This window comes from Zalophus californianus, chromosome 6, assembly GCF_009762305.2.
Source record: "Zalophus californianus isolate mZalCal1 chromosome 6, mZalCal1.pri.v2, whole genome shotgun sequence".
NCBI classification, from domain to species: Eukaryota; Metazoa; Chordata; class Mammalia; order Carnivora; family Otariidae; genus Zalophus; species Zalophus californianus.
This window is the reverse complement of record NC_045600.1, coordinates 98,990,943-99,242,067: the sequence shown is the minus strand read 5'-3', so window position 1 is coordinate 99,242,067 and position 251,125 is coordinate 98,990,943. Positions and strand designations below refer to the sequence as shown.

General features: G+C 45.9%; 1 protein-coding gene, 2 long non-coding RNA genes and 1 other non-coding gene across 4 annotated transcripts; 1 reads left to right on the top strand and 3 right to left on the bottom strand.

The window, feature by feature from the left end:
• Window positions 1–19,623: 19,623 nt before the first annotated feature.
• On the bottom strand, window positions 19,624–171,852 carry LIPC (lipase C, hepatic type). Its single transcript, XM_027570957.2, is given in 12 exon segments — window positions 19,624–20,609; window positions 25,796–25,902; window positions 25,904–25,924; window positions 25,926–26,016; window positions 27,518–27,635; window positions 38,372–38,617; window positions 41,157–41,390; window positions 44,216–44,333; window positions 44,896–45,078; window positions 48,996–49,183; window positions 151,867–151,993; window positions 171,786–171,852. Coding segments are annotated over 11 exon segments (1,503 nt in total). The 5' UTR covers window positions 151,952–151,993; window positions 171,786–171,852; the 3' UTR covers window positions 19,624–20,497.
• LOC113909608 lies at window positions 119,909–126,720 on the top strand. Its single transcript, XR_003515772.1, has 4 exons — window positions 119,909–119,988; window positions 120,103–120,205; window positions 120,542–120,653; window positions 126,422–126,720. It is a non-coding gene; the product is annotated as an uncharacterized LOC113909608 (long non-coding RNA).
• Window positions 171,853–173,647: 1,795 nt separating the features above from the next.
• On the bottom strand, window positions 173,648–173,752 carry LOC113910615. The gene has a single exon (XR_003516127.2). It is a non-coding gene; the product is annotated as a U6 spliceosomal RNA (small nuclear RNA).
• A 51,247-nt stretch (window positions 173,753–224,999) lies between these two features.
• On the bottom strand, window positions 225,000–226,543 carry LOC113908624. Its single transcript, XR_003515554.2, has 3 exons — window positions 226,302–226,543; window positions 225,442–226,000; window positions 225,000–225,316 (listed from the first exon to the last, which is right to left on the bottom strand). It is a non-coding gene; the product is annotated as an uncharacterized LOC113908624 (long non-coding RNA).
• Window positions 226,544–251,125: the final 24,582 nt, after the last annotated feature.

Genomic DNA, 251,125 nt, shown 5'->3' with positions numbered 1-251,125 from the left:
GTTCCCACTGGCCAAAGCTGAGATAATTTTAGCATCAATAAGGATAACATCTGCAAGAAATTGAAGCTCATGTTATGTTTAAGAGTGTACAAAATCATAGTTACCTTTGGAATATGCTCTTAAATATACCCAGCTAAGAAGTTAAAGAGGAAGGGTAGGATATCACCGTTTTACCTCACAATGATTAATGGATCTAGGCAATGATCACCAGTAACTGCTAACCCCACAGAGAGAGCAAACATTTTGTGCCTCTTAACGGAAATACATATACCACTTATGAAGCAGATTCGACCAAAAGTCGAATCTGATGCTGATTGAGCTCCATAACTGTTCACCTCTTTACTAGAAATACAGAAAAGAAAGGAACATGTTAATTGATACCACAAGAAATTCAATCAGCAAAATCCAGACTCTGGAAGACTATAGGACCAATAACCCTATTTGTTCAATAACTGAATTGCAAGGAAAAAAAAGATGGATTAAAAGAGACTGAAGACATATATCTACCAATATAATTTATGGGCTTTTTTGGATCTTGATTTGAATAAACGTAAAAAAAAATGAGACCATTGGGGAAATCTGGAAATAACTGGATATTTTTGACGACTTTGAGGAGTTTTACGGTTATTTTTAGGTGTGATAATGGTGTTGTGGTTACATTTTTACAAGGAGCCCTACTAGAGATGCAAATTGAAATACTTAAAAATGAAATAATACAGCATTTAGGATCTGCTTAAAAATAATTGAGGAGTTGGAGCTGGGTAGTGTGTGGGAATACAGATGACCATGAGTTGATAATTACTGAAACTGGGTGATGGGTACTTGGGAATTCATTATACAGGTACTATTTTCTCTACCTGTGTTTATGTTAGAAATTTCCCATAAATGTTTTTTTAAGTATGAATCAAATTCATACAGAAACTCATTTTTATTTCAACAACCATTCATGATAATAGCCTATATTTACAATGAGTTTTTATAATGATTTTTTTTTACTGGAATTAAACTTGAATCAGTCAAGCTAACATAATTAATTATATTCTGCTCCAGTTACAATGAATGATTAACTGATTTCAACTGCTAGGGTAAATGCTTGAAGCTGTCGGTCATTCAGCAGTCATAGCAAGCAGGCCATTCCATCCCTCTTTGTGCACTAGTTTTTGTTTGTCTTATTTATTCACATTTAACCTGTGTGTCCTATAGTAGAAGAAATAGAATAAATAACTAGAAATAGAATAAATCATTTCTTGTTGAAATGATAAGGATCTCCAGAGGTGGAAATGTTAAAAAGATATCCTGGAGTTGTTTGTTCTCAGTATAAAGAAATTAGAATAATTTGATAGAGTGCAGTTTGTCTTATATAAAAAGTGATTGCATTGCATGAGTTTTTGAAATAATTTTGGAAAAGCAAATACTGAACGAATTAGCCATTCTTCATTCCAAATGTATATTTCACTTTTTTCCCTCTGCCTTTTGGGCATGGGAGTTTTAGGCTTTGTATCTCTAACAAAAAAGTCCAGTTTTTATAAATCGAGGTGTCAATATGTTGTGATTAATTTTCACTATTTAGTTTTGTGATTCTAGTTAGTTCTTATTTTCCATAAGTTCCTATTAGTAGCATCTCTGAATAAGTGAATTGACCTTTCAACCATCCCCCCCCCCCCCCCCCCCCCCCCCCCCCCCCCCCCCCCCCCCCCCCCCCCCCCCCCCCCCCCCCCCCCCCCCCCCCCCCCCCCCCCACCCCCCACCCCCCCCCCCCCCCCCCCCCCCCCCCCCCCCCCCCCCCCCCCCCCCCCCCCCCCCCCCCCCCCCCCCCCCCCCCCGCGGTTCCTTGAAGTCTTATCTCAGAGGATGTTTGGAATTCTTTGGCTCAAGGTATGCATAGACTGGTTGGCATGCGCTGGTAACCTCATTTATTCCTCAGATGGATCATTAAGCACTGGGTTGTGCCAGCACATCTGCTAGATTAATAGGTATATATTGGTGAACGTAGCAATGTCCCTGCCCTCATGAAGCTTACGGTCTGGTAGGTTAGACAGATGTTAATCAAATAATCATGTGGGTACTTGTACAATCTCAAGCCTGATAAATGCTACGGAGCAGACACTTCTGTTGATGGGAGAGCTGATCATGCAGGGATGGGACTGAGGGAGGAGGTGGGACCTGGTCAGGAAGGTCAGGGAAGACTTCCCCGAGAGTGATGCTTGAGCCCAAATCTGAAGGATGAAGAAAAGGGGTAAGTGGCTCAAATAGAGTTTTTAATAATATTGAAAGGTTCTATACTGGGTGCTGATAGCTAATTTTTCTTTGGGGAAAGGTATTATTTTTTGCTCTTGATTTTGTTATATGTAAACCTAGCCATTCAGATTCCCTTGTGTAGTTTTTAAGGGCGGTTTTTCATTTTGGCTTAGCACTGTATTCATTTACTGAAGAGTTGGCTTTTCCTTTGGCAGATGTGTCCTACTTGGTGGTTCTTGAGGATGTTGGCTGGCCTAACAGTTTGGAAGTTGTGAAAGGCTCTTGGCTTTTCAGACCTTTTCCTCTGAGCCATGGCTACCCATCAACTCAGGATCAGGACATCTAACCTCGTAGTGTGCTTAGTGAGGTGACCCTCTGATGTGCGCTCTGGCATTCTGTACATGCTTCTGTCCTAGCTCGTGCCACACGGCCATGCTAACCCTGCTTCATCTAAGCCAAGCTCTGGAAAGGATCATCGATACTCAGTGGCTACCTCAATTCCCATTCACTTACCAATCTCCTGCATTCTGTCCTCACGGCCCCCCCGGGACAGCAATCTGTGCTCTCAGGGAGCTCATAGTCTAGTAGGAAGAAAGAGCCCAGCAATTAGAATGCTGAGGGATTTGTGCTGTAAAACCTATAGATACAGGGTGGCTAGAGGCTCAGAGGAGATGCACATGTGAGCAGACATGACTCCCCAGAGGAGATAGGCTTGAGCTGAGTTTAGGAGTTTTAGTAAAAGTTTGCTCAAACTTGTCCAAACTTCTCGTCGCAAGCTTTGAGCAATGATGTAATTGCAGGGTGGTTCCTTGACTGCTTCCTGCTCTGTCATACTTTCATGCCCGCGGGTTTGTTTTTCCCTCTGCCTGGATTGCCCCTTCCCTCTTGGTTCCTCTACTTTATTAGTCTCTATGTCCTTGAACTTGGTCGTAGAAAGTGTTCCATAAACATTTATATTTTAATAAAGGGTGTGTGCTTTGTAAATAGGCAATGAAGCTAATTTCACAAGATAAGCACAAATGTTAGTCTCATTACAACATGTTACGGACACCCATACTTCTAACTTTTAACATCTCTGATTCTAAATCCCCTGGCTGCACGACCTCCTCCCTTTGCCCCCAGGGAGAAATTTTCTTTCAAAATCTAGTATGCACTTGTATTTATAGAGAATAAAATCTACCCACCACGTTCTGTGCAAATGGGAAAAATACAGCTTAGCTTTCGAGTGTGTAAGCAACAAATTGTAACTCCTGGCAGAAGAAGAGCTAGATTCATAAAAGCTCGAATTAGAAATTAAATGGGGAGGCCCTAGCTTCTTCATGTGTGAACAGTGTTTTCTTAAGCTCAATCATCTATGGCATTTTTTATTTGACTATTTCATAACGAAAAGCGAAAGTTAAGCATTTTGTAGGTGGTATTTTCCTGCCACAAACATGCTGATCAACATGTTTCTATAAAGTTTTCCCACAAAATTCTAGTTATGTGGGATTTTAGACAAATATTCAGAAAAAAAAAGTTGAGAGGGGGTATGGATCCCAGGGTCAAATGGAAATGCTGAGTTAAAATCAAACACGTTTTTGTTTATTTTTATTTTCATTTATTGGTTTATTTTAAATGCAGTACCTTTCAGAGCCTCCACTATGATCTCTAAAAGAGTCTTAGAGCATGCAGTGCTTCCAACCAGTTAACTCTTCTCTTTCTCCCCTTGAAGAGTCTGGGCTCCGCAGAAGCATTTTGGGGATCGCTGCTTAGATGGCGGGTACCTTTGTAGGGTCCCCATCCAGGGACAGATTCTGCTTACATAAGGAGTTCTCATTGGGCTGGAGTTTCACGAATGCTACAACACACAATGCCAAGGGCCGTGGGGGGGGGCGACAGATCGCAGAGACTCAGAGGACAGGTGACCTGGCCCCTCCTTCGCCTCTTAGAAACCTCTCAGCTTTCTGTGGCATTCATTAAAACAGCTGCCTGGGACAGTGATCTTCAGCTTTGTTGATCTGATACCCCACACTTAAAGATCTTGAGTACATACTCCTGATAAGGACACATAAATGTATTGTTGCACTATTATGTATGTTTGAAATATGCAAAACTTTTAAGGACAAGGTTAAATGTTAATGGAAGTTAGTCCACATTCCAATGAGTCGTTTTGCACAGACCTGGGTATATGAACAACCCACTTTGTAAATCTCTGGCTTTAGAGACAGAATCTACATATCTTTCAAATTATCTGTCACCCTCCCTGCATTCCTGGGTTAAGTATGCTTTCCAGTGGAACACTGTAGCTGTTGAAGAATGCAGGCCGCCTCTCCATATTTATTCCTAACGATGTCCAAGAGAGACTGAGTGGAAAAAACAAATATTAATAAATATATCTGATTTCTTGTATGTAAACATTTTTAAGTTTGTAAAAATATGTAATTTATGTATAAAAAATGTCTAAATTGATACATTAAAAATGGTTATTTCTGAACACTGGAATTAAAGGTTTTGGGAAAGGCTTGGGAAGAGGATTGTATCTTTCCATATTTGAATTTTTTATGAACTTGGATTCTTTTTATAATAAATAATTTTTAAAGTCACTAACTCCATTGTGATGTCAAATATGTTGCAAGACACTGGGTTTTATTTTATTTTTTTTAAAGATTTTTTAAACTTATTCATTTGAGACAGAGAGATATAGGAGCATGAGCAGGGGGAGTTGCAGAGGGAGAGAAGCAGGCTCTCTCCGCTGAGCAGGGAGCCGGATGTGGGACTCGATCCCGGGACCCTGGGATCATGACCTGAGCCGAAGGCAGAGGCTTAACCATCTGAGCCACCCAGGTGCCTCTGGGTTTTATTTTTTTTAAGTTTTATTTATATAAGTAATCTCTACACCCACCATGGGGCTCGAAGTCATGACCCTGAGATCGAGAGTTGCTGGCTGTTCTGACTGAGCCAGCCAAGCACCCCCAGTAGGTTGTTAATGTTGATTGTTGGAGTTGAGTTGTGGGAACATTGGGCTTCATTATACTATTTTTACTTTTATGTATATTTAAATATTTCCATAATAAAAAATTAAAAAGAAATGCATTGCAAAAAAAAAGTCTATGGATATAAACCACATAGTTAACAGGATTATCTTGGGGATGGGAGAGAGAGTTGGGGAGTAGAGCTCCAGGTACATTTCCCCAGATACGTTCTATAAGCATGTATTGCTTTTATAATAGGAAAACACATAATTAAACATAACCACACACACACTGCAGAGCCCCCAATGGGAAGAGTTTTGTGTGTAGACAGGAGTTCAAGATACTTGTTTGACTTCCGAGACTCTTGGTAGTTTCTAAGGGAAAAGACAAAATGAATGTGCAAGCCAGGAGTGTTTAATATATAGGGCTCAGCTGTTCCATGTTCAGATCTTGAGGCTTGTTTTATAATACAATTTCTAATTCTTGAGCTTGTTACATGATAAAACAAAGGGGAAACTCCAAAGCATAGCCAAACACCCCTGCACAGTCCCAGCAGCATCAGGGAGAGCTCAGCTGGTGGTCTGCCGTGAATGAATTGCACTGTTAGCTGGTTACCAGGCTCCAGGATATGAAAGACAGTATCTTTAAGGAGAGTGCCTAATTATAGCTCTCACATGGGGCTCAAGGGAATTAATATGTAAAGGATGTTCTGTGTTGCTTACTGCAATGGTAGGCTGCATTCATAGACATATAGAATCTATAAGGACGGAAATGATGGTTCATTAACTGTGTGACCTTGTAAAAGTTAGTTAAGCTCTAGGTACCTCATCTGTGAAATGAGGATAATAATACTAGCCACCTCAGGGTATTTGGTGAGGATTAAATGAGCGTGTTTGTAAGGCACCTTGCATATGGTGAGTACTCAAATGCCAACTATTCTTGTTTTCACGTGAAAAACTGCTTATTGAACCGAGAACATTTAGCTTGCAAGCAGGTGTTCCCTTATTTTAAGTATCTTCTCAAACAGCCATGTGGTTAGGGCTGATTGGTCTTTGGTTAATCCCATTACTCTTGACAAGAGTAAGAATGGACATATAACCCAATCTGGCCAGTGAGATATGAGGGGATTTCTACTTTTCTTTCTCTGGATGTTGTCTTTTCTAAGTACGCTGCCTGGAATGGTAGTAGCCAACTTGCTATCAGCCTGAGGATGAGGCCAACCTCAAGGATGGTAGAGGAGAGAAAAGAGAAAAAAATGACTTCATCTTAATGACATTACTGAGCTGCTGAATCAGCCATCCCTGAAGCCCACCCTACCTTGGGACTTAACTTTTTGTAAGACTAAAAAAAAAAAATTTTTTTTTTTTTAATTTAAGCTTGTTTCTGTTAGCTTCCTAAAGCATCATAATCAATAGAAGCTGCACCAAAGGAGATGTGAGGTGAGAGTGGTGGCATTTATTCAGTCATATTTATTGAGTCCCTTTGGAATGCAAAAATAAACAAGAAGTTTCAAGCACGAGGAATGGGGGTTCTGGAAAGATAGCAGCTTGAACACATCCTGCCTCTTTTCTACTTGCAGTGTAACCCATCTGCCTCTCCTGAGAAGAGCAGCTGCCGGGGCCTCCAGGAGGCAGACAAGGCCCCAAATGTGGGTGAGGCTCTAGGCTCTGGCAGAGCCACAAGGACGGGAGCAGGGGAAGGTCCTTGTGAATGTACCTGGTCTCCCTGGTTCCTGAAGAGCTGAACAGATGGACTGAGTTGCCTCCAACCCTAAGTTGGAGAGGTGAGAGGGGGAGGAAAGGGCTTCCTCCTAATGCCTCACCAGATGACTGGCTGCCCATCTGCTGCTAAGCTTGGGCCAGGGGAGGCTGAGCTACTGTTCCTTCTACTGCTTTGGGAGTGCTGCCATTTAAGATATCCCAGGACACGGGACAGAGCCCCAGTGAGCAAACAAAGGAAAAGATTCCTAATGTGACCCAGCAGCCTAATGGAGAAGAATTACAAGCAGAATCCTTGGTACAGAAATAGCTGCTTTGAAGCAGAAGAATAAGAAAAGTTAAGGAGATTTAAGTGCCACACGCACGCACACACACACACACACACACACACACACACACACTGATTTTCTGAGACCAAAAATGATTTTGATGTAAAAATTTCAAGAGATGAATTGAAGGAGAAAGAGGTCACTGTTGATGTCTGAGTTAGTCTCCTGGAAGATAAGAGAAAGATAGACCTAAAGGCACAGAGCAAAAATACACAGATATAAATCAAAAGATGGATAGAAATCCAGAAGGAGGGTGGGGGATGTGATAGAAGAGGGAATCGATAATACAAGAAAAGTTTCTTAGCTGAAGAGAGACTTGCATCTCACAGAGTTCCAGGAAGGACTGATGATGAAAAGACTCCTAGGCGTATTGTATCTTTGAGCTACAAGAAAGAGAAAAATCTTATACGTTTCTACAGAGAACAAGTTATCCCTAAAAGGGAAAGAATCATCCTAGCAGTGGACTGCTTATCTACCACACTGGAAGCTACAAGGTGGAAAACTGCTGGCCAACCAAGAGGATTGTGTGGAAATCCACCAAGACAAACCTCTGTACCTTCAGTTCACTCAGTCCTGCAGATTAACCCGAGAATACGTTACCGCTTGCTTTTACCTAGCACATATATTCAGACTCAGTGTCTCCAGAAGACTGAGGAAGGGCAAAGAGAATATAAAATGGTAAAAGGGATCATCACCCAAATCCGGGTGTATCATCAGCACCTGGGTACACAAAGCACAGAGAAGCTCGTTCCTCAGACTCTTGAGTGTGGCTGGGCTCTCCACTCTGTAAGTGTATTCTTTTTCTGGATTGATCACATCACCATCTGCCTTGACAACTCTTCTAAAAACAGTCTGGAACTAAAAATAAGAAGCGAGTCTCAGTGAATCTGGGCACCGGGGGTGGGTGAAGAGGAGGGAAGTGTTCCAAAGGTCTCATCTGGGGAGTGGCTGTGGAACTGGTGGAGGAAGTGAAAGTATTCCGAAGTTTGGAGTGCAAGTAGTGGGGGAATGGAGTATTTTGGTGGAGAAATATATGTCTGGTTTCCATATTGTGGTAAAGAAGTACGTATCTGATTATGAGCAAAAGGAAAGAGAGAGTAGCTGGAAAGAGAATGGAAATTCACAAGAGAAGTCGTGTTAACAAGATGAAAAGGGGAAAATTAGATCAATTTGATCAACCTGCAAAAATAAATATAAGTAAAAGGGGGAAATAATAAGTAAAATAAGCCACCAAATAAATGAGATACCAGGAGCCATCTAATCATTACGCTAAATGTGAATGGACTGGATTTTCCTATTAAAAGTCAGAGACACAGATTGAGCTAGAAATATAAATATGTCTGCTATACACTATCTAGAAGGACAATACCTTGAAACAAAATTTTAAAGAAATAAAATATAAAGAGCAGTTGAAAGTGAAGGGATGGACAAGGATGCCACGCAAGCATAATTAAAAAGAAAATAGGAATGGCAAAATTAATAGCAGACAAGGAAGAATGTAAGACTAAAGGCACTCTAAGAGGGATATTACATAACCATATAAAGCACATATGCAGAATTAACATCAGTAATCCTATGTATACTAAACAATGTAGATGCAAAGACAACTTGATAAAAACTTTGTAGATTTCAAAACATGTTTTCCAGAATCGGAATATACAAAAAATAAGGATATAGAAGGACTGCATAATACAATCAACATACTCAATTTAATAGATATACAGGTAACCTTATGTCCCTTGAGTGAAAAAAAGCCGGAATTTTTATATATTCATAGAACATTATAAAAATCGATTATGTGCTGATCACAAAGAAAACCTTACCAAATTTAGACATGAGAGATTTTTGTTGCCACACTTAATAAAGTTAGAAATAAAAAATTTAGATGTCCAGAATAGCTTATTTATAAATGAAGGAATACTTCCTGGCCAACTTTTGGAGCTTAGAGGAAAATAGAGCTAAAACCGCAAACTGGAAAGCATTTGGAAAGGGGGAATGCTTTATATCAAAATCTGTACTCAGAGGAAAACTTATAAACTTACATACCATTACTATTTTTTAAAAGATTTTATTTATTTATTTATTTGAGAGAGAGAACAAGAGTGCGTGCATGTGCTTGCTCGCAAGAGTGGGGTAAGGAGCAGAGGGAGAGGGAGAGAATCTCAGCAGACTCCAAGCTGAGGGTGGAACTCAGTGGGGGTGGCGGGGCTCCATCCCACCACCCTAAGATCATGACCTGAGCCAAAACCAAGAGCTGGAGGCTTAACCGACTGAGTCACCCAGACGCCCCCAGACTCAGAGGAGATCTTACAGACATAACTTATGTAGTCCTTTAGATGTTTGTTTTTTTCTAGAAACCCCCGTTTTTTTTTAAAGATGTACATTAGGTCTCTTACCTAACTTTATATTCCTAAATTAATGGGCCTATTTTGTGGGCCTACCCTCATCACTGTATGTCATTGTTAAAAAAATAAGACTCATTGTACCTCTTATTCCATTAGAATTTCAGGATATAAGGTAGAAAACAAACAAGTGGGCTGTTCAGAGCGCATCAGCCATGCAATGAATGAACCCGCCAATCACCTAGGAATTGCAAGAACTTAGAATTATTTCAATTGTACTTCCTAAAAAGATAGTATTTAAATATATTCTTAAGAAGAGTATCTCTAGATCTTGGGAGAAATATTATCATTCTCCAGCATAGTTTCTCTTTATAGTTAACTAATTTAACTTTATAGTCTATTGGTTTCCCCTTTTTTTTTTTGCCTTTGGTGGATTATATCTAAATTTAATGTTGGACAGAGCACTACATAGCGTTCCTATGATTTAATCTTATTTTCCATGAAAAATATGTGCATTTGCTCAGTTACCTCAGGCAGGATTATTTGAATTTCAGTTTAGTTTGGGATTTTTTTTCCTGTGCTTTAATGTTGCGTCTTCATTTGCTCATGACTGTGATCATATATAACTTTGTATTTCTCTTGCTTGAAGGCATTTCACAAAAACAATTTTAATAAATGTTATATGCAATAAACAAGTAAAAGCTGAAAACCTAAGAATATTACATGCATAAGCACAAGGACCAGATGGTTTCATAGCTGAGTTTTTCTCTAATTAAAAAAAATAAAGAGATCATCACAATCTTATCTAAACTATTCAAGGCCATATATTAAAGCTGTAGAATATCTAAGCATGAAAATGATAGCACCAAAAAAAAAAAAAGTAGATCAGTTTCACTTATGAAAACAAAGGGAAAATTTCTTTTCTTTAACAAGATTTTTATTTATTTTAGAGAGAGAGTGATTGGGGGCTGGCGGGGAGGGGCAGAGGGAGAGGGAGAGAGAATCTTAAGCAGACTCCATGCTGGGCACAAAGCCTGACACAGGGCTTGATCCCTGGACCCTGAGATCATGACCTGAGCCAAAACCAAGAGTTGGATGCCTAACAGACTGTACCACCCAGGCGCCCCAACAAAGGCAAAATTCTAAATAAAATTTTAGCAAGTCAAGTTCAGCAATGTTCTAAATGTTATAAAAAATGTTATAAAATGTAAAAAATGTTATAAAAAATGCATTGTTAACCAAGGAGGGTTTAATCCAAGAATACAAGTGTGAGCCAGTATCAGGAAATTTATGAGCATAATTTATTTTATGAATAAACTAAAGAAAATCTTTATATTACTAAGGCATTTCCTAAATTTCAACGGCCAATTCTAATAAAAATAGAAGAAAGTCACCTAAATACAATAAAGTTTACTTGCCAAAACAAAAAAAAAGGTGTATTATAAAGGCAGAACATTAAAACATTAATGTTAATCAATATCAATATTAATATCAATAATGAAACAGGTGTCTGCTACTAGCATTCTTAGTTAAGTTGTCTTGGAACTTCTGGCAAACCCAGTAAGGTGAGAAAAACAATAAAACAATCACTCACTATATATATCTATCTATCTGGTCTTTTTGGTGATGAAGGGATTGTACGTCGTTGCTTACTGAAATAACGTTCCCACACACCAATCTGAGTGGCCGGGCAGGGCTGCTTCTGCAAGGGAGAGCAGCGGCCGCTGAATCCCGCACACAGCTTTTATTTTGCTTTTTTTTTTTTTTTTAATCAGAAAAGCAAGGGCAGATGCCTCCAAGCGTGGGAAAGAAGTACAAAGTGATGGTGAATATCTTTTTTTAAGATTTTATTTATTTGACAGAGAGAGAGAGAGAGCGAGAGCAGGAACACAAGCAGGGGTAGTTATTTGACAGAGAGAGAGGGAGAGCGAGAGCAGGGAACACAAGCAGGGGAAGTGGGAGAGGGAGAAGCAGGCTTTCCCGCGGAGCGGGAGCCCGATGCGGGTCTCGATCCCAGGACCCTGGGATCATGACTGAGCCGAAGGCAGACGCTTAAGGCTGAGCCACCCAGGCGCCCCTACAATGTACTTTCTAAGACTAACCCAGGAGATCATGCGATCCTGCTCCTACTGGGGCCATTGCGTTCAATAGCCCGAGAACAGGAATGCGGCTGACATTTCAGCTCCTTCCACAGTCACCCCTTAGGGCTTACAATATACTTTCTAAGAAGAACTCCACAACTGTATACCATGAGATTCTGGTACAAAAAAAACCAAATAGAGTTAGTAAGATAGTTTTATAATGTGGACAAATATAGAATATATAAACGAAACCCAAAAGCCATTCTATATAGTAATAACCACCATTAAATAGAAATGGTATGAATAATTCTAGTCTCAATAATGACAAAAAATTAAAATTCTTAGGAATAAATAAAAACTGTAAAAGTTTACTGAAGGACATGAAACAAGATTTGAAGGGTGCCTGGGTGGCAAAGTCAGCTGAACGTCCGACTCTTGTTTTTGGCTTAGGTTGTGATCTCAGGGGTGTGGGACCAAGCCCCGTGTCAGGCTCTGAGCTAAGCAAGGAGTCTGCTTGGGATTCTCTCTCCCCCTTCCTCTGCCTCTGCCCACCTCCCCCTGCCCAGGCTCTCTCTCGCTGTCTCTCAAATAAATAAATAAATCTAAAAAAAAAAAGACTTGAACAAATGGAAAACATACCATATTCCTGAATGAGAAGACCTTGTATAACAAAATGCTCAATTTTTCTTCTGCTAATTTCTGTATTTCATAGGATTCTCAATTAGAACATTAACAGTGGTTTGAATAAAATTACCATGAAATCCATGTTATAAAAGAAATGTTAGACTTTTTTTTCAAAGATTTTATTTATTTATTTGACAGTGGGAGACGCACAACAAGAGAGGGAACACAAGCAGGGGGAGAGGGAGAGGGAGAAGCAGGCTTCCCGCCGAGCAGGGAGCCCGATGTGGGGCTCAATCCCAGGACCCCAGGATCATGACCTGAACCGAAGGCAGACGCTTAACGACTAAGCCACCCAGGCACCCCAAAATGTTAGACTTTTTTGACCTAAACAAAAAAAAAATCCAACTATGTATAGCAAAGAATAAATAGAGGAATAGGTTTGGAAAAATGTTTGCAAAGAAGCAGAAAGATAAAGGGTTAACATACTTCATAAAACATGTAGTTTTTATAAACTGATAAGAAGAAGACAAGCATTCTAACAGCAAATGAGATTTGAACATTTTAATTCACAGAAAAGCAAATCCAATAACCATCTGGAAAGATTCTCAAACTCAGTAGTAGGTAGGGAAATGTAGAATAAAGTCACAATGAGGTCATCCCTTATACTCATCAGACTGGCAAAAACTAAAATAAGCAATAAATATCTCTGCCTGGAAGGAGGTGGGGGAGAAAATTCATACACTGCTGGTGGAGCTGCAAATTATTGCATTGTTTTGGGAAAGCAACAGGGCCACATCTATTAAATTAAAAAAAATAATTTGATCTAGCAATTCCACTGCTAGAAACATTTCCCTTAAATAGGTTAGATGTAGGATATGATTTTAAATGCAGCATTTTTCAGGAGGGCGAAGAGTTGTAAGCAAAGTGAAGACATTTTGGTATAAGACTATTTGAATACATTAAGACAGCCCTACAATGTAGAATATTATGTAGTCGTCAAAATAATGAATAGCTGTATCAAATGACCTAGAAAGATTTTAGGAGGCACTGTTGAGTCAGAAAATCAATCTGTTGAAAAGAATATATAATATCGCATTTTTGTAAAACAGGGACATCTCCCTTCCACATGAGAATGTGTATATATGCTTGGGTATATGGCTGTAGGCAAATTTCAGTTACACCTCTAGTTGTCAACATGGGTCAAGGGACAAGGCACTGGCCCAGTCAAGAAGAGTAGGAAAATATTGTACTAATTTCTCTAGCATGTATAATTCTACTTATATGGGAATGAGGAAAAGATCTGTAGCTCCTGCCTTACAGGAATACGAATGATATATCATTACCTAAAAAATAAAAGCACGTTGCCGAGTGATCTATATACTCTGATTCTATTTCGGTGAAAACAACAGTCAAAACCCCGGGGGTGTATAAATGCTTGTGGATGTTTGGAGGAATATCGTGGGAGGCTTCCTATTCCCTGCCCTAGCTCACTGATGTAGGGCATGAGGGGGATGCAGGGAGGTGATTGTAACAGCTCTGTGTTGTTTCACCTGTTGCTTTCATGCTTCTGTAAAACATTTTAAAAATGAGAAATTTAGGGTGCCTGGGTGGCTCAGTTGGTTAAGCGACTGCCTTCAGCTCAGGTCATGATCGTGGAGTCCTGGGATCGAGTCCCACATCAGGCTCCTGGCTCAGCGGGGAGCCTGCTTCTCCCTCTGACCTTCTCCCCTCTCATGCTGTTTCTCTCTCTCTCTCTCTCTCTCAAATAAATAAATAAAATCTTTAAAAAAATGAGAAATTTAAAACCACCACATAAATGAAACCCAAGAACACATGAAAACTTCTGCCTGAAGTGCTCCAGTGTCATACAGACTGTCCTCAGCTATTTGAGGCATTAATTTGATCTCTGGCTTCCAGGAAAGAACCCGAGGAGGGGAAGTTACAGGCAGCCAGATTTCCTCTCTGCAAGTGTAGGGACCTCCCTCCACTTGTAGGTGCTCAGCCACAGGTATGATGTTCCCCCCCCACAGGAAGGTTTTGGATGAGGTCAGTGTTGTCCCAAATATTCTGATGAGAAGAATTACCCAGGAAACTTGTAAAAATAAACATCTCTGGGATCTCTCCTCACCCCACTGAATTAGAATCCCCACAGGATGTGGTCTAGGAAGCTGTATTTTCCTTAGTGTCCAGGTGATGCAGATCATCAGAGCAGGGTGGGAAACACTGGCCTGCGTTCACGCTACTCCCAGGGTGGTCTGGGGACCAGCAGTGGTGATACCTGCAATGACATCACTTGGGAGCTTGCCGGAAATGCAAGCTCTCGGGCTCCGTGGCAGACTGAGTCCAAAATGGCGCTGGACAAGGTCCCCAGGCACAGCACAGTTTGAGAACTACTGCTACAGATGATCTGTAGGGTCACTCCCAACTCTAACTTATTTGGCATGAAGAGAGTTCTCAGTGTCTAGAAAATCCTTTTTGTGATAGACCTATATGAAAAGTGAAAATGTAGTCAAGGAACACAAGGGCTTTCAATGAACTGACTGAGGCAGAGGCTGAGCCAGGCTGGGGGGAGGCTAGCGGGCGGGAAGAGATGGCATTGTCCTTGAGGTGGGAAGGGAAGCCACCTCCTACCCCAATCTGGTTGTGTTTTTGAACCGGATGAGAAAGCGGTGAACTCTGTTGTGAACAGATACAGTAGTTGGGGTTTACAGTGTATTCAGAAAGACTAGACCTACCTCTAAAAGGATGACCGACCCGTACTTGTTGGTTCAACACGTATTTGCAAGATGGCAATTCTGTGCCACAGTGGGCTGGGCTTTATTCTAAAAGCAGCCAACAGCTAGAGTCTCTCCCTGATTTCACAGAGCCTCACAACATCCAGTGGGGGAGACAGACATTGGATAACCGGTCCCATAAATCGCCAGGACTAGGGTGAGGTGGCCAGAGGCACTCACCCTGGGTGCCCAGTAGAAGAGGGGCTCCAGAAACTCACTTATCAAAATAAGTAATGTTTTAGGGCACTATTTTTAAAAGGTCAAAATTAATGAAAAAAACCTATGATGAATAAAATAACACAATTTTATATAAAGACGGGATCAGTGTTACTGATTTCTCCTTTTGTTCATGGCTCCACAGGGCCTGGCCACAGATAATTTTTCCAGAAGAATGAAAAGATGTTAAGAGTTATGAAGAACAGTATGAGCTGATAGAAGCTTTCGGAGGTGGGATCATCCTCCTTAAATTATCCCCGAGGCAGTCACACCCGAACTGAGGGGGAAGCCAGTGAAGGAGCCGGGAGAAGTGGAGGGGGTGTGAGCAACGGGACGACGGGACAAGGCCCAGAGGTAGGAGAGAGCTTTACACTTTTGAAGGAACTGAAAGGTGGCCTGTGTGTCGAGACCCACTGTTCTCAAACTTTGGTTCTCAAGCTCAGTGCATGTTAGAACATCTGAAAAGCTTTTAAGTCTCAGTGCCTAGGCCTTGCCCAGACCAAGTAAATAAACATCTCTAGGGTGGACACATGGGTGGCTTTTAAGTTTTCCAAGGCAGTTCCAGCGTGCAGGCCGGGTTGACACCTGGTGGATGGCGACGGAGGGATCCATGGCCAGAGGAGGCTGACTGGAGGGAAGGGCTGGGCTTGGCCAGAGGCCTTGGAGGTTAGGGGAATAATATGGGACTTTTTCCTTTGAACAGCTTTACACAGGACAATGATAGGATCTGACCCCCACCCCTTTTTTTTAAAAGCTCTCCCTGGGTACTGTGATGAGAAGAGTGGATGCAGCGGGAAGAGGTGGGAAGTTGTTGCAAACGTCCAGCGAGGAGAACGGCGGCGGGGGCTGGACTGATGGCAGCCTCAGTGCAGAGATGAGGGCGTGCTGAAGAATCTGGTGACTCTTCAGTCGTGGGGGCCCAGAGGAGAGGCAACATTATGGATGACCCCCCCCCCAACCCGCCGCCTTGCCCCAGTGTTGGGCATCAGCGGTTGAGGGGTGGTGAGGACGTTCATGAGCCACAGAGCAGGGGGCATGGAGACCCGTGGGTTTGGGAAGGCAGGAGGGAGGTTCAGTGTGGAACCTTCTGGGCTTATGAGACATGGGGCACTGCTGCATGGGCATTTGCATCACAGGGAAGAGCCCCACACCGAAGCTGCGGTACACGGTCGATGAGAAAGCCTGCACAGTGGCTGAGGTTGCCTAGGGAGAGAGAAGTGAGGGAGCAGAGGAGGCCCAGTCCCCCAGAGAGCTGACCTGAAAGAGTGGAGCCGAGGACAAGGAGACCGAGGAGCCAGAGAGGAGGGAGCAGGAATGACTGACTACCAAGGGAGCACTCAGAGACTAGAAAGATCCCCGAGGGCTGGACGGAGCTAGGAGATAACTGTGAGAATAACGGGCCTGGATAGAGAAATAAGATGCACTTAGGCAGGGAGGAGGGAATTGAGGGGAGCGGGTTAGAGGGAGGAGGTATAAGAAAAGGCAGAGATGCAAAAAGGATGGGGTGTCTGGGGGCCATTGATCATGTACTGGGGATTGGAGGTGAAGTATGTAGTATCCTAACCTATAAGGTTAGCGGGTAGATGGCGACTCTTGGGATTGCCTTCTTGTTTCTTGCTCTTGCTTGTCTCTGTCTCCCATCCATCTGACTTTCCTCCAATCCAGCTCTGGGGGGAGGGGGGCATTGCCCTGGGCAGCTTGGCTTCTTGCTTTGCACCCCTCCCCCCGCCCGGGATATGCAACTTTGGTCAAAGCTTTCACAATATTTGCAACAGCATGATCAAGGTGAACACTGAGGACAGTCAGCTTTGCTGTGGAGGAGAGTGCATTCATTTGGAGTGAATGGAGCGATTGTTTCCTTCTCCCTGACTTCAGGCACCTCAAAGAGCCCAGCTGCAGTGTAATCGGCGCTCCTCTGTCTCTTTCCCTGTGCTCTCTTAGAAGTAAAAGCACAAACAGGCTTTTGCCTGAAAGGCAGGATGCCAGTGTTATCTTTCCTGAGTGGGCTCATAAATACAGATTCTTTGGAGAGAGGTGCATATAATCAGTGCACGAGCCAGCATTTTGCATGTGCAATGAACAGATGTGGCTGCATTATTCAGTTTCCCTATTTGACTTCCCTACCAAGATGTACTTCAGAAAATGGGATGTCGATGAACACATCTTCCCAAGTGCAAATAACCCATGCCAAGAGGAGTTTCAAATGTTCTGGTTAACCATTTGTCATGTTGGTTTGCTTATTGAGTTCTCTGCCAAAATGTTATGACGTACTGTGTCACTTCAAGTTTTCCTCCTAGAGATGAAATAATTTTTTTTTAAAGATTTTATTTGTTTATTTATTTGACAGAGAGAGGTGGAGAGAGTACGAGTAGGGGGAGCAGCAGAGGGAGAGGGAGAAGCAGGCTCCCCTCTGAGCAGGAGGCTCATCAGGAGCCTGATGCGGGGCTCGATCCCAGGACCTTGGGATCATGATCTGAGCTGAAGGCAGACACTTAACACGGAGCCACCCAGGTGCCCCGAGATGAAATAATTTCTAATTATATTTTGTGTGAAATGACATTAATACTGAAACGCATCACACTATAGTAGAAAAATGGTGGTTTTAACTCTGCCCTTTATCTTCGTGGGTTTTTTTTTTTTTTTTTTTTTGGTTTGTTTACAAAATGTGACATTCATACCCCAAGTGAGTGAATAGCATACATATGTACAGTTTAAAAATGGTTATAGAAATGAACACCCATGCCTCCATCCCCGAGTGAGAAGTACAGCCCCTCTGGCACCTGGAACTCCGGTGGGTCCGTCCTCCTTCCCAGAGCTACTGCAGCGTCCCTGTTGTGCCAGTGGCTTTATTGCTTTTAACTTAGAGTTTTATCCCTCATGTATTCATCTCCAACAATCTAGTTTAGTTTGGCTTGTATTAGACTGTATACATTTTTGGTGTCTTTGTGCACACATACGAACCCATGAGCCGCTGCCTTACATTTTGTACCCCGAGTGCCTCCCTGGATATCATCACCCTAGAGTCGGCCGGGTTCCTGTAAGTGTGTGTAGCTTTGGTTCATCTTTGTGGTAGTCCATTTGTAAGAATATGCTTCAGTTCTTTTATGCGTTATACTGGTGGACATTTGGGCCATTTCTGGTTGTCATGACTTTCAAGGCTGATACGAGTTTTCTTTTCTGTGTTTCCTGGTATACATGTGCATAGACTCTGTAGGGTGTATAACAAAGAGTGTTTTTATGTTGTTTTTTTTTTTTAAAGTGTTATTTTAAATTCCTTCCGGTTCAGTTAATGATAAAATAATGCCAAATCCATGCAAATGTGATATTATTGTAAAATCTTACTCTTTTAGACATAGAGGGACATATTGCTCATTTTACTATCTATTATTTCTGGACACATACATAACACACTTTACCTAAACGTGTGGTCAGGTCCTGGGGCGCCTGGGTGGCTCAGCCAGTTAAGCGTCTGACTCTTGATTTTGGCTCAGGTCATGATCTCAGGGTTGTGAGATCAAGCCCCACTCTGAGCTCCCCACTCAGTGGGGACTCTGCTTTGAAATTCTCTCCCTCTCCCTCTGGCCCTTTCCCTGCTCATGTGCTCTCTCTCTGAAACAAAAGAAATAAATCTTTTTTTAAAAAAAAAGTGTGGTCAGTTACTTCTGCCAGCAGGATCAGCATTCGGGGACAGGAGGCAATATTGACCAAGCTGTTCTTTTTCCCTATCACCCCCCACCATCCTTTAGTTTTATGGGTCTTTCCAAGGGAAATAAAAGTGAATTGTGTAAGATAATCCTTTTTTTTTATTTTATTTTTAATTTTTATTTATTTATTTTTAAAGATTTTATTTATTCATCTGACAGAGACAGGGACAGCGAGAGCAGGAACACAAGCAGGGGGAGTGGGAGAGGGAGAAGCAGGCTTCCCGCGGAGCAGGGAGCCCGATGTGGGGCTCGATCCCAGGAGCCCGGGATCATGACCTGAGCCGAAGGCAGACGCTTAACGACTGAGCCACCCAGGCGCCCCGATAATCCTTTTTTTTTAAGAGTTTATTTATTTGAGAGAGAGAGAAAGATCATAAGCAGGGGGGAGGGGAGAGGGAGAAGCAGGCTCCCCACTGAGGCAGGGAGCCCAATGTGGGGGCTCAATCCCAGGACCCTGGGACCATGACCTGAGCTGAAGGCAGAGGCTTAATCGACTGAGCCACCCAGGCACCCTCATGTAAGACAATCTTAAATTGATTTCATCAGAGCAGGCATCTCTTTGGGATTTGTCCTTTATCAGCTCTGGTTTGCCCTGCTCTGCTGAAGAGCAGGTGCATTATGAGCTAGGCAGGGCTGAAGCCACGCGCAAGTCAAGTCCCGTAGCAAAACGCACAGTGTGCTCTCCCTCTCTGAGTTACTTGAAACACACACACAAGTCATGACCATGTCTAGTATTTCCTTCATATGTTTTGTGACAGAATTTGCTGGTTAAAACATCGTTACTTCGTTTATTGGACAGTTTGAAATCTGGTATCTAAGTCTTTGAGGTAAGTTTTTCCATTAGCTTTTAATGCGAGCATTAGTAAAAGAGAAAAATTGTATTTAGTGCAATAGTAATTTAATTGTTAAAATGACCAACTGTCCAGCTTTCCAGGTTGCCATTAAGTAGTTTTAGGAGAATTCTACTTTTATTGGTTTGATTCAGTGAAATAATTGTATAATCTTCATGATGGCAGCTATGGCTTAATTAGAATTTTTCTCCTTTTAGTGAGCTGAATTGTCTAAAAGTATGTGTATGTGGGGACATACGACTAGTGATTAATGGGAACTTCATTTTATTGAAGCATGAGTTCTGTCATAAAGAAGTACCTTTCCAGCATGGTTCAGAAAACGGATCAGAATAAACTAGGAAGGAAATATGGGGAATTTGACTTAACTGTAAAAGACCTTGTAAATTAGGACAATGGATCTAAAATGGCTCTTATTTATATATTGCATATATTACCATTTAATCAGAGGTACAATTGGGAAATTTTTAGTTACACAAATATTTGAATACAGTTACATAATACAGTTTCTAAAAGCTCAGTTTAGAATAGTGAAACATACTCCCCCTTTAAACCTAAACTTTGTTTAAACTTTATGCAAGATTGTTTATATAACTTGGGTTTCCAAATAAAGTAACCATTCCAGATGAGGAATAAGATCATTTATTCTTCACACTGGGACTTCGTAGAAGCTCATCTGATCTTTCTCTTCAATTTTTTAGAGTGTACGTCACATCTCACAAAGGTTTTCTCCTGGGTTGGGTGGGGCTGTGGGCCATCCATGTCTTCTGAGCAGAATGTCATTCTGAAGAGAAAACAGAGCAAACACAGCGTTAACTTTTAGATGGAGCTTATTGAAGTGTTTCATCCTTTGTAAATAAAAACTCAATTTATGTAATGCATGCTATTTTTTAAAAAAAAATTGGATTCTTATGTGCACAAAGATTTTCATAACTTCAGAGAAAAATAAAACCCAAGTCAGCGAAAGCATCAGTGTAAGGCTGGTTCCTGGAGCTCTGCACTGGGGTGATTTCAGCTCAGTAAGAACAGAAAGTCCTCAGGGCAGTTCTTTTTTCTCCCCAACCAACCTCATCAAAGATTTGAGGGTAACTATTGTTCCTTTCACTGCATTGCCCAGACTCCAGGGCAAACATTTGCAGTTCCTTCAACTGTTCCTCACAAGGCAGGCTTCTCTCCTCAGCCTGCCTTCTTTGGACTCGCTCCAGTTTGTCAGAGCTGCTCTTAAAGGTCCCTGGGCATGAGGCCATGGTCACCAGCCTCTGCTGGGCTCAGCTCTGTAAGCTCAGCCCCTTCCTCTTATTGGTGCAGACACTGTCCGGCTAGAGAGGACATCACTCTGTGTTTGGGTCGCTCTTGGAGACCAAGCCTTAGACTGCTTTGACCGTTTGTGAGCTTGGCCTAAGACGCTGTTTTGTGTTGCTAACTTGCATTTACTAGGAAAAAAACTATCAGTAGTCACAAAGAATTCTAGTTTATGGCTTCTTCTTTTCTTCTTCTTTTTCTTTTTTGTATTGCATCTAGGTCAAGTCTTCATTAAATCAGACTTTTTAAAATTTAAAATGGTGTATAAGCCAGATGGAGAAAGACAAATACTGCAGGATATCACTTATACGTGGAATCTGCCCCTCCCCACCAAAAGTGGAATTCATAGAAACAGGGTAGAAAAGTGGTTCCCAGGGACTGGGGAAGGGGAAGATAGGGAGAGGTTGGTAAAAGGATACGACTTTTTAGCTATAAGATGAATAAGGTCTGAGGATCTAATGTAAAACAGGGTGACTATAGTTGATAATACTGTATTATATTATATGTGAGGTGCTGGGTGTGTTAGTTAACAGGGTGGTGGGGGGATCCAGTCTCACGTTTATGTATATCAAATCACAATGATGTACACTTTAAATATCTTAATTTTAATTGTCAATTATATCTCAATAAAGCTAAAATTTAAAAAAGTGTTACAAATAATTTGTGAATGTAATTTTGAAAAGTTCAAATGGTAAAGAACTAAACGAAGTCAAATATTAAAGATCCTCTTTGCCATCACCCTTCACCAGGGTCATTCCCCTCTGCTTTCCTGGTTTGGTTTATGTCTCTCCAGATCTCTTTCTTCTTCTTCTTTTCTTTTCTTTTTTTCTTTTTTAAGATTTATTTATTTATTTGAGGGGTTGGAGGGGCAGAGGGGAGAAAGGAGTGAGAGAGTCTTAAGCAGACGCCCCACTGAGCACAGAGCCCCCACGCGGGGCTCGATCTCACAACCTGAGATCATGACCTGAGCTGAAATCAAGAGTCGGATGTTCAACCAACTGAGCCACCCAGACGCCCCATCTCCAGACCTACTTCTATGCATTTACACATATATCAATGTTCATATGCAAACATAAAGAATTTTTAATAGAAGTGGGGTTATACTGTATGTATTTTCTGACCTTTTTCATTACCATCAAATAATGGACTTGGAGACCTGTTCATCTCACTACATATGAATCTGTCTCATTCTTTTTCACCTCCTGTACTATATTCCATTGTGTGGATGTACCACAGTGTATTAGAGCCATTTTCCTACTGATGGACATTGAGGTTTTCCCAATGGTTTACTATTTACAGATAGGACCGCAACAAACGTTTTTGCACATGTGTATCTCTTGTGGATATTTTGAGTATTTATCCAGGATGGACACCTAGAGTTAAAATTCTGGGTATTATGTATATTTAAAATTTTGATAATGTAGGCTCCATGACACCGAGGGCTTTGTCTATTCTGTTCCCTGCCTGGTGCCTACAACAGTGCCTGGTGTAAGGTAGGTGCTCACTAAATGTTAGTTGTTGAATGAAATTCTCCTGCAGAAGCTCCATAATTTGCACTCCCACAAACAGTGTATGAGGATGCCTCTGCTTCTCCACACCTTTACCAACTCTGGATGTTGTCTGTTTTTTTAATTCCTGCCAAGCTAATGGGTGACCAGCGAATAATCTCATTGATTTTTGTCTTGCATTTAAAAGATTACTGTGGAAATTGAACATTTTCTCATTATGTGTAGCTGATCGTTTTTGATGTCCCGCTGTAGAACCAATGTTTTCTGCCCTGTCTCTTCCACCACCACAGTAGGTCCTCTCATCTCTGACTTTGTGCCTCTGAATGAAAAAAATCATCTCTCATTGAATTCCTCCCGTGAGACACAGAGTGAGTTACTTGACCATTTTTGTGCCCTGTAGTCAGCAGAGAGTTTAAGACTGTGAGGTTGCATATTTGCATCCTGGCCCTGGGATTACGGTTTTGTAGAGGGACTCAGAAATTGGTAGTTTGTTATTGGTCTCATGAGATACATATTATAAATTCCATTTATTGCTAAAGAACCGAGTCTCTGCGAGGTGCAGTTAGTGTCTGAGGCTCCACAGGTGGTGAGCCGCAAGTGGAATTTGAGCTTAGGGCCGGCAGACGCAGGCCATCGGATTCTGGCTGCCATATTGCTTTGCTCGCTGCCTCTCTCCCTGGGGAATGCTCCTGGCCTCCCCACAGCCTGTTGTGGTGCAGCACCACTGAACTGCTGTCTCCCTTCTAGGCTTTCTAGACCATGCAATGCTAGACCTTCCCTTATGCAAAGTGTGGTCTGTGAGCCAGCAGCAGCTGCACCCGGGAGCTTGTTAGAGACACAGGATGTCAGACCCCACCCCACCTACATTTTAATTGCATTTTAGCACAATTCCCGGATGCTTCCTGGGCACATGAAGGTTTGAGAAGCACCGGGAGGGAGTATGTTATTAGTAAAATTAATGCATCTTGTTTTTCCTAATTATTAGGTCCTGGAATTTCTTTCTGCCAAGAGCCACACTCAGATTTTTTTTTTTTTTTTTTTTTTTTTTGGTATCCCCCAGTGGTACCTCGTGCTGGGAAGACACATAGGAGCCACTGAATACTTGCAACTTAAAAAGCTATAGGTCTCACCACCCCTCCTCCTTTTTCAGCATGTACCTCCTACAGCTCGGAGGAAGGGTCTGATGTGCAGATATAGGAATACCCAGCACTTCACCACTGCTGGTTTAGACTAAGGAAAGTCAGATCCATGGGGCCCAGATGAATGGAGGAAGGAAGTGTTGGGAGCAGTGCATGGACAGCAAAGAGGCAAGGAAGGCATCAGACAAGCCCTGAGTTAGATCTGGACTCGGGCCAATTATCAGCTGTGCCCCCAGGCTGTGGTTCTATGAGCCCCAGCTTCCTCATCTGCACAGCCAACACTACCACACTTCCGAGCATCACTGGAAGGTTCCATGAGACCAACCCTCTAGACTTGGTTCTGTGCCTTCGGCACAGTGGGAGCTCTGGAAGCACCATTCCCTTCCCTCTGCTCTTTACTCCTTCAAAACCATGTGGGTAAGCACCAGTGAGAGGCTGTGTGTGTTTTTATACAACCTTTCCAGTCAAGTCACAGAGAATTGTCATGGTGAACAGCCCCTAGGCCTGAGGAATGACCCTCGAGCTGAGGGAGTGTGGGGGAGGGGTGGCTGTCAGAAGCTGAACTCTCCTATTTTTTTTTTTTTAAAGATTTTATTTATTTGACAGAAAGAGAGAGAGACAGCCAGAGAAGGAACACAGCATGGGGGAGTGGGAGAGGGAGAAGCAGGCCTTCCCACGGAGCAGGGAGCCCGATGCGGGGCTTGATCCCAGGGACCGTGGGACATGACCTGAGCCAAAGGCAGACGCTTAACGACTGAGCCACCCAGGCGTCCCAGAAGCCTGAGCTCTTCTAAAGGGCTAGAAAGTCATGCAAGAATAGCCAAGGTTCTAAGAGGACAGAAGCAGTTGAATTTTCTCAAATTGATCATGTGGAGAAATCTGTTGGCAGGCTGCAGAGTATGCTCCTAGTAATTGCCGGGATTTTGTATCCCGGGGAGATAAAACCTCAGAGCGCTGTTGTATAAGGGAGTCGGGGGCATAAATCTGCCGCGGGCCCACTCCTGGCCGTGAAGCCCGTGGGGTGAGGGAGGAACATAGTTCAGAGGTGAGAGGCCTGCTGTTCTCCATCTCTACTGAGGACAAGCCGGAGACAGAAATGGGCTCCCCAACAAAGGGCGGTGGGAGAGGAGAGACAAGTTTCCTGAACACGACGGGGAGGCGGAGGAGGAAGGGTCTGGGGAAGGACAGAATTCTCCTCTCATGGAGAAGTGCAGAACTCTAGAAAAGCAGAGTTGCCATGGCAAAATATGTTGGGCATCCCTTTGCTGACAGGACTGAAGGGGCAGCTGGACCACCCTTTCTTTCTTTTGTGTCTGACTCTGACCCCAATCCTTATTGTCCCCGGGGACACTGGGGCCAAGGGAGACGTTAAATCACACAGAGCAGGGGTGTCCTAAGCCTGCTCCATTGGTTCCCATCAGAATTTCTTAGGGCTTTTATTAGCAACTGTGTGCCCTGTGTCCCTTCACGAACCACTGCGCATCAGACGCTCCGCAGGTGGCTTTGGGAATCCTGCATATTTAGTAAGCTCCCTAGTGGCTCTTTGGCACTCTGAGATTTGAGAGGCACCCTCACAGAATGGGATGTCGAGACTGTGATCTGTTGAAAGCATTTCTCTGGGTGAGCAGTAAGAAGGAAATGGCACATCTTGGTCCTTGCCACTCAAAGTGCGGTCCTTGGACTGCAGCACCCATAAACATCTCCTGGTTATTCACCTGCACACTGAAGTTTGAAGGGCACTGGGCCAGTGAGGCGAATCTCAAACTCCGAGGCAAGTAGCTCTGAACCACGGGCAGCCGCAAGAGTCTAGACCGGGAGTCAGAAGACCTGGGTGCAAATCCCAGTCCTTCCATCTATGGCTGTGTGAATTTGGGATGGTCATTTCACCTTTCCGAGCATCTATATGCCATCATTAGGACACGATAGTGTCCACTTTATGATATAAATGCAAGTGTTAATTGTGGAGGTCTGGCACATAGAGATGCCTGATAGATGTCAAGGGAGGTTGAGTCAATACTCACCGTTGCTGGGTTTCTCCCGCTTTGACTCTGATGGTCTTGACAACAAGGCCTGAGTAGAGGGGCCCTCTGCTCCATGGGATGATGGTTTGGACTGTGTTCCAGACATTTGGTCCATACGGCGCCATTTTCACCACTTGAACTTGATCATGATCAGCTCACCAATATCCAAATCCAACGTGATAAGAAAGGAATAAGTTTTATTACTAGTAATTTCTTCATCCCTTGAAGATACAAAGGAAATCAGACCTAGTTTATTTGTAACAGCAAAGTCATGTTGGGCACATTCAGTCTGTGTTGGGTTTGCCTGAGTGACTCGGGAAGGTCTTTTCTGCTGCATTTTCTAAACTGGTGTGGGACAGACCTTTAGTAGAAAAGGCAGTGGGTGGGCCAGACCATTAATACTGGCAAAGCCATGTATCTTCTGGGTCAGCATATTTAAGAGGCTCTGAGAGTTCTGCCATAATGAATCTGATAACTCTGTTGAGCTCAGGCTTCCTAGCTTCTAAGTTAACAAATCAGGAAAACTGCCCCTGAGAAGACAGTGGGCCTTTGGCAATGATCTCTGGGCAGCTCAGCTCCCTGGAGGTTTGATTAACACAGTAGAGCCACCCACTCATGCTTTTTTTCCTCCCCATATAAATAGAAACAACAAAGTTTAATAGTAGTAGAAAACCACATGTTAAAGGGATGTACCAATTTGGAGCAAGATTTAAATGCAGATCCTTAGGTATCATTAGCAGATTTACTCACTGGTCTCCAAGACATTAACATGTCCCAACACTGACTGAGCAGCTAGATGCCCTTTCCACCTTGGAACTATTCCCCAAGAGAGATCTGGGACAGTGCAAAGGTACCACTGGATTTAGGGAGAGACAGGTGGATGGAGGGTTCCTTTGCACGGCTTGTCATAGCTCCTCCTGCAGAATGTTGTAAAGAACTGCTTAGGAATCCATCTGCCCCGCTAGGCTGTGAGCATCCTAGGGCTAGGGTCCTCTCTACCCCTGAGGCAGAGCACTGACTAATACTTGCTGAATGTCAGAATCAGTGTAATGACCAGAGATCCAAAGCTGGGGGAGATCTTCTGGAAGCTGAGGACTATCCCTGGAGTGGGCAGAGGCCTACTGGCACTTCCAAGGAAGAGGCCATACTGAGGGTCGAGATGTGGTCAGTGAGGCTGGGGAGCCTCCGAGGGAGGCATGAGGTTACTGTTCACTTTGTGAGCAGGTGTGTAACAGGGCAAAGGACAGATGGGCAGGGCTGGCAGTGTAGGCTGACTGAGGTGGGAAATTGGTGCCAAGTTGAAAGCAGTTTTGTTTCTGGGTTATGGCTTTGAGAACTCACTGGAAAGGAGCTCAGGGCTGTCCTGCGGACAGCTGCTCCAGCCCTCCCTGCTCCTCCTGCCTGGCTCTTCTTCCTGCAGTGTGGACGACGGACTTTGCCACCTCTGGCTTCCCTCTCTGCTCAGCTCACCTCACAATGAACCCATTGTAAACACAGGTCATTTTACCATAAAGCAATCTGTGGGACCCGGCTGAGGCTGAGGGATGACAAGGCTCTGGGCTTGGGGTGGACACCCCGTCTGACAGGCATTTGGGGCAGTTGTATGGGCTGAGAAGAGTAAGCTGTGTCTGGCCTGGCCCTTGAAAATTACGGGGACCTTCTAGACCCTGTGAGAAAAAGTAGCATGCCATCACCATAGACGGGGCTGCAACTTGTACTCACAGAGTGATGGTAATTATCTGGTTTTCCTCTTTTGTTCCGAGGAGTGTCATAGTAAAAGTTGGTTCTACTGGTTTCTCAAGTTGGTTGATGAACTGGATCTTGAACTGGTAATGATACACTGAAGAGAGAAGGTGGGGGAGAGGGAGAGAGAAAGAGAATTTAAATAGGATTTTTTTAAATTAAAAATCTCATATTTTAAAATTTAAAAATGCAGAGGGAGAAGTCTGGATAGATAGATACCAACTCTTTTTTTTTCCTGGGTGGAGAGATTATGAAGGCTTTACATTTTTTTCTTTTTCCTTTTCTGTCTTTACGAAATGTTTACAGAGGACATACGGTGTATTTGTAGTATAATAATAAATATTATCTAGTAGAAGAAGGCAGAACAGGAATATGGTATACCTAGCATTCTCACCCATTTCTGGGTGCGATCTTGTTGGACTATTCCATGTATTTGGCAAAAGTCCCGTTTCATAAACTGAAGGATATTACCGTTTTGAGGCACCTGACAAAGGCAAGAGAACACATTGCCCTTTTCAACGTTTGCCTCTGTTTGATGAAGTCCGTTTGGGGATGGACAGAGCTCTAGTTAAGAAGCATATGCCCTAGTGACCACATCTCTATATTCTGGGCGGTTCCTAGGCACTAGCTCTGTGGGGTTCATCAAGCACATTTTTTGATGGAAATACGACAACTCTAGTTCTAGCACTTGGGCATAAAATGTTTCCATTTTATCAAATGTTCAGAATGTCCTACTGGGTTGTGTAGGAGAGGGTAACTTATTTTACTCTTCCTTACCTAAATATTCATTTATTTATTTATTTTAAAGATTTTATTTATTTATTTGAGAGAGAGAGAATGAGAGACAGAGAGCACGAGAGGGAAGAGGGTCCGAGGGAGAAGCAGACTCCCCGCCGAGCAGGGAGCCCGATGTGGGACTCGATCCCGGGACTCCAGGATCATGACCTGAGCTGAAGGCAGTTGCTCAACCACCTGAGCCACCGAGGCGCCCTTACCTAAATATTTAGTTAATAAAAGCAAATTGCTTACTATCCCACAGGTATTGTTAAACACTTTACAGTACCTCATCTCATTCACTCATCGTAAGAACCTTATGAGGTATCGTTGTCATCATCCCCATTTTATAAATAAGAAAACCGGGGCCCAAGAAGGGAGGGACTTGTTCAAAGTCACATAGTAGAGCCTGTCTTTTAGCCTGGACCTATTGCTAAGGCTCCTAAGATGGCCTTGACTTACCCTGTGTTGTCATACCAGCCGCCTATGGGGCTGTTCTTGAAATTATCCCACTTAATTCCAAAATGAATGGACTGCTTGGACTTCTGTCTCTTGCTGTCTCCACATTCTCTACGTGCCTGTACTGTTTTAGCTCCAAGATGGCCAACAGGTTTCATATAGCATGCCAATTCCGCTTGATTGATCAGGTTTCCCAGAGCCCTATGTGGAGACGGGTACTGAGGTTACACCCAGGCTCTTGGGAAGACTGGTGTCTGCCTTGGGCAGAGGAGAGGGATTTATGGGGTGCTTGCTGTGTATTTGCTTTTCCTGTTCTAGGTAATGATTAATCCACTAATCCTGATACAGTGACTTCCACGATGTAGGTGTCTAGCAAACTTGGTGGGATGAATGAACCGACAGTTGGCTTGGGAGTAACATGATGTGTATTACAATTTAGCAAGATGGAAGCCACCTCTGAGAATCCAAGACCCGAGTTTCAAGCTGTGTTGCAGGCAAATTCCCACCAGAAAGCATAGATCATGGCACTAGCCACTTGTTCATCCATCCCATATACCCCACACGTGGAAATTTGTCATCTTCATGAGTCAGTCTCCTACCTACCAAATGCCGCATGGCCACGGGAGGTTGGTAGCTACACACAAACCCAGCAACAGCTGCTTCGGATGGCGTGCTGCCAACACCCCAGCTGCAGTGTCCCAGGCTGCCTGTTTTCCTGGGATTCTGTGTTGTTTGCACAACCCTCCCCTTTGGCATAAACCACCTTCTCATTTGGGTTTTGTGGTGGACTTGCTTATGAGCCCAGGGTTATCTCTTGGGCTTACTTTGAAGCACCAAAGTTTCTTTTTGTATATTTATGTTCACGACAAGAGCCAAACATGAACAGTGGACTTTTATAGGCCATGAGTTTTCTGCTTTAGGTAGGAGCTAGCTTGGGCATCATCTGGCACCGAACACTGTGCCCTATCCGTAACAGGTGCTCAGATCCTTATTCATGGAAAAAGTAGTTTGAGACTCTCAGGACTGTGAGGCTGCAGGCGAGAAATAAGAGAAGGGCTGTGGGCCCAGGTTCCAGAAAGGGTCCCTCAACCCTGGCTGGCAGTGATGGAGACAGGCACTCTGGCCTAACATCCCAGAGGCCTCTGAGAAGCCATATACTATTTGGGGTCTATCAAGAGAACCCTGTCATGGGCAGACTGTGTTATAAGTTGAACAGAGGCAAAAGGAAAGGTCCTTCCAAAGACACAGGCCATAGGTGTGTGGGGTGGGTGTCGGGTATGGACAGGACAGGGCAGGAGGACTGGGCTTGGGGTAACCTCCTAACGAGGAGGCAGCATCTTGCAGAGCACTCAAGGAACACCCTTAGTCACCAATTTTAATCCAGTTTAATACACATAAATTGGAAGTCTACTGGTGCTCAACCCGGTGCTAAAAGCTATGGGGGATAGAGGAGTTGAAGAGGGTAATTGGCGGGATGCAAGAAAGCAACACTGGCTAATATTTATTTTATTTGCCTGTGCCAGGCACTTTGCGTCTATTATCCCACTTAATCCTCACAACAGGTGATACTATCATCACCTCCTTTTAGAGAGGAGGGAACTGAAGCACAGAGAAGTTAAGTGACTTTCCCAGTGTCACACAGCTCCTAAGTAGCAGAGCTGGGATGTAAGCCCAGGCCACCTGGCTCCAGAACTTGAATTTTTATGTGTTTGTACCTGGGACCATAGCTTTATATACCCTAAGGAAAAAGTTGAAGTATGGAGAGAGATTTAAGTTCAAGAGTGTCATAACAGAACTGTTTAACTAAAAATAAGTCGGCAACACCTGAGATATTCAATGGAAGAATGACTACAGACTGACTAATCAGGTAGTTCTCATAGAACTACCATTTACTTTTTATCGTGTCCCAGACACTTAGCCAATTGCATCATGTAATTATCTCATTTCTCTTTACAACAACTGTGTAAGATGCCCACTTTATCCTCCCTCCACATCATTTTACAAATGCAGGAGCTGATGCTCGGGGAAAGTTAAGTAACTTGTCCACTGTCATGCAGCTAAGAACGGGGGAAGCTGCAATTAGACTTGAGTCTGCTGATTCCGAGTTCATATTCCCAACCATGTGATTTACTCTTATGAAGTCATTAAAAGATATTTTTGGAGCAATTTCAATCCTTATGAAAGAAGTGAGGGCGGGGGAAAGCCCGAACAACAACCAGGACGCAAAATTTCATGTCCAACATGAGACCAACTTTATAAAACAGGATGCACAAGAGGAAGAGGCATAAAAATGTGACCATGCTTATCTTCAGAGAGGAGAGAGGGGTCGTTTTTGTTTCTTTACGCTTTCCTGCAAGTTCTGGGTTTTCTACAATATGCCTGTATTCTAATTAGACTCTTATTGGAAAAAGAAAATGCTTTTTAAAAGTATTAGAACAGAAGACAAGAGGACCAGAAGCTGCGGTCCCGAACTCGGGGGAGCTTGTGCTTGGGAAGCAGAGTCACTTCTGTCTTCTTATCTCGTGGGCATCAACGTCCATGTCTTCTCTCCCCGAGGGCAGTCTCAGTGTCATATCAATGCTCCTATCGGCACAAGTCCCAGCATGCACCGGGCACCTAAGGGGTCTTCAGGGGCTCTTTTGTGTGAAGATAAGGCAGGACACGTGCTGCATTAAAGACCCTAACTGTGAATGGGAATCTCCATTTGTGGAGAGCCTACTATGTATGCATCAGGCTATATACTAAGAGTTTTGCCTATGTCATTTTTGGTCCTCACAACAAGACTAAATAAGGGGAAGGCCCTGTTGGTTTCCTTCCTACTCCCCACCCTCTGGAAGGAGTCCTGCCCACTCCTTTGAGCTGACCTCGGCCAGCGGAGTCCTGTTTTCTCCTGAGACCTAGGGTGTCAATTACTCTGGTGGATGTCAGACAAGGAAGCAGAGATTTGGACGCGTGTCCAAGGTCACAGAGAGTTACAAGTGGAGCCAAATTTGAACCCAGGTGTCTGGTGTCTGTCTGATTCTAAAATCCCCTTCCCGCTGTCTCCTGGGGTTCTGGTTCTGCAAGCTGCATCTGCCCTTTGAAAGAAATGGCAAACACTCGGCCCCTGAGGAAAGGCTGCCATCAAAACCTTCCTGGAACGAAGCCACCAAGACAAAGTGCCTCCCGGGTCTCACCCACTGACATCCATCCTGGGCTATTGCTGCTGCAGATTCTTCCTGCCTGTCCCCTGAATGCCTAGCCCCCGAGTGGGGATAAATGTGTCATGTCCCTGCGCTGGAGGGGTTTTTTTCTTCCTTTGTTCTTAAATCATGAGTAGGAGATGGATTCCCACGTCCGAGATGCCATGGTTGCACCATTCTGGGGGAAGGTGTAAAATCCAAGGGTCAGCTTGCCAGGACCCCTTTGGTTTCCCATCCTTTGAATGAGAATGACCTGGCCTCCTGCAGTGTCTCCCTGGCAGGAAGTCGGAACCCCAAAGGTGCAGGAGTGTTGAGAAGCCCGAGTCTGCCAGCCTCCCAAGCGCTCCTGAAAGATGTGTGGGCTGTGGGGGGTAGGGCACAGGAGTTGGGGGATGAGGGTACCCTTGTGTCTGCAAAAGCCCGGATATAGAACTAAGCAGATTGATGGCACAGGCAGTCCCAAATTACCTGCACTAGGAAAGTCACTTTTTTGGGGAGAAATCTTGAAATGACATAATTTTTATAAATATAAAAGAGCCTTTCATACTGAGAACTAATTAGATGTTCTTATTTTGGATTTTTGTGTTTTTCTTTAAAAGAAAAAGAGACAATTTGCCTATCATTCCCTCTCCCTACCCCCCCCCCCCCCCCGGACAATGATGCTGTTACAAAGATTAAGGAAAAATTTTGCTCACTTTCCTTCATGACATGTTTAGTAAGGATTTTAAAAAATGATTTAGGAAAAATGCTTTTGATCCTGTGACTGCAGAGGGGCCAGCCCAGTGCATTCCTCGGTTCAGGCAGGAGAAATTATTTTAGGTCTTAAAGATAAAGAGCATGAAACAGTCCATTAACCCTGAATGAGATCAGGCAAACGCCACCTAGAGCAGAGATGTGAGGCCTCTGGAGATTCTCCTCAAATAGAGAGTCCTCCTGTGGTTCAATACCCTCAAAACCCCGGATTCTGATCTCATGTGAACCCCACTGGTACCACTTAAGTTTCTTTTTATAAGCCAGCCACAGTAGACATTGGCTTGTGGAATTTATGAAAAGAGAATGTTTTGTTTCTTCTTCTTTTTCTTCTTCTTCACCTCCTCTTTTTTCTTCTTCTTTTTGTTTCATGGAAAAAAACGATTCCAGATCATTAGATATTGGCGCTGGGAGATATTATGACTCTCTTTGCAAACATCAAAGAGGCCTTTTTCTTTCAGTGTATCGATTTTCTTTCATGAAGATGGGGGGAATGAGATCTCTTGTGTTGTCTTGCAGCACCAAGGGCTTGTTCCTAGACATGAGATGCCTCTAACTTGAGAGGGAGGCTGCAGATCCTGGCACTGAGAGGCCTGGGGATGGCACCATGCAGGGGTTACCCCATGAGGGGGCCAGCACTCAGGGCAGGCTGGAGGAAGGTAGGGTAGCTGCAGGTGGTTTTGGAAGCAGGTGCATTGTGCAGCTCTGGGCTCATGTTGATGGCCACATTTGGGCTTCACAGCACCCTGTGACACCCCTATAGTGCTTCAGAACGAGCCTCTCCCAAATGTGCCACTTTAGCATGTGGGGTATTTTAAGTGGAAGACAATCAAGGCCCAAAACACTCAGGAAGAGCTTTTTGCCTCCTGCTTATCTGCCTCTAAGAATTTATTTGGGGGGCCTAGTCCAGGAAGAGAGCACCCACCACAGAGAGCCACAGTCTGGGTGATGAGGGGTGGTAAGCGGGGGTGGGTGGGTGGGGGTGGTTCCAGGCCTGTTTGTTGATTCCACTCTGTGTCTCATTGTCTCTGCATGGTGTGACAAACACTCGTTTCCCAAACATTTGCTCTTCCCATCTTCCTGTGAATTAACTTCCTTCTCTTTGAAGCCCCACAGCCCCACCCCCTTCTCTTTAGCTCGGGATGGCAGATAGGCATCAACTGCCTGACTTCTTTGAACCTCTCCTGGCTCTGTGAGGCTCTAGTACACATGAAACTAACATTTTCTCCTGTTAATCTGTTTTATCTCAACTTAATTAATAGGCCAGCCAAAGAATAAAAAGGGTAGAGGAAAAATTTTCCTCCCCTACACCCTGATGTCATGGGATTGGATGTTTGCCCCTTCTGTGGGCAGTTGCCTCTTCTGCTAGGGGTGGGATTGGGGGAGTGTGTGTGTGTGTGTGTGTGTGTGTGTTTGTGTGTGTGGTAAGGAGTGCTGTACTGACTGGCATCCTGCTGCCTGCTGCCCACTGTTTGTGCCCATAGGTGCTTCATGTGGGAAGGCAGTAAGAGCCCTCAGCTGAGGGCCTGGAGTCTTTTCTCTGCCACCTACCACTGAGTGGTTGTGAGCACTCATAGCCTCTCTGAAGCTCAATTTCCTCATGTGTAAAATGGGCATCAAGAGCACTCTAACAGGGTGTGAGGATGTGATGCGATGGGATGGCATATTTAAAAGTGCCCAGCTTCTAGAAGGTGTTAACCCAGTGATACCTATTCCCTTCCTATGTGCTGAACTGACCAGGCACGGTTCTGAGCTGCACCCACAGGGGCCAGTTTTAGTGGTTCACCCCCATGCTCATCCACACACAATCACTCTGTGGCTGAAGAAACTGAGACCTGCATGGGTTTTGTCACTAGGTCAAGGTCACATATAGGAGGTTGGCAGCAAAGCCAAATTCTGGACATGCCCTATTCCCAATCTCAAGCCTGCACTGTCTCTATGACACCCAGCACTTTTTCTGGACCTCTCCCTGGAAATTAGCAAAAACCTTCCAAAAGAAGTAGCAGAGAAAAGCCAAAAAGACAAACAGATTACCCCAAGTCAGAGTTTAGTTGGTTGTCTCACCAACCAGAAGGAAAGAGTACTCAAGCAAGTTGAGCTAGATGGGATGAGGCCCAGAATGCAGAGGGGAGGGGAGAGGGAGAGAGGCGGGGAGGACCCGGCATTGGTGCTACACTCGGGAGACTGTGTGGCGTGGAAGAGCAAGGGCCATGAATCAGAGCAACCTGGGGTCAAATGCTACATTTGCTACTAACAGACTGTGTGACTTGGGGAAGTCGTAAACTCTATGAGTCTCAATTTATTTATTGGAAAGTCCACCATCATCAGTCCCTACCCCCACCCATCTCAGTCTCTGTCCCTCTGTCTGGGTTGTTGTGAAGATTATATGATAAAGGAGCTAGTTTGTACAACATACCCAGTGTGGAGCCTGGACAGAAGAGGCCCCCTTAAGTGCCACTTCCCTCCACTCCCAGTGGCCTTGTCCCACCGCCAGAGGATGAATTAGATAAGGCATTTGCTAAGCAGGACTCCCTCAGGATGGATATGCTCTCTCTCTTCTCTTTTACAAAACAGGCTCCCAGGCTGGCGAGGGCTCTTACTGGGAGAGTGAAAATAGAAGTGAGTAATAACTGCCTTGTGGGACTCTCCTCATGGGCACCGGGTTCTGGTCATAGAAAACAGACCCTTTGATGGTTGAAATATCTTAGGAGCCAGAGGAATAAAAGGCTAAGTTAGTCACCCCTTGTGAAGCTACAATCTGGAGGCCGTGTTTATTTTGCCCAGCCAGATCCTGCACTAAAATATATCATACAATTAGATGTTCTTGAAAAATATGAATTATGGGTTCTCTGTAACCAGGGCCGGGCAAGTCTCTTCTTTTAAGAATCTGCAAGTATTTACCAAATGCCAGAGAAATAGACTTGGAGGGCCCCAGTCAGAGATGATCATGACCACGATGGGTGGGGAAACGTGTAGTTATGGGACCTAGATTAAAGGCCTTGTGCCAGTACCGTCAACAGAACTTTCTGTGATGATGGAAGCAATCCATTTCTGGCTCTCCAATATGGCAGCCACGTATCTGAGCACTTGAAAGGTGGCTAGAGTGATCCGGGAATCAAATGTTTGATTGCGTTTAATTCTAACTAATTTAACTAGCCACAGCTACCCTACCAGCTGACGCAGCATTATCCAGATTAGTAGCTCTCCAGAACAGGCAGAGTCTCACTTGGGGATAATTTCCGCCCATACCCAGGGCAGCTTGGCGTGACTCCAGTGATGCTACTTCCCACCAGTGAACAGATTAGGATTTTCCTCACTGGAAGGACTGAAACAGAACGGGGGAGAATTTGGAAGACCCAGAGAGGGGGAGGGTACAGTGTAGGCCACAGCTCAGCAAGGAGCTTCCGTTAGGGGCTGAGATGGGTTCTGACAGTTTCAGGCTTTCACCGGCTTCGGGGGTTCCACGGTTGTCAGAAGAGTCTGGAGCAAGATGAATCGTTGGCAATAAAGACACCCGAGTGTTGTCTCCAAGGGACCCCCTGCCTGTCTTCCTGGGATGGCACTGAGCATGTACATATGGGAGGGGGCTGGTCTCCAGTGCACCCCATGAGTTAGGGACTCTGACTACTCTGGCTCAATTTATGTTTGAAGAATAAACGTACGGATGAACACATTGGTTTTGGTAGCCGCTTGGGTGGGGTGGTGCTGCCTGAATGCAGTGCTCTGGTCCTCCTTCATAGGAAAAGGACCCCTGTGAGTTCACACCAGCAGCATGTGCTGGTCCTTGGCTAAAGGGAGGAACTCAGCCTGGTTGTGCCTATTGGTCTTCCTTTCCCCTCTTTCTTCTCTACATGCTTGCCTGCCCACCCCCATTTCCAAGCCCCCAGTAGATGTCCTCCAGCTGGACCAACCTCCTCACTTCAGGACACCCTCAAGCTGTGGAAGGTGAAAAGTAGTTTCCTTTCTTCCCAGCTGATCTCAAGGAGAAAGCAAAACCTTCCCCTTCTTCTCTCCTCCCTCCCTCACCTCCACAAACAGACAAGGGGCAGGTTCCTGAGGAAAAAATAAAAAAATAAAAATCCCTCAACTAGTTGTTTGGAGGTCCGGGTCTAAACGCTGACTCTGCCAAGAATTCACTCTGTATCCCTGGGCCGATGATTTTCCCCAGCTGGGCCTGGGTGTCTGCGGCTGTGAAATGGCAGGGTAGAACAGCCTCTAGAAATGCTAACATCCCATGATTTACGGTAGATCCAGTGAAATGTGCTTATTGGAGGGGCTTAATCACTCCAGGCAGCTTTGCCATTTAAAAGAGAAGCCGGTTAACACAAATGAGTGTCTAATTGGCAGCCTGCCATGGGGGAGCTCCCCAAGGCAGGAGCCCTTCCAAATCCCCTCGCCTGATTTCGGATTGTACCTTCTCCTCCACCCCGAAGGGGCAGTCAGCAGAGGGGACCGGCTGGCCCCTCAGGCAGGAAGTATCCGCTTTCACTGTGATGCCCTCAGAAGCTATCAGCTGCCGGCAGTGGATTTCTGTCATTCCTGGGCTTCACGGAAGGGAAATCTGGCTGGAGAGCACAAGTTCAGATAAACAGGAATCCTATGCTTAAAAAATAAGTTGCCTGGGAACTTGAACTTGCGAGTGTGATGAGAAAAGGAACACAGACCGGGAGTCGGATGCACCTGGTTGTTGGCCTCCTTCCAGGCTGTGTGGCCGTGGGCAGGTCACTCCCTGCAAGCTGCGCTTCCCTCCTCTTGAAAATGAGATCCTTACCCACCCTGCCGAACTTGCTTGGCTGTTGTGGGTTCCACAAAGAAGTGATGGCTGCATCTGATGTTTTGTATAGAAGGCTGTGCAAATGCAAAGTGGTGGTGATGACATGTTCACCTTCTGCCTCCACAAATATTCTGGGCGGTGATAATCAAACAACGCAGCGCCCAGTCCTCCGGGCACTGTGAGCGTGTGCAGTGAGACAGTAAGACGCTAAATCACTCAGGAGCTGTCGAAAGGATGAGACAGAAATGGTAATGGTGGTAGATGTCAGCTTGTTCACTCCTGGAGGACTTGGGCTCGGGTGGAGCCTTTCTCTGCTGGCTTCAGCCTCGAAGAGGCGCAGCTCCGACCTCTGCTTCAATCCAGGGAGGGACCGGGGCTCGGTTTTTGCCCTGGGGTTAAAGGTCTGATGAGGAAAGTTGGAAGCCAAACTTCATCTTTGGAGGGTCTCAACAAGACAGTGATACCCTGTAAGATCAGCGGATCCCAACTTTAGAGGAAATGAGGAGCCACAAACGTAGCGCAGAGCCTCCTTCTTTCATGGAAGCTGTGAGCAGAGCTGGAAAGCACTGGGTTCCAGTTGGGGTTTGAATACGCCTCCAGGTCCCTGCACAATGAGACCTGGGTGGTCGCCGGAACTGCTCAGGGCCTTCAGGATCTAACATCCTAGGGGACCGTGAAAGTGGAGGAGGAGAGGCTCAACCAACGATCGTTCCAGAAAGCATCAAGGTTTCTCCTCCTGGCGCTTGGTGGCCAGGTGGACACACTCTTGGGAACAGAGAGAGAGAGAGAGACAGGCTGTGTGGACATCGCCGTCTGGACTCTGTGGTTTGAGGAACACTGAAAGCAGAGCGAGGTTTCAGCCAAGCGGCTGCCCCGGGGGCCGCTCGCACTCACCTTTGAAGGGGGACTGGGCGCGAGTGGCCAGGAAGAGCCGCTTGTTCTTCTGGCCCTGCCGCTGCTGGCGGACGTGGTAGCCCAGTGAGCTGCAGCGGCCCCTCTGGCAGCTCAGGCACAGGCCCTGGCTGAAGCTGTCCATGTCGCCGCACTGGTAGGCCATGCTCTGCTGGCTGGGGTGCAGCAAGGAGTCGATGAAGAGATGCACCGAGCGCTCGTGGGAGCATTTTATGGTCTGCGTGATGGCTGGAACACAGGGCGAGAAGGACGTTAACACCCCCTCGGTTTTCCAAAGTACCCTCTCCTCAAAGGATCGTCCTCTTTCCAGCGCAGATCCGCAGCACGCTGGGAAGGAGGGGTGGGGTTGCTGAGGCTGGCCCACTGGCGACACTGGGACGGAATCCGTGACTGAGAACTCCAGGAGCAGGCCCCTCTCAGGCACGAGGTGGAGAGGCATCACCCCAGCACCCTGGGGCTCCTGAGGGCGCCCTGGTGTTTTAACTGGAAGCCTAAGTCCCTAAGAAAAATACTGAATTATTTAAGAACACAGGGTAGTGTGATTTATTTAAAAAATATTTGTGTCTTGGGGCACCCGGGTGGCTAGTCGTTAGGCGTCTGCCTTCGGCTCAGGTCATGATCCCAGGGTCCTGGGATCGAGCCCCGCATCGGGCCCCCTGCTCGGCGGGAAGCCTGCTTCTCCCTCTCCCACTCCCCCCTGCTTGTGTTCCCTCTCACTCTGTCTCACTCTCTTTGTCAAATACATAAATAAAATCTTTAAAAAATATATGTATGTCTTAAACGGCTACAAATGTGCAAGTGCTCATGTCTTGGGTTGAGGCAGCTGGAGCAGGCTTGTGTGGGATGCCTCTTTTCTTAACCACGCTAGGCAAATGAGAGCCAAGGTACTCTTGGGGCTCGGTTAATGGCCTGGTGAAAGCTGAGTCCTCTCCCACAATGTCTGCCCTCTGTCCTAAAGCAGCCATTGCCCCCACTGGGTAACTGGTCTGTAAAACCAGCAAGGGGATTGGCTTCTAGAAGGATACAGCCAAGTGACTAGGTCTACATGGGCCAAAACAGCAAGGTTAGGAAGTTTATTTACCATGAATTTTTGACCTTTTAAAAAAACTCTCCATTCATTCATTCATTAATTTAAAAATTAATCAATTAATTTAATCTTTAATAAATGATTCTCAAGGATGTTGAAGAACCACCACAAGGTATGTAAAGTACTTAATGTCACAGCACAGGTAACTTTGCCAAAAGCTATTTCTCCCAGTGTCTGAAGGCTAAATGCCAAGATTGGACACCTGGCTCTTGGTCTAGTGCTGCATTTGTTGAGCACTTACTATGAGGCAGGTACTATGCTGAGTGCTTTCACTCATCCAGTTCCTGAATCTCATCACAGCCCCTTCAGGCAGCTGTTCCAGACGAGAAAACTGAGCTTCAGAGGCGTTCCAGCTCACCTAGCCAGGAGGGGTTGGGGCGGCAAAGCAGTTACCAAATTACCTTCTGTTCAGATGCTTTGATAGAACCACCCCAGAATGGGATCACTTTTAAACTTAAAGGTGAAGAAAACCGAGAAAAACCACACCAAAATTGGACGAGCAAAATAAGTGTACCTGGTCCCACCACTTTGAAGGTTCGCACAAAAGAGCAAATCGTACCAACAGAGATGTATTTATCAGGCAACTAGTTACTCAATACCAGGCCTGTGTTGAGCTTTGGGAGGGAGTGGATCTGGGAGGATGGCTGGTTGGTCAGCCGGGAATGGAGCAGGCCCCCGTGGATGACCGGTGGGGCAGCGATGTGAGGGGCATGTGAGGAGTGACGAGGGGAAGTTCCCAGAAGGTTCTCTCAGGTGTGGGCGGGTGGAAGGCTGGGAGTCCAGCCAAAATGAGATAATGTTGAGTGTGAAGGTCGTTCTGATACTGGAGAGGTGAAGGTAGTGATGTAATCACAGGAGACTGGGTTCTCAGCTCAGTTTTGGATGATGGAGGTGAGAAGGGAGGTACGTGGGGCGGGGGAGGAGAGGGGCTCCGACTGGCTTAGCGTGAGTTGGTATGTTTTCATCAGGATGATGTTTTATAATAATGAGAGATTTGGAACATCTATGGAATGTATGCTTTTTGCTGACAGGCTTGTTCTTTAACCCTGCGCGTGTTGTCAACGTGCATGTCAATATTTTAGTCTAGGATTTGAGAGAGAAGTGGGATCACAACCCAGATAATGCCACAATCCAGTTTCTGCCCTGAGATAAAGGAAGCGACAAAGACATGTTTAGAACTGAATTTTGAATCGGAAGAATCCCACTAAGGTCCTGCAGGATCAGCTGATTACAGCTCCCAGGAGTGGAAGAGTTACTCCCGCTCTAGTCAGACCAGAGACCGAGATGCTAAAGATCAAGGATCTATTTAAGTGCATCCTCATGTGGTCCAGAATAGAGGAAGCCCCCTGGGTGAGGAAACTTCTGGAGAAGGAGGAATGACCACAGGCATCAGGATTCCACTTTCAGAATTGCTAGTATGCCTGGAGAGACTTTGTTGGGTACCCTGGGAGGGGCAAAGAAGTGGGGAATCCTGGTGTCTCCCCCAGCTCATTGTCAGTTAAGAGAAGGGCCTGCTGGAGGGACCCTAGCCCTTACCCACTCTCCCTCTGAGTGGGCTTGGTGACCATATACCCTGGGTTCCCAAACCCTTCCCAGAGTCCTGGATCTGGGGGCTGTGTGCAAGTATGGGGGGTACGAGCCAGTGCAGGCTAGTGCTTTTCCCCACGCCTTCCTTCTCACCGTTTAAGCCGTGCTTGGTAATATGTTTGTAGAGCTCTAGGAAGTGGCAGCCAGGCTGGAAGTAGCCCCCGTTGGGGTAGAAGTCATAGTGTGCTATGGACTGTTTGATGCCCACGCTCAGGCCCATGTGCTCCCGGGTGAAGGTGTGAATGGCATCCACGAAATTGGCATCATCTGGTGAAAGACGGTCCCTGGGCGAAGATCCTTCGAACAAAGGGCCGGCGGCATCCAGCCCTAACAGGAGAGCAAGGGTAAGCGTTCAGTGGGCACAAGGGGAAGAAAGGAGAATGCTCCTTTAAGCTTTCTGATGTTATTACACATTCATGAGCTAGCAGGAAGAAGAAGATCCTAGGGGATAATCTTCCTCTAGAAAATCTTGCTATAACCTTTTCGCAGTAAAACCGCAGTAATTTATGGTGCCGAAAATTAGACACAGGCTGCGCATTATCTATGGGGAAGAGGTCTGCAGGAACTACCCAGTGGTAGAAATAAGGTAATGAGGGAATGCTTGATTTATTTAAGCAAATCAATTTTAAGTACCTCTCAAGCTCCTTTCAAGAGCATCTGTTTGCATACAAAAAACCACTGTGCTTATAATTGTAAGTAGTTCTAACCTACCCATCAGAGAAAAACTTTATTTCTCTGTATGTTGTCAATAATTTCCCTAAACAAGCTGACTTTTCTCTCACACCAATGTCATTTCATTAGAATGTCCAGAACAGCCTTGGGGCATGACTGTTCCCGGGTGAAAGTGTTGTGAGCAAATAGGACTGCTCAAAGCTCAGCTCTGGTCAAGTGACAGATGTGTGTGCGTGAGACGAGTGGCAGCTCCTGGCTGACTGTCGTTGGGGAGTATTTATGCGCTCAAGGTTTTTCCTCTGTCTTTCTCCCTTACCTTCTCTGGAAGACCCTTTGATGTCCCACATCAGCCCTGGCTTCTATCCTTGTTGTGGGTGAAGGAACTGACAGGGGGCAGTGAGAGCGCCTGTCTCCAGCTCTCATCCATAGTCACAAATGAAAGATGTCTTGGTGTGATTTATAGTCTGTTCTTCGTGGGGCTGAGTGTGAGACGACAGGAGTAATTAGCTGTCCCGCTGCCTCTGTCATGAGTGGGTCTGGCTAATAATGCCTGATGTGGCCCATGACACCCGCCAGGGTGGAGAGGGTGCTGGGCCTGGTGCCGCCTCTCTGTGATTCTTACTCAGCCTTCTAGGCCTGGTTCCTTGGTGATGGGCCTCATTGGCCTTCTGTGAAGGTCTGCTCATCCCCCAGCCTAATGAGGGTTAAATCACAGAGCTGGAGGCACAAATACTAGCCTGCCGACCAGGTCTCCCCAGTTACCGGCAAGCTCAAAAAAGTAAGGATGAGGAAGGGAATTCTCATAACGACCAATTTATTTCGTTTAAATGTCTGCCATTATTTCTATCTTTTTTTTACATTAAAACCGACCTCTTCTTTGGTGAAGTAATGGTAATAGTAGATATTAGCTGTCAAAAATGTTCTTACTTGATAAAGTGGGGTCCTGGGGCACCTGGGTGGCTCAGGTGGTTGAGCATCCCACTCTTGGTTTTGGCTCAGGTCATGATCTCGTGGGTTGTGGGATCGAGTCTTGCGTCGGGCTCCCCACTCAGCGGGGAGCCTGTTTCTCCCTCTCCCTCTTCCCCCTCTCGTGCTCTCTTTCTGTCTCAAAGAGATGGATAAAGTCTTAAAAAAAAAAAAGATATTTCAGGCAAGGGGAAAAGGACATGCAAAGTTCCAGAAGCACAGGAAGCCATGGTGTGTTCGTAAAGTAGAGAAAGATGTAGTGTCATGGAAGCCTGGGACTACAGGAGGAGAGCAGAGGGAGGAGAGGTCACGGAATTCTGGAACACTAAACTGAGAAGGGCCTTGTCTGACTTCCTTCCTTCCTTCCTTCCTTCCTTCCTTCCTTCCTTCCTTCCTTCCTTCCTTCCTTCCTTCCTTCCTTCCTTCCTTTCTTCCTTTCTTCCTTTCTTTCTTTCTTTCTTTCTTTCTTTCTTTCTTTCTTTCTTTCTTTCTTTCTTTCTTTCTTTCTTTCTTTCTTTCTTTCTTTCTTTCTTTCTTTCTTTCTTTCCTTCTTTCCTTCTTTCCTTCTTTCCTTTTTCTTTCTTTCTTTCTTTCTTCTTTCTTTCTTTCTTTCTTTTTCTTTCTTTCTTTCTTTCTTTTCTTTCTCTTTCTTTTTTTCTTTTCTTTCTTTCTTTTTAAATATATTTATTTTTAGAGAGAGAGAGAGAGAGAGAGAGAGCATGTGCACAAGCACCAGGGGGAAGGGGCAGAGGGAGAGGGAGAGAAAGTCTTAAGCAGACTCCAAAATCAGCATGGAGCCTGATGTGGGGCCTGATCTCATGACCCTGAGATCACAACCTGAGCCAAAACCAAGAGTTGGATGCTTAACCAACTGTGCCACCCAGGTGCCCCTGGGCTTTCTGAGTTTTATCCTGTGGATATCTGTGGGCCTTGGGGACTTGGCTGGTGAACAATCCGATCAGATGTGTTCTTCCAAACAGAACTGTGGGATAGCATTGGGGGATGAGGTTGGTGTCAAGGAGGCCTGGGAGGAAAGGCCTTCTTGCACATCCTCAGCTCTCCCTGGGTATCTGGAACCATTTCCAAGTCAGTGTGGAGCCCCCTCCCTCAATCCAAATGGGTCCAACCGTAAGGCCCATGTGTTTCACAAATGTGGAAACTGAGGCACAGACGTGGCTGATGTTATCACATATTTCAGGCTGTGATCCTTTAACTTGCTCATATTGGGCTTTTTAAGCTATAGGTTGAAAAATAAATTCTTTCCTGGTAAAAAGTGTATAGAAAGTCTACTTTTCAGGTCCTATCTGGCATGACTATGAGAGGCACCCACTGGAGGAAAGGCAATAGGGGTTGGGGCTGTGATTTACTCTGAATTCTCGAGGGACAGCTGTCTAGGACAGTGGTCATGCTTAAAACAGTGCAAAGGAGGCTGGGGGCATGGTAGTTCTGGGCCTGTTGTAGAAGAGGGTCCTGTTTCGCACCCCCGTGAGGTCATTGGTTATCAGCATGGTTACCTGTAATTCTCCCAATCTTGTGCTTTCCGCCCATGTAACTGCCAGCAAATCCTGAGACATGGGCACCCAGGCTGTACCCAATTAGATGAACATTGCTTCGAGAAAACTGAGCAGATTCCTGGAAGACACAGGCAAGATGCTTACGGCAGACAGCTGCCGGACAGAAACCTCGTGTGGGTCCAGCTCGTTCTGGGCTCCCCCCTTGTTCTTTGTCTCAGGTGGTAAATGAGGTGCTTAATTCAGCCTCCTGACCCAAACTGGTTTCTCACCTCTCTGGTGCCCACCTTTCAGGCTCAGCTACCTAGGACCGCCCCTTGGGGATGCTGCCCCCTGTCTGCCGGCCTTTACTAGGACACGCACGCCCTGCACAGTGATGCTGTTCATTTCTGTGGGGTTTGATGGTATACAAGTGTGTTTAGATCCCTTAGCACATCCAAGGGAGTGAGCGTAAAAGAGATAGTGGTTGGGAGAGGGGGAGGGAAGATAGTTCTGCCAAATAGGGGTCCAAGCAAGGCATCTGAGGGACCCCCAATGTCTCCTCTCCACCCTGTGCCCTCCCATTCCTACGAGCTTAGCAGAGTGGTTCTCCTGTCTGCGCTGCTTAGGAGACCAGCTTAATGCCCTCAGTCTCGGGAGAAGGGCGAGGAGGGGAGGGGAGGGGAGGGCGGGGCAGGCCTTACCTCCAGCCACCGGATTAGAGCCGCCACCTCCTGGCCCACAAGGCGGGTGTTGCGGACGGCGATGGTGTAGTGGTGGTAGGCCAGGGTGAGCCAGTCGGCCAGCCCCACGTTCACAGGCTGGGCCAGCCCAGACTTCAGGGCAGCAACCATCTGCCAGATCCAGTTTTCCAGGAAGCCGTCCACCTGCGGGTGGGCCCACAAAGTCGCCAGCTTAACCAGGAGGGGATGCGGAGGTGGGGCGCTGAACTAGTCTCTTCTTTCCCCCATTCACCTTTTTTGTTTTTTCCTTTCCCAACTCTTGGCTAATTAAGGCTGTATCCTTCTTTCCAAAAGAAAGCGCTTAATGTGGGGTTTCTCGACCTTGGCACTATGGATATTTTGGGCCAGATACTTTCTGTTGTGGGGGCTAGCCTGTGCATTGTAGGGTATCTAGCAGCATCTCTGGTCTCTACCAAGCTGATGCCAGCAGCACGCTCCCCCGCAAGTTGTGAAAACCAAAAATGTCCCTGGGCTTGGCCAAATAAATGTCCCCTGCGGGCTACCCCTGGCCTCCAACTGAGAACCATTCTCTTTCTCTCTCTCTCTTTATTTTTTTAAAGGATTTTATTTATTTATTTGACACACAGAAAGACAGCAAGAGAGGGAACACACACAGGGGGAGTGGGAGAGGGAGAAGCAGGCTCCCTGCCCAGCAAGGAGCCTGAGAAAACTATTCTCTTAACATGCCCCTATTTTAAGAGTTTCCAAGCCTTAAAATAATGGAAAGTCTATGTAATCAGGAGCTGAAAGCTGACCTATCCTCTGAGGGTCAGCTCTAATATCTCCCGGCTCCCCTGTTCAATCACAGCTCTGAATCCCAGCTCCTTTGCTCTCTTCCTGCCCACTGCGTCTGCTTGCTTTTGAGGGAATAAAACACCATGAGTTGGAACATAGCAGGAGCTCAATAGATGTTTATGGAGAATCTTTCTGTGTATGTGCTTTGTTTGAGAACCAACTTGCAGGGCACTCCTGATGGGCTCATGGAACGAAGACATTGGTGTCTGCAAGGATAAATAAGAGTTCACTTACGAGAATAAGGGTGGGCTGGTGACTGGGGCAGGGTGTCTAGGGTGGTCCAGGCAGAAGGAAGAGCATGAGCAGAGGCGCATGATCATGAGAGGGCCCCGGGGTATGTTTAGGGGGAGAAGAGTCCGGTGTGCCTGAAGACCAGCCGGCAGGAGGCAGGCTGGAGAACAATGCTGATGACGGGGCAGGTCATTCGGGGTCAAGTGCAACCACTTATGAATGTGCACCCAGTGCCTTCCATGTGGATAGAGCACCTTGGATTCAAATCCCAACTCTCCCAGTTAGTTAGCGATCTGGTTAACTTTTCTGTGCATGATGTTCCCCATCTGGGAAATGGGGCGAACAGTAGTGGCCTTTCTCTAGAACTGCTGTGAAGAGGAGATCAGTCCATTGCTGTGAAGCCCTTAGAACAGCACCTGGAATGCAGCAAGCACTCGGTAAATGTTAGTCACGCACAGTTACCTTCCCATTTACTGACACACTGTTCCTATCACTAGTGATAGTAGTTCTAGTCCTCTCTGCATTTTAAGAAGGAGGAGTTCATTCTGGGACAGGACCCCAGTAATGGTCTTATGGTCACGTTGCATTTGTGAACAAGATATTTGCTTAGTCATGAATTCAGTTAACAAATATTTCTTGAGCACCTACTGTGTAATATTAGGGTACTGGTTGGCAGAAGAGGGAGAAGAACACTCTAGGCAGAAGGTGCAGGCTGAGCCAAGGCCAAGAGGAGAGAAAGCACAGGGGAAGGGAAGGAGCTACAAGGGGTTGGGGGCTGCTGGAGTTTAAGTGGGGGGCAGGGAGGGGTAAGGGGGAGGCAGGGAGAGTCAGAGGAGGCAGGGAGGGCGAGGGCAAGGCAGGGCAAGGTGAAGGGGGCAGGGGGAATGCAGGGAGGTGGGGGGGGGAGGAGGGCAGGGTCTGAGGGGGAGAGCACGGGAAGGAATCACCAGCTCTGCCGTGTGCAGCCTTTCTGACTTGGTGGCCCCAGCTTCGAACTCCGCCCATCCCCCGATCTGTCCTCTGGATGCATTCCCTCCTTCCCTCCTTCTCTCTTTTTTCTTGTAAGGAAATTCCGTTTGGCTAAAGGAGCTGAAGAAATGGGATACGCTCCTCTACCGCCGCTGGCCTCCTTCTCAACCCCCCCCCCGCCCCACAGGGCTCCCACAGGAAAGCTTTCCGTGGCCGATCTTTCGTTTCCTTTAAAACAGGTTTCACCTTCTTAGTGTTCTGCCCTCTGTCTCCTCTTCTGTTTTTCTTACAGAAACATGGATTGAGCTCCTACCCCAGCAGGAGAGAGCCACAGTGAGGGTTGTGGGGTGAAGCCTGCTAGGAATGGGGGCCCGGTCAGACCCCTCTCACAAAGGGGGTCTTCGAGAGTGTGAGCTTGGCGCGTGGGGATTCTGCGTGTGAACCTTTGTCCACTCTTGGCTGTGTGACTTTGGTAGCAGCCCGACCTTCCTGAGCGCAGTTTCTTCTTCTAAGAGACGCTAACCCACCTCGGAGGGACGTGTGGGGATTAAACGGGTTGATGTGTAATGTAAAGGGCCTAACTTGTAGGAGGGCCTCAACCTATGTTAGGTCCTTTCTTTAGGGGCAGGAAAGCCCACCACCACCTTCACTGCCGACCCTGGGGTGTGTGGAACCTCCTCTCCCCTAGGTGGGAGCCCTTTAAGTCCTAGGGGGAAGCTCCTAGCAGGCTCTAGGTGCCTCTGCTTCCCCCCCCCATCAGTGGCAAGCACCCCACCTTGTGGAAACGCTCCCGTGGCATTGTGGGGCTCCCCACCACCACATGAGACTTGGCACGGCGTCTGTATTGTTCATGGGAAGGCTATGAGCCTACACAAAGCAGGCTCTCAGTGAATAAATGTTGAAAGAGTGGTGGATGGGTAGACGGGCTCATTTTGCTTTCTACGGTAGGATAGGTGAGGGTTTCAAGAGTATTTTTCAAAGATGGCGGGGAAAGGTTTCCAAGTCACGAAATAGATCCCCAAATCTCTGGAGGTTTCAAGTTGTGAACCAAGCTTCAAATCGTGGGTTGGTTGGGAACCAGGGAGGCAGAATTTCCTCTTGGAGACAAGTCCTTGCTTAGTTTGATTTCAACCATTGCCCACAATATTCTTTCTCCCCTTTGTCCAGGATTTTTAGCATCCCTAAAAGGCTACACTTTCTCTAAGAGGCTACATATCTCAGTCACCTTTCTACCTAGGTATGGCCAATGGATATAACTGGAAGCATTTTACAGATGCTTCTGGGTAGCTAACCTAAAAAAACCCCACTCTTTTATACCAAAGGCCATTGAACGGTACACTTTAAATGGATGAATTGTATGGTATGTGCATTATAGCTCAATAAAGCTGTTGAAAAAAACCCATGCTCTTTGACTTCTTTGTGTACACCCTTTACTAATTGTGTTACCTGGAATAAAGGTGTGATGGCTGGTGCTCTGGCTACCATCTTGGACTATAAGGACAAAGGCTACACTTTAAGAATGGCAGAGTCGTAAGCTGGAAATGAGCTGGGTCCCTGAGGACTTCATTGACAGAGTCATTTACCCAGTTTTGGATCACATATCTCTAGACTATTGTGTGAAATGGAAACAAACTTCTGTTTTGTTTGAACTACTGCCAATTGGGTTTCTGTTATTTGCAGCTGCATTTAAACCTTATAGTTACAACATTTCATTGGGACACTATGTCTTTTAGCTTCCTATCTCCTCTTGTGAAATAGGCAGATTCACCTGCATGGACCGCAATCACTTCTGGGGCCCTCATGTGCTGTGAGACCTCCTTGAACCACATTTTATTATCTGAAACATGGAGATAATTATACTTTCCTTACCCTGCTTATTCATGGGGTTGACATAATCAATGAGATCCTGTGGGGAAGTACTTGGAAAATTAAAATGTGCTTTATAAATATTATGCATGAAAGTGTTATCACTGGCTCCCTATCTTTTTTATTAAAATTGGACACGCAAGGGAGAAAAGCAAAAAATGTAAATGCAGAGAGAAAAAAGGCACGTCAGCATTTCCTACCGACCACCCGTGGATTATCATCACCAGGGGCAGAGAGGAGTTGAAGCCACACCGATGTAATGTGTCTGGGTGATTCAGCCGAATCTGACAGCCCTTATCCATTTCTTCTTCAAAAAGCAGGAATCTGGTCTCTGTCTCCTGCAATGCTTCCTTTGTTTCAACAGCTCTCGATCTTCTTCCAACTGGCTCTGGAATGTAAGATTGGAGACAGTGCTTACCCTGGCATCTGTCCCACCTCTGCCAGCTCTGGGACAGCCCAAAAGTTCCTAAGAGCACCAGCCAGCAGGGTTACTGGGAGGTACTGGAGGTAGGCATGAACTGCAGCTTTGGGGAACCCAAGAGGGCATGTCCAGCAGAACAGCCATTTCTCCTCTGGGAGATGATGAAGGCTGACCTACAAGAACCCAACACTGAGGTAGAGGGGGCCAGATCCTCCATCCTGCCATCCTGACTATGGGCTCAGCCAGTCAGATATTGAAGTACCTCGTGGACAATAGGGATATGGAAGAGGCAGTTGCATAAGATGAGTATTTCACCCCAAGTCACACTGCCAATAAGCGGTGGCGTCAGGATTTGAACCCAGCTCCCTCTGATTCCAATTGCCTACATCCCTATGCTGCAGAGACAGTGAATAGAGCACGTTAGTTAGACGACATTATGCATTTGCCCGTGTAGTTCCGCCTGTTCTCACTCGCAGACACGTTATGCCATGTAGCCTTGCCTGGACCAGGTAGGGTTCGGGCAGAAAGGATCTCAAAGGAGTGGCTGATTCTGCTTGATGCAGGGAGTGACACTGAGAGGAGGACTTCTCAGAGAAAATGATGCTGATCCTGCCTGGAAGGATAGACAGGGGCTTGTGTGTGGGGCTGTGTGGGTGGTGGGAGGGAACAGGGCTTTCTGAGCTGGGGGAACAGAAGAGTTAGGGCTCAGAAGGTGGCACTTTGTGGGCATGAGGAGGAAAGAGACGAGCCTGGGCAGCCAGAGTGTCAGGGGCCCCAGGATGCTGGGGAGTCTGGACTTCATGCCCGAGATGTTAAGTTTGCTGCTAAGGCATTTTTCAGCAGGAAAGGATAAATGAGTATCCATTCAGAATCTTTCAAAGACCCTGGAAGAATGGGGTAGGAGAGAGAAAGATCGTTTTTAAGATTTTACCTTCAGTTGTTTTCTCAAAATGCCTTTTAGTCTTTCTTTTGGGGCAGGCTGCTCCTGGTCCTGAGTCATTTTGGAGTGGTGATGAGCAATCACGCAGCCCTGCCAGGTCGGCCATGCTCCTGGCCAAAGACAGACACCTCTGCTCAGGGGCTGTGGGAAGCCTGGGGAGGTGCTCGGTTCTCAGGGTTGGGGCACCAAGGTGGGTGACCTCTTTTGTGCCAAGATTAGGGATCAGGCCAAGAGCTGGGGGAGGATGACTTCATCGTCCCTTCTAGCCCAGGGTGGGCTCTCCGGGGGTTGAGGGACATGCCAGCATTTTTGGGCAGTGACCTCAATTGAGCCTAATTATGAAGGATCCCGAGCATTCATTCTGAGCATAAAGTCAGTCAGACTTCTCAAACAATAAGTCTTGGGCTTTTGGTTTCAGGGGACAGCAGGATGGAGAGATGATGAACCTACAAAGTGCAAGGGGAGGTATTAATGAAACCGATTTTCCTACCCAAAGGTTATTAATTTGAAAGGTTATTAATTTCCAGCAAAGGGCAATGATTTTTCACTAGGATGACAGAGTGAAACGCCTCATATTTTATTAAAAAGAGTTGCGAGTGAGAATCTGAATAACTGCTCTGCGATTATTAAGAAAATGTCTGCTGCCTAGTGTGGCTTTCCCAGGCTTAGAGGCTGCCCAGGATTCTCCTCATCCCTGCCAGGGGGCTCTCAGCTCACGTTCCCCGTTTCGCTGGCCGCACCAGCTTCCTGGTCTTCTAAGTAGAAGCTGGGCTGTCACCTTGCACTCCTACACCAAACTTCCAATCAGTCTGAAGCTTCAGGTTCCCAAATATCCCTAGCATCCAGTGTCCCCGCTCAGGTGCATACTGTGTCTTGCTTGGTTGATTGCAACAACCCCCTAACACATCTCTCTCTCTCTCTCTCTCTCTCTCTCTCTCTCTGGTCTTGACATCCTCCCCCATGCTGCAGTTCAAAGATGCTTCCTAGAACAGGAATGACTATCAGATCCTTTAGTGACTTTGAGCTTCGTGGTGTCGCAGCCAAGGTCACCACCCCAGTGATAATCCCTCATTCTCCAGCTCAGCCCTCCTGCTCCCCACGGCCAATGGTTCCCCCTACCTTGGCCCTCTCGCTCCCGCCTCTGTCGCTGTGGCTTCCTGGTGCACCCTGGACCATCCATTAAAAAGGAACTCAGACATTACACCCTGGAGGAAAGCTTCTCATCTAGCCAGAGATCATTACTTCCTCTTGCCGCCAGCGCTGTATTGGGTCCTTGCTTCTAATGCGCTTGTCATGGGGCCTGATAATTTATTTGTTTAGGTGTGTGCTGTTTTCTCCATCAGGCTGTGAGCTCATGGAGGGCAGTGCTGGTAGGGGCTCAATGAATGCTTAGTGAATGATGTATTCTGTGGCATCCTGGTCTCACATCAAAGGGGAAGATTTGATTTGTCAACTATTCATGCACTGGCGTGAACGAAACGTAACTAACTTTCTTTTATTTAGTGACGGAATAGCTACATCTTCCTTCCTTGCAGGATAGCTGGCTCCAGTGCTTGAGAAGACTATATATGAAAACCAAATGGGGATAGAAATAGTACCTATCTCATGAAGTTGTTACAAAGATTAAATAAGATATTTGTAAAGAGCTCAGAACAATGCCTGACACATATTAGCACCCATATAAGGCTGTGTTAAAGTAAGTACGAGTTGGAGCGGCATCTTGCATTTTTGATCTGTGAAATCCTTTTTTTCTGTGAAAATTTATCCCAGTTGCCCTCACAGGACCAATTCTGTCATATGTGTATTTACTCTGGATTTAGCTGGGAGAATAAGCTCTCATGCCGGTGCCTAGGGCCAGGTCTGTTCAGGAGAGTCCTGTGGAAAAGCGGTTGTCAGATAGAAAGGCCCACAAACAACTGAATGGGAACCGGGCTCTCCCTGTTCTTCCTGGGGCTTGGCTTTCCTTTAGCATGTAGAGGAGCGAGGAAGTTATGTATACATATGAATATATATTCACTCATCTATTTCCTCCACAAAAACTTATGAAGCATATATTATTATATTATGCCTTGGGCTCTGGCTAGGTAATATTTGGAGGCACATAGGGCATGACCTCTGTTTTTCAGGAGTCCCCAGTCTGGTGGGAGAGGCAAGTATGAGAACCAGTCCTCGAGTGTGGTTGCTTTCAGGGCTGCCGTGGAGGGACACCCTGAATAGGGCCTAGAGAAGACCCCAAGGGAAGATGGGGCATCAGTTGAGTCTAGAAGGATAAAGATTCTTGAGGAGCTCACGTCTAGGACAAACTGTTGAAGAAAGTGAGGCTCTAGTACCCAAAAAGAATCAGATTTAGTGGAGGACATGAGCCTCAAAGGGGCTTCTATGGGGAAGAGGGCCTAGAATTCTCTTGTGCAACTCCAGGAGATAGAGACAGAATCAATGGGTGGGTGTGACACGGAAGAAAATCTTAGACTTAAAGAAGTTCACAAAGATTCATAGTGGAAGAAATTAGGACAAAGAGAAAATAAAGTAAAACAACAAAGATCGAAATGCTAACAGATTAGTGCTCTAGAATGCGCACGATGTGATCATCTAATGTTGATGAAGATGGGGGCCACAGCTTTTAGTCTGAGCTTCTTATTGGCCAAACCAGAGAGGGAAACAGGACCAGTTATAGGATTCATGGTGTCCAGTTGCTCACACTTTCCCGGTGCTGAAGCCTGAGATGGTTTCCTTATATGTTATTGTAAAAAGAGGCCACCGGGCAAGGCAGTGGCCACTGTCTTGAACGCCATTCCTACAAAATATGCGGTAGCAAGTTTTATGTGGTTGACTCTGAGTTCTCTGTCATCCTCATTGGAAGTGGCAGCCACAGTGCCAAACAGCATGTAAGGCATAGGGGATCTCTGGGAGGCTCTTCACTATAATCCAGCAGTAGTCTCTGTGACTGACTGAGGGAGGCAGGGGTCACTTCAGGTCACATTTTGGGTGGCAGGAAGGAATAGAGCTCCAGAGCCCAAGTGTCTGAGCCTCCATGGGGACAGAGTCCGATTGCCCTTTACAGAACACAGAGAATGCGGCTGCATCCTCAGCCAAGCCAAGGCATCAGCGACACATGGCTATCGCCCATGCCCACATGTATGCCAAAATCTTTCCCAGACTTTCGCCCCCGCATGTAGCCAGCTCTTGACTGAGCACCCCTTACCAGGGGATCCTTTCGGTACTGCAAACCCAGTGAGGCCAAACCGAATTTATTTTCTTTCTTCCCAACCCATTCCTCTTCCTTTCTCTCTACATTTCTTATTGTCATGCAAAACACCATTATTTATCCATGCTGTTGCTCAAGCTAGAAAGTTTAGAGCTGTCTGGGATATTCTCTCTGTCCCCTTGGTGACCCTCATGGGTCACCAAACACCGAGGACTCAGCCTCATGATTATCTTTTCTCTCCTCTGCCACTGGCCTAGCTAGAACCTCATGCAATTTTTTTTTTATATGTGAAATTGAAATTGAAATAGTGAAACTGTTTTACATTTTATTTGTAGAATTAATACACACTCATTGTATATGTATACGTATATAGAATTTGAAAAATGCTAAAAATGAATAAAGAATCTTACTACTGGGACAGAAACACAAGTAATATTTGGAGTATTTCCTTCTAATCTTTTATTATGGAGTTCCGTAGATATTTATTGGGAGCATCTAAAATTGAAATCGTATTATGCGAATGGTTTCATATCCCTCTTCGCCTGTCATGATAATTTTCTTACAGCATTACAAATTCTTCAAAAGCATGCTTTTGAAAAGTGGCTTCGTTTGTTTACTTATTCCATTATTGTTGGACTTTAGGTTGTTTCGGGTTTCTTTTCTATTACAAACAATGCCCTGATGACCATTTTTATACATAAATCTTTGTCTGGAAAATCTATGAGTATTTTCTTAGTATAGATTTTCGAAAGTAGAATCATTAGCTCCTTAGGCGTGATCTTGTGCGTATCTCTTTATGTATGCATATATATCCAAATTGATTTTCTGCACTTTTTAAGCTAATATTTATTGAGTATTTTCTCTGTGCCAGGCACTTTTCTAACAGTATGCCTTGTACTGACTCACTGAAACCTCACAGCAACTCTGTGAGCAAGTTGTGAGAAAACCCAATGATTCAGTTATGAGCGGCGGGGGCGGGGTGGGGAGTTGGGGGGTTGTCGGCGGGGGGGGGGGGGGGATGTTTTCCAATTGTACTCCATAGGAGTAGCTCCTTCTCCAGGTGTGTCTTCTACAGTAGTTACTTTCTCAAGTCTTTAGAAGAGACAAAGACACACCAGTGATAAGAATCTGGGGATGAGGCTGTGGTTTTGAGAGGGAGACTATTAAAGGTAAAACGTCGGTTCCTTGGAGTGTCACTGCCTGTAACCTGAAAGCGGCTTGACGAGCGAAGGAGGCTTGAAGTTGCCCTCTGCATGACAGCAAGTTCCTGGGGCAGCGAAACTTCCTCACAATCAGTCGGAAGCAGAAGTGAGGTGCAGCCTGTGCATTTCTAATATTTAGGTTCCTTGTGGCGAGTGATTTCTCCATTCCTAAGTCAGCCCCCGGGTTTGACGTTTCCTAATGTTTCATACAAGAACAAATTATTTCATTTTCTTTTGGGTGAGGACATCATTAGGTGGTTACTGCAGGCAGCTGAGCTGGCACAGGAGGGAACCAAGGATCCTGCCGTAGAAGACCTCGGTGGGAGTGCGTCATTCTGTCTTCTGCCCATGATGCCCGGGCTGGGTGCCTCTGCTCGGTTCCACGTTTGTTGAGCACCTCTCGTGGCTGCTGCTGAGGACACAAGTGCGTGATACAGGAGCCACAGGTATTAATATGCCCCTCACAGAGTTATTTGTGAAATATCTTCATATCCATTACTTACATCGCTAAGCTGTTGTGTCATTTGTTAACTTTGTTAACATGCACTGCTGAAAATATACCCAGACCTGGGACTACTGAGAGGGGTCCTCTGGAAGACCATAATTTCATGATTACTCTGAACATTCCCCCTCCGCAGCCATGTCCTCTGTTCAGGATGGAAGGAACCTATGAAATAAATGTAACCATAGCTCTTCCCCAGCGGTTGTGACCAGGCCTGTGATCTGTACGTGCACAGCACTGACTTCAGAATTTCTAGGATGATGGCAGGATGGAAAAACTTGAATAAGAATTTAGTTGTTGCTGGGCCTTTAGAGATTCGGCTCTTAGCCATTGCTGATCTTTGGTGATAAGCAGATTCTACCCCAGGCTGTGATGAGGAATGCTGCTCTGACTCCCGCCATCTTGAATTTTGCCCATTACCATTTTGTTGTGAAATAAGACTATGAGGTAAGGGATGGAAGGAAAGCCATTTTCCCAAGTCTAATTTATTCTGTTTTCTTTGTCTACTTTGGCCTGATTTAACTAGCTGTCTTGTAGCCTGAGACTACAATCAATTTCTCCTTGGAGATTCAAGGAAGTAACTAGAGGCTATGTTTTCTAGTTGGAGAGTTTTTTTCTTCCAAGCCTGTCTTTCTTTCTTTCTTTCTTTCTTTCTTTCTTTCTTTCTTTCTTTCTTTCTTTCTTTCTTTCTTTCTTTCTTTCTTTCTTTCTTTCTTTCTTTCTTTCTTTCTTTCCTTCCTTCCTTCCTTCCTTCCTTCCTTCCTTCCTTCCTTCCTTCCTTCCTTCCTTCCTTCCTTCCTTCCTTCCTTCCTTCCTTCCTTCCTTCCTTCCTTCCTTCCTTCCTTCCTTCCTTCCTTCCTTCCTTCCTTCCTTCCTTTCTTCTTTTCTCCCGCCCTCCCAATGTGGGGCTTGAACTCATGACCCTGAGATCAAGACCTGAGCTGAGATCAAGAGTCAGACATTTAACCAACTGAACCACCCAGGCACCCCAAGCTTTCTTCTTAGGTTGTACTCCCCTGTAACTCTGGTTAGAATCAAAGTGAATTTTTTTTTTGTCTTTCAAAAAATCTGATTATGAAAGAGTGTGCCATTAATAAAAGTTTTCCATTTGTACTGGACTCCTCTGCGGATAATGGTGCTTACTTCCTTAAAGTGGTTACAAGGTCATGGGCACATCTTGCCCTGAACAGGTTCAAGATAGGGTGACCAACTGTCCTGTCAAACCAGGATGAGTTGGCCACTCTAGTTCAAGGGCAATGGGGTGAATAAGTGGAGAGAGAAAAGATGATAAAAATTGCCATCGCTGTTGATGATTATTCTGAGAGTTTTTATCCAACATCCAGTGTGTGACATACCTTCCTGCCTGGTCTTTCCCGCTGTGGTCCCCTGGCCTGACATGCTCTGCTGTTGTGTTTTATTTGCCTGGCTAACATCATTCTTTCTCCAAATCTAAATTCAATCTTCATTTCCTCAGGGAAAATTTCTCCGACTTTCCTCACTTGGTCACATCTCCCTATTATTTGTTCTCTTAGGTGATTTCACAGTTGTAATTTTCTATTTGAATAGTCATTACATACATATCTAGCTCCCCTATTTGGTGGTAAGCTCCATGAAAGCAGAACCTAGGTCTGATTTTGCTCACATTAAAACTTTAGTCAGTACAGCAAGGGGCTGTGGAGTGTGGTGGTCAGGCACCCAGACTAAGAGCCATGTGGGGGGGGGGGTTCGAGGTCCATTTCTACCACTTACTACTCATGTGACCTTGGGCAAATTACTTAACCTCTATGTGTCTGAATTTTCTATCATATCATCTGTAAGATGGAGATAATAGTAGTACTTACATTAGAGAATTATCATGAAGATTTGATGAGTTAGTATTGATAAATTCTGTAATAGTGCCAGGCATGTAAGTGTGTGCTATATAAACACTTGCTATTATGATAGTTTGCCATAAAATATTTGTTGGAGGGATGAAAATTATCTTGAAATGGATCACCAACCTAAATTTAGAAGCAAAGCCCATAAAAATTCTAGAAGAAAAAAGGAGAAAAATCTTTATGACATTGAGGAGAGCAAAGATTTTTTTTTTTTTTTAGGACACCAAGAGCACAAATCATGAAAGAAAAATTAGAAAAATTAAATATATCTGATCTTTGAAAGATCCCACTGAGTAAATGAAAAGCCAAGCCAGACTGAGAGAAAATATTCAAAATACATATATCTGACAAAGGACTTTTATCCAGAATATATAAAGAACACTTATACCTGAGGTATAAAAGGACAAACGACGCAATTATAAAATGAGCCAGAGATTTAAACAGCTACATCTTATAAAAAGATATACAAATAGCACATAAACACATGAAAAGATGCTCAACATCACTATTCAGGAGAGAAATGCAAATTTAAACCTCAACGAGATACCACCTCTCCCCCTCTAAAATGTCTAAAATAAAAAAGGCTGCCAGCACCAAGTGCAGGTGAGGATGTGGAAGAGCTAGAACTTTCCATGCATGGCTGGCTGAATTGCAAAACACTGCAGCCACTTTGCAGAATTGTTTGGCAATTTCTTACAGAGGTAAATGTACCATAACGCTCAGCAAGTCCAAGTCTCGGAACTTACCCAAGAGAAATTCAAACATATGTCCACACAAAGATGCAAGGGTTTACAGCAGCTTTATTCACAATAGCCCCAAACTATTAACAACCCAAATACCCATCAACTGGTAAATGAGTAAATATATACAAGGAATAGACTATCATGGAATACCACTCAGCAGTAAGTGGTATCAAGAACAAATTTCCGATACATGCAAGTATGCAGCATGGATGCATCTAACAGGCATTACACTAAGTGAAAGAGGCCCAACTTAAAAGGTTGCATACGGTGTGATTCCATTTATATGACATTCTGGAGAAGGCCTAACTAGTGATAGTGAGCAGCCAGCCCAGTGCTTTCCGGGGGCCAGGGGATGGGAAAACAAAAGGGCAACTTGTGAAGGGATTGAAATGTTCCGTATCTTGATGATGGTAATGGTCCCTTAGATGTACATTAAAAAAAAAAAAAAAATGGTTGCAAAAATAAACTACAACCAGGCAGGACTGTGGCTTCTCCATACCGGTCAGGGTTCAGGCCAGGGCACTGTAGGTTGAATGGCAGGCCTTCTGTGTCGTTACATGCAGGGTGGGGCTGGCCTGAGAGCAGGACATTTCTGAGTCCTATGGAGGTTGGCATCAATTGGCAGGGAGGGCTCCTGCCCTGACTTTGAACCAAATGATAAGATCAGTCCGGGACAGGCCCAGCCCTCCAAGACCTCAGGGAGACTTGGCATACCTGGAAGGCCCTTCCAAGGTCCTCTGGGCCAGGGATGAGCAGCGGTGCCTGGGGAGGCCATCCTTGGGAAAGCAAATATCTGGCCGGAGGGTTGGGGATAAAAGAGACCCGGAGACAATGCGGTGTCCTAGAATCCAGCCTGGTTACTGCCTGCTTTTCATTCTCTATGCATCCCCACCAACAACCTGCATTTATTGAGGAGTAATTCACTTTCCTGCTCTTATTAAGTAAGGATCTAGATAACACCACCAATCTGCTCTTCTAATCCTCTGGAGAGAATCATTGTCACCACACCAAGCAGATAGAATTCCAGCGAAAAGCAAAGAAACTCGACATTTAGTTGTGTTGTGTGATACAATCTTCCCTTACAACTTGTTTGAATATAGCTCAGTGATGCCCTTTGCCCACCCCCAACCATTATTCCCTAGGGACCAGGGACCTCTTATTGGTAACAATAATCTAGTCCAGCTGCCTTATTTTACAGGTGAAACTGGGACCCAGAGAGGCCAACTGACAAGCCCCAAACTGGGCATCTGGCTAACGGCAGAATCAGAAGAAGTCAGCTCCCCCAAACATTCAAGCCAGCGTCTTCCTACTCTGCTGAGGAAGAGGAGTCCCAACCCATATCCCTGCCAGGTTTGGGGGACTCTGTTCCTGTCGCTGGTGTAAAGCTCAGAGGGCTCACATTCTGCGTCTCACAAAGGCTGATCCCTCCAAGTAAGGCCCCTGGATGTCAAGGAGGGAGTGTGGGTGAGTCATGGAAAAGAGTTGCTGGGGCATCCCCATGGGAAATGGCCCCAAACAACTAAGGTGACCAGAGTAAGAAAACTACAAGTCCCATGACCCCCTCAAACACCTGTCACAGCTGTTGTCTGCCAGCCTCATCTTCAGACTAGATGTCTTTTTTTTTTTTTACATAATCTCTATGCCCAGTGTGGGGCTTGAACTCACAACCCTGAGATGAAGAGTCACATGCTCCACCAACTGAGCCCGCCAGGTGCCGCTGGACTAGATGTCGTTCCCTTCTGTCACAGAGGTAACACTAGAATTCTTACACAGCCAAGGGGCTGTGATGTTGGCATCTGACCAGAGTCAGGCCCTGGGGCAGTTGCCCAGGATCTGGACAGTCACAGGTCCTTCCACAGCTCTTGAAATGGTGGACCTTCGTTTAAAATCAGGTTGCCAAGTGCTATTTTAATAGATTAGGCGAATCATGTTCTTGTTGCAAAGTTTTATTTGGATGCATGACGATTGCCTAGCCCACGACTCTGGTCTTCGTTTCCCCTTATCTCTCTGTCTTTGACATGACCTACATACTCGCCAAGTGACAGGAGCAGGAGGGGTGGGAGCAGAGGAATTTAACTCCAAATCATGGGGCTTAGGGCATTGTCGGGTGGTGTCCCAGTCAAGAGCTCTAGGAGTACTTGAGTCTTACCCCAGCCCAGAGCCACCCGCCTCATGGAGACAAGCACACTGGGAGTGACGGTGGGCGGGGATCCCGTATCTCTTCAGTGGAGACTCAGGCGGTCTCCTCGTCTAGTTCTGCCTCTGTACATTACCGATGGCCATACAGGTGGTCCACTTCTGCTAAGCCTTCTAATACTTGATCTTACTTAGTGCCTGCTGAGGTCCCTCTTCTTCTCAGCTCCATAGAAAGGGAGACTCACGATGGCTTTTCCGAACAGACCTTGGGCCAGGAGTTTGGTTGGAAAAAGAGAACACCAATCCTTCTGGTCTACTTTGGCTTCCCGGTGGCACAGCGTCGGTGCTGGTGTTGAGGTGGGGGTACTCTGTTTACTCTTGTTTATTCGTTCATTCTTCTATCACTTCCCGAGCGCTAACTCTGTGCCAGGTGTTTTCCTACAAAGGAAAGTTGCTCTCAGCTCAGTCGTTTTGGGAGCAAGTATCCGGCGTTCTTCCCTATTCTTTATAAAAGGTATTTGTTGCTCAAAAGCAGAGTAAGAGCAGAAAACAAAATTCAAAAAAATACACTCACATTCTCATCATCCTAGTGGATTGACTTTTTATTTTCCCATGTTTCTATTCTGTATCCAGAAGCAAATATATTTTTCATGTAACTGCGCAGATACAATTGCTTTTGGCTTTTTTCATTTCATGTTATATAATAAACATCTCTCCGTATTCCTGTGGTGTCCATACTCCTCCTTTGTAAAGGCTGAGTAATATTCCATGGAGGGGATGTTTCATGATTTATGTATCCATTCCCCTATCTGGGACAAGCAGTATGTTTCCAGTTTTGTACCTTTATAAGCAGAGCCGTGATGAACTTCACGCAGTGAGCTTTGCCTTTCAGAGAATTATTTCCACTAGGATGAATGACCTGGCGTGGCATCACTTGTTTAAATGGTGAGATCATTTTTGCTGACAGGGGAGTTGAAGCAACTTTACAAGTAAGTCCCCCACGGGGTCTCAGCCACAATTATTATCAACCCAGAGAACCCCGTAAGACCCTGAATGTTCTCATTAGAGGTGATGATTGGGGACTGGGGAGTGGGTGGATAAAGGGTCGTTTATGTGGCTATCATTAACTTTTTGCTAGTAACCCAGAACACCTTATTTTATCCAGTTCTCATGACACGCCTATGACCGGGTGCTATTCCAAAAGGAAACGTGGGTCTCGGAGCGGTTAAGTGTCTTGACTAAGGTCACACAGGGGGTTAGCTGAGCTGGGCCTCGTGCCGAGGGTGGCTCCCTGGTGCTCCTGGGAGTTCAGCACCTGCTCAGACCCACAAGCCCCCTTTGCGAGGCCTTCGGTACCCCACAGGACAGTTGCTGATCACGAGGTTGTTGAAATCAGCCTTAGAGTTGAGCTCTGTGGTCATGAGTGTGACGGTGTTGAACCGCATTTACGTGGCAACTTTGAAGAGGGCCCAGAGCCTAAAGTGGAGACATTTCACATAAGGCAAGCAACTGAACACGTCCTCTTTTGGGTCCACTGCATCTGCTTTTCTAGACAACGTGGCGTTAGACGCTCAGAATTGTGTCCCTCGTGGGGCGTCTGGGTGGCTCAGTCGTTATGTGTCTGCCTTCGGCTCAGGTCATGATCCCAGGGTCCTGGGATCGAGCCCCGCATTGGGCTCCCTGCTCGGCGGGAAGCCTGCTTCTCCCTCTCCCACTCCCCCTGCTTGAGTTCCCTCTCTCTCTGTGTCTCTCAGTCAAATAAATAAATAAAATCTTAAAAAAAATGAAAAAAAGAATTGTGTCCCTCGGATTTGGCTCTTGGTGTCACCGTGTGTTGGCAGATCTCTACGAGGTCCTAGTTTCCTGTTCACTCATCCTCGTTGACCTTGAGCAAGTCATTTAACTTTCTGGGCCTCAGTTTCCTCCTCTGGAAAGTGAGGAGTTTGGAGCAGCCAGCTCTGAGGTCTCCATGGTGGTATAGTGAGACGTCCTTGGCTCCTTTAGTCAGCTGGACCAGGATTCTAGACCTGGCTTTTCTCCCTTTCCACCTCTGGAAAACTGAGGGGTTGGGAGAAGATCCCAGGGTCCCTCTGGGTCTAGGATGTATGAGTCCTAAGACTGTCCCATCTTTGAGTTGCAATGAGTAAAAGATGCCAGAGAGAAGTATTTGTGAAGCCAGGTTTCAAAAAGAAAAGTGAGAGTCAGAGCAGCGTAACCTGGGGGTTCCTGGCTCTATGTCCCCCAGAAATGCTCCCCTCTCCTGTGCTTGTGGCTGAAGCTGATGCTTTGCAAAAGTAAATACTTGCAGCACAAGGAAAGTACTAAGCATTAACTTGGCCAAACAACCCCAAGATTACTCTATAAGGCAAAAGTAAACCCTGGGTGGGGAATGTGAGCTAAAACACGTGCAGGGACTTGGGGGCCACCTGATGACGAAATGAGCTGGACCCCACCCCTGAGCCTCCTTGGGGCTTCCCTGGGTTGTGGCCCAAGGCTGAGAGGGCCAGTCATTGGGTATGATCTTAGAGACTGACAAACCACCATTCATTCATTTTGCCCCACATCGAGTGAGCACTTACTATGTGGCAGGGATGGTGTTTAACTGTGCGGATAGAACAGTGAATAAGACAGTCCATGCTGTCAAGAAGCCCATGGTCTTTTGGTGGAAGTGTGTAGGTAGACGATGGTTATACAGCTTGGTCAGCGTTTTGATGGTAGAATAGAGGAGGTACATATTCAGGTGTACGGTGGCTGGTGTGAAGGCAGCCAGAGGAATCCCATGGGTAAGGAGTGTCACCCATTCCCCAGCTCATCTTGGGGATTCCCATCAAGGCCTGGTCCTGCGGGGAGAGAAGGACTATGGAATGTGGAAGGAGGACGGGCCCATGTGTGGCCAAGGTAGTCACTTCTATACTTATAGAACTTGAGGTCATGCTGTAACCTGCACCCCAGGCCCTTCAGATTTTCTGAGACTGCATTTCCACTGAGACTCCTCAGGCGCTGGGGTCTATAACACAACTGTTCCCATCATCTGTGGGTTCATTTCCTGATGAAGAAATGTGGAGTGGTTCAGTGGCTGGCCCAAGGCTAACAGCAGGCTAAAAAAATCAAACCAGGCCCAGAATCCCATTTCTCTACCTCTTCCTCCGTATGTCTAGGTTCTGAGATGGCAAGACATTTTGGCCATGTGCTTTTGCCCTTGTTTCACTTTTCCTACGATATTCTTCGGCACCCCTGTCCTCCCTTCACTGACTGTGTCCAGGGGCACCGCTGACTGCAGCATGTCAGACCCCATCAGGCCATGGACATGTACTCCAACAATTTCTGGCGCACCATGGGAAACAATGGTGGAGCAGAGTAGTGTGGAGGGAGGGGCACTGGCTTTGGAGGCAGTCGGCCCTGTATTTGATTCTCTATCAGTTATTAGTTGTGTGATCTTGATAAGTCCATTTCACCTGTGGGAGCTTCCCTTTCTTCTCTTAAATTGCCACCCTGAATATCCGTGTCATAGGGCTGTTGGGAGAACAAGTTGAGACTCGCTGAAATGTTTACGTAGACATTCACTACACAGCTTCTCTTTCCTTTCAAAGCTTACCTCAGATCTCTTCCATCTCATGACTTGACCCAACAGAGTTCCTTCCAGATACTTGCTGGTTTATACTCACAAAGATTTTTGCCAGCCTATTTAGCACCTTTCTGTGAGTTTTGTTTACTTCTTTTAGGCAGCATGTCACATGTCTTGGCAAGGATGCTGTGCCTTTGTGCCAAAAGGAGGCCCCTCTTCGGAGTGAGATAAACGTGTAAAGAGCCTCCCACATGCTTGGAATGTGGCAAGTTCTCAATGAACAGAGGTGGTTATCGTGGTATCCCTGGTATTGGCGGTAACAGAAGTAGTAATCGGTGTTTGCTATTACATCTTTCTCTTTGAAGGGTCCTTCCACACCCTGTCGGTAACACATCATGTACAGACAAAATATCAGATAAGATAACTCTTCATATCTAAGTGATATGGAATCACTTTCATTTCAAAAGGTCAAAAGGACCAGAAGATCAGTGTTAGGAATCTGCAGGGTACAGCCCCTAGGAAGATACAGGTCTCACACTTGGCTTTTCTCCAACACATCTGCCTCAAATAGGTGCATGGACACACCCTACTGAGACTCTCCCAGGAGGAGAGTGCCTCTGTTTTGTTTGGGGAGTGAGCTGTGCTTGGTTCTTTCTCTGGCTGGAAGCCTATAGGTATAGGTGGGCCTCCTTGTGGGAGAGAGAACACAATACAAAAATGAGCAAGGGGAGAGCCCCAGAGACAGAGCTCAGCTTGTCAATGAGGGCCAAGAAAACCATGAGAGAAAAAATAATGAACTATGAGGGAAGGCTCTCCATACTAGATAATAAAACTTACCATAAAAATTCAATAATGCCAACTGTGTGTATTGGTGCATGGACAGATAGACCAAAGAAGCAGAGTAGAGATCCAGAAAACCTGAATACATATAGGAATTCAACATGTGTTAGCAGTGGCCTCTCAAATCAGTGAGGTAAAGAAGGGCTTTTAAATAAATAGTTTTGGGAGAGCTGGCAAAAGATAGAAAGATATAAAAGTCGGAACCATACTTCACACCATACACCAGAAAAACTCCAGGTGGATCAAATTTTTAAATGAAACAATGGAAACCATAAAATGACTAGGAGAAAATTTGGGCAAATTCCTTTATAACCTTGTGAGCAAGGATCTTCTGTGATTCAAAATTCAGAATCTATAAAAAATTATTAAATTAGACTATGTTAAAACAAACACCTTGTGTATGGCCCACTCAGTAAATAAGATAAAATAAAAATATCATTAGCAAAGTCAAAATATGAATAACAAAGAGAGAAAATAATTGCAGCTTGTAACACCAAGAGCTTATCTCCCTGATATATAAAGAGTGCCTAGAAATCAAGAAGAAAAAGACTAGAAACCCGTAGAAAATGGACTGAGACCAGAAAGGGACATGTCACAGAAAAGGAATATAACCTATTCTCAACCTAAGAAGAAGAAAAGTAGAAATTAAAATTATACTGAGACACAGGTCTTTCCTGTTGGGTTGGTAAACATTAAAGACCTTGATCACACGCCTCAATGGTGAGGCTAGCAGGAATGCAAAACAGTGTAAGGACAGAAGGGGATTTGGTAACAACCGTGAAAGTTACGAATGCACTTGTTCTTTACCCAGCATTCCCTTCCTGGAAATTTACCCTGTGGATGTATCTGCACACATACAAAATGAAATTAATACAAGGTCTCTGTAGTACGGTCTGTAATTGTAAATGTAAAACATCCCATGTGTCCATCTGGAGACCAGAAGACCAAACTGGGGCATGGGCCTCAATGAAATACCATGCAGCTGTACTGAAGAAACACTGTACTGATTGAGAAGATACCTAGAATGGATTGCGACCTGACAAAAATCTAGTAAAGAATGACATCTAGAGTGTGTTATCTTTTGTTGAGAAGTGGGAGATAAATAAATTCACATTTGCTTTTATCTGCATAAAGACACATTGGAAAGATCCAGGAGAAATTAATAAAGAAGTGGTTACCCATAGTGGGAGACAGGGCGGCAAAATGGATAAAGACATGAGGAGAGAGGCAAGACTTTGCAAATCTATCCATCTTATACTCTTTTCATCTGAGCCATGTGAATGTCTTACTTCTTCAAAAATCATCTTGAACAACACAAAGAGCCCAGCCTCTTGTTTCCTATTTGTACCTGCACATTTGTCCTGATGCTATGCATCTGCTGCTGGACCCCTCCTGGGCCCCAGAAGGCTCTGGAAGCTGACCTCTCAGGGCCTGATGGAGGCCCAAAGATTCCGCTAGCCTCATCTATCTTCCTTGGCCTACCTCTTGGCCTGGCTAGGCATGTGCCTCTCATGCCTCTAGCCATGCCTTCTCTCACCTTGACCCCCGGGACACTTGACTTCAGCTGTTGAATAGATAGTTCAAGGGGTCAGAATCCTTCCCAAGTGACCTAAAAGAGTAAAGGTGACTCTACGGAGAACTTCCCAAATAGCCAGCTTCCTCTCTGGGAAAATGGAGTCAGGCAGATGGCAAAGTGCTGGGAGCCATGGGGAGCGAAGGTATGAGGAATTCTGCAGAAGGAAGCTGGCTTGGAGCTTGGAAGCCAGGCCGCGAAGGCTGTGTCAGGGCCCAGCGGCCCCCACTCACCGGCTCGGCTTCAGAAGGGGCAGGGGGAGGGAGAGGAGAGCACATGCTTCTCCATCAGGAAGCTTCTGCCGGGGGCCTCTCCCAGACTGGCACTTCCTCGGCAGCCCGTCCATCTGGGCTGGTGCTCATGGAGCGCTGGGAGCGAGGATATTTTAGATGTGTCAGAAGTGATGAATGTTGGAAAGTGCCATCGGCATCTCCGGGAACTCACAGTTCATACTGGCAGCTGAGATGTGCCAGGCCCTTTGGAAGAAACTGAACTCCAGAGGAAATTGGCGAGTCTTTAAACCAGGCAACTCGTGCTCGCCGTCCCAGATGGAGGTGGCCGTGAGGTGTTCTCTCCTCGTGGTCAAAGTACCGCGAGGCCAGTGAAGGTGTGGCCGGAGGTGGCAGTTCCTGAGGTCTTGGCAGAGGGAAGTGGCGTTCATCCAGGAGCAAGGGCATATCAGACACGAGTGGGCACTCGGGGGCCCGGGGCTGGAGGCAGCGCTGGGGCTGTGAGGCCATCCGGTTAAGTGCTGCCAGCCAGGCCAGAGTGAGGACCACAGCCAGAGCCGGTCGGAGGCTGGAAGCGAGCCCAGGCCTTAGCCCAGAGTGAGGCCGGAACAAGGCTCCAGTGGGTCTGGATTTGAAAACACCTCAAGGAATGTGTTACTAGAATTCGGCATCTACCCTGAAGAGAATGCATTCTAGGAGGAGGCTGCCTCCCTATTCTGTTTCCAGTGTGGCCTTGTTCGGCGCGTGGTGTCCCGCGTTCCCTGCTTCTGCAGGGGTCGGGGCGCACCCCAGGTCCTTGGGAGCTGGGGGCAGGGGAGGCTGAGGGGTGGCTGCTCTGGAGGAAGGAGGGTGGAGTCGCCCCATGGTGGGGGCTGGGGTAGGGCAAGCAGGCCACCGCAGGCTAGGGAGGAAAAGCGTGAGGGGTCCGGATGGGAGCACTGGGGTTCCAGCAGAGGAGGAGGAGGTGGCAGGGCCGGACCCAGCCCGGCCAGGATTCAGCAGAAGGACAGACGGGGGCAGGGGGTAGGGCATCCTGGTGTTCTCACAACAACTCTCTTTCTGACCAAGTCCTTTGCTGTTTCCCCCAACCGCTCCCGCCACCAGGAGAGAAAGAGAAGGAGAGTGAGGTCACAGTCATCTTTGTCTTAGTCATCATCAAGGCTTGGACTTCTATCTAACCCACTTGACTTGTTGGGGGCTGCCCTGGTCTTTCCGCCCTTCTCTGTCCGCATGCTCCCAGTTCTGCCATACACTCTGACCCTTGGCTGCAGCCGGAGCCAGTGGGAGGTCCCTGCCCGCCCGCCCTCTTGCCTCCGTGACTTTGCTCTTCCGGTTGCCTCCACCAGGTCTTGCTCCCCTTCCTACACCTCAGCCTTCAGCTTGAAGGAACAATAATGCGTCCTTCAGGAACCTTCTGACAACTGGTCAGGAGAAGGGCCCCCTCTGTGTGCTTCCTGGGCCCCTGTGCAGATCCCGAGGCAGGGATTCTTGGTCTCTTTGCTGGCTTCCCAACTAGGCCCTCTGGTGTGTCTTATGCACCCACGTGGTCCCAGACCCTAGCATGAAGCTGGCAAAGAGGTGGGTTATTTGCCGGATTGAATTAACAGGATCATTTCATTTTCCTGCTCTTCCTAAGAAGAGATTTGTCACAGTGAGCCCACATTGAGAGGAAGGGAAGGGTAGAGGCAGGGACCCTGCACTGTGTCACTTTTAATACCCATAGTCCCCTTCGGTGTTATGAGCTGATGGACTACTAACACAGCGATCCCTGCCTCTGTCTACTCTCTAGGAATGAGCTGGAAAAAAGGCACTAATGCATAAGAAGAAAGTTCCAGACATTCTTTGGAATCATGGGTGGTCCTTTGTTTGTCCTCACCTCTGAGTCCTCCAGACCCTGAGCCCATCTCCTTCCTTTTCCTCCTTTCTGTAATTCTTCAGTCTCTTTCAAGCCTTATACTCAGTTCTTAAAAACTGCTTTTGTGCAGGCTTTTCTGATCTGAAACTGTTTGTTGAGACATTAATAGGGCTGATGGGGGAAAAATAATTTTGTGGTCAAATAAATTTGAGAAATTATATTAAGTAATATTAATCAGGATTCCTGTTGGTCAGACAGAGACGTTAAGCCACTACTTACTGTGCATTTAATCTCTAGCCAGGGCAAATGAAATGCAGTGGTTCCCAAACACAATTACTTTGGAGCAGGCAGCCCCTTCCCCCCACATTCTTTTGTGTGGCCTTGCATTTCTGGGACTGATATCCCATGGGACACACTTGAGGAAATCCTGTTGGAGGACAGTTTTCCATCATGCATGCATCCTGGTAGAGCTGCATTCACACTGTGTGTGTGTGTGTGTGTGTGTATGTGTCTTGAAGGCTAAGCTGGCGCTAGCTGTTCTAATGAAGGCAAGACCTTACGTGTGGGATGAAGACCTGGGTACTTAGAGACAGGCAAGATGTCGTAGGTGGTGACGCAGGAATGTGAGGACCGTGTGAAAGCTGCTGTGATCATTGTGGTCATATCCTTGTCAGCCAGAGATGACCACGCTCTTGACTTTTTTGTGTATTTCCTTATAGTCTTTTCCCATGCAGATCTGTGGCATGCAGAATTTTATTTGTGGGTTTTTTTGAAGTGCGGAGGGTCCGTTGATTAAAATTTGTGGGGTGAATAGAAATGGGGCCACTTTAGAACAGTATTTTAGCTGGCTGGGAAATGATCTTTTTTTTAAAAAAAAAAAGTTGAATTGTTCTCAAATTGTGCTCCTGGGATCCCAAGCCCAAGGGATCTGGGGGTTGTTGCAGGGGAGGGGATGCAGAAGTCAAGAGGGAAGGTTCCTGACTGCCCACCTCCGTTTTAATCCAAACAACAATGCCTTCAGGTTTCAGCATTTTCTGCTTGGGATTCTGTTTGTAGGAGGGTTTCCATGGATGACATAGGTTTAAAACCCACAAATCTAGACCAGTCACTTAACGGATTAAAAGGAAACAAAAACTGTGGTGCAGAAAACACATTTTAATCAACCCCACATCTGGAAACTGGGATCTAGAACTCGGGTTTGCCAATATACCACCAAATGCTCTTTCTACATGCTCTTGCATTTGCTTATTTCTTCCTGACGCAGTTTCCAAAGGGAAGAATAAGAGGCAGCAAGGAGCACGTAGCAGCAAAGATACCGTGCTAACTCCACCAAGAAACAGTTGGGAGAAAGGTTCAGAGCAACCCCATCTGCTCCTCGTTTCATCTGTTTCACTGCGGTCCTTCTTAGGCTGGGCCTTGCAATGTAAAGAAATGGATGCTCAGAGCAAGGGCTGCTTCTGCCAAGAATAACTCATAAGCAGACACAGTACAATACTCCAGTCTCCAGTGAAATGAACTGTTTAATCAAAACTGCTGTGTTCTGTAAATATTCAGTCTATTGATGAAGAGCTCTGCAAATAGGGGCAGCTCCGGAGCAAGCCTCCTGAGAGAATTCGGGAGGAACTAAAGAAGACAGAGAATAATGGCAGACGTGCCTGTCTTGATCACTGGCGGGGGGCGGGGGCCTACCTATAGAGGAGGGGGCTAGGTCGAGTTATCATGTATGTACCATATGCAACACTCTGCATCTGGTGCAGCGGTGGGGTGGGGCAAAGGGGACAACAGAGGTGTTCAGAAGCACCTCTCTCAATCCTTTGCATTGCTTGGCTGGTTGCAACCTGGTCCTTTTGAGTACAGTGATGTTGATACTCACTGTGTGCTTCCTGAGCCCCACTCAATTCCTTAACCTCTCACAAGACACTCTGAGGAAGCCAGAGTCATCCTCAAACACAGGCAGTTTGGTTCCAGAGTTGACATTTTTTTTTTTAAGGCGATGAAGCTTATTTATTTTATGAAGTATAACTTATGCACAGTAAGGTGCACAAATCCTGACTGTATAGCTTTGCGAATTTCTACATATGTTTATAACCAGTGTAGGCACCACCCAGAACAAGTCAGAGAACATTTCCATTCCCAGAGGGATCCCCCAAACCTGTCTCCAGGGAATACCACCAAGACGTAATAGTAATCCTGATTTCCCCTCACCGGACAATAATATTGCCTATTCTTGAGCATCGGGGAAGTGGATTCATAAAGCACATACTCTTTTGTGTGTGGCCCCTCTCCCTCAATAGTATGTGAAGTTCATTCTTGTTGTTGCATGTACAGAGCCTGCAACTTAGCTACCGTGCCATATTGCCTTTTGTCAAGTTAACGAACTCCATGTTGCCTTCTGGAAATGTCTCCTTGGAAAGTGGTTTGGGTTATGCCGGGTTGGCTGAGCCTGAAGGGGTGAACACAAAAGATTAAGTTCAGGGCAGGGCCAAGAAGAGAAACTTTTAAATAAACTCCCAGGTGCTGAGCAACTGCAGTCCCTCACTGCTGAGTTCCACGGTCCTAGGCTCACTGGCATAAGCACAAGCTTCAATTCCCCTTTATATTTCTCTTTTTACAGAACGAACTTCAGCACTGACACTTCCTCAAACACGGTGGCAGCTTTCTTGGACATTTAGGCCAGTGGTTTTTTTTTTTTTTTTCTTTCTTTCTTTTTTTTTTTTAAGATGTATTTATTTATTTATTTGACAGAGAGAGAGACCGTTAGAGAGGGAACACAAGCAGGGGGAGTGGGAGAGGGAGAAGCAGGCTTCCCGCTGAGCGGGGAGCCTGATGTGGGGCTCGATCCCAGGACCCTGGGATCATGACCCGAGCCGAAGGCAGACACGTAATGACTGAGCCACCCAGGTGCCCCCAGGCCAGTGGTTTTCAATGGGGGGGGGGCATCTTGTCTCCCCTCTCCTGCTGGGGCCATTTGACAATATGGTAGCCAATTAGAGATATCTTTGCTTGTCAAGACTGGGGCAGAGTTTGCTACTGACATCTAGTAGGTGGAGGCCAGGGATACTGCAAAATATCCCACAGTGCTCAGGATGGAAATACCCCTAGTCCCCTTCCAAATGATACGGCTCAAAATGTAAATGGAGCTGCTGTTGAGCAGCCTTGGTCTACGGTCAACACTGAATCTGGAGGTCGTTCCCTTTTCTGATACAAGAAGAGAAGAAACAGAGCATAATGGAAAAAGCTCTTAACTTAGAGATAGAAAACCCCTAGAAGTTCAAGGCCCTCCTCTGCCAACCAACTAGCCATTTGACCTTGTTCAAATCACTTAACCTCTGTGAGGCTCACTTCCCTCATCTTTTGCTGGGAACTGTGCCGCCCGCCTCTCCTACTTACAGACTTGTCAGGATCAAGTGAGAGTGTCAATGAAATTGCTTTGAAATGCTTACATGTTATTATTTTATTTGACTGTGACAGCAAAGCAAGCGTATATGGATGTTTTTGTGTCTAATGTCAGTGCAAGAACATTTCCAGCGGGATTTCTGTTTCCCTGTGTTCAGTTTCCCGGGCCATAGCCTCATTCTCACACTTGTGTGGGGAAGGAGCTCATCTACAAAGGATGTTTCCTGGAACTGTGGGCAGGGCTTCAAATGTCCCTGCAAATTCTCTGAGGTTGTGGTTCTCCACACAGGAACTTGCAGTCTTGAAATTCCCTTTTCAATTCTTGTGAGATCCCCCCACCCTCTCAAAGGAATTCACTTCAGAAAAGCAAGGTATTTTTCATGCTGAATCTTGGGTTTGATGTTGTCACACGAGAGGCTGAGGGCTATAGGCCATCGTAGGTGAGGATATGGAACGTTATGACAATGTTTGATGGCATATTGTTCGGCTTAGTGTGTCACGCCATGGAAAGTTGACGGGAGTACAACACTCTGTGAGAAAGAGGTACAGGTCCCATGCTGTGCAAAGCTGGTGCAAAAAGACCTTAGACATTTCTTAGAACATTGAAGAATTTTGCTTTGTGAGTCAATAAGAGAACAAAGTGAGGCAGTAAATAGTTCTATTCAAATACAATGTTGAAGGGAGACTCGGTGTGGTAACGAATAGTGTGGAACGTGAATAGCTGGGCATCGTATTGTAATTATTAATAATATAAGCCATGTTGTTTGGAATCTTAATGCTGAGTAAGGGACAGGCAGGGTTAGGTATGGAGAGATAAGTAGGGGGCTACGGGATCAGGCTCACAGAAATCCCCTAAATGCTAAGGTTTAAGGAAACCAGAGATAAGGGAACAAACCAGACCACCCTACCCCAGGTGTGTGTGTGTGTGGTGGGGAGATGCCTTTTTTTATGACAGTCACCTGTGACCAACACAGAATAACCAGACCCTAAAAAGAAGTAAGCCATTAAAGATGTTATTACCAGTCCTTACTCAAACCAAGACATCACAAGAATGATAACACCACAAGCTCCCTGGTCAGTTCTAAATAAAAGACTGCCCGTGGTTGCCCATGTTGGTGACCCTCGTTGGGACCCCTCTCACTCTTGAGAGCTTTTTAGGTATCTTCATTTAATAAAACTCTATCACTTTACTCACTCCCCTTTGTCTGCGAGATTCATCCTTCAACTCTGTGAGACAAGAACCTCGCTCGCCTGCTTCAATACAGGGTTGTGATGGGTTGAATCTTTTTAAGCGAGCCACCTCAAATTCTAGTATTCAAACGTGTATAGCAAAGGACTTCTGCTTCCAGCCAAGATGGGAGAAGAGTATTCAGATTTATCTTCTCACATTAAACAACTGGACAAAATATAAGATACAATAGTCATCAAACATTTGGCAATAAGCAGCATAGGACAGTGAACTTTTCCTATGCTGGGGAAGCAGAAAAGCAGAGCTCTACCATTGCCCCAGTTTGCCACCTGGGGAGCATTTCCAGCGGATGGGCCCCTCCTGGGGGTGGGGGAGACAGAGCTGGGAGTCTCACTCCAGGCAGCCTGAGCTTACGTAGAAGAGTGCTGGGGAGGAGAGAGCCCTGGTGGTCTGCAAAGGGTCCCCTTGAGTTTTCAGCTGATAGAGATGAGCACAGACATGGGAAGTTGGGGAAAGAATGACCAGAAAGGAGTAGGGGAACAATCCCCAGGTACTCGTGGGGCTGGGAAGAGTTTGTGTTTTCACCAGCAGAGTGAAAAAACCTTGTAAACATAGGACATCGGCTAGAAGACTCAAATAGTTATCACTCAGGAGCACGGCAAGTTAGCCCTAGACTAGAGGTTGCTCTGGTTCTACCTTACAAAAGTTTTAAAGCAAGCCTCAAAAGGATCAAATGATTCTCAAATACTTTAAGTGCATCCCAGAACAAAGCCAAAGAATATTCAAGAGAATGCAAGGCTATCCAGCACCAATGAGGTAAAATTCATGCTGTCTTGCATGTAATAGGAAATTACCAGGCATGCAAAGAAGCAGGAAAATACAACCTATAATGAGGAGAAAAATCAATGAACTGAAACCAACCTGGATATGAAAGAGAGGATAAAATCAGTAGGCAAGAACATTAAAACAGTTGTTATAACTGTATTCGTATGTTCGAGAAGGGAGAAGGAAATGTAAGCATGGTGGGAGGAAATACGGGAGATATAAAAAAAAAAAAATCGAAATTGAACTTCCAGGTTGACAAAATGATGTCTGAGACGAACAATACATTGGGTGAGATTAATGACAGATCAGGCATTGCAGAAGAAAAGATTGGTGGACTGAAGGCATAGCAATAGAAACTACCCAAAACAAAAACACAGAGAGAACAAAGACCAAAAATAAAAGAACAGTGCTTTAGGGAATTGTGGGGTAATTTTAGGTGGCCTCATATTTGTGTAATTGGAGATTCCAAAGGGGAAGAAAGAGAGGGGGACAGAAAAAAATGTCTGAATGAATAATGGCAGAAAAATGTGTAAATTTGATGAAAACTATAAACGCATACCTGCAAGAAGCCTGATGAACCCCAAGCACAGGAAATATGATAAAAAGACACCAAAGCACAGCATCATCAGATTGCTTAAAACCAGTGGTAAAGAGGAAATCTTAAAAGCCGTCAGACTGAAAAGCCACATTGTATACTAAGGAACGCAAAAGAATTTAACAGACATCTCCGTGGAAGCCAGAAGACAGCGGAGCAACATCTTTAAAGATCAAATAGAGGTGTGCCGCCATCTTCGTTGCCTTGGGGCAAATGTAAATTGGTAAATGATGGGACAGAATCTCATCCCCAAGGCTTGGTGTAAGTAGGAAAGTGAAAGCACTGAGGCAAAACTAGGGAGCCATTAAAAGGATCAGTGGTCACCAGGAGCTGGGTGGGGGGCATGGAGGGAAAGATGAATAGGTGGTACACAGAGGAATTTTAGGGGAGTGAAACTTCTCTGCAGGATACTATCATGGTGGATACCTGTCCTTATATATTTGTCAAAACCCAGAGAATGTACAATGCCAAGAGTGAACTCTGATGTAAACGATGGACTTTGGGTGATAATGATGTGTCAGATAGGTTCATCGATTGTAAGAAATATACCAGTCTGGTGGGGGTTGTTGCTGGTGGAAGAGGTTGTGCATATGTAGGGGCGGGGGCATATGAGAACTCTCTCATTCCTCTCAATTCTGCTGTAACCTAAAAGTGCTCTAAAAATAATGTTTGTCGGGGTGCCCCAGTAGCTCAGTCAGTTAGGCATCTGACTCTTGATTTCAGCTCAGGTTGTGATCTCAGGGTTTGTGAGATCAAGCCCCGCATCTGGCTCTGTGATGGGTGTGGAGTCTGCTTAAGATTCTCTCTCCCTCTCCTTCTGTGCCCCCTCTCTCTTTAAAAAAATAACTAAAATAAAAAAGTTTATTAATGAAAAAAAAGTACTTTGATGGTCAGATGAAGATTACAGCCCTGTGCCCACACTTTTGAGAGCATGTGGAAAAGAGAAAGAGTACTGGAAGTTTCACAATGATGCTAAGCTAGTCCTACAAAAAGAGGCCCAAGTTCCAGAACACATTGAATACATGATTTTCCCTAGAAAATGTGTTCCCTTTGCTCTATATCCCCAGCTCAGTGAATGGCACCCCCAAGCTATGAACTTCAGGCACCCTTGATTCTTAACATCTCTTGAATCCCACATCTAGCTGGTTCCTAAATCCCACTGATTTTGTCTCCTAAATGCCTCTCAGTTTGCTTCTCTTCCTCCAGTTCTAATCCAGGCCCTCCAAACTTCTCACCAGCTTGTTATTTGACATTGGAACTGTCATGTCATCCATCTGGGTCTGGGTATGCCCTTCTATAAAATAAGAGGATTGCCTAATGGCCTCCGAGGTCCTTTTCACTGTTAAAGTCTGGGCTTCAGTGATGTTTTAGGACATGTATATAGAGAGACCTCTTTTATTTCACACTAATGAAGCTAGATTCTGATGTGGTTATATCTAGAGAGGAGCAAGGTATAAATTATAAATGTGCCCTGCACAAAGTATTTGCTGAATAAATAAATGAGAGTTTAAAGCGAAATGACACCAAAAACTAGCAAAACCCCAACCCACCCCAAATAATTATACTCTGCAGAACAGGCTTTCGTTTGGGGTAGGCTAGATGATGACTCTCCCCCAAAGATGGCCATGCCCTAATCCCCAGCGCCTGTGAATTTTATTTTATATGGCAAAAAGGATTTTGCATATGCGATTAAGTTAAGGATCTGGAGATGGGGAGATTATCCTGGATTATCTGGATGGGCTCGCCCGGGTCCTTATAAGAGAAAAGCTGTAGACTTTGAAGATGTCGGGAGGGGCCATGAACCAAGGAACACAGGTAGCCTCTAGAAACTGAAGGAGGAACTGGATTTTCTCTTCTGAGCCTCCCGAAGAAACACAGCACTGTCAATACCGCGATTTTAGGACTTTTGACTTCTAGAACTGTAAGGTAATAACCTGTCTTATTTTAAGCCACTAAATCAGTAGTGATTTGTTACAGAAGCAGTAAGAAAGTAATACACAGGCCTAGTTTCCCTACTAACTTCTTATATTTCCTGGAAAGACACCAAATTTTTCTGGGCCTCTGTTTTACTTTCAGCCCAATAAGGTTAAAACTATCTCTCCTCCATGAGGCAAACGAGAAATGAAATAGTACATAATACTAGTTGAAATAATAGAAATACTACTCATAATGCCAAAACTACCAGCACTCATATTACTTCTAATGTACAAATGCCTCTCCGACATTATTTCATTCAAACTCCTCAGCAATCTCTTGAAGTAAAGATCATTCTCCACCTTTAATGGATGGAAAACTGAGGCTTGGAAAGATCAAGAAAACTTGCTCAGGCTCACACCACTAAAAGGGGGAGGACCTGGAATTTGGTCTCAGGTCTGTCTGATGGCGAACAGGAGCTCTTGCTCATTTTGTTATCCTGGCAATTATAAATTTTATGCAAATGGGGGCCAGGGTGATGAGGATGACGATTACTGTACCACTCTATTGTTCTTCTCTCCTCATTCCTCCTGCCTGTAACAACATCTGATTGTTCCACTCATCACATTGCAGCTTGTCACCAGCTTGTCACAGAAGTGATTGAGATGCTAGTAATTCAGCATTACGACTTTCCGGCTGGGCGAGGTTGGCTAAGGCTGGGGAAATGTGTGTTTCTCTGAGAGCAAATGGTTCTGAGGTTTGGAAATGGGGACGCCCCTCCCACCGTGCCCCAGAAAGATGCAGTTGCGTATGGGGAGGACAGCGCTCAGCCAGTCGGGTGAGGAGACAGGGCACAGATGCCGGATGCCCTGGGGTCTCTCCAGACTGTGGAGTGGCACAAGAGTGAACCATGGGGGCTTCCTGGAGGGGGCTGTGTCGTTTGAGCACCTCACATTTTTCTTTTTATGAAACATGCTAACCGCAGCCAGTTTTCCAATCCTCTTTCCTCATTCATTTACCTGCTTCCTCTTCCTTTTTCTTTTCCTCACCTTTGATTTTTAATGCTTCCCCCCATTGTTCTGAGATCTGTTTGTTTTTTTTTAAGGGGTTGGCTTGGCTAATAGGAATCAGGGCCACAGGGGCCGACTCGGCAGGAGCTGTGTGCTTTGCTTTGAAGGTTGTTCAGAATATTTGGATTAATCACATTCATTCTAATATTTTCCCTTGTTTCTGATCATCAAAGAGCTCAGAAAGGTTTGAGCTGGTGCAGAATTTCTCCTAGTTTGTCCTTGGGAGCAAGAGTCTAGAACGGGGTCGATCTAAAAATGTTTTCTGAGTGAAGCCCTGTTAATGGGGCAGGCTGCAAATTCACATCAAGGGAGTGTCATCTTTCAAAACAGCTTCTTGTCAGAATGGGATGTGGAATTTTAGAGAAATCTGAATCAGCTAAGTTTCCATTAAATGAACTCCTTGATTCCAGGCTGTGCCAAGTGGAATCTGGGGGCTGCGCGCTGTGAGAAATTGACATCTTCAGTGGCAGGATGCCTTGGAAAGGTCAGGCGTCCTTTGGGATGAAACAGTCATCAGTTTGGAGGAGGTTTCTGTGCTGTTTTTTTTTTTTTCCTTTTCTATGCTCCCCTGCGTCTCCTTTTCTATGTACTTTTTTTTTTTTTTTTTTTTTTACTTTTGTTTTGTTTTGGTTGGTGTTTTTTGTTTAGCTTAGTTGGATGGAGGTCAAAGATGAACTTTTGCAGTGGGGTCTGGAGGATGCCTGTGGAATGAGCCTCATTGTGATGGGCTCTCCTTTATGACTGGCTCACTTCCTCACCTTGACTGCAAGCTCTTTGAGGACAAAGTCATAGGACTCATGTTCCTGTAGCATCTGCCATCATCACCGGAGAGCCCTAGGGTAAGTACAAGGAGTTTATTGCCTACATTTCCTTGAGTCCGTGCCTCGCTTTTAATGAGGATTTGGTTACTTTCCTTTCACCACGCTCCTTCCCCAGGCACTACAAAAGAATAGGGGAGAAAAACTGAGGATACCTTTGAGGTGGATCAGCGGCTGGGAAGTCTTAGCTGGAAACATGCCAGAATGACATACGAATGTGGACGATCATTGAATTCATATTTTGCACCATTTCATGTAGCGCAGAAGGAAGACAGGAGGATGGGGGAGTCAGGAGTCTTGGGTTCTAGTTTTGATTCTACAGGCATCAGCTGAGTGACCTTGGGGGGGTCTCTTAACCAATTCATGCCCCCTCCCCATCTGTAAAATATACATCATAATTATGCCTTCCAGGTGTGGTAGTTGAGGTGCTGAGATGAGATATTGTACCAGTGCTCTGTATGCTTAAGTATACCCGGAGGGAAGTGCTATTGTCCGCCATATGGACGCCATCTGACACCTTCCTTGCCATGTGTCATTCTCACTGAGTTTCAGGACAACAGTCTGTGGGCCTTTGGGCCACTGAGTTTGGATCGGCCCGGTGCAGGTCATTGGAAACTGGACTACATGGCATAAAGGAGAACATCCCTTTGTCTTAGTATAGTGATTTCTGCAGACTTGGAGGTTTCTAGTAGGGAGCCATGGTCCCAGGCCCTGGTCCCCCAGTGGCCTTGTGACCTTTGCTGACTCATGCAACCTCCTCAGAGCCTCAGCTTCCTCATCTATGAGCTGAGTGACAGCTCCGAAGTGGACGGAATGCACCTTGCACTATGGAGGGGGTGTCTAGATGTCTTGCTGAGGCAGGGGCAAGTTGGAAAAACAGAAAAACAATGGAAGAAGCTACTATTTATTGAGTGCCAGCTATGTGCCAGGGGTTTTATTGATATCCTCTCATGGAGTCTTTGATTTATTCATTCATCTATTCATATAAATAATTTAGAGAGAACAAAAAGAATATACATATATTAAGAAGTTACATGCTAGGCTAGATACTAGGAATAAAACAGGAAATAAAATAGACAAGGTTAAGGCTCATGACCTTATAACAGCGTTTTATATGAAATAAGAATTTTGTAAACTCTTGAGCACAGTGCCTGGCACATGGAGGGTTCCATTTTCTGTTAGTCTACATGCCCATAGATTAAAGAAGCACGTGTAAGTTTTTCTGCGGTTGGGACAGTGAGGAGACCCAGGGCAACCTGTGGGGTGCCATCTTTCTCCATGGGAAGGATGCTGGGAAAGAGACAGTCTTCCCTATGAAAGCTGTTCTCTCTGCTACGGAAGAGCCAGTGCAAGCCGCAGATGAGCGTGGGCTGGGGCTGCGGAAGGTCCACAACCATGGTTCAGAGGGCGGTTCTTGCTCCGCTGTCTCTCAGCTTGGGTTGGTCCTCACATGCTGTGGGCACATCTCTGTGCCGCTCGGCTGGCTGGAGAATTAAAGGTGCCTACAAGGTCTCTGGTTAGGAAGCTGCAAGAGGCTGTTGAGCCAAAGAGAATGTGCCTGTCCTCCGTATGGCACGTCTGTGCTGTCTTTCCAACGCAGGGCCAGGTTGGAAGACAGAGATATAATAAAGTGCCCATTCAGGTGAGGGACGCTGAGAGCCAGGCACTTTGCAAAGTAATTTCATTCAATCCCCTAGCAGCCTTGCATGGGAGGCTTTAACACCTCACTTTAGCAGATGGAGGAACGCAGGCTCAGAGGCTTGCTCAGTGCCCCCAGCCAGTCAGTGGGAAAACATGGATTTGAAATCAGGCCTGTCTGGTCCCAGGAGAATCCTAACTGTGAGCCTTCATGGTGTGGTACCCTGTGGTTGGAGTAGGTGCTATTCCTTGGAGGACAGCTGCATCAATCTGTTTAGGGGTGAGCACTGAGTTGGTGAATTAGCCAGGACCTTTCTAGCTCCTTATTTCTCTTCTGATGCCCTTTTAGCCATTTCACTACTTCTTCTCTCCTGCCACAGAGGCGGAGTCCCCTTAGTAAAACGTGGTATAAGAATAGTACACGGAGTGGATGGCCCAGCTGAGAGGGCAAGCTCTGCATGAATGATGCCAAGATAAGGCATAGGACAATGTCAGAGAAAAACACACTCAAACTAAAGAGGGCAGAAACGTGAGATCTGCCTTAGAATTGGGTATTCATTCCCCTCCCCTCATGATTATTTACTACTGAATTTCTTTGTGGGTGGTGATGCCATTACCAGAATAATTAGACTACAGTAGACACTATGTATTTATCAGGATGAAGTATCATAAATATTTCTATAATCTCCAAATTATTTTTATTATAATGCTTGCTATATGTCAGGTTAACTATGTGTAGAACTTGCTTGTGGCCTCATGATGTTGTTACGAACTTCTAAGCAGACCAGAACCTTAAAACCAGTGATAAAATCCTCCCAGAACACAGAACACTTTCCCACCTCAGGGCCTTTGTGCTAGTCATACCCTTTGCCTAGAATTCTGTGCTGGCTCTTTGCAGGGCTGGCTTCTCCTTAACTTCACCTTCTCAGGGAGGCCTTTCTTGACCTCTCTGTATAAATTTGGTTGTTCTGTTATTCCCTATTAGCATTTTGTTGATTGTTTCATAACATTTTTCAAGATCTGGAATGATTTTGTTTTGCTTACTTGTTTATTACAGTATTTCATTGAGCCTAACAGGCCATGGTTAGTATGATACACCATTGCTTTATACACCACTAAAAAGGAAAAAAAGAAGGCTACAAATTAAGCTATGACATGATGTCCTAATGATAGCCCTGTGTCATGCATGGATTGGTCACAGTAGCATCTCATTGCTTTGAGATTTCTTTCATCTATTTTGGGGGTTTGGCAGTTTCCTTCTGCTAGTTGCTTTGGTTAGAGTGTAACGGACAAGCCTTTTGCACAAGCTTCAGTAAAGCACCGTTCCGTTCCCTATACTGTGATTATCTTCCCATAAACCACTTGTTTGTTACTTTGTAAAAAATTATGGGATAGCTGTCGTTTCTCCAATAATAAACGTCAAATGTATGCCTTCACACTGTCTCCATGCCTTTTTGCATGCAAATCATAGGTTAGTCTTTTCAAAAACATTTTAACTGGCAATGAAGCTTGACCCATGTAGCCCCAACGATGCACAAAACTCAGTTGAAGTGATGATAATATGAGCACTTCTTTTTTTTTTTTTTTTTTTTTTTTTTTTTTTTAAAGATTTTATTTATTTATTTGAGAGAGAGAGAATGAGAGACAGAGAGCACGAGAGGGAAGAGGGTCAGAGGGAGAAGCAGGCTCCCATGGAGCAGGGAGCCCGATGCGGGACTCGATCCCGGGACTCCAGGATCATGACCTGAGCCGAAGGCAGTTGCTCAACCAACTGAGCCACCCAGGCGCCCAATATGAGCACTTCTGATCAATCTCACAGCCATGGCCTAGCCCCAGCGTTTGTAAGATGTCTTTTAATTTCAAACCCATTTTAAATATGAAGAAATGCATGCTTTAGAATTGACAAAATAAAGTATCTGTTTCCTCTACCAGGGAGCTGAGTTCTTGTCCCTTGTGTCTGCCACTGTGTGCCCAGCACCTAGCACAATGTTGGCATACAGAAAGTACCCAATAAATGTGTCACATGAATGGAGGAATTAATATAATCCTGTACTTGGACATTTTTGTTAACTAGGGAATCGATTGAAGTCTTATGGAAATAAAATAGTACATAAATAGCTTCTGCTGTTTTTAAAAACTCCTTTGTTCTGAATTCATGTAATTGGTCATACCAGTTACAAGGACTAAATTTTGACTGGCAAAGATATGGCTGATTCCCACTGATAGAATTCTCATCATCATGGTAGGAAGTACTTGCATTTAATGCTTTTCAGCTTTCCAACACAGATATGCTCTCAGGTAGTGATAGGAGTGATTCCTGATCACCAGGCAGGGCAAGCTGGGGCATATAGGCATCAGGGCTGCATCCCTGTGAATGATATGGCAAAGCACTCAGAGTCCACGGAGGGCCCAGGCTTGCTGAAGAGCTGGGAAGCTGTAGAATGGCTGTTAGGCTTTAGAAAGGCATGAAAGCACTAGGGCTATGCCTACTAGACGAGAAAAGAATTTTGAGGGACAATATATATATTTACTGAACACCTCCTAGGCTAGCAGGTGCTCATGTAATTCTCACACAGGCCCGTGGATTGGTTGGCATCACTTCTTTTTGCAGCTGGGGAAACTGACACTCAGACGGAGTCACCTTCCTGTAGCTAGTGGATAGCTCATCTAGGATTCCAGTCTGAGTCTTCCTGATTCTACGGACATGGCTTTGTCAACCACTCCACTGACTCAGAAAACCCGGGATTTGAGGAATGTCCGACGGGAGTTGTGGACATTCAGGAAGACTTGGGCCGGCACTGGAATTAGAATGATGAATGCGGCTCATCATTTGGCAGGAAGGCAAGGTGTTGTGTCCGATGGATTCTATCCTCTCTGAACCGTTGGCTATAGACTGATGTATTTCCAGACAGCACTGAGGAGAACTAATGGATTTGAATAAATAGCAAAGAGAGGATTCTGATAACGTGCCCCCCCACCCCCATTCCCCACATATCCTCTTTATTGTACTTCATTTGGCTTGGTTTTGTTTGTTCGTCCTTTTGGCAGTTACCAGAAAGGTTACTGCACGTGGTCTGCTTTGATTTAGGACTAGACACAAATGCTCTGGGGGCTTGTGAAGGGAGGAGGCCCGGCGACCACTTGTGCCCCAGAGAGAGCAGGGCTGAGATGCCAGGAAGGAAGAAAGGAAGATGCATAGGCTGGTGAGAAAAAGTAGCAAGAGGGAAGGGTTCAAACCCCACAGTCCTTTCACCAGTGTAGAGCATGCTGATTGGGTCTTCACACTGGACAGGGTGCAAGAAATAATGGGGAGAAAAAGGCATCGAAGAAGCAGCGACTAATGACAACCTGTACAGAAACAACTTCAGCCTTAAAGATGCTCCCTTAGCCCCCGGCACTGCATTTGGGGAAGATTACAGCTTCATTTCGGAGCAAAAGCGATGCCTGCAAACATTCCCATATTAATGCATTTGTTCAGTTCAACACTAATAAAGGGAGTGGGGAGGCGCCTGCAGGAAAGCAGGGAGCTAGGAAAGGCGTTTTCTGTTTTACCAAAGTGTGAGTGTTAAGACTCTCCCTGCCCCCACAGGGACCACTGGGCACTAGTTAACCCCTGAGACCTGTGCCCCGGTCACTTGTTGGGAAAGCAATTGGCAAGACTCACCACTGCTCTGGGGATGATGGGCTTCATTGACGCAAGGGTGGCAGTGCCTGGTAGAGTCTAGGTTTTAAAGTTACCAGTAACTGCCCTTTCTGCATTCCAGAATTCCAGAAGCCGAAACTTGTCCCAGGGACCACTGCTTTCTCCTTATTTTAGGAGGGGCCGCTTTGGTGAACCCCCTTGGTTATCCAAGTAAAACAACTAGCTATACTTTTCTGGAAGGAGGGGGAAGGCATGATTCAAAGAACTAATTCAACCCAGGTATGTCACATGACCTGCAGGCAGATGACAGATCCCACTCCAAGAATAGGGGTGATCCCATTTGTATGTTTAATAGTGAGCTAGGTCAAGTTAAGTTAGTTTGGCTTACATAAGTTTCTTTCTTTCTTTCTTTCTTTTTTTTTTTTTTTTAAGAGACAGACATGTTTTTCTCTTTTGGTTAAAAAGACACTTGAGAAGGTGAGAGAAAAAAAGGAGGAATTCCAAATAGCTTTGCCATTATGAAAACCAATTGTGCTTCTGAGTGGATCAGTACAGGTAAATGTCATGGTGTTTGCCTGGTTGGCCCGACACACCAGTGGTGTCTGCCTTCAGCAGGGGTGGGGGTGGGGGAAGCCAGCAGGGCTGGGGAGTCGAGAAACAGCCACTTTGGAGCCGAGCACAGTTTGAGCCTGTGTCTCCAGGAAGAACACCCCTGCTTTAGCAGAGGGGCCTCCCGGGAGTTGGTGTCATCCGGAGAGAAAGAGTATTGCCGCCCGCATGGGTTTCTCAGAAGCTAGGGGTCCGGATTTGGAATCATGGGCAGCTGACTGGGAATGAAGGGCGAGGGGAAGGTGCCTGGGTCCCCTTTGCTGTGCCTTCTCTTCAGCCCCTACCCTGCTCAGGAACCCTCCCCCCACCAGTGGCCGTCCTGGAACAGCTGGTTGAGTGTCTCTTGTGGCAGAGCTGAGCCAGTGTGCCACCCCCACACAGGCCGGCTGTGGCTTCTATTTCTGGGTTCTGGCATAGCCGCGGTTTTAAAGATCAACAAAGGCAGCAAAACAACGCCCTTGTCCCCAGCGACGCCATGGGCGGTGTGGTCATCTCTTTGCTAGATGGTGTCTCCTGTCCTGGGCTAAGGAGAGTCCGGTTGTAAGGCACGGGCCGTGGGGGAAGGAGTCTCACACAGGAGTTTGTGTGAGACCAGAGCAGAGCAGACAGGTGCCGTGGAGGGGTCCAAGTGCAGCCGAGGCAGGGTGCGTTCCATGAGGACAGAGACGGATTGCAGCTGAGGTGACTGCCATCCCCTCTGAGGAATTCCCTCCAGATTGGCTGCATAAGGAGACTCCAAGCAGTTGGATTCCTCTCTCAGAGGCCCACGGTGGCAGCGGTGGTGGTGGTGGTGGGGCTGCCCAAAGGAGAAAACAGCCACCTCTTGTGAATGGGGGGCTCGAGGGGCTGCATGGCGCTGGCTCCCCCAGAGCTGACCGGTGGCCTGCAGCCCCAAGAATGCAATCTGAAGTCCCGGGAATGGAAGCGGATGCTCAGTGATGGGGGTGATGGTTTTGGCCTTGGACTGTTGGTTTGGGTGGGGACTGGCTGGAGAGCTGGACATTTGGCAACTTGAGCTTGTTCCAAGAAGACTGACATAAGGGTGAGGGGACTGGCAACCATGTCACCTGAGGACCAGTTGAAGGGATATTTAGCCAAAGAAGAGAAAGGCTGGTATGAGGCTGGGTGGAGTATGAAGGAAACGCAACTTGGTACAATAAAGGGAGGAACATTCTAACAGCAGTGGACTGGGTCATGCGAACAGTCTACCGTTCTACTCATGGAATGCTTGTCCCAACTCAGAGAAATCCCTGCCCACCAGGCTGCCAGTCCTGCAACAATGACTGAGCACTCACTGTGCACCGAGCCCTGTTCTAAATGCTTTTTTTGGCACATTACATCATTTAGTCCTCTCAACAATGCTATGAAGTAGACCAGTCTTTTATTATCCCACCTTGAAAGATGAAGAAGCTGAGGCTCAGGGATTGGACCACCTGCCTGAGGCCACCTGGCTGGTCAGAGGCAGGGATACACAGAGCAGAGGCTCCGGTCAGGTCAGCACGGGGGTCTGTGTCTGCCCCTCACCCCCCAGCCCCACCCTGGCCTAGCACCCGAATCGTCTTCTAGTGGCTTCCCTGCCTGTTGGGTCCTTTCTGGTGCAAGGACAGGTCTTCTCTTCCAGCGTGTCACATCAGGCTTCAGGTGCTGCAGAAAGCTGGGGACCCTCTGATGCCCAGTGTCTGAGCAAGTCTCATTCTCTTTGCCTGAGTGGTTACTCCAGCTTCTGTGGGGCTCAGGTTTTGTGAGTGAAACTCATGTGACTGAAAATATCTGACCATGTGAGCTCTATTCTTCTGTGCCTGTGTCCCCGGTACCCCCTAAGAACCAGGAGATCCTTTTCTTTGCCACCAGAAGCATGACAGGCCTTATCATTTTTATTTATTTATTTGTTTTGTGGGGTGGGGGAGGGGCAGAAGAAAGAATCTTCAAGCAGACTCCCCGTTGAGCTCAGAGCTCAACCCAGGGCTGCATCCCCGGTACCCCGAGATCATGACCTGAGCTGAAATCGGGAGTCAGACGCTTCCGTGACTGAGCCACCCAGGTGCCCCGCATGTCAGGCCTTATAAAACAGGGGACAGCTTGGCCGCTGTCCTGGTGGTGTGCTAATGGGGCCGCAGTGCTTCGAGGTCGGGTACTCCCGGCGTGCCGCTTTCTGGTGACGAGGACACTGGTGTTTGATGGCACCATGTTATTTCGGTCTCATTTCTGACCATGGCAGAAATTTCCTTTCTTTTGATACATTTGAAATTGCCAGGAGAAGGAGAAAAAGAGGAAGACAACCCAAATTCTTTCGTAACCACCAAAAAACTAGAAAATGAGTTGTCGAGAGCAGCTGAGGGGAGACCGAGCCGGGGCCTCAAGGCTGAGGGACACAGCGGTGCGGTACCCAGACCCCGTTCTGCTCTGCCTCGCCTGGCCGCCCCCAAAAGCCCCCTTTGACCTTGGGAGGGGGGGTGGGGGCTTGCCCTCCAGAGACAGACCTGAAGATAAGGGGAATGTCTTTGTACCTTTGGCTTGAAGAATTGCCTGCCTGAGACCCTGACACCATCTCTTTTCTGAGAGGTCCAAGGCTGGTCACAGGCATAAAAAAGAAAAACTTAGATGGGGCAGATGTGATCACTTCATCCCTGCGGTTCCTGATGGTGGCATATTTATTTTCCTCTGCCCTGAGAGGTTATTGCCCTAGATGGGGCTGGAATAACTTCCCTTTAAAGGAGACACTTAAGCCGGGGAGCCTGGGGTTTCTGTGAAGCCTGGATGGAGCTCATTTTACTCTGACTAGGATGCCACGGGGCCGTTCTCTGGCCTTGCCTGTCAGAGGACGATTTCCAACTGGGGTACGGAGTTCTGCGGGAAACGGGGTTTTCTGAGAAATCTTTTCTTTTTTTCCACTTGAAAATTACGTCCTGGCAGATCTTGAAACAGATCACAGGCTTGGTAGTGGGACTCTCTGGTTTTCTTACGAAAATGCCCACCCGAGGAAACAGGACTAGGGAGCGTGTGTGTGTGTGTGTGTGTGTGTGTGTGTGTGTGTGTGTGTGTGTAAAGTCTACCCTGGTTTCTGAGTACTGTGGGTCCTGATAGGCAATCTCTCCATGGTTTCTGCTACTGCTCTCAGAATCTTGTTCTGTGCTTGGTTCCTGGCATGTGCGGAGCCTCACAAAGACCGGTGTCGGCAGCGGCTCTAGTGCTGTGTACCCTTGGTGGGCAGTGAGGAGCTGAGCCCTGTCCTCAACCCTGCTCTGCAACGAGCGGGTGGATTGGAAGCCTGACCTCCTGGTGACGAGATCCCCAGGGGTGGTGCCGTTTGGATGGCAGGTAAGGATGATGGGCGCCGGGAGCACAGGCAGGGCCCTGCCCCTGCAGGCAGAGCCCTCTTGGGGTCCTGCCAAAGATGCCTTGGTGTCCCTGGGGTCTCGGTTATCCTAGGCCCTGTGCTGCCCCTAAAGTCATATCACAAACAACCTTTCCCTGCTCCTTCTTTTAGACCGTAACCTGAGCCTCTGCCCTCTTCCCTCCAGCTTCCGAATCAACAGCAGGCCAATCTGGTGACAGATTCTGATCAGAGTGTGAGGAACACGCTGAATCCGGTGACAGATTCTGATCCAGGTTTAAGGAACACACCGAGTTCTCTTATCCCAGAAGGAGAATAAAATCCTGGTTCTACCACCTAATCGGTTGTGTGACTCTGGGCAAATTAGTTAACTTCTCTGAGCCTCAGTTCCTTCATTTTTGTCACGGGATTAGCAACGTCATCCTCATTCAATTGTGAGGATTAAAAGAGATGATCTCTCTGTAATAATAGCTAATTAATTGTCTCTACCTCATAGAGTTGTTATAGAGATAAAAGTTGATGTTCATAAAGTATCTGTATAAACTATTCATGTTTGTACTATGTTCAGTGCTGCCTGGCACATGCGATGGGGGTGTTTGTTCTAAAAAAGAGAAAGGCCAAGTAAAGTGTTTCATTATCTCCTGGGCTCATTGAATCTTTGCTGAATGATTAGGAAAGATCTACAGGCTGAGAGCTTCTCAGGGTGGCGGTAACCATGTCTTATTCATCCAATATGCTGTCTGGCACATAGGAACACCCCAAGACTTGCTTACTGAATACATATAAGTGGGTGGATGAATATGCCCTACTCGTGTTATACTTCTCTTCAGCTATTGAAAGTCTAGTTTTAGAAAATTTCCTTCTGATTTTGGAACATCATACCCTAATGACCACACATGAGTGACCTGGAGCTGAGTGCTTTGTCATTTATAACCCCAAAGAAAGAGTGGGGCAAGCTAAATGATAATGCTCTTGCAAAAGAGGGAGAGACTTACATGGAGGTGAGCACAACATTTACAAACCCAAGTGTAGGAGCTGAGTAATAATGCTCCACACACGCTTCTTTCTTTTAATGGAATTTATACTTGGCACCTGCTATGTGCCAGGTAGTGCTCAGGATACAAAGGTGAGTAAGTCACTGCCTGCCGTCCCAGCGTGTACAGTCAGGCGGGGAGGTGGGTCCTGTGCATAAAGAGCGACGTGGGGTGCAGCAATGTGCGGGAGACGTGCAGACAGTGCTGCGGGACTTCAGGGGAGGGAAAGGGCCCAGGGGTGGGACATCAGAGCAACAGCAGAGAAAAAGAGTGAGAAAGACGTCGTGGTAAGTCAGCTCCTTCTTGCCACATTCCAAGAGCTGTCACGAAGGCCCACGAGAGGCTCCCACTCGCAGGCCTTGCCCTTCAGTTACTTAGCCAGTCCTTAGGTCCAGCCTCGAGCACCTTCAGCGACTGCCTCTCTCAGCCCAGCCCAGCTCCAGGATTTCATTAAATTCTAGCCTACCCAGGCATGGGGCTGAGCTGGGGTTTTACTCCCGCCCTCTAACACCAAGATATATAACAGATACCTGGTTAATCTTGTCATCCTCGGATTTCCCTACCCAAGTTCAGGCTGCAGAAAATTCCAGAAGGGTGGAGAGCCAGAGACCCCAAGATTGCACTGATGTCTGTTCTCAGAATCACAGTATTAGATCCTGATGAACTGACTTTCGCTAAGAAAGAAATCTGGGGGTTGCTTATTCTAAAAAATCTCAGCAGTGGTAATTTCCTTGTGAGGAAATTGGCTTCTGCAGAGAGTTTAAAAAATGGCATTGTAAAAGCTGGTAAATATATTTGTGGGAATTTATTGTACCTTTCCTTCTTGGGATTAGACCCAATCAGATATCACATCCCAGTTCAGCCTGCACTGATGGAAGTCCCTATAAAAGCTAGAGCTAATTAAGTTCCCTTCCTCTTTCCTCCCCATCCTGTCACCAACTATGATTTCTTTGTTCATTGACGTAGACGTTAAAAATAAGTTGAAAATGTTTCTAAATCCCTTGTCATTCTGGGGGAAGATCTGTCATCACCAAAGAACTACTAGAGTGTAGAATTGAAAAAAGAAACAAAAAACTTAAAGCATAAAAAATAGTAAGCATGCCCTTCAGGTAGTTAGTTACCCTGGAACAAGATGGAGGCATTTGAGTATGCGCATGCTGAGCTGCCTCGAATCTTTTCCAGAAAGAGTGCAGGTATAAACGGGGAAGGTGCTGCAGTGCTCTGGGGGAGATAGGAAAGGCCCCGAGGAGGTGTGTGCCTCCAGAGATGCAGAGAGGAAGGGCTACATGAGGTATCTTGAGGTGGAATCAACACTGGTGCAGGCCTGAGGCCTAGCCGAGAAGTGGAAGGCCCCTGAGGAGACACAGGGGAGCAGGTCTCAGGAAGTCAGAGACCTGGGGCCGGAAAGAGGCCTGCCCAGGTTAATTCTGGGGTTTGGTGGCTCCCTGGTTCGGGGCCTGGAAGACTGGGCGAATCGTAGCAGAGATAAAAAGTGTAACCCAGGTCCCTGCGTGGGAGTCTCTGCTTTTGAACCAACACACTAATGTAGACTCGACCCCTCTTGGCTGTACCCCCAAATAATCTACTGGTTCCTTGAGCATTATTTAGTGACAAGGAACTTAGTGTAGAATTCATAAGCGTGAGGAAGAAAGACTTTAAAAAGCTGCCACTCAGCAAACTGCCCAAAGCAGGACTGGGTGTGTGTGTTTTCGGCGTTTCTCTCTCTCCTGGGCTGCCAACAGCAGTCTCTGTCCTTCCTGAGCCAGCCTGGCCTCTCTTGTGTGGGGTCATCCTCTTCTGCCCTGGAAGGAGCATTCTCACCCTCCCGTTGCCCAGCAAAGCAAGGCGGTCACCAGGCCCGCCCTCAGGGCAAGATGCGTTAATGTGCCGCTCTTGCCACCACACTCTTTGGGGGCTCACTCGCCCCTCTCCTTGCAACAGCCTCCTAAAGTATCTCCCCCAACCACATATAGCACTCCCTCTGAGGGTAGTTTTGGTCAATATTACTTTCTCTATTTCGGTATAGAAGCGAAGATGGGTTTGGGTGGAAGGAGCCCTCAGCTGCCACTTGGCGGAGCCAGCATTTGAACCTGGGTTTTAGACTCCCTGTCCAGTGCTCCTTTCACAGTTTCAGCCATGGGGTGGAGAGGAAGGGTCCTGGCTCAGGCTGCCGGGGACTCCACACCAAGCAAAAAGCTGGGCCAGATCAAATTTTTTTCATTATTACTCCCTAAGGAGTCTTTTTAGACATTTATTTCCTAGTTGCCCATCCATGAAATTTTACCACAGCCAGATCTGTTTCTGCACTGCGCTGTATGTCTGCTTTGTAATAAAAAGAATAAGATTTCTGGGTCCCCCCTCCCTAAGAACTGTTTTTCACCCCCTTTGAGCAGCATCGCCCTTGTTGAGAATGCATGGACTCTCAGCGGTCCTCTGACCAGCGGCAGCACCTGGGCACTAGTTAGAAATGCAAATTCTTGGTTCTGCCCTGGACTTCACTGAACCAGACACTCTGGGGGTGGACCCAGCCGGCGGTGCTTTAATAAGCCGTCCACGGGGTTCTGCGGCACGCTGGAGTTTGAGAACCGCTGGACAGGCTGATAGAGGACACCCATTGGTTTTTTTCGGTCCAGCAATAGAGGAAGAATGATTAGAGCCTGCCTGAAGGAAACGCAAATATTCACTGTCTTGTGAAACACTGATTCCTAATTAATTGTGATCGTGGTCAGGATCCATTTTTTCCCAATCCTCCGATCTTTTTTAAGCACCTATTTTGTAGAAGGTATGCAGGGCACTGCGGGCAGGGGAGAGCAGATCCTGGGGGGCTTGAGTTGTAGATACAACTTAGGGGTCCTGTTTAGGAAGAGGAATACAAAATCACGAATACCCGGTTGAGTAGAGGGCTTATTACTCTCTCTATTTCGGGAGGGGCTTGGGCATGTAAGGGGTCTTCACACCTAAGCTCCACGGGCTCCGCGCAAGTGGACCCGGTGGCGGGCCCAGCTGGGGGGTGGCGGTGCTGCGGGTCACACAGTTGGCAGCTGGGCAGGCTCCCCTGCTGCCAGCCAGCGAGGTGAAGGGGGTGGAGTGTGCCAGGCACCCGCCAGGGAGGCGCATATGCAGTCGGGGCTTGGAGTGCGGAGAGCGTTGCCTTGGCGTGGGGTCTGGAAAAAACCCTGTGGGAGGCGTCGTTTGGTTTCTGGAAGAGGCACACCAACGGAGATGGGGAGGGCACCCATGCAGAGGGCACTGGGGAGAATTATGGAAGGAGGGAGGGAGAGGAATGCATAAAGCATGTTTCTATCTGATGGCTCCAAGGCATTTTCTAGGGGCTCTGCATGCCCTCATGAAAACACAGAGAAACAGCTCTCCTTTGGTTGGCAGTGGAGCCTTATTTGCGCCAAGGGGCAGGAGCGGCATCACCCGAGGTCTCTGAGCTCAGAGAGCCCTTCTCCTTGCCCATAGCCACAGGCTGACTTCTCCCTCTCCCTCATCCATTCCTGAGAATGAGTGCCTGACAGATGGTCCCGCCGCGGTGGGCAGGGTGAGGAGGGGTGCATCACTTGCCAGCTCTGACAGGGGCTCCATTTGTCATTCGGTCGGGGGCAGAGGCATGAACTGTACTTGGCTCTTCGGATTTACAGCCCACGGGCCAGCCCTCCTCCACAGCCTGGCTCCCTGGGAACGAGAGCTGTCTAGCGTGTCTTCCTCAGTGGCAGCTGTAACTACAGCAATTTTCCCAGCGGACACCTCGAAGGAACCAGGTATTTGTAAAAAGGGAAGTGCATTTGTACTTCACCAGCTCCATCACACCCATCGATCAGGACTTACTTTAATAGGGGGAAAATTTCTGTAGCAGGGCTTGGCTCTCTCTTTAATTCACTTGGTTAGAATTGGCCTAAAATTATGCTGAGGCGTAATGAAGAAGTATTCAGAGTTAGTCTTCTCTCTGGAAAAACATGCTAGAAATCAGTCGTCTTCTGTTTCATGAACAGAGGTCTTGATGTATAGTGTGGGGCTTTCTTTGTCCGCCAGAAAAGCCTGATATCTTTTTCTGTCATTCTCTCTCTTCTTCCTTCCTCCCTTTCTCCCCCTCTCCCTTACTCCCTCCCCTGGTCTTCCCTCCTTCTCATTCACAGAGCTTTTACTCCTTGCCAAGTACTTTGTTGGGCACTGGAACCAAGGATGAATAAGACAGGTGTCCAACTGTAGGTGACTACACATAAGCAAACAGGAGTAAAGCACCTCCAAGGGAATTGGTCAGTCCCATAGAATGGGTTTCTCAATCACAGAACTGCTCGCATTGGGGGCTGGGTGACTATTTGCTAGGGGGTATGTTGTGCACTGAAGGATGTTGAACAGCACCCCAGGCCTCTACTCTCTAGGTGACAGTAGCACCTTCTTCCCGCATTGTGACCACCAAAAATGTCCCTAGATGATGTGATGGGTCCCAGGGGGCAGTGAGGCTGCAAAACCGCTCCAGTTGAGGACCAGTGAGAACGACTGAACTCCCAACAGGATGGAGCGCCTTTCCTGGCTCTGCTGCAAGGAGTGAGCTATATGATCAGAAGTAATTCGCTTACTCTCTTTGGGCTTCCCTTATTTGCAAAATGAGAGTAGGCAGAGGGGCACCTGGGTGGCTCAGTCAGTTCTGCCTTCAGCTCAGGTCATGATCCCGGAGTCCCAGGTTCAAGCCCCACATGGGGCTCCCTGCTCAGCAGGGAGTCTGCTTCTCCCTCTGGCCCTCCCCCCTCCCGTCCTTCCTCTCTTTCACTCTGTCTCTCTCTCTCTCAAATAAATAAATAAAATCTTTAAAAAAAGAGAGAGAGTTGGGAAAACAGTCCTTCCAAATCCGATGAGTCTATGGAAGTTTGGCTCTATCTATTATAACATATTATATCACTTGCTCTGGAAAGGTTGGGATAAAGTTTACCATATACTTACACTGTAAGTATAAGCCTAATCCTTCCACTAATACTAATGCTAATGAACAAATACGGATGCTGACTGTGTACAAAAAGAAATTGATCAAGAAGTTTACATGCTTTGTGGAAAAATATGTCAGTCTCAAGTGAGTCTGCCCTGGGCCCAGCCTGCCTGTGTTTGAATCCTGGTTCTGCCTCACACAGGCCGGGAGGCTTTGAATAAGTTGTTTACCCTCTGAGCCTCAGTTTCCTCGTCTGTTAAAATGGAGATGAGGTTATTTACGACGTCAGCACTGCTGTGAAGATTTAAAGAGATAGAACAGTACCTGGCCCATTGTGCTCAGTAAGGGTTAGCTGGGATAGTTGTGAGCTTGGGGCTGATTTACCAGCACCAAGTCATCATGGTTCCCCCCTCAGGGCAGAATGCACACAAGTGAGTCCTACCAGTGTTCAGAAGGAACACTCTCCCACAGGGAGAGAATTATGAGGAGTACCTCTGACGTTTGCGTATACTTTGTTTTTGGTGGGGTGCTGTAGGGCAGGTGAGGGGGGCATTGGAGAAGGCTCAGAAGTGCTCAGTGAATAACTGGTGGAATCATGGAAGCCTTTGATACAGATCTAAGTCATTCAGAGTGGGGAAGTGACCTGCCCAAGGCCACACCAAAGACAAAGATCAGAGCCAGAATTAGTGTCCCAGATTCTTGGCTCCTGTCCGGTGCTCTTGTTGTCTGACCAGCACGGTTGGGGTTCTAGAAAGAGGCATTTCTTAGTGAGGAAGTTTTCAGTGCCAAGGTTGCTAAGGAAATGGGGTGAAGGGAGGGCCTATAAGTGAAGAGTACAGATTATTTCCAAGCAAGAACCAGTAAGAACTTCAGGCTCTCTGTTTGCATTCAGGTGAAAGGTTAATTATAAATCAGCTCTAACAGATGGTTAAAGAGGTTCCACCCAAGCCGTATTTTGCAACACTTCATTCCCTGAGGTTGGGTAGGTTGGGTATTGGCAATTTGAAATATGCACAGGCACTGATTTATACAGGTGGGTTGGGCCTGAGAGCGCAACAGAGTAGCAGTCCCCAGAATTGTGTGCCACCGCAACTGCTAAAACAATCAAAATAGTGTTGCCTTGTATTTGCGGAACTCTGCTCCATGGTTTCATGGACATCGTTGAGCCCTGACAACTCCATTACCCTTATTTTATCTAAGTGCAAACTGAGGCTGGGTGAGGTTAACTCTGGATCCCTCCCACTGTGGACCACACCATGCTCTGTCGCCTCCTGGGTTAGCCAGCCTAAGTGAAGGCAGAGTGGAGTGGCATTTGCTGAGCAGAGCACCTTTGCTAGGCCCTGAGATTTGGTCTTCAGAACTCTGCCACCTGCATGACCAGCCTGAGGTTTGAGTGCCCACATTTACAGAGCCAAGTGGCATAGGACTGAGGTCAGACTCCCCCAGTGGGACTTTGGGCTCCTTAGGACTGTTTGGTTTGGGGCAAGTAACTTATTACTGGATTGTCCTCTGGATTGTCCTCATCTATAAAATATAAAGAGCGATAGTTCCCACCTCACACCTTTTTGGGAGGTTTAGAATAAGATAATGCTTAGGATGGACCCGCTATACACTAAGAATAAGGGTTAGTTACTCAAGCTACATTCTATGCTTCTATTCTAGCTACATAGTAATATTAATTCCAGCAAAATTAGATAATTACAGGAATATTACTCGATGACAGAGATACACTATAAAGCCTCCATGGCCATAGGCAGAGAACACGGTTTAGGTTCCTCCCCCTTGTCCTCCCCCTACAGGCCCCCCCTGTAGGGGCCCTTCACAACCAGCAGCGCAGACAGAGCTGAGGAGCTAGCTGGGCCCCCGGCCATGTGATAAGAGCCATTGTGCTTCTGGGTGGAAGGGCTGGGGAGCCTCTCTCTGCAGCCAGAATCCGGGTGGTACCTCTGTACTTGGCAGGCACCGTCCCTTTCTGAGGCCGGGAAGGCTGAACAATGGGCGCTCTGTGGCTTGCTGGGACCGTGTCGCGGTATCTAAATGGGTCAGTAATGCCGCTAAGTTGAGTGGGCCCCCGGCTCCGGGGCATTTGTGACAGGGCAGGCAGAGAGGCTGCTCACTCTCCACGTCTGTTGGCACCCCAGAAAGGGTCCACCTGCAATCATGTGCCAGGCAGTGCTCCCAGCACCACGGAGCTCCCCCGGGGATCCCCAGCCCTCTTGCACGACAGCCTGTGGTTAGTACCAGGAGGAGGGGGAGGGGCAGTGCTGGGACCCCCTGGTCAAGCAATGGCAAGTGCCCACCAGAGCCTGAATCCGATGCTTGTCCCTAGAGTGGTGCCCCTCACTGAACAACAGGGTGGGACCGTGGAGTTGTTGCTGCCTGATCCCTGGCTACAACCCTGTAACTGGTATTTAGCAGAGACAATCCTTGGGAATCCATCAGGACTTTGCTCTCAGGTGTAGGGGCGTCGCGGGGAGAGGGACAGATTAAACTAACCTCACACCTCTTATGTTCCAGGTGGTGTGCCAGGCACTTCACATTCATGTTGTCTCTTAAACCTCACAACAGAGGTAATAGCGTAACTATTCCCACTTTACAGGCCAAGAAACGGAGGAGTAAAGTGACTTGCCCGAATGACACAGCTAGTAAGCAGTAGAGTTAGGATGAGATCCCGTGCCTGGCTCAGACCCACACCCTTGACCATCTCCGGCATTGCCTTGCTATACTAAGCCTCTGTTATTTCTCCCTTGAGTTTGGGGAGTTGGGAGTCCTCTCATTTCTTGAAATGCCAGCTTCTGAGCTGCCGGCTTCAGGGCTTTCCTGGGCTCTTGGGGCAGGGTTGTGTAGACAGGATGTGTGCCCTCCTGATGCTAAGGTTGTCAGGAGCTAAGGACTGGGTCTCCTATCCTTCGGACAGGGCTCCTTTGACCTGTTCTTAAAGGGTGCTTTTGTTTCTTCACTTGCAGATTTTAGGGGATAAATCTGAGAATGACTTCGAGGCTGTAGTCTACAAATCCAACACCCCCCCCACCCCCCGTGAACTCCGTTCCACCCAGCCGATTCAACGGGAGCCCTCTTTTCTTCACAGGTGAGATGCAGGCAGGCTTCCACCTGGGTGTAATTAGACTCCTCTACGCTCCCTGGCTCTGGGCTCTCCCGGCTCTCCAGAGACCTGAAGGTTTTGCAAGTGCTTCTCCCCTCCCTAATACTTGGTTGGCTGTCATTCATCAGAGCCGCAAGCCACCAGGGAACACCTCTCCTTGCTCGGCCTCTGCTCCCCGGTTGCTTTGGAGACAATTCAGGGCTCCACCCACTCCTGGACCTGGGTTCCGAGAGCCAGTGATGATGATGGGAGAAACTCTGTCTCCAGACTTCACTATGGTGTTTTAATTTATATTCATCGGGAGAGTGGCAGATTAGAGGTTGTGAAACTATCAGAGAAAAACAGCTTCTAAAAATACCAGTGTTGCTAGCGCGATGGGCCCGGTTTGGAAAGAGGGCATCTTGCATTTCCCCGCCCCCAGGTGAGAAGACAACAGGGTAATTATCCAGTGAGCGGCGCTGGCTGGCGGAGGGGCAGGGGTGCTGAAGACTCGTGGTGCCTATCCGCCCGCTCCACGACAAAGGGGCGTGCTAGAGCCCTGTAAATAATAGTTCCAGATTAGCTGGAAGGGGGGATGCTGTTTCAGAAAGTGAACAGCTTCAGCAGTCTCTATTTCTTTCCTGGCAGAAACTCCAGTTGTCTTTGTGGGGCTGGCCCGGCAGTGAGGTCACCAGGCTAGAAGTTGTGAGGGGCCTCATTGTCACTGGTGCCTGCGCCCATCTCCTCCAGACCCCTCTCCCCCGCAGCGGTCATGTGTGTCCCCCCGGGGCCTGCCACCCTCCTAACCCCACCCATACTTCAGTCCTGACCCCATCACTCATCTGGGCTTCTGGCAAGTTTCCCTAAACGCTCTCTGGCCCAGTTTCCCAGTTTTTAAACTGTATTGAATAATAATCCCTATCTCGCATTCATTGGGGGTTAAAAAAAAATAAGAATGAAGTATTACAAAGGGCCTGGAGCATGATAAGGTCCCAATGCATCTAGTTTTTCTTTATAATATAAGCAGGTAGGTCACAGGAAGCACAGCTATTTAAGAGGGTGCTTGAATGAAGCACAGATAGTTGAATTTCAGGCCATGGGGAAGATATTTTTGGACTGGTGAAACTTTCTGGACCCATTCAAATTCTATGGAGATGTCTATCTCTTTGGCTTATTTGTAGGGTCAGCTCTGCATTATCACGAAGTGGAAGAAGGCCAAGAGAGATCACAGGTATTGCTTTTACAGTTTGTAATGCTTTTTCAGATACACACTCAGCATTTTCAAGTAGCTATCAATGCTGCAATTTGCAGATGGTGAAACCAGAGGTCAAGATTAAGTCCCTTTTTCAAGTTGGAGGTCTGGACTCCCAAATCCTGGTTTCTCCCCACGCCCCCCCCCCCCCCGCCCCAGTAAGATGTACTAAGGAAATTCATCCCTAGGTTGTCAGAAGATGCCGGGGTATGGCCCATATTAGAGGGGGTCCCAAGTATTGACAAAAGGAAGTATGAGGGGGAAGAGGTTTGCTCATCTGTAGAATTATTTTACTATAAGACTGGACAATGAGAGGTCAAAAAATCCCAGGATTTCTTCTGTCTTGGAAACTTCTCCCTCTCCCCAGACCTGATCCCTTTGGGCTAAAGGCCCCAAGCCTGGGCTTTACTCTTCTGACATATTTCAGAGGATGAGGCAGGTCAGAGAGGCAGCTCCCGAAGCTTCCAGGAAGAAATGGGAAGGAAATGGAGCTTGGGATTGTTTTCCTTCCAAGATGCCTACCTCTGAAAACAAGGCATCCCTACAGGTTATTAAGACAGAATGGATACAACAGTCACTACTCCCAGCACCCAGCACTGTGCCCAATAGGGACTTAATAAATAGCTGTTGGATGAGTGGCATAGATAAGGAAACTGAGGCATTTGGTGGCTCCTTGTAATCAGTGGCCAACCGGAGCGTGGGCCCTGGTCTCAGAGAACCACCCAATTCCTGGCTGAAGTTGGGCTTAGGGATTGAGTAAGCCCACTTCCTTACTTTACTGATGAGGAAACTGAGGCCCAGAATTGTGGAGCAACCTGCCACAGGCCACATAGCTTCTCAGGGGCAGAGCTTGGTTTTCCTGACCTCTGGCCTCTCGGCCACACGCTCACAGTGTCGCCGACAGCAGGGTTTTCTGATGTATCCGTCACAAGCTTACCTCAAACCCCACAAATACTTCAGCTGAATTTCCTTAAAATAACTGTTGTGATCAACTGAGTGTGCTTATAGGTACGGGGGTGGGGTGGGGGGTGTAGGGGAAAGAAAATCCTGTTAAACCTGCTAATTGCTGAGAAAACTGCTTCTGAATGATGGTATGTGCTCTGGAAATGTGTACTGATCAGTCAGCCTGTTTGGGCTGCATTGTTTCTGGAGCAAGAACCATCAGGTAGGGAATAACATGACTGATAACGGAGAAACAAAAATGCAGTCAATTTTAAGTGACAAATCCTCCTGAAGCTATTTATTAAGGGACTATCTGGAAATGCCCAGATTGAGACTCTATAGTTTTCTCATTTTTAGAAGTTCTAAGTGCCCAATAAAAGCAATGCTGTTCCCACCGCTAAGGAACAATTGCTAGTGTTTATTAAGTACGTACTATGTCCCAGGCACTCTGTTAAGTGTTGTGCATGCATCATCTTTACTCCTCATGACAAACCTAGCAAGTAGAGGAATACCTGTAGCCCCGTTGACACGAGAGCAAACTGAGTTTCTGCAAGGTTAAATCATTTACCTACTTAAGATCTACATTACTAAGCAGCCCAGCTGGGACTTGGACCTAGGGGTATTTGACTGGAAGATCCCGAGTCTCATTCACGAGAGTTCTAAAGTCAGCCTGTTATGTGTAGTCAGAACAGCCCTTGAAACTCTCGTTATCACTCATACAGGATGGAGTTCAGCCAATACAGGCATACCTCATGCAGGAGATACTGTGGGTTGGTTCCAGACCACCCCAATAAAGCGAATATCACCATAAAGTGAGTCAAATGCATTTTTTTGTTGCCCAGTGCCAATAAGAGTTATGTTTATATTATAATGTGGTCTGTTAAGCGCGATAGAATTAGGTCTAAAAAGTACATACTTTCATTAAAAATACTTTGTTGCTAAAAAATGCTATCATCTGAGCCTTCAGCAAGTCATAATCGCTGACCATAGGTCACCATAACAAATATGATAATAATGAAAAATTTGAAATATTGCTAGAATTACCAAAATGTGATGCAGAGGCCCAAAGTGAGCAAATGCTGTTGGAAAGATGGTGCCGACAGATTCGTTCGATGCAGGGTTGCCACAAACCTTTAGTTCGTAACAAAACACACTATCTGCAGAGCGCAATAAAGCAAAGCGTAATAAAACAGGGTATGCCTGTGTTTGTCCCAGTGGATCATCAGATGAAGGCCAGGTTGAATGAAAAATAAGTGTCTTTGTATGCTAGAATCATACTCAGGGCAACAAGATGCTCATGCAATGTGGGGCACAGAGGAGGAAAGTGCGCCCCACCTTCCACCTCACACCCACGGCGGGCTTGTGCTCACCCAGCGGCCTGGTGAGTGGAACCATCCCTGTGCTTATGATTATTACTGTTCTTCCTCTCCTGTGCTAGCTCACTGGTTGCTTGCCAAGCACCTGTCCTTGAATTCTTTCAAGTTCAATGCATCTAGGAAGGAATTCCACCACGTTATTCCCCAAGCTTCCAGCTGGTAAATGACACAAACAAACACCAAGCAGAACAAGTTCTTTGGCTCTCACGGGCCAGTGTTCAGTCTTTTGCAGGCCACACATTTTGCTCATGTCCTTTTTATTTTTTTTAAGATTTTATTTATTTATTTGACAGAGAGAGACACAGCGAGAGAGAGAACGCAAGCAGGGGGTGTGGGAGAGGGAGACGCAGGCTTCCCGCGGAGCAGGGAGCCCGACGCGGGGCTCGATCCCAGGACCCTGGGATCATGACCTGAGCTGAAGGCAGACGCTTAACGACTGAGCCACCCAGGTGCCTCATGCTCGTGTCCTTCTTAGTGAGGTGCCCTCTGACTGCTGGGCGGTGGGAGCAATCCTGTACCCCGTGCACTCGGGGTCCATGCTCACATCATCCACTCATCCCACCAGCACTGACTGCATGCAATGCCCAGACCTCCAGGGTACGGGGTCTCAGGGAAGCATAGCTCCTGGAGAGGGGGGTACACAGGAGAGAACCAACGAGTACAAGACAGCTGGACACTTGGGCTTGCAGCAAGCGGAGGCAGGGCAGGCATCTCACTAGGGCAACCAGCTGTCCTGGTTTACATGGGACTGCCTGATTTAGTGCCAGAAGTCCCACAAACCAGGAGATTCCTCAGTCCAGGCAAACTGGGATGGCGGGTCACCCTCACCCAGCCGAAGGAGACGAGGAAGGGACACTCCAGGTGAGACCGATCCAATGTTTAGCACCTCTCTGGGCACATTAAAGAGAGAGAGGGAGAGAGGGGAGGGGGAGGCGGGCCGAGGGACAGACATGCGAAGGGACAGTGGCACAAGAGAGCAGCATGGATAGAGTGGAGGGTCTGTGTCGAAGAGTGGTCCGGCAGGAAGCTGGGGGTTGTCTTTTCCCTGGAACCTACTTCTAGGAAACACAAAGACACCCTGGCTGCCTGATGCTCGGGAGGTGCTTCCTGGGACAAATTCTGGAGACATAAAGAGAAGCCTGCTGTATGGGGCACACCCGCTTTGGGTCCGGCAGTCCTCAGCCACACTTCTTGCCGAGCCCCTCACCCCGCTGCCGGCCCCCCACACCATGGGCTGCGGAGCTTCTCACTGCTCCTTGTCACATCTCTATTCCGCATGGGGAGTAACCTCAATGCCTCTGAAGAGAAGGGGCCCAGGCCACGCTCACTCTTCAAGCCTCAGTGTCACTGGGAAGGAGGCATTGGGCCACCTGGAAGGCTGGCCGACTCTGGACCTTCCCTGATCCTCAGTAATCTGTCAGCAGGGATGGCAAGAGCTCCCTCGTGGGGAGGTTGTGAGGCCCAAACACGAGCATGTCTGCCCGAGGGCCCAGTCTGGTGCCCAGCACGCAATGTGTGCACGGAGGAGCAACGTCCAAGCCGAATCTCTGAGGAGGAGCTCTCGGGTGGAGGAGGGCAAGGACACTCAGAGGACCGAAGGCACGGAGCCCTGAAGGAGCCTGTGAGCGGGGCAGTGGCGAATGGTGCGGGGGGCTCACCCTGCTAGCCAGCCCCACCTCCAGTGCTCCCGGACACCACGGATGCCCAGAATCTTTAGAGCCATCACTGACACCTGCCTCCCCTCACCCTCATGAGCAGTCACCATCTTCTGTTAATGCTACCTCCTAAGTCTCTCTTGAATCCCCTTTTATCGGTCCCCACCCTTCCAAGGGACCGTCAGCTCTTTTCCAGCTGTTGCCTCCCCACGGGTCTCTTCTTCCACTCTGGCTCCTTCCAGTCTATTCCATGCACCGGCAGCCGGCGTCATCACTGTGGAGAACACAGAGCTGACGCTGCCATCCCCCTACTAACACCCTTCGCTAGATACCTGTTGTTCTTGGGGGAAGCCAGCCACAAGACCATCCTGGGTGCTGACTCTTATGGTCTAGGACCACACTTTTCAGCTGCCCCTTGAGCTACGTTCCTCCTGTCTCCACCCTCCTGCCACGGTGGCTTTGCTCAGTTCCTAGAACACGGCTCACTTTTTTTTCACCCAGAACCTTGACTTGCAACCCACGGCCTTCCTATTAGCCCAGTTAACTCCTAGTCACCATTTAGGTTTTCATGTAAATGCCACTTCCTCACTGTGTCCTGTAGCATTCTCAGCGTGTTCCATCTGCGGCAGGTTTTATTTAAGCACCTTTGAATTTGGGGGAGAAGGCATTTTGAGAGGCAGCGTACCTAATGGTAGGAGCATGAACTTGGGAGCCAGGGTGCCTGGGCTCAGAGCCTGGCGCTGACACTGGCTGTGGGGCCTGGGCAAGCTATTTACCCGCAGGGTGCCTCAGTTTCCCCATCAGTGCAAAGGGATAATGATAGTCTCCATCTCGTGAGTTGTTGTGAGGATTAAATAAGTTAATATTGGTAATGCCCTGCAGAGCACCATGTCCAGTCCATAGTAAGTGCTCTACCAGCATTTGTTACATAGATAAAAGAACTGCCTCCGAGCATTTTGCTCACACCCCAGGCATGGTATCTAGGACACACCTTTAGTCAGATGTGCTCATCCCTGCTTCCTCTCAATCATAAAGTCCTTTTGAAGGCAGGGAATATGGCTTAGGCATCTCTCTGCATGCTGGTGCCCAGGAAAGTGCCCAGCGCACAGGGAATTATTGACAAATAGAGTTGGAAAGGAATAATGTGATGAAGAAGGGTTGAGATGTCAAGGATAGAAGAGAATACTAACGGCAGACCTGCATGCTCAACTCTACTCATACCCATTAGAACAACAGGCCAACAGACAGGATCAGAGGGGATAATTCTCCCAGGTTTTGGTGGCCTGCCCTCTTTGGTAGACTCAACACCACTGGTGGATTCCCCCCAAGTTTCCATAGAAATTTTCTCAAATAGCTCAGGCCTCAAGAAGAGAGTTCACGTTGGACATAAATTTAAAAACAGATAATAAAAACTTGAGGAGTGATCTGGGATGGCTGGGAAAGTCACTTTAAAAATCCCCCTTTAAGTATGGAGGGAATTAAGATATTTGATTAATAGATAAATCTCCCGGAGAAGAAATTAGAAAATACTCAGTTTTCTTGCTTCAATCGCACTTTCACAGAGCTATTAAATTACCTATACTAAGAAAAAAAAGAGTATTCATTAAAAAAACTGATTTAGGACAACTTGCTAAGAGATATTTTTACTCAATGAGCATGGTATCATTGGAGGCCGCTGGGCCCTTTAACTCCCCAAATTTACTTAAAAAATAGATGGAGAGCCATCTTTCTACTTTTTATCTGTGGTTTATTTTGGGGAATGGCGTCTGTATGCTGAATGGTGATGTGGCAATGAGAGAGACTCGGTGAAGGGACACAGGAGACCCCTTTCTATCCTGACAACAAGCTCCCCTCCTACCCCACCCACAACTCTAGGGGTGTGCATACGCACGTTCCTGGGAAGCTTCTGCCAGGTACAAAATCTCCTTCTCTCTTCAGGATCGTGGGTGTGATTCTAAATCACAGCTCAGGGTGTCAATTGTTATTTGCCAAATGTCAGAACAGAGCCTCCTGGAGTTGGACTGTGTCTTAGAAAAGCTCCCCTCAATGGCCACTTCACTGGTCTGTAAAACTTTTGTAACCAGTGGTCACATCTTATTCTTGAGTAACCTGGCATTTGATAGAGGGAGGATTGTATCTGATACTCTGCATAGTTCATATGATTTGCATGTCATTTCAGGAATGATAAAAGTGAATTAAAGATAATGTAAAATATTGATTCCCTTCTTGAAGAATTTAATTATTTGGTTGGTTAGCTTTGAAGAATATAGGAAATACTTGTTCTATACCCACATCATTTTGTTCTATGCCCACATCACTAGGGAGACCATGGTTTAGGCTGGAAATCACACTACTGCTCAGAGACACACCCAGCTACCCTCTCACTGAGTAAAGAGCTCCCCTAACGCATCCCTGATGGGCGGTTGTAAAGCTGGCCAGGTCTGAGAAATCATGCAAGTGATCTGTGCAAGGCTCTGGATGAGAGTTAATTGCTCCAGGAGACCCAGTTTGTGGTAGAGTCAGGTCTCAAACATAGATTTCCTAACTTCTAATCCTGAGCCCTTGCAAAAGTCCCCAAACCCAGGGCCAGGGACTGGTATTGATCTTTTGGATAATACCACACCACAAAGTTTTTCGGCTTACTATGGATGTTTGCCACGAATGTTGCCTCGGAAACATGGGATGTCCCCATCAGAGGGTTGGACGGGACATTCCAGGGGTCTTGTGGTCTCCTGTTGTCCCCAGGAACACTGCTCAGGGCGGATGGGCCCAGGCGAGGAGGGGAGCAGTGCCCAGAACTCAAGTGGCCACAATGGCCCCACATGCCTGCTTAGTGACCTTCCTTCTTTTCATGAACTGTTTCTACCTACACAATCTAAGAGGTATATATGTATTACTTGCCATTTTACAGAGGAAGCAATGAGGCCCAGAGAAATTAGGTAATTTACTGAAGACTCAGGTCTGCCTGACTTCCAAGACTGAGGAGGCTCTTCTCACGACTCCATGCGAGTAGACAACCCTGTCCACAAGTTGATTGACTATCTGGAGGCGAGAAGGCTGGAGAGCAGGAGAGGGAGGATGAGGCGGATGGAAGCTTTTCTCCAGTTCACTTTATTAAGATTATTTTTAAAGATTATTTTTAAAGCATGGGCTACCTTTAAAAGGAAGGGTCCCTACTAGATGCCTCCGGGGTGGAAACCGGGAGGCTGGGGGCCGGGCTGGGAGGGAGACTTTTTAGCATACACTATGTTGCACCTTTTATAATTTTGTACATGCACATGAGTTACTTTATAAAAATAAATAAAATTTAAATGTAAAAAAGAAGAGAAAGATACTGTAGGCACTTGCTAATAAATTTAGTCTGAGACAAACGGGAATACAGAACACCATGACAAGTGTCTTCCTACTTCTGACCCCCAGGCCCTCCTGCCATCCTCCTTCCCCCAGTCAGCCACTGGTATTGTTCTAGAGACACTTATAAGCACACATGTGCATGTGTCCTCTTTTACATAAGCTGGATTAGGCCATACAGACTGGGTGGTGTTTTGTTTTTTCACTTAAATCTTGGAGGCCATGTACTGAGATTTGTTTATCCAGGTCCCTGTTAATAGACATTTACATTGTTTCCAGTCTTTTGCTAATCCAAAGTGAATTTCCTTTCTTTCTTTTTTTTTTTTTTTTAAGATTTTATTTATTTATTTGAGAGAGAGAGAGAGAGTGAGTGCAGGGGGAAGGGTAGAGGGGGAAAGAGAATCTCAGGCAGGCTCCATGCTGAATGCCGAGCCCAACACGGGGCTCGATCCCACGACTCTGAGATCATGACCTGAGCTGAAATCAAGAGTCGGTTGCTTAAACAACTGAGCCACTCATTTAGGGACCCTTTCCCCCGAGTGAATATTCTTAATATGTCTTTCTATACCATGTGCAGGTCAATCTGTAAGATACACATTGAGAAGTGCAATTGCTGGTTCAAAAGATATTTGTGTGTCTTTAATTTTTAAAAGTTGTTGGTGTGGTTTAACTTTGAGACGTACTGCCAGGCTGTCCCCCCGAAGAGGTCATACAATTGCCCTTCCGCCACAAGGCATGAGGGTGTTGGTTCCTTACAAGCGGGAAGCATTTTTGCAAAGTGGAGCAAACTTTTCTTCTATAGAAGACAGGTCTGTAGAGACCCAGTGCTTTCAATTGAGAGCTGTAAGGATTGGTGCTGTGGCCTCTCCAGGGCAGGGGCAGGACCCTAGATATCATGAGCATTTGTCCCTCTCCCTGGGGACTGGGCTTTCCCCCTCCACGAGCCAATCTATGGATATTTATGGAGCATCTATTGTATGTCATGCACTTTACCAAGAGCTGTAGGGATCATCAAGGAATCAAAGACTCTGGACCTGCTCTCAAGAAGCTTGTAATCTAACTGGGCAGCTAACAAATCCCTTATGAGAAGAGAAGCAATGATACAAGGCCAGGAGCCAATGTTCGAAGTGGGGCTTATGGACAACAAATGTCTTAGGAGTTTGGGCGAGTCATATCACTTCTAGCTGGTATGCTCTTGGGAACACTGCTCAGAGAAAGCAGCATTTGATGCTAGCCTTGAAGAATGAGGAAGATTTTTCTGGGCCAAGAGGAAGAAGGTGGGTGTTAGAGGTGAGGGATGGATTTTTAATTTCTAAGCAGTAATTAGTTTGTGCTGACCACTTGCCAGATACAGTGCAAGACACACAGTCATTCATTTGCTCAAGCAACACATACTGCATGCCTTCTGTAGGCCGTGCAATGTCCTAGGAGTCTAGAGAACTTAGATTCTCGGCACTTTCATATTTGTATGACTCATTTTACAGACAAGCAAACTGAGGCTCTGGCGCTGTTAAATAACTAGCCCCAAGTCACCGTGCTAGTGCGTGGCCAAGCTGGAGGTTTGATGTCAGTGTTCTGATCCTCACTGTGGTGCTTTCCCTTGCTAACTGTGGCAGAGCCAAAGTACAGAAGGAGAAATACACAAGATGTGTTTGCTAGACAAAATATAGGTCACTCTATGAAAGACAAATTGGGCACCAGACCTGAGGTCTATTCAAGCTGTCCAAACTGCATACCCTTGTAACAAAACAATTCTGTAAGAAAAGATGACATTTCTGTGGCCTGAAATTTCACGCCTATGCAAGTGGTATTTATTTTTCCCTGCAAATTACAATCTGCATTGACATTATTAAGGAAATCACATGGACCCAGCAGAAAATGAAGAATCCAACTGATTATTTTTATTGCTATAGAAGTCCTTTGTAGGCAGGCTGGGAAGAGACCCAATTTCATTTGCTTGTAATATTGCAAATGCCGCTAATTGCCTGTCTTTGGTAAAGGATAGAGACAAAGGAGCTATCAAAGGTATTTATTAGAATTTCTGTTTGGACAAATTAGCTTTGCATTTCAGTGGCCTTCATCTTGGTGCAGAACACCAAAACTCCATGTGTTACTAAATGATAGTCCTGACATCACCTTTCCTACTGTTTCTACAGTTGTTTCTAGCAATGTCTGTAAAGTACTATTGAATTGACTATTTTCAGACAGATTTTTTTTTCCTGCAGAAGTTGAACTATCAGTCTATTGCCATTCAATTCAATTTAGTAGTTATGACAGTTGGAATAACTACATTGCATCTTAATATGTGTATCTCATGCATAAATTACATTGTTTGCCCAGCAGTAATGAGCAGAGAAGCTGCCAGGAGACTGAAAATCAGTGCTCAGTAGAGAACTGGGTCTTGTAGGTTGGAAAATGTCCATTGAACATTTGAGAGTCCATTGGTCTTCAACTCTGGGGCCATCAGAATGTGGGCCACGTGGTTGGTACTTAATGGATCTTTATTGACAGGACAACCCATTAATGCTTATAAAAATTGGCCTACCTCTCTAGTCTGATGTACATTTTCTCATTCATTCTTTCATTCATTCATTCCTGAGAGCTCAGTATTCTTGGAGGTATGAAGAATTATTCAATATGTCCATTGAATTACACCTCTGTAAAGTGACAAAACAAGTTCACAGAACTTCTAGTAGAGCAAGGTGGGAGGTGGTCTGTGGCATGAAACAACACCCCTGGGAGAGATGGTGTGTCATAGGCTTAGAACCAGACTCTGAGTTCCAATTCTTGGCTCTTATGCTTACCAACTGTATGACCTTGGGCAATTTGCATTACCTCCCTAAGTTCTAGATTTCTCATCTTTGAGATGGGGAGAAATCACAGTAATACCTACATGGTACGGTTCCGAGAGGAGTCAGTGAAAGAGAGCTTGTAAAGTGCGTGGCACTCAGCTCAAGAAATGCAAGCTATAATAATAATAATTACTATTCTTGGAGTTGAGTCATTACTTCTGGCTTGAGGCAAGGCGGGTGGGGGTGGCTTTGGTGTGGGTTAAGCTTGGGTATGCCGAACTGTGAGGGGGAGGTGGGCCTTTTGGGGTCAGGAGCTGAAAGCTAGAGCCTGGGAAGGTGGGTGTGGGGTGGTTAGAGGTCCCTCTGATGGGAACCGAGGGAGAAGAGAGAGGGCTGGAGAGGTGGGTGGACCAGACCATGGAGGAACTTGTAGACCTGCAGACTGGCTTGTGGTTAAAATTTTCTCCAAGAATCAGGCCGGTCCTCAGAGGTCAAGGAGAAGTGACCTGGTAAAAATCAGTTGCTTGAGGCCAGGCTCCCCTGGAGATTAAGTATTTTATTCTAAAAATGAAATTCAGTTACTGCTCAGTCAGGCAATTTCTCAAATTAAAGCAAGCAGAAAACACGGGCATTTTCTAACTTCTACATTATCCAGCTCTGAAACTCTGTGGGTGCTCCAGCAGGGGCAGGCGGGGCAAATGGACACATGTCTTCTACAGGCTGAAAGGGAAAAGCATTATCAACGATTTTGGAACCCTTTTCTTTTCCTCTGTGTGGGTTTCGTGCCCTTTACAATGACAAGGTGAATATTGTCCTCCCCCCACCCCCGAATTACTAAACTTCAAAAGCGCTTTGGCCCACATAATGTCTCCTGACCTTCGGCCGGTTCCAGTCTGTCCCCAGGAGCCGAGTCTGTGGTGGGTGAGCTGTCGGGGGGGGGGGGGGGTGGTTTCTGGAAAGCAGGGGCCTTGCCCCTGAACCATGGTCATCTCACCCCTGCTTCCTTCTTTCACTTCTTTTTTCAGCTCATGGAGCCTCAGAAGCACCTTTCCTCTCTGGCCAAAGAGATACCTTGGCAGAGAATATCAAGGCACATTCTGTTTAAAAAGGTAGGAGATGGGGGCGCCTGGGTGGCTCAGTCAGTCATTAAGCGTCTGCCTTTGGCTCAGGTCATGGTCCCAGGGTCCTGGGATCGAGCCCCACATCGGGCTCCCTGCTCAGCAGGAAGCCTGCTTCTCCCTCTCCCACTCAACCTGCTTGTGTTCCCTCTCTCGCTATCTCTCTCTCTGTCAAATAAATAAATAAAATCTTTAAAAAAAAAAAAGAGTAAATGGTTCACAAGTGCACACCATTATAGATTTGTCACTCTCCACTGTAACCCTTGTTTGCTGTTTGCTCTCCTTTGCTTAATGGTTCAGCTTTTGGAACATAGTTCACTCTCCCAAGGAAAAAATGGAAAATCAAACCACCTAAATCAGTGAACTCCCCAGGAAAAACAATGTACTTGAAAATTCTGGGAGTGTTTGGGGTCATACTGGGAGGTAATATGGCTTTAGTCCTTTTCAAGTGAACCCCCTGGCTTAGTGTAAATTTCCCTTCTCGCTGTCTCTCTGTCAAAAAATAAATAACATCTTAAAAAAAAAAAAAAGGTAGGAGATGGCAATACCCTTTTCCTGCCTGGAAGAAGTTCTACAGACCACTGGCTGGCTTCATCCTCCAAAGCCTGTGGACTACAGTTGAAGGGAAAATTTTTTTTTTTTGAAGATTTTATTTATTTATTTGAGAGAGAAAATGAGAGAGAGAGAGAGAGTGCACAAGAGGGGGGAGCAGGAGAGGGAGAAGCAGACTCCCCACTGAGCAGGGAGCCAGATGCGGGACTCGATCTCGGGACTCCAGGATCATGACCTGAGTCGACGGCAGTCGCCCAACCAACTGAGCCACCCAGGCGCCCAAAAGGGAAAATATTTTTAAAAAGGAAACGTGAAGAAGCTTGCAAGGGAAGACCCTACTCAGAGCTCAGCACACACTGACCGACGGGCACCGTCCTGACACGCTGCTGTCATTTGAATGGTGTGGATTGAGCCGGAACAAACTGGATTGCTGTTGGGGTGCAGAAGAACCCAGGCATAGTGCAATCCAGCAGAAATGGGGACAGAGAGGCTATGGAGCTCAAGGCCATTTCTCTGAGCTCACTGCTACCAGGCAGCAAGCGGAGAACATTTTACAGCCCCCATGGCCGCTCCCACCATCCATTTGATGTGACCACAGCCTTCTAGGAAGGAGCCCTCAGCCTTGCTTCATAGGTGAGGAAGTTGAGGCTCCAAGATGCTAACTGACTTGACCAAGATGTCACAGAGCTGCTAGCACCTGGCGGGATCAGGGCTTTGGATTCAAAGCCTGTGCCCTCTCTGTGACATCATGCCACTGTCATTTGGTATACGGCCAGCAGAGTGGGGCCCAGCCTGGCTGACAGACTGACCCCCATGTCTAGCTCTGTGTGAATTGCTCTGTTTGGGGCTCAGTTTTCCCAGCTGTACGAAGGAGGGGACTGACTCCAACTTACACTATGATACCACCCAGTGCCTCGTGTTTCCCCTGGCTGTCTCATTAGGTTCTGCTCTGAAAGAACCTGGTCTGCTTTCTTCCCAGATGAGTTCTGGGCACACCTGGCACTCTGCTGTACGAGAGACGTGGAGAACCTGGGTGCTGGAAGCCCAAGTTCATTACTTCTGTGCTGGTCCCTTAGCCCAGCTGGACTCAGTGTCTTCATCTGTAAAATGGGGACATATGGGAATACCTTCCTCCCAGGGTTGTTGGAAGAAGCAAGACAATGCATGGACTGTGCTTGGCATGCTGACTGGCATAAATGTCCCCTAAATGATCTGTCACTTTTATTTATGTTTTAAAATATTTTATTTATTTATTTGAGAAAGAGAGAGAGAACATACAAGCAGTGGGAGAAGGAGAAGCACGATGCTGGGCTTGATCCCAGGACCCTGGGACCATGACCCGAGCCGAAGGCAGACACCTAACTGACTGAGCCACCCAGGCGCCCTGATCCCTCACTTTTATTGCTGACATTTGTTCAGTCCTCACCGTGTGTCAGGCACTGTGTTAACCAGTTCACATAAAATAACTCACTCAATCCTTTTAAATGACATAATGCAGGCAAAAAGCTTCACATGGGAAGTGCTCAGAGTGGTTCCTAGTGTTAAGATGGTGTCTTGCCCACAAGTGTGGGCCCTATTCTGGGCTGCTGCTTTCCTGGGGACCAAATGCCATGACTTAGCTCTCGTGGCCCTTTGACATCTCTCTCTGCTGTAAATCCACGCCTTGCTCAAGGCCTGGCCCGGAAGACAGTGCCTAACGTTTCAGTGGGTTACTGGTGGACACAGGTGTGTGAGCCAGCTGTTGCAATGTAGTCAGGAGGACCCCTGCAGGGTGAGTATGAGGTGTGGTCGTGGGAGACGGGAGGGGCACAGTCACCTCTGACTGGAGGGCAGGAAGGTCAGGAAAGGTGTAGGGGACAGAAGATACTTGAGTTGGGTCTTGAAGGAAGAACAGAAGTTTGTGGGCAGAGGAAGGGAAGGAGGGCAGAGTCAGGAAGTCATAGGTCACGGGAGATGGTCAGCAAGCAGGCCGGGGGCGCGGGGAGGGTGCAGATGGCAGAGGGCTTTGGGAGCCAGGCTAAGTTGTGTTTCTCTAGAGGCCATGAGGAGCCACTGATGAATCTTAGACAGGGAAGAAATATGATTAAGTCTACCTCTTTGTAAGCTCACTAGGATTGCAGGTAAAGGAGGGATGGGAGGGGGTGGCCTGTGAGGGACCTAGAGCAGGAGCACAGGGAGGAGGGGGGGAGGGCATGAAGAAGATGGCAGCAAAGGGGTGTAGGGGAGGGGATTGTGTGAGAGACATGGAGTGAGACATTTAGTGGCCTCCATGTCCACTGAATCACTGGATTTAGACACTGGGTGGATGTGGGGTAAGGGAGAGCGAGATGGCCACACTGACTTCCAGTTCTCTGACTAGGGAGGTCCAACAAGGGAGGGCTGAGAAGGGCCAGGGGACGTGGCGTTGGAGGAGTTGTTCCTCCGCAAGGGCAGTTGGGTGGATAGAGATGGGTGCCCCTCTGCTGTGGCTGTTGGACCGAGGTCCTGAGTACATTTGTGGGGGTGGCCGGGAGATTCACCAGCCAGCTCTGGCTGTCCCAGTGTGGGAGTGACTTTGTGCCCTAGGTCACTTCGGGCAGTTGAGGGGCCTGAGGATGTTTAGCCTGGGTGGAGGGGACCGAGAGAGGTCGAGGAAGCTGTCCCCCTTCCTGTCTTCACGGAGGAGATCTAACTCTTTGTGCTCCCAGATGCCGAATTCTGACACGTGAGTGAGAGGCGGAAGGAGTTGGATCTGGGCTCGATGTAAGGGACACTTTGTTTCTTCCTCTACAAGACGGTGACAAAACACCTGCGTCAGGGGTGGAGGAGGGTAGAACAAGAAATGCATATGAAACGCTCTTTCCTGCTCCCAGCGCAGAGGATGCGCTCCCTAACAGTCAGGATGCCCCTGAAGGAACTGTCCCCTCCTTCTCGGCCAAAAGTCCCCATGCTCCCCTGCGCCTGTCCCTGGAACTCTCCCCAGGGAGGGACAGTTGCTTCATGATGGATGTAGAAGGACCTGGGATCAAGTGGCTGAGGTGCTACTTTCCCATCCCAAGACTGCACTATTCCTCGGTGAGTAGATGGAACTGGAACCGGTGTGGCTGCAGTGTGTTTTAGCTGACAACGAGTCATGAATCAATGATGGTGAATTTCCTTTTAACAAGATCTGTTATGATGCAAGACAAGATAAAGAATGTGAAACAGGTGGAGTCCACCGGGGAAATCGGAGTGACTGGCCCCCACTTGTGTAGGTTGAGGATGGTCAGGATCCTTGATCTTATCAGAGGCAGTTTGGCAGACTGGGAAAGAGGGAGAGATTTGGGGTCAGGGAACTCAGGAGAAATCTCCGTCTCCGTCCTCTGCCAGCTCCATGATCTTGGACAGGTCACCTAACCTCTAAGGCTCATGCTCCTCCTTCTTAGCAGGAGATGACGTATGCAAAAACCCTCTCTGTGCCTGGCGTATAGGAAGTGTACAGGAAATTTTAGCCAAATCTATAGCTGAACCAGCTGATACGAGAAAAATATTAACTGGAACGGTTTCCTCTCCTCCTACCTCCCGGCTGCATCTTGGGATGCTGTCCCCAAGCATTTCCCCTGGAGTTCTGTCTGTGGGTTGTCATTTTGTCTGTGTGCCTTTCATCCTCCCAAAGTCTCGTTAATCGCACAGGAAGTGGGTGGGTAATGGGCTTCTCTGTTGTTCCACTGGCCTCCCTGTGAGCCTCACTGTTTTGCTTTCCTCACCACGGGGGCTTCTCACACCCTCTAATGACTGTTTCCTTTCAGAAATGGCATATTTTTAGACGAAAGCATTTCCTGTGGCTCATCTCCCGACTCTGGCAGATCTCTGATTTCTCATCAGTTTTCCCCGCCTCTCTCTGGTCTCATAAAACCCACCCCAGCAGCACGTGCACCGCAAATGCAGGAACCACTTGCTCCCAGTAGCCTTCTTGGCTCTGAGCTGATAACCTGCGCTCAAGGGCTGGGGCCGGGGCCCAGGGGCCAGGGGCCGGGGCGGGGCGGGCCTTGGTTGAAATGTTGGGTCCCAGTAGTGGGGATTCAGCTCCCCTCGGCCAACCCTGGAGGGTGGGGGTCGTGATGGTGGTTTCAAAGTGCCCCAAACCACTCACCCTTCTTAGTCAAACCCAGATTGAAATGACCCCCTTGACCTTCTATTAACAACACAGACATACCCGGGGTTTGAATTATGGCTTCTCCATTGACTGGTTTGGTGAGTGACTTAAATGCTCTAAGCCTCGGTTTCTTTATTTGGAAATGGGGATAATATTAGTAAGCCTCACAGGGCCATTGTAAAGATTATATTAAGTACAGTATATAAGCAAAATACTTAGCATCCATACCTGGCACTTAGTTTCTCTTATTTTTAATTTAAATAAGTATCATAACTTAATTAAAATTGCATTTTAAATTGATAACATTTATAGTACTATAATTTATTATTTAATTATAATGATTTGTGCATGTGCTTTACTCCCCTCACTGACTGTAAGCCCCTTGAGGGAAGGGTCTAGATCCTCTTCATCACTGAATACAAAGGGCAGAGTGAGTACCCAGTGAATGTCTGAGGGGCTGAGGAGTGTGACCCAACATTTTTTGGACCCAAAGGGCTTCATTACATCTGTCAAGTATGGAAAGCTTGTGCAGGGGTTCTGTGTGGGGCCTGGAGGAAGGTAATGAGAGAGAGTACATGACCAGCTCTTGACCCCTGGGCACTCCAGTGGGGAGACAAGTAAGATCCAGAAGGAGAGGAGCCCAAAGAGCATTAGGGGAGGGAGAGGGCCTGTGCCTGTTCTGGCTGGGGGAGTATTGTCCACAAGGACAGCTATCACTGGGTGAGGGGGAAAGATGGGTGGAGGACCTTCAGGCACCTGCCCTCTGTAAGCCTCTCTACACAATGAGGATTGGATAGCCATATATTTCTGTTTGCTTTAGTTAATTTACTCAGTTGATTCTCATTTTTGGAGCCCTGACTCTAGGTGGTTCTTTTAGCCAAACCTCCACTTACACCTAGACCACTATGACCTGTGTGTGTCACTCAGATTGTCTCCCCCCCGCCCCCACTCCATGAGCATGACAGACATGGCTAATGGATCACAGCGTTCTTCACACTGAGGCTGGTGTCATGGCGGTCATCCCGGATGGAATGGAATTGCTCCTTAGGCTTAAAGGCACTTACCATATTTGGTCTAGACTCTTAGATTACTGGGTATGGCCTGATGCCTCCATACATTTCGAAAGCTTATAGTTTCCCCCACAAAATGCTACTGTGCTTCAATTCCTTCTACCTTTCTTTATGGAAGCCTGTTTCTTACTCATTACTGGGAAGATTGGAAAAGTCTTAGGTGTTAGGAGGATGAAAGGCAGACAGACAAAAGGCCAAGTCTCTACCTTTATCTACTCATATCTGGCAGGTGTTTGGAAAGAGCTTAAGTTTTGACTTTGGATAATGGGTTAAAATGTGATTCTTTCTGTATTTTTGTCTTTAAAAATTTTGTATTAAGCAAGTATTACTTTCTTAATAGAAAAAAAATGCACTTTGGGATGCCTGGGTGGCTCAGTTGGTTAAGCATCTGCCTTCGGCTCAGGTCATGATCCCAGGGTCCTGGGATGGAGTCCCGCATCGCTTCTCCCTCTGACTGCTTCTCCCTCTCCCTGCCGCTCCCCCTGCTTGTGCTCTTTCTCTCTCTTTCTGACAAATAAATAAAGGAAATAAATAAAATTAAAAAAAAAGAAAAATGCATTTTATAATAATGCATTTTATTTTTTTAAAGATTTATTTTTATTTATTTGAGAGAGTGTGCATGCGTGCACACACCAGTGGGGGGAGGGGCAGAGGGAGAGAATCCTCAAGCAGATTCCCCACTGACCAGGGAGCCCGATGAGGGGCTTGATCCCAGGACACATGAGATCATGACCTGAGCCAAAACCAAGAGTCAGATGCTCAACCGACTGAGCCACCCAGGTGCCCCTATAATAATGTGTTTTATTTTAAAGTTTATAAAACTTACTCAGAACTTATCACTATATATCCTTTTGTACCTTTTGAGCAATGGACCATGTGAATATACTACCTCATAAAAAATAAAGTCAATACATTAAATGCTGGTCTTTGTGTTTGTACATGTGAATACCCTCTTTTATGAACAAATTTCCCATTTACAGAGTCTTTTGAAATTCAAAGAACATATTCTGTGATGGTAATGAGGATGATGGAAAGTTGTCTAACACTGTGAAGGATGTATACCTGGGGGTGATCGATTTAAAAAAAAAAAAAAAAATCCAGAACAGTTTTTAAAAGAATCTAGGTGGAGGGGAAAATACTGTAGGACAAAAGGAATTTGAACTTAAGCCCTAGTGTGCAAGGTCCCTTTTGAAATTTCATGCCTAATTTCGTATTTGTAACTTTGTATTCTTTTTCTTAAAGTGACCCTCCCCTTCCTATCCTGAGCTATGTGGGGCTTCAGGCCCCGTGAAACCCGGCTGTGCCCATGTGTAGAGGGAAATTCTTCTTGGTCTCTACAGGGTTCAGTGTCCATCAACCTTACAGCTGGAGTGGGAGCACCTGCTTTTTTCTCTATTCTTTTCTTGCCTCTTCTGCAAGATCCATATTTGTTAACGGGAATTCACAGGAAATTACCACTCCTGGGATAAGTAAGGCAACCCCAAGATTCTCAGCCTCCTTATCTGAGCCAGTCGGACAAGTGGAGGTGGCCCTTTTTTGGAGGCTGCTGAGCTTTGATTCAGAGGGGCTGCAGGAGAAGCCCTCACTATGGCCTCAGGCTCAAGCCAGATCTTCCTGTTCCTTGTGAGGGTGAGAAAGGCTGACACTGTCTTCTTTCTTAGGTCCCCAGGACCCTGTGTATGATTGTGACCCTGGTGGGCCAGGGAGTGATCTTAGGATCCTTAATAGTCCAACATGCTCATTAAACTATCTGCCTTTATTCCTTCTAAGTTAGATGAAAAATAAGAATTATAGTGTGTCAGTGTTGAGTACTTATCATATCTTGTCACTATATTTAGATCAAGCAGAATAACTCTGGGTGTGGACAGGGCAGCAAAGCTGAGGTATAAGTAAATACCTCTGTACAAAACTAGCAGCTGTGCAAATAAATGGGCAGAGGATCCAAGGTGTACAGGAAGGGAAGAAACAATTTACTGGAAGTGGATTGTAAAGCACAAAAACCTTAATGAGGTAAACATATTCCCAGATTAACAGAGTTCCATGGGGCGTGCATAGGGTAATTCCTCGGTGTCTTTATGACTGAACACTTAAGTGGTCTGGGGTGGGCCTTTGTGTGTTTACAAAGTTCCCCAGATGATTCTAATGTGAGTCCAGGGGTGAGAAGCACTCCAGAGTTCAACGGTATCAGTAGGGATCAATCACAAAGAAGATACTGTCCCAGAGCCTGGAAGGGTGAACTCATGTTGGGGATCACACCAGGATTTGTGGGGACCCCTCTATCTCAGGAGTTAGACCAAGAGATAAATCCTTATTCTATAGAGCAGTGGTTCTCATACTTGAGCTTGCATCAGAGTCCAGGAGGGCTTGCTGAAACCCGGATTGCTGGGCCTCTGATTCATTAGGTCTGGGACTCAAAAGTAGACATGTCTGACAAGTTCCCAGGTGATGCTGATGCTGGGAGTTTGGGGACCACACTTTGGGAACCACTGTCATAGAGGACAAGGGTCTTGGTTCTGAGAGGCAGTGTTGGGGTAACAGATAGTGTGTGAGCCTGGGGGTCCAGTGCCTGCCATGGTTCATGCACCTGCCGTGTGGCATAGGGTAAGCCATGTGCCCTTTATGGGCCCAATGTGTTCATCCATAATCTGGGGCTAAGATGAGCTGCTTTGCCTATTCCCAAGGGTTGAGTGGGATAATCAGGAATAACTCTCACCCGGCCCTCACCAGGTACTGAGCATTTTCCGTGCATTATTTCAATTTACTTTCTCAACATTTCTATGAAGTGGGTCCTATAATTCTTATTTTACAGACTCAGAGACTGGAGTTCAGGAAGCTTCATCCCCTCGTCAAGGGCTCTGTTGTCAGAGGCAATTCCAGCTGACCCCAGAGCCCAAGCTCTCAACCGTTGAGCCAACCCTGACCTTCGGTGGGAGACCCTGTGAACACTGAGACTTGCCAAACAATCCTTAGCTGTGGTTTTTCTGAGTGGTGAGCAGGATTTGATGTAAGGGCTACCTAGTGGGCGAATCAGTTTAAATCACAGTGAGCAAACCCCAATTAAGTCAAGTCTGGGCAGATAGGGAGGGCTCCAAAAGAAAACACAACAAAACACATCAATCACTCAGTTGCGATGTTTGAGAACAGGCCACTCAGATAAGACGAAGGCATTAATTAGGAGGAAAACGGAGCAGCGCAAACAGCCGGCGGGAAGACCAGAGGGCTCTTTAAAAGCCTGATGGAAGCCCAGGAAACCTGCCTCCCAGAAAACCTGGCGGCAGATCACAAATGCTGCAGCTGATGCATTAAGTCAAAGCAGCCATCTTGGGAAAAGGGCAGCTTTGAAAAGCAACAACAAAAAAAGAGGCTCACAACAGGGGACCAGGAAAAGCCACCAAGTGGGACCCGATACGTACAAATTAGAAATTATGAGCTCAAGAGCAACTCAGGGGAGCTCACGGATATAAGGAGCCCATAAACAAAGGTTCTGCACCCCAACATAGGGGAGCCCCAGAGGCAAGCACGTTTTGGTCTCTGGAAATAAGAGAGCCCATGTTCACAGGTGGGTGAGACAGATGATCCCTGAAGGCCACTTCAGCTCTCAGTTCCCAGGACCCTCTGTGAGTTGGGTTCACGCATCATTGGTCTACCAGATTTCTTTCCCCAAGTAAGCAAGTCTTTGGGGAAGAGTACAATGAATGAAAACGATTTTGACTGTCAGAAAAAAAAAATGATGAAATTTCATGCCAAAGTTTACCAGGGAAAGAAGTTGTTATAACTATCACACATGGGTAGGAATGTTGTGTAACAGATTACTTTTATAAAAAAAAAAAAATGGGATTGTTCTGAGGGGTCAGGTAAGTCAGTGGATGTCTGAAAAGCACTTTGGAAATTGGAATTGTTATTCATTAGAATAAAGGCATCATAAAAAATTGGGATAATTTTCTGAATGAAGAGATGTGAAAAGTGACTTTACTTAGTAATTGCAATAACATATAAGAGTTTCATACTATACAGAAAGAGAAGGAAGAAGGTATGAGCATCCCAGGAGGTAAAATGCTCAGCTGAGGGTGATAATGAAATGGGGCCATGTGAATGCGCAGAAAAATAGATGATCTTTAATGTGGACAAGGTCATGACACGTTCGGCAATGAGTAAACCAACAACTTATAAAATGGTTGTCTCTGACCTAATGGGTATAAACCCAGAAGGATTTCTGTCTTTGGAGCCTGTTTCTCACCTGTAATGCTAGTTTGGTCAAGATTGCTAATGAAGTATTTAAGATAATGCTAGAGCCTTAGAACTTAAAGAAGCTGTGGAAATAATGTAGTCTATTGATTACTTTAATTTTATAGGTGAGAAAACTGAGACCCACTGGGCAAAGTTGCTGGTCCAAGGTCCTATAAGCAATTAGGGAATGCACTGTATGCAAGATGGAAACCATTAATCTACCTTTCATGGATCTGAGGTATCTGATAAAAGCCATCTTGAAGAGTGTGGGGGATTTCTGAAACCTTTCTAGGTTGATGAGGTGGAAAGTTCACCAAATGCTCTTTCAGAATGCCCCACTGTATTGCTGTATAAGACAAGTCACTGAGATGGAGAGTTAGATACCTCATGACTAGTAAGATTTTCCAAATAATCTTATATAAGTGATTCCTATTAATCACACAGATGGGACTTCACAGTGAAATCACAAATGAGTTTAGAACAAGCAAAATGATGACAGCCCAAACATCTGTTGGTTTGGGGACAAAGTCTTCTTATTTTAGAACTGGCATTTAATCATCAGAGATGGGGCTCGATAGGACTTCAGAGGATTTTTAGATATCCGCCAGAAGATCTACCTCCTCTGACCCTGTGTTAATTAGACATGATAGAGGGACGCTTGGTGGCTCCATCGCTTAAGCATCTGCATTCGGCTCAGCTCGTGTTCCCAGGGTCCTGGGATAGAGTCGCGCATCGGGCTCCCTGCTCAGTGGGGACTCTGCTTCTCCCTCTCCCTTTGCCTGACGCTCTGCCTGCTTGGGCTCTCTCACTCTATCTCCCTTTCACTGTCAAATAAATAAATAAAATCTTAAAAAAAAAGAAGTGATAGACACTGGGGTCTATGATTCTCTCCCTACTCTCCTGTGCTCTATACTTAGATTGACCACACACTGCAGAGAGTAGAAACGATGACAGGGGACAGAGAGCCCTCTTCAGAGACGTTATTTGTGATGACTGTATTTTCAGACTCTGGCGTACCGGTCCTGCACTCCCAGGACTCGTCTGAGCCTTCCTGTGATAGCTGGTTTCCTAGGAGTGAGGATGCCTGGTCTAAGTTCTTCGCTCCCTCCCTCCAGTGTATTGAATTGATTTTGAACTCCTCCCCATCACACATCAGCCCACTTCTAGCTGGATATTCGGTCTTCGTCTCTTTGGTCCAGTCCAGTCCTGTACATCGGTCATTTCCTATAATCCTTATTTAATGGGTCACCTTAATCTCCCATTTAAAACCTTTTCCATTGTTCCCATGGAATTTCACGGAATTCTTTCTGAATGTGGTTTTTCTTAAATCTTAAGTCTTCATTAGGACTATGTAAGAACACGGTCTGTGTCAGGAGCCAAGTGTAAAAACTGCTGCATCTCATAAGCACCAATTTTAAGTAAATATCAATCGACCGATAAACACATCTTGATCCAAAGGGCAAAGAGCTGAGGGTAGGGAGGCAGTAAACAACCTCGTCTGATTGGGAGGACAGGAGTGACACAGGCAAAATGTAGGGCATACGTGACAGAGAATCTTTTCTTTCTCTGCTCCCTGGAGAGGTAAGATAGAGAAACCCCAAATGCCCAGGGAAGTGATAGGGCTGCAATAATGGGGCTTTTCTTTACTCTGCTGCAAACCAGTAGTAGTCATATTCTTTTATTTGGACTTCAGAGGTGAAGTAGAAGAAGGACCCTACCTGTTCTGATGCCCGATGAAGCCACGGAAAGTTCTAGAAAAACAAGAAACCTGGAAGGGACTGACCCCAAGAAGGTGAAGGTGAGTTAGAAAAACTGCTTTCTGCAGAAATGCGAGAGGACTCAAGGACGGGCTTAGTTTGAGGTGAATAACAGCTAAAGAACAGCAGTTAAGATGCTTAATGTTCCTATGTCTTTAAATCTTGCTCTAAATAAAATGCTTTGTTTGTACTAGTTGTTTGTTGTTATGTGCTCTTTTAGTGAGAAGGTCTGCTGAAGTCTAGTGATGTGGGGAAGCAGGCTGGTATCGGACTCAGCTCACCATGTGGTCGGGGAGCTGGGAGCTCTTTCTCTCCTCTCTCTCTCTCTCTATCCCTCGGAGGCTGTTCGGTCACTTGGGGGCCGCGCCTGGCCGCAGTGTTCGTGGCACTGAAGTGACTGGTGTCGCTGGCCTGTGAAACATCCACAACGAAGACCACACTACTTCAAGGTGGAAAGTGACACACATACGCGCACGGATGAAAACTCAAGTAGGTAGCAAGTGTGTGCTCCTTGCATCATGATCTCTTTAACACAAAACAGTGCTTTTGGCAGTTTTTCCCTCTCAAGTGAAAGCTTTGGATTTCAAATGGGGTTATTTGCCTTTCATCTGTGCTTTCTCTACGGTTCTATTATCTGATCCATTACTTTCATCTCTGAAACCTGTCATTGTGATTCTCCTATCAATGGAACGATCCCGCCAAAAGCTTTTTACTCTTTGGGTCAGAAGCATTTAATATCAGGCCATTTAAACGATTGTATTTGTATTGATCTCATATTTGAGAGTCGCTCAAGATGTCCTGGGAAATCAAATGTCCAAAGATAAATGAGTGCTTTTCTTTGATGTTTGTTCCCAGATGAGCAAAGCAGGTGAGGGTCCCCGAGAGAGTGCTGGGAAGCTGGAGAAGCTGGTAGGAGGGCAGGGCCGGGTGCTGGGTCCCTGAGGGAGAGGGCAGGGGAGGGCTGGGACACATGGGAGTGGAGAAGATGAGCTGAGTGCGTGTCAGTGTCCGGGTGGAGAGGAGACTCTCTCCAGGCGAGCGGAGGAGCGTGGCTGACCTCGGGCTGGTTGCAGGGGCCCTGAGGGGGTAAAGGTGGCAGGTGCCGTAGCTTGAAGGTGAGCCGTGGGCAGGAAGTTGGGGTCTGTGTGGGCTGTCGCCTTACGGACACCCCACAGCAAGAGAGGGGGAAAGGAAAGAGCAGAACAGATTCCAAAAGCTTGATGTGGCCTAGGGCATAGACTCCTATAGCGGCAAAAGCATTTTTGGTGACGCTCTCATTTGAAGACTTCAATCAGCCAGTTAGAAGATTGATGGCACTTCCCCTGGGAGGGGCTCTCCAGGTTGTAGGAAGGCAGAACGTGCACTGCAGCCTCCCCTCAAAGGCGCTGACCTCCTCCTGCACACAGACGGCTGCTTGCGAGACAGGACAAGGTGCTGGATGGGTGGTAAAGTGGCAATGGGGCCGACCAGGAAAGCAGTACGTGCTCTAAGGGGGTGTCTCCTTGTCCCCTTCCACGGAGGAGTGGTTAGAAGCAGACGCTGAAGCACTGAGCTGGGGCCGCCCCAAGGCAGTCCATGCCCGAGCTCCAACTCCCACTCATGTCTGCACCTCGCCATCCTGGCCGTGAGTCAGACCCTTGGGTCTGTGTGACCCTGAGGAAGTTACGCAAACTCTTCGCAAACTCTGGTTTCCTCATCCGATGAATGAGGGCCCTGGGGTCATCGAGGAGATGAAAGACAGTGGTTTTAGCGGATGGGGTCGGCACACAGCCTGGCTCCCTAAGTGCTCAGTACGGGTTAGCGAGTGGCAGTGTTCAGAGAAGGGGGGCGATCCGAAGCCTCCTTGGGGAGGTGAGGTCTGAATCAGATCTCAGCAAATGGTTGGAGCCTGAGACAAGGAAGCTCAGAAGAGTGAAGTGGGGGTGTCCGCCATTTGAAGCAAGTGTTGTGAAGGAGTAACAGGAGGAGAGTTGGAGAGATGAACAATAAGGCAGGAAAGGGTTGGTGTTGGTTGGTTGGTGGGTGGGTTTAAACTCATCCTCAGGGGGTGCCTGGGTGGCTCAGTCAGTTAAGCGTCTGCCTTTGGCTCAGGTCATGATCCCAGGGTCCTGGGATCGAGCCCCGCATCCGTCTCCCTGCTCAGCGGGAAGCCTGCTTCTCCCTCCGCCTGCTCTTTCTCTCCCCCACCCCCGATAAATAAATAAAATCTTAAAACAACTCATCCTCAGGTGAAAGAGTATAATGAGGCTGGGGGTGGGGGTGGGGAATCTGACACCCACCCCCCCCTCCCCCCGCAGGATGGGCCATTGCAGGCCCTGAGGCAAAACAGCCTCTAAGCAACCTGGAGAGAAAAGGTAAAGGATGCTGGGACAGAGGTCAGGCGGCTGGGACATTGCCTGTGTGTGTGTGTGTGTGTGTGTGTGTGTGTGTGTGTGTGTGTGTGTGTGTGTGTGTGTGTGATTGTACTAAGCAAAGATGGAGAGGGGCGTGGTGGGGCTGAGGGCTGATGTTTCTGGGCCAGTTCCTACCATGCTGTCACTGGGCTAGAAACTGATTACTTTCCTCTTGTCTCTCGGACATACAGGATAGTTTGGCACAGGGCCTGACCAGATACAGTAAAAAGACAAGGAGTCTCCCTGGTTGCTGGTCTTGGGTGCTGCTCTAGCCCCCACCCAACAGCCGGCTCCATTTGTTTTGCTTGTGAGGAGTTGCTAGCCCAAGACACTTGGAACCCCTTCTTTCCTACCCTTCGTCCCCTAAGTGCCTGTGTGGGATGACTCAGTGGTGGCACCTGCTCAGGGCCCAGGGGGAACCTCAGCCCAGGAGTCTGTCCTTTGCTCTTTGTCTTCCATGGTTAAAGCCACTTTCGGGCAGCAGGGAGGAACCAGCAATTTGGTACCGACAATCAGCTGTGCGGGGTTAGGGTCTTATGTCCCTCCCTCCAAACTACCTGCTGGAGAGTAGTGAGAGCCAGAGAGTTTCCCGTGGCCCACAGAGTCACGTTGACATGCTTCTTTACACTTCAGAGTGCGCTCCCCTAGGCGATCACAGTTCTCTCCTTGGAGGGGGCAGGACAGGTACTAACGACAAATGTTGGGGGGCTGAGCCCCTTCCCGGAGGTCACAGAGCGCACCGAGACTGGAAAGACTGCGAGGCCCCAGCCGCGCTAGTGGCTGTTGTCAGGACCCAGGAGCAAAGGGTCCACAGGAGACCCGAGCATGGTCATCCAGCCAGGAGGCCCCTGCTGCAGTGTGTCGTCCATCACTGGGGGACTGGCCCCTGGCTTCCACTCTCTACAGCCGTGCGGCTCTGGTGGGTCCCCACCGCTGGGAGGCAAGAGTGGACCCACTTCCTGGACTCTCCCACAATGACTTCAAAAGCAAGGCTGAGGCGGCAGCATTCTGGGGCCACTTAGGAAGACAGGATTCATTCCAGAACTTGTGCAAGTGCTAATGAGGACCAAGAATAACGCCACTGACCTGTCTTGGCAGGCAGGGCCCGGCGGGGGAGCAGAGCTGGGGTGTCCTGGAGGGGGTTCTGCGGGACTGCTCCCTCTGCCTGGGCCTGCAGAGGCCAGGGTTCAGCTCGCAGTTTCCCTTCAGCACTGCCTGGGGGTGGAGGGGGCGTGGAGAATGCCTCTGAGCCAGGGCTGGGCCCCTCCCACCTAGAAGAGGGAAGCCGAGAGCAGTGGTGCAGGTGAGAAAACCAACTTGGCAATGACCCTGACCCACCGAGACTTACGTCCCGTCCCGGGTGCTGGCGTCAGTCAGCGGGCCCATCCATCTCCTGCCCTGCCCAGGGAGGGTCTCGCCTCTTGTGCTTAGAACTAATCTGTCTGGATGTCTAGAACCGGGCAGGGAAGGGGCATTCATTTCCTTGGCTTTGGTCTGGGGCGCAGCCAGGGAAGAAGTTTATGTGGGCGTGTGTGCATGTGTGCACACATTCACGTGTATGAGTTGTGTGTGTGTCTAAACTGACAGATCATAGACAAGGCAAAAAGGGGACCACTGGTACCAGCTTTCAGCTTTTCAAGGAGGATGCAGAAAGCTTTTACGATAAATACTAAATGTGAGCCTCTTTAGTGGAATAGGGTGGGGTCGGAGCCAGAAGGACCCCTGTCCTGGACCCAGGTGTCAAGTAATTAATTAAACCAGTTAATCAATCAGTCATGTTAAGTCACTCATCAGCATCTGCCTAGCACCCACTATATGCCACACACTATACACAGGCTGGGCCTCGGTCCCAAGGGCTCACAATCCTATAGGGGAGGTTGAAATATGAACAAGCAGACAAAAAATATGACTACAGTGTGATACATGCCAGAAGCAGGTAGAGGTGATGGAAGCAAAGAGGGAGGGGGCCTAACTCCAGGGGCAGAGGGATGACACTCGGTGTCCGGCTTGGATGATGAGGTGTGGACGCTGGATGGATAGGAGTGGGGACTCGGGAGCAGAACTTTCAGGAGCAGGCCCACACTGCAGGGAAAACAGTGGGAAGTAGGCGTAGATGGGTGGGAGTTCTCGGGTGGAGCTGAAATCTGGAATTTGACGGAATTTTAACCAGAGGAGGAGGAGTCAATTCGAGTAGAAGATTTCCTTCGGCACCTGGTGAGGAGGCAGGACTCCGTGGAGACGAAGAACACAGGCTCTGGACTGAGAGCATCTGAGTTCAGATTCCAGCCCCGCTGCGGGGAAGATGGGTAGTTGAGCGCTTGTTGGGACAACTGGCATAACCCTCAGTAAGTGTTGGCTTTTGTCACTGTGGTTATTCAGTCAATCTCCAAATGCTCTTAGTTTTTCCTTTGAAGTGTTTCTCGTGTCTTGCTTTGACTCTCTTGCAGCAGTGACCACCTGAGCCTCTGCACCTGAGCGCTGCTCCACCCCCCTCACCTCTGCGTTTCCATGTGTCTAGGAAGCCAGTCTTGTTGGCTTGCTTTCCTCTCCTGCAACCAGCCTGTGGACCAGCCCCACACTGAGCCTCCTTAGTGTCATGTTCCAGCCACTTCTCTGCTGAAAGGCCTCGATGTGCCCTGTGTTGGAGAAGTACCAGTGTGACCATTGTCCCCTTACGGTTGAGAACACCATGGGCCAAAGAGGCTAAGTGAGCAGGCCATATTCCTAAGGCAGCCCAGCCCAGCCCCTTCCTAGCTAAGCGTCCTTGAACAAGCAAGGGAACCATCCAGAGCCTGAACGCCCCAGGCATTGAAAGAGATGTTGGAAGAGCTCCCTGCAGGGTGGAAACAAGAATGGAGTGCGGATTATAACCTAAGTGAAGGGCTGGTAGTGCGTCTGGCACACAGGACGCGGCTCTAGAGCATTGAAGCCCCTTCTCTCCAGCTGGGTGGGTGGTCCCTGGCCCCAAGAGCCCACCAGGACTGTATGCACATGCTGCCTCCTCTCCGGTGCCTTCCTTCCCTTTCCACTTTCCACGCCCCTGTCGCCCTGTTAGCTCAGCACCACCCGCTGCCCCACGAGCTCTTCTGCACCCCTGACTTCCCCAAAGCCCCTCCTTCACTGCTTCATACACAGAGTTAGAACTCCAGGAAAAGGCCCAAGCCTCATTTCAGAGCTATGTTTTAAATGTCCTTAAAGACAGAAGCCAGAGCGGTCGGAGGCCAAGGCTCCGGGAGCTGAGGGGCTTCGGGTATTCTGGAGTGGGCTTGAGTGGGGCTCACAGGCAGTTGAAAGGACATCCAGAGCAGACCCCCACAGGGCCGCACTCATGCATCCACCCTCGGGCTTGGAGGCAGAGAGACCGAGACCCTCGCCACCTGGCCTTCGGGATGAGTCCCGAGAATGGTTCTCCCTTCCTCGGCAAGTGGGAGGGGCCCGCTCTTGTCAAGTGCAGCCAGTTGTCCCCACATCTCACTGTTGCTCTGATATCAGAGGAACCCAAGGGCCTTGACCAGGGCCGCCCAGGGTCTTCGTGCCAAGGAGGAAGCCGGGCTGCATGCACAGGGCCCGGGAGGCTGTAAGATAACTTGGTCCCTCTCTGAAGAGCAAAGGGACCCAATATCTGTTCTAGTCCAGGCGTCCTTGGGAAGGGGGTGTGCGCTCTCCTGTTCCTTCCTGGGACAGTGGCAAATGCAGCCAGGACTCTGTGCAGAGCCCAGGGCTGCTTTCTACTTCATTATGGGCCAAGCCCAATTCAGGGGAATGTTTATTTGCTTTCCCGTAAATGTAGACATCTCCTTAGAGGGAATACAAAATACCTGTTTGCTGGTGGGCTCTCATCTTATTTATTTTCTCTGTTCTTAGGAGTGGGTGCAACTTCCTCCAGAAACCGCTGCTTTCCGGAAAACCTGGACAAAGCCTGGGACTTTTTATGTCATTTTGGCTTTGATTTATGTACGCATGGATTTATTGTTAACTCTCTAAAAAGGATCCCAGAAGGAAAACAAAACAATGAAGCCAGTGCTTCAAAGATGGTCCCACTCAAACTTAAGCCAAGGACTAAAATCCAACCTCACCAGCAAATATTTGCCCCTCAGGGAGCACTATCCAAAGCAGGATCTCTAAGAAGACACTTTCTGAGGCACCTCCTGCTTGCTGGGAAAGGTAACCACTAGGGCCACTAGATTTTTTTTTTTTTTTGACTAGAATTCAAAGCAGTCTCCTTGGGCTGAGAGAGGCCAGCCCTGCCTAATGTCCACTAGGCTGCTGGCTTTCAATGACCAAAAGCTGGCGTTGTCCCAGCAGAACCTGAAGATACCTAACTCACCTAAAAAATCTGAAGTGAGTCCTCCACCCCTCCCTCCTAGAATGTATTACGTCCGTCACCAAAGGGAGATTGACGGCCTTCTCACCATTCTATGATGTAGTAAACTTTTCTCTTAAATATTCCTTAGAAAAATAAGAAAGCCATAAGGGCGCCTGGGAGGCTCAGTTGGTTAAGCATCTGCCTTAGGCTCAGGTCATGATTCTAGGGTCTTGGGATCAAGTCCCGTGTCAGGCTCCCCTGCTTAGCGGGAGGGGAGCTTCTCCCTCTCCCTCTGCCTGCCACTCCCCGGGCTTGTGCACACGTGTGCATCCTCTCTTTTAAAATCTTTTTAAAGATTTTATTTAAAATAAAACCTTTTATTTAAAATCTTAAGATTTTAATCTAAAGATTTTAAATAAAATCTTAAAAAAACCCTTAAAAACAAAAAGAAAAATAATAAAGCCACAGTTATAAGGACCTCACTGGTGTTATTGGGGTCGACCTAATGTACAACTAAACTATCTCCTAAAGACCAGAGAGATAGTTGGCAAGGGGCCTTTACAAAAGGTTCTGTAACCCCCAGAGTCCCCATTCTCCTGGGACACTGGAGTCAAGGACAAGGGACAGAGACGGGTGGTACTGGGTGTGTAATTCCCAGGGCATAAGGATGACCCAGATTCTACTGGAAAGAGCATCAGAATGGAGTTCTTTGCTTTCTGAGCTTTCCTCATGGAGAAAGGAACCAAGAGTAGTATTCGGCTCTGGCAGAAAGCTGGTCTAAGAGCTGAAAGTATCCAAGACAGAGGACTGAGAGATGGGAAAGCCTCAAAAGACACTGTTGTCTCAGGTGTTTTGACTTGGCGGGAAGAGCCAGGGATGGGGATGATCCTCCTGCTGTAAATGGCAACAAAAGCATGCACACCAGTACAAAAAACAAACTGAGTTATTTGTTTTAATCTGCCTGGGTTATGCTTTCATTGCATGAGGTAGAGGGATATGGTGGGGAGGTTCAGCGATTCCAACCAGTGTATATGCCAACCTTGCTGGGGGAAGTCCACACCCCGACTTCAAAGGTCAGTTTGTAAGCTTCACATTTAGTGAGCTCTTCCTGATGACCTCATTTAAAATTTTATTCTCCTTTGAAGAAGCAGGGCACAAGATATATGGGCACAAATTTTTCTCTGGAATTTTCCCTGTCTCTGTAGGAGTAAAAAACTAAAATAGGTACTTATTTTTTTTTTTTAAGCTGTCCAGCTACTGGGGACCACAAGGACTTTTGCCATTTGAATTTTGTTATTATTCAGCTCATGAAAATGTATTTCTTAATCCTCTAGCTTCAGATGCTCCTGATCAGAAAAAGCATAAACCGGTATGTCCCCTGCACTCCAGGAGCATATCATTTAAGACTAACAACATGGCATATACAACACAGAGGGACGTGTGGAGCATACCCAAGGAGCCAGCAACCGTGGCCGGATGAAGACGCGGGTTTTGGTCCAGGAGGAAGAGGAAAAGGAATTGTGTGAGTGGCAGAGGCTGCTAGGTATATAAGCGCAAGGTGAAAATCCTTGCCTTATATCCACTTTGGTCAATTTTATATAGAGAAAATGACAAGCCAGTGTTTTTCTGCCCTTTTGATTACCAAATGGGATTACCTGGTTGGCTTGGCCAGTAAAGATATTAACCATGAAGGGGACTGATCCCAAAATGACATGACCTTCATCATCGAAAGACTAAGAAGAAGACAGCTTTGAGGGTCTCATCCACCATGGGTGGAGAGGAGGAGGGTCTGATGCTCTGAGGGAGCTACACCGGGTGTGTGGTCTGGGGAGCGGGGAAAAGCTCAGCTGTGACATCTAACCCGCTGGGGGCTTTGTAGGTAATCTTGCTTTCCATGGGTAAGCTTGAGGAAGAATTAGGATCTTCCATGCTCTGAAGCCCAGGGTTGCTCAGCTCACACTACCTGGCAGTGGCCTCCGGGGCTCATTTGACAGGCTTGGATGCTGAGAAAAAAGGTGCCGGGCCCTGGATGTTATCTCTGCTGGAGACTAGTTTCCACCTTGCTCTGCACCCTTGGGTATGCCACTTGACCTTCTTAGTTTCTATTTCCTTATTAGCAAAAGAAATGAGTTGGACGAGATGTTCTCTACGATCCCTTCCAATTTTCCAATTCTATGAATCAGGTGCACTTAAGAAAAAATACATACTTCTTCAGTTGGGAAAATATCAATGATGGAGCCCTGGAAAGAAAGAGCATCTCTTGTTCCCATTTTGTTCTGCCTTTGGGAATGGGGAGGGGAACATTTGCAAACTAGTACCTTGGGGAGAGAAGAGAGACGGAAGACACCTCCGGGGGGTTAAGGGGTGGGCCAGAGCCCCACTGTGGACAGGGCTACTGCGGGTCCTCAGGGGTGGGGGCATCAGTGGTGGGCACCCATGTGCTCCTGCAATCCTCTCAGGAGGGGGGGCACCCCCTAGTCTCCACTATACCCCTCCTCTGCACCTGCCTTCAGGAGCCTCTGGACTACATCAGGCCGGATGTGCCCTGTCCCTGGCTATGGCTTCAGCCATGGTCTCGTGCTCTGGGGCTGCCTGCTTTTTGCCCCCCATACAGGAAAAACTTCTTTTTTCATGATTATCAAAGCAATACACACCACTTCGGAATAAGAGGAAGGTACCGAAAAGTATTAAGAAGCACAAAAACCAGAATGGGTTATAATCTGATCACCCAGAGCTATTCACGTTTAAGTGCATTTTCTTCTAATGTATTTTTTTTCTTCTTAACATGAATGTATCTGTTTTGTAACTGGCTTTTTTGGATTCAATCTTATAGCATGTTCCCATGTCATGAACCGTCTCCAGCCCCCACGTCATTCCACTGCTTCCCAGGGCTGACACTCCTCTTTGGTAGCCCCATCCAAGTCAGGGCATTTTAACCTCCGCTCCTTGCTCGGGCTGTTTACCTGCACGAAGTGCAGCCATTCGCCATTCGTTTTTAGTCTTATGATTCTTTAGGGCCCTAGATCATCCACAAAGCCTTCCAGGCCACCGTGGAGGACCCTCCTGATCATCCCTCCATCCCTAACATCCCTCCCCTTCCCTGGACTCTGGACAGTGCCTTTGGTCTTGTCTTCAATGTGTGCTGCTCTGGACAGTTAGGTCTCTCTTTATGTAGATGTCCCTCAGGCAGCAGTGTGATGGGAATATTTAACAACTGGCTCCCTGGGGGGAAATATATATAGACTTGATAGCAAGGACATGTATTATACAATTTACAAATAATAAAATATCCAATACACTTTACTGTAAACTCCACATAGCCAGTTGATTCTCACAGAATGCTCTCAATCATTTTTGCTGAACTTTTTATCATTAGCCAAACCATGGTTGGTGTTTTCATTTACATTCATGAGGAAATCAACAATGAAACAATGAAGATGTGTACTGTGAACTTCAAACATTCAACAGTGACATGAACTACTTCTTTGCTCTGTCAGGTAATTATTTTTGAATTCTGAAAGAATATTACCTCCATTTTTGTCTTATTTACCATTGGAATAACTAGAGACACAGTACACTTATATGTTTAATCTTCATTACTAACATTTTCTCCATGGTTTTCTTAAGGCCAAACCAGGGGCTGGCAATTTATGGCCTGCCACATCTAGTCTACCACCTACTTTTGTAAACAAAGTTTTATTGGAACATGGCCATGTCCATTCATTTATCTACTATTTGTAGCTGCCTTTGTGTTATAATGGCAAAGTTGTGTAGTTGACGATATGACCTACAAAGGGAAAAATATTTACTATCAGTGATGTTGCTAACAGGGAGTTGGAAAGACATGCACTTTAATACATCATTATATAGTATTTCTATCAAAAATGTCAATAAATGTCAATAACCTTAAGGACAGAGATAATAGTAAAATGGAGTAAGATAAATAGGAACAGAGGAGTTTTGAGTATTTACTACTGTTTTTTTTTTTGAAAGATTTATTTATTTGAGAGGGGAGGAAGGACAGAGACAGAGGGAGAGAGAGAATCTCAAGCAGACACCCCACTGAGCGTGAAGCCCGACACAGACTCTGAGATCATGACCTGAGCCAAAATCAAGAGTTAGATGCCTAACTAACTGAGCCACCCAGGCACCCCACTACTGTTGTTTTTAAACATCATTTACTTAATTGTAAGTTTTTATAATTTAATTTTAAAATAATGGCTGTGCTTAAAAATCAGCTCACAAAATTTTTGAAAATGTAACAACTGGCTCTGTCAAGGGTGAAGCCTTTGATCTTCGGTGGGGAAATATGATCCCAGCCCATCTGGGTGGCGCCTCACTGCACCCTAGCCTTGGGGAAACCTCTGCTCAGGACAGGGGCATGCGAGGGTCTCATGTTTGTCTTAAGTCTTTACTTAAACGTGAAGAAAGGAGCCTTTTGTGTATAGCAGGGGCTCCATCCCCATCTGTTGATTAGAAAATTAGTGGCCATGTACTGTGGCCACTACAGGGAGTATAACCATGAACCTCTACCCACCATGTGCGGAAATGAGTCATTCCGGACAGAGCCATCCAGAAGGCACAGATGGTTCCCTGACCCTGTGTGACCTGGGTGGGTAGTCTATGGGAATAGAGCACAGGGTCTGGCCAGTCAGCCCTGTCAGCTTATGCCCCGTTTTCTGCTTTGGAAGTACGAACTTATCAGCCTTCCCCACCCCTTCTCCCACCCCAGGAAGGCAGGAGTAGCTGGCTGACGGAAGCCAACTCAAGGTTCCCTGGAGTCATGTGGCCCTGGCCTAGGGAAATAAGGCAGGACCCATGATCTGAACCAATTGGTGTTTTCTCTGAGGAAATCCCATGCCTTAGACCTTCCACTGTCAGCTGCTCTGTGGCCTTGGGAAGCAAGCTGTTTTTCTGGCTAGTTGCTTTAAGTTTGCAAGAGCCACAAGACAAGGGATGCTGAGCCATCTGCATGGAATTACAGGGAGAGGGCAGGGGCCCAGGGGCTGCAGCGCTGAGATCCTATCCCACCATCGCCACCGTACTATGTGACCTTGGGCTTGAGCCTGTTTCCCTGCGGGTTAGATGTCTCACAGGATTATTGTGAGGTCAACTGAGACAATATATGTGAAAACGTGCCGCAAATAGTAAGCGTAAGGGGACCGTGAACAGGACTGGCAGCAGAACCTCTGTTGGAAACACCCAGTGTTTGGTAACCCATATTCTTTAAAGACGCTTGTCAGCCACTGGGGCCAGGTTCCCAAGGAAACAGACCCGGTTACCATTCCCCTCACTCCTCTGGCCACACGGAGGAGGTAAGTGGGAGAGGGAGGTAGGAGAAGGTGGGAAAGTAACTCACAAAGGGGGCCACAGCTGTCCTTCTCCATGACAGATGGGCTGGGTTCACACTGACAGGACCCTCAGAAAGCCATGCACCCATCCTCACAGGACCATCCTGGAGCTAAGACCACCGGCAGCAGATGGGCCCAGAGTAAGCGGAGACCAGACAGAGCACAAACAGTTAGAATCTCTGTGTCCCCCACCTGTGCTCCACTACCAGCTACCCCAGAGAGTAATTCCAGAACCAGGCCTGCTCTCCCATCCCACCCCACAGTGCCCCAGTGGGAAGAGGAGTCAAAGAGTAGAGATGTCTCCTCCCCACTTCAGAAAACATCTCCTCCTGGAATCTAGCTCATGAGCAGAAAAGGAAGACTGTCAAATGGACGTGAGACTGAGGCTTTAGAATTAAGTCGTAATAAATTAGACTAAATTTGAACAATAGAACTGACCAAAAGTTAAGAAATCTGCCCAAGGGGCGCCTGGGTGGCTCAGTCGTTAAGCGTCTGCCTGTGGCTCAGGTCATGGTCCCAGGGTCCTGGGATCGAGTCCCGCATCGGGCTCCCTGCTCGGCCGGGAACATGCTTCTCCCTCTCCTTCCGTCCCTCCCGCTGCTCATGCCCTCTCTCGCTGTGATTCTCTCTGCCAAATAAATAAATAAAAGCTTAAAAAAAAAAAAGAAATCTGCCCAAGATGCTATTAAGGGATGGAAAAGTATGACTTGATAAATACGTGGTCGACGTCAGGGCTGGGAGAGCTATAAAACAGTTTCAGGTTCATAACCCTCTAAATTCAGACTGATCAATAAACCCGTAATGTCTTAGTTTTTATAGTAGGCAGTCCCTTTGAACTTAAATTGAATCAAATATATATGTATGGAGCAGTGGTTCTCAGACTTGAGAAAAAAATTTATCGATCAATATTATTTATTTCACTACTTTCCCTGGAGGGAACGGCGCTCGAAACTCTCACTGGCGCTTCTCTGTGTTAAAGAACCAACTGCAAGTCCATTGCCTTACAAACAACAGAGTCTGCAAGGTCACGGGGGCTCCCCCCCACCCCCATGCTCTTGAGGCCAGCTCTCCCCAGGTGAATGGGCTGCTATGGCAAATCTTTGAGCAGGGGCCCGATGTGCCTCGTGAAGGTGTGTAAGCAGGGACCTGTCCTCTCTGGTCTGGCTGTAATCTCCCCTTCAGAGAAAGGGCCCTTTCCCTGTGGGTTAGGCTCAGTCAGGTGTGGGTACAGCTGATTCTACGCAAGGAGGGGTCATTGGAGGTCCCATCCTTCTGGCCATAGTCATCTCTTTAAGGGTGAGCACCTGGCCAAGCAGAGTTCTTCCTGGAATGTTTACCAGAGGTATGTGATAAAATATCATGATCTGTCTGGAATTTTAAGCTCTAAGGACCAAAGAAACGTGGGCCTCCTAAGTACCATCAGAGAGGGAGGGAGATAGAGGAAGAAAGAGACAGAGAGTAGCGGAGGAACGGGAGCAGGAAGAAAGAGAACTGAGAGACGTGGTGACTTTATTCGGGCTTGAATCCAGCAGTACCTGAAGCCTATATTTCGGACATCCTGTTATAGGAGTAAATAAATCCTCCTTTTTCCTTAAGTTAATTTGAGTTGGATTTCTGTCCGTGTGACCCGAAGTCCCAACTAATGCAATCATGGGATATTCTTGCCCACCTTTTCCACATCTTCAAATATGTTGATTTTCTTCCATCCCCACCGCACCCCCTGCTTTAGTACCAGCCTCCCAGTCCTGTGAGAGTAGGCTCTCTGGTTGCTCCAGGGATGCCCACCTCCAACTAATGAGTCCCAAGTGATGACCTGCCCAGCCCACGGGACTTTGACGGAGAGGGCTTGGGTCTGCCTAGCTTAGGTACATAATGACTCTTCCTAGCACATTTCCTGGGACAATTCCTGCCTTACGACTTACAAGGTAAGACCCCTGATGCACAGCAAAAGCTATCATGTACTTCCAACAAACTTCTAGTGTTCAACAAGGAACTCTCGGAGTCTTTAGACTGTGCACCTTCGTTGCCCTGGGCCCACTTTCACCTGCCAATGATCAGACTATTGCAGGAAAATTCTCTTAGGGATTATTTTGTGGGAACTGGCACTGAGGGCTCTGGTATTAACACCAGGGATCTCCTCACAAATGTCACCCAATAAAGTTATCGGAACATCCCAGTAGGCAGACCACGACCTTCTTAGTAATCTAGGTAGAACAGACCACCATGGGTGGCCTGGGTGATCCCAGACTCATTAGCACTTCAGTGCATTTCCAGAATAGTTTCAAATTTACAGCTTATTAACTGAAGATTTCATAGAAAAGGACTGAAATCACACATTGCCCAGCAAAACGTTAAAAATTCCTCTTTAGCTGTTGCTATTCTTTACCCAGAGTGCCAAACAGTGCCAGCAAGCCCCTCTCTCCCACTCCTGGCCTGAAATACTTCACACTCTTGTTCTAAGGCAGTGCTGCAGGGGGCCCAGGACCAGCCTCATCACCTGGGACCTCATTAGAAATGCAAATTCCCGGGCTCCGCCATAGGCCTGCTGAATCAGGAGGTCTGGAAAGAAGCCCAGAAATCTGTTTTAACAAACTCTTCTGGCAATTTGGATGCAGACTCGAGTTTGAGAATCACTGTCAGAACCACAACCTAAGTGAGTCAGTTCCTGCCTCAGTTTCCACAGCCCACCCAGCAACACAGAAGGCCACACGTGTTAAAGAGGGGTCCACCTACTGCTCCTCAAGCAAGCTCCTTGGTGGTCTCCACCCTGGCCCCAGATCACATATTAGCGGTGTCAGCCCATAAGGAAGGCAATTTTGCTACAAAGGTGCTAAGTCTGTGTGTGTTGTCACAGTGGTACCTAAGCTGAGGACGGACTGGTTCTTCGTGTCTCTGTTCCAGAGCCTCAGATACATCAGAGTATCCAAGGGGTGTGGGCAGTGTGGGGCTTACATGGAAGGAAGGAAGTGGAATGAAAAAGTCTCCAAGGGAAGAAACAAATGTACTTTAAAACCTATTCTTCCCAGCAACCCTTATGGATTATAAACCCACATCTATCTTTCAGAGTAAATAGCAATCAGTCCCGAGGAGCGAGGAGACATACAAATAATGGCCAACATGTGCTGATATTGACAGTGACCCATAAATCTCAATTTCTTTGGGAAAGGATGTCGGGCAGCATTTTAATTCCAAGCCGTCGAATGAGAAGGAGCAAGATTTACCTCTGCTGTGGATCTGAGTGGAGCATCCCTGGAAATACAATCCAATGAACACGCAGTTAAGCACTAATTGATGGCCTCCAACATGCTTCATAACACTCCATTACCCAGATGGGGAGCGTGGCGGCTGAAACATGGAGCAGCTGAGCCTGGGGTGAGGAGCCATCTAGGAAGGACAAAGGGCCCAGGGGCTGCTTCTGGTGCCACAGTCTCCCCCAGCGTGACTAATGGCTGCCACCCCCGCGGACACCTTCCTGCCCCCACCATGTGTGCATTGGAGCACTTTGGAGCCTACCAGGCCCTTTCTCGAGGGTTCTTTTGTTTGTCTCCTTAGCCGTTTTTTCCTCATGCATGGCCAATCCCAAGCCTGGTCTTAATTAAGAATTATGTCTTCTTTGTCTTTATATTTCTTCCCTTGTCCTCAAGGGAAGACCTTCCCCTATAACTTGTCCATTTGTTGTATCATTTAAATAAGGCTTTGGAGTTACCATTCATCTACTACTTGCCTGAAGCTCTGCTAATTCCTTTTGTGCACATTAACTCACTTAATCCCCACAACTGTGTGACTTTGGGCCAGTCACTTGACTTCTATAAGCCTCTGTTTCCTCGTCTCTAAAATGGGGACAATAATAGCACTCAGCTCATAGGGTTGCTGGGGGATAAAGTGGACTATTCCAGGGAAGCTCTGTGTGCTTCCCACAGGGAAGCTGCCATCCCACCCTGCCTGCCCCTGCCTGTGCTGAGTTAGGTGCTCTGTGCCGTGTTCCTGGGACCTGAGCTGGGGCCCTTCTGCTCCATACCTACGGTCTAATTTGGGTCTCCTCCTTGGGGGAGGGAATGCATCTTTTCTTCCCCCAAGATTTTATTTATTTATTTGAGAGAGAAAGAGAGAGAGAGAGAGCATGAGCAGGGGGAGGGACAGAGAAAGAGGGAGAAGCAGACTCCCCACCGAGCAGGGAGCCCAAAGTGGGGCTCGATCCCAGGACCCTGGGATCATGACCTGAGCTGAAGGCAGACACTTAATGACTGAGCCACCCAGGCGCCCTGAGGGAGTGCATCTTATTGCCTTCGCACCCCCAGCCCTGAGCACAGGGTCTGTGGTCGGGTACGAATCCGGTGACACCCGTGAAGTTAGGAAGGAAAAGAGGAAGTAGACTAGCAGGGTGAGTTCCAGAAACTCCTAGTCCTGAGCTAACAAGTTTGGTCTGGGGGACCCTGAGTGCAGACATAACAAAAAGGGAAACTGGAAGACCTTTTGTCAGAGAGGAAAGAGTGTACAGAGCACCCAACTCTGAGTCGAGGTGAGGGCAGTGATTTATCCAAAGTCACACAGTCATTTGGTGTCAAAGTTCAGGCCATAATTGTGGCCGAAGTAGGCCAGTGTGGGCAGTGTTTGATCCACCACACTGGGACAACATATTACCTGAAATAGGTAGAAGACCCGTGAGCAAGCTGCTAGGGTCCAGAATCCGTACCCCCCTTCCACTCCTACTGCCCCACCTCCTCCCCCCAGGGCTACTGCCAGTCTGCTTCCAGGGCTCTCCCTGCCCTTCCACACTCAAAACCGAGGATTCGATGAAAAGTGCAAGACCAGGTGTCAGAGAGGTGCATGGGGGAAAGACACGGGCCTTGGAGTCAAGTAGACCACAGTTCAAATCTCCTTGCACACTTTTCCTCATTTAGACAAAACAACTAGGCTGTACGCGCCCCAGTTTCCTTAGATGTGAACCAAGAATAATAATCTACACTTCATAGGGTTATAGGTTGTCATAGAATTAAGCCAACCTAAGCAAAATGCTAGACTTAGTCATTAGGCGTATCTGGCTGACCTGAGGCAAAGAATTATGTCTTCTTTGTCTTTATATTTCTTCCCATTTCCTTGTTCCTCCAGGGCTAGCACACTGCCTTCTACCTAGCAGTAGGTGCTAAATGCAAAATCACTGAGTAAAGGAGGAGCTATTTTGTGTTCTTTAAAACTTGGCTTCTCAAAGTGTGGTTTGGGGACCAGCTGCACTGGCATGACCTGGATGCTTATTAGAAATGCAAGATCTTGGAGTCCATCCCAGATGTACTGAAACAGAACATTCATTTTCGTAAGCTCCCCAGATGATTCGTGTGCACATTAAAGTTTGAGAAGCTTTGCTTTAGAAAGCAACCTCTGAAGCTGGGGGAAGCCTAAGAATTCCTATGAAGGGAGCGAGCACTGTGAGAAATTCATAGGCAAGAAGACCACACACACGTGCCATGCATGCCCTCTTCCCACTCTTGCTGGTCTGGAAGTGGTTTCCTGGTTCCGTGGAAACCCAAAGGACTTCGAATCACTTCTGTAAGATCCATAATGGGAGCAGAGCCAGGTTCCATGTGCCCCCGTGGCCCAGAGCAGACTGTGGTCTGGGGATTGTTCCTTCCTTGCCAATCGATAGCTCTGTCACAGATGCAGATGGCAGACTCCAATGAAGAGCCCTAGGTGACTTCAGAGTCCCTGGGTGTTCAGATGGGGAAGGAGGGCAGGAACTGAGGTGGTTTTCCTGTACCTCTGGGATGTTTTCCATGATCGCCAGCAGGGGTGTGGAACTTGCTAAATGAAATGACTTAAAACTCATTTACTGAAAACAAACGTAAGTTACCCAGCCCTTTGATGAGGGGGCATACACTCAGTGGTCATTTGCCATGAGCCTCCTCCATGCCAGGCCTGTGTGGGTCCTGGGAATACAGTGGGGATGAAGACTCGCTCCTGCCCTTGAGGGGCTCAGAATCTATTGGAAAGAGAGATGTGCTGGCAGGTAATCAAAGAGCGATGAGCCAAGAGCCATGGGTGAGAGGTCCACAAATGACACGGGACAGTGGGCTCATACATATATGAGAGAAAGAGAGAGAGGAGTGAGATACATATATTCATATATGAGAGAGAGAGAGAGAGGGAATTAAGTAGCTCTGTAATGCACACACACACATATAAATACACACGCACATATATATATATAGAGAGAGATGTTAACAGTTATTGAACCCATCCAGATGGAATACGGTAACTCATTGTACTATCCTTTCAACTTTTTCTAAACTTGAACACTTCTGTACTAAAAAGTGGGGAAAACGTTGGGGATAGTGCATGCATCAGGTGAGCATTACCATGGTGGGATAACTTATTAAACAGTAGATGCTCACAAATGTTTGTTTATGGCTCGCAGTACACAGTCGCGAAGTGCTTCCCCTCTGGGATCACAGTCCATCCTCCCAACAGCCTTGTGAAGTCTGTAATCATCACCCTCGCTCTCGAGCAGAGGCCTAGAGACCACGGTGATGTGTCCAAGGCCGCCCGCTGGTAAGTGATCTAGCAGGGACTGAGACCCAGGCTTTCAGACTCCAAATCCAGTTCTCTTTTGTCACCCAGAGTCTCTCTCAGGAGCGGATGGGTGATTTCCTGCCTGTGCCAGGGGCCAAGTGCCCTGCTGTGAGGAGGAGGCCCCAGGGTTTATCTTCCCAGGCCTGCCTTGTCCCCAGTGGCCGACCCTCCAGTTTTCCTTTTGGGTCTGCAGGGGGTGAGGACGAGGGAGGCAGGCACTCTGGACAAAATGGCAGCTGACCCTGGGCCCTTTCTCCTTGGCCGAGGCCCCGGGCGAGTCTAGGAAACAGCCTGGCTGAAGACAGCTTGTGTGGGAAAATGGCCTCTCAAAGCTAGAGAGAGCCATTGTATGGGCTCACGCTGAGCACACTCCAGCAAAGATGATTGGTCTTTCAGGCACCTCGCCAGAGGGTAAGTTTTATCACTTACCCGCAATATGAGCCAGATAAATGGCTCCTTCTTGGTTTCCTGCCAGTTATTGCTCGTGTTGCCAGAAAGTCTTAATCATGCTCTTGAAAGAGGCTGAGCCCCCTCCCCCCACCAGCTGCCAGCTGGTTCCTGGGCCTCTCAGCTGGGCCATGACTTCCTGCATCCCCCCCACCCCCCCAGCAAAGGCTCCCCTGTTTGGGCCTGATTTAGAGCGCGCCGACTTACTACTCACTTTTCAGTCTCATGTATATTTATAAAGCTCTTTTCCTAACCCTGAAGCCCCTTAGGGTTGCTGCCGAAGCTCAAACAGAACAATGATATATCCATAGTGTCCCCAGTACAGGGTCCGGGACCCGGGTCAGAGCAGAGTCTTGAAAGTGTTTGCTGGATATTTAGGTGTCGGTTGTGTCCCCCACCCCTCCCCACATTCGTATGTTGAAGTCCGACCCCTCGGAATGTCTGAATGTGGCCGTCTTTGGAGATAGGGTCTTCAAAGAGGTGATGAGGGTTAAATGAGGTCACTGGCATGGGCCCTAATCCCATATGATTTATAAAAAAGGACATTAGGACAGACACGCACTGAGGGACACCATGTGAAGATAAAGAGGGGACAGTGGCCAACTACAAACCAAGGAGGGACGCCTCAGAAGAAACCGAACTCTACGAACACCTTGATCTTAGACTTCTAACCTCCAGAACTGGGAGAAAAGAAATTTCTGTTGTTCGGGCCCTTTGTTAGGGCAGCCCCAGCATGCGAGTGCACTGGAGGACTACTGAATTCGCTGGAGTCCCGGCACAGGTCTGGCAGAGAGCTGGTGTGCGGCTGAATCTGTGAGTAAATCTACATCCCAGATGTCATCCATCCAGTGTGGACTTCCCTGCTTGAGTCGGTCATTTGTGTGTCTCCCCGGGGCGGGGAGAGCATAGGCTCACGGCCACCCTCCCTTATGAGTCTTCCTCCAGCTCTTTCTTTCCTTTTTTTTTTCCCCCCAAGATTTTATTTATTCATTTGAGAAAGAGAGAGAGCACAAGCAGGGGGAGAGGCAGAGGGAGAGGGAGAAGCGGACTCCCCGCTGAGCAAGGAGCCTGACATGGGGCTCGATCCCAGGACCTGGAGATCATGACCTGAGGCGAAGGCAGACGCTTAACCATCTGGGCCACCCAGGCGCCCCACCTCCAGCTCTTTTTGATTCAACATCACCCATCCTTTTCATGAATCTCAAGGGTGGGAGCCCCTCCCTCTGTGTGGCATGAAGGTGGTTGGCCAGGGAATGGACATGGACATGCCAAAGGGACCTAGTCATGGAAAAACAGCAAGACCTGTGTTATAGGCTGCAGGGGGAGTCTCATGAGAGGAGCGTTCTCAGGTGTTCTCCTGGCGTCAACAAGTCTCAGAGAAGCCTTGAAGAGTCCAGCTCTGTGAAAGCAACGCTGTACCTAGAGGATTCTTGAGGGAATAAAAACATTTTAGCTTTTTAAAAGTATCCTGGATTATCTTCAGTTGGCCCAGAATTTTCAGTCTTGGCATCATGGGGCCTCTCCTTTCTCCAGGCTGCCTGGGTTTGTGTTTGTACCTTGTTTACGAGCTTGACTTTGGGAACCAGGTATTGTGAAGGAAGCTGAGATACGAGGAACCAGAACTTTGTCCACACACAGGTTTCCTGCTGGGTGTGGCCATCACTCATAGTGGGTGTGGGGAGGGTAAGCGTTTGGTTAGAAGTGGTCAGGCCCAGAGAGGCTCAGAGTATGTCCCAGGCTCCCCTGGCACTGACACCCACAGTAGGATACTCTGAAGGCCAAGATCTCCGTGTGGGCTCTGAGGGGGACACCAGCATCACCAGAAATATGCATCAGTGAGAATCCCCGGGACCTTGGGAGGCTCCTCTCGCCCCTGGCCCTTCGGGCAAGCCCACGTGGGCGTCTGGCCCTGGAGGAAACTGGCATGGGGAAAGAAATGGTCTGATGGTCATTTACTGCTTGGATTGTTCTTACAGAATTGTGCCTTTGTCCTCCTGATGTTTGGGAGCCTTTGAATCGCTCAAGGCAATTGAGTTGCCCTAGGGTTAAGGCAGTGGGCAATGTCTCATGTTTAAAGGGCATAGAACTTGGCTTTCATATTTTTCTCTCCCGTTAACATTTAAACAGCTGACTTCAGATGAGGCAGCCAGTGATGGTCTGAGGGCACCATGGTGACCTCTTAACGAGTCCCTCTGACACCCGGGGTCTCAGCGCTAGAAGGGACCCTGCATGCCACTCAAGGGAAATCGGAGGCCCAGGAGGTGAAGGCAGCCCCCCCAAGACCAGGCAGCGGGCACAGAGGAACTGAGAGACCTCGAAGACACTCCCCGAGGTGCTTGGGGTGTGAGAAAATGGAAACAAAACACAGCAGCACCAAAAACCAGCCCTGTGGACGGCCGCACCAGGATGTTCCCAACTGAACACAGACGATGGCCACAAAACAGAAACAGTGTGCTGCCAGGACCTTCTAGGTCTATGTCTGCAACAAGACAAGAGGAACCAAGAAGGTGACTAACCACTCCCCTCTCCCAACCCACAGCAGCAAAGGCCGCCCCTGTACCAAACCAGCACTAGCCCCACCTCCCCTTCCTGCCGGCTACGTCGTTATTGACTAGGTCATGCAATCGGGAGTTTACAGTAACTACCTGATTATTAAACTATGAAAACATCCGGTCATTGAGTTGCCCACCCTCCGCTTGACAGACTCCAAGCCAGAACTGCCCTCGTGCCCCCCCTTCTCCGTCTCAGCCAGCAAAACCCAATCTCCTGAGAAGCCCCCCTTAACATCTCACACTGCGATACCCCAGGCTTTCTCTGGGGTGGAGTCTTTCTTGCTGCAGTAAGGTCAATAAGCCTTGAACTTGAGTGTGATGAGTGTGCCCCTGGTGGTCTTTCGTTGGTGAACTTTTACATCTGTCAGTTGGGCGCACTGATACCTGCCCAATAACTATTCTTTACAGGGATGTTGTAAGAGGCAAGAGGTGTGACGTGGGTGGGAAGGAGTTTTTCAGGTTGAAATTGCTCTGGGTCTCTAAGCTAGTGCGATGTGGAATTTCCAAATGGTTCTCTTTCCAGACTTAGAATACAATACTTTTTAAATGGAAGATTCCTATTCAAGCCTGTTTTGTGCGCCTGCCTCATTTCATTGGCGTAAATCCCTCCTACGATTTAGTGGGAGGAATAGCAATGAACACGAAAACTTCAAAGACATTTGTCCAAGGCTGGGGCCTGCCTGGGAGGAAGATCTGAGTGTTTGTGGGTGCCTGCCTAGTGAGGTTGCCGAGCTGGTGACTTCTGAGCACCACCCCTGTCTTCTCCTGCTGATACCATTGCTTCCACGAGGGAGTGGCTGTGGTTTCAGCCAGGCTGAGAGATAAAGCCACCCACCCAGCAAAAAGGCAGCCAGCAGCCTCATTCCCCCTTTTTTAAAATTTTTTTTTTTTAAACACCAGCCTCAGTGGTGGCCCTGTTGCTCCAGGGTGAGGGCCAAACTCCATAGCCTGGCCTCGGAGACCCTCACCTCCGGCCATTTCTTTTTAGGGGGCCCACCCTGGGCCGCAGCAAACGTCTCTGGGCTTCCCAATTTCATGATCCTTTTTCAAGTGTCCAAGACTTGTTTATGCTTTTCCTTCTGCTTGCCATGTCCTTCCACATCTTTTCCTTCAGAACTCAACCCAGATATCACTTCCTCTATCTTTCCAGCGGACCTCTTCTGCCTCAGGGCCTGATGATGTTTTGTACGTGATGTTACTTGTGCACTTACCACATTGTATTGAAATTATGCTTCTCCCGATCTCTAATCTACACAGCCCGCACGCATGCACGCACACTTGCAGCTGTAGGGAGCCAGAGACCCCGTCAGCTGGGAAGCTCCTTGATGAAATGAAATGTGCTTTTTCATTTTTGTATCTACGGGGATGCGGTTTGGTACTGACCATGGGGCCTGGTACACAGTAGGTGGTTAATGAATGCTGTAATTTGCTGCTGTTGATCTTGTTATGTTTCAGTATCAAGCAGGATGTTGTTTTCACTATTTGGGATTCTCTTGGGACAAGGAACCTGGAACATTTGTCACTGGAAAGTTTTTCGCAATCAGAATGGCCAGTCCTCGTCAACTGAGAATCCACGGCTCTGCCTAGCTTTTGGAAATGCCCGGCTTATCTGAAAAGAATTTTCTTGATCCTGTTTTCAGGCCTTCCGAGGAGAGGTTCACTGTGTATGGTTCATTAGCTATTGCAGCTAGCAATTTCCCACCAATTACAAGTAAGTCTCAGCTTAGGGATTTCTCTTCATTTCAAGAATCACTTTCTTTTTGCCATGCCCACATTTTATTTTGGAGGAATAAATTGTCACAAATGTCGTGGGGTTTTTGTATTATTTGGGCTACAGTTACCCCTGAGGGAGGTAAAAATGCAGGATCAGTCAATGTTGATTACACCCCCTTCCCTACCAGAAAACTTCAAAATGAAGCCAGGTTTGCCCCGGAGGCCTGTGTTATTTCTGTCGGAAAAGCCCGAAGCCTGGAAGTCGGGACACCTGGATTCAAGTCTTGTTTTGCCATTGACTAGCTATTTTGTTTTCCTAGTAGTTTTCCACGTGTTGTCCCAGATCAGTAACAGCACTTGGAACCATGTTAGAAATGCAAATTCTCAGGCCTGCCCCAGGCCCCACTGAATTAGAAAACTCTGCAGCCAGGGTCCAGAAATCTTGCTTTAATATGATTTATTTATTTAAAAAATATAGTAGGATTATTTATTTTATGAATAAGATTTAAGATGACCTTATTTTAATAAGATTCCGATGTACACTGAAGTCTGAGAACCACCAATCTGGTCAAGGCCACTTTATCATTTTGATATAAATTTATGTTTAAAATTATTCAACTCATTAAAGTAAATATACTACACACACACGCACACACACACTATAACGTTATAAAAATTTTGGAAGAGACAAAAATTTAGATATAAATTCAACTGAAGTATAAACATTCTTGTACATTTTCTTCTAGTATTTTTTTTCCTCACACGTATTTTCACAGGGTTGTAATCACCAGGACCCGCACAAGGTTTTTCCTGCTTAACATAAATACTGTAAATACTATTTAGTCCTGCCACCTCCACATCTTCATCAGAACTATTCTGAAAGGCCACACAACACTTCACAGAATAGCTGTGTCTTGGGTACTTCACCAGACCCGGGTGAACTTGTGTATGTGGAGGTGAAAATGCTCTTGGACAGAGAAGGAGGCCTCCCCTTTGAGGCTTTTGATTTTCTCTTCATCTCGCCCCTCCCCACCAAGCACCACTGTGGAAAAATCAAAACTATGAGTGTTCCTGGAAATAGAGTCATGAACAGAGAGGAAAGCAAGGTTAGCCAACAACCCTGAGTTTTCGAAAACAGAGTCATCCAGAAACTGGGATTCTCCCAAGCTTGAAATCCCCTCCTGAAATCCTGAAGCAGCTGGGTCCTCACTGCGCTACCTTGTGGCTGTATCTATGAATTGCACCTTCTCTTGACAAGCATGGCCGGCACCCCAGTCTTTCAGTGTGGAGGAGCCTTTTGGAGTCTGTCTCCTTGCCTTAGACTGGTGCCTGAGGGGGAGCTCCCCTCCCTGCAGGACTGGCTGTGCTCCCTCCCATTGTCCTGGTTTCCACACGGGCTGAGGTCCAGCCATGACCCCCAGCCTGCTTGGCAGGGATCCAGATGTCCTGCTTGGCCCTGGCCAGTCCCTTTCCCTAGTGGGTGGACCTCAGCCCCCAGCAGAGAGGGCCCCTCTGTCAAAAGGACACCCTCCTGGGAGCCTGCATATAATCACCCTCCTGGCTGTGAGAATGGCTGTCCCCCTGCCTTCCATGGATCCTGTGGATGTCAGGGAAACCAGGCTGAGGTCAGCGTGGACCCATTCCCGTGGAGAATGTAACTGGGACTGCTCAGCCCTGCCTGGGGACCAGCCCCCACTCTCCTTTCCCCTCCCTGATGACTGGCCTACGAAGACCCAGCATGCCTTGTGGCCCCGTGGCAGCTGGTGCGGGAAACAGGGCGGGGAGAAGGTGGCAGCGGGCATCTCTGAACTGGCTAGTTGGCTTTTGGCTGGATTACTCACTTGGTGATTCACGGGCTACGGTCGTATCCCCAGTCCCAATCAGTTCCTTCCACAATTAGCCACTCTGTTTCTTTTTGAAAAAATGTACTATTCACTTGACCCAGAATGAAAGAAGACGGGTGCAAGTCCCGGGTCCCCTGGGAAAGGCAAGCAGGGTGGAAGGCAGGTCTGTCCTCTTACCCCAGGCTTGTCCTCTCTGGGTGTGTTACCCTCAGGAGGGCTCGAGGGGCTGGGCCGGGAAGTATGGCAGTGGATGGGATCTGCCCTTTAGCAGAGAGAAGATAGCATGTCATCAGCATGCTGGACCCTGGTTCCCTGTGCACTCCCAATGAGCGAGCTCCATCTCTGGATGTCACCTGCAACATTACTCACAAATGACCTTCCCTGCAATTGTAGAGGCCTATCAGGAATTCGTAGGTCCCACTGGGGGGATAATTCTGGGCCTGAGCCTATGATAGTGGAGGTCTGAAGTGACAGTGCTAGGTACGGCCTTTTCCCAGTGGTGCGCTTGGGACGACACATCCAAGACCAATCTAATTGCAGCTAATCAGGATTTTTTTATTTTATTTTAATTCTTTCTCTTACTTATAAATACTTAAAAAAAAAAAAACAACCCCACACTCTATGGCCTTAAAAATTCTTTATCTATCTATCTATCTATCTATCTATCTATCTATCTATCTATCTATCTTTAAATATACTTCTAATCCTTAGCCATATACATGTATATCGGTTTTTCATAGTTGTGATTCCATAGGTAGGTTATTTAGTCCTGTTTTCTCCCCCACTTTATTGTGTGTAGAATTTCCGTATACTTACTTTTAAAAGCTACAAGACCAGTTGTTATTTAACTTTTTGGAGGTCACAGGTCCCTTTGATAATCTGCCAATCTTATGACCTCTCTCCCCCAGTCAAAGTGCACAGACGGCTCGGCCTTGGGTGCCATCCGAGGAGGCAGCAAGACTCTCCGATGCCACCCCCCCTCAAGCCAGGTTAATATCGCTGGTGTTACACTGTGAGTGCCCCAGGGCCAGTATTAAGCCTTCCATTTGTGAATTCCGTCTTGATTACCCCCAGAAGTGCCTGGAACTTTTAGTACTTTAGTAGGCATTTGAAACAATACTTGTTTAAAGTTGGACTTCGTGCTAGCTGGATGGTTTACTGTTAGGCATTCCAGTTGCTTCCAGTGTTTGGCACTTGGGACCCAGGCCAGCTGTCAATCTACCTACGTGCGATTTGCTTTTCTTTTCTTCATCCCAGAAGGCCTGTTTTGGGGAGGTGTTTGGACTTGAAAAACATGTGCCCCTTCCGGGCTCTGTACCTTTGCTTATGCACAAGGAAAGCCTCCTTCTCTTTTGCTCCAGTTCCACCCTGTGAGACCGTGCTCAGATGCTGCCGGCCTCCCCAGAGCTCTCCCTGTGCTTGGAAGTCACCCTTTGGCCTCTCCCCTTGCTCCTTGTTCTAGTCCTTTTGGGTTGCTGTAACAAAGTGCCACAGACTGGGGGGGCTCATAACAACGGAAATTTATTTCTCGTGGTTCTGGAGGCTGGAAGTCTGAGACCTGGGTGCCAACGTGGTCAGATTCTGGTAAGCGTCTGCTTCCTGTTTTCCTCACAGGCTGGAAAAAGAGCAAGCTCTCTGGAGTCCTTTTTATAAGGGCACTAATCCCATTCAGAGGGCTCCACCCTTATGACCGAATCATTTCCCAGAGGCCGCACCTCATATACCGTCATATTGGGGTTAGCATTTCAACATGAATTCGCAGGAAACACATTCAACCCACTGTACTCCTCTCTAGTGGTACTCATCACATTCTGTATCCCAGTCCAGAAAATTTTATATACACATCTTATCTCCTTTATTAGACTCAGTGATATGCTTCATTTTAATATGCCTCTGCTCTGTAAGACAAAGTTATTTTCAGTAATATTGCAAAAATCAGGAATTGTTGTTTTCTTAATTGGTTCTTTAGTTTTAGAGAAATGAACAATTTAAGAGGAAGAACACATTGCAATTTTGAAGATATTCAAATGCATTAAGAGTATTTCCTGTAAGAACTAAAATTTTTACTTACCAAACAAAATATAGTTGAGTCTTGGAACAACACAGATTTGAATTGTGTGAGTGCAAATATAAATGGATGATTTCCACCCCCCATAAATACAGCACAGTACTGTAAATTTATTTTCTCTTCCTTATAATTTTTTTTTTAAAGATTTTATTATTTGACAGAGAGAAACACAGCGAGAGAGGGAACACAAGCAGGGGGAGTGGGAGAGGGAGAAGCAGGCTTCCCACCGAACAGGGAGCCCGATGTGGGGCTCGATCCCAGGACCCTGGGGTCACAACCTGAGCTGAAGGCAGACGCTTAACGACTGAGCCACACAGGCGCCCCACCTTATGATTTTCTTAATAACATTTTCTTTTCTCTAGCTTACTTTCTTGTAAAAATACATATAATACATATACAGGTATGTGTTAATCAACTGTTTATGTTATCGGTAAGGCTTCTGGTCAACAGTAGGCTGTTAGTAGTTAAGTTTTGGGAGAGTCAAAATTGTATGCGGATTTTCAACTACATGAGGGGTCGGTGCCCCTAATCCACGCGTTGTTCAAGGGCCAACTGTATTACACGTCCCGGTTCATTGTAATATCTGTCTTACTGTTTTATACTGTAAACATAACTAACTCTAAGTGGTCACACAGGAACAGCATGGAAGTTCTCAGGTTTTGCTTCTTTGTCTTCACAATCACTATGGTATCATCTTTGATTTTGAATTTGCTGTTTAAATGTAGGAGAATGCAGTAAGTACCACAGGGGTTGGAGACATGAGATGGTCAAAGCCAGCTGGGAGGATTCGAAACCATGACACCTGCAGTAAGCACGTCACCTAATGGGTGAGTGTCAGGGGCCAGCCACATAATGGGGTGTTCTCAAAATTAACATCGATGGAGAACATCATATTTATTAAAGGATAAGAATAAAAATGTGATCATCTGAAGGTTACATATATATTAATGAAACTCAACAGTAGCCATGGCAGTTGTTTGCCACTTTGGTCAAAAAACCATTTTGAGGGGGTAGGAGGTTTATTTTTATTACTGACGTTATTGAGAATTGTGATAATGAAAAAAAGACTAACTTTTAGGAGGTTCTTTTATTGTATTTACATTCCCTCTGGAAGATGACCTCCTTATTACTGACTTCTGTGGTACATGGCTCCCACCTCCCCACCCCTGGTCCACCCCTGATTTGACAGCTCTGGGTGGGGTTTAGGGCTGGGGACTGGCTGGGCAGTTGTACACTGTCTACTGCCCGAATCAGTGGTTCTGTGTGTGCGCCAAGGCCCAGGGGATGGCTTATATGTGGCCTATATGTGAGGCCAATTTTCTTCATGTACTCCAAACAAAGCATCACATCACAATCCACTAAATACAGAAACAGAAGAATCCAGCCCTCTCCCATGATGCCAGACATTAAAGAAATTGGCAACACTTCTTTGTAAAACAATGTCACTCTTTGGACTCCCTTTTTATTGTTGATGTTTGGAAAATACCAGGCATTTCTCATAATAGTATATGTATTGACATGTGATGGGTTTGCTGTTATTTTTAAAGGCATTAACATTTACAAAACTTTCTCAGTTTTGGTCTCTAATGTGGTAAATATTGATAGCTGTATTCCATACAAAGAAAGCTCTTTGGGGTCCTAAAGAATGTTTCAGAATGTAATGGCATCTTGAGACCAAGAAGTTTGAGAGCAGCTGTGTTCATGCCCTGCCTTATATATATGGCGCATCCTGGTGCACAGTGGTGGAATGAGTGAGGGACTGGGTGGGTGCGTGTCAGCTGCTTCCGGGCTTTGGAAGCTGCAGCTGGGATGGGAGGGAGGGAGGGGCAGCCCCTTGGAGGCAGTGGTGGACACCTGGAGGGTGGGGTTGCTGGGGGCTGGAAGCGGCAGCTTCCATTTGAGAGCAGTGTTGGCTGTCATGGCAACACCAGTGGGGTGGGCCTGAGCCTCAAGCGTTGAGGTCTGGGGATGAGGGTGATAGTAGCTCTGTGTCCTGGGGTCTTCAGGAGGCTCCACATAGCCTGTTCCCCTTGATGCTGACAGATTGGAACAACAGCCCCAATCTGTCTTTCTGGATGGGACCTGAGCGGAATTGTTTTCGAGAGGCCTCTGGCTGTCCATGCACTGGGAGTGAGCACAGTGGAAAGAGAGGCCTGGAGCCTCAGCCAGACAGATCGAGCTCTCTGTGCTTCTCCCTGCTTTGCTCTGAACAGCCATGGGACCCCCGCCGGTCCCCTAAATGCTGGCTGACTCTCCACCATGGCGAGGACACATACTGGGTGCATAGTACCTTAGTGGGTCCATGAGTTAAGTCACTCAAAAACACAAGAGGCTGGGAGGGGTGGAGTTAAGGAAGAAAGGTCCTTGGGGGGAGTTCTTCCTGGCCCATGGCTAGTGACAGTGGGAGCTTGGGTATGGACCAGAGTCTCCCAACACTCGACCTACTATGGACACTTTGCCCTGGTTAACTTGTTGTGGGGACTGCCACAAGCATTGTAGCATGTTTAGCGGCATCCCTGGCCTCTGCCTACCACATGCCAATAGCACTCTCTCCCCAACTGTGACAATTAAACATGTCTCTGGACATTGCCAAATGTCCCCTGGGGGACAGTTTTGCCCCTGGTTGAGAACTGCCAGTCTAGATACCTGTCTGACAAGGCCTCCACGGCGGGCCCTTGCTTCCAGCCAGTCTTGGAAGGCGCACCAGCATCATACACACAGATCTGGCTCACTCCTTGCAGGAAGAATTCTGCCAAGGGATTCTGCTCTCAAGGGAACAAGAGACCTCTTGACTCTGATCTTTTCCCCTGAAGAACCTTCCTGCTAGTCGTGGCTGCTTCCCTCAGCTTTTGGACAAACCAGGCCCTGGGACAGCAGTAGCTGACCAACACAAGGTCCGTTGAAGGAAGTCTGGACAATGCCCAGCAGCCTGGAGGCTGTAGCCTCCTCCTTGGCACTGATGGCTTCCAACCTCTGCGTCTCCACTAAAAAACACTCTGGGCCAATCGACAGCACCATGGATAAACGGAGGGAGGTATATTCACAGGACGGAATGCTTCTGCCACCAGAATGAATGAGTCACCACCACATACACGTGCCCCGGATGAAGCTCACCAGTGTAATGTTGAGTGAAAGAAGCCAGAAGCAAAAGAGCACATGCTTTATGCTTTCATTAACGAAAAGTTCCCCTAAAGGCAAAATAATCTATGTTAAGGCTCAAGGGGTATGCAAGGGAAGCTTCTCGGATGCAGGTTCCGACTACGAAGCAAATTCATTGGGCAGTTAAGATACAGGCACTTTTCTTGATATATATTATACTTTGATAGGAAATAAGCAAACAAAAACAACATTCTGGACCGAAGGTCAGGACAGGTCCTTCAGCAAAATCCTCATCTACCCAGGGAATAAAAATCATCAGCAATTTTGCCTGTTTGGCTCTAAATTCTTATTGTCATTTTTGGACCTGACTTCATACACAGAATGATGTATGTAAAATAATGAGCACATGCTTGGCACAGAAAATGCTCAGTATATGGTAAATAATTAATACTACTAATCAGTTATTAACCAGCCTACGATATAAAATAATACTAAAATTAAAAAAATTTTCTTTAAAGGGAAAACAAGATTCTGGAATTTGCAGGGATATTGGTTACTAAATTCCTCACTCTCAAGGTTTTTGGAGCTCCTTCCAAACATAGTCTTTGAGGAAAGAAAAATCTAAAGTTTCTACCTTAGAGTTACTAGCTCCTGACCAGTAACCAGCACACACAAAAAGTCCCAAATACCTGTCTATTTGGTCACATTGTTCAGTTTACTTCATATCTGACACTTATTGATCCAATGCCCTGTTCAGCCAGGAACCGGGAATCCACCTACCTGATCAAACATTTGGATCTGCCTTTGGCCATCAGTCTAGTTTATGAATTTACAGATCAAACAGGTGTGACTGCTGTTGGATTCCTCAGTCTCACAGTAAACCTTTGGCAGAAAAAAATGAAGTCCAGACAATGTGCAACACTGTCTCTCCTTTAGACCTGACTGGAAACAGGACTCTACAAATCCCTCTCTCCTCCCAGAGAGCCAACAATCAGACAACCTCAGCGAGACGGAGCATTTCGTTGCAAGCTGTGTTCCCCAGCCACAAATTAGATGCCAAATTAGCGCTCAGGAAGATCCAAAACTCTTTCAGATCATTCTCCATCCAAGTCTTAGCTTGACTAGTTCTGAATCAGACATGGGAGAGACTTCATTGTAAGCTGCAAGTGCGTTTAGACTGCTACCCCCAGAAAGATCTTCTTAAAATTTCAATCTTGCACAAATGGCAGCTTGTCCTGTGACCTGTGACGCCACTAAGAACCAAGCTCTGTCCCACACCGTCAAGAACCCCTTGGATTCATCGCAAAGACAGACATTTTAAAAAGAAAATCCATGCCCATCTCCACAGAAAAGGCAGGCTCTTACCTAGTCCCAGGCTTTGTCCATGGGTACTTGATTGGATAAAGACGCACAAAACCAAGAAAATAGAGACACACGGGGGACTTTCCATTTCTCCTGTCTCACCCAGGGTCCGAGGTCTTCTTGCTAATTTCTGAAGTTAAAGAGACCAGATTGCCTATTGATACTTTGTTAGGGACGCCTGCTCATTAATAATTAACCTTTAGCCATGGTATCCAGTGTTCGCTTCTCTGACTAGCCCCCCACCCCAGGTGCAACTATTTCGAATACAACACAGGTTGATGTACAAAAGCTCTTTTTAAATCCTGATATATTTTGAAAATCAAATATCTTGTCATATATTCTTACCTTCTTGGGCCAAGGTCACAGTTCCAAATTAATCAATTTAAAGTTAATGTGTTTGGAAATTCTGTCAAAGGTCAGGGGTTGCCTTGCTCTCCCTCTGTCATCACTGCGTTGGGGATGTTGGCTCATGGCAGAGGTATTTCAAATTGCAGGCTAAGCACAAAGAAAAAGAAAAGGGCTCTGGGAGGCAGAGAGCTACCGGAGGGTCCATTTTCTGTTGGGTTTAGCAAAATTGCTGGTGCTTGAAGTTAAAGAGTGGTGGGACGATGTTTCTATAGCTGAAAGGGACAGAAAACCTCTAACGTCAGTGTAGGAAGGAGCAAAGGTGCAGGACTGGATGCCTTTGCTGGGGGCCCCTTTGGGAGATGACCCTAGAATAAACTCTCCTCCTCTGTGCTAATTAACGCTCCCACTGTGTAGAGGACTGAGAAGTCAGGCCACTCAGCAAAACCAGGCAGGGGAAATGTTCCTGTGTGCGACTCTCATGATATTCCTTGGGTCTCTAGTTTTATTTAAACTTTATTTGTTCAACTTTTTTTTTTTTTTTTTTTTTTTTGCATACCTACTATATGCCAGGCACTGTTTTAGGCACTTGGGACATTCAAGTGAACAAAACAAATGAACATTCCTGTCTTTGTGAAGCTTGTGTACCCTTGGGGGTGGGAGGGCTCAGATGATAGACAATAGACACAATAAATCAGAGATTTATAGAGATTGTAGAATACAGTGAGAGCTATGGAAAAAGAAAGTATAGCACAATTACGGGGGTAGGGGAGGTAGTGATTTTTGAAAAACTATTTAAAGATTTTATTTATTTATTTGAGAGAGAAAGCACGAGCGGGGTGAGGGGCAGAGCGAGAAGCAGATTCCTGGCTGAGCAGGGAACCCAACACGGGGCTTGATCTCAGAATTCCGGGATCATGACCTGAGCTGAAGGCAGATGCTCCACCAACTGAGCAACCCTGGCGCCCCGAGGTTCAGATTTTAAATAGAATGGTCAGGGTGAGCCTTTTTGGGAAGTTGAAATTTAAATGAGGGTTTCAGTAAGTAACCTCTGTGGACATCTTGGGACAGAGTAGCCAGTGCAAAGGCCCTGAGGTAAGAGTGTATGCCTGGTATGTTCCAGGAACAACAAGGAGACACCCTTGTAAAGACTTTGACTTTTATGATCTGAGACATAGGGAACCATTCTGAGCAGAATGGTTTGTATTATTTAAAAAAAAAAAAATCATTCTGGTTTTCGAGGCTAGGAACAGATTATAAATGAGCAAGGGTGCAAGTGGGGGAGAATGTGAGGAGGTCATGGCAGTGATCAGTGAGAAGTGATGGGGGTTTGCTTCAGCGTGATAATAGTGGAACTGGGGAGTGGTGGATGTGTTGGATATATTTAGAAGGTGGGTGCAATAGGATTTCCTGACTACTGGAAAGTGAGATGCAAGGCAAAGAGATGCGTTGAGGATGACTTCAAGGACTTTGGCTCGAGCAAGTGGACAATGGGGTTGATATCAGCTGAGGTGGGGAAGGCTGTTGAGTGGAGTAGTTTTGGTGGAGGAAGATGATGCAGTCAGCTTTGGCCCTGTGGCCTTTGAGATGCTTCTTGGACAGTCAACTGGAAATGTGGAGCAGGCAGTTAGATAACTTGGGGGTTCTGCTCTGCCAAATAACTCAGCAAGACACCAGTGATTCCAAGCGGCTCCAGAATGCCAAGACCCCTCCCTCCCAAATTCCTGCAGAGTACACTTTCTACATGGGAAGAGGTCTTCAAAGTTCTAGCTCTCGTAAGTCCTGGCTTCACCAAGAATTTCTCTACTATCATCTCATGCCAGCTTGTTTTGTGAGGCTCTCCTGGGGTGGGGTAGGAGGAGAGATGTTGGTTCTCTTTCAGGGGTGCTGTCTGCTCCCATCTGCCAAAGCTCTGCCTGCCTGGCCCATCACCCTTCTGTGGTGCTTTTAATGCACCAGCTCTGTTGTGTTTCCTTGAAGCTGGCCAGGGAGACTCCTGGCAGGAAAGAGAGGAGGACTTCACAGAGAATGAGGTTTCCAGAGCCTGAGGATGCTGGGTCTACCATCTACTAGCTGAGCAAAATCTAACTTAACCTTAACAAGCCCCATCTCCTCCCTTTAAAATGGGATAACATGAGCCAGAGATAAGATTCTGAAATACCAACTTACTATTATTTTTCTCCTGACGTCTCTCTCCCTTGCTCTTCTTCCCTCTTAAGAAGGGCAATTCTACAAATCTTTCGTTTTCCCAAAACTTGGCTTCCCAGAAACCCTGCTGGAAGTTGGTAAGAACCCGAAGGCGATAGGGCTGTGTGGTGTTGGCAGATGGCTAAAAGATGCCCCTGTGCCTGGCATGAGGCAGGAGCAGCAGTGAGCCTCCAGGGCTAACAGGTCCTGTGAGATGGGGAAGACAGGACCCTCGGTGGCCACTTGTGTGCATGGGTGACAGAGAACCAGGTGCCACCTCACCCCCAGGCCTGGGGGTTGTGTCTGATCCAGAACTATGGCATAATGGGGTGGGGATGGAAAGGAGAAATCCAGAGGGCCTGAGAAACACGAGTTTGGAGTCAATAATTCCGATGGCTTACAGAAAATAGAGACGTGTCTTGTACACCAGAATTTCCGGACTGAGATCCATCCCTGTGAAGGGCCCAGCCGTGTGCCTGGTCCATACTTGAAATTCAGCTCATGTAGTGACTTATTTTGGAGGCAACACCAGTGGTCGAAAGTCAAAGCTTTGGAATGAGGTCACTCTAGGTTCAAATCCCGGGCCTATCACATTCTAACTGGGTGACCTAGGCAAGCTGTGAGTGTTCGGAGCTTTAACTGTTGTCCTTCATCTGTATAGGGACTGCAAATGCCTTCCTGATCGGATTAGAGGGGGTCATGGAAAGAGGTGAAGCAATGTCGGCCAGTAGGAAATGATAAATGACAGCTATTATTATTGCTGTATTGTTTTTAATTTACCTAGGGAATCAAGAGGGTCTCCAGGAGATAGATAACAGCAGGACCACAGTGATAAAATGAAAAGGGTAGGAAAACAGAAGGGTCTGGACCAGTGGCTCCAAAATCTGTTTGAGCATTGGAATCAGAGTTAGCCCCAGAGCTCGAGGAGAGGATGGGTTTGAGGCGCATCCCAAGAACAATCCAATTAAAGCTTCTGAGGCTGAGGTCCGAGGAACCTTCATTCTAAAGTTCTCCAGGCTGTTCTTTGTCACACAGAGTTTGAACAGTTGCCTCCAACTGGTGCTTGTGAGGTCCATCAGGGCACAGGAAGGAAATAATAGGCCTTTCAGATGTCTTTATATCTCCTGTTCTAGGCTGATTATTGGTGCCCCTCTAAAATTCATATGTTAAAGCATAACTCCCAAGGTGATGGTATTAGAGGTGTGGCCTTTAGGAGGTGATTAGGTCCCAAGGGCAAGCCCTCATGAGTGGGGGGAATGTCCTTGTGAAAGAGACCCCACACTGATCCCTCCTGCTTTGCCCCTGCGAGGTTACAGTGAGAACATGGCCATTTATGAGGACCTCCGCAGACCCTGCATCTGCCGGTCCCTTGATCTTGGACTTCCAGCCTTCTGTTGTTTATAAATTTCTGTTGTTTACCCAGTCTGTGATAGTCTATTATAGCAGCCCAGATGGACTAAGGTATCACCTTAGAAAATTTTGTGTGTATATATAATGTTTATAATACATTCATACTATACAATTAGAATATAGCACTATGGAATATATTGGTGATATATAATTTACAAGCATATAACTACCCATATATTTGGTGGGGTGGAGTATTAAAGGTTTGTTTGTTTGTTTGTTTTGTTTGTTTTTAGAGAGAGAGAGAGTGCACGTGTGGGGGTGAGGGGCAAAGGCAGAGGGAGAGAGAGAATCTTAAGCAGGCTCTACGCTCAGTGTGGAACCTGACACAGGGCTCGATCTTACAACCCTGAGATCATGACCCGAGCTGAAATCGAGAGTCAGGCGCTTCACCTACTGAGCCACCCAAGGACCCCAAAGTTTTTTAAACTGATAAAGGTGCGCCACTGAAAAGGTGTGAAGACTCTACTATAGAGGCATAGAGTGGTTCCCAGGCCTTAATGACCTAACTGAAATGTGGTTGACTCCATCAATACATTGGAAGAGTCAGTAGATTGATTAGTGGAATCTATAGTCACTTCCATGCTGAAGAAAGCCCAGCAGTTTATGGGGGCTTCATTTCCCATGAACTGAAAAGGGGGCAGGCCTGAGCCCCGTGGAGGCTGGAGCCTCCTGCAGAGTTATCAGCACTGTCTGTAATCCTTGGTCTAAAATAATAATGGTTTTATAATTAGATTCTTAAAAATTGCCCAATTCTTGCTCTCTTTTAATTTGAAAAGCTTCTTGAAGAAATGGAAATTTCAAGAGACTGGCATTTGATGACCTGCCTGTCACCTTTTCCTATAGTGTAATGGTGATAAGAAAGTTAATCAGAAGAAAAGAAATAAATATTTTACAGAGATAAAGAGAGCAAGTCCCTGGTGAGGAGAAGCCAGGGGATCACGGTGAAGTTCACTTATGAAAGAAACGGAGTTTTATATTCAGAATCAGCCGTTCTTGCTTTCATCTTCAGAAACTGGGGATATGCAAGAGCGGCAGCCCTGGTTGGAGTTCTCAGACAAGAGTAACGGAAACAATAACTTGTGGGCTGGTACTATTATTTCCCTCATTGTGCAGTTGAGATTTAAGAGATTAAGAACTGGGACAAAACCGTGTCTTCCCAGGAAAAGGCAGAGAGGGGGGAAATCAGGGCCATCTGAGCCCGGGGTCAGATTCCTTAACAACCACTTGCCCTTAATCCCTATGTGTCTGGTTTTCTTTGGGACTTCACGGGGCTTTCTTTCCTACACCTTCACCGCATTCCACTTCCAAGATGAAATTTATGATGTTTCAGGATCATGTCACCTTCCCTTAATGCGGCCAGGGGGCAGGCTGCCACTGGGAAAATGACCAAGCTTTTATTGGGTCACTGATCAGTGTGTGGACATTCTTATACCATGTGGGAGTATGGCAAAAACAAGAAAGCTTGAAACATGTCCTCGTTTGGAGAGGGGTTGGCCTGGAGTTTAACCTTTCCTTATCGTTTTACTTTTTTTTTTTTTAGATCAGTAAACAAATGAAAGGTGAAAACAAGTTTGCAGGTAATGTTTTAGATTCTTTGAAAGAATGAAGTGTTTCAAACAGTACAAGCAGTATTATTCAGTGAGTTCATCATGCCTTTACTGATAAAACTCTGCAGATAAACTTTGCATCCGCTCTGCCTCTGACTGGTTTTGCAACCCCAGGCAGATTGTTACCTCTCTCTGGCTCAGTTTTCCCATCTGTAAAATGGAATCGTGAGATCAAACGTTATCACGTGGAAGGCGCCTTTAACAGCTCTTGGCAGTCAGAGCTCACTTGATTTTTTTTTTTTAAAGATTTTATTTATTTATTTGACAGAGACAGCGAGAGCAGGAACACAAGCAGGGGGAGTGGGAGAGGGAGAAGCAGGCCTCCTGCAGAGCAGGGAGCCCGATATGGGACTCGATCCCAGGACCCTGAGACCATGACCCAAGCCGAAGGCAGACGCCTAACGACTGAGCCACCCAGGTGCCCAGAGCTCACTTGATTTTGGTAACAAATGAGGTAGGAATTATTTCCTCCGTTGTACAGGTGAGAAAACGGAGGATCCCAGATTCCTTGCCCAAGGTCACATGTCTAACTGATGTAGATTGGATGGGAGGACTTCTAGGTCCCTGGAAGCTCTGTGGCTCTCTTGTTCCCAGTCTAAAGTGAAGAGCCAAGTAACTAGTGAAAAAAGAGTCGAGCTCTTTCTGAACTTATTTTTATTTCCTGCTCTGTGCTGGCCAATTACTCTCCCTGTCAGAATTTCAGCTTCTGGTTTGTGGAACAATTAAAAAAACAAACAAACCCAAACCCCAAAACCAGAGGAGTCTTTTTTTTTTTTGTGGCCAGATACTCTGCATCCAATAATGCATCTTATGATGTTAGTCGTTGCAGTAGAATGGCAAATCTTTTTTTTTTTCTTTGTGTGCATCATGCTTGGAAGCAAAAAGAAGCCAAGTTTAAGTTGATTTAGAACAGCCAGATAGACATGGAACATTGGTGGCTCCTTAACATTTGCCAAGGGTCTTCTCCTCTGTGGGAAAGAGGGAAGGTATAGCCTAGACTCTGCCTGTGTCCTCCAGCCGCTTGGGCTGTTGGTGGGGCTTGATGACAGGTGATGATGCTGGGTTACTTGGGGAGACTAACCAAGCCATGAACTGGATGGCTGTTTACAGCAGAGCAAACACACAGTTTGGGAAGGTGGGCCATCAGCGTGCTGGCTTTCTCTGGGTCCCATGCTTCTGACTATGGGATTCCCAGGGGCACTGACCACATCCTGAGCATCAGGCAGGGCTGAAGCATCTCAGATTGAAATGCCCAAATCTCTCTGCAGCAGTGGGTATTCGCACCATGTCACACACTCTTCTCACAAAAACTTTCTGGGATTAGCAAGTGAAGTCCTTGGCTGTGAAAAATCAAGAACAGTTCCCAAGGATCTGCCTCAAGTGCTACCGATGGCTCATTGTTTTTCCAGCGTCTATGGTATCTTGATGCAGTTAGTCATTGATTGCTAGGCTCAGGGGTTAACAGTTCAGGGTTAACAGTTCAGGGGCCAACTCCCAAAGATGCCAGACTTGCTATGTGACTCATTGAAACCTCAGAAACAATCCTATGACACAGGGGTGATTATTCCCTTCTGTACAGAGAAGACAACAGAGGATTCTGGAAGTTTCCAACTTGCCCAAACCCACATTCTAGTAAGTGGTGGGATGGGATTTGAATTATCATTGTTTAACCCCAAAGCCCACACAGCAAAGAAGCAAGTTTGCCAAGTATGCCATCCTCACATAAGTAAGGTGAAAGAAGAATGAGATTGTACTGTGTGCTCTTGAACGGCAGATAAAGACGTAGCTCGTGTACTTATATTACCATTTTCCCAAACAAATGTTCTCAAGCCCTTTGTCCGCTATTTCATGGAGAGAGCCCTGAAATAGCCCACAACACTTCCTCAAGAGAGACACCACAGAGACATCATGGTGGGGTAGAACTATATACTTTATATACAGAAGAATTTTCCCCAATCAGCAGTAAGAAAAGTCAGCGAACATGAGGGGGCTGGAGTTCTTGCTCTTGAAGCTTTGTTATGGACAGAACAGAGTGTTTGACGGGGAATTGTTGGGGCAAGCCTACGCTACAAATGACCTTATTTACCCAGCATTGCCAGTTACCCACATGCTTTTGAAACCATTTGGGTTAGATCATGCCCAGGATCCTCCAGAAAGCCATGGGGTGCTTTGACAGGCTTTGATAATTCTGCTAAGACATACTTTTAAAATTTTATTTATTTTTATTTTTTAAAAGGTTTTATTTATTTATTTGGGAGAGACAGAGAAAATGAAAGAGAGAGAGAGAGCACACACAAGTGGGGGGAGGGGCAAAGGCAGAGGGAGAAGCAGGCTCCCCACTGAGTGCGGAATCCAATGGTGATGATTCTATCTCAGGACCCTGAGATCATGACCTGAGCTGAAGGCAGATGCTTAACCGACTGAGCCACCCAGGAACCCCAAGACATAACTTTTTTTTTTTAAAGATAAGATCATGGCTCTCATTCAGATATTAAAAATGAACACATGGAAAGTATTTTATTTAGCTCATTAATGAGGAAGCTCGTAAGGGTGTTGTTATAACTAGTTCAAGGGAGAAGCAACCCCCCCCAAACGTATACGGATAAAGGAATAAAGGAATGTTGAAAAGAACACGCAAATGAAAGCACTGCAAGCTTCTTCCAGTGTGGGAAGAAAGTCAATCGAACTTCCACACAGGACAGGGCAGAATTTGCATTTTGCATTGCTCCTAGTTATCTGCAGTGTACAGAGTTGTAAAATGCCTCAAGGGCAATGAACGCCTGAATCAGATAACCCAGGATGGCAGCGCAGTGCATAGACAATGCATTGTTTTTCACTGAAGCACAAAATCTCCCCTGTAATTCCTATTGTTAAGAAATGATAAAGGGAAGTACTTAGCTACAGAATTCTAAAGATAGCAGGATAAGTTTCCTTCAGGAGGAAAGGCTGTCTCTTTGTATCTTTGTCTCTTGAGCAGAGGCTTTGTGATAACGGAACTGGATCTCCATGCTGCCCTCTCCCCTCTTGGCTCACTTAGTGGGCAAATTATTTAAAATCTTTGTGCCTCAGTTTCCCCACTCTAACACAGGGGTAGTACTATTATTAACCTCAAGGGTTCGGGGGAGGAATAAATGAGAAAAATCCATGAACTGTGCTTAGCACAGTGTCCAGCACAATACATGTCCACTATGATTATTTTTATTAATTATAATGTTTCACTGTGCATTTTTTTTAAAGATTTTATTTATTATTTTAGAGAGAGAGAGACAGAGAGAGCAAGCAGAGGGGAGGGGCAGAGAGAGAGGGAGAGAGAGAATCCCAAGCAAACTTTGCACTGAGCGTGGAGCCTGACATGGGGCTTGATCTCACCACCCTGAGATCATGACCTGAGCCGAAACCAGGAGTCGGGTGCTTAACTGACTGAACCACCCAGGGGCCCCTTCACTGTGCTTTTTATTTCTCCTACACTTCCATGTTCCTTCCCTTTCTCTTTTTTTTGCCCATCTATCTGACTATAATAAAGAATAGAAGAACTAGTTATAGTGTATAGTGTATAATGGCATCTCTGTCCTGTTCTTGATTTTGAAATTAACTATATAAGTTGTGATATATTCCTCTCTATTTAAAAAAAATAAAGCCCCCTCTGTCTGATATTTGCTTTCTTGGGTTTTGAGTAATTCCCATCGCCTGTGTTGAATCAGCCACCATGAATTTAAATTTGAAAACGTAGTTCCTTTTCTCAAGTTAGCGGCTGGAGAAAACAGGCCCTCAAGTGGGAAGGGCCCTCCTTACAGCGACTAGTATCTCACAGCCCGGCCCGGAGAGGTGATTTTCTGGAGTCAGGTCTAGGAGCTTGGTGGTGAGTTTATCCCTGGTCAAACTCCTCAGACCCCAGGGGCCATGTCCATGGGCTAGAGAATCCATGTACCCCTGGGGGAAGCTTGTACTGGGCACCAGACAGGATTATCCATATGGCCCTGCCCAGGCCAGTTGGTGCAAATCTGCCTTCGAGAAGTTCGTTTTTTTTTCCCTTTGGGTCTGGTGGAGGTGTGAGCTCTTCAACCCCAAACAGGAATTCCTGCATGTCTCAGGGTTCCATCAGCCCCAATTCTTACGCCTTGAGAAACTGTCAGATCATTCAGGTGAAACCCACAGGCACACCTGTCCTTGGCAGCCCACATTCTGCAGGGGTGGAACGAGTGTTTGCTCTCAGTGAGCTAGGTTGGAAAAGGAGCTGTGCCTCTAGGCAAAGTTCAGGGATAGGAGGAAGAAAATATTGCTGTGTTTAGGCTTCCTTTAAACTTATGGGCCTGGAGCATTACCCTGGAGAGAGCCATTTTTCACTCCACAATTTCACTCCTAATCTGATGGTCCCGAGAACTCCCGGGCTAGCAAATTGTCCTCCTGATGCCTTGGGAAACAGCTGAGATGAGATCTCAGAGGTCAGCAGGTGTGTAATTGGGATCTCGGAGCTGGGAAGACAACACAGTCCGATTTACACAGTGCTCCCTGCCTCTGGGGACTCTTTCCTTTTGCTGTCATACTGTCTCCAGAGCAAACCTGCTTGTTTTAGCTCTTGGTAGAAAAGTAACTCCCCTTTGTCCATTTTTCACAGGCAAGGTATGAACAAAAAAGGAAGTGGTAGGCTGTTAGTGGAAATAGCAAGACCCAGTCTTGGCCAAATTTGGTGCCATGGAGAGAGACGTGGACCGATGGCAGAAGACCTGGGTTTTGAGTCCAGCTCTGCTTTGGGTCAGTCGTGACTTCTAAATAATGATGGGGATAATGGAACCGGTGACCTCACAAGGTCATGAGAACGAAGGATGGTAAATGTCCAAACACCCTTAAGCCTTGAAAGGACCCATGTGAGGCAGAGACCCCAGACTGGCACACCAAGTGGATGAGTATGTCTGCGAACCAAGAGACTGTGAGACATGGGGTTGAAGTAATTCTGTTTCCTGACCTCTGAGCAGGGTCCACCTTGCTGACAACAGGGTCCTGGGTGGCCACTAGCAGAGGGAAAGTTCTGGCTTCTAGTGCAGTAGGGTTCAGAAGGGAGTGTTGAGCTGCCCACTTCAAGTGGTTTATGGACTGCTTCACAAAAATAATTCCCTCAGACTTTGGAGGTGGGGGTCAAGGGCAGTTGAGATCTGGTGGCCTACAGGTGAGCTGAGGGCTACTGCAATTAGGGCATTCGTGGGGACCACATTGGTACTTCCTAGTGGACAAAGCCTGGAATGTTCGGTTATTAACCTAAAGGATTAATATTATGATGAAACTTGCTTTAGGTGTCTCTTTGCCAGTCCCTCTTGTCTTCATTGCTTCTTTGACTGAATTCAGAGCCCTCGAACTGACCTCAAGATCCACTCCCCTCCTCCTCACCCACGCCCAGGAAAATCTCTGCTCTGGTCTGCTTTCTCCCTGGAGACCTGTGAAGAGAGAGGTTTGGGTGTATGTATAGATGAGCTCCTCCAAACTGTGCACATGGATGGAAGAGAGAAGATGTCAGAAGGCTGAGTCCTGGGAGTTCCAACAGTTAGAAGTCAGGTAGATGAGGAGGGACCTGTCTGCTTCTGCCAAAGTATTTCTTAAGAATAAATTCTTAGTGGAAGCGTTTCTGCCTAAAGGGTGGGAGTGAAATGGTTGTAAATGAATGTGTGAATCAATTTCTGGGCAGCTTCACCAGCACTGGATATTAGCATTCAACTTTTTTTTTTTTTTTTTTTTGGTTCTTTTAGAATATGTAAACTGTCATCTTCAGGTGGCTGGCTTTCATTTACATTTCTTTGATTTCTAGAGATAATTAACATTTTCCCACTCTAGTTTGTCTACTAATTATATTTCCCTTCCCCACTCTAGTTTGTCTGCTAATTGTATTTCCCTTATGGGAATGGTCCTGTCTTTTTACCTATTTATCTTTTAGAAATTGACATTGATTTTACAAATTTGAATTAGCTATTTGTGATAGATCTTAATTTGTAATGTTTGATAGAAATATTTTCCCTCTTAAAAAATCTTTAGTAATGCTAATTTTTATAGTGAAATCATTAAAATTGCTTCCAAGCTGAGAAAGTTAAAATTCCCCCAGAGAGGTGATAAACACTTTTTTTCAATTTTCCTCTGTATTTAGATTTTATATTTAAATCTTTAACAAACCAAAGCTTATTTTGGTAAATATTTTATTTTAAATAACTCTTCTATTATAAAATAAATATTTATTACTGAAAAGTAAGAAAATGAAGGGCAAAAAGAAAAACATAGTGAAGAAGACTCATAATTTCACCATCCAGAGACAACCACTGTTGTCATTTTGATTTGGATACCTCCAAATTATTTTTCCTGCCTATTTATCTATTTATTAAAGATTTTATTTATTTGACAGAGAGAGAGGGCTCAAGCAGGGGGAGTGGCAGGCAGAGGGAGACGGAGAAACAGGCTCCCTGCTGAGCAGGGAGCCCAATGCGGGACTCGATCCCAGGACCCCGGGATCATGACCTGACCTGAAGACAGACACTTAACCAACTGAGCCACCCAGGTGCCTCTTATTTGTTTTTAAAAGTACAACTGCAAACAAACATACTGTACAAATGCTTTTATAACCTGTCTTAACAACATATTAATGAAATACTTCAGTGGTGTTAAATATTCTCATAAAATATTATTTGAAACAGTTATAGAGTCTTACATTCTATAGATGTACCATAATTGCCTTAATTCCTTATTTATTTATTTTTTTATCAACTTAGTGTATCTAAGACATCACTATGATGAACAATGCTGCTATAAAGATACCTAAGCATAAATCTTGGCACACATTTCTGATCACTTCCTTTGTTCTTAAATGTCTTAAAGCAGAATTTCTGAGGCAAAGGTTATAAATATGTATATATACATATATATACATACATATGTATTTTTTTGCTCTTTCATATATACTGCCCAATTAAGTAAATTTATATCATTTTAAGTTTCTGTCAGCAGTGAATGGATATGATCTCTCCTCCCACCTGCCTTTTCCCCCTTGTTAACATTAGGTATTCACAGTTTTGCAATTTCGTGTTTAATTGATAAGCTGAAATCGTATATGTATATTTTCCTTTGTTTTTAACCAGTGAGTTAAAGTTGGCTTTCCCACCATTGCCATTTTTATTGGGTATTTTCTTTCTTTATGAATTACCTGTTAATGATTTTTATATATTTTAGATACTAGTTTATATATTCTTGTATTTTTTATGTATTTTTAAAATTGGGGTGCTCATTTAAAAAATGATTTAAAACACAGTATAGTGAATATTTATGAATACCACCCTGCTACTCAGATCCATCAAATCCCAACTTTTTGTCATATATGCTTCATATTTTTGTTATGAAATTGAATACCTGTGTGTCTTTCCCCAAACCTAGTCTCATTTTTCCCGGCTCAGAGACAGCCCCATCCTCTTTTGTGCCTATGGTTCTCTTCTATGTATATGTTTGCAACATATGTATGTAACTATAAAATATATAGCATTCTTTTGTATGTTTACTCTTTTTTTAAAAGATTATATTTATTTATTTGAGGGAGAGAATGAGAGAGAGAGAGAGCACATGAGAGGGGGGAGGGTCAGAGGGAGAAGCAGACTCCCCGCCGAGCAGGGAGCCCGATGTGGGACTCGATCCCAGGACTCCAGGATCATGACCTGAGCCGGAGGCGGTCGCTTAACCAACTGAGCCACCCAGGCGCCCTGTTGACATGTTTTTACCCTCTACTTACTTATCTGCAACTTGGTTTTTCATGCAACATTATATTTTTGAGACTTATCTGCTATTGATAAAACTGCTATAAGTGGTCTCATTGTATGAGTCTATTACAATTAGTTGGTCCTGTTGGTGGATATTTGTATGATTTACTTTTTTCTTTGTGTGTATTTTGCTCTTACAAACGATGTTGCAATGGACTTGCATTGTGCACAAGTGAGAGCTCCTAGAGTTTACTCCTAGAAGTGAAACCTCTGAGTTGTAAGATATGGGTCTCTTCGGTGTTGCCAGATGTTGACCATTTATTCTCCAAAATGGTTTACGCCAGTGAACACATCATCAAAATGTGAATGTTTCTCCAATTCTTCCACATCATCAGCAGCACCTGATAGTGTCAGACTATTTCATTTTCACCTGTTTGATGGATGTAAAATAGTATCTCATTGTTTTAATTTTCATCTTTCTGATTACTGGGAAAATAAGCTTGAGCATCCTTTTACGCATGTCATTGGTCGTTTAGATTTCATGTGTTACCAATTGCTTGTTCAGATCTTTTGCCTCTCTTTCAATTAGTTCATTAGTGTTTTTCCTACTGATGTGGCTTCTCTGTGGTTACATGCATTGCAAATATCTCCTCGCAATCTGCATTTTGTCTTTTCACTTGCCTGTGGTGTTTTCTGTTGAATAGATTTAAACTTTCATGTAGTCAGATCCAGCAGTCTTTTCCTTCAGGAACATTCTGCATCGGAGGCAAATTTACCTATACCCTCTGGGGGTTTTTGGCTGGGCCTGAGGATTAACCCACATAAGACAGACTGACAGATGAACAACGTACAAATTTGTGAGTTTTTTAGGACACAGGATGCCCTCATAAGGAAATGAAGACCTAAAGAAATGGTGAAACCTACGTGCTTTTATAGGGGACTGAACAAAGAGAGGCGATGTGAGGAGTAACGGAATTATGTAGGGAAGCTAAAGGAAGATAAGAAGTATTTTAACAAGGTCTGCTGGTACAGATTTCTTTTAGCTTTTATTCTCTATTGAAGAACAATTCTTTCCCCTGGTACTGGAAGGGCATCTTTTACGTGGGAATTCTTATCTCCCGTTTTAGGAAGAAAGGGAAGATTAGAATGTCCTTCTCGAATCTGCTGTTTTTCAAGTGCCTTTAGCTCAGAATGATCCTAATACCAAAGTGGCATATTGGGGGATGGTATATTCTGCTAACTCTTCAATCCTTAGTGCCTTTTTATCTTCATATTTTCTTTTAAGTCTCACCAAAAAAAAAAAAAAGAAGAAGAAAAAACCCAATTCTTTTATAAAAGGTGTCCTTGATTTGTTGTGATCTCTTGACATTCCTAGAATTTACCTTTATTGATTATCACACTCTCTTGTCACAGCTGCATTCTCAAAGCTCAGTGAAAAAAGATTTTTCTATCTATGCTCATTGGGCCTGGTGTGGATGAGATGATTAAGAAGTTAACAAATACATGGCTTACACAAGCCGTTCCTGCCTTCCATGCCCTCTGCTAATTGACTGTATTAATTTCTTCATTCATATCCCCATATTTTTATTGATTCACTTAGCCAACAATTATTTTTGGAAAATCTACTGTATGTCTGAACTTGGTTGTAATCTTTTCAAACCAATTTTACGGGAATTGACACGTGTACATTTGCCATCCTAAGAGTGTTTGTGTGTGTGTGTGTGTGTGTGTGCATGTGTGGTATCTTGCACAGATTTGTGGATGAGTATGATACTTATCTCTTACGATGAATTGGGTATCGGGTCTTGTTTCTCCATGATTTAGAACTGATTACATCATACGGCAAAATCTGTTTCTTGAATATATAGAAATATTGTTCACTAAATTTGTTTAGGTTATATTTCTTTGGTTAGGTGAGGGATTTCTTTAATATGTTTCTCAAGTTCCTCCTCCTTATCATCATTTTCATGTTTTCTCCACCTTGTTTTGCCGATTTTATATTTTGTGTTGTCCATTTGGTTGAACATTTTGAATTATCATAAATTGTGCATTGCCATCATTTATAGTTTAAAATCCTTTATATCAATTGTGTGTTTTTAATTTTCTTGACTCCTACCCTTTCTTTTATTTATTACATTCCCACAGGCTTCAATATATCTTATAATCTTTTCAGAGAATGAACAGTTAAATTTATTTTTTCCACTCATTTTTTGTTTTTCAGCTTGTTTATTTTTGTTCTTCATCTTTATTATTTTCTTCCTATTTTCCCTTAGGTTGACTCTCTTTTTTTTATAAGATTTTAAATCAGATGCTTAGTTCACTTATTTCATATTTCTAAAATGCATCTCTGTCTTTACTTCTGGTCCCTGATTGTTCGTACTCCCCTTACTTTTGATAGGTGGTATTTTCAATTTTATAATATTCCAAAAGTTATTATCACGCTCTTAATTTCCTACTTCACCTTGTTGCCAGGGAGAGCTTTTGCTGCTATTGTTAGAAGTGGTTACTCATTTATTTGTTTTTTGTTGCTGTAAATTTTTATTTTTGTATTATTTTAAACCTACAGAAATGTTAAAAGACTAGTATAAAGAACTCCTGTACACCTTTTACTCAGATGCACCATTTGTTTATATTTTGTTTGTTTATTTTTTTTAAGATTTTATTTATTTATTTGACAAAGAGAGACACAGCGAGAGAGGGAACACAAGCAGGGGGAGTGGGAGAGGGAGAAGCAGGCTTCCCACTGAGCAGGGAGCCCGATGTGGGGCTCTATCCCACGACCCTGGGATCATGACCTGAGCAGAAGGCAGACGCTTAATGACTGAGCCACCCAGGCACCCCAATATATTTTGTTTGTTTATATTTTCCTTATTGCTTTATCATTCATTTTCTCTCTATATATGAATTTTTTCCCCAAATTATTTGAGAATAAGATGCAGGTGTATGTACATACAAACCTAAATGTTTCAATGTATATATCCTGAGACAGACATTTTCTCTTAAAAATTAGGGAATTTAACAGTTAAGAAAAATGGGGAGTTTTATATTGATACAATATGATTATCTAATTCTGTGGTCCATATTTAAATTGTTAGTTATCCCAATATTGTGTTTTTTATGTATGTAATGCTGTTATATAGAATAACATATAATGCTATATAACTTATAGTATTATACATAGTATATATATAGTATACAGCATATATATATAGTATATATACTATAACATATACTATACATAGAGTATAGAGCATATATAGAGAATATACAGCATATATATATACTATATATAGAATATATATAAGGATATATAGTATATATAGCCTATATAGTATATGTATATATAGTATATATGTAGCATATATAGTATATATACAGCATATATAGTATATATGCTATAGTATACACTATACATATAGTATACAGCATATCTATATATGTATACTACATATAGATATATACATATCTATAGCTGTATATTACATATAGTATATATATAGCATACATATAGTATACTATACATATATGCTGTATACTATATATATGTCTAGTATATATATAGTATATGTATATATGCTATTCATACACATAGTACACATATACATATCTATACATATACATATACTATACATATTATACATAGACTATATTATATATAGTATATATAGCATATATACATATTATATATAGTATATAGTGTATATATATATATAGTATACTATGTATATAGTATATGTATAGTGTGTGGTATATATATATAGTATACAAATAGTATACAGCATATATATATACATATATATAGTATTTACCTATATAGTATACATATAGTATAGTATACATATAGTATATATATGCTGTATGCTATATATATGTATAACATACATATACTATATGTATATATGCTGTATACTATATTATGCATAGTATGTGTATACTATGTATAGAGTATATATATATTATATATACAAATAGGTGTTGTATAATATATATGCATGGTATATGTATACTATGTACATAGTATATATACTATATATACATAAATATGCTGTACACTGTATATAGTGTATATATACTATACATACTGTATGATATGTATGTACTATATACACATATGTATACTCTATACACTCTAGGTTATGTAGTATACTGTATGCTATATAGTATAGTACTAAAGTACTTTGGCACTATATATAATACTATAGTATATAGTATAGTATATATATGTATATCTATATTTATATCTAGATAAATAAATTTATATAATCTAAATTTAAAATTAATTTATATTTAAATTTAAAATTAATTTAAATTGGTGTTTATTTTATATATTGTAAAACAAACACCAACTTGTTTTTATTTTTGTGTTTATTATTATATATAATATATAATAAAATAAACACTAATTTGGTGTTATTTTTGTATTTATTATTACAATATATAATAAAATAAACACCAATGTGTGTGTATGTGTGTGTGTGTGTGTGTGTGTGTGTGTATACACAGAGAGAGAGAGAAAGAGAGCATTTTAGAATTTACAATAATGATGACCGTGGCAACAACTGAAATGACTGTATGTTCACAGCAACCCCCACCTATAGGGCACTCAATATATTGATATTTATTTTCTTCTTGTGCTATGTTCTAAAGAAATGTATATTTACTTTCATATTTATTATGTTTTATTGTGCAGTAACTATACATTTATAGTAAAAAAAAAATAAAGCAAAATAACAAAAATCACCAGAAATCCAAGGGCATATTGATAAGCACTGTTAGTATTTAGAGATATATTTTCTAGACTTTGGCTTTCTTTCTTTTTTTTTAAAGATTTAAAAAATTTATTCGACAGAGAGAAAGAGAGAGGACATGCAAGGGGAGCAGCAGGCAGAGGGAGAGGGAGAAGCAGGCTCCTTGCTAAGCAGGGAGCCCCATGCAGGGCTAGATCCCAGGACTCTGAGATCATAACCTGAGCTGGAGGCAGATGCCTAACCGACTGAGCTAACCAGGCACCCCTAGATTTTGGCTTTTAATCAACATAAATTCTGGGCTTCTTTTTCTAGTTAAATAAAATATGAGTATATTGAAAATATGGGATCATAGTTGTATGAGTATGAGTTTTAGTCTTCCTTTAAGTCTTAGTATTATGTTATTTATTTATTTATTTATTTATTTATTTATTTATTTATTTATTAAGTAGGCTCCATGCCCAGCTTGGAGCCCAACACAGGGTTTGAACTCATGACCCTGAGATCGAGACCTGAGCTGAGACCAAGAGTTGGCTGCTTAACTGATGGAGCCACCCAGGTGCCCCTATTGTATGTACTTTATAGATAAAATTCATACCATCTTTGCAAAGTAGAGCCACATATTTAGATGAAGAATCCAAGGTTCAGAGAGGTTCAATAAATTGCTTAGGTCACACAGCAGTAAGGGATGGAGTTATAGTCTAAACCCTGGGCTGTCTACTTCCAAGGCTGTGGGTTTGATCATTATTTTGTCCAAGGCTCCTTTCATTGTATTTTTACTTATATCATCAGAGTTTAGCTTTATTGCACTGTGGTGAGAAAATATATCTATATAACTTTCTTCTGGATTCATTTTTGGAACCTTATTTAAGAGTTAGCATATATGTATCAGTGCCCGTATACCTGGAGAAAAATGTATGGACGATACTATGTTGTTACTGAGTTCAATGTACGTCACTGGTTCTAGCATACTAAGTGCATAGTGTTCATAACCTCTATTTTATTTTTCAAACTTACATCTACCTTTGCAGATATAAAATAAAAATACAATAATATAATCCTACGACTTAAAGGAAGGCTAAAACCCGTACATCATACAACCATGATTCCGTATTTTCAATGTACTCATATTTTATTTAACTAGAAAAAGAAGCCCAGAATTTTTGTTGATTAAAAGCCAAAGTCTAGGGGCACCTGGGTAATCCAGGTCTTCACTGTTGTTTTTATATTTTTCATTATAATCAGGAGCCTCTTTGCACCCTCCCTCCTTTTTTGGTTTCAAAATCTCTTTTATATGATTCCACCTTTACCAACTGTTTCCTTTTTGTTGTATGAATTTCCTCCATAAAAATTTTTAAAATTTTTAGCATTTCTGCATCATTTTATTACAGATACCTGTCTTTAAGCAACAAACATATTGTTGGGTCTTATGTTTTAATCCAATGTGGGAATTTGTCTTTGGAGAAACTAACGGCCTATTATACGGCCTCTCTTGGAATGCAATTGGCACAGTGATAGAAGATAGGCTCTCCGCTATGAGCTATGGACTTGCTGCAAATTGCTTAAGGACTCTATGAGGAGAAAGCTACCAGTGTCCTTATCTGTACAGTCCTGTTAATTAAGAGTATAAACTTTATCGAGTTGTTGTGAAGATTAAAGGAGATCAAGAACATTCTGGAATAGAAGCATGGTAAAGCATATTAAACTATTATTTGTAAAATGTAACTGTCATTTTTTGCTATTATAGATACCAGGCCTGGAAATTTCATTCAAAGCAAGTTTCTTGGCAATAGCATATAAAACAAATTCTTAAAACAACGATCTGTGCTCAACAGGGGGGGAATGAGCTCCCTACTTTTCTCTAACCCCGTCTCAAATTTCTCTCTGAGATAACCGGAATAACTTACAGTAAAATTGCTGAGAGGCAGTGGTCAGGTTTCAGTTCGACTCGTCCGTCTCTACTTCTGGCTGTGCTGTGGCATTCACAGCCTGCCTTAAATCCAGCCCTGTCAGGAATCGCTGTTTGCTTCCCATTTAATTCATTAAGGATTTAGGGGGTACAACTACATTGTTTGCTTCCATGATGGAGATTTGAAGCTGCAGACTTCGTTGGCCTCTCCTCTTGTCCTTGGGCGTGGAAACACTGACACTAAGAAAAGCAAACCAAGCAGTGATGGATTTTCTACTTCCTGAATCCTGGAATTTGCTCGTCCAATGACAGCCATCTGGTGGGCAACCAGACAGGAGGATTGACTCTCAGCTTGGGGCTCTCCTTCCAGTCGCCCTCCAGCCCCCGCCCAGCCAGAACCTCTGCATCAGTTCAAGCTGCCAGGAGCTGAAGCTGAATTCTTAACTTCTGCTCCGAAGGACCAAAGACAGACAGAGACGAAAGTGAGAAAATCTGAGGACTCCACTAGTGTCCGTTTTTAACTTTCCAAAATTGTCTTTGCGTTTCAGGATCCAGATAACCTCAAATCAGACAATGCTATAGTACCAAGGTGAGGAATAAATGTCCTATAATACTATAATCTGATAAACTCCAGAATGACGCGATTGATTTTTGTCATGTGAGCTTCAAATCTCTGATGGCTTCTGTTTGATCAGGGAGAGGGAGAGATGGGTACATTCCCCACCTGAGGCAACAGAGCTGTTTTCTTAAACTTCTGTGATAATCATGATCATCTTGTCTCTTGTTAAGCATATGCTTCCAAGCCCCTCCCCAGAGACTCTGATTCAGTGCATCTGGGATGGGGCCTCAGATGTGTGTTCTTGACAGGAGAAGAGCTTGGGCAATAATGGGGTAGATGGAGGGAATAGTCTGTTTTTAGAATCAGACCGCTCTGGGCTTAAATCCTACCTACGGTTATGGGGTCTTGCACAAATTAGTTAACCTTCCTTAACCTCATCTGAAAAACAGTAGAGATAAAAACATCTACCTCAAAGTGTTGTCGAGAGGATTCAAAGGACTGAGGACCTGTATTGCACCTGCTTTTTGGTGCTGCTAAAGCATTTCTGCCCGAGTTCATATGAAGGTTATCTGTCAACTTAGCACGTAGGCATAATGGTTTTTGTTGTTCGTCTGCTTTTGCTGTTGTGGGTTTTTTGTTTCATTTTGTTTTACTTATTTTTTCCATCTATTCAGCAGATATTTGTAAAGTTTTTACTGTGTGCAAGGAACTGGGATTCCCAGAACCCCCTGAGCACGTCCCTGCTGGTGTGGCATGTCCACATGGCCCACCCCAGGCTTTTGAAGGGACTGATCAAAATCTCATGTGAGTGACTTGATGTAACAGGTCCCTAAGTGTTTAGGGGGCTTCCTGAAATTAGGAGTGGCATGTCCTTATCCCTTCTTTGTACCGGAAATTCCAGTTTTCTTGAATCCAGTCGCGTGCGGGTGTGTGTGTGTGGTTTTAATCTCTGTAGTTGCAATTTTTTGTCCTCTGCTTTACTGAGATATTATTGACATATAACATATGTAAGTTTAAGGTTTACAACGTGATTAGATACATTATATATTGCAAAAGGATTACCACAATACAGTTAGTTAACATCTCCATCCCTTCACGTAATTATGGTGTGTGTGTGTGTGTGTGTGTGTGTGTGTGTGTGTGTGTGTGTGTGTGTGTGGTGATAACATTTAAGATCTACTCTGTTAACAACTTTTAGTATATAATATAGTATTGTTAACTATAGTCACCATCCTGTGCATTAGATGCCCAGATCTTATTTATCTTATAGCTGGGAGTTTGTTACCCTTTGACCAATATCTCAAAATAGGGAATGCTTTATGAATTTGCGTGCCATCCTTGAGCAGGGAGCATGCTAATGTTCTCTGTATCGTTCCAGTTTTAGCGTGTGCTCTGCCAAAGCGAGCACCACGTGCATATTTTTTCTTCAACAGAAAATATGCATTTAAATGATCCCACTTGGTTTTTACACGGAATATGTTCTAGGTGCTTTGCACTATGCAGTCTTCCCTTCCTGGCCAGAAAAACCTTTGTACTTTTTTTCCTTCCATCCTAATAACAAGAATCCATTGGACTTCTGAGGAATATCTTTACACTTTCTGTATATTTAGCCTTGCTTCAAAAGAATTTAAGGCACTTTTTAAAGATGCAAACAATGCAAGACTTATTAAAAAGAAGATTCAGGTATGGAAGCTAAGGATGGGAAAAACAAGGTGAACTCATGAATGAGGTTTCACGTCAAATATCATACTGTTCTTTTCGCTCCTTGGTCATGGGCCAGATATTTGCTCTGAACTTTCAAGCAGTCGTTGCAAACCTTCGGCAGTTGAGGGAGGAAGGCGATGATCCTCAAGCCAATTATTAGGATCATCGTCTATATGAGCCCTGAATATTGTTTAGCTAGTGAACTTTTTCACTAGCCCAAGACTTTAGGTTGCCTCATTACCAGCTCTTTCAATGTATTGTTTTCTGTTTCCCTACCTTAAACCTGACTCAAGCCGCCTGTGTTTTTTGTTTCACTTAGGAGATTTATGTATTTTTTATTCATAATCCCTGGGAGAAAATAAACAGCCTCTTTCACGTTAACCTTGCAAACCCAAATCTACAAAGGAAAGGCAAATGTCCGGCGGCACAGCCTGGCCGAGGCCAGGTGTGAGTCTCTCGTCTAGGAAACCTGTAGCCCGCCTCCGATTTGCCTTTATTTCTCTTTACTTTCTAGTAACAGTGCTGCTCAGGACTTTTCAACAAGAAAAGCCCAGAGGAAGATAGTTGCTTTTGAAGCCACCACTCTCGCCTGCCTCATTCATTTCAAACGTACTTCTCAAAGAGACGAAGGCTTGTGTACAAGGGAACAATGCTCACTGCATTCTCTTGCTGTCAGCTGTGATGTGGTGGCTTTTGATTCTGCACAGAACCTGCCTTGTTTCAAGAAACTGATCGAGGGAGGCCTCTGAGTGAAGGAGGCAACAAGACATACGAGCAGGGCTCCTGATAAGGCAAGGTGCTTCAAGAGAATGGGCTTGAAAGCACTTAAAATAAAAGGTAAACACAGCATCCATGAAAGTAGAGAATTCTCAAAGGCATCGAGCTGTTGCTGGTGGATAATCTGTAGTTCTGAAGGATCTTCACGCGTTTGTGCAAACACACGTCAGCTCTGGAGACATCTGACTTGGGATTTTAGACTTTTTGGTGGAGGGTCGGGGGAGAAAAGGTGAAGTTCACACTGATGTCACAAAGCAGGGAAAACTAAGTGAAACAAAAAACACAGGCGGCTTGAGTCAGGCTTAAGGTAGGGAAACAGAAAACAATGCATTGAAAGAGCTGGTAATGAGGCATCTCTGTAGAGGAAAGGGCGTGTGATTTCTCTTTTTAGAAGGCCATGGAAAAGCCCACAGGGCTCATTCTGAACACCTTGGGCAGTGTGAGGGCTGCTCTGGGTAAGCTCTGAGAGAGGGGCCTCCTCTTCCTATAAACTCTTGTCCTTCCCTTTGGCCCAATAGATAGACGCAAGGCAGTGAAAAAGCAACATGAAAAATCTAGCCACCCTAAATACGTTTGTAAGAAAACCCTATCAGACTCCCTGTTGGTCAGCATTCTTCATGAGTTTGTGTTGGGGGCACATTGCAGGCTGAGGAGCTGCAGGATGAGGAGGGGAGTGGGGCAGGGGGAAGTTAAGTGAAGCAGGAATCCATGTCCCCATCAGTGGTTCTTATACACCATGTTCTCATTTAAAAAAAAAAATGTCCACCAGCTAGGCGGGATTCCGCTGTGTGACTAAGCTAGGCTTAATATCTCAGTTTCGCAGAAAAAAAAGTTGATTGAATCAGATACTCTTGGTTGCCCACCCAGTAGCCATTCTCTCCTTTAATTTTTTGCTTGCAGAGTCCTGCTGTTTTGATTGGGAGTGTTGCTGCCCTTATTGTGAATCGGGGAAGGGTGACCCTATCTTGACCTTCAAGAATAAATCCTGATTTTGTTGTTTTTTTTTTAAATGGCAACTGAGGTAGATGGAATTTTAAGCTGGCTCCCATGATCTTCACCCTCTGGTGTTAACTTCAGTAATTATGGCAAAAGGCAGATTATCTGGGTGGGCTTACTCTAATACTTAAGCCTGTTAAAAGTAGAGAGTTTTCTTCAGCTGCTGGAAGAAGGGAAAGTCAGAGAGATTGAAGTATGAGAAGGAGTCAGGGCACCATTGCTGGCATTAAAAATGGAGGGGGGCCTTGCTCAAGGATGGAGAATGGTCTTTGGACTTGAGAGGGATCCTGGTGGACAGCTAGCAAGGCCATGGAGGCCTCAGTCCTACAGCTGCAAGGAGCTGAATTCTACCAGTGATTTGAATGAGCTTGGAAGCGAATTCTTCCCTAGAGCTCCAGATGAGAGCTCAGACCAGCTAGTACCTTGATTTCAGCCTTGCAAGTACCTAAGCAGAGAACCTACTCAAGCCTTCCCGGACTTCTGACCTATAGAACTATGAGAAAGCAAACAGGTATTGTCTTAAGCTGCCAAGACATAAGCTGCATTAAGTTATAACACAGCAATAGAAAACTAATAAAGCAACCTGTAGGTAGTGTCAAGAAATCCATATTTCTGCTCAGGAAGAATTAGTTTTCAGCTCAGACCCTAATCAGGAATCAGAAAGTTACCAGCAGCAGAGACTCTTGATTAGCTATCCAATAGCCATTCCAACTTTCCCTCTTGTGCACCTCTCCTTCCCCATGAAAGATCAGATTCTTGCCCCTGGGTGGTCATGTGACCTGGATTTGCCTTTGGATAAAATCCTTCGAGAACATGAAACTATAGAGTTGAAGCAGCCATTTTATAGACGCGAGGTGATGAGCCTAAACATGGTAGAGTGAAAAGAAGGAAAGATCTTGGTTCTTTCAATGCATTTTTTTTTTCTTTTATGACAATTGTGAGCTAAGGGGCCAAGTCTGGAAATGCCTACTTTCGCATCTCCTGTTATGTATATTTGTTTGTATTGCTTAAGGCACTCTTAGTTGGTTTTTCTGTTGCTTACAGCTGAACGTATCCTTACTGATACATTACCCTTCCTATAGAGAAAGTATTACAGGTGGAGACATCTGAGGGAGAGTGAGTGTAGAGGTTGAGGACCAGGCTTTTGGCACAGGTAGGAAAGGGTCCATAGGCATCCAGGGGCTTGAAGGACAAGTGTTCCCTGAGATTCTTTTCCCATGCATAAAAGTTTACGTGGCCATGGATCTAAGCTATTTCAAGTACTACTCATATGACCTTGGACCATTCATCTAAACTTGGTGAGTCTGAGTTTACTCATCTGCAAAGCGGGGATAACAACACCTTGGTCACTTGTTTTTATGGGGATCAGACTTGATCGTATATTTTTACTTGCTTTGGAAACTTCAAAGGGCAGCTGTGGTATGAAGTTATAGACTAGCTTGGTGCCTGGTCTATAGTAGGTACTCAGTAAGTATTTGTTGGTTGATGTGCTGTGTCTATTTGTCCATATCAGGGTTATTCTCATGGCACCATGAGCTTGGGGGTTGGGCTACTTGCTGTCTGCCTAGTTGCTCCATTGAGCACCTACTCCAGATATAACTTAAAGAAGGATTTTATTAAATGCTTTCTTCTTGGCAGTGATATATTAGGCTCTGCAGCCAAGTTAGAGAATTCAACTTTTGTTTTCCACGTATTTTCCACTAAATATGCTGTGACGAGGTGTCTGTTTTGATCAGGGACCCTGTCCATTCATCTTCTTTCATCCTGACCTTCTCTATGATTTAGGGTGTGAAGATATCTGTGGGCTTGGACCTATCACTGTTGTGTGAGGTGCTTTGGCTCCAATCAACAGGGTTGTGTCCAAGGCAGGTAGGCCCCCTGTGAACTCCCAGGCTGCCAAATCAGTCATCCGGGAGGTGACAGGTGGTGCCTAAGACATTGTGGAGCAAAAGGAGATAGCCACACCTGGCCCTTTGAAAGCTTCCCTACTTCAGACAAACCGGGACACTATCTGCTTCCTCAGGCTTGCCCCCTGTAACATTGTCCGTGTTTCTGACTCCTCATCCATGGCTCTGACTTCCTGTATGCTCCCCTGGGTCTCATCACTGCCAGCTGGCCTCTCCTAGCTGGACTCCAGGACTGCTGCTTGCCGCTGATTCTGGGAGGCTAAGCAATCCTGGGTTTTGGTCTTGCCGTCCTCCATACCACGCTGGCTGCGAAACGTGCAGAATGCCACCGAGAGCAGACGGGCTGGCATCTGATAAAGACTTGTTTCAGGTTGCTCCCCAAAAGGAATTATACTGGAGCAAGACAGAGGAGAAGAGCAGGTGCTTGGGGGATAAAGAGCATCAGGCGAGTGAGACTGGAGACACTGTAGTCCGGGCAACTTAGCGAGTCACAGAGCAGCTGAGCATCACCTTGAAGTACCGAGACACAGGCGGCCTAACGCTGATGAAATAAGATGAGGGCGCATGGGGGTCAACGGGGAGAGAGCGACGCTGAGATCAGAAGAGGCAGAGAAGAACATCTTGATACCGAGAAGGCAAAACCCTAGGCTGGGAGCAGCGGGGTTGAGTATAAAGAACATGCACTGGAGTCAGAAGCTGGGCGTGTGAGACCCGCTCTGTCTCTTACTTTGACTCTTTCTGTGAGGGGCCAGCACTTCTGGCCTCATGGGGTTATTGTGCGTTTTTGAGAATCTGAGGAGAACGTGACTGTGGTATAGATAATACTATAAAAATGTGCTGGACGTTGAATCTCCCTTGGCATTTAGGTTTACTCCTGTGGGTCTGATAGAAAACCTGGGTGAGGGCTTTCCTAGGCTGTGCCTGTCCACCCCCCCTCCAACCCCGCGGCAGTGACCGGAGCCATGGGCACGGCCCCGACGAGAATGTCCTTTAGATGGCAGCAGGGATGGTGACAGCTCCTGAGAGGGGGGTCCCAAGAGCATTCCTACCCCACTAGATGCTCAGAAGTTCAGTGGTGGAAAGTTCTCGGCTTCTGAAGAGCTGGATGAGAGACACAGATGGCCTTATTTACAGTCACAGGTCAGTCGGAACAAAAAAATGAGCCAGTGAGGAAAATTGGTTTTGAAAATAGGTCAGCATCTCATACATTCCTAGAGCTGAGAGGAAACCTCAAAGGTGCCTACTGGGTGGCCACCTAGGCTCTGCTGGAGCCCTGCCAGGAAAGGGGCTCCCTGCCCGCACCCCTGCCCAGCCCCTCTGCTTTCTCCCCTCCTCCTCCTTCTGCTCCCCCAGGAGGTGGCCGCCTCCACTCTGACGTCCCTTCCCCGTCCCACGTCGGGCCCTCAGCACACGTGTATGCCCTTTTCCACCTGATGATCTGTCCAGCACTTGTCCCCAGCTCCATCTCCCTCTCACAGCAAGCCTGGAGCTCTTCACTTGTTTCTGCTGAGCCTCTCCCTGTCAGACATACTCAAGATTTTCTAATGTAATTTTTAATTAAATTAGAGGTCATCGGAGATGCACGTGTCCTTGTAAGAAACAACCCAGAGAGATTCCGGGCGCCCATCAGCCAGTGTCCGCTAGCGCCCAGCAGCCAGGAAGTACCTGTTGGGTAAGTGCATGGACGCCCATGGCTGGGGTCGGACGGACGGCGCGGGCAGCGCTGGGGTCGGGACTTTGGGGGCACCAGGGGAGCCCCGAGGGACAGGAGCCATGACAAGGACTGCCGCGGCCCCCATGCGGCTGCCAGGGCCTGGCTGGGGCCCGGCCTGCTTCACCGGCTTTTCTTTCTGGCCCTTCCTCGCTGCGGTTCCCAGTGGGACCAGCTGGAGCTGCTCCTCCACCAGCCCATTCCAGAGGGGGGCCAGCGGGCGTGAACCCTCCCCCCAGCTCCTCTCCCCACCACCCCCAGACACACACACACCTTTTTGCTGACTGTCGGCGTTGGACTAGAACTGTCAAAGCATTCAAATCCACCTCTAGTCACAGTTCCGTTTTCCCTACATTGGTGTAAAAATATACTTTTTCATCAAAGTGGAAAATAACAACACAGAAAAGCTGAGAACTGGGCAATTCTCAGAGCCGGGCAGGAGTCAGCAATGTCTTAACGATGGAAGCAAGATATTTGAATCCCATGGACAGCAGACACGTGGGCAAGCACCCCACTTCCTGCCTCCCCCGCCCCCACCTCCTCCTGGTCCCTGCTGCATGAAACTCAGCCAGGTTTTTCCCAGGGCCACTGTGCACAGGGTTGTCCCACGTGAGCCCAGATGGCGGCTTTTACGATGGCTCTGTGATGCCTCATTACCCATATTATGTACTAGTATGTGCATCACATGTTAAATTAACGGTATCGACTGTGCTAGGGTAGTGGATTGGCTGGTGACTCTCTTTCCAAGCAGTTACTCAGGCTTGCCATCTGGCGAATCTAATAACCAGGTGGTGAACCTAAATAACCTCACTTTGATAGGGGTAGAAGGGACCCCACTTGGCTCTGTTCCTGCCATCTGCAGCCTTCTTCTTTAGGAGAGACATGTCCAGAGATTCAGAGTCATGCTATTTCTTAATCCAGTAGCTCTTAGTTAATAGAAACACTCCCCCTTCATTTATGCACAACTCTGGTCTCCAGCATCTTTGCCAATTTAGAAAACATGCAGGCGCCAAGAGGCAAGCCAACAAAGGCTGTGTACAGCCAAATGGCATAGGCTTCCTCCCACCAAAACTCTTGGGCCTCTCCCATAGGAAAGCTTTTTTGAAGTTTCACTCAGAAAATATTTACTCTTAACCGTGGAGTTCCTTGGATTTCTAAAGATTCAGTATATTGGAGGCTGCAGAGCAGAGGCGAGGAGAAGGTGTGTAACGGACAGACTCTAGGACAAAAAAATGAGCAATGTCTGATGACACTGAAACTATTCAAAGCAGATCCAAGAACTAAAAGCACAGCCAACTGGGGGCATTTAGTGAGGGGCAAAGTGTGCCACAGCCTTGGATATTACCTGAGAACACTACAGTGTAATGATGGATATAATGTAACAAACCTGTGTCATCGGCATCATTAATTGTGATCGGTAGGCACCATTTTAGGGGCAGAGACCTATGTCATACATTATGGAGATGACTTCTCTAAATGGTTAAAATAAAACTTTGACACGTAGGAAATGAAATACTCAGGTCTTCGGGAAAAATCATGTATGCCCGAGTAAAGTGAATTAAATTATTACATAAGGTTTTAAAAAAACGCTATATTTTCATTATCAGAAGTTAGGTAGGTTCATCAAAGAAAATTTAGAAAAATATAGAAGAAAAAGAACAAAACAGGGGCGCCTGGGTGGCTCAGTTGGTTAACTGTCTGCCTTCTGCTCAGGTCATGATCTCAGGGTCCTGGAATCGAGTCCCACATCGGGCTCCCTGTTCAGCAGGGAGTCTGCTTCTCTTTCTGCCCATCCCCCCTGCTTGTGATCTCAATCTCTCTCATAAAAATAAATAAAATCTTTTTTAAAAAGAATAAAATAAAACATAGCTATAACCCCCAACTCCAAGATATAATCAGTGTAAATATTTTGTTTGCTTTCTTGTTCTCTCTTCACATATATTTGTGTATTTATATCCATTCATCTATTGGTCATCTGCCTGCCCGCTTATCTATAACTAATACATAAGAAATGGAATCATACCACTCTGTAACTTGCATTTACCCCCACTTCATGCACAGGTAAGATGCTTTTCATGTTTATAAGTAAACGCCTTTAGCATCATTTTAATGGCTGCATTGTAGTTCATGATACAATAGCGATCCAAGCAGTTAGCGTAATTTAGTGATTACTTATAAAAGCATATATCGCACAGCGATATCTGGAAAGTAAAATAAAAATTATGAGCAAGTAGGGCATGGAGACTGTCTCTGTGTAATCACTGCCAGATAACTTCACTGCTGTGGCAGTAAAATGGGAAGTTTCAAAGCCAGGCCTTTTCATCTTCATGAGCCATATTGGCTGCGTGCCTCTTATTGGGCACTTAGAACCCTGTGTCTGTGAAGATGCTTTTGGCTGTAAGTAACAGCACACTCAAAGTCGCTTATATAATTAAAAATATTTTGCATTATAAGAATCCTGGAGATAAGGCTGATCTGGGGCTTGTTAATGCAGTGACTTAAAGGCATCACCAAAGATTTGTATTTTTATCATCTTTTTTTCTCTCTCCAGAGGGTCCCCAAATTTTGTCAGCTCTTCCAGTCACTGCATGAAGACAAGATAATATCCAGAGGCAGAAAAGGAGATGGTCTCTCCTTTGTGCCTCGTTTTTCAAAAAATTATTTTTAATTTTGGTAGAACATACATCACGTCACATAGCATTTGGCCTCTCAACCATTTTTAAGTGTACAATTTGGTATTGTGACGTATATTCCCACTGTTGTGCAATAAGTCTCCCGAACTCTTTCCATCTTGCAAAACTGAAACTCTATGTCCGTTAAACAATAACTCCGCAGCCCGCCTTCGCCCCAGCCTCTGGCACCAGCCCTTCTACTTTCTGTCTCTATGAATCGGACTCTTGTAGGTAGATCATATAAAGGGAATCTTCCAGTATTTGTTTTTTGGTGACTGGGCTTCTTTCACTTACCATAATGTCCTAAAGTTTCATCCACGTTTTAGCATGTGTTAAAATCTCCTTCCTTTTTAAGGCTAAATAAGATCCCCTTCTGCGTATACACCACATTTCGTTTATCTGTTCCTCCGTTGTTGGACATTGGGGCTGCTTCCACATTTTAGCCATTGTGAACGAAGCTACTATGAATGTGGGTGTGCAAATAGCTCTTTGAGACCTTGCTTTCAATTCTTTTGTCTCTACATTCAGAAGTGGAATGACTGGATCATATGGTAATTCTACTTTTCATTTTCTGAGGAGCTGCCAATTGTTTTCCATGGTGTCATGTTGCATTCCCACCAACAATGCAATGTGTTCCAATTTCTCCACATCCTTGCCAGTATTTGTTTCCCTCCCTTCCTCCCTTCCTTCCTTCCTCCCTTCCTCCCTCCCTTCCTCCCTTCTTTCTTTCCTTCCTTCTTGATAGTACCCATCCTAATGAGTGTGAGGTGGCCCTTGTGTTTTTTTTTTTTAATACCAAGGAAACATTTATGTTCATTTCTCCTGTCTCATTGGTTAGAATTATGCTCACATATCTATTTTTAAGCCAATCACTGGTAAGAAAAATGGAACCATGCTTTGTTTACTCTGAGACCAAGCAGCATGTGCCCTGCACTGAGAGCTCTGACACTATATTAAGGGCCAACTGTTTGCTTCTCATAGGGAAGAGCAGTGCTTTTTAATTCTTAAACTCTAATGTGCAAACAAATCACTGGAAGATGTTAAAATGCAGGTTCTGACTCACTGGGACAGGGCCCGAGAGTCTGCATTTCCAATCAGCTCCCAAGTGATGCTGATGCAGCTGGACCGAGACCCCCCCCATTGAATAGTGAGGGTCTAGCACATGCATCAGAATCTCCTGGAGGGTTTGTTAGCACCCAGATTGCCAGGCCCTTACACCAGAGTATGTGATTTAGTCGGTCTGGGTGGAGGCCCAAGAACTTGCATTTTGACCCAGTTTGTCCTAAGTGAGGCTGATGCTGCTGTTTCCCAGGACACATCCTGAGGACCACTGGCTTAGAGGACAGTCACTGGAGCCCGGCCACTATCTTTGTACCTAGAGGCCCACTGCGTCCCTGTGTAATCTCAGCAAGTTGCTTACCCAGTTTCCTTATCTGTTAACCAGGGATGCTAATACCACCTGGGTTCGATGACTTTTGTGAGGCTCTGCGTTATGCACTACATAAGGTTAAGTCATTATTGGTCGTTCTTTTCAAATAGGTAGGATTAAACTGTGCTTGTTTGCTGCTCTCTGGAAAATCTTTTGGGAGGCGAGGTGTCCCCCCTCCAGGCATGTTTGGAGAAGCTCTCTTCTTTCACTTGTGCCTGTCCCTTGGAAAGCTCCCCAGACCAACTTTTTTCACCATGCTGTTGATTCCTCATTAAGTGCAGGGATGCCGGGTACTGCCAGCCTTTAACCTGGATGCCCAGGGTCCTTATAAATAAAGAATGCAGCAAAACCAAATGAGAGTAGCAGCATCTCAGGCAGCAGCAATGAGTTTCCCTTAGCTTCCCCAGGTGGGCCTGCTCTCCAAAAGCTCAAGGTCTGTTCTGGCTAGCAGGGAGTAGAAAGAGCGGTTCTCAGCATCCCTGGCGGCACCCTGAGTGTTCTAATCATATGCAAGGCTGAAGTAAAGGGAGGAAGCAAGCAGACCCCCGTAGCCAGGCTTTTTACCTGTCTATGCCTTTGGGCTGGGGACGGAGCTTGGCAGGCTGGTGAACATTTCAGGAAGAGTAGCAACAGAGCCCAGAGAGACCCAGTGTGTGGCACTACCAGCTGAGGCCCAGTGTGGCGGGGATGACGGTGGGTGACCGGGTGGGGCTCCAGGCAGGGCCAGGTCACACAAGCACTTGTATGGCATGCTGGGACGCTCCCATAGATAAACTGTATTAGGACATTTTTTTAAAAAAGATTTATTTATTTGAGAGAGAGAGAAAAAGAGAGAGAGTGCCCATGAGCACCTTCGAGCCTGTGTATGAGTGGGGGGAGGGGCAGAGGGAGAGAATATTCAAGCAGACTCCCCGCTGAGCACAGAGCCTGATTTGGGGCTCCATCCCAGGACTCTGAGATGATGACCTGAGCCAAAACCAAGAGTCAGATGCTTAACCCACTGAGCCACCCAGGCGCCCGGTATTAGGACATTTTTTATTGCAAGTAACAGAAACCCACTTGCCTTAGCCTAAGCTGAAAGGGGACTTAAGAATTCAGGCTATTTCACAGAACCCAGGGGCAGCCTGCAGCATCCCTGAGGGAGGGGCTGGAACAGGGAGCACAAAGGCATATCACCCCTGATATGAGCTTTCTATGCTTTTACAGTCTACGTGGGTGATCAGAAATGTCTATCCCATAGCATCCACGCATATGTGTTTTAGATTTAACCATCTGAAGAGACTGACTCTTTCTTAGTCCCAACCTCAAATTTCTGGCAAAGAGACTCTGCTTGGTCATCTTGGGTCAGGGGCTGGCTGGTCCAATCAGATGTTGCCATGGGAGGGAGCAGAGGCATATTGTCCAACATGATTGCTAGGGCCCTCGGTTGTGGATTAAGGGCGGGCTGTGAAAGGCTTCTTTGTGAACCAGGCAGACACTCCAAGCGGACTACCTCAGAAGAAGGATAGAGCAAAGTCGGAGCTCCCTTCCCACCCGAAGCCCTCTGATTGGACCTTTATGTTCCATACCTGTTCTCTCCCAGCCAGTAGTGGAGGGAAATGCAAGCGCCGAGTCTGTGACTGTAGGTTTGGGCTGAAAGGATGGGGGCCCAGCTCCTGGGCCCAGGCATGTGACCACTTTGAAAACAATATCGAGCCCTCCTGACATAAGTCCATAAATAGCAGAGAGCTCAACCTGGCTACCATCAACTCGGAAGCTGAGAAAATATGATAGCAAGGCACCAGGCAAACAGTTCTTCCATAGAACATCAAGATATGCTTCCCTAAAAGTATGATTTTTAAAGAGCAAATTAATGGAAATCAAACTACAAGGGAACTTCACCCACCCAGGATCTCACTCTGTTTTTCTTTGTTCCCTCTTTCCTTCCAGTTTCTGTCCAAATGTGCACAGAATCTTACATAGCTTTAGAAAGTATAAACAACATTTCATATTCCATGTTATGTAATGAGTACTTTCCATGCTGCCTTGTCATCTTCTTAACCATCTTTGTCAGTATGCCACCCTTCAAAGGAAATATATTATACTTTACTTAGCACATAATTAAGGTCTGACTTAAAATTTGAGACTGTGGAGCTAGAAGGAATCTTAGGAAATCATTGAGGCCAAGGAAAATGAACCTGGAGAGCAGAGTAAGCTCCTCAAGGTCAAAGATCTGGGGAGTTCCAGACTAGATCTCATTCATGTCTTCAAACATCCGTTTGTCGTTACCCACTGGACATCAGGTAGCGGTGCATGGGCTTCCTCTCACCTCAAATCACTTTTCACCACATCGCATGACCTAATTAACGTTTGCTAGGTAGGAGCTCTTTCTTATTTTTCTGAACAGAGGAGGTAGTGCCTTTTTGACTCACTGTCAGGAAAACAGAGGTTGTGGAACTGAAATGAGTAACAGCAATTTTGATTCAGACTGGTTTCGTGACTGATTGGTAGATAAGTCAGCAGGCAAAGACATTTTTGTGTTTCCCAGGTTTGGCTTGCTGTCTCGATGCCCTTTGCAAACTCTACAGGGATTTTTAAGCTTTAAGTCTGGTTATAAGCTTATGCAAGCTGTTAGTCACCTTTTTAGATGAAAAGCACCACAGGATTATGCTTGAAAATGTTCCGTGCTTCACTATGGATTCCTTTGGAGTAATTCAGCTGTAGTATGATTTTGAGGGAGAAGTGATTGAACGGTTACATTCCAAAACACATTTGCATTTGAAAATGGGGGTGTATCAGCTAAAAGAACTATTCTTGAAAGGTACACATGCAGGGCAAATTTAGAACAAGCAGAACAATTTAGACATGATAGTTACAAATTGCCCAAAAGCTTGAAATACTGGGGGCCCTTGATCACACGGAAACCTGGACATGGATTGAATCATGAATATCTGGTGTTTTATTTTGGAAAAGATGTTGGAAAAGGAAATCTTGTCACTGCTGTATGTCCACAGGTCATTCCAAACATTCGAGGCATGCATCAATGCAACTGTAAACACACTTTTGACCAGAAACCAACCAGTGGAGGAGCCTAAGCTTTTGGTGTAGTGAAGAGGGTGGGCTCTGGAGTCAGATTGCTTGCGTTGGTATCTTGGCCCTACCACTTACTGGATATGTGAACTTGGCTGGGTCTCAGTTTGCTCATTTGCAAAATGGGGAGAAGATTTCTTTAACTCATGGAATTGTTGTATTGAATGGATTATGTTAAATCATGTAACATAATACGTCTCAAACTGCAGTGCGCTCACACATCACCTGAGTCCATACCAAGATCCGTAGAAGCAGAGAAAGACAAATACTGCAGGATCTCACTTAAATGTGGAATCTAAAAAAGCTGAGCTCATAGAAACAGAAGGTAGATGCTGGTTGCCAGGGGTTGGGGGACAGGGGAGTTGGGGAGATACTAGGTGAACAGTACAAACTTCCAGTTATAAGAGAAATAAGTTTGGGGAGCTAATGTACAACTTGGTGACTGTAGTTAATAACACTGTATTGTATCGGTGAAAGTCGCCAGGAAGGCAAATCTTTTTTTTTTTTTTAAAGATTTTATTTATTTATTTGACAGAGACAGACACAGCGAGAGAGGGAACACAAGCAGGGGGAGTGGGAGAGGGAGAAGCAGGCCTCCCGCAGGGAGCCCGATGCGGGGCTCGATCCCAGGACCCTGGGATCATGACCTGAGCCGAAGGCAGACGCCCGACGACTGAGCCACCCAGGCGGAAGGCAAATCTTAAATGTTCTCATCATAACAACAACAATAAAGTGGTAATTATGGGAGGTGAAGGATGCTAACTAACCTTACTGTGGTGCACACATAGACACACATAGATATGTGTACGTATGTGGTCAATAACACATACATATATTAAGTCATCACACTGTACACCTTAAACTTACACAATATTATATCAATTATATCTCAATAAAGCTGGAAAAAAGAAAAAGACAAAAAAAAAAAGATGCAATAGGCCTAGGGTGTGGCCTGCTATTCTGGATTTCTTCTTCTTTTTTTAAAGATTTTGTTTATTTATTTGAGAGGGAGAGAGAGAGCACGAGCAGGGGGAGCGGCAGGCAAAGGGAAATGGAGAGGGAGAAGCAGGCTTTCTGCCAAGCAGGGAGCCCAACGCAGGGCTCCATCCCAGGACCCTGGGATCATGACTCGCGCGGAAGGCAGACGCTCAACCGACTGAGCCACCCAGGCGCCCCCTATTCTGGATTTCTAAGAAGCTCTGGGCGATGCCTGCACTGCAGGTCTCCAGGTCACGCTTGGAGCCATAGGGATGCAGAGCGCCTATTCCACGAGCAACATTCAGTAGTGCTAGTCGTTGCCATCCTTCAGATAGATTTCTCCTTCTCTTTCCTTCCTACCACACTATCATGGCTTCTGCACACCTCATCCTTTCATTTCTTTCCTTCTGTTCCAGACCTTTTGCGCTAGCTACTCCGTCTGGGGCTTGCGGTTGCCTGCGCATGCGTGGATGGTGTGCGCTTGCGAGGGAGATGGCGCAGATGCTGAAGTGGTCCCGTTCAGATTTGCAGACAGCGGTTCCATCTCAGCCATGCCTTACACCACGACTCAGTCTTTGCTGGGTTTAAAGGGCCTTCGCAACAATTAGTCCATTTAAAGTTCAGGGCCACTGTCAGAGGTCTCTGAGGGTGCCCCCTGCCTTCCCCATTCCCCAGTGCCTTCCAGCAGGGGAAGTTTCTCCATCCTCACGTTCTGGAGAGAGAGGTTCCTGGTCTTAGCGCTGTGTTTCTCTATCCACTTCCTCTGACGTCCCCCTGGACCCTTTCTAGCCCGGTGTCTGCCCTTGTGTGTGTCCACTACTGACACATCACAGTGGTGTAACTCGGGGGTTGCTGTCTTGGCACCTTCAGGGCTTGATCAGCCCCCTTCGTTGACTCAACCCCACGTCAGACCTCATTGGCCATATAGATGCCCTGAGCTTCTGCTACCTCCTCCATTTGGTCACTTGGCCTCTCACAATGGCCACCCAAGGTGGGTCCCTTGCCCTCAGTTCTGCATCCTTCTCTGTCCCTTGCCAAGTGCAGGTGGGAACTTCCGGGCACCTCCACATGTAAGCAGAGACATTCAGGGACACCAAGTCCTCTCTCTTCCCGAACATCTCACATTGTCATTTGTACCTGATGTGGTCTCCCCATGGTGGCACAGGTGTAGCGTGAGGTGGTCTCCCTCAGAATTCCAAATGGAAATGCGGTGGATCTTGCTCTGGGTTCAGCTTTTCCTTTTTCCCTTCAGAATTTCTATCTGCCCCCACCCCCTGCCCTGAGCTAAGGCGCAGAGTTGGTGGGGTGGGGTCTCAGTCAGCAACTTCTTCTCAGGTTCATCTTTTCCAGAACTCTCCACTTCCTCCTGGGTAGAGCTCTACTTTCCCTTCTGTCTGTTGGAAATTGCTCTATGTCATATCTTCTTTCCTACACAGGGACACTTTGTTCTGGGTGGATCCATCCTACTGCCCCTTCCCTGAGGCAATAAACCTCATGCCCTACCCACCATGATGGTGGAAAGAGAAAACTTGTCTTATTGAGAAGGGAAATTAGATTTTTAAATATTTTAAAAATATTATCCATATTATATATTACAGCTGCTACATATACAACTGTGGTGAAAAATGAGATTTTTTTGCTCCTTTTCTTTGTCTTTAGCAGGTATTACCAATCTATCACGTTACACAGCCTTGGAAACCTTCTTAGCAGTGTTCCAGGAAGCCAGGGACAATCAACAAGAGCTGGCCTTGGGAGTATGGACACTTTTCAATCACTAGCACACAGTTAAGCTTGAGGAAGGTAAGGAAAACATGCAGTATCTAGATCTCACATCCAAATACGCAATGTAAGTTTTACATTTGAGAACTATATCATTGGAAGTCGCTTTTAGGTGTGCAATCATTACCGCATGCCCACAAAATGATCATTCAGCCTCTGCTTGTATAACTAATGACGGGGAGCTCACTGCCTCTTAATAGTGAACTGCATTTTTAGATTATTTTAAGTAGTAGAAAGGCATTCAGTATGTTGTCCTGAAACCTGCTCCTTGCACCTGGCTCCTACACATAACATATTTCATTCCCATCCACACTGTTGGCACTTCATCTACTCAAAGGCAGACACCACGGCTCCCATTAGCGTCTCCTCCCGCAGTCTTTTTCATTGGCACAGCCTCCAGCCTCCTCACCAGCTTGCTGGCTCTCCTCTGAGTCCTTCCCCATTTGATGAGCCATTAAACTGGGGAGGTAACTTTGATGGGAAATTCCCCCTCCTTCCACAATTTTTTTTATTTGACACGGAAGTTCCATGCAGAGGTGCTGATTCCTGGGGACAGGTAAGGGTCCTTCCCCACTGCAGCCTGATGCTGTGTTCTCAGAAACCCCAGCTTGTCCTAGTGCAATCTCCTTTTTTTCCCCCTTCTTTCCCCTCCCCTCTCCACTACACACATACATATACATACAAACACACACACACACACACACACACACACACACACACACTTCTGGGGGCATCATTACTCAACTGGCTACTCAAAGCAGCAAGCTGCATAGGCTGGTTTTATTGCTTGCTTGTCCAAACTACAGGTTTAATAAGGAGGTCAAGGGAGAAAATGTTTGCCACGCAAACAGTGCCACTGGAATCACTTAGTTTAGAGCACTCTATGAGAGTATCCTGTGGGAAAGGTTGGGAAAGTCTTGAAAGATATATATATACATATATCTACAAGTTTAGAGCACTCTATGAGAGTATCCTGTGGGAAAGGTTGGGAAACTCATACCCCTTGGTTTTGCCACCACCAGACATTCTGATGTTGCTTGTTAGAGTGGGAATCCAGTGGAATCTCATAGGCTGGAGTAAGGAAACATCATTAAAAAGAACGATGACAATAACAACAGCCAATGTGATGGAACAATTCTATGTGTTTGACCCTGTGCTGCCTGCTTTACATTTATGAACTAATGTGATATTCACACATTTGGCCCCTTGCCCAAGGTCATGAGCTAGTAAGTGGTGGAGCCAGTCTGAGCCCACAGGCTCTAGCTCCGGATCCTAAGCTAGAGACACCACTGATACTGTGTGTTAATGAGACTGTCCCTCCTAACACCCACCTCATGTCAAAAGATAGAAGGAAGCAGATTTATAATACTGTAAAGCAAAAAATCCCAAACTTTATGGCTGATGTCTCTATGTCTCAGTTCCTTCTTCTGTAAAATGTGCCAATATAAGTTTGTGGTGCTATTTATATAAATGGTACTAAAGAGAAATTTTTTCCCTCCTTTCCTTCTTCAAAACACTTTATTTCAGTTGTTTAATGAACAAAACCACATCATTCATTCAGATTTGATATTGGGTTCTGCTTGCTAAGATCCTCATGGTCTCAAGTGTTTAGAATTTAAACAGTGGGCTCTCGTCCTCTGAGACCCCTTGTGTATGCCATGCTTATGCAGCTTCTCCCATTCTGGAATGTCTCCTGTTCTCCTCCCTGTCCAAGTTCCACACATACTTCCAAGTTTCTACCTAGGCTATCTCTTCCCACGACCCCCCCTGAGTAACTCACCTCACTTTGTCTCGAGTGAACACAATCTAGTTGTATTCCATCAGTTAACCTTTGTGAGCATTTATCATGTGGCTAGAATGATTCTGATCAGGATTTCTCAACAATAGCACTACTGACATTTTGGGTATTGTGAGGGTTAATTTTATGTGTCAACCTGACTGGGCCATGGGGTGCCCAAATATTTGGTCAAACTTTATTCTGGGTGTTTCTGTGAGGGTGTTTTTGGATGAGATGAACATTTAAATTGGTGAACGTTGAGTAAAGCAGATTGGTCTCCCTAGTATGGGTGGGCCTCATCTAATCAGTTGAAGGACTGAATAGCAGAAAAATTATACCCATCCCTGAATAAGACAGAATTATCCTGCATTATGGTCTTTGAACTGGGATACCAATTAGATTTTCCAAGTTGTGTAACAGCATGCTGGCTTTTACACTTGAACTGGGACATCAGCTCTGCAGATTTTGGACTTGTCACCCGCCTTAAGAGCATGAGCCAATCCTTTATAATAAGCCAATACTATATAATAAGTCTCATTATATATCTACATATATAATATATATTATATAGAGATATATAATATAATAATAAAGTATAAATAAATAGAAATTATATATAGTATAAAGAAATCTAAGTTACATATTTATTGATTCTGTTTCTCTGGAGAACACTGACTAATTCAGGCAGGACAACTCATTTGTGCTTGGGCTGCCCCGTGCATTGGATGTTTAGCGGCATCCTGACTTCTACCCACCTGAGGCCAGTAGCACCCACCACAGCCCAGTCGTGACAAAATCAAAATGTGTCCAGACACTGCCAAACGTCCTCTGGGGGGCAAAATTGTCCTGGTTGAGAGCTGCCATTCTAGGCCTGTGGGAGAACTCAGGGAAAGCCTCTGCTGGGGTTTCTGCTGCCAAGGACCTCACCGTCTACTCAGGAGTCAGCACTGATGGCCAGGAACCAATATGGGGACCATTGACTACTAACTTGTGAAACACACGGCGATTTAATTTTTAGCTAAACTTGTGATTTTCTTTTAGGGGAAGAGGAGGAAAGAGAAATTGAAGCAAACTTTATTAGAAAAAGTGGAAGATTTCTTTCACTGGAGAAGGAGAATCACGTGGAATATAAAGAAAACCCGTTGCGCTCTACCATTTGTCCCAGACAACTGCAATTCTTTTTTTTTAAGATTTTATTTATTTGAGACAGCGAGAATGAGAGAGAGAACACATGAGAGGGGGGAGGGTCAGAGGGAGAAGCAGACTCTCTGCCGAGCAGGGAGCCCGATGCGGGACTCGATCCCGGGACTCCAGGATCATGACCTGAGCCGAAGGCAGTCGCTTAACCAACTGAGCCACCCGGGCGCCCGACAACTGCAATTCTTAACGAGTTATCACTTTTCAAGTATTGGAAGATTCCTTAATGAGAGAAAAATTGCCCATATGCCTTAGCTCTACTGGCTAGCTCTAGTGAGCAACAAATCTTCCAATTCCACTTGTAAATTCCACTTGAGTCCTGAGAGTTTTGAGGAATTAGGTGATTCTTCAAATGAATCCATAACCCACTGTTGCCCTGGACACATTCAATAACAGAATTCTGGGAGTGTAAGATTAAGAGACACAATCCTTCAGTCTTTGCCCAAACGGTTTTATTACTGGAATGATTCACGCACTGGGGGTCATTGAAATTGATCATTATAATTTATGTTCTTTGCAGACTTTTGAGGTTCTTTTCCTTAGTTGTTCAGTGTCAGCTGTCCAGTGAAAGCTGCCAGTTGTTCAATGAAAATTTTGTTCAATTCTCTAAGAAATCTAGAGTCCTGAAAACATTCTAAGGCCTGCGGGGAGTTGAGATGTGACCATATGCCGGTTTTAGCAAGCCGTGAGGGGCTGAATATATAATGCATTAAAGCTAGTCGGAGACATATTGTGACAATCAATAGCAGTGCAGTGTGTGCTCAACAGTAAGATCCAATATTTGCTTAGCTTTTTAACAAGAGGCAAGACACAAGTCACACTGGGGAGGGGGGGTCCGGGGATGGCAGGCTTTCCACCGGGTCTAGCACCAGCCTGGTGCTGAAGTGGGTGCTGGAGCTGGCCTGGGCACGTGGGGCAGAATTCAGAGTTGGGCTCCAGCACCTCTGCACTCCTCACCCATTGTCATGTGTGGAGTTGATGTAAAAAGAGCCGATTCCTGCCTTACCAAGTCACAGGACTGTTGGGCTTGAAGGGAGGTGGGGGGGCGGTTCATGTGGTTTAACCCTTCATTTTATAGCTGGGAAATTTCAGGTCAGAAGCGATGCTAGAATAATTGTCACGGTAATGTGAATATACACGGAGTGTTAATTGTCTGCCGGACACTGTGCCAAATGCTCTATAGACATCTCACTCTATCGCTATGAGGTAGACGCTCTTAGGATCCCACCGTCACGGATGAGGACAAGTCAGAAAGATTTAGTCATTTGCCCAAAGACTCACTAAAAGTGAAGAGCGGGCAGTGTCCAAATCTAGGACTGCTCCCCCAGCAGGCTAGCCCCTTCTTCACTTGGCCACTGGATTTTCTCATCTCTAGTATCTCTTTCCATCCTTTGTACCCTCTTGCCTCCTTCCCTTCAACATGGGGCTCTGAGCAGTGAGTCTGGACCGGGCGCTGCCCCCAGGCTCTGGAAAGCAGTTCTTACACTCCAGAGATATGAGCCCATGGGGGAGGCCGGTCTAGGGCGGGGGTGGGGGGTGGATGCAGGAGTTAATATTTCTTAGTCTAGTCTTTATCAAAGCCATATGTGAGGAAGGGGGCTCTGCACCCAGAGGCCTGGGGCAGCCATTGGTGACCATGAGGCCTGCCTGAGCTCAGCTGATGGTGGGTGGCTATCTCCAGGGTGGGCCTTGTCCCTGTGAGTTTTCCTCTAGTGACCAAGAGCCATGAACATGAGCCCCTGAGAAAACCCTGGGCTGCAGAGCAATGCGTTTAGCTGGGACATGACAGACAGCTTTTGTTGAATTTAAAAAGGGAGGAAGTGGTACAGAAGGGGGCTCTCTTATGGGGGCCTCTGGGGTGGGGTGGTGCAGCCTTGGTGGGGGGGAATATCCGGGATTTGGCTTTGTCAGGGGTCTTGTTTTAAATAGCCTCCTTACTTGCCCATCTGTCCCAGCAGTGAGCTACTAGTGAGCATTTGTAACTTCTGTCTTTTATCTGAAACGCTAAGATGGTGCCTGGTCTGTTATGTACTCAGTGGATATTTGTTGAATAATTGGAGATCCTCAATCTTGCAGGACTAGAAGTTGGGCTCTGTGGGGGTGTATTTAGCATTTATCTGGACCGGAGGACTGGTGAAGCAAACCTGTCTGATATATAAATACATCAATTGTATGTCCCAGATTTTTTGGAACAGACCTGGTTTCAAATAGTCGCTCCAATTTTCCCTATAAGTACACTTATATCTGTCAGGCCATGGGCTCCGATATTTTGGTTTAGAAACTATGGACAGTATGGCAAAGATGCTGATTTATTATGGACTGTTGAGGTCTGGGCTCTGCCCAGTATCAAGCGACTCGAGGCCCTGAAAAATCAATGGCATGACTGTGTGGTGAGCAAGGATGCAGCAGAGCTATAAGTTTATTTAATTACTATCCTTTTCTGACCTATTTCTGAGATGTGAGGATATCAGTCAGGGTTCTCCAGAGAAACAGATCGAGTAGGATGTAGTTCAAGGAATTTGCTCACATAATTGTGGGGGCTCCAGGTCTGAAACTTGTAAGGCAGACTGGCAGGCTGGCAACTCTCGACAAAGGTAATGTTGCAGTCTTAAGAGAAAATTTCTTCCTCAGGGAAATTTCAGTTTTGTTCTTAAGGTCTTCCAATTGATTGGATGAGGCCAACCCACATTATCGGGGGCAGGGAGGGGGTGGCAATTACCTTCACTTAAACTCAACTGATTGAGGATGTTAATTTAACCACATTTGTAAATACCTTAGCAGCAACACCTAGATTAGTGTTTGATTAAATAACTGGGTCACATAGCCTAGCCCAGTTGACATAAAACTAACCATCATAGAGGCAAAATCTGAACTACCCATAATTTGTCCCAAAAGGTTAATACAAAGCAATAGTCGTAGATTTGGACATACCCTAGTAAATGTGGGGGCATTATAACTGACAACTGCTGTTCTCTTCCCCAAAGAGGGGCATCCACAAAGCCTGTCGACCTTGTTAAACCCAGTAAGTTAAGTAAGTAAGAGCTGGGAAGTGCCCCCATAAGGGGGTTGCATCTCTGTTTCTCAGGAGAGAGAAGTATTGGAATAACACTCTTCTCTACTCCTCTTCCTCCTCTTCTGCTCCAATGGGAAGGGGGACCTCGTTTGGTGTTGGGAGAGGTAGTCGGCTATGGGCCCTGACCATCTCTACATGTTCTTCCTGTGTGTGCTATGAATACAAGAGTCTGACTGCTCTCCATGCAGGCCATTACTCAGGGTTGCATGTGCAGTGAGCAACCTTGAGAAAGGAGGTCATTTCTCTCCCTGGACAAAAAAGACAAAGAACAGGTTTGCCTTCACTTGCTATAAAAGCGGTGAAATCAGCCAAGCTCCAACTTCCTCTCCTGTAACACAATTCTGCATGCTCAGGGTCCATCTAGGGGCCACCTACATTGTCCCCGTGGAGCCTGGGGGAGGGCATGGGACACTGATATGAATATCATGCTGACACTCTGGTTATTACATACGCTATAATAAAGCCCTTTGTCTCTGATCCAGGAGTATCATAGCTTCTTGCCGGCATCCATGAAACAGTTATAGGCCAGCTCATTAGCTTGCAAGTAGGGTAAAATCCCAGACTCTCCACAATTTTGACAGTAAGAGCCCTTGAGTCCCTGAGGCAAAAACTATGTTTCATACTCCCAGTCTTACTGCCTCTTCTCTAGGATGAGGGTCTGTCCTGGAGACCAAACTCTCCCTACTCCAGGATCTCATTGAAGTAAGAACTATTTTGGCTTACTAGTTCTCTTATTAAGAAAGCTGGTGTCTTGATTGCTGAGTGGGCTTTTTCCAAGTGATTTCGAGTCTAGAGAGGACAAGAGGGTAACATGTAGGCTTTTGTAGAAACCCCAGTGTGCACTGTGTGCCAGGCTCTATGGCAGGACCTCGGGAGCTTTTATAGTGAAAAAGATGGGGCCTGCTCTTGGAGCTTATAGGGGGGACGGTGTATGCACGGATCTAAGAAGATAATACAGTGTTGGGAGCTATGCAAGAAAACTGATTGCTGCCCACATCTCTTCATCTAACATTTTCTGTCTCTCTAATTAAGTCTCTAAAGTCATATTTTAATCACCTTAATTGTATTTAGGTTATTCTTAAGTTGGTAACAGCAACACATTTCCAAATTGTCTCTTGGCAAGGGTAATTTCTGCAGCAGTTAAGCTCCTTATTTGTTGATTTATACCAAATTCATTCCCCAAGAGTGACTTATCGCTATGATTTTGGAGTAACTTATGTTCAGACCATACCTTATATAATAACTCAATGAACCAGACAGAATACAGAATTAAAACTTATATTACAATGTGAATAGTTAAGTAAATAATATAGTAGACTTTTAAGTATAATCCTAAATTCCACTTTCATTATGTTTTTCAGCAAATATATTCAAGGCAGAAACACAGGAATCCACAGATTTGTCCATCTGTCTATTTACCCATGAAATATTGTCAGGCACTGTACTAGGCACTAGGAATATAAGGGTAATTGAGAATAAACTTTTCAAATATTTCAGTCTCCTAAAAAAAAAAAGAAATGTAATTCAGTCATGCATATAATGAAAATAGCTAAATTTTATAGAAGTTTGATTAGTAATTAATGCCTACTTATTAGTGTGATAGCCCCCAGGAGCAGATATTCCCCCAAATAACAGACGTCCAAATATTATTTGCATTTTGCATTGATCTTTATAAATTTCTGAAATAAAATTTGTAAAAAATACAACAAAGTTCAACTTAGAAACATTTACTGAGTGTCTACCACACACAAGGACCTGCGCCAGATTCTATGGGGTTATAAGACAGATCCATACCCTTGAATAATTCATAATCAAATGAGGACATTAATTATCATCATGGATTTATGAATCTACTTGCCAGGCAAGGGTCTCCCTTTTCAACATAATGGTTCCTTTATGGCTTTCTGTGATGCTTTTATCAATGGGATGTTGGCTATAGTGTTTCCGTATTAATCTGAATCATCACTCAAGATATCCGTATTGCAGGAAACGAATGGAGGGCTAAAAGGGAAGGCGATGAGGAAATGGGAGAACTAACACTAACTGACACCTGGGCCCTTTGTCATCTAATACGTTTACGGAAGAATCCGGAAGTAGGCACTATTGCCTCTCCCTCTTCTTAGCAGATGACATCATTAAAGCTCAAAAACGTACAAACATTTCTCTAAAACCAGACAGAAAATGGCAAAGCTGGGAGGTCTGTTTCACACCAAAGCCCAGGCTTTGTCTGCTATGCTATACTTACAACCTGCCAAAAGTGTGTGTGTGTTTTCAGAAGCAAGCAAGAAGGTGCCTAGAGAGCAGTTTCTCTGGCACTGGAGGTCTCTCCCATCAGCTGAGTAACCACTGGCAGAGACATTAGGGGGAATTAAAACATCGAGTGGGGGGAGGTGGATAGAGTGATACCAAAATCCTTTTTTTTTTTTTTAAGATTTTAAAAATTTATTTATTTGAGAGAGAGAAAGAGAAAGCCAGAATGAACAGGGGGAGGGTAGAGGGAGGGGGGAAGCAGGCTCCCCACTGAGCAGGAAAGCCAATGTAGGACTCGATCCCAGCACCTTGGGATCATGACCTGAATTGAAGGCAAATGCTTAACCAACTGAGCCACCCAGGCACCCCCCAAAATCCCTTTCAACGCTGGGATTCACTGTACTAGGAAAACCTTAGTAGAGTCTGTGTGTATTTCCCTCTTCACAGGATTCTGTACTACATACACTCTACCATGAATGGAGAGAGTCATCTGTGTAGGTGATGGGAAAAGTGAGGCCCATGAGACATATCACTATATAGCTTATCAAGATGTGCAGCGGCTCGTCCAGTTGAAAATTTAACTTGTGTTATATGTATGTTTCCCATGAATTTGTTCCATAGAAGGATGTCCCTGCAAATCAGCCATGTCAGCTTTGGAGGAAAACAAACCTCCTTTTAGCTTTGAAGAAGCTCCCTCCCTAAGGGGAAAGAGACAACCAGACTTTCTTGATTTCAGATCCTGTTGTGGATTGAATGTTTGTGTCTCTACCAAAATCTATATGTTGAACCCTACCCCGGCTTGTGGTGGTACTTGGAGGTGGGGCTTTTGGTTGGTAATTGTGTTTAGATGAGGTCATGAGGGTGGGGCCCCCATGATGGCATTAGTGCCTTTACAAGAAGAGGAAGAGAGAATGGAGCTCCCTCCCTCTATGTGAACACACAGCAAGAAGGTGGCTCTCTGCGAGCCAGGAGGCTGTTCCTCACCTAGAAGTAACTCTGCCAGCACTTTGGTCCTGGACTGCCCAGCCTCCAGAATTCTGAGAAATGAATGTGTGTTATTTAAGCCACCTGGTCTATGGTATTTTGTTATGGCAGCCCAAGCTGCCTAAGACAACCCCCTTGATGCTATTGTTATAATCCATGTTTAAGAGTTGGCCTGGTGGCTCTGTTTGGGGAAAACCTCTTTGAGGAAAGGGAGTGATGAGGCCCTTCGGGAGATTGAAAAGAAGCGTGATTCCTTGGGCACAGAAAGCAGAAAGTGAAGGTGAGGGAGCAATGAGAATCTTTGCCACAGTAGGCTGGGAAACTGGCTCCTTGGAACGTGGGTGTGCATGGGGCAGAAGTCACTGAGATTTGAGGCGGCAGACCTCAGCTCTGGGGGAGTGCAGGCTTGTCCTCTAAGTTCCAGAACGACATTCGTTCAAAAGCATCACCAAATAGCACGGAGAAACAACATCGAGGTGGACTGACCGTTCAGCAGAGCTCAGCTTGGGACTGGGAGATTCACTGTCCCCATCCCCTCTTTGGACTGTATAAATTTCTAGTGTTTTGGCTTTTTGTTTTTTTGCTTCGGTTTGTCTTTTAACTATTCATAGGAAGGAGAGGACCCAGAAGGCAGGGCTGGAGCATGGTAAACTTGAGAAAAAAATAGTTGCTGAGATTTGCAGCAGGAAATGGAGTAGCTGGTTCCCTGGGGGGCGGCCAGGGTCCCCTCTCTCCGGAGTGGGACCAGAGAGTCCCAGACCAGCCCCTGCCAGCCACACCCTGATTTAAATTTACAGTGGCTGGGCAGCCACGGTCTTCACAGAAAACATTATCTTTATTTTTCTTGGTCTCAGAACTCTCAGACTTGGCATCTCAAGAACAAAAGAAAATTCTAGATGGAAACCTCATTTGAGTTCTGAAGTTATACTTGGAGGAACAATGTTCAGATGTTTGGGATTGGTGTGTTTGGCAATGACCAACAGCAACAACAGTGATGACAACAACAGGGGAATATAGATGTGAAGATTTCATGTTTAATACTGGGGGTTTTGTTGTTACCCGGATTTACCAAACAAACAACAACAATGCCCTGTCATGCATAATGTGACTGAGTGATGGGTCTTTGGAGCCGTCAGACAAATTCTCTTCAAGTTTTAGAGTTGGCAGAATGACTTAGGCTAGGAAGAAACACTGGTGGATAAAGCCTGGCTCCAGGTACCCGGATTATTTGTGTCCTGCTATCCTGCGTGTTGAGGAGTTAAGAGCAAATATCTGGGGAGAGGGCTGGGGGTTATCCGTCTTTTTTTCTTACAGTTTATTAGTTGCTTCCTTCCTCTGGGCCGGGACTGAGTTTCGTTCACGTCTGACCGATGCTCACCAACCCGAGCAAGGGTCCAGAGAAAGACCCTGGATCTTACGTCAGGGCACCTCGAGGTGCGGTCTTTGCTTCCAGAACCTCCTGTCACCTTCTCCCTGTGTTTGGGCAGGCTTTGTTTTCTCTCTTGGCTCCAGGACTCACTTCCAGAGACCTTGTGAATCTGCCCGTTTGCTCCGGAAGTCCCTTCTCTTGGGGGAGGTTTAATTTCACATCTTTACCAGCCAAGGGGCCGAAGGCGACTCGGTGAGGTCCTGGATGGCCTTGGGGAAGAAGGGCTGAAAGGAGACCTGAAGGTTCTAAAGATGTACGCTTTCTTTTAGTCCTGGCACTGCACTTCCCTTCCTCTTGTATGTTAGCCATTCTACCTCTGAAGCCATTACTTCCTTGCCTTCCTTCTGCCTCCTTCCGGGCCCCTCTCCTTTCCACCCTGAGCGGCTGACAGCCTTGTAACTCGCCTCCCGGCCTCAGACTCTCACCGTTCCAGAACCAATCTCTTCTTTTAAAAGCACATATCTGGGCGCCTGGGTGGCTCAGTTGGTTAAGCGACTGCCTTCGGCTCAGGTCATGATCCCAGGGTCCTGGGATCGAGTCCCACATCGGGCTCCCCCTGCTCTGCGGGGAGCCTGCTTCTCCCTCTGCCTCTGCCTCCCACTCCCCCTGCTTGTGCTCTCTCTCTCTCTCTCTGTCGAATAAATAAATAAAATCTTAAAAAAAAAAATAAAAAAAAAATAAAAGCACGTATCTGTCAAGTCGTTCTCTTGCTTAGAAACTTTCACTGGTTCCCTATCACCCTCAGGGTACTTGGCTATTCACTCCCTCTACTTGAAATGCCCATCCTCTCTTTCATTCCTGGAAAGGGATTCACCTCATAGCCCTCCCCTGAGAAGCCATCCCAGGCCCCTTTGGGTGGAGTTAGTCCCTTTCGGTCACTTCCTTCTTTGTGCTTCCACTGCCCAATAACTGAGAGAACTGAATAGCTAGTGAGCTTTCCATGTGCTGAGTGCGATTCAAGCGCCTTCCACGCGTTGGCTCATTTTTTTCCTCACAAGAGCTTTGTAAAGTCTGCACTTTCCTTATCTCTAGCTTAGTGGAGGACATGAGGCCCATCAACGTGTGCAAGCGAATGTGGCTAGAGAGAGGTGCAAGCAGGATTTGAGCCCGGGCGGCTCAGAATCAAGTCAGGTTCTTAATCACCACACCTTTCTGTGCCTGTGAATCTCTGTGAAAGCTCTTCTCACATTTGACCATTGTTTCTTTATATCTCTCCCATTAGATGAAGCAGCTTGAGGGCAGGAATACTCTCATTTATCACTGAGACTCCACTTAGAAGGACCCTGGGATCATAAAGCCGGGATACTGCAGGGTAATCTCATCTCAGGGTGAGTTGATTAGCAACCTCTTTAAAGATACCATCTCCAAATACAGTCACATTCTGAGGCCCTGGGGGTCAGGGCTCCAATATAGGAGTTTTGGGGTAACGCAGTTCAATCCTTAACACAAACCCCATCTGTTGCCTTAATTCCCCATTTGCCACGTATCCAACATATGCATAGGTTTTGAGAATTAGGACGCGGATATTTGGGGGTGGGGTGGGGTGCGATTATTCTGCCTAGCCGGGAGGAACCTATGCTGACATCTAGGGAAGAGCTCAGGGCATAGGAACGGCTAGAGCCAAGGCCCAGAGGTGGATGAGGCTGGAGCTGGGTGAGCAACAAGAACCTCTGGGGAGGTGTGGTCACGGGGGAAAGGGAGCCCATTTGTACTGGCCCTGTGGACCACCGTGAAGACTCTGGCTTTCACTCTGGGGTTTTGAGTGGAGGAGCGACATGACTTGACTTTGTTTTGACAGGATCTCCCTGGCTGCTGAGTTGAGACTAGATTAGAAGGGGTGAGGTGGCAAATGAGAGGTGATTGCAGTAACCCAGAAGGAGAGGACAGTGGCTTGAGCCAGGGTGTAGCAGAGAGGTCCTAAGATATGGTTGGACTTTGTCTTTTGAAGGTAAAGACATTAGGTTTTTTTTCTCTTGGATTGATGTGAGTGAAAGAGAAGAGTCAAGGAAGACTTGGGAATTTTTTGGCTGGTGCATCTGGAAGAATAGAGTTGGAATTGATGGAGATGAGGACACCTGTGGGGAGCTAAGCCACTGGACTTGGGGCGTGTGTGAGATACCTAGTTAGACAGCCAAGTTCAGACGCGAAAGGCTCATTTTCTTTATGCATTTAAAGCCAACTCTTAAATATTTTTGTTTATACTTCTAATGATTCTTGTAAAAAAAATCGAGAACAAATAACTTTCAGTGGTTCACTGATTTTCAAGTAACTCATCGGCAAAGATTAAAATTAGTCCCATTTACAAACGTAATTAATTACATTCTCTTAGCCATCTTCAACCACATGTATAAATTTAATATGTTTACTTTTTAGACACTTCAAATGTCTGGCAGGGTATACTTACAATATTAATAAGCAAAACCCTCTTAAGCATTTAAATTACTCTTGTATCCAATAAACGTATAATTATAGTAAATGAAGTTCTCTAAAACATGCCACAACTATTTATAAACTTAAACTTCTCATACTTCTCAGCTAAAAATAAAAATAAAAAGTATCGGGTTCTTTTAAATATGATAAACGCTATAAGGGTTTTTTGTTTTTAGTTGTCGAGGGGAGAAATGAGGCTTGCTTTCCCTGCTTAACTTGCAAGACCGTCTTGAAGACAGCGCAAGGAATAGCCCTTGCACCATGTAAACAAGCAACGAGAAGTTAAGATGCTGTTTTCTTTCCGGGAGAAAACTAACCTCTGTCGAGGACACACTTGACCCGTGTCTTGAAAGGTGAAGAGGAGTTTTCTTGCTTTCTTTTCCTTTGCAAATGAAAACGGACTCTGGAAAAGAGCAGATAATTTAAATGAGGTGAAAATGTTAAGTAGAGACCTCCCCACCCTCCCCCGCCCCCCGCCCCAGTCCCTTCTCGTCCAGAGATAGAATATTGACATCTTAACAAGGGTCTCTTTTAATTGTGAAATTCCTAAATCCTCACGTCAGGACAGAGGTCAGGGGGCATTCCAGGCACGGAGGCAGGCACAGCCTATGACACTTGGTGTTTGCTGGACCACTGGATGAAATCCCAGCGAACAGGCAGCCACCTCCTCTGCCAGTCCTGGTGTCCGCTCTCTTCCCACGGTCCATGGGAAGAGAGGAAGGGAGGATGGCAAGTAGCAGCACGTAACACCACGCAGATCCAGAGGGGCTGTGGGGTCTGGATGCTTTGTGAAGCCCGCGCGTGCTCACCTGTGTGATCCTGCAGAGGACGGGCAGGGCTGTCCTCCCAGGGACCCCGACAAGGTCCTGGTAGGGGCATGTCGGGAGCTTCCCTCAGACAGCCCTGCGTCCTGAGAGAGGACTGTCACTGTGCTGTCTGCAGTTTGGGCTGGGCTGGCTCAGCTCGGAGTGTCTGTTCCTAGTGTCTTCCAAGCAGCAGTTTCCGCTGAGCTCTCAGCCCGCAGCCTCTTCTCCTGGAAGCAGGTGACTCCTTCCTACTGTGTAGGATGTGGTGGAAGACCTCAGCGCCCCTGGGGCCCTGAGGCATGGAGGCAGGCCTGCGCTGTAGGCTTCTTTTCATCTGGCAGTCGGTTGACCTGGGCAGAGGTGTGGAGGATGGCGAGGGTATCTCAGGAAACATTCTGCCAGACACAAGGGCCAACGGGTCATGGATTTGGTGACAGCAACTCCTTGGCATGGCTGAGACTCCCTGAGGGTGACTGGCTTTTGATTTCATCCCCTATGGCCAGATTACTGGCTGAAGTGAGGAGTCCTGCCTGTCCCTTCTGCAGGGTCTGGGGGCGCTTACACTGCCCCATGGGACCACACCACGGTGGCTAGGCTGCGTGCTAACTCATGGCACATCTGCACTTGCGGACTCAGGGGGTTCTAAGAATGTTCCCTCACCCTGTCTAACTTACCTGCCTCACACGAGGAGTTACAAGTAAGGAGGCCAAGAGCCGTCGTCATCAATGAGTGAGCTCTGGATTATGCAGCCAATTCACGCTGCAGGTGTGAGGATGGAATTGGAATCCAGGTCTTCTGTGTAACTGAGTCCTCTCCTTGGTACTGCCCCGTGTCGCTACCAGCCAGCCGTCCACAGATTGCTACAGGGACCTGCTAGATGTCAAGCACGGTGCTAGATGCTTGGGGGATGCAAACAGATGGCAGAACAAAAAGGACCCGTTCACAGCAGTAGGAGGGAGTTCTTAGTAACCACTCTGGGCCAGTACTGAGAATTTAGGGGCACAGTGAGAGACCCTGCCCACACAGGAAGATGGAGACAGACGCACGGAAAGAGAATGAGGGACAGAAGGAACTTGCCCACTGGGCTGAGGTCACGGAGGGCCCTGACAGGGTTCAGTTCGTCATTCAGGCAGGTAGCAAGGATGTGGTGAGCCAGGAGCTGGGCTGGGGGCGTGAAGAAAGGCACATTCTCCCTGTGTTCATGGCCAAGCTGGGAAGACAGACATGCGAAGAGCGATTACGGGGAGCCGAGCAAGCACTACCGGGGAGGGGCACAGGGGGTGCGGCGGGGTCCCAGAGAGAGGTGACTGACCTGATGGTGGCAGGAGAGCAGGAGGCAGATCAAAGGGCAGTGCAGTGGTGATGCCAGGAACAGGCAGACCTGAGTAGCTTGCCAGAGGGACCCCTTGGGCTGGACAGAGCATCTGGAAGGGGCCCAGAGAGCAGCGAGCTTGCTGTGAGGGAGGGGCCTCTGAGAGGCCGAGGGAGGGGTGCGGTCTTTCCACACCCCACTCTTCTTCACCATCTCCTTTGAGTTCGTTACAAATGCAGATTCTCTCCTTTTACTACTAGAATTCTGATTTTTAATAGGTGGGGGCCGCGGGGGGGCCTCCAGGTGTCCATATTTCAAGTCTCAAGTTCACACAGGCTCACTGGCTGGCATTCAGGAACCACTAAATCTTTTATAATCGGTGACTGGTCTTCTATTTGGGCATTTATGGAGGTTTTGCAATGATGTTTGTTACTGGTGGCTGGTGCCTCTGTTTTCTCACATCAAGAGGTGTTTTTTTGAAGGGGACAAACCAGGACCAATAACGTCATCCCTCTGAGGCCCGAAACAAGGAGAACTGAGCCCATCCGTCTGTTAACAACTAGAGGTAAATCCTGGGGGGCGGGGGACACTTGGTAATTTCAGATACTAAAAATGAACAGTATTATGGAGTAACTGTTAACATACGCTGTAAGATGCTTATGATTCCCTGGGGCCAAATAAGTAAATACTCTTCCAGCTGAAGCTGCAGGAGATAGGCAATTTCACAAAGAGATGCTTCTTCCATTTATATGAGATGACTCTGTGCGAGAGAGGAACCATACGTGCGACATGCAGCATGTTAACCTTCCACCTGAGGCCTGCGGTAAGGGTGTTGGCGTCAGATGCCGTGCTTGCTGGACAGGTGGCCCGAGTCAGAGACCCGGGGAAGGGAGCTGGCTCTGTGACCTGAGCCCCGGCTGGGACATTGTATGGTCCCTCTTCTGAGTCAGGGCTAGGTCCATGTCCAGGTCTTTTACCTTCTTAAGAGCAGAGAGGAGACAGAAATGGGTCTTGGAGATAGCCTTTAAGAGCACTGAACATGCTGGATACACCCAATTCCAGAATAAACTGGATTGGAAGGAGGCCTGAGCAGAACCAATTCAATTCAGAGATCAAATGAGGCTGAGTGAGTACATGGAAAGGGCCACCATTATGGGTTGGAGTGCATCTCCCCCGACTCCTCGAAAGATACATTGAAGTCCTAACCCACTGTACCTCAGAATGTGACCTCATTTGGAAATGAGAGTCTTTATAGAGGTAATCAACCGGCCCTAATCCAAAATGACTGGCGTCCTTATAAAAAGGAGAAATTTGGACACGGAGACAGACAGAAGACACACACACACACACACACACACACACACACACACACACACACACACCCCACAGGGAAAGCACTGTGTGAAGATGGGGGTAGAGATCAGGCCAACCCCAAGGCAAGGAATGCCAACCCTTGCCAGCAGACGAGCTGAGGCTGGGGGGAGAAGTGCAGAACAGCCCTCAGGAGGAACCAGACCTGCTGATACTTTAATCTTTGATTTCTGGCCTTCAGAAATAGGAGATAATAAATTTCTGTTGTGTAAGCCACCCAGCTGGTGGGCCTCTGTCACAGCAGCCTTAGTAAACAAATACAGACCCTTTACGTCTTTCATTATGAATTGAAGTTCCATGAGGACAGGGATTTTGTCCTGTCCGTGGTAAGTTTCCAGGGTCTGGTACAGAGTAGCTGCTCAACAAGTATTTGGCTGAGTGAATGGGTCCTTTGGGGGATACAGGTTATTTGTCCAAGGACACACATGGAGAGTGACAGCGAGGGCCATCATGTACTAGGCACTTGCTATGGAGATACGCTTGGTGTTCATGGAGGTCGTCACTAGTCCACAGTACACCCTGAGAGGGAGGTCTTATTTTTCTCATGTTACTGATGCGGAAATTGAGGCTTAGAGAGATTGAGGAAATCACTCACGGTAACACAGCTAGGAAGTGGTGGACTTGGGATTGTAGGTGAGGCCTGACTCCAAAGGCCTTGATCGCATCACTAGCTGGGGCACCAGTGGGAACCAGGCAATCCGCTGGGGCCAGAGTCACCTGGGGAGCAGGACCCAGTCGGCAGCCTGGGGCAGGGACTCCAGACCCAAGAGAAGGGCACTGACAGAGGCCACTCATCAGGGCACACCGCCAGAGCAGTCACTCTGGGAAGAAAGCTGCCTGACCCAACTGGGCTGGGGGAGGAGGAGCACTGGAGGACCAGAGGACTAGGCAGGAGCCCTTGGTCAGCACAGCTGTGCAGGCTCTGGTCATTTGACGTGCGTGCGTGCGTGCGTGTGTGTGTGTGTGTGTGCGTGCGTGTGTGTGCGTGTGTTGCTATGAGGTTGCCTAAGGCTTAGGGCTTGATGCAGGTGCACAGTCTGGGTGGACCTGGGTGGACCTCCCTCAACTCTGGGGAAGACATTGGTAAGAGATTATGTCTCAGGATGGCTGCTTGGTGGCTGCCAAGTGCAGGGAAGTGGGCACATTTGAACTTCCAAACTGGCAGCCGTTTTCTGTGCAATTTCCAGTGTGAGGCCGATGAGACAGAGAAGGTCAAGAAACACATTTGGGGGGCCATTTTAAGGACATGTTCCCTGGTGTCCCCCTTCAGGGCCACCCTGGAGAGAAGCTCTTTCCTTTACTATCTCCTGTCTGGAAGGAAGGAATTCTTCTCCCCAAATCTGAAGGCTTTTCCTACCTAATCTCTAATCCACAGGGTAGAGGAACAATTCTCAGCCTCTTCTTGGTGGAGACCCACATTTGGATGTCAGATTCATTATTTTTGATCATCAGATTGCTGGTACCTAGCGTAGTGTGTGGCACAGAGTTCCTTCAATAGATGTTTATAGAATCAATAAAATGAGAGACATGTTTGGGCTGGACCTGGAGGGACTGTTCATACCATGGAAAGAGCTCCAGAAGAGTGACCTTGCCTCATTAGAGGGACAGAAGAGTAGGGGACACCTATGGATCACGTGGGCTTCCTGGTTGAGGAAATAGGCTTGTTAGAAAGGGGGAATCTTGGGAGCTGTGTGGCTGGGGAGGGGTTGTCTCCTGGTTTGCACAGACCTGCTGAGCCAGTTCTTGCTAAGCTCCAAAGAGGGGAGATGAGTCTCTGAGGTCATCCTGATTTATCACCCCTCAATATTGTCGTCACTATTACTGTTGTTGTTGTGATGGTCTGAGCTGTATCAACCAGCTGTACTTCTATAACATTCTCAGGTATATGATTTCCTAAAGAGTCTGCTTAAAATGCAGGTTCCTAGGCTTTTCCACTGTAAATTTTGATGCAGCAAATCTAGGGAAGGACCTAAGGGATCTGCCCCCAGGTGATTCTGGTGCAGCCGGTTAGAGGATCACACTTGGGGAAACAGATCTCTAAATTTCCTCATCTGTGGAATGACGAAGTTAGATGAGCTCTCTAGTATTTTTCAGTTGGAATGGTCTAGAATTCTTTCCAGTGGTGAGTAATAAAAGTATAAGAAGCTTGCATTTCGGATGTTAAAGGTTTAACTCTGATGCCTGACCTTGACTATCAATGTGCTTCTGGAAGGGGTACATTTTACCAGCCCAGACATTTACCTGGTTTCCAGGCATGTGTGAGACTCACTGCCTCCAAAGCAGGAAGGAAGATGATGAACAGGAAACGATGCAGCCCCTATGGTCCAGTTGAGTATGCCTCCCTCCGCTGTCCTTATAGATCAAAGGGATGCTAATGTAGGGGAACGTGCATATTTTCCAGACTCTAGCTCTCCGGGTGGGTGCTTTCTTTTATGTCATGAAATAGCATGATAAGAAGAAACCCATGGCTTTGTATGGGCCTCCTGTTGTGGAAAGTCCCGGAGATGTGCCATCTCCGTACTGTGTCCTCCCACAGCAGGACGAAGATGAAGGAAGGATTGGACGTGAGGTGCTGGCCTTTGCTGCAAAAGGACATTTGAGACAGAAGGTGACTGAGGCCTGTTCCCCACAAAAGCCTCTGTATCTCAGGGTGTGATGAGAGGCTGAATGCTACCAGAAAGAGCAGGCCTGTTGATACTTTGGTTTCCTGTCACAAAGAAGTGCTGAGGTGGTGTAGACTGTCTGTGAATAACAGAGCTATCACCAGTCACCCTGGGGCTGACATCTGTGGAACAAGCCGCAAACTTACCCTGGCTAAGGTAATAAGCTTGACTCTACTCTGTGAGGGTTCTCCAAGCAGTGGGGCCACATATGGGCATGAGTGACTGTCAGAAGCTCTGTGCAGTGTGTGTGTGTGTGTGTGTGTGTGTGTGTGTTGTGTGATATGTATTTGTGATGTGTATGGTTGTGTGTGTGTGTGTATGTGGTGTGTGTGATATGTATGTATGTGTTGTGTGTGGTGTATATGTGTGGGTAAGTATGTGAAGTGTGTATGGAGGGTTCATGTAATATGTGTGTGCGGTATGTGTGATGTGTGTGTGGTGTGGTATGTGTGTAGGGGTGAGTATGTGGGGTGTGCGGGGGGTGGGGGCTGCTGTGTGTGTAGGGGTTGTACATGGTGTGTTGGATGAGGGAAAGAGTTCCAAGCCTGATTCCTGGGACTTGAGAGAGCCTTCTGCTTCTCAATGGTGCCTCATTTTTGTAGTACGACAAGTCCCTTATCATAACCCATGATGTCATTCATAATGTCAGAATTGGCCCTCCTGTCCTCATTCCAGCATAATCTCCCACCTCCTTGCTGGAGCACTGTCCTCATGTGTAGGATTTGGGGGCCATGCTTAAGACCTTACTTGTGCCTTACTTGTCTCTTCTCTCAGAGCTCCAAGAGGACCATTATCACCCCATTCCTGTCTGGGGTTAAAGAGAACTCTAGAGCCTTTATACCTGTCATTACTGCCAGAGGCCATCTCCAGTGGTTATGGAGAACAGAGGCAACATGTGACAGCACTGGACCTTCTAGCTGTTTGTGCGCCCACCATTCTCCCTCCAAAGTACTAATACTGATACTGATACCGTATGGGCACCACTAGGGATGTGAATGATAGTATGAATATAAATATGAATGCAAGTGCTAATGCGAATGTGAATACAAATTCTAACATAAATCCAAATGCTAATATGAAGAGCCATAGCTACAGGAATACGAATAGAGATACTAATGATGTAGGAAAGACCTTAGGGTTTGAAGCTGAAGGGCCAAGAAAGAATTCTTGAGACATGTTTGCTGCAAAAAGGTGGTTTTATGAAAGCGCCGGGACAGGACCCGTGGGCAGAAAGAGCTGCTCTGGGGTCGTGAGGAGTGGCCCATTATGTACCTTCAAGTTGGGAAGGGGTTAGGAATAGCATTCAGTCTCTATGGAATTTTGGGAGCAAGGTTTCCAGGACCTTGAGGGGCTAGTTATTGTTAGGCAAATGTCATTTATTACCGTCTAAGAAAACCTTAGTCATGAGACCCTTCAGATGTTTATCGGTGGGCCATATGCTTGGGGGATGATTGCCAACATATATCTTGAGGGTAGAGATAAAGGAGGTTCCCAAAGGAATTTTTATGTTAAAGCAGACTTACAGGATCCTGGAGGGTCCAGCTAAGATTGCCTTTTGCCCTTAGCAAAGTATTAACATCAAGGCAGTTGAGTCCCTAGAGGAATGTCACTCTGCCTGTTTCAAGGACTTGTCAATGGGCTGTAGATAGTAAGGAAATTTAATAATTTTTCTTCTGCCTTTGTTTCCCACATCACGAATACTAGTACCCATACTACTACTAGCTTTTCCATTTATTCCTCAGGGCTCTTCAGGGCTTAGATGAGCCAATGTTTGCAAAAGCACTGTAATATTTGTCTGTCCTTAACATCTCAGGGACCTTCTTCTTTGATGAGGACCCTCTGTAAATCTTTAAGAGTGCCCGGCTTTTTCTTCCTGGTAGGAGCACTGAGTTTCTAGGGGAAGTAACCCCTTTGGAGATAGAAAGAGCAGAGAAAGCAGCAAAATGACTCTGAAAATTGGATCCCCATATTCTGGCTCATGTGCGGTGGAGAGGAAATTTCCTTTGTGCCCACAGGAGGCCGTCTGCCCGGGTGGGGGGTGGCGAAGGTGCGGGAGGGTTGCCAGGCCTGAGGTGGGGGGGATTCGGAGGGCCCCCCCCAGATCCCCCAGCTTCCGCAGAAGAGGACAACCCAGCCTTGGGATCCGGTGCGGCCGCTCCCCACGGACACACCCGCTGGGACCCCTTGCAGCCACAGGCCCATGAGCCCCGTCTGCTCTTGGCAGGAGATGCATTCCAGACCAAGTTCTGCCCACTTGTTGGAAGAAAGAAGAACAAACTGCACAGGGCACTCCCCCGCCCCGGGAGTGCCAGGGAGCAGCGGTGGGGAAGGCAAGGGGAGGAGGCGTGGTTGAGTGTGGCCTGTTTTGCGTCCACGGTGGCGGCATGCGATGCGCAGCCTGGAGGACATGGATTGCGGTTTTCCGGCTCCACGTGAGGATGCAGGTTTATAGCTCTCGCCGCTTAGCTCGCGTGGCTCCATCGGCCGCAGTCGTGCTTTGGTAGGAGGCTGCCATCGGGGCGCCTCGCCCGCCTTGCACTCGGGCAGCATGCTCCGCGGCGGGCCTGTCTCTGCTGGCCGGCCCAGGCTCCTTGCTGCTGCTAGCTGGCGGAGGAGGCGCCCGGCTCTGCCGGCCTCCCGGCTCCCCCGTGCTTGCTCTCTGTTGCCAGAAGCTGGAGAGACCTCAAATACTAACAAGCACCCCCCCTTCCCCCGCCCCGTCCGGGGCTCTGCAGGAACCACTTCCTTACCTGCTCTCAGTAAGCTTACGTTTCTTGCCTGAAAAGCAGAGCCAGTCTACCTTCGTCGCCGAGTCTCTTCCTCGCCGGGTGGTGCTGAGTCAAGGAAGTGATGGCTACGAGCACGCATGTGAGCAGCAAATGTCTCAGGAAATGACCAGTCTGACTCGTAGGGTTATTATTTTCCATCGGAGCAAGGTTTCTATTCAGCAGACCTGTCCTTTCACTTGGCCTGACACCCCCCACCCCCGCCCCCCTGCCACTCGGCATTGCCGAATGCCTCTAAAAATACCACTGCTCCAGGGTGGGGAGCTGAGGCAAGGCTCCACACGTTTCTGACTGGGGCCGAGAATTCACAGAGCAGGAGCTGAGTTATATTTAGAGTGTCCTGGGAATTTTCTGGACCCTCTTTCAAGCACGGGCAGTCGTGGGGATCTCAGAGCAGAGGGTAGAAAGAGGACCCTTAGGAAACAGTGATGAGATGGAAACCTGAAGGAGAGCAAAGCTGGGGGTGACCCCACCGGGTGGCTGGGGAGGGGCCGTGGGAGACATCAGGTGTGAGGGGCTGGCCTTCCCCTGGAGAGGCAGGTGCCTTGCGAGGTTGCTGGGGGCGGGGGAGGGTCCTTGAAGGTAGGCAGGGAAAGCAGAAGGGAGGCCAGCAAAGGAAGCAACTCCCCCTGTGAGCCTGGCACAGGGACTGTCTATCCCTGTCGGAGTGCCAGGGAGGATGGAAAGTGGGGTGTGAGTGGGGAGGGATGCCTGAATCCCACTCTCCAGGGGCTGTTACATGGCTGGCTGGTGAGGGGGTGGGTAGATATATTGGGGAGTGTGGTCCGGTCGCTTCTGTCTCTCCCCTGAGCGTCTCTGAACAAAGGTGTAGCCCCTTTGAGTTGGCCTCCCCACGTGGCTAACTATATCAGTCCGGGTAATGGCTTCCTTCACCTTGTGGGTGGGCTCTTAAGGGAGCCGTATATGTTTTCCATTCAACAAAAGTGGGATAAACAGCAATTCTGCAGGTTTTCTCATAAGCTCACAAAGTGGAGGTGCTTCTCTGAAGATCCCTGCTCGAATATCCTTTGAGCTTCACTTGTCCGGGAGCCTGGCTAAATCTCCCTCGTCATGTTAGAGTCCGCTTCCCAAGCGCCCCCTTTGTACAAGATGGAGTGGAAGGTAAACCCCGAGGGCTCAGGGTCTGCGTGTTTATGCGGTAGCGCCTGGAATCAACTTGTAAACCCGAAGGAAACTTTCTCACCTAGCCTTCTACAGGAGTCCCCTCTTAACTTTCAAAAATCTAGGCACACACAAGAATGCGTTAGCTAGCCGAAGTCGGCCTTGCTCACGATGTAACAAAGCCAGTAGAAGTGTTCTTCTGTCACATCGCTTTAAGGCATGCTTTTTAAAAATTAACGAAGAATAAATCAATGCACTACCACCCTGGTGCCCCACCCCCATGGAAGTCAAAGTTTGTTCGGAGAGGAGGGACTAGAAAATCTTTTGTTTAGATTTTCCACAACATAATAAATGCTGATATTTCAAAGACAATTTCTTCTTTTTAAGTGCTTTCGTATCCATTATCTTTCTGTCTTTTCAGGACCACTCTCAGCTCTGTTTTACGGTTGAGGAAAGAAAGGTGAAGGGTTTAATTAGGTTGCCCAGGTTGGAGGGCTGCTAAGTGGGGAAAGCAAAGGTCAGATTCAGAACTTTGACTCCATGACCATCCATCATACTGCTCTTAAGTAATTCAGGGGTGATGTGTGGGGTCCTGTCAGCTTCAGAGCAGGGGAGGAAGCATGCTCTGCTGGAAACCAGCACGTCTCTCTCCACCCACCAGAGCCCCCTGGTGCTGAGCAGCACGAAGACTGAAACATCAAGGAATACAAGTGGTTTTGGCCTTGAGGACACATTGCTATCTTTAAGTCCATGGTGCACAGTGGGATTCTGGAGGATGCAACTCTATAGGAAAAAGGTGGACGCTGCATGCTGGGGACCCCTGGTATCAAGAAAGCCATAGTGTTGACCACTAGCAGATCATAAAAGCAAAGCTGTAAAAATCATTAACTATGTCATTATGTAAAATCCTGAATCCACATTCCAAATCCTAGATTGGACATTCATGTACTTCCAGTATTGAATCTGCGAAGGTCCCAGTGCCCTCTGGGGTATTTATGAGACCATCATATAACAACTTATCTTCCCGGCTGCATTGTTTGACTGTGTACCCCACACACGCTGACTTACAATTTCCTTGAAGATTTGTTTCACCCTTTCTTGTGTTGTGGTTAATCGGTTACTGCTCATTTTTCTCCTGGACCCTTTGTTCTTTGATGGCAGGCAGGATCCTGCTCAACGTATTGACATCCCTCTAGGGCCTAAATTGATCTCCTGTAAGCAGCAGGTGTATCACATGTTTGCTTGATCAAATGTGACTGAAGGCTGGGGCCTCCCTCCAGTGCTCAGGCTAAGGTTGGTTGTGATATTTTCACTGCAGTATTTCTCTTCAGATGTAAAACATTGGTTTGCAAATGGTTCCACAAAAAACGAACTGAGATACATAACAAGAGCCCTTACATGCTTTTACTTTTAACTCACTTCCAATCTAGAGAATGTATTTAAAGAGACAATGTGAAATACAAACATATTTCTGCCTAGGCTCATCACAGTATTATTTGTAGTGAGAAATTGGAATGATCCACACGTCTAACATTTCTGAAGGGATTACACCAAATAATGGTTTATCTATTTGATAAACTATTAGGCACCCATTTAAATGATGCTTATTAAAGCTTTTGATGATCTGGGGAAATGCTTAAATATTATATGAAAAAACAAGAATTCAAAGCTACATAGGAAGTTCAATACATCATCTCAATTTGGAAAACTGGGCATGGAAAAATTACAAGAAAAAATGAAAAATTTCGAAGTAATTTCTCTAAGTGGAGAAATTTTAAGTGATTACCGCTGCTATAAACTGAATGTCTGTGCCCTCCCCCCCCCCCCCCGCCAATTTCACGTATTGGATCCTAATCCCCAGTGTGATGGTATTTGGATATGGGGCATTTGGGAGGTACTTAGGTCATGAGGGTGAAGCTCTTATGAATGGGACTAGTGCCCTTATGAAAGGGAACCCAGAAAAATCCCTTGCCTCTTTGGCCATGTGACAACACAGCAAAAAGATAGTTATCTAGGAACCAGGAAAAGCAGGCCCTCATCAGACACTGAATCTGTGGGTGCCTTGATCTTGGACTTCCCAGCCTCTAGAACTGTGAGAAACACATTTCTGTGGTTTATAAGCCACCCATCCTATGGTATTTTTGTTACAGCAGCATGAATGGACTAAGACAATTATTTTCTGCCTTATATGCTTCTGCATATATGGATTTTTAAAACTAAAATGAAAATAACCCTTGCAAAACCAACACATAAAGTGTTATCTTAAAAAGTGATGAAAGTCACCATTAAAGAAAGCCAAGAAAGCAACATATGTCCAACAGTTTATTACCAGTTATTATGAAAAAGATAGGCGAAGCCAAAAGAAAAATGGGCAAAAGTATATGAATAGACAATTCACAGGAGAGGAATTTAGCTGGCTAATAAACACCTGCAAACACTCTCAACCTCACAGGTTGGGGCACTGCCAATTAAAAGAACAAAGTGATACCCAGTTTTTCACTTAATGACTGATAAAAACTAAAAAGAGTTCTGGTGAATTGTCTACTTCTTTCAACTTTCTTTTATAGTAATGATGAGCAATACCATCCCTGGGAAGGTATAATTGTCTTCTCATAAACATACGTACCTCTCTATAAATATAGAGGTATTGATGGGTGGGTGGTTCATCTGTGGGAGGTGTCAAATAGGGACATTAGCCAAAATCAAAAGAACTTTATGTCATGAATTCTCTAAGTTAGGAACTCTGAATGAATACTGTGTGTGACTTCCTTTCTTTCGAAATGGACAGCTCATCTCTGGGTTCCCCGGGAGGCAAACTCAAAGAGCTGGGAACATAAGTTTACCAGGGATGTCCTTGGGAAGGGAGTGGATTCGGCAGAGGGAGAAGCCCAGCTGTGCTGGAATGTCAACAGAAGCTGCAACAGTGGCCCTGTGGGGAGTTCTCAGGATGGATGACCCTTCAGAACTGTCCCGAGTTGAGACAAGAGAGCTGGGTATTTCTATCCCTGTATCCATCAGGAATGCAAAATGACCTTGGGGAAGTGACTCTTCATTCAGCTGAGGCAATTCCTGGGCTGCTGATCACTGAGGACTGTCCTCCAGGCTGCTCCCGGCAGCTGAGGGAAGAAGTCCTTCATTACTTACTCTTTTTGGAAGGGGAAGAAGGGTGATGGCGGGGGAGATAAACCAATGTTATTGTCCATCACGATGTTATACAAAAATCCAAAAATAACGGATTTGTAGAGAAGAAACAAAAGAATAGTAAATAAGAAGGCAACAGAAATCAATTTGAATTATTTTCTCTGATATGAGGATGAAAACCATTTCAAAGCCCATGTGTCTGGCTTCAGAGTAGGTTTGGTTCACTGGCCAAAGCCCGCCATGAAATCAAGGTACTCAGTATCTTGTCTGCTCTATTGGCTCTCTCTCTCTCTTTTTTTAAAGATTTATTTATTTATTTTTTGACAGAGAGAGAGACATAGCGAGAGAGGGAACACAAGCAGGGGGAGTGGGAGAGGGAGAAGCAGGCTTCCTGCGGAGCAGGGAGCCCGATGCGGGGCTCGATCCCAGGGCCCTGGGATCGTGACCTGAGCTGAAGGCAGATGCTTAACGACTGAGCCACCCAGGCGCCCCTCTATTGGCTCTTGACAAGACCTTCGCGGTCTTTGAGAAAAGCTATGTACTCTTGGTGATCCAGGGCCAGGCTGAGCTCATCTGAAAAAGTGTCCATTAAGTGGCTGCCCAAAGCGAAGTGCAGGAAATCTGGGTTGAGCGTGTAGTTCATGTTCTTCCACTCCGACTCTCTGGTGGACTCCAAGCTCATTTCCCTGATGGAGAAAATGTCACTCTTGTTCTCTTGTCCAGCCTCATCCTCCAAATGGTGACAGTCCAGCACAAGGGTCCTTCCCGCCATCATCTTTAGAACTTCAACCAAGAAATTGGGAGTGGACATCACTTCCGGCTTCTGTTCTCATCTGGGGCCATATCATAGTGTCCACCACAAAATGACCACTTGAATGGCTTTTTTTTTTTTAAGACAATTTTTCTTTTTAGAGCAGATTTAGGTTCAAAGCAAAATTAAGAAGAGGGTACAGAGATTTCTCACGTGCTCCCTATCCCCCCGACATGCACAGCCTCCCCCACTATCAACATCCCCCACCAGAGTGGTGCGTTTTTTACAACTGACGAACCTACACCGACACATTGTCACCACCCAAGGAAACTTTCCCAAGGTGGCAAGGCTGGAAGTGGTAGACCTGGGATTTAAATCCACTCTGTTTGGCTCCAGGGTTCATTCTGTTCGCTACTCAGCATACCTCCTCCACCCTGTCCGTGCAGAGTCTTCTACAGTTAACACTGCTCCTGGGGGCTCCATCAGGGATGGCAATGGCAGCGGAGGAGGGACGTGCTGGGGCAGTCACTCAGGATCAGGGAGCTCCACACAGGTCGCCGCTGCGGAAGGGAGATGCTAGGGCTAGATTCCCTGCCGTGTGATTGTTTCTAAAATGCTACAGTTTGGCTCTGGTTTCACGATGGGTTAACTCCTCATTGAAACACTGTGTGTGTGTGTGTGTGTGTGTGTGTGTGTGTGTGTGTGTGATTCATAGGGAAAGGAGATCACAGGGCTGAAAAGCCCACTGTTTCTTATACTGCCATGTGCACATGAATCACCCGGAGCATGGCCTGAGAACATGTATTTCCTACCAGTTCTGAGGGGAAGCCACTGCTAGATTTACCACTTTGAGAAGCAAGGAAGAAGAGAACCAATGGTTTCAAAGCCTTAAACAAAAACACTGGGACACATTTTTCCAACCAAATCTTAAGGTGATGATTCAATAAGGAAAGCAGATGTATTGGAGCCACCTGGGTTGAAGGGGAGCAGCCGGAAGCCCCACCCCTCAGTGCTTTCTCTCCCCCCTCCAGACTCAGGGACCCTCAAGGCAACATGAGGTGGCTCTGAAGTCCGGTGATCTGGACCCTCTCCCCATCTTCCTGTAGGGCTTCGCTGTCCAATACCAGTCACCAGTTGCCACCCGGCACTTGAAATGTGCACAGAGTGACGGAGGAATGGAATTATTATTCGAACTTAAATTCATCTAATTTAATTTAGAAGTTTCAGCAGTATAAAATATATTTCTGCTACACATCACATGTGCTGTTATAGCAGAACATTTCATTCTATTGTGTAAGAACTTACTGTAGTCTACCCATACATACCTCACCCATCTAATTGGTGTCAGGTGATTGAATCAGTTTGATGTTTTTCTTTGTATCTGGTATAACTTGTATTGTGTTTATTTGAGTATTTCCTGCATAATATTTGAGTATTTCCTATGTAAATTACTTGGAAATTTGAGTATTTTGAGTATTTGGAATATTGAGAATTTCCTATGTAAATTATAATTAGTAATAACATTTATTAAAATTTTTAATGTTATTGCTTTTATTATTTTTTAAAGATTCATTTATTTGTGAGAGAGAGAGAGCAGGGGAGGGGAGGGGATGGGGGAAGGAGAGAGAATTTCACGCAGACTTCCTGCTGAGCAGGGACCCCCCCCAACTTGGGGCTTCATCCTACAACCCTGAGATCATGACCTGAGCTGAAATCAAGAGTCAGACGCTCAACTGACTGAGCCACCCAGGTGCCCCTGCATTTATTTTAATTGTAATATAATTATTTTTCTAGTTAAAAAGTAAGTATGGACAAACATTTAAATTTAAGATAAAGAACCACATGGAGATGCAGAAGCTGGTATTATGACTAGAACAGTAACATTTAGATGTTTTTTTTTTTTTTCTCAAAGGATTCCCACATTTACAAAGAAATATCAATGTGTGGTCTAAAAAATTTGAGTTCAAGGTATGAGTATTTTTGAATCTTTTATTTTTATCCAAGAACTTCAGCTGGATGTGAAGAAATTCCTTTCTATCATGATGTACTGTGATCCAGCTATTATCACTTTAAATATCCAGGTTTGTTGGAATTTTGACATAAGACATGGATGTTTTTCTTATTGCTTCATTCCACTGTGTGTCACACATACTGACAATATTTGAATGCAGTTTTCTAGAGGAGACACTCAGAAAGGTGTTGTGGACGAAATTGTTAAGATGGTTCAGTATACGTGTGGAAATACTATGAATCATCCCCAGTTTATGGAACTTTTGAAAAAAATAGAAGACAATGGATTTAATGTATTTAATGCTGTTTGCCAATACTCATTATTTGAATTGTGGAAACATTTTACAAAGATTTACTATGCTAGCAAGTCCAATTTTTTTTCTTGAAACAAAAGACAATGACAGTGTGATTTATGTTTTCTCACTGATATTACACTGCGTGTGGACAAGGTAAATTTGAAGTTCCAAGTAAAGTAAAAGCTCATGACCTAACAAGACAGGCACAAGAACTTATGTTGAAATTGAAACTTTTCATAATCCAAATCAATGACAACAATTTTTTACGTTTTTTTCTAATATGAATCAATTGCAGAAAATTTCAGTTGTAATCGACAGTGTTATACAAATTGGCTGACAATATTATAATAAAAACTTGAAGGACCCTTTGTTGGTTTTGATAAATTTAGAGTTGCTTTTCATTTTATGTAATATCCTTTTGAATTTGTGTCAGTAAGACTGAGCTAACCCAAGAGTGAGTGAGTTTACTTTACTTGGACAGAAATTGTTTTGAAACTGACATGCTTTTGCTGGAAGTCAAATCAATTCTAAAAAATGAACTGTTTTGGTCAATGTGTATGCAAATATTAAAAGAATTATTTTGGATATTCAACTGAATTATTGGGAAATCTTTAAGTATGTTTGATTGTATGAATCTCATTTTTAATGGTGAATTTTATGACACCTAAATATAGATCTAATATTTCTGAAGAAACTTTGCTGTTCAAATTGAGATGTGCTATAGGAGTAATATGCACACTGGATTTTGAAGACAGTATGAAAAAAGAATGCAAAATATCTTAATTAGTTTCTTGTGTTGATTACATGTTAGAATAATATTTTGGATATAGTGAGTTAAATAAAATATATTATTAAGAATAATTTCTCTTGTTTCGTTTTCCCTTTTTAATGTGGCTACTAGACAACTTAAAAATTATGTATGTGGCCCTTATTAGCCATTCTTATTTTGTACCCCTAGGATCTTTGTTTATGAAACTTCTCCATGAAAACAGGGATCATTGTCCTCCTTTTGTTTTTTTCTCCACTGCTGAATCCTTGGTATTAGACCTGTGCTTGACACATGGAAGGTATTCAATAAATGTTTGCTAAATGAAGGAAAAATTTAGGGTATTTAAAATTTTGTCAGCTATCGTAGGTTTTATGTCATAAATATCTTTGCACAAGCTAATGTGTGAGTGTGTCCATACATATTTTATTTATTGCCTTAGAACTAATCCCAGTATCATTGTATAAAAGGGCATGGACCATTTTATAACTTGTTAAACGTTGCCAAGTTAATCTCAGAAAAAACTGAACCAATTTACAATGCCGTCAGCTCCCAATGCCAACTTTTAAAGGTTTGTAGAATGATTAGCGATGTGGTATTGGGCAAGTTACTTAGCTTTCTGAAACTGTAAAATGGAGAGAAAAATATAAAGTTGAAAAATGAGTGAGTGCCTAGGTAAATACTTGCCTCGTGTGGCATAGCTTTTGAATGTATGATTCCGGTTTTTAAAAATTGGGGGTATCGTGTTTTCTTGTAGTAGTAAAGGACATGATTGATGCTCTCCGCTGGGGGTGTACGTTGCTGGGGGGCTGGCGGGAGGGGACTACTCTGGGGATGGGGCCAAAGAAATCAGTCCCGTAATGGGAACTGTGAGGGCTGCTAGACTCAGACATGTTTGGGAGAAGGAAATAACCTCTTTCTTATGTTTGTACCCTGGATTCTCCAGCTATAAAGATTCATCTAAAATAATTGTGGAAGCTGGTATCTTATAGATACCTAAGAACGCAGTCCCTCTTATTTTATATTTTATTTCAAAATGAATACTTTCTATTTCCTAGCAAACAAACAAAAGTTCTGAATAAAAATCCCCTTGGGTGATGGTTTTGAAATTCCTCAGTGGGGTGGCGACCCATAACTGGTTTAGAGGAACACTAAGAAAAACAGCTGGTCGGCTGCTCCATATTCAAATATTATTCCTCAGACTCGAAAGTGCCTAGATCTGCACTGTCCAGCATGGGAGCCGCCAGCCATGTATGTCTAGTGAGCACTTGCAATGTGCCTCATCTAAAGATTTAGTGTGAGGGGCACCTGGGCGACTCTGTCAGTTAAGCCTCCAATTCTTGATCTCAGCTCAGGTCTTGATCTCGGGGTCGTGAGTTCAAGCCCTGTGTTGGGCTCCTAGGTGTGGAGCCGACTTAAAAAAATAAAAAAGTGACAAAAATATAAATTATCTCATCAATAATGTTTAAATAGGATTACATGTTATGATAATAATTTAGATGCCTTTGGGTTAAACAAAACATATTATTAAAATTCATTTTACTTGTTTCTTTTTCCTTTTTAAATGTGGCTCCTAGAAAATTTGGAATTATGTAGGTGGCTCACATTCTATTTCTCTTGGACAGTGCTGGTTCAGAGCACCCCCAGCAACCTCCTGTAACCACTTCGATACTCTGCAATAGGCATTGTCAGCTCTGATTAGCTCTAAGCTGGAGTTCACAGCCTGGACACAAAGCATGAGGTGCTCATCTTCGATGGGACCTGTGAAAGCAGATAGGAAGCTGCTAAGATAAAAAGCCTGTTGGCAGAACTCAGGCCAAAACCTCACCCCAGGTAACCCCTAGTAAAATTCCAGAATTTCCCTTTACATTTTTGTTAAAATGGACCATTAATGAGGCCCAAAGTCTGACACTGTTAACCGACAAAATATTTTTTTTCTTTTCTCTTCTGTATTTTCACGTCCAGGAAAAACAAAGATAGAAATGAACTCATAATGTCGTCCTTCTGTGAAGAAGTAAAACAGAGCTATTGAGATTCGAAATGTTAGTGTGGATCCTCTGGGACGCAGATGCCAAGTGATGAGCCTGGACACGCAGTAGGTTTGCTGGGAGAAATGTCTGTGAAGGAGGAAAGGGGGTTCTCGGGAGATGGCAGGGAGGGCCTTCAGCTCATAATGCCGGTCTGGCAGCGTGAGAGGGAAGAGGGAAGGAAGAATTAGGTAGATTCTCAGTTGGCGGTACGTTCCTGACAGGGTCTCAGGCAGGCGGGCAGCAGTCCCAGAGCTCAAAGGTTGCCTGGGAGCAGCCTGGAGGAGGGGTGGCCCTGACACCCCCATGTCCACAGGGCACTCACTGGGGCAGTCAGGAATCTGCTTCCCCTGGCAGGTCCTCTGAAAGGAGAGGTGAGAGGTACGTGTCACACTACCACAGAGATACTGGTCTCCGATATCAGTTATGGTGCTGATTTGAAGTTAAATTTACAAGCCCCGATGTTCTTGGACTTTTCTCTATATTACATGTTACAACTTCCTTTAGAAATGGGGCACTTCTGCATACCAGTGGCCTATGTCAGGACCAGAGTCACTACTAACTAGTTTTCCTGTCCCGGACACTGTTGTGAACTGTAAGATCTACCTTGTGGGCTTGTGGTGATTATTAAAAAAGATGGTATATGAGGGAACTTTCCACAGAGAGAAGAGTGCTTGATCACCTCATTCATATGCTGATGGTGCCCCCTTCCCGGAAATCGGGTTATGAATGCTAATGGCTTCTAAGTGCAGGTAATGTCATGTTGAATTTTTCAGCTATTGGCAAAATGTGCCTTGACCATTATTTTCATCTATGAATCGTTAGTTGAACAACGCATTCTAGTAGATCCCAGGTGCACACTGATCAGGGGTTTCTTGTGGTTCTTACAGTTCTTTCATCTTGGAACACTTGCCCCAGATCTCCCCCGGGAGGGGTCCCTTACTCTACTCTAGCATCTGCTCCAACGTCCCCTCCCAGGCCTGCCCTCACCCTCCTAACCCCAAATGACAGCTCACCTCTTGCCCCTCATGTTGCTTTGTCTTCCTTTGTAGTGCCCGGCAGCTCCGGTTATAATGTTTATTATGTTATAATGTCTAACTATTACTTTCTTCCTGCCTTGTCTTCTAGAATAGGAAGCTTCACGGTGTCAGGAGCTTTGTTTCACTCACAGTATATCCCCAGGAACCCTGCCTGGCATATAGTAATTGATTTTTTTTTTTTTTTTTTGACTGGATGAAACTCGCACGTGGCTTCCAAAATGAATGAAATGTCAAATAAGGAATTTAGAACAACAATACTACTTTTCATGAATATGCTGGTCATCTTCAACCGCAAGGGGAAGGGGAAGAAAGAGGTTAATTGCTGAGCACAGATGCCCTGCACCTCGCCGTGGGTGGGTCCAACCGCCTCCTCGGTCAGAACTTTCACCAGAATCTCTAGCAAGAAGCAAATGAACAGGTCTGGCACTTATCTTTTTTTCTTACTCTTTCTCTAGGGAAGGTGGGCAAGCTTTCTTTTCTTTCTTTTTCTTTCTTTCTTTCTTTCTTTCTTTCTTTCTTTCTTTCTTTCTTTCTTTCTTTCTTTCTTTCTTTCTTTCTTTCTTTCTTCCTTCCTTCCTTCCTTCCTTCCTTCCTTCCTTCCTTCCTTCCTTCCTTCCTTCCTTCCTTCCTTCCTTCCTTCCTTCCTTCCTTCCTTCCTTCCTTCCTTCCTTCCTTCCTTCCTTCCTTCCTTTCTTTCTTTCTTTCTTTCTTTCCTTTTAAATTCATGGAAATCAGATGGGAAAAGAAAATTGAGCAAGAGCCCTATTGGACTAGACCCCCAAACAGACACTCAATCTTTGTAGGATCAAAAACAGTTATGTCTGTCTGGGCTTGTCCCTATAAGTCATGAGCAAAGACACTGGCCATAGTCCAGAGAAGGGTAGTCACTCGCTGTGTTTCAGTGTAGGGGGCATCACAGGGTGTCTGACTCCAGTCAGGACTAGATAGCCGTCTCTATCGCTTTGGTCTGTCCAGCAGCAGAGGGGCCGGGAGTGAGGGAGAAACAGTGGCTCATTCTGGGAAGTGTTCAAGCTGAAGGTAGTGTCCATCTGGGGTGTCGTGGAGGGGGTCCCATGGAGCATGTACAGACCAGAGGAAATTTGTGGCCTCTTCTCGTTTACTGGGTTCATGAATTTAAGTCTCCCCTGAGCTAACACACTGTTTACCCAGAAGGTCAGGAAAGAGAAAAAGAGAAATAAGGTCATTTAGCAGCCAGATGCAACAGGCTCTTCTAAGGGCAACTTGCTCTTGGCTAAGCCAGGAAAGAGTCTGCAGGTCATCTGCCATTGGCACGTTCCTGTGAGTGAAGTATAGCTCCTGGGAGAGGGAATGCTCAGCCTTGAGCCCCCTGGACTCTGGGGTTCCCCATAAGCCAGGAAAGCACAGAGCCCCATCTGAGAAGAACAAAGGGCAAAGCCGAAGTCCAGCCAACTAATCTCGCCTTAGGCATTAGTACTTCTTGCCCCCTTTTCTGGGGGAGAGTCGGCCTCCTCTCCCTCAGGAGCGCTAGTGAAATTCTAGTCATATCTTGGTTGGCAAGAGAGCACAAGTCTGGAACAAACACCCAGGTTCTAGTCCCAGCTCCACCTCTAACTCACTTTGGGACCTTGGTCAAATGACTTGACCTCTCTGGACCTCAAATTCTTTCTCACAGAATAAAAAGATTGAGTTTAATGATCTCTAAGGCTTTCTTTGCCTCCCCCCTCCCCACTGCTAACGTTCTATGATTGAGGGGATTCAAGGAGGGCTGGCTTATATTTCCCTTTTAGAACTCTCTCTGAAAGACAGTTTAGCATTTGGCACTGGGGGTGGGAGACAAAACAGAGAAGCAGCCTTGAGATGTGACAGACCTGTGGGCTGCCTGTCCTGTCTCCGTCACAGGGTTCTGGGGTGTCTATTTCCCATCCAAGAGCGGAGCTGCCTCACAAGAGGGCAGAAGGCCCAGTGATGCAGTGGTGAGCCTTGTCAGCTGCTTCCCCTGCCTCCTACAGCCACCCCCCCCCAACTGACCTGGGAGCGGTGAGTCATGCTTTGTCACCATGAGTGCCTGGCAGTGGGCCCCACACAACTTCTTGAGCTTGTCAACACCCGGGATAGAATAAATCATCAGAGGCCCATTTTAGCCAAGAGTGAAAAATGAAGTCACCAGAAGATGCCAATTAGGGATGCAGAGGGGAGGTGAGGGCTTGCTGAAGGACAGGGCTGTCTTCTTGAGGAGCCGACTGTGGGAAGGCCTCAGGCCCTGCATCTGCCCTTTGCAGCCTCCCAGCATCCCAGACGGGGCTTGAGGAGGACAGGTCTCCGCTGGAGGGAGGGGCCCAGAAGCTCCTGCCTTTTCTCACTTTCAAAATCACACCCACCGGCAGGGAGATCTTAGCTTCTTCTTGCTCCAGGATGTTAGGTCCTGCTTGCTATCTTGAATAATAAAATCCCAGGGAGTTAGGAGGGAGATGCTGAATTCTCTGATCCAGTAACTTTCCAGTCTTTTGTTCGGTTTTATTTTAGGAGCAGAAGGAAGAAGAGGGAGGGGAGGCTTTGCAGCCTGTATGCTCAGCCTCCCTCCCCCTGTCTCCCCAACTCTGGCCCGGACTAATTCATCTCAAAGGCTCTTCCACTTCTACCATTCTGTAGTTCATTGCTAGATCTGAAAATAACACATTGTAGCAGAGCTGAGCATGTGGGCAAATTGCTGGCATTTTAAAGATGAAACAGCACCACTGCAGGAAAAAGAAAAAAAAAATCCAGCTCCGTTACTTTGATAAACTGTGGGATCCTGGTCAGGTTTCCTGACCTCCTGCCTCTATATTCTCATCTGTAAATTGGAGAAAATAATAGTACCTACCTCCAAAGGTCTTTGGGAGGATTAAACAAGATGAAAATAGTCAAGGGCTTGGCTAAGCCTGTGGTACCCAAGCTTTTGTAGGGAGACAACAGGAGTTGGGGTGCTGCTTCAGAATATTGGTGCCTGTTCTGTCCTCTCTTAGTCTCCTGTTCCTGGACAGATCTCACAGGGACTCGTGTTTCCTCTCTGGACTTGGCTGCCTAGTCACTTCCTCTCCGGGCTTCGTGTATCAGGAGGGAGGGTGGCTCCGGAAAACGCACTCGGATCCGGAGAGGGAAGAACCAACTTGTTCATTCATTCATCCATCCAGCAGAGACTCTGCACCCATCTGTGCCTGGCTCTGTGCCAGGCCTGGAGGATTCAGAGCCCACTGGGGCCTGGCTTTCTCCCTCCACGGTTGTGGTGAGGGGCCATCCTTCTGGGGACTTAGCTTCCCTCTCGACTCTCACCCTTTTCTTCTTCCTCCTTCCTTGACCAGCCTTGGGCCCTGGTCAATCTAATTTGAAAACGACCTTTATATCCTTGGGCCTCTGCCACTTTGGGGGTGCTAGTTGAAACCCTAGGAGTAGATAAGCTTGTCAAAGGACAGTCAATCCACAGAAGAAAATTTATCTCGGGTGAAATCTTGGGAGACATGTACATTTGGGGGTGAAGGGTGCAGGAAAAGAAGGCTATGGAGGGGGCAGGCACTGTGGATAGGGGTGCTGGGTAAAGGGTGGGGGCCCCACTGAGGCTGCTGGAAGGATGCGTAGTGGTACACAGCAGTCTGTAGGTTTGTGATTCTAAGGCAAGAGTGTGGTCCTAGCAGGCTGTGAGCCTGAGGCCACAAGGCGGGCGGTGGGCAGGGGCCAGTGACTCACTGCTCTCAGGCTCGGGTGCTTCTCAGAAGTCTTAGCTGGGCAGCACCAGCAGCTTGCTGCCTCCTGACTCCCCAGATTCCAGTCCTGGCACTGAGATGGGGACTGCCCAAAACAAGGCAGTTTCTAGTCCCAAAGGGTTGGAACAGGATACGGGTTCACTATCCTGCACTGGGCTTTCAGTCAGGGCCAGCCTGGAGAGAGGGGGGCTGGCTTTGAGGCAGGGAACGGCCCCGGCTTGGCAGCGAACAGGGAACTGGGCGGACTGGGAACCGGGCTGGGTCTGGTGGTTCCCAGAGAAAGGTAAACATGAGGAAGTGGGTCTGAGGTTGAACTGATTAACTTGGCTGTTGGTCCAGGTTCGTGGGAAGATTATGACCTCTGCCTTGAAGATTATCGCAGGCCAACTGCGCGGAGGGTCTTCCCTTGTTCAGAGACCAGTGCACAGAGACTGGAGCCCCAGCAAACAGTACCTTACAGCTGACCGTTGTCTGTATCTGGGACTCACCTGGTCCTCGCCACAGCCCGGTGCCCCAGGAAAGAGAGGTCCCATTTTCCCCAGTTTGCAGGTGAGGAAACGGGGTCTCAGTTGGCGAGGGGGACTTGTGCCAGGAGGAAGCTACTTGGCAAGGCGCCCTCTCCTGCTTAGGTGGTTTCTTTGTTTTGTTGTTTAGCGGGAGGAGGATGGCGGCTAAGGGTGAATCATAGGGTCCAAATCCCGGCTGTGCCCCTTACTGACTTGAGTGATTTGGGGCAAGTGGCCTACTCTGTCAGAACCTGTTCTTCCGCATTTATGAACTGGGACAAGTGCCACCCCTGTCTCCTAGACTTCAACCTACCAGGAATCCCTCAGGTCTCAGTTCTCTTCTCAAAACAAGTACCTCTCCCCACCCCACCCCACCCCCCCAGTTTTTCAGAAAAAACTATTATTTTATTTTATTTATTTTTTTAAATATTTTTTTATTGTTATGTTAGTCACCATACATTACATCATTAGTTTTTGATGTAGTGTTCCATGATTCATTGTTTGTGCATAACACCCAGTGCTCCACACAGAACGTGCCCTCTTTAATACCCATCACCAGGCTAACCCATCCCCCTACCCCCTCCCCTCTAGAACCCTCAGTTTGTTTTTCAGAGTCCATCGTCTCTCATGGTTCGTCTCCCCCTCCGATTTCCACTCCTTCATTCTTCCCCTCCTGCTATCTTCTTTTTTTTTCTTAACATATATTGCATTATTTGTTTCAGAAGTACAGATCCGTGATTCATCAGTCTTGTACAATTCACAGCGCTCACCATAGCACATACCCTCCCCAATGTCTATCACCCAGCCACACCATCCCTCCCACCCCCCACCACTCCAGCAACCCTCAGTTTGTTTCCTGAGATTAAGAATTCCTCATATCAGGGAGGTCATATGATACATGTCTTTCTCTGATTGACTTATTTCGCTCAGCATAACACCCTCCAGTTCCATCCACATCGTTGCAAATGGCAAGATCTCATTCCTTTTGATGGCTGCATAATATTCCATTGTGTGTATATATACCACATCTTCTTTATCCATTCATCTGTCGATGGACATCTTGGCCCTTTCCACAGTTTGGCTATTGTGGACATTGCTGCTATAAACATTGGGGTGCATGTACCCCTTCGGATCTCTACATTTGTATCTTTGGGGTAAATACCCAGTAGTGCAATTGCTGGATCGTATGGTAGCTCTATTTTCAACTGTTTGAGGAACCTCCATACTGTTTTCCAGAGTGGCTGCACCAGCTTGCATTCCCACCAACAGTGTAGGAGGGTTCCCCTTTCTCCACATCCCCGCCAACATCTGTCGTTTCCTGACTTGTTAATTTTAGCCATTCTGACTGGTGTGAGGTGGTATCTCATTGAGGTTTTGATTTGGATTTCCCTGATGCCAACCAATGTTGAGCACTTTTTCATGTGTCTGTTGGCCATTTGGATGTCTTCTTTGGAAAAATGTCTGTTCATGTCTTCTGCCCATTTCTTGATTGGATTATTTGTTCTTTGGGTGTTGAGTTTGATAAGTTCTTTATAGATTTTGGATCCTAGCCCTTTATCTAATATGTCATTTGCAAATATTTTCTCCCATTCTGTCGGTTGTCTTTTGGTTTTCTGGACTGTTTCTTTTGCTGTGCAAAAGCTTTTTATCTTGATGAAATCTCAATAGTTCATTTTTGCCCTGGCTTCCCTTGCCTTTGGCGATGTTTCTAGGAAGAAGTTGCTATGGCTGAGGTGGAAGAGGTTGCTGCCTGTGTTCTCCTTTAGGATTTTGATGGACTCCTGTCTCATGTTTAGGTCTTTCAACCATTTGGAGTCTATTTTTGTGTGTGGTGTAAGGAAATGGTCCAGTTTCATTCTTCTGCATGTGGCTGTCCAATTTTCCCAACACCATTTGTTGAAGAGACTGTCTTTTTTCCATTGGACATACTTTCCTGCTTTGTCAAAGATGAGTTGACCATAGAGTTGAGGGTCCATTTCTGGGCTCTCTATTCTGTTCCATTGATCTATGTGTCTGTTTTTGTGCCAGTACCATACTGTCTTGATGATGACAGCTTTGTAATAGAGCTGGAAGTCCGGAATTGTGATGCCGCCAGCTTTGCTTTTCTTTTTCAAGATTCCTCTGGCTATTCGGGGTCTCTTCTGGTTCCATACAAATTTTAGGATTATTTGTTGCATTTCTTTGAAAAAGGTGGATGGTATTATGATGGGGATTGCATTGAATGTGTAGATTGCTCTAGGTAGCACTGACATCTTCACAATGTTTGTTCTTCCAATCCATGAGCATGGAACGTTTTTCCATTTCTTTGTGTCTTCTCCAATTTCTTTCCTGAGTATTTTATAGTTTTCTGAGTACAGATCCTTTGCCTCTTTGGTTAAATTTACTCCTAGGTATCTTATGGTTTTGGGTGCAGTTGTAAATGGGATCGACTCCTTGATTTGTCTCTCTGCTGTCTTGTTGTTGGTGTATAGGAATGCCACTGATTTCTGTGCATTGATTTCATATCCTGCTACTTTACTGAATTCTTGTATGAGTTCTAGCAGTTTTGGGGTGGAGTCTTTTGGATTTTCCACATACAGTATCATATCATCTGCAAAGAGTGAGAGTTTGACTTCCTCTTTGCCGATTTGGATGTCTTTGATTTCTTTTTGTTGTCTGATTGCTGTGGCTAGGACTTCTAATACTATGTTGAATAACAGTGGTGATAGTGGACATCCCTGCCGCGTTCCTGACCTTAGGGGAAAAGCTCTCAGCTTTTCGCCATTGAGAATGATATTCACTGTAGGTTTTTCGTAGATGGCTTTTATGATACTGAGGTATGTACCCTCCATCCCTATACTCTGAAGAGTTTTGATCAAGAAAGGATGCTGTACTTTGTCAAATGCTTTTTCTGCATCTATTGAGAGGATCATATGATTCTTGTTCTTTCTTTTGTTAATGTATTGTATCACGTTGATTGATTTGCGGATGTTGAACCAGCCTTGCAGCCCAGGGATAAATCCCACTTGGTCATGGTGAATAATCCTTTTAATGTACTGTTGGATCCTATTGGCTAGTATTTTGGTGAGAATTTTTGCATCCATGTTCATCAAGGATATTGGTCTGTAATTCTCCTTTTTGATGGGGTCTTTGGTTTTGGGATCAAGGTAATGGTGGCCTCATAAAATGAGTTTGGAAGTTTTCCTTCCATTTCTATTTTTTGGAACAGTTTCAGGAGAAGAGGTATTAATTCTTCTTTAAATGTCTGATAGAATTCCCCTGGGAAGCCATCTGGCCCTGGGCTTTTGTTTGTTGGGAGATTTTTGATGACTGCTTTAATTTCCTTAGTGGTTATAGGTCTGTTCAGGTTTTCTATTTCTTCCTGGTTCAATTTTGGTAGTTGATACATCTCTAGGAATGCACCCATTTCTTCCAGGTTATCTAATTTGCTGGCATAGAGTTGCTCATAATATGTTCTTATAACTGTTTGTATTTCTTTGGTGTTGGTTGTGATCTCTCCTCTTTCATTCATGATTTTGTTGATTTGGGTCATTTCTCTTTTCTTTTTGATAAGTCTGGCCAGGGGTTTCTCAATCTTGTTAATTCTTTCAAAGAACCAGCTCCTTGTTTCATTGATCTGTTCTACTGTTCTTTTGGTTTCTGTTTTATTGATTTCTGCTCTGATCTTTATGATTTCTCTTCTCTTGCTGGGTTTAGGCTTTATTTGCTGTTCTTTCTCCAGCTGCTTTAGGTGTAGGGTTAGGTTGTGTATTTGAGACCTTTCTTGTTTCTTGAGAAAGGCTTTTATTGCTATATACTTTCCTCTCAGGACTGCCTTTGCTGTATCCCAAAGATTTTGAACAGTTGTGTTTTCATTTTCATTGGTTTCCATGAATTTTTTTAATTCTTCTTTAATTTCCTGGTTGACCCATTCATTCTTTAGTAGGATGCTCTTTAGCCTCCATGTGTTTGAGTTCTTTCCAACTTTCCTCTTGTGATTGAGTTCTAGTTTCAAAGCATTGTGGTCTGAAAATATGCAGGGAATAATCCCAATCTTTTGGTACCGGTTGAGACCTGATTTGTGACCTAGGATGTGATCAGTTCTGGAGAATGTTCCATGGGCACTAGAGAAGAATGTGTATTCCGTTGCTTTGGGATGGAATGTTCTGAATATGTCTGTAAAGTCCATTTGGTCCAGTGTTTCATTTAAAGTCTTTATTTCCTTGTTGATCTTTTGCTTAGATGATCTGTCCATTTCAGTGAGGGGGATGTTAAAGTCCCCCACTATTATTGTATTGTTGTCAATGTGTTTCTTTGCTTTTGTTATTAACTGCCTTATATAATTGGCTGCTCCCACGTTAGGGGCATAGATATTTACAATTGTTAGATCTTCTTGTTGGATAGACCCTTTAAGTAGGATATAGTGTCCTTCTTCATCTCTTATTACAGTCTTTGTTTTAAAAATCTAATTTGTCTGATATAAGGATTGCCACCCCAGCTTTCTTTTGGTGTCCATTAGCATGGTAAGTGGTTTTCCACCCCCTCACTTTCAATCTGGGGGTGTCTTTGGGTCTAAAATGGGTCTCTTGCAGAGAGCATATTGATGGGTCTTGTTTTTTAATCCAATCTGATAGCCTGTGTCTTTTGATTGGGGCATTTAGCCCATTTACATTCAGGGTAACTATTGAAAGGTATGAATTTAGTGCCATTGTATTGCCTGTAAGGTGACTGTTACTGTATATTGTCTGTGTTCCTTTCTGATCTATGCTGCTTTTAGGCTCTCTTTTTGCTTAGAGGACCTCTTTCAATATTTCTTGGAGGGCTGGTTTTGTGTTTGCAAATTCCTTTAGTTTTTGTTTGTCCTGGAAGCTTTTTATCTCTCCTTCTATTTTCAATGATAGCCTAGCTGGATATAGTATCCTTGGCTGCATATTTTTCTCGTTTAGTGCTCTGAAGATATCATGCCAGTCCTTTCTGGCCTGCCAGGTCTCTGTGGATAGGTCTGTTGCCAGTCTAATGTTTCTACCATTGTAGGTTACATATCTCTTCTTCCAAGCTGCTTTCAGGATTTTCTCTTTGTCTCTGAGGCTCGTAAGTTTTACTATTAGATGTTGGGGTGTTGACCTATTTTTATTGATTTTGAGAGGGGTTCTCTGTGCCTCCTGGATTTTGATGCCTGTTTCCTTCCTCACATTAGGGAAGTTCTCTGCTATTATTTGCTCCAATATACCTTCTGCCCCTCTCTCTCTTTCTTCTTCTTCTGGGATCCCAATTATTCTAATATTGTTTCGTCTTATCATATCGCTTATCTCTCGAATTCTGCCCTCATGATCCTGTAGTTGTTTCTCTCTCTTTTTCTCAGCCTCTTTATTTTCCATCATTTGGTCTTCTATATCGCTGATTCTCTCTTCTGCCTCATTTATCCTAGCAGTTAGTGCCCCCATTTTTGATTGCACCTCATTAATAGCCTTTTTGATTTCGACTTGGTTAGATTTTAGTTCTTTTATTTCTCCAGAAAGGGTTTCTCTAATAAATTCTGTGCTTTTTTCAAGCCCAGCTAGTATCTTTAAAGTCATGATTCTGAACTCTACGTCCGACATCGTACTAATGTCAGTATTGAGTAGGTCCCTGGCAGACGTTACTACCTCTTGTTCTTTTTGCTGAGGTGATTTTTTTCATCTTGTCATTTTGTCCAGAGGAGAACAGATGAATGAGAGAACAGAATGCCAACAGGTTAACAACGTCTCCAGCAAATATACTCTATACAAATCAGAAAAGACCTGAAACCAGGGGACAAGAAAGGGAAAGAAAGAAGAGAAAAAAAAAAGGAAAAAGAAAAAGATAAAAACAAACAAAAACAGAACAAAACAAAAAAAACAGAATATGATCAAATATGATCAGGCTAGTGCATAGATGAGTGCCACACACTAGCCTTTGGGCATATTTTTGTCTGTTAGAAGAAAGTGCCTGCTAAAATTTTAAAGGAAGAAAGACTTATATATGTACAAAATAAGGGTTGATACAATGAAGGGATGGCAGATGACTGTAAAGATGAAAATTATAAAAGATTTTATAAAAGGAATTGATAAGATAAGAAGTTGTTTTTAAAAAGAAAGAAGAAGATTTAAAAAGAAAAAGAAAAAAGAAAAAAAAGAAAAAAAGGGAGAGAATGTGATCAGGCAGGAGAATAGAACAAAGCCATACACTAGTGATTTAGGGCATATTTTGATCTGTTAGAAGAAATTGTATCTCAAAATTTTAAAGAGAGAACAACTTATATATATATATATGCCAAAAATAAGGGTAACTACTATGAAGGGATAAAAATATGACTCTAAAAATGAAAAATAAAAAATGTTTTTTTAAAAAAGGGATTGATAAGATGTTGTTTGAAAAAGGGAAAAAGAAAAATTCAAAAAAAACAGTTAAAAAAATTAACTTTGAAAAACTAATGAATTATGGTAAAAAAGCCATGAATTCTATGTGCAGTATTCCCCTAGCGCTGGAGTTCTCCCGTTCTCCTTGATCGGTAAACTTGGTCTTGGCTTGCTGGCTGTTCGTGCTGATCTTCTGGGGGAGGGGCCTGTTGCCGTGGTTCCCAAATGTCTTTGCCGGAGGCGGAATTGCCCCGCCCTTGTGAGTCCGGGCTAAGCAAGCTGCTCCGGTTTGCTCTTAGGAGCTTTTGTTCCCTGCAAGCTCTCAGTACAGCTTTGGAGGACCAGGGTGAAAATGGTGGCCTCCCAATCTCTGCCTGGAGGAGCTGAGAACTCGGGGCCCCGCTCCTCAGTGCGCCCCCAGAGAAAAGCAGTCACTCCCATTTCCCTGGTCTCTGGCCGCACTCCGTGCTCACCTGGCCTGTGACCGAGCGTTTTTATCTCTGGCACCCGACCCCATGTGGAGTCTCCAAACCCAGCAGATCCCTGCAGTGTGCTCCCGCACCGCTCCTCCCAGGGGAGGAAGGGGAGTCTCCCTGGCTCTGCCGCTTGTTGGGTTCCTGCTGGTGGAGCAGTGGCCCGACTGGGCCGCGGATCACAGTTTATGGCAACCCCAAGCTGAGAGCCCGCGCCTCAGCTCCGTCTCTGCAGCCGGCTTCCCCGCTCTGATACCTGGGAGCTCTGCCGCACTCAGGCACCTCGGTCTTTCTGTGACCCCGAGGGTCCTGAGACCAGACTGTCCTGCGAGGGTTCCACCCCCCGCTTAGCCACTGGAGCGACGTCCCTCAGCGGAGCCGACTTCTAAAAGTTCCGATTTTGTGCTCCGCGGCTCTATCACTTGCCAGAAGCGGCGGACGGAGGCCCCCTCCCCCACCGTCTATCCTCCCGAATATGCCTCGGATTCACTTCTCCGCACGTCCTACCTTCCAGAAAGTGGTCGCTTTTCTGTTCAGAGTGTTGTTACTCTTCTTATCTTCGATCTCCTGTTGAGTTCGTAGGTGTTCAGAATGGTTTGATCCCTATTCAGCTGAATTCCTGAGACCAGAGGAAATCCAGGTCTCCTGCTCCTCCGCCATCTTGCTCCGCCCCCCAGAAAAAACTATTATTTTAAAAATCTATACTTTGGTGCAACTCTAGCCTAAAAGACTCTTCCTAGCTTTGGGTCTCTATTTTCTTTCTTTTTTTTTTTTTTTAAGATTTTATTTATTTATTTGACAGAGAGAGAGAGGCACAGCGAGAGAGGGAAACACAGCAGGGGGAGTGGGAGAGGGAGAAGCAGGCTTCCCGCGGAGCAGGGAGCCCGATGAGGGGCTCGATCCCAGGATCCTGGGATCATGACCTGAGCCGAAGTCAGACGCTTAACGACTGAGCCACCCAGGCGCCCTGGATCTCTATATTCAACTGCTAATCAAACTTCCACACTTGAGCCTTGCAGGCATTTCAAACTCAGAGGTCCGCCATGGAATCTCTTCCTCTTCCCCAACCCACTGTTGACTACTCTGGGTACCTCATATAAATGGAATTCTATAATATTTTCTCTTTGTGACTGGCCTATTTCACTTACTGTAATGTCCTCAAGAGTCACCCATGTTGTTGCCTGTGTCAGGATTTCCTTCCTTTTTAAGGCCAGATAATATTCTATGTATATGCCATGTTTGGTTTATCCATTCATCTGTCCATGGACACGTGGGTTACTTCTGCCTCTTGGCTCTTGTGAATAATGTTGCTGTGAACATGGGTGTACAAATAACTCTTTGAGATCCTGCTTTCAACTCTTTTGGGTATAGACCCACAAGTGGAATTACTGAATCATATGGTAGTTCTATTTTTAATTTTTTGAGGAAATGTCATACCGTTTTACACAGCGAGTGCACCATGTTATGTGGCCACCAACAATGCACAAAGTTTCCATTTCCTCCACGTCCTCACCAACACTTATTATTTTCTGTTTTTGTTTTTGTTTTTTGTTTTTTTGATTGTAGCCATCTGAATAGGTGCGAAGCAGTATCTCATTGTGACGTGTTGAAAAGGCTGTTTTTCTCCACTGCATTGCCTTTGAGGCTTTGTCAAAAATTAGTTGTCCATATATGTGTGGGTGTATCTCTGAATCTTATTCTGTTTCAGTGATCGATCTGTCTCTATGTAAATACCAAATTGTTTTGATTGCTATGGCTTTGTAATAATTTTTGAAACCAGATAACGTTAGCCATTCAACTTTGTTCTGTTTCAGATATGTTTTGGTTATTCTCAGTCCTTTAGAGTCAGCTTGTTAATTTCTTTAAAATTACCACCTAGGATTTTTACTGGGATACCTTTGAATCAGTAGATCAATTTGAGGACAATGGGCTTCTTAACAATATTGAACTTTCCGATCTATGAACCAGATATATTTCTCTATTTGTTTAGGTCTTTAGTTTATCTCAGCAATATTTTATAGCTTTCAGTGTATGGGTCTTTTGCATCATTTTTTCAGATTCATCTCTATTTCATTTTTTGATGCTGTTGTAAATGGTACAGGTCTTTAATTACAATTTCCATTGTGGTCAGAAAAGATACTTTGTATGATTTCAGTCTTCTTAAATTTGTTAAGACTTGTTTTGTGACCTAACATGTGACCTCTTCTGGAGAATGTTCCATGTGTGCTTGAAAAAAAGGTATATTCTGTTACGGTTGGGTTGAAATTTCTGTATACTTCTGTTTGGTCCATTTGGTCTGTGTTGTTCCTTAAGTCCACTGTATCTTTGTTGAAAAGAAGAATCTGGTTGATTTCTCCATTATTGAAAGCAGAGTACTAAAGCATCCTACTATTATTGTTTTCTAGTTCTGCCTTCATTCTTGTCAGTGTTTGTTTTATGTATTTAGATTATCTGATTTGGGTGCATATGTACTTATAATTGTTCTATCTTACTGGTAGATTGACCCTTTTATCGTTTTATAATATCCTTCTTTGTCTCCTGTGGCACTTTTTCACTTAAAGTCTGTCTTGTCTGATCATTGCAATTCCTGACTGTGGCTGGTCTATAGAGACAAAATGGACTTTTGTATATTGATCTTGTATCCTGCAACCATTTGTAGATTCCACTGGATTTGTTACATAGATGATTTTACTGTCCTCCATTATGTTATCTTTGATAGGAGGGTGGTCTAAATTACTTAGCATGCCATTACTTGAACCTGAAGATCCAAGCAATGGTTTTCTGTATGGAGAGAAGAAGCTTCGTCCTGTGGTGCAATCTGTGTTTGACCCGACAGCTCTCAGTCCATCTTGCACCCACACACGTAGGCCACGGTGATCTTCATGCTTCCCACCCTAGTAATCTTAGCACCTTGGTGCCTAGAGAGCTTTGTGCCATTTGCAGAGGTGTATGTTTCACTGTGCAATATGTTTTCCAGCCTCTGTATAAATGTCAGATGTTATCAGTCGTAGTGTTTCTCTGCAGCCAACCCAATACATCACCATCTAGAGCTGGTGAAGTTTTTGTTTGCCATGCGCTGAGTCTGTAATACCACAGCATGCTCGTCTGAAGGTGGTTGGGCTTTAGTAAACATCTAGTGTGGGCACTCTGCCTCTCTTTCTCTCTATTCTCTGGTTCCTTCCATACCTACCTCTCAACTCTCTTCCACGGTCTTTCTCTGACTTACCAAAGCCCTTTCACACCTTTTCACTCTTGGGCGCTAAAAGGTTGAGAGCCAGCCCTTAACCAGAGGGTAGAACTACGTGGCATGCATTTCTGAATAGGCTTCGTTCCTGGCTCTGTTGATGTCCCCACCCTCATTCTCCCTTTGCCTCCTCTTGCTTGTTGTTTCCTCCTCACATGTTTAGCTATATGTCCTCCCTACTCCCCAATAGAGCCCTGTTCTGCCAACCCCTATTTCCTGGCCTTATCATCTCTCTCCAGAGTCTGGGCTATCCCTCACAGAGTGGCCCCTCTAGAATACACCACCCTGAGTTACTAGGCAGAGGAGCATCAGTGAAGAATGGGAAGGAAATGAATCAGACTAGGATGTATGGTAAATGCAAGTTAAACACACACACACACACACACACACACAGACACACACACACCCAGAGGCGCCTGGGTGGATGAGTCTGTTAAGCGTGCGACTCTTGATTTCAGCTCAGGTCATGTTGTGAGATTGAGCTCCGTGTCGGGCTGTGCACTGGGCATGGAGCTGGCTTAAGATTCTCTGTCTTCTCCCTCCACCCCTTCCTCCCCTGCTCGCTTTTGCTCTCTCTCTAAAAAAGCAAAACAAACCAAAACCAAACCAAAACAAAAAAACATAACAAATTAAAAGCCAACTAAAAGTACCTTTTTATCACAAATGTGGTGGAGAAGGAGTTAATAGCCTCAGTCTTTAAAGAGTTTCTACTTTGATAAGAAGAACAGTGAAACATTAATATAGGAAAGTAGGTAGATAGTGTGAACAGACGGTTCGCAGATAAGGAAATAAAAGCGGCTTACAAATATATGGGAAAACATTCAGCTTTACCAGTAATCACAGAAATGCAAATCACAACAATAAAATACAATTTGCCCCCTGCTGCATCATGCAAGATTAAGATTATGGCACTACTCAAGGCTGGTGAGGGTGTGGGGAGAAAAGCATGGCTTCCGATGTTCAGGAAAGCAATTTGGCAATGGGCTTAAAAAAGCCTTAAAATATTCATACTCTTTACTCAGTAATTCCTTTTCTGGGAATCTTCTTGAGAAATAATCAGAAATGCAGACAAAGATGTATGGGCACAGATGCTAATCACTATGTTATTTATTATTGCCAAAGCAACCTAAACGCCCAATACTGTGGAATTGTTGTATGAATTTTATGCTACACCCACACAATGGAATACCGGGCACTTACTTAAAGATGATATTGACTAGGATGTTTTCATGGTAGGGGACAGGTTTTTTTCATGTAAACTTAAAAAAAAAACCCTCAAATTGTATATTCACGATGATCTTAGCTATATAAACGTTGCAAGAACAAAAGGCCATAAGATAATGAAAAAAACGTTGATTAGATTCCAGTCTAGAGACTGAGACTGGCCCCTTCCACACTCAGCACTGTGTTCCCTATTTATTCAAGATTTAAATAAAATCACTGTCCATGTCTGTAAATAAAGTATATAATCCTTTGAGAGACTTGTCTGTCCTTCATCTTAGAATTCTGATTCGTCTCCTCCAGCTCCTGGGCTGTATAGATGCTCAGTAAATAGAATGAACACACCAACTGAGTTTATGGGAAAAGCCCCTACCTGCAGTGACTGTTGGATGGGAATGAGAGGGCTCATTTTTGCTCATTTTGCTCAAATCTTTTGCTCTTAGATTTACTTTTGGAATAATTCTCTCCGCCCCTGCCCTGACATGACTTCACCTCCCAGGCAGTGGGCTTTGAAAGAAGGCTTTTCTTGAGGGAAGAGTGTTCAGTGACTCTACATATATTTCCAAACGGTTGTCAACTTTTCCCCCTGAAGCCTCTGTTTAGGCATGTCAGGAGTTTCTTTTTAAATTTTTTTGAAATCACCACTCCAAGCCAGCCCGAAGAAAAAAGCAGCAGGAGAGGAAGTGATGAAATGAAACCCAACCAAATCTTCAGTGTGAAAGGCTAAGGCCAGTTTTCCTTACTGGAACGCTGAGGCAGACATGATCAAAAATGGTGACATTTGAAAGAGCTCATTAGTGCCTCTCAGAACCCCAGGGAAAATTTCAGGGAATCAGAGGCTTCTGGGAAATGCATGATTCATAGTAAAAGGATCTACCATTTTCTGGCTGAAGGGTGATTCTTAAATGTCCTGACATAATCTCTAGGTCATACCTTACTTAGTCTGACATTTTTCAGGACCCAGCAGATATTCACAGGTACTCTTTGGGGGCCTCAGTGATGCAGAAGAAGTCTCCAACCTTTGTTCTGAGGCTTTAAAAAATATTCATGCGTGATCCAGGACCATGTCCAGGGTGTATTTCTCTCTTCTTTTATAGAATCTGAAGATAGGGTTGGAATAAACAGCAGGAATCAACTGGACCCATCCATCTATAGTATCATGGCAGATACGGCTTCTCCATGAGTTCTTTCCTAACCTGGCAGCCAAATGAATTACCCGTTGCTCTGAGCTCCCAGGCACCTTGCATGAGGGCTGGTTCCAGTTTTTCTCAGGGTGCATTATAATAGTTTGTGTGTCTTTTTCCTGGATTGTGGGTTCCTGAGAGCCAACATCGTGTCTTTCTCAGGCTTACATTCCATCCTGTCTCCTAGTAGAGGTCATGGCAAATAGTAGCCACTCTGCTGATGTTTGTTAAATGTATAAAGAAGGGCACACTTTCTACAGGCACTCATTTGGGAGATGCACTGAGAGACGAGGTGCCTTAAGTAAGATAAAGATCTTTATCACTACTTATATTCTTCTGCAGTTAATTATGAAAGAGATGGAACCTAATAGTGAAATGTATTGTTTTCATTTTCTGTATTTACTGTCTCTGACCAGATGTATAGAGGCCAGAGGCTTCCAGCTTGTTTTTGCAGGTTGTCTGATTGTCCCATTTTATGTGGTTTACTCTGGTTAATGGTGGAAAGCTGTATTCCCCTGCTCTTTGCCCCAATGGGAACAGGAATTTCTTGTTCAAACCTCAGACTTGCCTGACCTGCCGTTTGTATTACAGGAAAGTGTAGTCGGCTGGGAAGTCTGAGATCATTTCCTGAGCCTTTTTTCTTTCATAGTATCTCTTATTTTCTGGACAACTCAAGGAGACCACCTGACAATGGATTTGGTACATTCGAGAACAAAACATATTTTGACTTCAAACTCCTGAGCTGTCTCTTGCAAAAACTAAGCAAAGTTCCCAATTTGCTGTCGGTATTTCCAGCTAGTGTCAATATGGTGAACAGGTGTGGGGCAGGAGTTTTCAGCTTTGTGGAACTAATGCCCAGAAAACTACCCTGAATTTTCTTTCTGCCTTTGCTCCCATGTACTAAGGTGGTGTAAGAAGGCAAGTGAGCACGGAAACTGCCAGGGATGATCCTCAAGATACTTGACCACAGTTTTGGCAGAGCCTTCCAACTCCGGGCATGAGGGGGACCCGGGAGTCAGGGCAAGGGATGGGGGTGATGTTGGAGGACAGGGGCTTGAGTTGGCAGCTACATACCAACTGCTACAAAACTAGTGCAAGATTTATACAGCTTGGATGACCGCATGGATGTCCCACAAAATATCTGCCCTGAAGTAAGAAAGAACTGGGACAATTCACATCTCCACCATCTACTCTCTGACAGTGGTTCCCAAAATGTCCCCTGAGTAGAATCCTCAGAGCGTCTTTTAAAAATGCCAAAGCCAAGGCTACAACCTCTGGGGTGGGAGCCAGTGTCTTTGAAGTTCCCCAGGAGATTGCAATGTGCACACAGATTGAGAACCCTGCTCCAGGGCAGTAAGTTTTGTCTTTGGGGCACCAGCTTCCTTCTCGGTAAAGAGTGGACAACGACGTTAGGGAAATCAAATGAACGTGTGTGGTGCCTGACGGGTAGTAGGTGCTCATTATTTATTTTCCTTCTTTTGTCCCTCTGGCATTATTTTCCTGTGTCACGTGTTCTGAAATGTCACCATTTGGATAAACCCAGCCACTTTTTGAAATGGGAAGATCCCCAGGTGGGGCTGGGGCTCTCAGTCATTTGTATCTTAGGGTGGGTGATTTAAGAGGATGCCTCTTCAAAGGCAGCTGACATGAGGTAAACTGAAGAGGGGGCATTTCGACTGCAGGAGTGAGATGAGCCAGAGAAGTCACGATGAGTCCCCCTGTGCTGATGATGTCACTGTAGAGCAGCAGCTGCTTCAGCCTCTTGTCGAGGACATAACCTCGAACTCATGACTGCCTTGTTTTTCTCTATAGCCCCATGGAAAGAAGACATTTATGAAGGGTGCGCTGAAGGACATGTTATCCACTCGGTCCTCCGAGCTAGGCATCCTCAGTTCAGGATTCAGGTCTCACAGACGCTAACAGGTCTGTTACTGGAGCTCTGGGGGTCTAGGAACTGGAATCCTAGGCAGTGTTTTTTTTTGTTTGTGCAAAATGTCTGTTTTCTCCCAGGGAGACATTCGATGGCTTTTTCTTCAGGTTCTTAAAGAGAATCTCAACACCCCACCCCACCCCCCAATTTAAGAATTATTCCGTTAACATTGCCCTGAATGAGGCTGCCCCTCTGGGCAGGCCCTCGCTGAGTAGGCCTCTGTGGAATTGTTTTGCTGAATTGCTCTTTGGCGTGATATGTAACCTTATATTGAGGAGCCACTGAAGAAATAACCCTTGGAACTCTTGTTGATTTGTGGATTACATTAGACTGTGTGCATTCCTGAAGGAGCTATGAAAGAAACTTCTTCCAACACGCTGGGTGGTTGTTTTGATCTTATGTATACTTTCTTCTTGTTTTTGACTTCCAGAAACCTTTAGAGCATAAGGAAAGTTAGAAACAATTTTTCTTTGGTGAAATGAGTAGTGTTCAAGATGTGTGGGTAGGCAGAACGCCGGGCAGAGAGGCACCTCTGCCCCTGATGAACCGGGCAGAGGAAGCCAGTGGGCTGCACGTCTTCGGAGGAGTGTCTTCATTCGAGCACTAGAACTGCAGGTCACCCACGCCTCAACACTGCGCACGCAGTAGGTGCTAAATCAGTGTTTCGTTGAATGAGTGCCGTGTTCCACAGAGTTCCTGCCAAAGCAGGAGGAACCCCCTGGCCTACCTTCGTGTTTCGTTGTTACTTTGTTCTTGAGGCAGGCCACCTTGGGGTCTGCAGAGAGATGCCTGAAGAAAAAACTCTTAACTTTTCACCTCATGACTCCTTCCCCACACCACCCCTCTCTGTCCCTGGGGCTCAGGACTCAGGTGTGGTCTGAGTGGCAGGCCGATGCTGAGCTCACAGCTTTCCTGCCTTCAGCAGAAGCCTTGTTCTTCCATCCTGTCTCCTATTTTCTCTTCCTTGAGGCCTTGTCTCTTCTCATGCAAATTGAGTCCAAGGCCTCAGTCTCTTCCTGGGGTGTCAGAGCCTGGGCTTTGGGGTTGATTCCCTCAGCCATGCTCAGGTTTCAGCTTTGCCTCTGCCTGTGAGACTTGGGGCACATTTTTTACCTTCTCTAAACCTAATAATACGGTCATTATGAGAACCCCATTTGGTATAGTGACCCAGGCAAAAACCAAACAAAATCCACCACAGAGGGGAGTTTGATTATTATTTGGACTAGGTCTTTGTTGAAGGTTTCTGGACACTGAGGAAGAGCTCACACGGCCCTAGGCACAGTAAAACTGTCTTAAATTTCTCTATACACATTTCTCCGTCTTACCCACGTTCCATCCTCACAGCAGCTTTTCTCTCTCTCCCCTGTCCCTCAGTGTCTGGGAATCATTTTCCCTCAGAGCTCCGTGCTCTTTTTTCTATAGAAAGAGTTCTCTTTTTACCACCAGCCTCTGTCTGCATTTCTACCATCTCTTCGGCAAACAGAAGGTTCTTCCTCAAGATCCGTTCTCCACAGAGAAATTACATCCACTCTTATTTTAACGTATTTTTTTCCGTCATAAAACAAAGCATCGCTAAGTCCTAAAGCAGATATCCCTTTCACAGAGCGTTTTGTTTTGGCTTATTTGTGGTTCTCAAACTTGGTTGCACCGGAGAATCACCTGGGGCACCCGGGGCACTTTAAAAATAATCCCAGGGCCCAGGCTGTCCCCCAGGCCGATTGAATCAGACTTTCCCAGACATCAGTATTTTTGGGGTGTAGCCAGGGTTGAAAACCACGGCTGTAGGCTCTTGCTCCTTAAAATGTGGTCCACAGACTGGCAGCTTGGGCATCAGGTGAGAGCTTGTTAGAAACGCAGTCTCAGACTCCTTCTTCAGCATCTGCATTCTGACAGTATCCCCAGGTAATCAGGATGCACATTTGAGAGGCACTGTTTTAGGCCTTATGCCCTAGGGAAAGTGAGAGTGCACGGCAGTGGATGAGGGTACTTCCTTGAAGGTCTTAACACCGGGGCTTAGTGGATGGCTGTAGGAAAACCCCCTGAGAGTCTCAGACAGAAGGTCTGAGGAGCGTCTGCCCATCTGTACGTTCACCAGGCTCCTAGGGGATCCACTTATCAGCCAGCTGTGTGGGTCCCCTGCCCAAGGGAGGTGTTTCTTAACCTTGGCTGCCCATTAAGATCATTTGGAGGACTTAAAAAAAAAAATCCCTATGCTCAAGCCCAAACCAATGAGGTCAGACTCTGTGGAGGTGAGAGCCTGGTATCAGTAGTTTAAAAATGTAATCAGGTAGGGACGCCTGGGTGGCCCAGTCAATTAAGCGTCTGCCTTCGGCTCAGGTCATGATCCCAGGGTCCTGGGATAGAGTCCCACATCGGGCTCCCTGCTCCGCGGGGAGCCTGCTTCTCCCTCTGCCTGCCGCTCCCCCTGCTTGTGCTCTTTCTGTCTCTCTCTCTCTCTCTCTCTCTGACCAATTAGTAAATAAAATCTTAAAAAAAAAATCTAATCAGGTAATTTCAATGGGCCAGCGATCCTGAGAACCTCTGCTTGGGCTTTCTGACCCTTACCAAACCTAGCTGAGAATAAAAATATTACCCGAACCGTGCACTCCCAGAGGAATTTACTTTGTATCAAAGTCGAAACCTAAAGCAAAGGAGTGAATCATGAACTACTTCTGGGGCGGGGGAGGACTCGGTTTGGGCAGAGTAGCCTTCTCTTGAGATCATCTCTGTCAAAACTTCCTGTCATCTGGCAAATGTCCTATCTCCTCTATTCCTGTGTACAACCTCGAATGGTCTGTTCAGAAATCTCTGTGTTGGGTGAAATGGCTTTCAGTAGAATCTGTTCTTATGTCTGGCCTCGCCTGAATGTGTTCTGCAGCCAAACATCGGGGAAAGGGGAAGGAAGGATGCTGGGAGGCAGCGGTCTGTGGTCTCAAGGCCACCATACTTTCTTGCTGGCTTTTGCACTGGACTCAAACCTCAGGGCTGCCCAGTCTTCCTTTTCCTCTCTCTCTCTCTCTCTCTCTCTCTCTCTCTCTCTCTCCTTTTCCATATATTTCCCTGGGGAATGAGCTGATGAGTCTGCCTTTCGGTGCTGAATTCCCAGAGAAGGACCAGCCGGGCAGTTGGGTGTGTGTGGGATTCTGGGAAGTGGCAGTGGCTGGTTCTACCCCCATCTGCAAGTTTCAAGCTGGGCTTCCGTCAGGGACAGAGATTCTTGCAGAGTCCTGGTCTTCATTTTCTGCCTTATGACTGCCAGAGGTGGTAGGAAGTCTTGAAGTTTTAACTTCGAGGAGCACAATGTTAGGAATGTGTGCTGACTACTTTCTCCCAGAACATTCCCAGGAATGAAGGAAAATGCAGGACAAGGAAGCCAGGAGAGTGAGTCAACCAGAATATAATCTTCCATGTTCAATGGACTTTTAGAATTAGTATTTTTTACAGTTTTATTAAGATGTCATTGACATATAATAAACTGTATTTTCAAGTGTACACTTTGATAAGGTTTGACATGTATACACCTGTAAAACAGTAAACATGATTAGGGTATTGAAAATATTTTGTTTTTCTTTATTTCTGAATCAATGAAAACAAATTTCTAAAATGCTACTAAAGAGCGTGTGTGTGTGTGTGTGTGTGTGTGTGTGTGTGTGTGTGTGTGTGTGTGTGTGTATCTATGAGTTCAGCTGCTTTGGATTTTGGTAGATAGATCTAAAAAACATCTCAGATGGAGAAGATCTTTTAAACTTCACACAAGATTATTAATCACAAATTATATATTTTACATTCTTTTTAGCTCAAAGGTGTCTTTAATTTCAACTATATCATTTTATAGCTTATAAAAACTTTGGCAAATATTACTGTATTTCTTCTGGTGTGATTTTATTCTCACCAAAGCCTTTAGTGTTAATTATTATCATTTCTATTTTGAAGCTAAAGGAAATAAAAGGACTTGGTAAGGACCACACAATTATCGCCGGGAGCGATTTTCCATAACTGATTCCTAGCTCCATGGTTCTCTGTAGCATACCACGTAATCACTTATGGGCAAGAAAGAAAGGGGTAAAAAACGCAAACAATTTTTAAAAAGTCTTCAAACAGCCTTGACATTTATTTTTTAAATGAAGATTTATTTCACCATGGTACACCGTCATTTTTGCACCAAATGTGAATAAATGAACTTTGGCACTAATGAATTCTATTAGAACCTCGTGGTACTTTTGATGCATGGCCAGTTAACCTAGAAGGTGAAAGGCCCCAATAATATCCAGACAGTTTCAGTTTGCTTTATTTTTCTTTGGGGGGATTTAAGACTTTTGAACTGAATGCCTTTCTTCCTTCCTTTTTTTCCTGATCGTTGAAAATAGAAGTTGTGAATAATACAGTATGACCAACCACTGGGAGTCTTCTTATATGCCACTGCAGTATATTCTAGATGGTTAATCTGGAGAGAAAGCCCATTCCCTTTAGGGGAAATGAGAAGATGTCTATCTTTCGAAATGAAGGCAGACTAAGAACAGCAAGAAAGTTCAACCCTGAAAGTAATAGGATCATAAGATTTCAGAATTGCAAGATAAATTAATAGATCTTAATTTATAATTCTAATGAATATCCTAATAAATTAATAATCTTAATAAATGATTCCTAATCCTAATAAATTAGTAAGAAGTATTGCAAGCTGGAAGGGACCTTTGTGATTAGGTAGTCCATCCTGCTGAGCTTATAGAGCACGCCGCTAGGGTCCTGACAGGGGAGGTGGTCTCTCCAAAGATGCACAGCTGGTTAGGTAGCTGCAGAACCAGCCTTAGCCCAGAAAGCTCCTAACTCCTGGATATCTTCCCACCGGACCAGTGGGCCTCTGTCTTCCTTCAAGCATGTGGAACCCTTTAGAAAATCAAAACCATTTCACAGACGCTCATATCACTCTTGTTTGGTAACAACTGATTGAGAAAAGATATAATGAGAAAAAGCAACTGTGAATTGCTGAATAATTTTCAGTTCTTTTATATCTTCTATCTCTTCGAAGCCAGAAAAAAAAAAAAAGCCAAGATTCTCCAGGTGGAGGTGGGGGTCCACTCATGCTTATCCTTGATGAAGCATTTTTTCCTGCTGCCGCTAAACTCTGCTGGTCTGGAAGTTTCACTACCCAGTGGAGAGATCCTTCCTCTGAGGATCATGATAAAAACCCTATAGAACCAGGTCTGCCACTGGTGGTTTGATAAATGCTGGGGGTCCAGAGCATTGGCAAAGGAGCTTGATGTTGATTATCCAGGGAAGTTGCTACAGTAAAATACGGTGTAGGGGACTATAAAAGGTGGTGGGGAACTGTGGCTCTATCATGTAGGCAGGTGCATCAATCACACAGTCATTTTTCCACCTCTTTCTTACTCATCTTGTTTGGAGGAAGGTAATCTGCCACGACCAGTCAAAGAATAACATTTGGTGTAAGTCCATTATGACATTTCTCTCTCTTTTTGATAGATATTTGTTTTCACAGCCTCCAACATAGCTAGGAGTGGTGATGTGATGGGGTTCTGGCCAAGGAGACAGAAGGAGCAGACTGCTGGACGCTCCTAGAAAAGCTTTGGCTTTGCTGATAAAAAGTCAAGATGCCACCGGTGTCAATCTCTATTTAGTCCTCCTGACTTGAACATGGCCAGGATGCCCACGGTGGCATCTTGTGATCAGGAGGCAGAGGGTGAGAGTGGAAATGGAGATGTGTCCCCTAGATTCCTGACATTATTGCTAGAGCAACTCCAGAAATTTGCTTTCTACATCTTGTTCTATGAGAAAAACAAATTCCTATTTATTTAAGCCACTATGAGTTGGATTTTCTATTATTTGCAGACAAAAGACTTCCTGATAGCAAAAGTTAGCAATGTGGAAGAAGGGAGGAAAGGAGCGACAAATGTTAGGTACAGCCTTGGGACTAACTCCAGAATTAAGGGCATGGTACCTTCCAATTATTAAGGTTTATTATCCCCTCCCTGCTAAAATCTGAAAGTTGGGTAATTATACCATATTCTCCTCCACTTTTTTTTTAAAGAAAAGTAGATGTTATTACTTTAGTTATTGCTAGCTTCAGAATGTTCTGTTTTCCATCATATTTACTAGATGTGTTGGTGGTGGTTACATTCACCATTTGCCCTTTGTTTGCAGAAGGATCAGGAATAGCCCCTAGATAAGGTTGCAGAGGGAACATGAAAGGAGTGAGTATCATCAGGGGATTGTGGCCTTGATGCTGAGAAACAATTTTGTAAGGGACGCCCCCCACCCCCCCGACGCCGCTGCACACACTGCCTATTGGACACACATCTTTGGTGCTCTCCTCGCTGGGAGAGGTGAGTTGTGTGGAGCAGTGTGTGTGATTAGGATCCACTGGGTTGGCGTTGTGCAGTCAGGGGCCTTCTGTGCTCCCCATTCTTGCCTAGCTGAAGCTCCTTGGCCCACAGCGGCCTGCCCTGAGATAGAGCCCTTGCTGACCTTTGCACAGGGACAAACAGTGCTTGGGCCACGGGGAGATCACCTGCCTCCAGGACAACCGGTCCTCACGCTGACCTTAACACGGCCTAGGATGAAAAAAATGGCTTGAATCAATATGTTTTCTCTGCAAAATCTGAACTGAATGTACAAAAAGAATGTGCCTTTTGGGAGTAGAAGAGATTGGGAGGAAGTGGCTGAATCATACTAATGTCTGCGTACTAGTAGATCCAGAACCCATTCTTTGTTCCTGGCCTCAAGAGGCCATGATGGTTCCTGTTCCTGGATGTGCATGTGTGATGGTTAGTTTTATGTCAACTTGGCTAGGCTATACCACCCATTCTTTGATCAACTACAAATCAGAGGTTTGTTATGAAGACATTTTGGGGGCGCCTGGGTGGCTCAGTTGGTTAAGCAACTGCCTTTGGCTCAGGTCATGATCCCAGAGTCCTGGGATCAAGCCCCAAATCAGGCTCCTTGCTTAGCGGGGATTCTGCTTCTCCCTCTCCCTCTGCCTGTTGCTTCCCCTGCTTGTGCTCTCTCTCTCTCTCTCTCTGTCAAATAAATAAATAAATAAATAAATATATATATATATAAAGACACTTTGTAGGTGTGGTTAACATCTACAACCAGCTGACTTTAAGTTAAGAGGATTCTTTTCAATAATGTGGGTGGGCCTGATTGGATGAGACTTTAAAAGCAAAAGCTGAAGTTTCCTGGAGAAGATATTCTGCCCCCAGACTGCAGCATCAGCTTCTGCCTCTACTGGCTCTATTTCTCTGGAGGAACCTTGACTGATACACCATGAGAGTTCACCTCCTTCATCATTCAATGGCATTGCTACCAAAGAGCCTTTTCCCCTGACTTCCTTCCTTAGAATCAAAAGAACCTAAGACAATAAACTCCACAGGGTCTGGTATCTTTGTGAAGTAGTGGTTCATGGTAGTGGAAGACACAGTCATCCAGTTTACAGTAAATGCTTGGTGCACATGTGGATTCTCTAATGCTCAAAATACCTTCCATCTCCGGAAATCGCGAGTAGGTTGAGCGGCTCTTGCCTTAGCTATAGGATTTCGTCAGCTGCCTGCAATCTGCACACCAGAAGAGTAGGAGATGGATACAATGTCCAAGGAAGCAGTCCTGTTCTTCCAGGATTATTTAGTGAAGTTTGCTTGACCTTGTATCCATCTGTTAAGAGGATGAACAGCCCAAACCCATGGTAGAGCAGGCAGGGGACTCTATGATACAATGTGTGGGGCCCCCAAAGATACTCCCATTCTGAATACTCCCTTTTACCCCTGCCACCTATGGAAGATGCTTCCTCCATTGGAGACATGCCTGCTGCTCTTCCTCTCTACACCTCACACTCCTACCTTCACCATACTCTGCTCTGGTCTGTAATTACCTGTGGTGCCCAGATCAGTCCTTCAGTGCACACAGGACTTACTCGCTGAGTTTTATGCAAGCACCGAATATAGGAAAAAATTATCACTGAGCGCAGAATGGCAGGCTGAGGGAAGAGACAGGGCAAGGCATTGGAAGTTGCCCCGGGTGAGAATCAAGCACCAGGCACCAGAATCCCAGAATCCTTCCAGTAGAGGGATAGAGGTAGATGCTGGGGGTGAGGGTGGGGTTGGGGGGTGGAGTGGGAGCAAAGTCCATCAGCAAAGGAGGGCCCAGGAAGACAAATTTCCACCTGTTTCATTTCCCTCTTTGGGCTTCCAGGAGGCCAGAGCATAGTTTTATGCTCTATTACAGTACCCACATTGATAAAAGTGATTGGCCTTTTCTCCTCATAGTTCTTATGAATCTTTTTAAAAAAATATTTTATGAGTTGTTTTAAGAAACAAATTCATTGAGAAGCTTGCCGTCTCATAGGGGAGATAAGACAGCCTAGAATAGTGGAAAGAGTGCAGATTTTAGAGTTGGACTCATTTGTGTTTGAAATGACTACGGCTGGCTGTGTGACATTGGACAAATCATTTAACCTCTCTGAACTTCTGTTTTTTCAGCTATGAAATTGTGAAAAATAATAATAGCCTGAAGGAAATGTATTAGGATTTGTGGAGAATATATGCAGAGTGCTTCCAACGGTGTCTGGAAGATCTGCCGTCTGCCTGGCCCTCTAATAATGGCAGACCACTAGTAAGCCCTTCCGTACCCCAGGTAGCGCACTGAACACCTTACCTTATTTGGTATAGAACCAGGTCCTCCTGGCCTCCATTCCCACCGCCACTCTCTCTGTCCACCCCTTGCCCAGCAGCCTAAGGAACCTCTGTGAGGGCAGCAGAGTGAAGGCCTAACCCCCCTCCTTAGGAATGCATGACCGGTCTGAGGCTTCACCTGGGATTTATAGAGGCAACCACAGGAGGCCAGGGGTGTCTAGGAGACAGACCCAGGCTTCGGTTGTGATCTAGAGACAGGCCAGGGGCTGGTTGGGAAGCCAGTTCATCTCTCAGGGGAGTCCCACATGAATGAGTGAGGTTGATTTATGAATCAATACCCACAGCTAGTTGGGGTCCTCAGAAAACTCAGCATATCACCTTCACATTTCTAACTACACGTGGAGGGACTTCTCCCTGACTTTTGGAGTTGGGAGCACTGTGAGTGGCCAAAGCAGAGCCGTGAAACCCTCTAAAGCACAGGGTAGGGAGCCCTGAGGAGGAGGCTGTCCGCTCAACCCTGTGGGGAAATGTTTAGTTACCTTTGGGGCGAGATCCAGCAGGGTTAGGAGGGCTCAGGCCAGGAGCACTGAATGGAAAGACTAAGTTGGTGCCCCTCGGGGCCAGAACCAGCCAAGGAGGGAGAGTTCTTGCCATGTTGGTCCAGAGAAGTCAGGTGCTTGGTTGCCAAGGAACATCTGTGTTGGAATTTTATACGCAGGCCCAACAAAGCCAAATTCCTTAAAAGCAGCTTCTTTCTGACCAGATGGCTTCAGCAGCCTTGACAGAAGGGGGTGTGTGAGTGGAGGTGGGTGGCATTCTCAGTCTGGGCCTCCCTGTCTTTTTTTAGAACTTTGTCCCTTAGTGACTCTTCCCCAGTTAAATTGTAGTTCGTGCTTTTCTTAAGTGCTTAACTAGCAAGGAAAGAGCATGGGCTTTCTGCAAGGGTCTTCTGTGCACGAGATCATTCAGGATCACTTAGGTGGCAGCATCGTGTGGTGACTCTCTCTTCCAAATATCCATGAGTGTGGAGTGATGGATATATCAACCCCATAAGTAATCCCCAGGCCTAATTGAAGCCAGAACTTCCCTTCTCTGAGCCCTGACCTGCTGCTACACAGTGCTGATCCAAAAGACTGGGCTTATTCAGTGACCGAGAATCTTCAATGTTAGCACTAAAACAGACTCTCATTTTACACAGGAAGAAACGGACGCTCAGATTTGGGGGAGTGAATTGCTCAAGGACATCCG